The sequence below is a fragment of the Mya arenaria genome, chromosome 12 (genome assembly GCF_026914265.1).
Source record: "Mya arenaria isolate MELC-2E11 chromosome 12, ASM2691426v1".
Taxonomy (NCBI): Eukaryota; Metazoa; Mollusca; class Bivalvia; order Myida; family Myidae; genus Mya; species Mya arenaria.
The window spans coordinates 18,686,040-18,974,397 of NC_069133.1; the positions used below are offsets into that span (position 1 = coordinate 18,686,040).

Here is a 288,358-nt window from a genome sequence, read left to right on the forward strand (position 1 = left end):
ACTTATATCATTAAGAAAACAATGGAACAACAGTGACTAGCCCAGTAGCCTGCTTATGGCACAAGAGTCAAGGTAAAACAGACGAGAAATGTAACGATTCAAGTTTAAAACGTTTACATACTAGATTAAAGTTTCACGATGCGATCGAGTTCGCAATATGTGTCCATTCACTTTTGCTTTTAACAAAAACGTAAAAGCTAGATTAATTTAAGGTTGCAGCAAAATAAATCTTTGAAAACACCAGTTTAAAATAGAATTCAAAGATCGCAAAGTTGCAGTAGGCTTGTTTGAGAAAAAACTAATCTTTAAGTTGCGTTGAGATTTCAGCCGAGCGTAGGACATCTTTGCGAATTTTGTTCTAAGATAGAGGAGTTCTGTTTTAAGTTTTACGTTTTACGTATCAATCAATGCCATTCGGTTGTAAAACAGCAGCACATATCTTTACGACAGTTTCGAAGCAAGTAGTTTCTTTTTTGAAACATACAACTGTCATCGTTCTTGATGTCGGCATTGAGGCCCATACCGTAATTCATAATTATTTCTGTACAAGTAACCAGAATAGTAGTCAGAATGTCGATAATGAATTTTGGCTTTCTTCTAACTGACGAGAAATGCAATTGGATATGAGCTCAAATCATATACCGTCATGGTCACGTTTTAGACATAGAATTCTGGTGGTGGCAATGACTTTTCTCTATGCATAAAGAAAGACCTTTATAATTTCAAAAGTTAATCCTTTGTCAAAAATCACTAAGTCCTAGGACTTTTTAGATTACCATTAACATTAAATAAATATTGATTGCTGTATCAATACACAGTTAAAGCATATAAGTTGAACTCATATATCTACATTTATATCTGGATTCACCTCGCGACATTTTACAATGGTGTGTATACATTTTAATGGCATTCATGCCTATTCCGTTCCTTTCGTGTTTTCCCTAGTGTACGTATAGCAGCCAATCGTTACACAGTGGCCAATTCCGAAAAAAACATGCTCTGGTTTGATCACCAACGTCACGGAAAAGTCGTTTATATTCGGAGTCAATCATTCAGGTTCGTTGTTGCTTCGCAAAGCCAATTAAAAATATTAAATAATTAAATAAAAACATTTGCGTTAAGACTTTTGAACATCGGTCAATTATATTATTCTTAAGCGTTAGATAAAGGTACAAAGGTGAGAGCAGTATTTTGTGATATTTCAATGGCCATCAACGGAGTCTGGTACATTAACTCAAATCTTAAACTATTTCTGGTCCTCTATTTCGTTGGTTAGCTGATTACCTAGCTGTCTGACTGCTCAAAGATTAACAGAATAAACTCGTTTGCAGCTTCAAACTCGTGTTTCCTAAGGGTGTTTACTTTGGCCATTTCTATATATCGCGGACATCACTAACTTATTTGCAGTTGTTGACGACCCTGTAACTGCTTCGATATCTCTAAATGCTGACATTCTCAATATGCTGATAAAACGCTAGTTTCTTTCAACCAACAAAAGACATATCACTTATTATATCACGCAAACTATTCAACCAATCCACCCTCCTGTCGGCATGAATAACACACACATACAAGAGGTTATCACACAAAAACACGTTGATCTCACTTTCTCAAGCGATGGCGCAACCATATACTCAATGATGCGGGAAAAGGCTTTGAAAGGAGTTCACGCTTTGACGTCATTCTTGACAGGAAATCACTGGCAATAAAGTCATTCATGAGGCCAACTTTGAAATACGGCGATGCTGTTTGTGAAAATCTTACCCTCCGAGATGTTCCTTATATGAGTCTAGCTCGAGACACTCAAAATTATCACTAGAAAAACAAAACTTGCTTGACAACTTCATTGATACCTTTTACCATACCATGAAAATGTTAAAGTTTCAGATATAATCAAAGCGCTTAAAGCGTTGAATGGCTTTCGGCCTGCAACGTTTTGTGAGTATAGTCATGTAATTGTAAAACATATTTATTAACATAAACATCTAAAGATAGTATATGCTCGCTCATAATTTACTTCGCAAAAACTTTTAGGTTTAATGTTGATTCTCAATGAGATCCTGAAGTATAAGTCACTTGAAATGTGGAATACGTCATATAGTTACTTATAACGTATGGAGTAATACTCAAAATCATATAAAACCTTATCTGGAGCTTTTGTTTTATAAACAATGCACTGCCACGGAAAAAGCTTAAAGGATTTTTTAATAAAATCTACTCTAAACTTCAAACTTGACTTAAGGCGTATTTAATTTACTAACAGGGTATGCAGCCTTAACCAAATGCATCCCAACAAAATGCACTGGACATATTAATTAGTTTTATGTTTACGACTTCTTTCTACAACGCCAAATACCTCTGGGTCGAATCACCCACATACTATTTCTTCCCTGTATGCTTGATGTACATGTATCTTAATAATGCCCTCAACATATGTCACTCGTGGACAAAATGAACAGATTTATATCAGTTGTGTTTTTAAATATGCGTATGCATTATGCAACATGTTCAAGATATTGGACAGAAATTAGTGAGACAAACTTAGAAATATTCACATACTTTCTGTTTTATTCGGCATTACATGACTATGACAAAAATTGTAGCAGGTCGATAGCTTGGATTGGATTCAGTACGCGTTCATTTTACAACTATTTGCGGATCTGCTTTTCTGTATTGCGTTCTGTAACTCGCCGATATCAATATATATATATATATATATATATATATATATATATATATATATATATATATATATATATATATATATATATATATATATATATATATTTATATATCAATTGCGTTATATTACGAAAAACGCAGCGTTTCCAAACTATATTAACCGCATAACATAGACTGAAGACTCATTACAGCGCTGTTAATAGCAAGCTAAGACAGTCCGTAACAATTAGAGCAGATTGCTTACTAGGTATTTTCGATGTAAATGTTAATGTAAATTAGGTCGGTGACCAACGCAGTTCTAACCGCGCTGGGGTTGATACGCCCGTGCGCGCATTAATTCTCTAAAAGTTAAAAATGTTATGTCGATCTGCCGATGCAATTTCCGAGATACAGTTATAAAAAGTCTGCAGACCAAGCCGCCTACGGCCTAAAAATGAATTAATTGATGAATTTCCTTGTGTGCTCGGTGTTAGGCAGGGTGAATCATTATCACCTCTTTTATTTTGTATGTATCTAAATGATATAGAAGAACCACTGGCACCGGATTTTCAAACTCAAACATTTTTTTAAAAAATCAAAAAAAATCTTATAATTCCTCACTAAAAATTATAATACCGAATATGTAAAAAAATATTAAAAAATATATTTTTTTTAAATAAGCACTTTGTACTGTATAATATACTAACATGGTATTGAACGTTTCTCTACCCGGGTCACGTAATCATCTTATTACTCAGTTCTACAGATTGACAGTCATCGCAATCTAAGGACATGATATCCATCTTCAAAATACTCAACCTTAACCCGCGAAGAAATTCGCCGGTCATACGTTTTTGTTTTTTTTTACTTTATTCCCAATTTTCTGTTTTCCTGGATTTTCTACTACCCTTGACTTCCGGTTTGTTGTTGTTTTTCGCTCAGTTTGTAACATGTGATTTGATTGGTCGAATGGAAAGGCGGCGTATTTAAAATCTCAAATCGTTAACAAATTGAAACTCTAACATTTTGGCCCTTCTTCTCCGTTATCAAGCAAATCATGAATGAAAGTCCACAAGAAATATGAATTTGCAATGATTCAATGCAATGGTCATACAGATTAAGGCATATTTATAACAGAAAACAACGGTAACTCTGCACTCAACATAACAATACATTTCTTATTTACGAGTTCACTGTATTGCTAAATTCTTACTGTTCGAAACGAAGTTAAATCGATAAATATAATGAATAAACTTTGTTGTTCTTTGTATTTGAGTTACTAACCACTAACAGCTATAGGGGAACGCACCTGGCGCACTGTATAATTACATACTCGATGACAATGTCCATGTGTCTATTACATCATGTACTCAAACAAACACATACTCGATGACAATTTCCATGTGTCTGTTACATCATGTACTCAAACAAACATAGTGATTCTGTAGCTTTGGCTAAACTGTTTTATTTCTCGTCAGGATCATGTGGATTCAGCCGTGTGTTTCGCTTATATGGAGCTACGCGCCTGGTTTCTACCTACCAAACAGACTTGGCTGTTAAGTTATCAACTTTCATCACAATCAAGCAAATTATTCTATATATATGTTTTATTAGACAAATCTTGCAATATAAGTTTAAGCAATATTACAACACAACTACATTAACAACAAACATGAAATGGTTATAGTGACTTCTGACTTGGTCACAATTTATAGAGAGAGCAAAATAATTAATTTCCTTATTGATAAAAACTAGTTAAAAGGGTAACAAATCACTTAAAGTGCCAATATAGCTAATTTAAAAGTCAATACATCACTATTAGTTCCAATAGAGCTCTATAATGGAGTTTATCCATTTAAGAAGTTTAAAAAAATGCTTTATTTTGCTGAAAAGCATTGGTAACACTTGCTACTTTAAAGGGTGCCTCTTTTAAAGCATGGATCTTCAAATGATTTTGCTTTTGCTCTATAGTTATTTAAAGCTGCACTCTTACAGAGTGAATGTCTGGTAAACAGTGATATAAGACTGCTAACAAAAGATTTGAATGTAGGTTTTCATGTTTTTTGTCAGAAAATTGATGTTTCATGGTAATATTTGAATGTAGTTATTCATATTTATGTTAGAAAATTGATGTTTTATGGTAAAAAGCATTATTAACGCTTATTTTGTTTTTAGATTTTGGCGTTCTTTCTTACAATTGAGATTTGTTCTATTGTAAGTTACCTTTATATTGATAACTGAATTGAAGGCTTTAATGCCAACATGAGCGTATTCTGAGACAAAACCCCCCAAACATTTCATATCAGTGTCAAACTGTGAGAGTGCAGCTCTAAAGCCAAACTGGTAATACAAATTGAAAGCATTTATCCTGTAAAAACAATAGCATTATGTGCTCCCTACTAAAATGTTACAAAATTGTCTGAGAAACTAAACATTTACTATATCTATATTGAGCTGAGGTGAAATACATACATGTATATACCTACAAAGCATTATTCCTAAATAACATTTCATGCATTTCTAAAGATACTATTTCAGCAACTGTAAGAATCTTTTACTGAGAAAGTACACAAAGCTGGACAAAATCCCAACTCTTGCAAAGATAAAGACAGCAGATTGTCATTATATAAGTCATTGTTTCCAGGTTGTAGCGATATCATGTTAAAACTGTTAACAACGCAATGTAACATCTCCACTGAGTCCAGATCTAGGCGGTGGGATAGGAGATAGTGCCGGTGTGTCTCACTCTGTGGAACTGCAACCCACAAGCCTACACTTCAATACATATGACTGTCACGGATACCGGTGTTGCCATCCATCACTTCCCGTAAAGATATAAAAAAAACCTGATTTTAAAGGTTTATTTTAACCTATCTACAACTGTACATTCATTTTAAATCTATTAATTAATGCACAATGTGCACATGGACTTGTGGCATCTGCATTATAATTAATGTTTTGAAAATATTTATTGATATTCAACTTTTCAGCAAAAGCTGGGGTATGTGCCTATATAGTTGAGTGGTTTATCCATTTTCGTAATAATTTACTGGTTTCCACAAGAAGACTCGAATCAAATTTGGGATCAGTCTCTTTTGTTACTTATTTTCTTTTTTATTCTACAATTATGATATCAAACATTGAAATATATATACTAGTATATGTGATTGTGATACAGGTAAATGTAAGCATAATAATATTAATCAGTTTCAGTTTCAGGAAATAAAAAAATTACCACAAAACATGACCAAGTCCCTTAAAGAGCATTTTGGCAATTGCAAAGGAAATTGAGATGGCACTCATTTTTGTACGCATGCATAAAAAACAAAGCATTAAGTTAAACTACAAAATGAATTAATCAAAGGTGTTCGTCACATTGCCTGCATGGATACAGAAACACACTTCTTTTTTATTTTTTAAAATCATTTTTATTTTTTATTTTTTTGGTCAAAATAGTGAATATATGTCATTTAAAAATATAATCCACAATTTTCCATGAAAGAAAATTAGTATAATATATAAATAAATATGATGTTACTTAATAAATATACATGTGTAAATGAACCAAACGCATGTATACACATGCATGTTTCTACAATTATATAGATTATTATTTAACATGGCGTATTGGTAAACAGCTCTTTTTTATAAATTAAAACATTTTGCACTTCTTACCTGTGAAACGTTTTTGTGATCAGATCGCTGTCAAGGAAACAAGTCAATCCTGTGGAACATATTAAGCCACTTTCCGTTGTCTCATGCAATTTCATATTCGGCTTTGATGGTATGTGTAATTCCAGAACCAGCCTGACCCGAAATAAGCACGCTCAAGTCACGCAAAGCGGAATTTAATGTCAAAGACTTCGCTGGATTAACACTTTCGGTCCAAATATTACAGTTGTTGACACTTATACGCGAAATGTCTCGCGGAGTTCATGGACCAATGAAATGAGCCGTTATAAAACCTTACTCTGAAACCGGAAGTCAAGGGTGGTAGAAAATCTAGGAAAACAGAAAAATGGGAATAAAGTAAAAAAAACCGTATGATAGGCAAATTTCTTCGCGGGCTAAGGTGGAGTGTTCGGAAGATAGAAACCATATCCTTAAATTCCGATGACTGTTAATCTTCAGCAGTTCTTTTGAACTGAGTAATAAGATGATTACCTGACCCGGGTAGAGAAACGTTCAATACCATGTTAGTATATTATACAGTACAAAGTGCATATTTTAAAAAAAATAGTTTTTAATATTTTTTTACATATTCGGTATTATAATTTTTAGTGAGGAATTATAAGATTTTTTTGATTTTTTAAAAAAATGTTTGAGTTCGAAAATCCGGTGCCAGTGAGAAGAACACTTTATGTTTCATAATTTTGAAGGGGTTGATTTAGATATGTTAAAATGTTCCCGTTGCATTATGCTGATGATATTGTTATTTTATCAGAATCTGAAAGTGGGTTACAAAATGGATTAGTACTGCTAGAAGATTATTGTAACAGGTGGAAACTTGGTGTTAAAATAAATTAAACAAAGGTGGTGGCAATGTTAGAAGAAATATTTAGTTTATGTACCAAGGACAAGAACTAATGATTGTAAAAATGTTTACTTATCTTTGCATTGTATTTACACCTGGTGGTTCATTCAGTGCAATTTTAAAACCTTGACAGGACAAGCTATGAAGGTTGTATATAAGCTTAATTCAGATCTTATTAAGTTTCCTGGTATATCAATAAGCCACTATTTGTCATTATTTGATCAACTTACATACCCACTGTTAAATTATGGCTGTGAAGTCTGGGCATTAAACGATAGCGTAAAGATATAACGAGTTCATTTGAAATTTTGTAAAGAAATTCTCGGTGTATAGTAAGAAACACAGAATAATTGTGCTTATGGAGAACTTGGAAGAACACCATTAGTCACTAAATAAGTTGTAAGCGTTATAACGTTATGGTTAAAAAAATGCATTGTGATGATATCAAATATGAAAGAGAATATTGTAAAGAGACTAAGAGAGAATTGTAAATCCTGGGCAAAGAGCGTTAGATATATTTTACAATATTCTGTTGGTGATGTTCATAAATTCACACATGAATTAAAGCAGAGGTTGCAAGATGATTATGTACAAAACTGGCTTACAGAAATTACTAACTCATTTAGAGCAAAATCATATGTGCTGTTTGCAGATTTTAATTTACAATCTTACTTGTGTGGTGTAAATATTGTAGAATTTAGGAAAGCCCTTATGAGGTTAAGACTTTCATCTTATAGACTAGAAATCGAGATCGGTAGATGGCATAAATCTGAATCTATACCTGTTAATGAACGAAAATTTCAAATTTGTAGTATTCTCGAAGATGAGTTTCATTCTTGTAAGAATGTAAATTGTACAATGATTTAAGAAAACAATACGTCAGTAAATATTATTGGAGAAGACCAAATGTACTGAAATGTTTTGAACTTATTGCCGGTGATAGAAAGATACATGTAGAAAATTATCGATGTATGTATATAAAGCTTTGGAATTAAGAAATATGTTTGTTTATATTTAATACATAAGTTTATATCTATATAGCAACCACTGTCTTCTCACTGTGATAATATTATAATAGTATATACATATTATATAGTTTGAATTATAAAATAATATAGTGTTAGTTATTGTAAACAATTGTATCTATGAAATTGTATTTGACCACTGATCTATGAATTGTCATGATATGTGTATATATGCATAATTCTTGAATGCTCATGGGCATATGGCCTTTATGCATTTAAAATAAACTATGAAACTATAAAAGACAGTTCGTATTTCTTATTAATTTGGTTTTACATCTCAAAAAATATGTTACACAGGATTTATATTTTTGAATTGGTTTGAAAAAAACATTTACTGTGTTTTCATGCTAGTGCTTACAATGATATTTTTATTAATTAACTAAATGAAGACATACTTTTAAACATTGTTAAGCGGCGATCTATGCCTGATAGTTGTCTGATCAATTCGGTTTTTAGTACACTGTAAGTGGAGCTTTCTTCCCATATATTGTGTTTGGAGTCATGAAACACTAGAATCAGTGTTATCTTGCATGCAAACAGATTAATAAACTATATAATATATTGGCAATTTATTCTGTTAGGATAATAGATTTTTCTTATTTTTAAATACCAAGGGACAATACTCTGTTGACCTTGTCATTTAACATGGTTTCGGTCAACCTTTTAAGCATTATGCGGTTGCACCCTGAACTTTCGGTTGTTGTGGTAGAGTTTGATGTATTCCATACAGAGCGGTCACGTTTCGACAGCGTCTCGAACTTTCATCGAAAATTATGGTCCCCTATGCTATGTAAGTTTATATATTGTGTTTTTATGATAGAAGAAATGTTGATTTATATCGTTCAGCTGAAGCCTCTATGCTTGTCAATTACGTTTATGGAGTTTTATGGCATTATTACTTTTCGCGGGGTTTTGTGCCTTTTGTGTCTAAATTTAGAATCTTCGGGATTCCCGTGAGGTCATTAGCAACTATGTGTGCGTCATGGGTGTTTCTCCGCTTCATGTTAGCACGTTGATGTTTGGCCCAGATATTATAAAGTACAATTTGACCTGCTTAATACCGCATCTTTCTCTTTGGCGGCTGTAGGGGGAGTCTTCTATTTTTATTGATCAGTCTAGATATATTGTTATATATGCATTAGTGAATCAGTGTACTAGTTATTGATTAATACTATAGCCATCATATTTTGCATTATGGTTTAATAACTCTGTGACACCATGCCTTTTAGCAAACCGTGTAGATCTAGTCTATATTTCAGATCAGACTTTTTGATATATTTAAGAATGTTATTTTGGCAGTAAATGCTTTATTATGATAAAATAAAACGTTTCTTATAGTTATTACCCAGATCTGTGTTGGTGATCATGGACTAAGACTGATCGGGGTTTACTATAAGAAACTGGCAGTCGTTTTCTATGAGGTCATTGCTATAGTTGTCCAAGTATATTGATTGTTAGGTATTTTTAGTATACTTTCTAAATGAAGATTTGAACAACATAGGGCGCAGTGTTGATCCAGATTTTCTAGAAATCTATATGCGTGTGGATGTTTAATCTATATTTATGTAAATTTCAATAGCATTTCTTACTCGATTTATTCTAGTCAAACTGTGTAGTGTTTCGTGTTTCTAACTGGATCATGCAGTGTCATTAGTTTTAGTGATGGAAATGTACAACTAGTGTTTTGTAATTTTCAGTTTTCACCATTAAAAGATCAGAAGCAGAAAATGGTCATTGTTGGTTGACACTTGCTGCAAGGTCCTACGACTTCGTGTGGCAGCACAGTGAAAAATAGCCATTTGGACACCGGTCAGCTGTACCAGCGTTTACCATGTCAGAACAAGGAATGGATGAAAAAGGACACATACTCCTAAAGGGGAGGAACTCTTTCAAATGAATAGTGAGAAATTTAGAAAGAATGTGCAAAGAGCTGAGAATGAAGTGCGAGAACTAGTTTCACAAGAAAAGCACATAGATACTATTAACACGTCTAATGTCAGAACCTACATAGACAGTCTAAGGAGTGCAAGAAATAACTATGTGGTTGTGTTAGACGAATTTTCTCAGTTCTTGAGCCGAGCAAATACAACAGAAAGCACCCAAGAATGCGAGCTGATTAATACAAACGCTAGAGCCCAAGAGAGGGACGTGACTCAGTTAGTGGATCACATGGCTACATACATCGGTACATCGCGGGTCTCAAGTACACGAACCAGTGCAACAGAGAAAAGAGCACGTGCCGAGGCTGCACGTATTAGGTTAGAGTATGCTAGAAAGGAAGCGGCGATGCAGAAACAGGCAGCGGCGATGCAGAATCAGGCAGCCATTCTCGACGCAGATTTAGGTGTATTGCGTGAAGAAAAGGAAGCAATGGCTGCAGATATTGAAGCCAAATACATTGAAGAGGCAGAAAAGGGTATCCCGCCTCTAGATCTCCCGTTTCAAAACCCAGATGAAAAATCGAGAGAGTATGTTGACAATCTTGAATTTGGTGCCAGTGCTAAAATAAAAGTTGAACCAGGTGTGTACACAGTGCCTCCCGATCTGAATCCTGATCTAAAACCTGTCTCGGTTGGAAATAAGTCGGGAAATGATATTGACACTCTCACAATTTTTTTATTAAGAAAAGAACTGATGCCAAAGAGACTTCAAAAATTCAACGAAAAATCTCAAACATTTCATTTGTGGAAAACTTCCTTCAAAACAGTAATGGCAGAACTTCAAGCTTCACCCGAAGAAGAAGTAGACTTCCTTGTGAGCCATCTTGGAAATGAGAGTCGAGTGTGGGCTGAGAGTTTACATGCAGCTAATGCAGCAGATCCACGTCGAGGTTTAGAGTTGATTTGGGAAAGATTAGAGCATTGCTTCGGATCTCCGGAGAAAATTGAAGAATCGTTGAGAACAAGGATTGAGAATTTTCCGCAAGTCACTACCAGAGACCTAAGAAAACTCTATGATCTAAGTGATCTGTTGCTGGAGATTCAGTCGATAAAGTGTCAAGCCAGATATTCGACCCAATTTTCAATGTTTGATTCATCTGCTGGGGCTAATCTGATTGTAACCAAACTCCCGTATAACATGCAGCAGAAGTGGATTGTTCATGCGTCTAGGTACAAAAAAGACAAGAGTGTCATGTTTCCACATTTTGCGGTCCTTGTTAACTTTGTCAGTGATATGAGCAAGACCTACAATGATCCTGCCTTTCAGTTAACCTCTCTTGGCTCATATGATCAACCTAAGTACAGTCAAAGGCCATCAAAAGTAAACAGCCCTCGGATGTCTAACTTCAAGATGAATAGAGGTCAAGTCTTGGTGAATAGGAAAACTGCATTAAATGATAATAATAGTGACGTTTCCCAAAAGACTTTTGAAAGCACTGCCAATGTACGATGCCCAATCCATCACGCAGGACACAGTCTGCTCGATTGTAATGCCTTCAAGCAGAAAACCATGGAAGCTCGTCGTGCCTTTTTAAAGGAAAAGGGCATATGTTACAGATGTCTGATGAGCAATGAACACATGGCAATGAAATGCACCATGTCGATTAAGTGTGACAAGTGCGGTAAGGGGCACCAAACAATGATGCATAGAGAAATCACAGCTCAGATTGGGACAGAAAAGACAGGGGGTGTTAATGTTACCTCAAAGTGCACAAACCTATGCGGACTGGGCTATAAAGGACGATCATGTGGGAAAATAGTGCTGGTGAACGTGTTCAACCGTGATCAGCCGGAAAAGAGTGAAGTAGTATATGCAATCTTAGACGACCAAAGCAACAGGTCTTTGATAGCCCCAGAACTGTGCGATAAGCTGAATGTTGCGAATGAGGTCTCCGAGTATACCCTTTCCTCTTGCTCGGGTAGTGTTGTCATGGCGGGGAGGCGTGCAACGGGATTGTCTGTTTCATCTTTAGATGGTTTCACTAAACTTGAGCTACCTACCTTAGTTGAGTGTGATGAGATTCCCCAAGACAGGTCAGAGATTCCTACTCCAGAAGTGGCCTTGAACTTCACTCACCTTGAGAAGCTTGCTCAAAGTATCCCTCCATTAGAAGAAGATTGTGAGATACAATTGCTGATTGGGCGAGACTTACCTGCTGCCCATCACGTCTTAGATCAAGTGTTGGGGCCCCGAGAAGCACCTTTCGCGGTTCAACTATCTCTTGGCTGGGTAATCATTGGAGAGGTTTGCCTGGGTAAGATCCATCAGCCTGACTCTGTAAAAGTGTGCTTTACTACAATAAGCAATGAGAATCGTGGCACTACTTTCAGTCCGTGCGAATCTTTCTTAAAGGTCAAAGAAAGAGAAAGTGACCTACTGTTCCAGAAGTCACCTGACGACAATAAAGTTGGTTTATCGGCTGATGATAGAGAGTTCTTGAAGATGATGGACAAAGAGTTTACCAAAGATGATTCAGGTTTGTGGACAGCCCCACTTCCTTTTCGGACCCTGAGGCCAACTATTCCAGACAATAGAGACCAGGCCTTTAAGCGTGCCGTTCTGTTGAAAAGAAGCCTTGCAAAGAACCCTGAAAAGTGCAATCACATGGTGCAGTTCATGCAGAAAATATTTGATAGTGATGCAGCAAAGAAGGTTTCAGAGAACGAAGAAAATGGTCAAGAAAGATGGTACCTACCCCTCTTCGGAGTGTATCACCCTAAGAAAAGAGATAAAATAAGGGGTGTCTTCGACTCGTCTGTTTTCTACAAGGGCTGCTGCTTGAACGAACTGCTGCTTTCTGGGCCAAACCTGACAAATAGCCTCCTTGGAGTACTGTTGCGTTTCCGTCGAGACAAGTACGCCTTTACAGCTGACATAGAGCAAATGTTTTACAGGTTTCTTGTTAACGCAGAACACAGAACATTTCTTCGCTTCTTATGGTTTGAAAACAACAACCCAGAGCGACCACTCGTCATATACCAGATGAGAGTGCATGTTTTCGGAAATAGGCCATCCCCAGCTGTTGCTACCTATGGGCTACGCAAGGCAGTAAAGAACGCTGAACCGGACGTGCAACAGTTTGTACAAAGAGATTTCTACGTGGACGATGCGTTGGCCTCCAGGCCATCACATGAGGAAGCAGTCGGCCTATTGAGGAGTACAAAAGAAGCCCTGTCAGAAAACGGCAAGATCAGGTTACATAAGATTGCCTCAAACGACGTTGAAATTATGAACAAGTTTCCAAAAGAAGAACTGAGCACAACGTTTAAGGACCTAGACCTAGATGACACACTTCCAGTACAGCATAGCTTAGGCTTGACTTGGGATTTGAACCAGGATGTCTTTTCCTTTATAGCACCTGCTGTTGAGAAACCGTTTACCAGACGAGGCCTTCTTTCTACTATTAACAGTGTTTTTGATCCGGTAGGTTTCGTAGCACCCTTCACCATCAGTGGCAAGATGCTCCTTAGAAAGGCTTGTCCAGACGGTTCATCCTGGGACGACCCATTGCCGGAGACACATGTCAAAGAATGGGAATCGTGGAAGACCGTTTTAGAAAAATTGAATGGTTACAAGGTTCCCAGGATGTACATTTCTGAGTCGCTCAGCTTAGCCAGCGATTACAAAATCTGCATATTTTCTGATGCGTCTGAAAGTGCCATCGCGGCTGCTGGGTATGTTGTCATTGATAGACCCGACAGTTCAATGATTGGATTCATCATGGGAAAGGCGAAGCTTGCACCAAAAAACGGGCACAGCATTCCAAGACTAGAGTTATGTGCAGCAGTACTAGCTGTGGAAGTTGGCACCTTTATCGCCGAGCAGTTAGACATTTTACCTTCTGCATTCAGATTTTTTACAGACAGCAAAGTTGTGCTGGGCTACATCTACAACAGATCCCGTAGGTTTTACACTTACGTAAGCAACAGAGTAGCGCAGATTCATGACTTTTCCAGGCCTGAACAGTGGAACCACGTTGCAACTGATTTGAATCCAGCAGATGTGGCTACTCGATCTATTTCAGATGTTGACAGTGTACATGTGGCCCTACAAAAGTGGCTTGCTGGACCGACATACCTTATTGAAGAAGAGTTTTCCCTCACAGGTCCAAGCAGCTTTCCACTCGAGCTCCCAGACGAAGATGCAGACGTGCGTCCAGAGGTTGTCGTTAAAACCACAAAGTTAGAAAGCACATTGCCATCCATCCTTGACTCAGCAGAGCGGTTTTCTACATGGTACAGTTTCATACGGGCAATCTGTACTCTTATCCATATTGCTAGGACTTTCGCTGGTCTTACTATGTGTACTGGTTGGCATGTTTGCAGAGAAAATACAGCCCCTTACCTTCAGCAAGAAGCCAAACACCTGATTCTATTAATGCTGCAGAGGAAACACTTTCCTGGTGAGATCATCGCCCTACAAAGCAATGAGCCTATATCTAGGAAAAGCAGCATCATTTCGCTTTCTCCATACCTGGATGGTGACGGCATGCTGAGAGTTGGAGGTCGTATCAAAGGGTTATCAAAGGACCTGGGAATTGCATCTGCAATTCCATTATTAGTTCAAAAGGACCGAATTACCAAGCTGTTGGTGAGTCACTATCACCGACAAACTTTCCATCAAGGACGTCATTTCACAGAAGGAGCCATACGGTCGAATGGGCTTTGGGTGATTGGAGCTAAAAGGTTGGTTTCTTCCATTATCCATGACTGTGTGACGTGTCGGAAGTTACGCGGCTCCTTGTTACTGCAAAAGATGGCTGATCTCCCATGTGACAGACTTAGTCCAGGACCACCTTTCTCTGCAGTTGGGGTAGACGTGTTTGGCCCCTGGGACATTGTTACGAGAAGAACCCGTGGTGGCAGTGCAAACGGAAAGCGATGGGCTGTCATGTTCTCGTGTCTAACAACCCGGTCAACTCACATAGAGGTCATAGAAGATATGAGCGCATCATGTTTCATCAATGCTCTTCGCAGAATGGTAGCCATTCGAGGGCCAGTTAGAATATTGCGCTCTGATCGTGGGACAAATTTTGTTGGGGCAGCTGACGAAATAGGAGCACATGTCGTAAATGTAGAAGACCCAACATTCAGGGCGAAACTTGATCAGCAAGGCATAATGTGGTATTTCAATGCCCCCATGCGTCTCATATGGGAGGGGTATGGGAAAGGGCGATCGGTGTGGCAGGAAGAATATTGGATGGCATCCTCTTGAGCAACCCTGTGAAACAAATGACACATGAAGTTCTATGTACTCTCATGGCAGAAGTATCTGCCATAATGAACTCTCGCCCCATTGTTGCAGTTGACTCGGACTCGAGTGATCCTCTAATTCTTTCACCAAGCATTTTGTTAACTCAGAAGCAAGGGGAGGTACCTATGAAAACTAGTGACCTTGGCATTAAAGACTGTTATAGAGCTCAGTGGAAGCATGTTCAGGTACTAGCTAATGCCTTCTGGAAGAGGTGGCAAGACAGTTACCTAAATCAGCTACAGCATATACGCAAATGGAAGCAAGAGTGTCCCAATCTGGAAAAAGGCGATGTAGTCCTGATTCGGGAGAAGTCCTTGTGCAGAACTCAGTGGCCAGTGGCGGTGGTGGACGACGTTTTTCCGAGTGGCGATTCCCTAGTGAGGCAAGTTGCAGTCAGGTGTTTTAAGGACGGCAAACAAGTGACCAATACGCGTCCAATCAGCGAGCTCGTGCTGTTGCTAAGTGATTAGTTAAAGAAGTGTTTTCCGTGTTATCAGTGAAGAAAGTGAATTCCGTGTGTTATCCAGTTGTTTGATTCTTTCAAGTTTTTACTTGCATTTGATCTTTAGGCTTATAAGCTTATGAGTATTTTGCCAGTAAACTTTAAGGTATGTCAAACCTTTCGGGCTTTATAGAATACAACTAGCGTATTCCTAAGGCTTGCAAAGTTTGCAATAAGGCTATGAATATATGATTATGAACTTGAAAGGATTGAACCTGGTCAGTGCTTCATTTAATTGTGAGTGCATATTAACGGTGTTGGCGCGCTAAATTCCTGAGAAAAACAAACTTGATGAGCTACAAGTCGCATCCTATTCATTATGGAGATCAACCACTGAAGACAGAAGAACTCCAGCTTCAGTACAGATACATTAATATTTTGCACTTAATATAATTTGTGACACTTTGATTTAGGAGTCTAGCAGTATTGAATGGTTATACTGAGATTTAATCTTAAATCTTAACTTTAAAGGATGCATTTGCTATTATGCTGGATTGTACAAGACAGATTTTTAGAAAATATTGTGAGAATTGAAGCAATCTTGTTCATTGTGAGCAAAACCCTTCCCACAATGTTTTCATTAAATATTTAGCTGTGTAAATGTTGTTCTTATTAGAGTATTGTGACAAGTTGAAACCATTTTATTAAGTACAGTCGGTTGTTTCTTTAGTTAAATTTATTGTTATGGAGTTATATCATTATGATATAAGACGGGGAGTATTCTGTTAGGATAATAGATTTTTCTCATTTTTAAATACCAAGGGACAATACTCTGTTGACCTTGTCATTTAACATGGTTTCGGTCAACCTTTTAAGCATTATGCGGTTGCACCCTGTACTCTTTATTCGGAACTTTCGGTTGTTGTGGTAGAGTTTGATGTATTCCATACAGAGCGGTCACGTTTCGACAGCGTCTCGAACTTTCATCGAAAATTATGGTCCCCTATGTAAGTTTATATATTGTGTTTTTATGATAGAAGAAATGTTGATTTATATCGTTCAGCTGAAGCCTCTATGCTTGTCAATTACGTTTATGGAGTTTTATGGCATTATTACTTTTCGCGGGGTTTTGTGCCTTTTGTGTCTAAATTTAGAATCTTCGGGATTCCCGTGAGGTCATTAGCAACTATGTGTGCGTCATGGGTGTTTCTCCGCTTCATGTTAGCACGTTGATGTTTGGCCCAGATATTATAAAGTACAATTTGACCTGCTTAATACCGCATCTTTCTCTTTGGCGGCTGTAGGGGGAGTCTTCTATTTTTATTGATCAGTCTAGATATATTGTTATATATGCATTAGTGAATCAGTGTACTAGTTATTGATTAATACTATAGCCATCATATTTTGCATTATGGTTTAATTACTCTGTGACACCATGCCTTTTAGCAAACCGTGTAGATCTAGTCTATATTTCAGATCAGACTTTTTGATATATTTAAGAATGTTATTTTGGCAGTAAATGCTTTATTATGATAAAATAAAACGTTTCTTATAGTTATTACCCAGATCTGTGTTGGTGATCATGGACTAAGACTGATCGGGGTTTACTATAAGAAACTGGCAGTCGTTTTCTATGAGGTCATTGCTATAGTTGTCCAAGAATATTGATTGTTAGGTATTTTTAGTATACTTTCTAAATGAAGATTTGAACAACATAGGGCGCAGTGTTGATCCAGATTTTCTAGAAATCTATATGCGTGTGGATGTTTAATCTATATTTATGTAAATTTCAATAGCATTTCTTACTCGATTTATTCTAGTCAAACTGTGTAGTGTTTCGTGTTTCTAACTGGATTATGCAGTGTCATTAGTTTTAGTGATGGAAATGTACAACTAGTGTTTTGTAATTTTCAGTTTTCACCATTAAAAGATCAGAAGCAGAAAATGGTCATTGTTGGTTGACACTTGCTGCAAGGTCCTACGACTTCGTGTGGAAGCAGACAATTTATTTAGTGGTCTGTAAACTTGAAATTTACCCCGAAGCTTGCCGGTACAATGGTCACATGATCTAGAGGATATTCTAATTCAAATCTATACAATCACACGTACTTACTATTGGACTCTATACAGCCAAATGGTTTACCGTAAAGTAAACCTTGAATTTGTTGCCTATGGTCAGTTATCTGCTCCATTACGGAGAAAGAACAATGTGTGTTAATGATGCAATCGGAACATTTTCCATCGAAAACAAATTTGGATGTATGCCAGTACATCAGTAGAGGAAGTTTGTTGAATATAAATAATAGTATTAATTATTTGGAGTGTTTTGATTTGTATTTTGTATTACTTAATTTAAATTTATTTCGAGGGAAGTGTATTATTGCACAAATAAGATTCCCAAAAGTAAAGGTTAAGGTTAACTGCTAAAATGAAATTACTACGCGGTCTACTTGCAGCGTAGTTAAATGTATTTATTTCTGACTCTGTTAACTGTCCATATGTATGTATAGTAGCTTTAAACAATCATGTGGTCAATTAAAGTATTCATAATGTATAAAAATCATCTCTTTTTTGTATCTAAATGTGCTTTTTCATCAAATATTATGCATTCCTGTAGTGGTTTAGCTAAGGCGGAGTGGAATGGCGGTCCACCCTGCCCTGAAATTATTTGAACCCGCTCCTTTGCCCCTTTTTACACAACCTGTCATATTTTTCCCCTCCCTCTTGCACCCTTCTGGCCATTCGATCGTTGTTAATCACAAAGTTACGCCTTAAAGGCCAAGTTTTATCCTTCTACAAGTGACCCCCAAACCGTGTATTGTACACAACCTCTGTGTATTGATCTTAATCGTATTGCCTAATTGTCTATAAGATCTCTGATCTGTATATCCTGCTGTGCAGTTTTGGATGTTTTATTATAGAATTGACCTTAAATGGCCCTTAGCCAATACACAGGAAATTGGCCCCTTCTGTGAAATCAGTACAAATGGCAGGATATGCACAGGAGGGGATTGTCATGCCAAACATTCCTTAAATTAGGCCTTTAGGTATTTCATTGGGCAATGTCGCCGTTCCCTAATCTGTCAAAGATCAGCGCGTGAAAAGGCACACGACCGTCATCACGGCGGGTCGGATTAACGGTAATTCACGCTAATCAGTGTGCTAATTTTTGTTCATTATCACACATCAAAACATCGCAAATTGCCATTTATAATCGGTAATCTACTAATCCAATAATTGGGTCGTGTATCGTTCAATTATAGAAACATCGCAAATAGGTGGAGTTATTGAACGTCACATGATTAAAGTACGTTAAATTTCAATAAAAGTAAAGATATAAAATGTTGTCAAGCAGACGTTAACTTCAAAAACAACAAAAACAATTGATACTTGCATTGTACAAACAAGGCACACCTTTTTAAACATTGTTTCTTTTGAAGCAGACGGTCATTATCATTCGGCAAGTTGGAACTAAGAAAATCAAAAACATGACATATTGACAAATATTTGAGTTTTTTTTGTGGAATGTTCATTATATAAAATGTTTATATAAACCATAGTAACCATAAAACTTTATTTGCTGTATGAAGTGTTTACTCATAGTATTTTCCCATTTGTACCATGCCCAATAATTTTCGCGAGACCGCCGTTTTGTCAGAAAAAATGTTCGGAGTTTATTTCTCAATGTTCTATTAAGTATTAGTGAGTTTTTCATGAAGTATACAGATTTTAAATATTATTTGTTTTTAAAATGTCAGCATATTAAACACTATTTAACAAAAGACGAGTAAATAACAGCAAAGCTGAATGTGACATTCGTACCGTGTCCTGATCGTACCAAAATAAGATTCACCCAACCGCACTTTAATGTTTTTAACAGCTTATTTATAAGGTCATTTAGATTGTTTCAAATGTTTTAAATGTATTTTTTTTTTCATTTTAGATGCTTTTTGGACATAAACTATGTTACATTGCAAATAGGTGACCAGCACACTTTAAGTTAAGCCAAAATAATACGACACATTTCTTATGACCATTCCATCTAGAAAAAGCAATCAAAGTAAATGTGAATTTAAATTGAGGTTTTGTGACATGAGAGAATATTTGTGTCAGGTATTACAATATGTTTCACTTCTCCTTAAATATCCCAACTTCTCCCTAATTCTAGAGGTAGAGGTCAATTCTCCCAAAAAAATCAGCCGAATGAGAGCCCTGGTGATAACAACCCATGATGGTTTAAAACGTGTGACATGTCTAAAGTGAAACTGAACAAGGGAGAATAAGTGAGAGTATTATGTAGGGTTATAACTGCAATGTGTGCATGGACATGTCATAAAATGGACTTTGATATGGTACATGGCCGTTTTTCAACAGTAAAAAGCAACTATTGTGCGCGTTTTTCCTGAAAAGAAAGCACCCTGCCCCTTTTTGGGCGTACCCTATATCCTCTCACTATAAGGACTGTATTAACGTATGCGATGTTTGTCTTTGAAAATATAGTTTAAAAAAGTATGCATAGCAAATTGATTGAATATAAACAAATATGCATGTGTCATTAATTTAATAATACCCTTTGAAATGTGTTAATGTAAGGTTGTTTTGTTTTTTTATCAATCCGCTTATGCACACTGTACATAGAATGTGTTGTAAATTGATATAAATCAATTAATAAAGTATTTGTGGCCCAATAGTTCAAAAGTGTGCCGCCTAGAATACATTTGTTTATAATATTTTATGCATGTACTTGGAATATTTGTATGTGCCTACAGTGTATAAAATCAAGCAGTGTTTTAAGTAGCTCTTTACATTGAAGAATACTACTTATGTATGTTGTGACGTCTGTGGTAATTATACGTCTGCCTTATGCGTGTACCTCTAAGAAAATAATGTATGTAGAAGAAAAACACTTGAAAGTCCAGCATGCTAGGTAAAGAGCCAAAAATATGCTCCTGATCGGTATGATCAATGAACTATTTGTATTGAGACCAATGCATGTGTTCAATGGTTCTTTCCATGAACTGTTTTATAGAGTCCAATGGATGTTCTATATTGTTGGTACAGAGTCTAAACATGTTTTGTAAGGTCCAAGGTTATTCAATGAAGTATATCAATAGTCCAATGTATGTCAAAGTGTTTGTCAGGATGTATATCCTATGAGCCGTTTGTATAGAGTGCAAGTCACGATAATTTATTGTGAAGAGTCAAAACTTCCGGCAGCTTCTGCGGCTCCACGGGCAGGTGGACTCCTCTATCTTGACTTGGCTTGAGAAGAAGACGATGGGACAGTCCAGACTATCAATCACATGGTGATGAACGTGCATCGAGTGACCAGTGACGACCAAGACGCTGTCTGTAATGACTTTGTATCAGCGACAGAATGCTGTGCAGTCACAATTGGAGTGTTTTAACTGCTATTCCATGATGTGCTATTCATCTTGAACTTTATTTATTATGTGTTATTCGTATTGAGCTTTGTTACACTATACATATAACAATTTAATGCATAGTGATGGCGTTCTCTATGCCACAATTAAATGTACTTAAAACTAAATTGAAATCCCTTTAAAATCTCGTAATAAAGTGCTGCAAATCAGAGGCGATTTAAAAAAAAGATCGCCACGGGAGGGGTTACCTATCTCGCATCCATTCTTTCCGAGGCACTAATGTTCGAAATTTAAAAAAAAGGAATATATTGTAACGTGCGAGCCAACAGTTACCTTCGGAGAAAAGCATACTCGACCCTGAAGGGGTCCGCTGGTCTTTATATACAGTAAATCCACACAGAGCCCGGGCTTTGCTAATTTGCATATTACCAACCAAGTAAACATACGTACTATGAACGTACTTTCTTCTATAATGGAAGGTTATATTATGAACGCACATCCGCCGCCTACAGCGGACCGTTTCAATATGAAAACATATAAAAACGTTCAAGTGCTTCATGGTGAAATTATTTTAGTATCATTCTAGTGAGATTTAACCTCATATTAGATTAACCTTACATCTGTTACTAAATCTTACTAATTTTAAGCTTAAACATATTAAAGTCACCTTTTTTATGTTTTCCAAACCTAGCATTTTTGTTTGATTTTTAAAGCCATTTTTTAAAGAATAAGACCACTTGAAAAATTATGTCAACGAAGACTATATTTAATAATTAACATTCAAATCGTGCAGCCGCTGACACTTGGCTACTGTTTTCAGGCTTGTTTGTGAAAGCCATTTTAATATATACATGTACGACGTTAAAAATAAGCTATTATTTTATACAAACGTATCTTGTTTGTTACACTCCTTTAAAACAAATGCTAAATTGCAGAATATCACAATGAATATTTAATTTGAAATGTAAATATAAGTTTTGATCGTATTTGCGTTTATGCTGTATGAACGCAGTAGGGCCAGTGAGCAAATGACAAAGAAGCGCTAGCCGCCCGCACCACGAACAAAAATCTTTTCGTCTCCCGGGATGGCCGTTAAATGGGGTCCCGTGTTTCACTGGTGTACGTTAAAGAACCAGTGCAGCTAAAACCAGGGTTACACCTGTCCATGCAGAATGTAAATAAATAAATAAATAAAAATAATTAATAAATAAATAAACAATAAAAAAATAACAATCTTTTCGGAGCACTCGCCGAATTGGCCTTATCCGAGTGCCAAACTCCGCGCAGTGTTACTTCCCTTGCAGTACAGTAATCACTGCCTTCACAAATATCACGTGATGATAGAAACGGCACGTGATTGCAATTTACAAAATGGACGGAACACCTTTAAAAGAAATTACAGCAACATGTTTCATTTGTTTAGAAAATAAACGATTTTATTCCATAAAAGGAAAAAATGCAAAACGTTCGATACATGTCTGAATAGCTAACAACACATCCATGTTGATATTGTAATTTGTAAATCCTACTTTCAATTTGAAAAAAGACCGAACATTTCCGAATGTTTTTTTTTAATTGTTATTTTTTTATAAAACATATTATGCCTATCAACTGGCGTAAAGTAATTATTTAAGAAAGGATATAAGAATAAATATATATGATTAAAAAAAATGCCATTAAAAGTTTTCATCCAATTTTGGATGAAAATCTTGTGGTGGCAGTGTTACTGTACTGTTTACAAAGGGAAGTAACCCTGCGCGGAGTTTGTCCGAGTGCGAGTATCAATAAGCTTACACACCACCACCTATGAGACGTCAGTAGAGTGTAAAATGAAATGTATAAAGTCTAATTCAGCCAAGTTCAATTAATTTATGTCCTTTAGAGTCGGGTCCTATGACTATGCCTGTTCAATTTTGTAACTGAATACTGTATAGTTTAATTAATGCATGTCATATCGGCATTTTGTTTAGGTATGACGTCACCATTGCGTCATATGTACTTCCGTTTTGTGGAAAATTCTCAATAAAAAAATGGTTTTTTTTTATGACTGATAGACATGTTTTCACATGCTCAATACACTGTAAATAAAAAATATCATTATTCCTGAAACGTTTATACTTGAGTTTCTAGTATTGCTTGATTTATCATTTAGAATAGAGATTTAAGCATAAACTGCTGCCCTATAGTTGGAAGGTCATTTTGGAACAACTGTCATGGCGGACTCTGCATTTTTTAGAGTTTGTATTTCAAGTGGAGAGATTTTTCTTAGGAATAACTTGACCCCCTTTTTATTGGCTTAAAAGGTAATTTAAAGCTTGTACTTTAAGAATATATATGTTTATCATAGTCTGCATTCGCTCGAAATGCCTTTTAATGTTGTCTAAAAATAATCATTTCACATTGAATTATAGAGAAAATGACAATGGTGGTGTGTAACCTTTAGATGGAGTCATATATGTTTTGAGTTTAAAATGCATGATTCTCACTGTGCAAATTATTTATTGTATTCACATATTTCGTTTTAGTCTTCATTAATATAACTAGCATACTAAAAATTCGTGTAGAAAGTTATGCAAATATATTTTACGACATTATCTTCTGGCTGTATAGAAACCATTAGTCAGTGCGAGAGATTATATATAGAAATGAACGACGACATATAATATATCGCATAATATACGAAGAAGAGGCTGTCCCTATTTTTTTCAATAGTTTGCACGCATTTAAAACAGGTAAGAATTAATACGTTATTTCCAAACTCTACAAGAGTTTAAACAGGATCTACATTTTGTATTAGCATATCTATAAAACTATACCAGGTATCATTCAATTCCAGTGAGCCACGTCATATATCTTCAACTTTCGCTTTGCATGCATCTGTAAAGGTTTTTGTTTTAATATCGATTTTCATTTATCAAGAGTTTTTTGGGCTAAACTACCAAACCTTGCACTGATTACATATAACAATTATGTAAACCTATTTAATTTAGGCGATTTTTTTAAACCTTTGCTTGTATATTCTATGTTCAATTATCTACTTTCGTTTTCCATAACCGCATACTGGATTGAACGTTGTACAGTACAGTACATGTTGCGTTCTTAAAAATGTGATGTTTAAAGGTTAAAACATAAAAGGCTTAATTCACCTTTGTATGTAGATGAATATTTAACTTATAATTGTGTTGATTCAAAAAGGATTAAGTGATAGTACAGTGCATTGTTTTATTTACAGTAGCAATTGCGTACATGTGTACTGTATGTGCATACATGTACATGTAGTCACAGTATTAACTTATAATAAGTTATTGGTTGGAGAGCAGTAGTTGGCAGTTTTTGCATGTTTTCGAAGATTTTCTCAGTAGAGCGAAATGAAACGGAAATAATACTTACATTTTATTAAACTAGGGGTCAAGGTCTACTAACTTTACAATATTAAAATTTGTGTCCTTACGAAGCGCGTGCCTTGGGGCCACAAAGGGGGTAATCAATTAGTGCCAATTTACGGATTATGAGAAGTAGTACCCGGCAGTTTTATTTCAGTACCGCTCCTTGACTATAAAACCAATATTTATCGCCTTATTAAGTATAATTTCCCTATGGGCGCCTCTATTGAACAGGGAAGTAATACTGGTAACCAAGCGCTGGAGTAGTCTCGCTTTAACAACGCGTCTAAAACCACACCATGGATACATAAAATTTTGAATATATCTCAATATTGTTTGATAGCGATTGACGGGCAGTATGAAAATATCATTTCAACAGGCTTTTTTAAAAATACATTTTGCTGTGATTCATCGACAAATAATCGTTCGTAACCAACACTTGACTGTCGGTAAATGCTAGTGCTATAATTAGATATACAAATTTATTTAATTGCACATTCGCAGTAACATTCACGTGAGCACCCCCCACGAGAAAGTTGGCGAATTTTTTGACATTTCCAATACTTTTTGTAAATAAAATGTTTAAACGTACGCTTTTTGTTGGATTCGATGCAAATGGTGTTGCTTGGATACGGTTCTTTTTTACCATTCTCACCTTTTTTAAGAAGATTTTAAAAAAACATGAATAACAATCGATTGCCGGCTACTGCTTTCCGCCGGCTACTGCTCTCCAACCAGTATAGTGATTATTTATACATTTTAGTCTCTTCCATATGCTGAAATGATAATTGTTCATACAATTACAAAACACAATGTAAGCATATTGATCCTTTTGAATAAACATATATAAAAGCCACCACATATATACCCCCCCCCCCACCAAATCGATAATAAAAAGACAAAAATATTCCCAGTCTTTTTAAATGATGATGGTGAAATTGTAACTTAAGTACTAAATCACAAGAATTCTATGGATCGCCAACTCATACTCAATCGCAAGCATCCATAAAGAGCTTGCTGTTATCTGTAAATAATTTGCATCAACTTGCAGACTTTCTCAGGGATCCATTAAAGGAGTAGCATTTTTGTAACGGTTGTCCACGGATTAATTTTTCATAAACTGCTCCTAACAACACATAACTATCCGTACATTATGTTATTTTTATACAATATGTTACGTTTACGTTACGATTTGTTTACAGAGTAGTTCCTAAAAAATGTTTACGGAGTAGTTCCTAAAAACATATATTCTGGTTGTTTGTAAAATGTAAAAGCTTAAATGAATTATACCATTCCATTATATACCCTGAACTCCTAAAAAGCTCCTAAAATACCTGTAAATTGCTCGTAGAAAACCGTGACAACTCATAACAAATTCTTGAATTTTGGTGTATATACATGGTAATAACTGGTAATAATCATAAGTAATAAACCGTAAGTTAAGCCAAGTTGTAAAGATATCACGTTTTGGTGACCAATATCCCGGCGAATATTGATTTTTAAAATTTATTGCAGATTTGTGATTTCAACATAATCTTTTACAGCAATTTCTTATCTATCATATTTTAGAACATTTGCAATGATTTATTCATGCATTTTTATAAAAAAAAGAATTTTGTATCACCATACCATTTGTGCTAGTGTTACAATATTGCCGGTAAAAACTTGTTTTTTTTAATATTTTGATCCAAAGAAGTATTTTGTCTTGCACTAAATGGTTCATTTATCTATAAAACAGATTGTACAGACAAAAAATAAAGATTGTTTCGTTTTTCTCAAATAAATTTATTGAAACAAACCCAAATTGGACAACAAGACAGAAAATGTTTTCTGCAAACATAGGTTTTCTTTTTATATCAGATCAGATAAGCTATAAACATAAATGTTTTGTTGTGGTGATATAAATGTCTCTAGTATGGTGCAATTATCATTACCTTTGATATTAATCATATATATTATAAATTGCTAATTGTGAGTATGTGCTAGTGTTATCACAAGACAGAATGAGTAACATTAGCAGTATGTCACATTAGCAGTTGGACAGAATGTTTCACAACAAAATAAAATACAGACCTACCACAGACTGTTTGAGCTTGATACAGTATAAGACAAACTATATAAATGATTGATAAACACAGTCAATTGATAATCACAAAAAAATCATAATAATCATACAAGATTTGACGAAGTTGCAGTGTGACAGACGTACACATTTTATGAGCTTCTACAGCTGAAAATAGTTTCTTTGACTCTTCATTTAGTTTAAATGTTGTTATAATGTTTTACTCATTTGAGATTTTAATAACCTGTTGTTACAATATAATTCTATTGCTTCTCATATAGTTCCTACTAGTTTTGTTCATGTTGATTTATAAATACACTGTTGACCTAAGTTTATATGGTGTCAGACTGAATGACGAATCCTGGAAACACTGTTCCCGCAGCAGTTTGATTAAACAATCTCGTAAAAAAATATACCAATCTGGATAGAATAACTTCCAATACGAAAAACCAACAATAGAACTAAAGATCAGACTGTTGTGTGTCGTAAAGGCCTAGCTTAAGCCTTTTAAAAGTGACCCTCCCCCTTTTAAGGCCTAATTTAAGGAATATTTGGCATGATAATCCGCTGCTGTGCATCTCCTTCTAATCACACTGGTTTGACAGTAGGGGCCAATTTCCTGTGTTTACCGGTATGTTTATCGGCTCATGGCCATTAAGGGTCCATTTCTATCTTAAAATATCCCATACTGCGCAGCAGGATACTCAGATCAGAGATCTGATAAGACAATTAGGCAATTATGCACCAATCAACTGTAACCACGGCCCCCCAGGTCCGGGGGTATACTGGGGATAGCCGGGGAAAAGGGCCGTGTTTTTACTTTCCAGGTGGCCCCACATGGCCGTGTGAGTGCGGTGGTTTTGTCTTAGTGCCAAATTTAGCGGAGATATTGACTTATATAGAGTCTCTGGGGTGCGGGGGGCATTTGGCCGGGGTTTTACCATCAGTTCGTCCCCGCAGGGCGGGGATTTTACCCGGGGTTTGCTGGACCAAAAGTCAAAGTCCCTGCTATTCCCCGGACCTGGGGGGGCGTGGTTACAATTGACTGGTGCATTAGATTAAGATCCATTTACAGAGGTTGTGTACAAATACAGTGTCATAAGAGATTGATCAGAATTCTTTACCCCGAACTGTATATGCCTACACAGTGACATGAACACTGATCAAAAGATCTTATCATAAAAAAGGCAAACAAACATCCAGAACTTTAAAACCTGTAACAAGAACTACCCCACCTGCAGTAACCTTGCATATAATCCAACCCGACACAGCAAAAGACAATTCTTATAAAATAATGTTTAATGTAAGTAAATTGCAACAGTCAAACAATTCAGACGATTTACACATCATATTCTTGTCTTTAAGGGTATAGTTCTGAAAAAGAAATTAAATTATTACATACTTTCTGTTGAGATATGAGAGTGTTCTAAGTTATATATGTCTGCCTCTAACACAAGAAGTCGTGTGTTTGGTTTGATCCCCACCAGGGGTACTTTCTCATTGCCTCACAAAACTAACACAATATGTAATGTTTTCTACCAAGGGAGCAGATTTGAGAGATTAAATTCACAGAGCTGTCTTCACAATCTTACAAACTAAAACAAAACACTCGAACGTAAATGCCATAAATTCAAACATTTTAAATTTTTAGCAACAGATCATTTTAGATACTACTTTTACTAACACTTCTTATTGTTTCGCTACATTCAAAAAACAGTTTTGTTTGAAATACTACAAGAATACAACGTCAATTTATTATCTGTAAATCTATTCATCAGACTCCTTCCACATGGAACAACATTTAGATCGTCAACTTGCGCCACAATACCACTGGTCATAATGCACCAGTCAATTGTAACCACACACCCTAGGTCCAGGGGTGGGGTTCAGGGAAAATAGAAAAAGTCTTATCAGATCTCCAATCTGATAAGACCTACTGTGCAGTTTTCAATGTTTTATTATGAAAATGGACCTAAACTAGGCCTTTAACTAATTGCATATATATATAACACTGGCATTCAGTTAATTTAATCTGGGACAGTTTGTAATTGAATAAAAAACAGTCACTAGATTGAACAGTTATAGAAACACAGAAACAATGTTCTTAAACTTTTATATTCTCGGGGGGGGGGGGGGGTTCAAACAGGAATCCAAAAGTAACACCAGGGGAGATGTCCTATTGTCCAATAGCATACATTGTTCTGTCCAAAATGTAACACTAGCATTCAGGTGACTAAAATAAGGTAAAGATACAATATATAACACAAGTTTGTGTCAAAAATAAGATTTATCAAATAAGAAACACAATGAATCACAAAATGAGCATACAAATATTGACTTTCATCTCAAGCATTCTCTCTTGGTGATGTCAAACTCTGCTTCTGTCCTATGTAACATTAGGGGAAAAGTCCTTTTGTCACATTAGCAAACATATTTCTGTCCCAATTATAACATAAGATTTCAGTTTACTTAATCAAATTCAGATTAAGTATTAAACAGTTAAGCTTGTATCAAAAGCATACAATGGATCACAAAAAACAAAAACATAAATATGTGTTTTATATAAAAAAGAAGGTTTCTGTCCAATGTAACATTTGCAGTAATATGTCCATTTGTCAAGTTATCATCTATATTTCTGTCCATTTTATAACGTTTGCATTCTTAATTCTGTCCAATAAATAACGATATCAAACACAAAAGCGGTATGAATTCAATATAAACTAAGTACCTAATAAATGAATACTTACAAACGATAGTTTACAGACGACATTGTTATGTTCGAATAATTGACTCTGGGAAAGTCATCAAATTTCAACGATTTTCTTGCTTTATTAAGCGCTTGTCTTAATGCTAGCGTGACATAATGTTAACGTTACATCGAAGGACAGAATGAGCCAAACTTGGATTAAGTTTTTATCAACGGTATTCACCACTATTTTTATCATTTCAATGTCAACTGTGAACCAGTCCAATATAAAAGTAATCGCTACCCGAATGTTAACCCTCAGTCGGTGTAAATTATTCACGAATAGAAAAGGTGCTATCGTCATGCTAAAATGGGACAGAATCGATTTTGCGTAACATTAACACATTTTTAGACCTAAAAAACTTTATGATCAGGAATGACCAATTTCTTGTTACATGCAATACTGTTTTTATCTGACACGTAGTCTTTGTTTTCAGTGATTTAATAAAGGTGTGTTTAGGCTTAAAACAGTTAGCAGTGGATCATGTCTGCTAATGTTACACAACAATTGGAGGACAGATTATCGTAACGTTATCACCATGCGCAATTACCGAAAATTTAAGTATATTACGAACGAAATGCAATCATTTTAGATATATTATTGTTTTAATTAACATTTCTTGCAAACATTATTCAACAGACAAGAATAAAATACTTACCAGATGTTACTGAAAAGCATCCTCAAAAAAGTGGTATATTGGTACCGGGAAGATTTTCTGTCTTTTTTGTCCTAAATATCGGCATATTTTTACATTTTTTTACCTTATTTAACACAATATTTTCATTATTTTAATACAAATCACTTCTATTAGGTGTTCTTATTGAGTTGGGAAAGGCAATTGCTGTATATATGACGTTGACATGCAATAACAATAATTGAAAGCAAATGGGCCAAATAATTGCCTTTTTTGTGAAATCTGCCATATATACATGTAATATGTGAATTTGTGGGATCCATAAGAACTATTAAGAAAAAAAATCTGTGTATGTGAAGGGATCATGAATGGAAATAAATGAAAGTCTATATATTACTATGATAGAGTCTTTAATAATGTTTTATTAAACTCTGAGGTTCACACGATGCTTTATTAAATGGAAATAATATGGGAAATACCAACACTTACACGACTACTCACTCACTATATGCTAATAGGTACATGTGTAGATTACGTAGGCGGAGCATTGTGATTTGTACTGGGAAGTTGCAAAACTCCAACTGTTTTTGAAGTTTTTGACTTGAGAAATTTTATGCTGAACGTTTTCGATTGAAATTTCTCATTAACAAATTTAGGCTACTGGTTCTAAAATAAATGTGATTGATGCAAGCATTTGTGAATGAAAAATTATTAATGTGTAGTGAAAAATCCCCGATTTAATATGTCAAAACCAATTGTTTGGTTACCTTCCTTTGCTTCAAATTTTGCTTTCATGTAGTAAGTTTCTGAAATATTTAATGAAAAGAAAAGTGTCAGTATGATCATTTAGAAAAAAATATATATATTTCAGCAAGTTATATATCATAGTTAAATATGACAATTAATAGTATATAAAGCAATTTAATATTTTTGTATAAAGAAAGTCACATAATATATGCAAATTTTGTAGTGACATTGTGGAAAATAATCCCCGCTAAATTAAAAATACACTTATGGTTTTGTTGCATGTTTATAATTGCAATAAAAACATCTTTGGGGTAAAAAACATTAGAAAAGCTAAGTGAAGTTATTTGCACTAAGATTACAGTGCTCCAGCTAGGCCTAAGTAGTAAATAGCAGGAGGGAGCACCCTGCTGTATTTTCTGGCACCCTGGGAAAACAGGGCACTGGCTGAAGCTTTTAAATAATTCCCCACTGTACTTTTGTTTAAAATTAATTTGACATAAATGTATTGTAAAGTCAATTATCAGAAATGACTATGAATTTAATAAATATACCGGTACATAATTTTGACAATTAAGTAAAGATACCGGGTAAGGTATTCATAACAAACTATAAGTAATGAAAGTTAAGTTACATCACAGATGCAATATGAATTGGACATTGAACCTTGCTTGTATTAATCTTTATTACATATTTTATGCTATTGAAATGTCACTATCACTGTAATTTATTACATACACATAAATTTAAGGGATAAAACTTGATTAGAAAATATAAAACCGAAAGGTCTGACTAATTAGGCTTAAAATGATATGGAACTCTTAAAAATCAATACATAAAATATTTTTGAGTAGAAAACTGAAAAAGTAATACACCAGTCAATTGTTACCACGGCTCCCCCAGGTCAGGGGAATAGCGGGGACTTTGACTTTCGGTCCAGCCAAGCCCAGGCAAAATCCCCGTCGTGTGGGGACAACTGCTGGTAAAATCCCCCCGCACCCCAGGGACCCTAGGTAAGGCCCATTCCCCGCTATTTTTGGTGCCAAGACAAAACCACCGCATTCACCCGGCACTGCGGGGCCACCTGGAAGGTAAAAACACGGCCCATTTTCCCAGCTATCCCCCGGTATACCCCCGGACATGGGGGGGCCATGGTTACAATTGACTGGTGCATGAAACAAATAAGTAAAACTAACGAAACACATATATAAATTTATTTCCATAATTATGTGGAAAGGCCCATGTTTTGTTTTAACAGCATTGCAATTGCCTTAATGGTCTTGTGATTTATACTTTCAAATATAATAAACAATGTGAAGTTTCGTTAGGCTTGCCATAAAATATATAAGACCCTTCCTCAAAACAAAAGTGCTTAAGTGGGTAGGAATGAAATATGAGTTTGCACCTAAAGGGGTATACCCTGCTCGAGCCATTTTACTTTTCTATCATGAATGAAAAAAAATAATTATGTTTATTAGGCCTATCGACCAGTACACTATTATCTGATTTCGTTCTAAAGTATGTTTATGCAAACTGGAAGTTGTACAATAAACAAAAACACTAATAAGTGGCTGGCTATCTTATCTTGATTGTACGTCATGCAATAGATAATATATTTAGTTACACAATTATTGAAAATAACAGTACTTGAGTTTACTCCTTGTTTAAAAAATATAGGTCATGTGTGATAAACGTATAAGCAAACTTTAAACTCAGTAAGGAGGCTCTTGAATGAATTTTTTTGTTAACTCTTACTAGTATCCACATTGTCTTACAGGTTTCCATATAATTTATATCTAATGTGTCTGAGTCTATTTGAATAAAAATATGTAATCTACAGGGCTTTGGCACAGTATGTCAAACCTTCATTTTGTAAGTAAGTACCAACTTGGGGTTGAACAATGGTTCCGTCTGTAAATATTATGCGCATTTGTTTGCTCTGAACTCCAAAACCAACAGTTATGAAAGCTTAAGGTAATGTTGTTTGATTGATGAAATTGTGCACCTAGGGTTTTGTTTACTACTGCACATAATAAAACCAGAGTTATGGCCCTGAAATAAGCAAAATTGGCAGTTCTTAACTTGTGTCGATCAAAACTCCAAAACTATTTCACCGAGAGTCATGAAACTTAGGGGAATGTCTTTCAGGTGATGAAGTTGTGCCCCTGGGGTTTTGTTTGCTGCTACACACAGTATATCATGAGTTACAGCCTTTAAATGAAGAAATATTGGCGTGAAATATTGGTTTCCGATCAAAACTTAAGCTAGCATTGATGGATAGTAATAAAAGTTGGTCTGTAATAGCTTATGTAAAGAGCTCGCTCTCTATTGCGCCCAGTGGTCATATATTGGCCCAGGGAGGGCAATACTTATTAAGCATAAGGAGAGCTGATTTGTTTTACCTTCTTTACCCTGTATGTAGGTCGAGTGAGCTTGTAACTGCTATTGTGGGTGTTGGTGTCAAGGTCACTGTTACTAAAAATAGAAAAATGGCTTCTTCCCTATAACTTAAGTAAGAATTGATGGATAGTGATGAAAATTAGTGTGTAGGTGGCTTATGTGAAAAGCTAGGTTTGGGATTGCATTGAGGGGTGTGGGGTCAAGGTCAGGGTCACTGTTACTAAAAATAGAAAAATGGTTTCGTCCAATAACTAAAGCTATAGTATGGATGGATAGTCATAAAAGTTGGTGTTTAGGTAGCTCATGTGAAGAACTAGCTTGGGATTGCTTTTGAGGGGGAGGGGGTCAAAATCACTGTTACTAAAAATAGTAAAATGGTTTCTGCCCAATAAATCTGGTAAGAATTGATAAAAAGTGATGAAAGTTGGTGAGTACATGTAGGTATCTTACTTAAAGTGCTAGCTTGGATTTGCTTTTGAGTGGGTCAGGTCAAGGTCACTGTGACTGGAAATAGAAAAATGGCAGAAACATTGGTTTCTTCCAAATATCTTAAGCTAGAATTGTTAATAGTTAAAGCTGGTGTGTGGATAGCTTAAGTGAAGATCTAACTAGTGGGGTTAAATTCAAGGTCACTGTTACTAATAATAGAAAAATTGCTTCTGCGAATTAACTAATATATATGAAAATACTTTTTGTGGTCTCTGACCACAACACATATCAAGTAATGTCAGCTTGATTGTAAACTTTGAAAAAATGTTGGCTATTTTATGAATTTGCAGTTCCAATCAAATATTTTCATTCAAATTTAAGCTTGTTTTTAAAAGTCCAGAGATTCAATGCAGCATAAAAGCATTTCTTGTCAAATCAATCTTGTTTGGGATTTTATGTTCTATGTCTTTGGCGTTTACCCCAGGGCTTTTTCTGCCCATTTTGGGAAAAAGACCCTAGACATTTTGGGAAATTTTGCGTTGTGAAAATGCGGAAATTGGTAAATTTTACAGTGAAAAAAAGCTGTCTAGTCTCCTGTGAATTAGGAAATGATTTAATATTAGTTTATTTTCCATATAAAGGACCCACAATGGCTGAAATATCAATCCTTGGGGTGTAAATATCTATTGCAATAAATCATGACAGATAATATTTCATATCTCTGAATGTGATGAAAATCAATGATTTCTGAGTTCAATTACCAAAAAAACTGCACATCACATAATGTATTAGGATGTTGAAAATGAACCAGTACAGGTAAAAAGAATTTCTAAAAAAAAAAATAAAAAATAAAAAAATAATATTTTTTTGGATTGGGATTTTTTTCTGAAGATTGGGAAAAATATCTTATATTTTGCTTTGGGAACGGGCCCGGTAGTCGGACACGTGGGTACTATAGAAAAAGCCCTGTACCCTGAGTGCCATTAAATCGGGTTTATGTTTAAACTTTTTGCTACTGTCAGCTGGTTTCTGCAGCTTTTTGCATAAATATTGATGCCTAACATTCGACCCCATTGGTGTATCGATCGCTTTTCATTGGGACAGTGTGTGTGTGACAGAATATTTTGCGTTTTTTGTTTTTTGTATGCGATGGTAATGTGTACGTGGTATGTGTGTCTGTGCGTCTGTAAACAATTGCTTTTGGACATGATACAGTCTTCAGTTTTGCTTGTATCTTGATGAAACTTGTACAGTATTTAGATATACATTAAAGCACGGTTCCTTTCGAAAACCAGCCAGATCAGCCCATGCATGCCTAGATTATGGGTCTTGAAAGTATAAAAAAAATCTATGCATCTGTAAACAATTGCTTGTGAACACGATACAGTCTTTAGTTTTGATTGTATCTCGACAATGAAACTTGTACAGTAATTAGATATACATTAAAGCACTTCTTTTTGAAAACCAGCTGGATCTGCCCATGCATGCCTAGATTATGGGTCTTGAAAGTATAAAAAAATGCTATTTTTGGCTAAGTCGATTTTGAGCCAAGTCTACATAAGCAGAGTCTATTTTTAGCCAAGTTAACATATAAAGTCACAATTGCTTGTGAATGTTTGTTCAAATATTGCCCCTGGGGACATTACTGGCAACGCCCCTGGGTTCACAGGTTTGGTATACTTAAACTGGGAAATGTTAAAAACCTTTTTGTCTGAAATAGCTATGCAGATCCTTGCTATTTTGAACAAGGCTTAATTTAGTGGTCCCGGACTACCATGGTTGTTCAAATTATGCCCCTTTGGTCAAAACTGGCACTGCCCCAGGGGTCACAAGTTTCCTAGAGACTTATTTAAGAAATATTTTCAAAATCTTCTTGTTTCAAACCATAAGGCCCATACCTTTGATATTTGTTGTGGAGCATCATATGATGACCGTCTAGCAAAACATTTGAAATTATGCCTCTATGGCAAAAGCTGGCCCCACCCCTTTTGACGTTCTCTTTAATTTTAAAAGCTACAGCAATGCAATTTTAACTATGTGTTATATAGTGCACAGTTTTCCAAATGAGCATAAATGTTGTCCTCCGATGTCCGTGACTTTGACCTTTTGACCAACTTCTTTATTTTTAAAGCTACAGAAATGAAATTTTGACCGTGAGTTCAGTTTTGAAAGCAAATATTTTTTTACCCTCAGATTACCTTTACTTGGCACATATTAAAAAAGTTCATGAAACTAATCTGCTAACAACACATTCTGTCCTCAGATGTTGAACGTGCAGCGTTTTCAGCTATCCCAAACACAAAAAGTGAACTATATATTTGTTGCCTATTACTCAAACGTACATGTACATGCTCTGGATTGAAAATGACCATAAGAGCCATGCCAGTAGAGCATAGGCCCTCTTGTTTTTATTACGTTATTCTAAAATATTCAAGTTCAATGTGAAAATACCGGTAGTTTGAAAAGTTCTTGTTAAAATATATCACTAGGCTTATTTATAATAATATTTTTCATCATACTGTTCACATCATACAGCTAGAATTTCTGTCAGTGTGCATTTGAACGTAACTTTACAATCCTACATGGTAAGGAATAAGAATAAGCAATTACATTGCTTGTTTTCCAATCCATTTCAACTTACTATTGTTGTACTGTTATTTTGGTAAATACAGTCGAACCTCGCTATGTCGACGTCGGATAAGTCGACTTTCTGGTTATGTCGACTTTTTTCCGGTCCCGAATTTATTCCTTCTTATTCTATATAAAATAAATCTGTTTGTGTCGATTTTTTTATCTTGACTTTTTCGCTATGTCGACCTCATTTTTCAGTCCCAGTGGTCGATTTCACACATTTCCTATGTTCTTTATGTCGAACAGTAGATCAAGACGTAGGTGTGAAAATATTTATGACGGTTTGCGGCATGTCGCAAAATACCGTGCGTATCAATATAATAAACTGTCATAATTGGGGGATACAAAAATGTAACTGGTAAGTGCGAATAATTAAAGTTGTTTGTTTATGTAATTAATTAAAGAGACATTTATTGCTCAAGCTCTTTGGTATTGTATAAAACATGAACATTTTATTGATTAGATATCAATCCCGAATAGGAACAGAAAGAATAACTTCAAAATGTCAAATGTTAGTTCCACTGCTCTGGTCGACCAATTCAGAGAAGGACCAGGTATAAAATCTTACAACGTACAAATGTATGCAATTGTGGTTTTATATGTGTTTTGTGTGATCCATAAACATAAAAGAAATAAATTTGACACAAATAATTCTTCTTTTGTTTCACTTTATTTTTCAATAATAAGTTTGCTGTTTTCACGACGAAAATATTTCACAAGACCGTTCAATTGTGGATTTAACATCGTACAATCCAACTCAAACGTGTTGGGATTGCTGATATTTTTTGTAATTCGGATAAGTCTACTTTTCGTTATCTCGACTTTTTTCACTAGGTCCCGAAAATGTCGACATAACGAGGTTCCACTGTATGAACTGAATAAAATATGTTTAAACTAATCAAATATTCTATTGCTTGCATTGTTTGTCATATAAATTATGATACTCATTTTTTGTTTATTTTAGATTGCCGAGGTCTCCTTCAAGTTAGAAGAAGGAGGATCTTCTGCATTATTCACTTAAACAGAAAAGGTAAGAAAACTTATTGGATATACATTATTTTATTTTTTCTAAAAAACTAAAATAGGTTAACATTTCATAATATCAATATCATAATCACACCAAATACAAATTATATGAGTTATCAAATACACATTGAATATACAAATCTACTGTTAAGCATAGTGTGGAGAACAGCTCAGCTTTGTATGGCGACTATAAATTTATTGCAAGATTTTCATCCCTACCCCCCCCCCCTCTTTTTTCCACTGCTCTTCAAGTTTTAGTGTCTGTTTTTGCATATTGGTCAAGTCTTGTCTGAGAAGGGTGTTTATACATATGGTTTTGATGTAGAAAGAGCATGAACACTCATTCCACTGTGATGAAACAGTCATCTAAGAAAAATGTCATCCCCCACCCCCATTTAAAAAACATTTTGGATGAAAATCTTGCAATTAATTTATATTGGACTAAAACATTATTTGAGCATGTTGATATTGTCTTTTGCTGTGAAGTTAACAGTTATGGTGTGTCTTTATTCTGAAAAAATAGGAAGAGGGCAAATCAGTCTGAGGCCCAATGTTTTTGAAGTGTTCCAGTTCTACTATTACTTCTTCTTAAATTAAATTAAGTTTAAAATCTGATATGCATGCCAAGGTCAATTAGGGCACAATGTGCAGACACACTGTATTGTACTAGCTTTGTTATATTGATGGGAAAATGCATGTATCGTAGAAACATTTTTATTCAACATAAATCTATATAGAAGCCCATAACTGACATTAATTATGCTTATACAACCCAGGCTTGTAATGTACTAAATACCAGCAGACAGGCATATATATTTTTGGTACATGGTTATGTATAATTCATATATAATCAATTTATAATTCATATATATAATCATTTCACTTAAAATTATGAATGGGCTCAACTTAGTGGACACCTTGAAATATTTTAGAGCAGTAAAGCATACATGCCATATCTGGTGGGGGCAAAAAACCCTGGAATTTCAATCCTTCCCCTGATCTCCTACAGTAGAGTAAAAAAATAAAATTAACAGACAATAATGACAAGGTGAAACTGAATATTCACATACAACTCCACAAGGGAGAAAATGACTTCATGAATTACAATAGGTAAACAAATATTACTATTTGGGAAATGGAACAATTTAACAATATTTTTTCCATTCTGTTATTGTTTGAAAAACAGTTGATCATCATTGCTGACAGTAAGCTGAATTTTTTAAGCCAAATTAATTGTCTCGAAAACATATTTTTCCTATGACATATTTTGTTCTGCAAGTGCATAACAATATGACATGACTGAGTTTCATAAGAATAAGATTATTTTAACATTTCGACAATTTAGACCTGCTAAAAAAAACCCCCTGAATACTACTAAAATCCCCCTGAATTTTCAACCTTTCTGAACAAATCCCCTGAAATGGTCTCCAGAAATATGGCATGTATGGGTGAAGTTACAACATTGATTAATTTTGTAATTTAATGAAAAAATATCTTTAAATATTTTACATATTTTAATGCCATTATACAAAATGAACATTTTATAGATATATTAACTGTCCTAAATTCAGTTAGGTCAGTTTTTTTTTTTCGTTTTACGGGATTTTTTTTTAAATTAAGCGCCAGGAGGAGGGAATAAAAATAAGAAAAAGATGTTGAAAATTGAGCGTCATGAAAAAAGAATAAAAATAAGATGGATTTTCCGTATTTTTTTCTTTTTTCGATTTTTTTTTATACAATGCATGTTTTGAAGTTGTGCACACTTGTTTTGTACTCCATACTGCCTGTTGTATAATAGTGTTGCGCCACAGCTGTTAGTAGGCATCGTCAGGTTTCAGAAAGAATGCGGCTCGAACTTTTCAAGTTATTTTATTTGGTGAAATAAACTTCTTCAAATAATTATTTGTAGTGTGTCAAATAAACCTAAGTGTCCATACTTTCAGAAAGTCCGAGATTTCTCAAGTTAAATACCATCTAAGTTATGTATTTCAAGAATAAATGCCAAAATATTCCAAGTTAGTAGAAAATAAAATGACAGCCGCAGCATGAATGTTATTCATTTTAAATCTTTGTAAAATTATCAAACATTTTGCCAAAAATCCAAAGTTATTAAAATAATTAAAGAAAACTAAAAATGCGGCTTGCCTCAGTGGAAACTTAAACAAGAATGCCATCTCCCAGCAATTTCCATGGATTTGGCCATAAACTGGCTGAGAATTGGCTGGGTCGTTTTCCGGCTGGTGTCTTAACAGAGCGGCCTGTATTTGGCCAAGAAACGGCCAGAAAACAGCCAACTTTCGACCTGACATTTGGCCTGTAGCTGAGAAATGGCCAACTCTGCTGTAGCAGAAACAGCGGCAGCCATATTGGATTTATATGAAAAACAATGTTAAGTGGAAAAAATCCAGAATTCCTTATAAATGCAGATTTAACATGAAAATATTAAAAACTCTCACGCAGGACATTAATATTTGCAAATAATTGGTAATCGATTAAATAAATCAAGCAACATTAGTTCTGTAATATAAAGGCAAAACAAGCTGTTATTTTCACATGATGATTATTAAATCAATTCTGTATGTGCGCATGCTTTTATATGTGCTTCTACACTTTCGCAGTGTTTATAATAGTCACTGAAACTCGCACTGGCAAAACCAAAGACATCTGTATGTATGTATGTATGTATTTCTTTAGACCTTGCGATCAAGGATAACCCGTGAAAGTGCAAGCACTTATTTCCAACGGGGTCCTTTGTTTTTTTTGCTGAAGGGACAGCACGCTGAGAAGACAGTGGTGGGATACAAGGAAGTCCGGGTGCGAGACCCTAGCTCTTTTTCGAAGAGACCCCTTGGTTCTTTTACGTGCTCGGTGTAAAGCACCGATACACGGGGTACAACTTTCCTGGGTTAAACCAGTACTGAGTACACCACTTTTCCAAGCACTACCCTTTAAATGCCAAGCGCCAGGCAAGGGAGCTACTTGTACCAACTTTAAACGTCTTTTGGTATGACGCGGCCAGGGATCGAACCCACGACCTCCCGCTCCGTAGGCGGATGCTTATCCACTAGACCACGGAGACGGCTCATCTGGCTCATTGTTGTGTCTAAAATGTTAATTATATCATTTTGGGTATATACAATAAGATAAACAACACATCTGAGGAAATTTAATGTCTGATATACAGGATGAAACAACAAATCTAAGGAATTTAACGTCTGATATACAAGAGAGAAACAAGGTATGTAACTCAAACCTACCCAATTTCATGGTCGAGTCCAGTTTTTTTTCTTAATCAACATACAAACAATCCATTTTAAAATAGGTGACATTAAAAGAGGAGTCAATGCCCATTAAAATGGTATGCGATATGTTGGTATAACTTTATTGTCTTTAGACAAACAAGCCAAATCCAATGTCACAATCTCGTCTTTTTGTGTCGCCTGAAAAGATGACATATAGGGGTCCTTTTTTCGGCGGCGGTGGCGGCGGCGGCGTCCGCGTCCCAATTTCGCTTGTCCGGGGTATATCTCCTAAACTATTAGTGGTATCAACTTGAAACTTCATATGTACATAGATCTCATGGAGGGCAAGTGCAGTGCACAAGAACTGTTACTCTTGCTTCCATATTTTTAGAGTTATTGCCCTTTGTTATTTTTCATGCTTAAAGTTTTGTCCGGGGCATATCTTGTAAAATATAAGAGTTATCAACTTGAAACTTCATAGCTAGATAGATCTCATTGAGGGCAAGTGCAGTGCACAATAACAGTAACTCTTGCTTTCTTAGTTTTAAAGTTATTGCCCTTTGTTAATTTTCATGCTTAAAAGTTTTGTCCGGGGCATATCTTGAAGAATATAAGAGGTATCAACTTGAAACTTCATAGCTAGATATATCTCATTGAGGGCAAGTGCAGTGCACAATAACAGTAACTCTTGCTTTCTTAGTTTTAAAGTTATTGCCCTTTGTTAATTTTCATGCTTAAAGTTTTGTCCGGGGCATATGTTGAAGAATATAAGAGGTATCAACTGGAAACTTCATAGCTAGATAGATCTCATTGAGGGCAAGTGCAGTGCACAAGAACCGTTTCTCTTGCTGCCATATTTTTAGAGTTATTGCCCTTTGTTAATTTTCTTGCTTAGGTTTTGTCCGTGGCATATCTCGTAAACTATAGGAGGTTTCAACCTGAAACTTATTCCGTAGGTATATCTGATTGAGGGTTCAAATGCCACCTACACTTGAAAGTTAAATGGCAACATCATTGTCTATAAATGAATAAAATGCCAATCTCTACACACAGAAATATATAAGTGATTTTATGCTTCGGTTACATGAAGAAAATACAATTCCGTTCCGATATCACATAATGACAAACGCCACATTTTATGAACAACCGTATCAGTCTTCAAACTAAATCCACTTTAAAATTTCGTAAAAGGCGGCCATTTTCCTTACAAGCGCTAAGATGATAATAATAAGCAAGTTTCAAGTTTTATTTTCATCATGGCATATAATATGCATGTGATATCACAAAACAATGAAACATATTTCAGTTAACATCATAAGCAATAAGCGCCGGCTGCGGAAAAAATAAAGTTAGGAATTTGAATCTTTTTCTTATTTGGGTTTTGCAATATTTAGGTACGGCATTCCCGTAAAATAAAAATAAAAAAACCTCTGGCCTTATATTAAAAAAAAATGACATTCATTATGTGGATCTGCCGCAGCCCCAATAAAGGTCATAAGATCACGCACATACTGGCGCAATATTGAATGACAAACTATTAAAAAATAAAAGGTCTGCTATCTGTCACACCAAAAAAAATAATTGTCATATCAGCGCACCATTTGTTCACTCCTGGCTTTGTGAATATTAGTGATCGACCAGTCAGCCTAATGTGTTCAATACTTTTATTTTAACTGAGAAGCTAAAATAGAATTTTCTTTTCAACAAGTAGGACATTTTCTTTTAGCTAATAAAAATTCTATAAATAGTCAAATTACTATTAATGCTGTGTATAGAATATCCCATTGGTGGTCATTGAATGTAAAATCAATTTAACTAGTTTTTAATACATCTCATATTGAATAACCACTCCATGATTTTTTCATATTAGAAGCATATATCACAGATATCTTTACAAAAATATAAGTTTTCCTTCAGATGTCTGGTGAAAACGCATCTTCTGTACCTCAAGTACCGCCAAGGGTAAGTTTTAAACAGTATGGTTTTATATATTATTGCCCACTTTCTGCAAGACAATGTTCAATTATGGTTCATTATGTCAGATAATGTAAAAATGTTGAGCGGTCTCAAATCTGAGTCTGGTCTAGGACTTGCTGTTTCCGGACTCATTTTGGTTGGTCCCACTTCACAAAGTGTGCACGTCATCAAGTCTGTCCTCTTTGTGTGTCCTGTTAACTTTGTCAATTTTTCTTTATAAATGATTTGGTGAGTCTGGTCAATAACTTTGTTATTAAGAGTGAGATTTCGAAATAATTTGCTTTTTAAAGTGACCATCATAAAATGAAGGACACTGCACGCAAAAGAAAACTGTCAGTTTTGCTTTGTGTTCATGGTTCGATTTTAAAATAGATTTTACATAAGTGTCCACCCTACATGACGACGTGTCATGCCATACCCAGCAATTTGTCAGTTAGGTCAGTAACTTTCTAGTTTCATCAGCAACCACCTGTAAAATAAACACTGGAAGCTTATAAAGTAAGATTAAAGATTTATAATGATTTCTCAATGTTTAAAACTGCATTTGACTCAAGGGTTTGCACTCATGAGAGAAATATGTTAACCTCATCAAAGTAAATTAATATAAATTAATCTGTGGAGCTACACAGTTTAAATTAATGTAATTTTTGTCGTTTAAATTTACGAATTAGACAAAAATTTATTCCTTGTTTGTATGCCTCTGATAGGTGTCGCTAGTTTTGTACAGGAAAAGCATGAGGATTTCGTGCATTTGTAGCGTGTTATCTCCATTCAGCCTTTGGGTACAGCCGTATACAGACGTGATTTTTTATTTTGCTTATCGATAATGGAGCAAAACGGTGGTGAAACTCCAACACGTGGTACAAACGATAGTTCACACGAAATTTTGATAGAGTTGCGAGGACTTAAAAGGGACCTTCCGTCATTGAAAGACGATGTACGTGAAAATTCTGTCTCAGCAAGTGATTTAAAAAAGTTGAAAACCGAAAAAGACATTAATTGGAGGTTTGAAGGAAACCGTTTACAGTACGAATTTAACTCGGCAATTGACGATAACTTGAAGCAGTTGGATTGGTCTGTTAAAAATAATAAACTCGAATATGCTTCGGAACTGCTTTCTGAGGTACGTGAGAAGCTTTGTGTCCGGAACAAACACATTCGCATCGCCGACGAAAGTGAGGGCGGTTGGACGACCGTGCGTGAATACGAGTCGCACCCTCTCGCAAGTGACACTGAAGATGAATCCCGTCTCACTAAAGCTGAATCACGAGCCATCAAAAAGAGGAAGAACAAGTCCATCAAGAAGAAGAAATCCAAACCTGCTGTTGCTTATGGTTATTCTGATAGCACTGGGTCTAGTAGAGTGCTTGGTTCACAGGTCACCGGAACCGGGCATCCGTTTCTTCAACAGTCTACACAGCAGTACGGGGGGAAGCCTTATTCCTTTCGAGGCTCCTACGAACCCTGTTTCGCTTGCGGAGAAGCCAACCACATCAGACGAAATTGTCCATACACCAATAGGAGCAGCCAACCTGAACTACCCGCTAGAAAGTGAGATGTCCCATATAACAGGAAATCCTGACAGTGAGATTCAAGATGAGTATTCTAATTCAAGAACTTTTACTTATGATCGGGACCGTTTCACGGATGACTTTTTTGTTTACGAGCAAGGTCAAAAAGAAATCATAGTTAGAAATAGGTTAAAAGAGCATTTTCAATTCTGGGAGAGTATAGGAGCAAGCCAGTTTATTCTAGACACTATATTGTTTGGGTATAAAATTCCCTTTTATTCTTTACCTATAAAATCAATAATGAGAAATAATGCGTCGGCATTGAAAGAGAGTGCGTTTGTTGCACAAGCAATTAATGATTTATTGGATAGGAATTTGATTGAAAAATGCTTGCATGTACCTACTGTTGTAAACCCTCTTTCTGTATCTGTTCAAAATAACGGTAAAAAACGTTTAATTCTGGATTTAAGAATGGTGAACAGACATGTATGGAAACAATCTATCTAATATGAAGATCTCAGGCTTGCTTTGATGTATTTAGAAAAGGGTAGCTGGATGATTAAATTTGATATACATTCTGCATATCACTTTTTAGATATTTATTCTGAGCATACAGAATATTTAGGATTTTCATTCACCAATGAAAATGGTGATACCTCATACTACAAATTTTTAGTTTTACCATTTGGATTAGGTGTGGCACCCTATTTATATACAAAATTTACTCGTCCCCTAATAGCAAAATGGCGGGGCGAGGGAAAAAAGGTGATTATGTTCTTAGGATGATGGTTTTGGAACTTCAGGTAGTTTGGGTAGTACTAGACAGTTAGCTTTTGATATAAAACAAGATCTGCTGGACTCCGGCCTTGTGCCCAAATTTGATAAGTCGATCTGGGAACCAGTGCAGATACTTGAATGGTTAGGTGCAATTTTCAACATGATTGAATATACAATCTGTATTCCGCAGCGCAGAATAGATAAAGCCTTGGTCACACTAAATGAGATTAATCATCGGTCACGTGTACCTGTTTGGACTGTTGCTAGTTTTATAGGCCAGATAATTTCCATGAGCATAGTTATTGGTCCGGTGTCTCAAATTATGACCAGGTATCTAAGCATGGATGTTTTGCAAGCTCCAACCTGGAATTCATACATCAAATTATCGCTGGATAGCATTTTACAGTTAGAATTTTGGGAGAACATCATTAAGGTTTTGAATATTAAAAGTCTTGATCATTCGGGTGTATGTTCGAAAATTGTATATAGTGATGCGTCAGGAACAGGTTATGCCGGTTTTGAAGTTGGCACAGTAAATGGGGTATCCCATGGTACATGGTCTGTAGAGGAGAGTGTTCGATCCTCGACATGGAGAGAATTGTGTGCTGTTTACAGGGTGCTTAGATCAAGGGCACATAATCTCAGTAATCAGAGAATTAAATGGTTCACTGATAATACTAGCGTCTGCAGTATAGTTCAGAAGGGGTCCATGAAAGAAGATTTGCAAGATTTGGCAATGAAGATTTTTAACATCACTTTAAGGCATTCTATTCACTTAGAATTAGAATGGATTCCCCGTAATGAGAATGAAAGGGCTGATTATTTGTCAAGGGTTATCGAGAAAGATGATTGGGGTATCAGTTATACCATTTTATCTATGATTCAGGCTAGGTGGGGAATGTTAGAAGTAGATTTTTTCGCCTCGGAACACAATGCTAAGTTGCCAGTCTTTTATTCTAGATTTTGGTGTTATAAATCATCAGGTGTTGATGCATTTACTTATGACTGGGGCTCGGTTTTTGGCTTATTTGTTCCACCTGTCATAATTGTTGCCAGGGTGCTTACAAAAATGCGCAGTTGCAAAGCAAGTGGTGTTCTGATTGTCCCTGAGTGGAAATCGGCAAGTTACTGGCCTTTGATATGTGATAAGTCCGGGATTTTCAGGTCAATTGTCCAGGATTGGATGTTCTTGCCCACTGACAAGACATATTATACTCCTTGTAGAAACGGAGTAGGTATTTTCGGGAATGAAAACCCAAAGTTCAATATGTTGGCCCTGAGAATGAAATTCACTTGATCAGTTACCAGTTTTAACGTGAATTGTAAGGCTGCTCTTGCTTTTATAGATGCAATACAGTTACTTATTCAAGTTTAGTGAACTTTTGCGAAAGACGTATGTCGAAAGTTTTGCAATGAGCTGGTATCGGCACATTGGTTTACTATGAGCGGGTATCTGCACATAGTGTGAATCTAGTGTATTTTGTTGGATTATTATATGCTGACATGTACATGTATATACTTTTTATAAGTTGTATGAATCAATTCGTTTTATAAATCAGGGCGTTTGCTAAATTATTACAATGAGCTGGTATCGGCACATTGGTTATTATGAGTGGGTATCTATGCATTGTATTGAGATAATGAATTATTCATAATGTAATGAATGTAATAAAGCGAAAAAGTTGTTTAATTTAATATTATTACCTTTTGTACATATAATGTATAACTCTTAATTTCGTCTATGAAATACTAATTTGTTTCTTTTCTTTTTTACATTTATTTTTTCAGTGTTATGCTGAAGATATTGACGGGTTACCTGACGTCTTGGTGGACAAGATCTCCTTGCTGCCGGATTTACTCAAAGAGTCTCGAGCAAGAAATACGTATTCCAATTACACTAGAGGTTTTAAACGCTGGACAAAATGGGCTTTGAGTAACGGACTTAACAGTAAGAAGACCTTGCCTGCGAAGACGTTTCATGTGGCTTTATATTTAGCTTCTTTAGTTCAGTCAGCAAATACACCTAGTCCGATTGTTCAAGCATACTATAGTATAAAATGGTTTCATGATCTGTTTGATTTCCATTCTCCAACGGATTCTAGTTTAGTAAAAAACATTCTAGAAGCAGTAAAGCGGAAGCTTGCTAAACCAGTTATTAAAAAAGAGCCGGTTACTATTGATTTGTTAACTAAGATTTATGAAACATTATTTGTGGAGGGCAATGTTAAAAATCAGAGGACAATTTGTGCATTTCTTTTAGCATATGCTGGCTTTTTACGTAGCGCTGAATTGTTACAGTTACGTAGACACGATGTTGTGTTTAATCCTGTTTACATGAGTTTGTTCATAGAGTCTAGTAAAACCGATAAATATCACGATGGTGCGTGGATCCTTATTGCTAGAACAGGAACTATTTTGTGCCCAGTTATGAATCTAGAAAGATATTTTTCATGGGCGGACATTCATTGTGATTCCGATACGTTTATTTTTTGTCACTTAACAGCAACTAAATCGGGTTACAAAGTTAGAAATGATAGTAAACTTTTGGCATACAGTAACCTTAGAAGTTTATTTTTAGATGCATTAAGACCTCATGTTAAGGGTATAAGTCAATATTGTTTACATTCTCTAAGGAGTGCAGGTGCTACATCTGCTGCTAATCGTGGTATACCTGATAGATTGTTTAAGCGCCATGGCAGATGGCGGTCTGAGAATGCCAAAGATGGCTACATTAAAGACTCGATAGAAGAAAGACTAAGAGTGTCTAAGTCATTAGGACTACGAGGGGTGATCCAGAATTACGTGGACTTCTTACATATTTTCTATATTTTTCATCCAAATCATTTTAAAATTCATGCATAGACGGTATGAAATTTAGATCTGTAAAATTTATGAGTATTGAAAAATTACAGGTTCTTAGATAACAGGAACGGACGGTCGGCACACCGTCTAAAATGAACATTCACAAACGTTTTATGTATCTCTTACAACATGCTTTTCTTCCATGTTTTTCTATGAAATTCGCCAAATTACGTCATATTAAACGCTGACTTCATACGAATATACCTTTTAAATTTCTGACGTCATTTCCGTTTAAAAGTCGTGATATTCTGACTTGATTACAAGCACAGTCTGGGATACAACATAGCGTCATTGGACTTTGAATAAGCGCGAGACTATGAAGATTTGCGTTAAATTGGGGAAAACACGGACACAGATTATGATAATGATGGCCCAGGTGGAAATGAAGCAACATGTGCCGTTCATTAGTATTTAACTGGCATTAACGTTTAAGAGAACAATGATATTTCATAGAAGACGATAAGGAAAAGGGACAGAAAAAGACAAGAGGCACAACGTTTTTCGACGTTGGTAAACGTCATCAGAGGGGATCGCCGTTTGACAGCACGTCGTAGCAAGCATAGTCGGGGCAGGGTACGGAAGTCCAAAAGGTTTTAAGAGAAGATTAAGGCGTGCGAAAAGTTTGCAAGATGTGTCCCTCATTTGCTATGAAAGGACGAGAGAGAAAAACGTATGCGTTATTCAAAGACTGCAAAGATTTGCACAGGAAGGTGAACAATTAATGAACGGGGTTACTTTGAAACGGCGTTATTTTTTTAAATAATTAATTAAAAAAAATTTATATTAATATTATTTATTTTTCTATTTATTTATGTTTATCATAATATATGAAGTTGACTATGCGTCAGTGTTGGTTGGTAAACTAAAAAAATATGACGCTTTATGAGCGCAGCGTCATTGACGTCACTGGACTGTGCCGGTCGGGTTCAACCATATGTCGTAATATGATTGTAATTTAGCGAAAATTCAATATTTTGCTCTGAAAATTGCAGGAATTATATAAGATATGTTATATGTATTGAATGTGAAATGATATTTGAATTATTGAAAAAGTCCACGTAATTCTGGATCAACCCTCGTATAAGGGCAAAGATTTTTAGTATTACATATAGTTTGATTCATTCATACTACATTTGCCCGTTCTTTTATGTTCAGCCGGTCTGTTGGCACCCACTAGGCTAATACCAAAAAATATATGCTTTTTTGTTTTGTTTTTGGTTTGAGGACATTGGACGGTGGCGGTAAATGTTGCAATGGTTTACATTTATAGTGTTGTGACATTTACCGCAGCTGGTTTGTCCTTGGGCTATCAGAGGTGTGGCCCATAAGGGAATTAGGTTTGATATTTGAAGTACATTTGTAGATCTTAGCAAAATGATAGAATTCAATTTTACAAGCAAACTTGAAAAGCTGAAGAAATGAAACAGTAATAGGAAAAGAAGGAAGTTAACCCTTTAGCGCATGTATACGAGATAGGCCGACATAGCTCATTACCAGATGTATACGCATTTGGCCGACCGTATCCATTACTGGATGTAAACGCATGGCCCGCATATTTCAATAGGGTCATTTCAATATTTCAATTTTGCATCTTTCTTTTTGTAAACAATATCCCGGATGTTTATAAAATTAAAGTTTAACCTTTTGTGTATTGATTTTCCCTTGAAAATATCGTCTGCTAAATTGAGAAGGTGTTTATACTCCAATCGCAGGTGTGATATCCCATTGTGACGTAATTAGACCACGAGCTAAGTACGGTATGGAATTTCCCCCAAATTCATTGATGCGTAAATCATTAAATATATTACGTCAGTTCAGTTTACCATTAAAATCAATTGAGATTATATTTACTTTAAGGTAATATTTTGTTTACAAACAAAAGAAACAATTAGTAAATGAGAAAATGATGGGTAAATTTTCTGTGAAGCTTATATAATGTCCATCATAGTTTTGGCTGTAAAATAGGTCATGTGCAAGCGTTTTGTTTGATCTAGATCTTTTTATTCATACCGGAAAATCATTTATCGGCTTTCTTTTTTTGTAAACAATTTTATGAGGGGGTAATAAAGTTAAACAGACACCTTGGACTGGATCTCTCAGCTGGATGACACCGGATATTCCTGACATATGTCTGTGTATTAATACACAAGAACATAAATTGTCGGCTTTTTAATCCAGATGAGTCTTTTTTATGATAGGGGTAATAAAAATTAGATCGATCCCAGCATTTTATTACCCTTTGATTTAATGCAATTATGACATTTCAAAGAAATGTTACAAATCCATCTTGAAAATACATTCACAGCTGAAATAAAATAATTTAATATTTCATCATTGACACCATTTATTAGATAATTTAATTATCTATAAAAAATTAATTCACATAAAGATTTGGACACAATTATTTGGAGTAACATTGATTTTAAGGTCATACTGCTGTATTCATTTTCTCATTTTCAAATATCCAGAAAAGTACCTATGCAGATAAGGACTGCTTATCAGTATTAAGATGGCTATTGACTGGGAGGTGTAATCTGGCCACTTGTCTATGTGCTAAAGGGTTAACTCTAATTAGAAAGATCACTGTTGTAAAGTCATTGTTACTTCCCATTTTTACTCATCTTTTTATGTCATTGCCAAACCCTAGTACACAAGTGTTCATTAACATCATAAATATTTTTTTATGATTTTGTTTGGGATGGACCCCATAAGATAAAAAACAACATCTCTGTTTTAATAAAAGAGTACAGTTACAAGGCCAGAGTTTTTTATCTTTAGATTTACGGGAGATTTTTCAAAAAGTTGGGTAAGGAGGAGGAAATAAAAATAAAAATAAAATGCATAAAATGTCCCAAAGGAGATATAAATAAAAATAAAACGGATTTTTCTCCGATTTTTTTTATTTTTTGAATCTTCTTATATCATGAAGACAAAACACCTTACTTGTGTCTGCTATTTCATAGGCTGAAAAAAGGGTGATAGATCACCATAAAGTTTCAAAAGCGTAATTAAAAGATCCTTTTAATGACTGAAAATATTGACCTCAACACTGTGAGTTCAAGCGCTCATTGAAATTAATTGCGCGGGCGCATCGGCGCCCGGCGCATATATTGATTGTTTTAGAAGTGTCCCTGGTGCAATGGGCTTGCGCATGCGGCGTTTTCATTGTTTTGATCGCACATGCGCCGTTTCTTACCGTCAGCTCTCGGATAATTCCGAAGCAGTTCGCCATTAGACTGGTTCCTGTTCGATTTTGCAATAGATGATTGGTAATCTTCTAATATGTGAAGCTTTGAAAATATAAGGCAAATTAAAACCAGAGATTTTTTTAAATAACTCTTTTAGAGAAAAAAATATCATAGATGCACAGTTGTTGAGAAAACTTCTTTTTTTTATTTAAATATTTTTACATAAAAGAATAAACCACGAATGCGCAGAATGTATCTTAAATAATCTTAGAAAATCGGTGAACTAGTCTATTATCTGATTACCCGTTTATGACACGTACGGGTCAGATGCAAGCGTCCAGTATACTAGGGGTATCGAGGTCAACACGCTGGCGGTTGGAGAAAGGTATTTTCATTTTCTTTTTACGAAGTGAACTGAAAAACTATTGTTATTTCATATTTATCATTTTAAAAGTAGGTTTCGTGTCTTTCGATTTAAACAGTAGCACGGTTTTTTTTTTGCGGTATTCCTACTTTCACTTTGGACAACATTTGAAGGTTTTTCCAAATTGCGTCATTAAAACCAGGAATGATAGCCGTCCAATGAAAACGCTTCTTGCATTTCAGATATAGGCGTGTGTGCGGTCAAGGTCGAAATTGCGAGAGGGTGATTCGAAGTGAAATACCGCAACAAAAACGTTCAATTTGGACATCAACGCGTGTAACTGAATGAGTCACAATGGTAGGGATGATATTTCAAGCCCTTCTTTGTAATGCATGCCCAAAGTTTGCATGTCAGTCTGTAAGTAACAAGTTTAAGGTGATTTGTTCGTAGTCAATAAATTTTTGCATCGTTTTCATTATGCACCAGTTATTATTTTAGACTAATGCATCAGTCAATTAAAACCACGCCCCCTCCCCCGGTCAGGGGAATAGCGAGGACACTGACCATAGGTCCAGCCAATCTTGGCTAAAATCACGTCCTGCGGGGATGAACAGATGGTTTAATCTCGCCAAATGCCCCCGCACCCCAGGGGCCCTAGGTAAGGCCAATTCCCTGCTATATTTAAAGCCAGACATAGCCATCCCATTCACCCAGCAATGCAGGGCCACCTGAAAGTTAAAAACATGGTCCATTTCCCCGGCTATCCCCGGTATAACCAAGGACCTTGGGGGTCGTGGTTACAATTGACTGGTGCATTAGTTTAAAATAATAAACATGTTTTGCGGGATTCTGTCTCAATAAAATGTATATTTATCATCCTACATTCCAGTTTCTACTACAAGAGTTGTAAATATTGAACAGAAAGGGCTTCATTTTCAAGATGAAAACTGCAAAAAATGGCCACCAACAATAATGGGCCAGGACTGAGGAGTTCCAAGAAATGAGTATTCTTCAGCCCACAACTATCAGTGCTGCCCCACTGCCCAAAACCAGGTTTGTTCTCTTTCTTAGTTTCCTGTTAACTTTATGGTTTCAGAACAATAGCCAGCATTCATATTAAAAATGATATCCCAAACCTTCTGCATTTTGTGTTGTTATGTAACACAACTAAAGCTAGGCAAATATTTTGCTATTTTAACTGCAACTATAAACAGCATTGCTTTTGGTATTAACATTCAACCTTTAATAAAACAAAAACATATGGATGTTTCAATGCATTTCAATAAATAATTGAATGTATTTACAATTATTCACAATTTCATATAATGTTTAAAAAAAATTAACTCTACAAGCTTACATTATTTCACAATATAATCTTTGTTTAGGCATCATTTTGATATTTATTTTGCACAAAATACATGACCTATGAACAAGCCTTCCTAAAAATTAATAACAATTTTTCACTTTTTCTAACAAAATTGCTTAACTCAATAGCTGAATAAAGGAATGAAATCATTACTTGTATATAAATACTTAATCTTAATTATTATTCTGCAATTCATGCATCAATGTTTGATTTGTATAACCTGATTCAGAATTGACATCAAATTGCAAATTACCTGTCAATTCACATTTCGAATAAAGCTTATGAAATCAACCTTGAAACCTAACAAATTCACCTCAGTTTAATGTTTAGAGTTATTTCATTTCTCATGTTTCATGTTATTAGGTCTTCAGTGCTACATTCACTTATCATGATATCATAACAAATTCCTTCATATCTTTTTAGAGTGTGGCAACAAGTAAATGGACCTTGACAAATGTCCTTCTATGTTAGAGCCAGTCCCTTACACAAGTGGCCTACTATTGCACAGCTGAGGTTGTTATCAAATGCAGCAGTAGGTATGAAATGCGGAAACTGTTCCAACTTGATCTTCAACAGTTGAGTTACTCCTCATCACAATACCTGAACTGAAAACAATCGGTGACGATCCTGCACTTCACTTCTACCTCACAGTGCTCTTCCCTATAAACGCTAGAGGAAAGTTTGAAAATGAAAACCTTGTCATTGCAAGTGTGAAAGGACCAATTGATTCTTAACGAAACAACCTGCCTCAATGCTTTAGCTGACACTGCATCAAGTCAACACAAGGCAATTTGTTTTTCTTGCAACCTGACCTGTATGTTGAATCTGATCAAAATTGTACACAACCACTGGTCAAGAATATAGAAATACAAGTTGTATGATCAGTAACCTAAAATATTCTTGAATATTTGAACATAATAAAAGAGTATTTGTTAAAGTTATACATATTGTGTGTAGTGTAGGTAAGATCAATGTCAAGGTTATTTTGGCTAAAAACAAGGAAAATGAGTCTTGATTCATAACATCGATGAAATAGCAAGCTTTAAGTATTTTCGATAAAAGTGATACATATATTTTGTAGGTGATGTCATAACCTTGTTTCACTGTTTTTGAAGAGAAAACACATGTTATAAATATATTATCACATTTGTGTTTTTTTAGCTCGACTATTTTAAGAATAAGGTGGGCTATACTATTCGCTCTGGTGTCGGTGTCCGGTTCAAGTTTTAGGGCAAGTTGGGATTTTCACTTATAAGTCCAATACCCTTCATTCAATTGACTTAATACCTCACACAGTTGTTCAGGGCCATCATATAATGGGAATAGATAACTCCTTTATACAAGTTATGGCCCCTGATTGACTATCAAACTTAGGTTAAAGTTTTAGGGCAGGTTGGGATATTTATTAATAACTTCTCTACCATTTGTTCATTTAACTTAATACTTGACACATTTGTTCAGGACCATCACACAATGAGGTTACATAACTCTGTATTATCCTCAATACAAGTTATAGCCCCTGATTGACTTAGGTTAAAGGTTTAGGGCAGGTTAAAGTTTTAGAACAAGTTGGGATTTTCACTAATAAGTACCAATACCCTTCATTCAATTGACTTAATACTTTACACAGTTGTTCAGTGCCATCACATAATTAGGTAAGATAACTCCATATCATATTTTATTCACATAATGGCCCCTGATTGAACTATGGAACTTAGGATTAAAATTTTAGGGCAGGTTGATATATTTATTGATAACTTCTATACCCTTCATTCATATTATCCTGAATACAAGTTATGGCCCCTGATTGACTTAGGTTAAAGTTTTAGGGCAAGTTGGGATTTTAATAAAAAAAACTTCCATACCTTCATTCAATGCACTTAATACTTCGCAGAATTATTGACGACCATCTTACACTAAGGAACATAACTTCATGTTAACCCTAAATACAAATTATTGCCCTTGAATGTTTTTTTTTCCTTTTTAACTCTTCTTTTAATTTCTTTTGAAAGGCACATTTTTATATTCCTAACCACATTTTCATAAAGGGAAAACAAGATATTTGAATGACCTGTGTCATTGTTCGGGCGGGCTGGTGTTAGAGCAGCGTCAAAGTCACCTTATGTATCGAATAATTTTAGCTAGGTTTGACATAAAGAGACCAAACTTGGTATATGCAAAGAGTTTATGGAGACCTTTTATGGGAATGCATTTGAGGCTCCTATGATCAAGGTCAAGGTTACTATTAATAGAAAAAGGGTTGGTTTTGAATAACTTAAGTAAGGGTCTTCTAATTGGTACCAAATTTGGTATATAGGAAGAGTTTATAGAGACCTTTCCTGAGATTGTGTTTTTTGTCCCCGAGAGTTATGGTCTAGGTCAAGGTCAAAATAGAAATATGGTAAGTAGTGAATTACTCAAGTAAGGGTTGACATAGTGTGACCAAACTTGGTATATAGGACAAGTATATGCAGAGCTTTAATGGATGCTTTTTGGTCCCCTAGGGTCGTTGTCACTGTTACTAAAAATAGATTACTGTTTCAGTTAAGGCTGACATACTGTGACCAAACTTGATATACCGTATGTAGGAAGAGTTTATAGCACGGACACGAGTATGTGTACTCTGACATTTAAATATCTCGTGTGACTTTGATCTTTGAGTTATGAACCCTGGTCAATGTCACTGCTCATCGTCTCAATGAGGACAACATTTGTACCAAGCAATATGGTAATCCATCAATGCATAAGTAAGTTATAGCACGGACACGAAATGTTACAGCCAGACAGACAGACAGACTGATGAAGTGTTTCTGTAATCCCCTCCCCACTCCGTCGCGGGGGATTTGAAATTTGATATTTATAAAATAGTGTACTTCCATTTTTGCCATTGTTGTGTTTTACCATTCTGTCAATATGTTAAGTGACAGTTGTGCCAATATCTTACAGTAACAATATATGACTTTACAGAATCGTAACATTATTTAATAACCCTTATCATAATGATTACTTATCTTCCTATTGTTTTCTTAAATGTTCTGCAATTTCAATAATTATTAACAAAACATGTTCCTAAAATCAGAGACATTTGACAGTATTATAAGACTTCTCATTCAAGGTTTTGTCTATCCTGAACACTGATGTTTGTATAATGCTCTGTAGATATCACTATGCTTTTGCTAAGTTTAATTCCCATTAATGTTTAAATTAATTTTATATATGTACATATATTTAACAATGTTCTGTTTTTCAACATCTCACTTAAACAGTAACAAAGTGTTAATTTACAAGAAATACTTGTATTTATATCACTATGTCATTTTGCCATGTCACCCTTCTTTACTACCTGTTAAGCTTAAAGCTGCACTCGCACAGATTTACCATTTGTACAACTTTTTTTATTGTTTGTCTTGGAAAGCGCAAATTTTGTGTTAATATCCGCAAACAAATGATTTAAGATTACTGACAAAAGATCAAATCACAGATTTTCATATTTCCATTTGAGAATTAATGTCTTTTGGCTTAAGCTGTTATTAACAGTTTAAGAAAATTGCATAAAACATCAATTTTTGAACTTAAGTATAAAAATCTGCAATCTTATTTTGTCAGCAGTCTCATATAACTGGTGTCAATGGATTTTCGCAAAATATGGCTAGTTCTTAGTAAAAAAATGAAAAAGTTGTCAAAACGTTCAATCTGTGAGAGTGCAGCTTTAACTCTGATGAATATATCATTCAATGTCTCTTTTATAGGCACTGACTCTCCATTTACAAACATTAGAATTCATAATGCTTAAAAAAGTACACCTGTTTCAACTTCTCAACTTACCCTGCTTTTTTTTGCATGACTTAACCATTCTATTGTGTGTTGTTGTTTTTCATTTTCGTGATTTATGACTTTTCAAACTTTAAAAAATAATGGCCTTTTGGCTATCAATCATATCAGCAATGCTTATACTGATAATATAAAACTCCAGGCATATCATTTATAGTTTTGGGTTTGACAACTTTCAACTTTTAAGTTAGTAAATCATTTAACAAATATCCCTATTTTCAACCCAATTCATTCCAACATAACAACTGAAACTGAGTCTTTTTAAGCCCCCCCTCCCCCATGTAAAAGATATTTATCACCCTATAAATAGTTTCATTCAAATACTGTGCATTTGCATACTAGGTACATATTACTAGGTTTTCATGCATTTTCATTTATATTCTTTTCTTTCATACCTGTTCTATTTCATTGCTTATGAAATAGTGGCAGCATGTATTTTAGTATTGTATTAATATGTCTGTGCGCATTCTTATTCCAAGTACTGGTCATAATGTATATGACGCACTTACACCGAATTATAACAAATATTCTTTCTATTGTTTATTACATTTCAGTACAACTCTACCATTCCCAGCATACATTCTAACTCTGTATATTTTGTCATCATGCTTATTACTCTTTGTTGTTTACAAAATGTATATACCGGTAAAATGTCATATTGCTCATGTTCTTTCTTGTTTGTACATATGTTCACATTTCAATAATACTCAATGCAGTATTTATTCATATATTTCAATGTCATACTTTAAAGAATTGAGAAGTTTTACAGGCAAAATAACATTAACACATTTCCACCAAACTTTGTACAAATGCTTCACTTTTCATGTATTAAAACATATTCCTCACTTCATTTCATTGTAACCTATAATTTTCAAGCACTTTCTTCATAAATCTTTTGTGTCATTATATTTCCATACACATTCAGTGATCAACTTCCTAGTCATACCACTATCAACCTGCATCACATTCTGCTCATCATTCTTATATCTTATGCCTTAAAAGTGCATAATGCATGATGATTACATAATGTTTATTACGTATAAGTGTCAGTATATGCTAAACTTGTTTCCTTTGTTTAAAACATCCTGCATGCCTATATATCATCTACGCCACAGAACAAGGAAAATGACATTACTAATGATGATCAGACTTCTTTCTTTCAGCTCATGTATAACCAACTTATTTTAGTTATTAAATGTATTTTTCTAATTGTGTTAAAATCTGTTACATAAGCAAACAGTTTTATGTGTTTTTCAGTTAGAAACAATGGTTTTGTAACACTTAATTATACGGTCAACTTGTTTCGCGAATTATTAGCCAAAAGTAAACATTGTTTTAAGCAGATGTGCCTTAATTAGTTTTTTGGATAAACCTTTGGTGCTACTCCTGTTTAAAGTCAACAATTCACCAAAGTACTTCAAATCCTCAACGTTTCGAACTTTGCCCAGAATTGACCAAATCATGTTGGCATATTTAACATTTCAGCTATCATATCAGCCACTCCTAAAGAAAACCACCACTGTGGCCATGTTGTCTTTTATAGATGTGTGTATATTGATGCAGTTCATGAATAAAGTTATTTGATACAATTATGGTTTCGGTCATAGATATACCATCAGTTGTACAATTGTTATTGTGTTATGTTTTATTTTCATTTCAAAACAACAGCCCAATTCTGTCATCTTTTAAGTAACTTCATTTCACTGACATCTACAATCAATGTTAGTCCTTGCTTTATTCACTTCGTTCTGACCCTACATATAGACTTGCATAACCAATAGTTGGCCCGCGCTAACATCCAATTGCTGCATCTTGCAGCAACTTTTGTACTTGTTGTATATATTTGTTCGAATGCATCTATGCATATGAGGTGCAAATATTATCAACCCATGGATTTTAACCCATGAAACATGTCAGTGTAATAAAGAAGTTTAAATGGCCAATTCTAACCTTTTGCCCACAATATAAGCATATCCTTTCCATTGTGAAGTAATCAAACATTGAACACAGTTTCAGACACGGTGGGGTCAAATGTGTTTTTCTGTCTTTAACGAAATAGCACCGTGACAATTTACCATGATGTGGTTTTTATATAGAAAATATAACCAAAAAAAGTAGAAGCCCTGATGGAAATTCCTCTTCACTTCAAAGTTTGACAGGGCTTACGGATACACAGGCAGTCAAAATCTACATTTATGTACTTCACCAAAGAAAATTCGGGAGCATTAAGATAAATTTTACAAGTGTTATATGTTTAAAAAAATAAACAGGTCTAAGAACTGATTTTAGAATCAGTCCTGAAAAATATCCTTCTAATTCCAGCTATGCCCGTTGGCAATAAGCAACGGATAAGTTTGACTTCTTGCACTGACTGCCAGATATCTTATGTTCAGATTTTTTTTCTGTTTTATCGGAAACACACACTATGTTATTATTACATCATTTTCAGTATTCTATAACGATTTAAATTCTAAATCATTATTAAACTAATTAACAACTACGAATATCACGATACCTTGTGTTTTTCTCTTCAAATATGTGATCATGAAGCAGTGTGTTCAATGCTCCCCAGAGTCAAATTCAGAAATAAATATCCATTTTGACTATGATGAACACGATATCATTTTGCAGTTTGTGTTTGTCAGAAGCTATACATTTTTGCGCTGTAATCCAATTCATCCTTGTTAATATACAACGTGCGCCAACGACTTTTAATAGACAATACAACCCATGAATTTCTCTCTCCTTATTTTGACCGGAAGTTTCGCAATCATTCCACGAAACGCGAACAACATACTGAATCTACAAAAAATCACAATAAACACGCTCTAAGTTCACCACGGTTTGATTTAAATAATGAAACATAAACATCGGAACGTTTTTGTAGTAAAACATTTCTATATTATATAAGCTGCAGAAATTTTGAGAAATAAGGGGTATGACAAAAAGTACTTTCACTTTTGACAGGACGTTGTTATGGTAACGGGTACCTGTTCTGTTTCCCCGTGTATTTCCGACTGGTTTATGTGGTTTGTGCAGTAAAAAGACCGATAATGAATGACAATTGGTACACCAGTTGGTTCTGAGATATGGGTTATAGAACACTAATTTTATTTTTTTCTTAACATTGGAGCAACGTTCGTCGGAAAAAATAAAAATAAAACTACGAAAATGAATTTTATTTTTATTTGGGTTTTGCAATATTTAGGTACGGCGCTCCCGTAAATCTAAAGATATAAAAACTCTGGCCTAATGGAAGTCGCAGAATGTTGTAGCATATTGCAAAAACTCTCTTGGATTGGAATATTTGCAAATAGGGAAGGAAAATTTTACGTATTAGTGAACTCATTGTTTGATGTTTGTAAAGTTCTTAATAATGGAAAATTGTTTGCTAAAAGTATAATAAAGAATATAAAAAATATTTTTTGGATTGATGTATAAAGCATATTTAATAGTTACATTGACAAATTATCCACCGATACTATTGAAGATATACTAGATACAGTCCTTTGTTTTACAACCATCATTTGAAGATTGGTAAGAAAGGTATCTAAATTGTCAAAAGTCTTTTTAACAGAGGAATATGTTTCATTAGCTCTTCTTATTTTTTAAAAAATCATCACAAGTATCAGCATATAAGTTTCATTATGTCTCCCTTCATGGGGGGAGGAGAAATTTCAATGTTGTGCTTGCAATCTGTCTGGATTGACAGATTGATTGATGTTGTCACAAAACAAAGTCTCCAAAATTGCTGGAGATATGTACGAAAATTCACAGACCTGATAAGTACACCTCGCATTTTTGCAACGTGTTTCTTTAAAAAACGTTTCGCAAAAAATAAATGCGTTGCCTTTGCCGGAGAAATTGCGTCTACCCATTAAATTTTGGGGATATATTCAGGGGTCGCTAACGCTGTGTTGCTCATATTGCCTTTTTATCTACTGCTACAGTGTATGACTTCCGAAAACATGCACGCATGGGCTTACCACGACATGCAGGTATTTTAACAGTTACTAAAAGAAAATTGTAATGCAAGATGGGGAACGTAATTTTGTTTCATGCAAACATTTAGTGAGAAAAATGTTTCATGGTAAACAATATGGCCGATTTTCAATGAAAAGTACCGATTCAGGTTCCAACTTTTGCCTGGTAGGTGAACTTTTTAGATTTTTAAATATGAATGGGTCCAGTATGCTGCAAAAACATGTTCTTCGATTGACATCTTAGTTTGGTATCATAACTTTTGAGATAAAAATGTCATTGAACAGATTGTGGCTTACGAGGCAATGTTTACAAATAATCATGTTGATTTCATCACAATTTTCTCAGGGAATATGGCATATCTGTGCATGTTGTAACTGTGCTTGCATATATATATTCTTATTTTTCAAACTACATTATGGTTATAACTTGACAGAACATGTTTCCTTACAAAAATTTTGTTCCTTAACCCCCAATTTTGTTTATTGCAAACACATTTTGGTGGCAAACACAAACAAACTTATGCACATGATTGTTAAGTTTTGAAAAGATAATTTTTTAAGTTATGAGAATCGCTAATGGTCATGAGTCTTTCAGTTTGGTATGTGATGACTATAGTTTGAAGTCAAGGACTTTTTCACTTCAGGAACTGACTTGAAATTCAACATGGCCTGATTTAGAAGGCAAAGGAGCCTCACGTTATATAGAAAATCACACAAATTAAGTCCTCCCCTGATGTAATTAGTACTGTGCTAACAAAAAGACTTTTACCCGATTGGAAGGGTAAATGATATGTCTTAAGTTAATTGATACTAAAATAACCTGCGAAAGGGGATTCACACCTTTAGGAAGAATTTGCACCAAAGCATTGGTTATTGTATGTTTTCATAAGTGTCAAAACAAGTCATACAAAATATAATTTGCTTTTATTTCATTAAGCAAAGTGTTTGTTAAATGTGATTTTTAGCTCGACTATTTGAAGAATAAGGAGGGCTTTACTACTCGCCCCAGCGTCAGTGTCTGTGTCAGCGTCGGCGTCGGCTTAAGTTTTAGGGCAAGTGGGGATTATCACTTATAAGTCCAATACCCTTCATTCAATTGACTTAATACTTTACACAGTTGTTCATGGCCATCACATAATGAGGTAAGATAACTCCATATTATCTTTTATACAAATTATAGCCCCTGATTGCCTATGGAACTTAGGTTAAAGTTTTAGGGCAGGTTGGGATATTTATCAATAACTTCTATACCCTTCATTCAATTGACTTGATACTTCACACAGTTGTTCAGGACCATCACACAATGAGGTTACATAACTTCATATTATCCTTAATACAAGTTATGGCCCCTGATTGACTTAGGAACTTGTGTTAATGTGTTAGGGCAAGTTTGGATTTTAATAAAAAAAATATATATTCCCTTCATTCAATTGACTTTATCCTTTACTAATTAGCACAATTATAATGATGACCATCTTACAATACTATTATATAACTCCTTTCAAACTCTAAATACCAATTATGGCCCTTGATTAACTTTTTTTCTAAATTTTCTTTTGATTTCTTTTTACAAGCACATTTTTATAATCATAACCAGATTTTCACAAAGGGAAAAAGTTATAAGAATGACTAGTGTCATTGTTTGGGCGAGCTGGTGGGAGGGAAAAATGACTTGTGTCATTGTTTGGGTGGGCTGATGGGAGGGATGAATGACTTGTGTTATTGTTTGGGTGGGCTGGTGGGAGGGAAAAATGACTTGTGTCATTGTTTGGGCGAGCTGGTGGGAGGGCTGAATGACTTGTGACATTGTTTGGCCGGGCTGGTGGGAGGGATGAATGACTTGTGTCATTGTTTGGGCGGGCTGGTGGGAGGGAAAAATGACTTGTATCATTGTTTGGGCGAGCTGGTGAGAGGGAAAAATGACTAGTGTCATTGTTTGGGCGGGCTGGTGGGAGGGATGAATGACTTGTGTCATTGTTTGGGCAGGCTGGTGGGTAGGATGAATGACTTGTGTCATTGTTTGGGCGGGCTGGTGGGAGGGAAAAATGACTAGTGTCATTGTTTGGGCGGACTGGTGGGAGGGATGAATGACTAGTGTCATTGTTTGATCAGGCTGGTGGGAGGGAAAAATGACTTGTGTCATTGTTTCGGCGGGCTTGTGGTAGGGATGAATGACTTGTGTCATTGTTTGGGCGGGCTGGGAGGGAAGAATGACTTGTGTCATTGTTTGGGTGGGCTGGTGGTAGGGCAGCGTCAAAGGCATCTTATGTATCAAATTAATTTAGCTAGGATTGACATCAAGTGACCAAACTTGGTATATAGGAAGAGGTTATAGTGACCTTTCATGAGATTGGGTGTAAGGCCCATAGGATCAAGGTCAAGGTTAAAGTTATTATTAATAGAAAAATGGTTGGTATTTAACAACTTAAGTAAGGGTTGGCATATTGCGAGCAATCTTGGTATATATAAAGAGTTTATAGAGACCTTCTATGAGATTATGTTTTGGGCTCCCGAGAAGAATGGTCACTATTTACTTTTTAATTTGATTTTATTGTTTTGACAGACACATACATCAATACTGTACTTCTACGTCAAAGTGGAGTAGTCGAGCGCGCTGTCTTACGACAGGTCTTGTTTATGTACGTTACTGTTTAAAAAAAAATCAGAAAATGCTACTAGGGTCAAACGCTAGTTTAAAGTTCACATCCTATGGTTGAAGGCCTTCTTGCCTTTTTTTCGTGTGGAAAGTTCCCCTAAACGTCACTGGCTATTTTTAACCACCAATTATAAATATCACTTAATTATTCACTACATTGTTTTCAATATATTATTTATCTACATTCCCACAGGAAACAAGGGCATTCTAAATTTGGGTTAGTGGGAAAAAATGACAATAGCATCTGACCACTTTCACAGTTGCAAAGCATGATTTTTAGGGATTTTTAACTTCGTTTTTGCATATGATCGAACCAAGTGATTTGTAGATAACGGGTTGAGGCTTTACAACATTAATAAAACTGACTAGAAATATATTTATTGGACGGGAACAGAGAAATAGTCTTCAGAAAAGTAAAAACTAAGATACCTTAATCACTTTTATGACCGTTAATTAACATTTAGCAATGCCGCGTACAGTGTTGACACGCAGTTGGGTGATGCAAATGAAAGCGGTGTGCGATTAGCAAAACTGCAAAAAACATGTGGTTGGTATTGTGTACTTGTGGATTAATGTAGGCGGACTCTACTCTAGTATTTGTTCACAGAGATATGGCCCTTTGATTTTTTATGATATCCATAATGATTGCATGGATTTATTTCTATCGTGGCACAGCAACTGAACATTATAAGTAAAAGTGCATTATGTAAAAGGTTGTCCAATCGCATGCAAGATGACTGGCAGGCTGCCATATGGGATGTTGTGGGGCGAAATACTCTTACAGTTTACAGGATGTGAGTTTAAACTCCAGCACAGCAGACCCAGATAAACTCAATTAACAACAAACAGGTGGTGCTCTGCATGAATTGTTTTAAAAATAAGCTTCAACATGGCCAAATGGCTTTGCCGTAATTATTTGTTCACATTAATTTGACAATCAAATCAATAGGTGTTATTTCTGTGAATTTTCTGTACAGTTGGCATATTTTGGATGGGTTGGAGGGAAATTTGGAGACCAGACTTTGTTTAATGATGTTTAACTTGTCATTAAAACATAAAATCCTGGACGGCAACTTTGAATGATTAATGACTTTCCTGAATATAATACTCAATGAATATATAAGTAATGCACACACATTCCCAAATAACAATGTAACATTTTATCATGAAAAAAATCTGAGCATTTATAATTTAATGATTACTTAATGAAACTATACTATACTATTATGATTTTAATTTCTGAAAGTACAGTTGAAACCTGTTGGCTGGATATACCAGGGACCGCCCAAAATACTTTGAGCCTCGAGAAAATCAAGCCAAGGGGGATTGCTTACTTATTGTGAATTTATTTCTTTGATACCTAAAACAAAGTATCTGATTACACATTTGTTATTTGCTACGGTATCTCAGCAAAAGAGGAGCATTTATTGGTCATAGTATGCATCTTACAATTCTCAAAATGACAAATTCTTTACAATTTTTTTTTTTTTTTTAAATTTACGCTATTAAAATATAAACACATCTATGCAAAAAGAATAAGCACGCAATCTTTATATTGTAAGTAACACACACACATAGCTTAGGTTGTACCGGGTCCTTCTCTAGATTACTCAGCATTTGACATTTGTGAGAATTATTCAATTTAGAAAAGCTTTAAGCGCAATATTTTGATGTGTTTCAAAACGTATCGAGATTAATACATGTAAAAACGTGATTTTGACATTTGACTCGCATCAATTAAAGACAGAAATTAAAATGATGGCATGGTTGGTCAAACTGTTAAATGATTTAAATCTGATAATAATTATTATTCCAATCAAGCAACCTTGTGCTAAATGAAGCTTAATAAAGGAAACAAATCAAGGTGTGAATTTCTTACCTGAGCCCTTCAAAAATACATCGAGCAAAGCAAACAAAACAAAGTGTGAAATTCTTACTTGGGACCACAAAAATGACATTGAGTGTGGAGAAATATTGACCCTCAAGATATCGAGCCAACCGGTCAAATTTTATATGAACAAAGAGTTAACAAAAATCGGTCCTTTGAATATGTGGTTCGAGCCAACGAGGATATCGAGCCATGAGTTTCGACTGTAAATGATAAATTAAATATAAAAGATACCCGAACAACCAAAACTTGACTGCTACTGTCAGTGACTGTACAAGTTTTCACTTTTCACATCGGGTCCTGACAGAAATCAAACACACTGTCTTAAGCGCAGTCAGCCTCAGCAATATTCTCCTACCTCAAGCCAGGGAATGCTGTGGACTTGTGTCACTAAAGTAAGAAGCCATTCACTACAATACAAAGCCAGTCCTTGGCAAAACAATGCAGGACTGTCAAAACACAAAACTGTCAGACATTGCGGCTTTGGTTGGTACCTTTTGTTGTGGCTGCAACTTATGGTCACCTCGTATAAACAGGGATGAAATCTGTATTGATCCTGAATGCTTTCACGAAAAAAACTTTTGTCTCCATGACAACTGAAAACAATGGCAATGTTAATACCAGTTGCGTTGCCTATCCACTATGACAGTTGAGAATTAAGATTGCCTGCTCAATTTATAGCAGACTCACAGTCTCGAAATTTAGACAGAGTCTGAGTCTTTGAAACACTGTTAAAATGAGTCTGGAAATAGTCAAAGTCAAGACTGAGATGTGAGAACCTGTCCTCAATTGATACATCATTCAATTCTTAAGCAGTTAAAGCTAGTATTTTGATTATCAAAGTCAGTGATATTTGAATGTGAACTATGTATGCTATGTAATTATTCATCAGATAAAGAACTGTTTATAAAATTTCGTAAATATCTGCAAACCAATGATAAAAGATTGCTGACAAAAGATCAGATCAGAGATTTGCATATTACCATTCGAAAATCAATGTTTTATGGCTTAAACCGTTACTAACAGTTTAAGAAAAAATGACACATTAATTTTTGAACTTAAATACAAAAATCTGTGATCTAATTGTCAGCAGTCTTATATCACTGGTTTCCATGGATTTTCACAAAGATTGGCTCATTCCAAGACAAAAAATAAAAAAACCTTCAATATGTGAGAGTGCAGCTTTATATTGACTATTTCTCAAAGTATATATCTTACTACATGTAGCTTGGCTGTTTTGTTGTTGTTGCAGAATGGCCGTAATATGGCTGCTGCTTTAATGGCAGAAGGAACTGGCACACATTTTGAAGAAGGTAATATTTATTTAATTTTATTTAGATATTAATTCCTTTTCTCAAAATGACTTGATTACATGACCTGTGTTGGAGTAATGAAAGAGGAATTCCAAGATGGAGAATGAGAATAAATAGGTGGTCTTAATCATCAAGTGGCAGGCAACCACTACGCTAAAGAAAGCGTAACGACATTGCTTGAATCATTTAAGCTTGGTTGCTTTTCAAATATCGGGCTTCATTGGTTTCCAATTTATATAAAAATGGTCAGAATTTTTTTTTATCTGTATAAAATTCAAATATTGATAGTGTCGGGTCAAGAACTAGCTCGCATTCATGTTACGAACATGAGAAGTCATTAAGATGTTTTGTACCAATACAGACAAGGCTGGGTGTTTTCAAATATATAAAAGAAATTTAAGAATGTATGTCTTTTCTAGCTAGTTATTGGACTCCGCTGAACAATCTAGGGCTATCCTGTATTAATTGTAATCTTTGTGATATTTGCTACATTCCAGTTACTATATCAGCTCATCATTGGCATGTCGACAAGGCCCTTGGTATCCAACAGTTCATCCATGATACTATTGGTGCAAAGTTTGTGATTGATGAGATACAAAACTTAGCTGTATTCAAATGCCAATCTGATGTTAAGCCAAATCTAGACAGCGCAATCGATCAGTTTAAAAAATCAATCAGATGGAAAACAGTTAAGTTCACTGAACATACCAGCGTCTTGTTGTGGTTTGGCTCTGAGCCAAATGCCAAATTAAAACATTATTTTAACTTCATAAAACGATTCAAAGGACCTTTCTATGCTGATATATGTCTTCAGGAGTCAAAGCCGACATGTGTAGTTTACAGTCGAGATGGAAATATTCTGTCAAAAGCTGTAGATGCTATAAGCAGCAGTCTTGTGTATTCTCGTTGTTCTGAGGCAATCATTCACCCACGGAGAACAATCGTCGTTGAGGCCCAACAAGAAGGCCTTTTGCAATTATTGAACACAGAGAAGAATTTTGTTAGTTTTGTCTGCACAAACGATGTGCTCAATTCTATACAGAACAATTTATGTACTGAAAAAATCGAGATCCCGAGCACAGTTGCAAACTATTTTAATTGTTACGCAGAAGAATGTATTCATGGTCTTGCACGAAAGACCAACGTTGAAATAGAGTTTCCAATACTTCAGAAGACTTTGAAGATAAGGGGTGTATTGAATGAAATAAATCAATTCAAATCTCAATTGGACACTTTGTTCGTTGAAAAACATACAACAGTGCAGCTTACCAAGGAAGAAAAAGTGCTTATTGCAGAGTATTTACGTCAAGTAGCTGGAGAGCATAGATGCATTGCTGATTTATCCAACTGCGACATTCAGGAAGATGAATCGACTTGCTGTTACCTTGTTTCATGGTCTCATGTACGTAACACTGGCAGGCTTTCTGTTGTAGAAGGAAATGTGCAGAATATGGATGTTGATTTTGTGATAATACCAGCTGATCGTAATAAACAACCATTGTCACAAACAGCAGGTAAATTTATAGCATTGGGTAAATGGTACCAAAACACTGATTTCTTTTGAAATTTAGTGATATTATAAATACAATTAAAGAGGATATTGAAATTGTATAACCATGCACGATGTTGAATTTATATTTATATATATTATATTTATATTCAATACTAGTGTTCATCATAGTATTGCATATTTTAAATATTTATGCTTCACGTAATGTGTACAATAATGATTCATCTGATTTACTATATAATTACCTATATGTAAACATGTGATCTGTTTCAAAAATTATAGTAATATGTTTCACACTCAAATGGACCAAATTTATTTAATTTTATATAGGCATTATTATTATATATCCATTCATAAAAAAAGTACGAGAAATGTTGATAAAAACGTACATGTTTAAAGCATTTGTAACTCGTGAACTGTAAGGGTATCTATATATAGTTAAAGTGACACTCAATTAAAATCAGTGCATACACATTTATAACAAACATAAATTTTGAGTGATAAACCTTAAACTAGTTCATTAGGTTTCCCGCACCTATTTCTTTAGAAAGGCAAAAAAAAAATGTTTTATCTTTCTAAAAAAACAAGTTTTTTTTACGAGCCTGCATTTTTAGCTCACCAGAGCACGAAGTGCTCAAGGTGAACTTTTGTCTTTGTCCCTCCGACAGCAATTGCTTAAAAAACATCTCCTCTGAAACTACCAGTCCAAATTCAATGAAACTTTACCCGAACTTCCTTGGGTGACCCTCTACAAAAATGGATCACGATTGATCAGTACCAAAAACAATAGCAACAACAACAAAATGGCTAACTTCCTGTTTTGCTTTAGAAAAAAACATCTTCTCTGAAACTTCCAGTCCAAATTCAATGAAACTTTACTGGAAGCTTCCTTTGATGACCCTCTACAAAAATACAAGAAGGGGTCACGATTTATCACCAACAACAACAACAGCAACAACAACAAAATGGCCAACTTTCTGTTTTGCTTAAAAAACCCACCTCCTCTTAAAAAAACACTCCAAATTTGGTTAAACTTTACAGAAAGCTTCCTTAATTTTAAGCTACCTTAAGTCACTTAATACTTTACACAGTTATTCAGGGCCATCACAAAATGAGGTAAGATAACTCCATATAATCCTTTATTAAAATTATGGCCCCTGATTGACTATGGAACTTAGGTTAAAGTTTTGGGCAGTTTGGATATTTTTAATAACTTCTATACCCTTCATTCAGTTGACTTAATACTTCTTACAGTTGTTCCAGACCATCACACAATGAGGTTATATAACTCTATATTATCCTTAATACAAGTTTATGGTCCCTGATTGACTCAGGAACAAAGGTTAAAGTTTTAGGGCAGGTTAAAGTTTTAGGGCAAGTTGGGATTTTAATTAAAAAAACTTTACTCTTCATTCAATCAACTTAATACTTTGCAGAATTATTGACTACCATCTTACAACAAGGTTACATAACTCCATTTTAACCCTTAATACAAATTATGGCCCTTGATTGATTTTTGTTTCTCATTTTTTTTTTTTTTGACAGGCATATTTTTATATTTTTAACCAGATTTTCACAAAGAGAAAACTATTTATTATAATGACTTGCATCATTGTTTGGGCAGGCAGGAGACCAGCGTCAAGGTCACCTTATGTATCGAATAATTTTAACTAGATTTGACATATACATGTGTGACCAGACTTGGTATATAGGAAGTGTTTATAGATACCTTTCATGGGATTGCGTTTGAGGCCCCTAGGATTAAGGTCAAGGTCAAAGTTACTATTTATAGAAAAATGGTTAGTATTGAATAACTTAAGTAAGGGTCGACATATTGCGACCAAAATTAGTATGTATAAAGATTTTTTCAGAGACCTGGTATATAAGACAAGTTTATGGAGAACTTTCATTGGGTTACCTTTTGGCCCCTAGGGTCAAGGTCACTGTTACTAAAAATAGATTACTGGTTGGTACTTAATAACTTTAGTTATGGTTGACATACTGTGACCAAACATGATATGTAGGAAGAGTTTATGGAGGACTTCCATGTGATTGTGTTTGGGGTTCCAAGGATTGAGATCTCTGTGACAAAAAATATGAGAAAGCAGTTGAAACAGAATCTCTTCTGGCAATCATTAAAAACCCGGTTTTGTCAAATTGGGGTTCTTGTTTACTTTTAAATTTGATTTTTTTTATTGCTTTTGACAGGCAAATATTACATCATTGTTTTCACTTCTAAGACAAAGCGGCATAGTCAAGCTTGCTGTCTTATGACAGCTCTTGTTTTTTTATAGAATAAACCTTGGATTTGGAAATGGATAAATAAAAATATATTTTACTACCGGTAACTCCATTTCGTATAGTTGCATTGGCGTCTTACATATTTATTGTGAAAAACTGCTTTTGGGATTTAAATTTGAGGTAAATGCCCTTTTATATATTTTGATGAGGTACAGAAATATTTTATCTTTCGGAAGAGGTCCAATTATGCTTTACGTTTTCAGCCAAAGTTTTACCTGCTTTGTCAAAGGTATCTTTGATCAATGTTCAGTCTTCATCCAGAGGTTTCCCTTTGTCCACCAAATTACGGTCAGTTGCTATGCCATTTGTCGGAAGAAAGATCGCAGTTTTTGTACCGGACAACGATTTGGATAAACGCTTTTTCCTGGCCGAACTTGTTACGATGTTTCAAACATTACCAGCAACTCAGATTTACATAGTAACACCTGCACTTGAAGAGATTATACAAATTATTGACGATAATTTCCGAAGCGTCAAATCTACATTGACTGAAAACAGTGGGTTTTTCCGTGAAAAACATGTGGAAAACATCTTGACAAAGACAGGTATGTTTCAAATTATTTTTATCATACTGGGCCATAGGTTGTTTGCACTTAGTTTTTAAACTTTATTTTTTCTTGACTGCAAGGTGGACAAAACAGCATTGTGCAACCAGGCAATTTTAAAATTGTAAAATGTTGTATAAGAATTGGGGAAACACTTTTATTGTGTTTTGGTCTATCCTTCGAAATTAGTAATTAGTAATAAGTGACCTGAAATAATGAAATCATGTATTTAGAAGTTTTTAATGATTTTAAATTTGATTTTCGACATGATAACTATAACTAACAAATGAAACTTTGTTAAAGGCCATACAAAACATTTGCCAGTGCCAACATTTTTTGTTTGTTAATTACTTAACATCAGCTGTCCTAGACATCAAAACATCCTATCAGAAACAATACTCTCTTTTGTGACAAGTTATGTAAATATTGTCATGTAAACATTGCTTAAATATTGTCAAATTCATGTAATCTTAGAAAATATGATATTATTTTTATGTTTTTTATCCCCCGCCTATGAAATAGGGAGGGGGATATTGAAATGGCATTGTCTGTCCGTCCGTCCTTCTGTCCGTCCGTCACCTGCGTTTTCTCAGTAACTAGCCGGTAGAATTTCATGAAACTTAAAATTAATATGAACCACTATACTGGAATGATGCCCGTCCAAAAAAAAATTTGATTGGTCAATTGTTCTTGGAGTTATTGCCCTTGATTTTTTGAAAAATGCACATTTACAGCCATTTCTCAGTCACTAGCTGGCAGAATTTCATGAAACTTAAAATAAATATGAATTACTATACTGGGATGATGCCTGTTTATTTTTTTTTGGATTGGTCAATTGTACTTGGAGTTATTGCTTTGATTTTTTGAAAAACTCATTTACAGCCATTTCTAAGTAACTAGGTAGAAATTCTTGAAACTTGAAATAAATATGAACCAACATACTGCGATGATGCCTGTAAATTTATATTTTGGATTGTGTAATTTCTATATGAGTTATTTGCCCTTGATTTATTAAAAGATCCATGTTTGCAGCCTTTTCTATGCAACTAGCTGGTAAAATTTCATGACACTTGGAATAAATCAGAACCAACATACTGTGATGAAGCCTGTCTATTTTTTCTTTTGGATTGGTCAATTTTCCTTAAGAGTTATTGCCCTTGATTTATTAAAAAATAATTGTTTGCAGCCGTTTCTCAGTAACTAGCTGCTAGAATTTAATGAAACTTGAATGTCATATGAACCAACATCCTGCAATGAACTTCTTCGGTGAATTTCTACGGCTACATTTTTATCTCAACTATTGAGTACTATTTTGCAATGATTGATGTTTCCGAGTAAGCAGTTTTGGAAAAGACAGTTTTATTTAATCATCCCTCTGATTTATTTCGTTAAATTTTTTTATCATAAAGTAGTCCCTGTCGATATTTTATAATTTGGCTCGGAAAGGGATAAACCAATGTGCTTATCTTATTCTTTCTGAGATTTTTTTTAACCTTCAAGCACAAACAAGCCATCGTTGGCGGGGGATATCTTTTCACTGAAAATGCTTGTTAAATTACATACTAACTGTTCAAGATATTAAGCTTAAACTTTCTTCACTTGCTCACATCACTAAAACACTTATCACTATATGATGATTATAACATGCCTTTAAGTTGCAACCCCCTTTTAAATGTGCTATCATTCAGGGCCCTTATCACTGATGACTTTAGTGACTGTAACATCCAGTTGGTTGTGATATATTTAATAGAAGATAACAAAAGACTTAGTATGTTATGCAGGTTTGTTTCTAATATGCCTATTATACCAAAGTCAGTATTTAAAATGGTGCATACACATGTGGCTCTCAGTTTGACTATCTTAAAAAATATCTTATCTAAAACCAATATATCATAAAAAAATTAATCATAATAAGTTTGTTCCATGAGATAGATACTGTAGATCGATATTTGTTAGATTCAGGACTGACCCTGGGCTCAGTATTGTTAACAGTGCCATAGCCTCACTGAGGCACACTGAGGCACCTGGCTCTGTTGAAATTTGCAGAGCATACATAAATAGATTACAGTAAAAAACTGTATTGATAAATAAATTCAACTTCTGGATTTGAGAAATGACTACAATGATATATTTAAATTTGCAAATTGCCATATATAGCACCATACACTGAGGCATTCAGAACTGGCGGGACTCCATACAATTTATCAAACCCTATGGCAGCAGTTTTTTACACACTTTAGAAGGCTTGCTCTATGTACAAAATGGGACTTTGTATTGTTCAAATGATTCCAAAACACATATTGATGTGGTAACGGCTAGTTTGATGTTTTTGTATTTTGTAATACCGAATCAATAAATGCATTGTGCAGATTCTGATAAAATAACAAAAAAAACAGACATTTTATGATGGCCATAATTGAAGTTATTATAAAACTTTTATCACGAGGAATTCCTCTCGGAGGGAGATGGTTAAAAGACCAAAACCCCAAGGACAGCAATTTTTAAGATTCTTTATTGCCTGGATAAGCACATATACTGGATAAGCACATATAATGGAAAACTTTACAAGCATCTGAAAGAAGTCCAAAGAATGCGAAGTATTACTGACCAAAGCATTCCAATACACAATTCACCGACATTTCAAACAACTCTTTTTAGCTCACCAGAGCATGAAAGTGCTTAAGGTGAGCTATTGTGATTGGTCTTTGTCTGGCGTCCGTCCGTCAACCCGTCCATCTATCAACAATAGCTTAAAAACATATTCTCTGAAACTACTTGGCCAAATTCAATGAAACTTTACCGGAGGCTTCCTTGGGTGACCCTCTACAAAAATACAACGAGGGGTCACGATTGATCAACAACAACATAATGGTCGACTTCTTGTTTTTCTTTGAAAAGCATCTCCTCTGAAACTACCAGTCAAAATTCAATGAAACTTTACAGGAAGCTTGCTTGGGTGATCCTCTACAAAAATACAACAAGGGGTCACAATTGATCAACAACAACAACAACAATAAAATGGCCGACTTCCTGTTTTGCTTTAAAAAACATCTCCTCTGAAATTGTAACCAGTCAAAATTCAATGAAACTTTACAGGAAGCTTCCTTTGGTGACCCTCTCCCAAAATACAACAAGAGGTCACGATTGATCAACAACAACACAACAGCAACAACAACAACATGGCTGACTTCCTGTTTTGCTTTAAAAAAAACATCTCCTCTGGAACTACTTCTCCAAATTCAATGAATATTTACAGGAAGCTTCCTTGGGTGATCCTCTTCAAAAATATAACAAGGGGTCACGATTGATCAACAACAACAACAACAAAATGGTCATCTCCCTGTTTTGCTTTATATAAACATCTCCTCTAAAACTACCAGTCCAAATTTAATGAAACTTTACAGGAAGCTTCCTTGGGTAAACTTCTACAAAAATACAACAAGGGGGCGTGATTGATCAACAACAACAACAATCTGGCTGACTTCCTGTTTTGCTTTAAAAAACATCTCCTCTGAAACTACCAGGCCTAATTAACTGAAACTTGACAGGAAGCTTCATTGCATGACCCTATACAAAAATACATCAAGGCATTGAGATTGATCAAGAACAACAACAACAACAAAATGGCCAACTTACTGTTTTGCTTTAAAAAATCTCTGAAACTACCAGGCCAAATTCAAAGAAACTTTACAGGTAGCTTCATTTCATTATTATTTTATTTGTCAACCCAAAAGGTATGTTCTTTGGCTGGTCCTCTTCCAGATTCCTTCAATAAAAGTGGTTCCATTCAGTAAGCAAAAACTTTTTCCCGCTGGCCAGATTTCAACATAATTTTACAGAAATGGTCTGAAGGTGACAAGTGTATCAAATTTCCTTCACCCAATGTTGATTTGTATAAAAACATGTCCCCCAGGGGGTTAGGCTACTTTTCAATATATCTCTATATGAAAAACTTCGAGATCTTCTTCAGAAAGCAAAATTTTGCCCGATTTCAAAATATTTTACAAAAATGTTCCTAAGCTAAACCTTTTATCAAAATATATATACATATGTTTTTAGCTCACCTGAGCACAAAGTGCTCAAGGTGAGCTATTGTGATCGCCCTATGTCCGTCGTCCATCGTCAACAATTTGACTGTTAACACTCTAGAGGTCACAATTTGAGCACTTTCTTAATGAAACTTGGTCAGAATGTTACCCGTAATAAAATTTTGGATGAGATCGATATTGGGTCATCTGGGGTTAAAAACTAGGTCACCAGGTCAAATTAAAAGAAAAGCTTGTTAACACTATAGAGGTCACATTTATGACTGTATCTTCAGGAAACTTGGTTAGAATGTTAATATTAATACTCTCTAGGTCAAGTTCAATTCTGGGTCATGTGCGGTCAAAAAATAGGTAACCAGGTCAAATTAAAGGAAAACCTTGTTAACACTATAGAGGTCACATTTATAAAGGTTTCTTCATGAAAGTTGGTCAGAATGTTTAAAACTGGGTCATGTGCGGTCAAAAACTAGGTCATAAGGTCAAATCATAGGAAAAGCTTGTAAGCACTCTAGAGGTCACATTTATGACTGTATCAACGGGAATCTTGGTCAGAATGTTTATATTGATTAGCTCTAGGCCATGTTTGAATCTGGGTCATGTGTGGTCAAAAACTAGGACACCAGGTCAAATTAAAGGAAAAGCTTGTTAGCACTCTAGAGGCCACATTTATGACCACATGGAACTTGATCAGAATGTTATTGTTGATGATCTTTATTGGATCAGGTGAGCGATTCATGGCCTTCAGGGCCCTCTTGTTTATAATTATTATTTTGTTTAACAATCATTAAATATATCAACTTCACACTTCATGAACTTATTCACAGTAACAATGTGCTGTAATAGTTATGGCCCCTTGTAACTTGTTAAACATATACATATTTTTCATGCAGTATCGATGTTGTCCGATCAATAGTTAAGATCGCTTTGTCCAATCAAATGAGCATTATAGGATGATTTTGGCCCTCATGTTTTAATATTAGTTACTTTCTGAATAAAAAAAGAGTATTTTTTAACTCCTATACATTGTTAGTTTCATTCCTTTGAGAAATGAACAAATTGTGTTGTACCCCTTGTCTATACAATGTATATTTGAGAGAAAGAGAGAGAGAAACCCATATATAAATGGGGTTGTCTTTAATGTTTGGATAGTTGGCTATTCTCTTTAGTTTTCATGGTATTATTATGACACATCTTTTCATATTGTTAATTTTAAAACAGTACATTTAACAATTCACAGTGTCTTTGTGAATTCTGTTGGTATTCACCCTTTTGGAAAACAGTTAATTATGCATTGATTGGCAGTGTTAAATATCTTTATTTCAGGACTACATGAAGTGGACATTCAAGTTACCAAACGGTCATTACTTGAATCAGAGGTATTTATTTATAAAATAATTGCATGCGACTAGTGAAAACTGTTCTGGGGGATTTTATTTTCTTTGTTTTTTTACACGCTGAATATATAGAGGATATTTGTTTATTTCAGTGTAAGATCGTATTTTATTTCACGAGGGTCATAGAAAAACATATTTTCACGAGTGGCGAAGCCACGAGTGAAAATTTAGTTTTTGTATGATCACGAGTGAAATTAAATACGATCTTACACTGAAATAAACAAATTTTCTGTTTCTTTTATGCTTATTTTCGGAGTTTTATTTGTTTTTTATTTATTTCTGAATTACCCCCTCTTTTGGAAAGGGTGGGCTTTACGCCGCTACCCGTGGGGCGCCCCTCATGCATAATTATAGCTGTCAACTTTTTTACCTTCGGTTTGCTGAGAAATAGTTCTCTGCTATTCATTCTTATAGCTTAATATTCGCTCGTTTTTTATTGCAAAGCTTTATGAACAGTAAAATATGAAGTATTATTAGTGCACAAATGTTCCAAAAAATAATGAAAACACTTTTTATTTTAACCAAATTACTACGCCGCTATTTATAGAATGAAAATTTGGAAGGTCAAATGTGTTCGCAAAACAAAAGTGGATACTCATTGGATTTTAACCATTCTTCTTAGTTTAAGACTGCATATACGCGTGTTTTTATAGTAAGTTAATATACAGTCATCTTACTGTCAGAGACCAGTCTGTTTCGCTTTAAAATGTTTGTTTTCCAGAAGAGTAAATGCCATTGCACGCTAGTTTGTTGACACATTTTGAGATGTGGGTGGGGTAAAAAATATCGGATCTATCTGTAAATTGTTGTGTGAATTCTCCAGGAAGCTCATTTTACGTACTTCAACGGTTAACAGTTCAAAATACATTTGATCGATGCTATAAAATTTTATTTATGTTCGAACAGTTGTTTTTGTCTGTAATTTGTTTGGAATGAAAGCAAATGTTCGTACATTCAGCTTCAAAGATCAGTAAAATGTTTGATAAACGGGATAACCGGTAATAAACGGTAAGTTGTTAATTTCCAATTATATATTTATTTAAATTTATAAAATATTTCTTTATTTTTTTTTAACCTTTTTTGACATAATTTACTGAAGTCCAGTGTTCTGTTTTGACCAAGGCAAGTACATGTAACAACAAAGGATTTTAAAAGTAGTTCTGAAAATTGATATTTTCACTCCTTATTTTGCAGTGAAAATATCAAATTGATATTTTCACTGTTGTTATTTCACTGTTAAAACCCCATATTTCATCGTAAAGCATGAAAGAAAAAGTGTTTATTAGATGTGGTAATGGAGTTAAATGACTATATTTTTTCAAGCGTATGTTTGTGTTTGCATGATATAAGTATTGTATTGTATTTGCATTTAGGAGGTTTAATTTTAGATAGTATATGTTAAACATTTATGGTGGACATATCTGCTGGTGCATTATTAATAATAATTAGTTAGGCCACATCAAATCAATATTTTTTTCAGAACTTTGCAAAAAGTAATTGGAGCAATGAGCGAAAAAAAAATTGAAGTCATTGTTCATCATTCCAATTTCTAACCATAAAATTATTAATAATAAATCACTGATATCTCTTAAATCACTTAAACACAATTATATAGCGTAACGTGAGTATGAGTAATTCCTACTGTTTATATTGCATAATTAATGATTATGTTGTGGATGGGATGATAAACAATGACTTTGAGTATGGGTGTAACACATTTACTCTCCATAATAACATTAAATTTAAAAAAAAAAAGCCACAGTGTGTTTGCTGGAAGCAGCCATTTGATTTAATTTATTGAAATTAATGCTATTACCTGTTGATATACAGTATAAAATTTCATGCATCGGTATAAAATACTTCTTGTTACAAAACACTGCATTGAACAATAATTAAAATTGATTATATTTTAGCTTTCAAAAAAAACTTAAAACCAAGTCCGGTTTTCACTAAAAATAAAGGTGCAATTGAACAAAACAAAAAAAAACTCAAAATTTTCAAATTAATAGTTGTGGTAAATCCGCTGAACAAAACAACTATTAAGTGTGGCCTTATAACATTTTTTTTAAAGAGCTAGTTCTTGATTAGTTCCAAAGTTGTAGTCGACTGTAGTTTTCTCTGAAGTTCTGGAACAACAGTTTTTTAGCCTTATAAATGGTCTGTAACTGGTAAATGTTTGTGGACACCAGACCACTTTGTTAATATTATAACCATACATTATTATGTTGTTTTATTCTCTTGACTGTTATGTTTAATGATATATCTAAATAAGAGCTTAATGGTTTCAGGCAGACGCATTAGTTATTACTGTTGGTAGTGATCTGGACCTAGCAAGAGGGAATCTTTGTACACAAATTTTGAATGCCGCAGGACAGATCATTCAGGAGGATCTGAGAACAAAACAAAAAGAGCGTCATTCAAATGTATATGTCACACATGCAGGAGAATTGGGATTTCGTTCACCTGGTCACAAAGTGAAATGCATTATTCACTGTCTGTTGCAGCAATTCAACAAAGATGACTTCATGTCGGTATGTCTTTTTAGCTTGACTATTTGATGAATAATGAGGCTTTACTTCTCGCCCTGGTTTTGGGGTAATTAAATTTTCATTCATAATAATACTCAAATACCCTTCTTTCAATTCACAATATGCTTCACACAGTTGTTCAGTACTATCACACAATGAGGTTAGATAATACCATATTATCATAAATACAAAATATGGCCCCTGATTGAATTAGGAACTCGAGTTATAGGGCAGGTGAATTTTTAAGGGCAAGTTGGGATTAATATTAAAAACTTCTTGACCCTTCATCAAATTGACATAATACATCACACAAATATGGACAACAATTTTACAATAAGGTTACATAACTTCATATTAACCATATAGTGCATTTGCTTCTCGCCAAGAAGACCCAGGTTTTATTCCCGGTCTGGGCGCATGCGAGTTTGGTAAGTGTGTCACCTGAAGCCGGACAAGTGGGTTTTCTCCCAGTACTTCCTTTTTCCCCCACAACTCAAGACCACACTTGATTGCAACATCGTGCCAACAAGATTGACTTAGTTTAAGTTATCATAACTTTCTTCAAAATCTTTGTAAAATATATAGTGTTTAAACTTACCATTCATACAAATTGCAATTTTGTTGACCGGCGTGACAAAACTTGGTATATGGGACGAGTTTAAACAGGCCCCTAGGGTCTTGGTCAGTGTTATTAAAATTAGATAAACGTTTGGTACTGAATATCTTTAGTCAAGGTTGACATATTGTGACCAAACTTGGTATGTAGGAAGAGTTTATGGAGGACTTGCATTTTGGCTTCTAGGGACAAGGTCACGATTACCAAAAATAGAAAAAACTGTCGAAACTGAATTTCACAGCGAAGGCTAAAGTGCTTCAGTCAATCATTGGAAACCTGGTTTCGTCCCATTGCACCAATTTGTGTTTACTTTTAAATTTGACTTTTTTGTTTTAGGTCATCCGAACGTCTGTCCATCTGGCCATCTGTCAAACTTGGTTAAAATGTCCCCCTTCATAAAATCTCAACCGATTGTTAATATGGGTCACATGGGGTCAAAAACTAAGTCACTTTTGGAACATACTATGTTTATTTTTTGGTCCAAGATTCATGAAACTTTATCAGAATGTTTTTATCCTCTGCCAAATTGAAGGTTTTAGGAGGGAGATATTGTTTTGGCGTTGTCAGTCCATCCTTCCCTCCATCCAGCCATCCATCAAACTTGGTCATAATATATCGACCTCTTGTACATGTTGATCACATTGGGTCAAAAACAAGGTCACTAGGTAAAATATTAGAAAAACATATTGAAACACACTAGAGGCATAAGATTTGGTCCACAATTCATTAAACTTAATCATAATATTTCCCTTGATGAACCCTTCTTCTCATTTAAACTAAGTCATGTGATAAAAATAAGGTCACTTGGTAAATCTTTGAAAACAATTCTGGAACCATATCATGGTATTGATTGCTCAGATTGCTTGGACAAAATGTTTCCCTTGATAACATCTCACCGTATTTTAAAAGTTGGTCACAATGGGCACTATGTCACTTGGACAAATTCTCGGAATTCAGAGGCAATTTATGTGGTCCAATATTAATTAAATTTAATCAGATTGTTTTTCTTGATGAAATCAATGACTAGTTTGAAAATGGGTCACATGAGGTCAGAAACATTAGGGCAAATCTGTCAAAAATCAAGTCTGGAACGTTATATTGGTATCAATTGGTTAGACTAATTGCTCAAACTGTTGCCATAATGTTCCCCCTGAATTAATCTGGGTATACTCTAAAAAAAGGGTCACATAGGGTCAAAAACCGGGTTGGTAAGGTTAAATCTTTTATATATTATTAAAACGTGTGAAAACAACAGAGGCAATATGTCAACGCTATATATTTAACCAGGTTTTTCAACGTCGTTGTTCGGGCGGGGAGCCGGGCGGCGTCAAACTCACCTATGAAACTGAATAACTTTAGTAAGGGTTGACATATCTTGACCAAACTTGGTCTATAGGAAGAGTTTATGGAGACCTTTCATGGGATTGCGTTTGGGGTCCCTAGGGTCAAGGTCAAGGTCAATGTTACTAAAAATAAAAAAACGGCTGAAACTGAATAACTTTAGTTAGGGATGACATATCTTGACTAAACTTGGTCAATAGGAAGAGTTTATGGGTACCTTTCATGGGATTTGTATTAGGGGTCCCTAGGGTCAAGATCAAGGTCACTGTTACTAAAAAACGAAAAACGGTTGAAACTGAATAACTTTAGTTCGGGATGACATATCTTGACTAAACTTGGTCTATAGGAAGAGTTTATAGAGACTTCTCATGGGATTGCGTTTTAGGTCCCTAGGGTCAAGGTCACTGATACTTAAAATAGAAAAACGGTTGAAACTGAATAACTTTAGTTAGGGTTGACATATCTTGACAAAACTTGGTCAATAGGAAGAGTTTATATATACCTTTCATGTGATTGCGTTAGGGGTCCCTAGGGTAAAGGTCAAGGTGACTGTTACTAAAAATAGAAAAATGGTTGAAACTGAATAACTTTAGTTAGGGTTGACATATCTCGACCAAACCTGGTCTTTAGGAAGAGTTTATGGATACCTTTCATGGGATTGCATTTGGGGTCCCTAGGGTCAAGGTCACTGTTACTAAAAATAGAAAAATGGTTCAAACTGAATATCTTTAGTTAGGGTTGACATTTCTTGACCAAACTTGGTCTATTGGAAGAGTTTATGGATACTTTCATGGGATTCGTTTTGGAGTCCCTGGATTCAATGTCAAGGTCACTGTTACTAAAAATAGAAAAATGGTTGAAACTGAATAACTTTAGTTAGGGTTGACATATCCTGACAGAACTTGGTCGATAGGAAGAGTTTATGGATACCTTTCAATGGATTGCATTTGGGGTCCCTAGGTTCAAGGTCACTGTTACTAAAAATAGAAAAAAACAGACACAGGCTGAAGTTCTTCTGGCAATCATTAAAAACCCGGTTTCGTTGCACTGCCGCGTTTCTTGTTGCAATATTTCTGGTCTAATGCTCAGGCTACTTATTATAATATAACAAATAATTGGAAATGTATTGGTTTGTTTTGTTTAAAAAAATTCCAGGTGCTGATATCATTTGTGGAAACATGTCTTCTAGAAGCAGATATGAAAATGTGTACATCCGTCGCATTCCCAGCTCTTGGAACAGGAAACCTTGGATATCCTGTTAGAGATGTAGCTGTTGCCATGTTTGAAGCAGTTAGAACATATCGAAAAAAAGTCATCAACCCTAGTGTTAAGAAAGTTATATTTTGTGTTGGAAAACCAGAAAACGAGGTAAACAGTTTTTACAATGATCAAAATATATTATTTTCTTCAACATTTCATCACTTAGATTTCACTATATTGGGTTAAACTGAGATGGTTACCGGTACACTGAGATCAAAGGCTCTGTTCTATATCTCTCAAAATGAAGATTAAATGGAACTTGTATTTCATATCATTTGTTGTATTTAAAAAAAATGAAGTTAATAGTGCATTGCATATGTTGAAAATGTTGTCATTGAATTATTGTTAGTACACTATTATATGTACTTAGTTATGTTTCATTCTATGTTAAATAAATCAAAAAAGTGTGTACGATGGTAGAAAAACTTCATCATAAAAGTGACATATTTATATTTATAATATAAATTTTATAATTATAACATATTTCATTCAATTTTTCTGCATGGAATTTGGGTAACAGGATATGTTTTTGAAAGAAAAAGGCAGATATGAAGACTGCACAATATCTACTGTGTATGAAAGTATTGAAAGCCGACTGAAAGGTATTTACAATTAAAATTATATGTATAAAAGATTGTATATCCCATACATTTTGAGGAATAGTATTGAGACTTAAAATGTTGCACTCTTTTGTTATATTGGGGGTGGGGGTTGATATGAGTTGCATATGACACGCTCTGTCATATAATAACATTTACCTCAGAAATTATTGAAGCTAACACATGACTTCATAGGACTGTTGGCAGTATGGACAATTAAGAACCTTCTATTTGTTTTACATTTCATTCGTCCAACAAGATTAATGGCTCTTTAATTAATAAGTCTGAAACATCTTGTGTTGCATGTTACTCCAAATGCAGTGCATCAACACTCATGAATCTTTACTGGACTGTTGGTCAGTATGGGACATTTAACATCTGTCTTTGTCTCTGTCCATCTGCTTAGTACAAATCGGTCTGAAAAATCTTGGGTCGCGTGTTGCGCACCACTAATATTGCAAAAACCATCTCATGTTATTCCAAAGTTGTGTTGGTCAGCATGGGCTGTTGTGCACCTGCCAGTCTAACACTAGTTATGGTCCTTGAAATAGTTAATAATTGTCTTAAAATATTGTTTAGCATTTGACCATTACACTGAGTAGGCAATGTCTTGGGGAATTTATCACTTCCATGATAGTTTTAGTTGAATTTACTTTGCCAATGACAAACAAAACTAGAGTAAAAGAGACCTATTATTGTAGTTTTTTTTTATTATTGTTGATACAGCTGATGTGTGAATGCATACCTATACTTTTACTGAGCATTAATTTGATCTGGTTACTCTGTTCAGCGTTTTTGTTTGGTACCCTTAAGTGCAAATGGTCTATTTAGGAAACTTTTCATTCAAGTTCATTTGATTTACCCCATTTGTATAAGTTACGTTATGTATTGCTATCCAGATCAGCATGTGCTGTATTACAGGTATTCCGAGCATCCAGAAGACGGTGAACTCCATACAGATGGCTGTAGTAAATAAGCAGGATTTTGGAGTTCCACCAGCTAATGCAAAGGTTGTTGCTGTCCACTTCAATAGTGAGGAAAAAGGTAATGGAATAGCTTACTTTTAATGGCTGTAAGCAGTAAATTATTGAAAGGCTAACTACTTACAAAATTATTCCAAGTCATGTTAAATCATTAGTTAAAGGGGCTGTCTCACGTATGATAAAATAGCAAAAAAAAGGAAATTGTCGAAAACTGACATAAACTTGGCATGGATGTGTACAATGCATTGAAACTTACTAACTGAAGAACCACATAGTTTACAATTTATTCAAGTTTAGCAGTTATTTCATATTTTTCCATTAAAAAAGATTACTGAGTATGTCTACCAGGTAGAATTCATTCCTTATGCGTGATTGGCAAGTCGGTGTTATCACGTGATATTACCGAGGTAGGTGTATGATTATGTCACCCATTTAGAAAAAGCCTTAGTAGCTCAGTGAGTAAGACGCTGACTTTACTTTCGGCGACGAGGGTTAGAACCCGGTCTCTGACACATTTTTTTTTTACATTTTGGTACCTTTTTTTACAATTATGATATCAAAGCATACCACATTCTATTAGATAATTGTCCTAAGATTCGTTACAGAAAAAAACAACTTTTTTTGGTGCCTATCTGTGACACAGTCCCTATAACTGGTTACAGACGTTGACTTGAACACTTTTAATCTCAATTTTTTTTTACAACAACAGGATATCATTAATATTGGCATTTAAGAAGTTTCCTAGATGTACCAATTACATTAAATTTTATCCCATTGAAGCAGGAATTATCTCTATGTATTAAATTAATAACTCATAGTGCCTTATAGCATATTACATTAAGAGTAATGTACGTCATAAAGTATTTCCTTTGTGCCAGGTGTTCGTGGAAAACCCGTCCAACCTTCTTCAGAAAACAGATGGACGGACCAAATTGATTTTTTTGCTGGCCCACATACTTTTGATGAGACTTGGAAATACAACTTGTTGAAAGAGAAATAACCAAGCTGAATCCCATTTACGTCAAAAATGTTGTGATAGTTGTTAAAGGACGTGAAGTAATGGGCAACCTTGGAGATCAGATGCTTACCAAAGGAATTGAAAAATTCATCAAAACAGGTATGAAATGTTCATCTGCAACGTTAGAAAAGGGACACAATGTAAATGCTCTTGTGATATTAAAACATAATGATATCATTCAATGTATTGCCGAAAGGCGGAGGAGAATATGAGTAGTTGTACGTGTGAGTGTGTGTGTGTGTCCGTGTGTGGGTTCAGGCAATCTTGTCTGCAGCATAACTTGAAATGTCTTTTGAGATATTGGCTCAAACTTCATGTACAGATAGATCTCACAGGAGAGAAGTGCCGTGCACAGGAGCTATAAATTTGGCTGCAGTATTTTAGCTCACCTGTCACATAGTGACAAGGTGAGCTTTTGTGATCACAATTTGTCCGGCGTCCGTCCGGCGTCCGTCCATCCGTCCGTCCGTCCGTCCGTCCGTAAACTTTTACTTTAAACGACATCTCCTCATAAACCGCTTAGCCAATTTCATCCAAACTTCACAGGAATGTTCCTTGGGTGGTCCCCTTGGAAAATTGTTCAAAGAATTGAATTCCATGCAGAACTCTGGTTGCCATGGCAACGGAAAGGAAAAACTTTAAAAATATTCTTCTCCAAAACCACAAGGCCTAGAGCCTTAATATTTGGTTTATAGCATCATCTAGTGGTCCTCTACCAAAATTGTTTAAACTATCCCCCTGGGGTCAAAAATGGCCCCGCCCCGGGGGGTCACTTGTTTTACATAGACTTATATAGGGAAAACTTTAATAATCTTCTTCTCAAAAACCACAAGGCCTAGAACCTTGAAAATTGGTATGTGTCATCATGTAGTGGTCCTCTACAAATTTGTTTAAATTATTCTCCTGGGGTCAAAAATGGCCCCGCCCCAGGGGTCACTAGTTTTATTACATAGTGTTATATAGTAAATCTTTAAAAATCTTCTTCTCCGAAACTGTAAGGCCCAGGGCTTAGATATTTGGTATACAGCATCATCTAGTGGACCTCTACCAGATTTGTTCAAATTATTGCCACAGGGTCAAAATTGACCCTGCCTAGGGGGTCCTTGTTTTTACGTAGTGTTATATAGTAAATCTTCTTCTAAATTCTTCTCCAGAACCCTAAGGCCAGGAGCTTAGATATTTGGTATACAACATCATCTTGTGGACCTCTATCAAAGTTGTTCAAATTATTGCCACAGGGTCAAAATTGGCCCCGCCCTGAAAGTTATTTGTTTTTATATAGTCTTATATAATAAAACTTTAAAAATCCTCTTCTCCAAAATATAAGACCTAGAGCTATCATATTTGGTATATAGTATTACCTAGTGGACCTACACCAAAGGTATTCAAATTATTGTCCCGGGATCAAATTGGCCTTGCTCAGGGGTCATTTGTTTTTACATTGTCTTGTCACTTAAACATCTTTTCCTCTGAAAGTAAAGGTCAGAATGACTCCATACTTGATATGTAGCATCCTTTCATGGTCCTCTCTCAACTTTGTTCAAATGGTTTTGTTTGGCCCCTTTTAGGGGTCACCAGAGCAAAAAATAGAAAAACCTTTAAACAACTTGATCTTATTAACTGCTTGATGGATCTTCAAGTCTGAAGCATCATAGCATGGGCCCCTGTCAGGTCTTTTCAAATAATTTTGTTTGGCCCCTTTTAAGGGCCACCAGAGCTAAAATTAGTAAAAAAAACCTTAACATTTTCTTCGCATGAACCCCTTGATAGATCTTCAGCAAATTTGGTTTGAAGTGTCCTTGCATGGACCTCTCTTAAATTTGTTCACATAATTTTGTTTGGCCTGGTTGCCATGGCAACCTTAAGGAAAATATCAACAATTGGTTATAATCATCTTCTTCTCCTAAACCGCTTTGACAATTTTGATGAAACTTCATAGGAATGATCCTTGATTGGTGCTTTTTCAAAATTGTTCAAAGAAATTAATTCCATGTAGAACTCTGGTTGACATGGCAACCTAAAGGAAAAGTGTCAACAATTGGTTACAATCATCTTCTCCTAAACCGCTTGGACAATTTTGATGAAACTTCATAGGATTGATCCTTGGTTGGTGCTGTTTCAAAATTGTTCAAATAAATTAATTCCATGCAGAACTCTGGTTGCCATGGCGACCTGAAGGAAAATATAGGCTGTCGTGTCTGCGCTGTGACTTTCTCTTATATGGACGGATTTTAAAATGACTTGCCATATGTTTTCGACCTACCAAGACAATGTGTCGTGTGCAAGACCCATGTCCCTACCTCTAATGTGAAAGATACACTAAGTGTTTATTCACAATTGAATGCTGAATATGAGGACATAAAGAGTGTTGGCTGTCATTTAGTATGATTGGGTTTTTTTCTATGCTCAGAGGCAATTTAATATAACTTGCAATATGTATTTGACACATAAAGGCAAGATCAACTTTTTATGTACTTGTTCATAGATCAATGTCACATTGGGGAGCATTTGTCACATACTTTGACAGCTCTTGTTCAATATTCTTTGAGAAACAAGCTATATTAATAACAAAGGTTAAACTCTTTTACTCAGGTGAGCGATTTAGGGCCATCATGGCCCTCTTGTTTGTTTTTGCCATTTGTTAATTTTTCATACTTATTTTTGTCCTCAGAGCATCTCGTGAAAAGTCTAAATTTTCAGTATTAACGTATGTCGTAAGGCAAAATTGATACTGTTCTAAATTTGGCTGGTTATGCACCCAGGCTGGTGAATTTTTGTAAAGATTATCATCAATATAAACCAGGTTGTGTGCGACCTGATTTTCTTAACATTATTCAAAGGTGTGTTTGCAACTTGCAATAAATTGTATTATTTTGTTATGCGTTCTCATGTTTGCACATTTCATACATAAACAAAATGCCAATTAAATGTATTATATCTAACTGTTCCTCATAAATTTTTTCTCATTAATTCCGACAAACTATTTAATTAAACACTCCAGTGCACATTGCCCTTTTTTAGCTCACCTGTCACGTAGTGACAAGGTGAGCTTTTGTGATCACTCTTCGTCCGTCGTCCGTCCGTCCGTCCGTCCGTCCGTCCGTCCGTTCACAATTGCTTGTGAACACAATAGAGGTCACAATTTTGATCTAATCTTTATGAAACTTGGTCAGACTGATCATCTCTATAAAATCTAGGTCAAGTTCGATATTGGGTCATCTGGGGTCAAAAACTAGGTCACTAGGTCAATTAGTAGAAAAACCTTGTGAACACAATAGAGGTCACAATTTTAGCCTAATCTCAATGCAACTTAATCAGAATGGTCATCTCTATAAAATCTAGGTCAAGTTCGATATTGGGTCATCCGCGGTCAATAATTAGGTCACTAGGTCAATTAGTAGAAAAACCTTGTGAACACAATAGAGGTCACAATTTTAGCCTAATCTCAATGCAACTTCGTCAGAATGATCATCTCTATAAAATGTAGGTCAAGTTCGATATTGGGTCATCCGCGGTCAACAACTAGGTCACTAGGTCAAATAGTACAAAAACCTTGTGAACACAATAGAGGTCACAATTATAGCCTAATCTCAATGCAACTTGGTCAGAATAATCATCTCTATAAAATCTAGGTCAAGTTCGATATTGGGTCATCCGCAGTCAATAACTAGGTCACTAGGTCAATTATTAGAAAAACCTTGTGAACACAACAGAGGTCACAATTTTGACCTAATCTTTATGAAACTTGGTCAGACTGATCATCTCTATGAAATCTAGGTCAAGTTCGATATTGGGTCATCTGGGGTCAAAAACTAGGTCAGTAGGTCAATTAGTAGAAATACCTTGTGAACACATTAGAGGTCACAATTTTAGCCTAATCTCAATGCAACTTGGTCAGAATGATCATCTCTATAAAATCTAGGTCAAGTTCGATATTGGGTCATCCGCGGTCAATAACTAGGTCACTAGGTCAATTAGTAGAAAAACCTTGTGAACACAATAGAGGTCACAATTTTAGCCTAATCTCAATGCAAATTGGCCAGAATGATCATCGCTGTAAAATGTAGGTCAAGTTTGATATTGGGTCATTCACGGTCAATAACTAGGTCACTAGGTCAATTAGTACAAAAACCTTGTGAACACAATAGAGGTCACAATTTTAGCCTAATCTCAATGCAACTTGGTCAGAATGATCATCTCTATAAAATCTAGGTCAAGTTCGATATTGGGTCATCCGCGGTCAATAACTAGGTCACTAGGTCAATTAGTACAAAAACCTTGTGAACACAATAGAGGTCACAATTTTAGGCTAATCTTAATGCAACTTGGTCAGAATGATCATCTCTATAAAATCTGGGTCAAGTTCGATATTGGGTCATACGCAGTCAATAACTAGGTCACTAGGTCAATTATTAGAAAAACCTTGTGAACAAAATAGAGGTCACAATTTTAGCCTTATCTTAATGAAACTTGGTCAGAATGATCATCTTAACATAAGCTAGGTCAAGTTCCATATTGGGTCAACCCAGGTCAAAAACTAGGTCACTAGGTCAATTATTTTTATTTACCGGTGATATTTGAACATAAATGTCTATGTTTGAGAACTTTCAGCTGTTTCATATATCTGATAAATATGATTATCATTTTGCAAGTGCAATTACCGACTCTTAAATAATGTCTATTTGGATTTTCTTGTATCATTCTATTTATGGCAGATATTAATTGTTCTTATTAAGACTTACAATCACATTATATAAATATTTTTGGATTTATTATTGATTTACATAACCATACGTAATTCTACTAAATTTTATTTCCAATTTATAATAATATCTTTTTAGATTTTTTTTTATGAAATTGCCTTTTTAGCTCACCTGTCACTTTGTGATCGCCTTTTGTCCGTGGTGCGGCGTGCCGCGTCCGTCAACAATTTACTTAAAAGACATCTCCTCCTTAACCGCTAGACCAATATTAATAAAACTTCATAGGTTCCTTGGGTTGTCTTCTATCAAAGTTGTTCAAAGAATTCAATTCCATACAGAACTCTGGTTGCCATGGCAACCAAAAGGAAAAACTTTAAAAATCTTCTTCTCCCAAACCACAAGGCTTAGGCCGTTGATATATGGTAGGTAGGATCACCAAATGGTCCTCTACCAAGATTGTTCAAATTATGGCCCTGGGGTCAAAATTGGCCACGTCCCGGGGGTCATGGGTTTTCTCTATATGTTTATAGTGAAAACTTAAAAAATCTTCTCCTCTGAACTTACTTGGCCTAGAGCTTAGATATTTGGCATGATTCATCGTCTGGTGGACCTCTACAAAGTTTGTTCAAATTATGGCCCTGGGGTCAAAATTGGCCCCGCCCCGGGGGGTCATGGGTTTTCTCTATATGTTTATAGTGAAAACTTAAAAAATCTTCTCCTCTGAACTTACTTGGCCTAGAGCTTAGATATTTGGCATGGTTCATCGTCTAGTGGACCTCTACAAAGTTTGTTCAAATTATGGCCCTGGGGTCAAAATTGGCCCCGACCCGGGGGGTCATGGGTTTTCTCTATATGTTTATAGTGAAAACCTTAAAAAATCTTCTCCTCTGAACTTACTTGGCCTAGAGCTTAGATATTTGGCATGGTTCATCGTCTAGTGGACCTCTACAAAGTTTGTTCAAATTATGGCCCTGGGATCAAAGTTGGCCCCGTCCCGGGGGGTCATGGGTTTTCTCTATATGTTTATAGTGAAAACTTCAAAAATCTTCTCCTCTGAACTTACTTGGCCTAGAGCTTAGATATTTGGCATGATTCATCGTCTAGTGGACCTCTACAAAGTTTGTTCAAATTATGGCCCTGGGGTCAAAATTGGCCCCGCCCCGGGGGGTCATGGGTATTCTCTATATGTTTATAGTTAAAACTTCAAAAATCTTCTCCTCTGAACTTACTTGGACTAGAGCTTAGATATTTGGCATGATTCATTGTCTAGTGGACCTTTACAAAGATTGTTCAAATTATGGCCTTGGGGTCAAAATTGGCCCCGCCCCGGGGGTCATGGGTATACTTGATATGTTTATAGTTAAAACTTCAAAAATCTTCTTCTCTTAACTTACTTGGACTAGAGCTTAGATATTTGGCATGATTCATCGTCTAGTGGACCTCTACAAAGTTTGTTCAAATTTTGGCCTTTGGGTCAAAATTGGCGCTGCCCCGAGGGGTCATGGGTTTTCTCTATATGTTTATAGTGAAAACCTTAAAAAATCTTCTCCTCTGAACTTACTTGGACTAGAGCTTAGATATTTGGCATGATTCATCGTCTAGTGGACCTCTACAAAGTTTGTTCAAATTATGGCCCTTGGGTCAAAATTGGCCCCGCCCGGGGGGTCATGGATTTTCTCTATATGTTTATAGTGAAAACTTAAAAAATCTTCTCCTCTGAACTTACTTGGCCTAGAGCTTAGATATTTGGCATGATTCATCGTCTAGTGGTCCTCTACAAAGTTTGTTCAAATTATGGCCCTGGGGTCAAAATTGGCCCCGACCCAGGGGGTCATGTGTATTCTCTATATGTTTATAGTTAAAACTTCAAAAATCTTCTCCTCTGAACTTACTTGGACTAGAGCTTAGATATTTGGCATGATTCATCGTCTAGTGGACCTTTACAAAGATTGTTCAAATTATGGCCTTGGATTCAAAATTGGCCCCGCCCCGGGGGTAATGGGTTTTCTCTATATGTTTATAGTGAAAACTTCAAAAATCTTCTCCTTTGAACTTACTTGGACTAGAGCTTAGATATTTGACATGGTTCATCGTCTAGTTGACCTCTTTAAAGTTTGTTCAAATTATGGCCTTGGGGTCAAAATTGACCCCGCCCTGGGGGGTCATGGGTATTCTCTATATGTTTATAGTTAAAACTTAAACAATCTTCTCCTCTGAACTTACTTGGCCTAGAGCTTAGATATTTGGCATGATTCATCGTCTAGTGGACCTCTACAAAGTTTGTTCAAATTATGGCCCTGGGGTCAAAATTGGCCCAGCCCCGGGGGGTCATAGGTTTTCTCTATATGTTTATAGTGAAAACTTAAAAAATCTTCTCCTCTTAACTTACTTGGCCTAGAGCTTAGATATTTGGCATGATTCATCGTCTAGTGGACCTCTACAAAGTTTGTTCAAATTATGGCCCTGGGGTCAAAATTGGCCTGGCACCGGGGGGTCATGGGTTTTCTCTATATGTTTATAGTGAAAACTTAAAAAATCTTCTCCTCTGAACTTTTTTGGCCTAGAGCTTAGATATTTGGCATGATTCATCGTCTAGTGGACCTCTACAAAGTTTGTTCAAATTATGGCCTTGGGGTCAAAATTGGCCCGGCCCCGGGGTCATGGGTATTCTCTATATGTTTATAGTGAAAACTTAAAAAATCTTCTCCTCTGAACTTACTTGGCCTAGAGCTTAGATATTTGGCATGATTCATCGTCTAGTGGACCTCTACAAAGTTTGTTCAAATTATGGCCCTGGGGTCAAAATTGGCCCGGCCCCGGGGGGTCATGGGTTTTCTCTATATGTTTATAGTGAAAACTTCAAAAATCTTCTCCTCTGAACTTACGTGACCTAGAGCTTAGATATTTGGCATGATTCATCGTCTAGTGGACCTCTACAAAGTTTGTTCAAATTATGGCCCTGGGGTCAAAATTGGCCCCGCCCCGGGGCGTCATGGGGTTTCTCTATATGTTTATAGTGAAAACTTAAACAATCTTTTCCTCTTAACTTACTTGGCCTAGAGCTTAGATATTTGGCATGATTCATCGTCTAGTGGACCTCTACAAAGTTTGTTCAAATTATGGCCCTGGGGTCAAAATTGGCCCCGCCCCCTTGGGGGGTCATGGGTTTTCTCTATATGTTTATAGTGAAAACCTTAAAAAATCTTCTCCTCTGAACTTACTTGGCCTAGAGCTTAGATATTTGGCATGATTCATCGTCTAGTGGACCTCTACAAAGTTTGTTCAAATTATGGCCCTGGGGTCAAAATTGGCCCGGCACCGGGGGGTCATGGGTTTTCTCTATATGTTTATAGTGAAAACTTAAAAAATCTTCTCCTCTGAACTTACTTGGCCTAGAGCTCAGATATTTGGCATGATTCATCGTCTAGTGGACCTCTACAAAGATTGTTCAAATTATGGCCTTTGGGTCAAAATTGGCCCCGCCCCGGGGGGTCATGGGTTTTCTCTATATGTTTATAGTAAATAAAATCAAAAATCTCTTCTGAACTTACGTTGCTTAGAGCTTAGATATTTGGCATGATTCATCGTCTAGTGGACCTCTACAAAGATTGTTCAAAATTGGCCCCGCCCCGGGGGGTCATGGGTTTTCTCTATATGTTTATAGTTAAAACTTCAAAAATCATCTCCTCTGAACTTACGTGGCTTAGAGCTTAGATATTTGGCATGATTCATCGTCTAGTGGACCTCTACAAAGTTTGTTCAATTTATGGCCCTGGGGTCAACATTGGCCACACCCCGGGGCTGATGGTTTTTCTCTATATGGGTTATAGTGAAAACTTAAAAAATCTTCTCCGAACTCACAAAGACAAATAACGTCTTAATTTAAACTGGATAACATATTTAGTACACATACCAATTTTCAATATGGGCCACATACAACAATTAATTACAAATATACATATATAGATACACACGTAAAATCAAGTAGTGACAAGAGCTTAGATATTTGGCATGATATACCATCTAGTTGACTTGTACCAATATTGTTCAATCTTTGGCTCTGGGGTCAAAAAATGGCCCCACCCGGGCGGTCATGGGTTTCCTTATATATGTATATGATGAAAACTTAAGTAATCTTCTTCTCCGAAACCAAAAGGCGAAGGCCTTAGATATTTGGTATGAAGCATCGTTTATCGGACCACTATTAAGATTGTTCAAACTTTAGCCCTGGGGTCAAAATTGGCCACGCCCCGTGTTCATAGGCTTAGGTTTTCAATATTTGTATATAATGGAAGAATGTGCAATATATGACAGGTGAGCGATTCAGGGCCATTTGGCCCTCTTGTTTATTTATACGATATATCATTTCAAAAATTTGCAGTGACTGGGACGCCAAACATCAGGGAAGAGTTGTTAAAACATAACGGGGTTTTCCTCAAAACTAACAAAAGCACATACAATAAACTTTTAATAAATAAAAAACCCATAATAAAAAAACCATTATTGTTACATAATTTTAAAAATAACATCAAACAATGAATTCATGATGACATCAATAGCAATGACATAATAAAAGGCGCACACCTTTGTGAGGCGCCAACAAATATCAATGTTTCAGGCTCTATGAAAAAAATATTTCCTTTTCGTTATTAAATTTAATAGTTTGTTTGGGCTGTAAACTATGATTAAATTTCTATTCATAGTGTTTGGATCAAATTGGAAAACAACAGCGTTGGAAATTGGATTCTTTGAAATGAGATGTGTTGGACCTTCTAAAGACAAAGTGAACGAAGCGTTTATGGCTATGGAAAGAACATTGGTCAAAAACTAGGTAATTGGGTATGTTCTTCGGAACAAACATGGGCAATATTTCCTTTTCGATCTTAATAAAACCAAAGCAGATACCTGTGTGCCTCGATTTGGGTTCAAAACACACTTTTTAAACGCCCATCTTACGATGGCCGTATTATGGGAACACCCATGGCGGGCGGGCGGCGGGCGGGCGGGCGGCTCCACAATGTTGTCCGCTCTCTAACTTGAACATTTCTCATCCAATTTCCACCAAACTTCATGAAAGTATTTGTTGGTGAAATATCTAGGTCAAGTTCAATAACCAGCCAACTCGCTTTAGGCACTCCAGAGTTATGGCCCCCTGAATTTGTCAAAATTGGCCATTTTAGCTTTGTCCGCTCTCTAACTTGATCATTTCTCATCCAATTTCCACCAAACGTCATGAAAATGTTTGTTGGTGAAATATCTCGGTCAACTTCAATAACCAGCCAAATCGCTTTAGGCACTCCAGAGTTATGGCCCCCCCCCCCTGAATTTGTCAAAATTGGCCATTTTAGCTTTGTCCGCTCTCTAACTTGAACATTTCTCATCCAATTTCCACCAAACTTCATGAAAGTGTTTGTTGGTGAAATATCTAGGTCAAGTTCGATCACCAGCCTAATCGCTTTAAGCACTCCAGAGTTATGGTCCCATGAATTTATCAAAATTGGCCATTTTAGCTTTGTCTACTCTCAAACTTGAACAGTTTTTATCCGAATTTCACCAAACTTGCTACTATAAATGTTTGTTGGTATATATTCTTGGCAAAGTTGTATAACCAGCCAGGCTCTTCAGGATTATAGCCCTTGAGTTGGTCAAAAATTGCCATTTTTGCTTTGTCCACTGTCTAATTTGAACAGTTATCATCTGATCTTCACCAAACTTGCTGAAAATATTTGTTGGTAAAATAAATCGGTCAAGTATGATAATCAGCCAAATGCCCCGAAGCACTTCAGGATTACTGCCCTTGCCATTTAAGCTTTGTCTACTCTCTAACTTGAACAATTCTCATCTGACCTTCACCAAACTTGCTGAAAATGTTTGTAGCTATAAAATCTTTACCAAGAATGTTTGCCGGTATAAATGCTTTGCCAAGTACACACTGATTGTCTCTTGGGTACGATTAAGGATGAATCATCTCTTGGAGACGATTTTTACATGAATGTTGTTTTTCAAATCCCGAACACGTTGATCGTCTTTGGGCATGATTTGGGATTAATCGTCTATATCTATAGACACGATTTTCAGGAGCCTTTTCTGACTTTGACAGATTAAGTTACTGAATTTCGCATCACGGAATTTCGGAATTTGGATGCCATAGTTCCCTGAAATACAGAAGTACTTGGTTAATACAATTTTGCATGAAACCCTCAGTAAATATCAAGGGCTTGGTCCCCAAAGGTTCTAAGTGCCTATGAAAATTATAGACATTTTAGCACCTTTTGACTCGAAACCCTCGAATTAAAATAAAAAATTTCTACTGTTAATGCCATATTGTGCCAAATCATTTGCTTCTTGAAAAGTTTGCTTCTCAAGGGGCCAATGTGACAGTAAGTTGTCTTAGAATCCAAGAAATTATTGATGGGCGTATTTTGTGAGTGTCACTCTTGTTGGGCAATATTTCTTTTCCAATCTTCATGAAACTAAATCAGAATGTTTGCCTTGATATTTTCTTTTATAGATTGTAACCTGGTAACGTTATTAGATTGAAATTGGGTAAAATGGGAAAAAAAAACAAGCTTACCAGGTCAAATCTAAATGTTTCACTATGCAATATTATCTTATTTTAAACAAATGCGAACAAAATCTTATCAGATATCTAACATCCATAAGAGTCCATCAAAACTGAAGCCGTATTGCATAGCGATTAGAATGATACACCAACACTTGATTTCAATTCCATCAATCAAGCAAGGGATAACAATTAAGCGAATATGCTTGTTAAGTTTGTTATAAGTATACTTTAAAATACAACATCAGTAAAATCACTCGTGCGTCTTTTCATAATTAGATTAATCCCAAATTGAGATAGTCTCATTTAAAAAATATATTCCAAGTGGGTGTGGAGGGCCGACAATTGAATGTTTTTTGAGATCCACTCATTTTCAAGTGTTAATCAAACATCCTTTTCAACATATTTTGGTGTGATGAGGAATTCAGCAAATCAGATATATGTTGAGATTCCGTTTGCATTTTTCCGGATAATACCGACAATATTCTTATTTTTTCGTGTCAAATATGCCGTAAAAATAGTGGCTAAAATCACTTCCTGTTACAATTGTACCAATCAACTCTTAGTGAAGATACACTGTTGATAGATTACAACATGTGTATGCTTCCCGGAAGAAAGGAGCATTTATTCGCTACTTTTTCCGCCTGTCCTTTCGTCTGTCCATCCTTCTGGCTGCCTGTCACACTATTGTCTGAAGTATCCTTAACTACCAATTGGATTGAATTTCACTTGATATATAGATGGATGACAAAGAGTGGAAGTGCAGTGCACTAGAACCATAATCAATGCATATTTATTAAGTTATTTATCCTTAACTATTTGTTCATAATCGGTGCTTGTCCGAGCCATAACTTCAAAACAACTGATGGGATTGAAATAAAACTTGGTACATAAATAGATTGCAATATGAATATTGCAGTGCACAAGCACCATTATCCTATCATATATAGTTAGGTAGCACACCCTTAACGTCACTTGAAACTCTTGAGGACTACAACTCTTTTGAGGGTTTCAATGTAGCGGTTCAAATCCATCCAGAATCATGTTTTACTTTTTTGTTTTCAGGAGTTAACTTTTTTTCGACAGAAGATTTTATGTCTTTTATTAAACATTAATTAAAAACATTTCTTCACATACGTAATTATTAGCTTCTTTAAAACATTACTTACATGTCCACCTAAAAAGGGTTGTCGAAATTTCAAACTCTATTTTTTCAAAAAGGGGTGGTAAAACATTTTGATTTTTTTGGCATTAAGTTTCCAAAAGGTTTAAGTGAACTATTGATAAAGAACAGGCTATGTCTATTTTTTTAAAACTGTTGATTTTGCCTTAAACTTTGATAATACTATTTCGACGCGTTCTTGTCTCTCGGATGATGCCATTTTTTTAAAAGTTTCCGTAATCTTGATCTGATTGTTTAGTTATCTCCCCTGAAAAACCCCTTACCTGATCATTTTTGAAAACAAGAATTTCAATTAACAAACCGTCATTATTTGATTTGATTTTTTTCAAACCTGCCCATATCTTTCCATGTTATTATTTATTTTATTCAGACTTGTGTATAATAATCCTACCTTTTAACTGCACATGGTATTACTATTTCTGCCTTATTTTAGAAAATTGGTGTAAAGGGACCATCAATAGCTACCAGCGATATTTTTGTTGCAAATGAAACAATTCCAAATTATGTTTAAATTATACCTTTAAATTGTCTTTAATTTAAAACTCCGAAAGCATTAGCACTTTAAACACTTTATGCAACAAGTTTTATGCCTTATTTATCTATCATTCCGCACGACAGACAGAAATCTGCCTATATGATGCCATAAATAACAGTGCAAACTCATGACAGTCACTTGATTTAATCAGTTGCCAATCTCCTCCTGGTGTGAAGTGAGTTGTATCTATGTTGATAACAGTTTTTAGCTCGACTGTTCAAAGAATAAGCAGGGCTATACTACTCGCCCCGTCGTCGGCGTCAGCGTCCGGTTAAAGTTTTAGGGCAAGTTGGGATTTTCACTTATAAGTCCAATACCCTTTATTCAGTTAACTTAATACTTCACACAGTTGTTCAGGGCTATTAAATTATGAGGTTAGATAACTCCTTATTATCCTTTTTACAAATTATTGCCCCTGATTGACTATGGAATTTAGGTTAAAGTTTTAGGGCAGGTTGGGATATTTATTAATAACTTCTATACCCTTAATTCAATTGACTTAATACTTCACACAATTGTTCAGGACCATCACACAATGAGGTAACATAACTCAATATTATCCTTTATACAAGTAATGGCCCCTGATTGACTTAGGTTAAAGTTTTAGGGCAGGTTAAAGTTTTAGGGCAAGTTGGGATTTTGATAAAAAAAACTTCTATACCCTTCATTCAATGCACTTAATACTTTGCAGACTTATTGACGACCATCTTACAACAAGGAACATAACTCCATTTTTACCCTTAATACAAATAATGGCCCTTGAATGATTTTTTTTAAATATCTTTTGAAAGGCACATTTTTATATTCTTAACCACATTTTCATAAAGGGAAAACAAGTTATTTGAATGACTTGCGTCATTGTTCGGGCAAGCTGGTGAGAGGGCAGCGTCAAAGTCACCTTATGTATCGTATAATTTAGCTAGGTTTGACATAAATAGACCAAACTTGGTATATACGAAGAGTTTATGGAGACCTTTTATGAGAATGAGTTTGAGGCCCCTAAGTTCAAGGTCAAGGTTACTATTAATAGAAAAAGGGTTGGTATTAAATAACTTAAGTAAGGGTCTACATATTGTGACCAAACTTGGTATAGAGGAAGAGTTTATAGAGACCTTTCCTGAGATTGTGTTTCGGGGCCTTAGAGTTATTGTCTAGGTCAAGGTCACTGTTGCTAAAAATAGAAATATGCTTAGTACTGAATTACTCCAGTAAGGGTTGACATAGTGTGACCAAACTTGGTATATAGGACAAGTTTATGCAGACTTTTCATGGATTGCCTTTCGGGCCCCTAGGGTCAAAGTCACTGTTGACTAAAATAGATTACTGTTTCAGTTATGGTTGACATACTGGGACCAAGCTTGATATGTAGGAAGAGTTTATGGAGGACTTCCATGGGATTGTGTTTGGGGCGCATGGAATCAAGGTCACTGTTACTAAAATTAGAAGAAAGCAGTTGAAACTGAATCTCTTCTGCCAGTCATTAAAAACCTGGTCACGATTCTTGTTCACTTTTTAATTTGATCGTTTTATTGCTTTTGACAGGCACATATTACATCATTATTGTATTCACTTCTAAGTTAAAGCGGCGTAGTCGAGCGTGCTGTCTTACGACAGCTCTTGTTAAGCAATACGTTTGGTTAGGAATAGCTTGTTGTGATAAAACTTCACATATATGAGAGGAGTATTTAAAGACATTTCCTGGTATCGTTTTTGAGCTAATAAGGGTCGCAGTCGTAATAACAAAAATAGAGAAATGGAATTTTCTTGATAATAGAACATAAAACATGCAGTTTAGATAGTTATGTTGGAATGTAAAAAAGAATATTAAAATATTAATAAATACTATTGAAGTATATAAAGCTAATGTAATGATGTACCTTGTTGTGCATAATGTAATGTAATTAGGACAAGGTTTTATTTTCGCGTTCAAAGTTAAAACTAATTGTTTAGAAATAAGGAGGTATATATTTAATATATAAATTGGTAGCTGTATAGTGATATGATTCACTTTGCAGTTGAAAAATTCATATTAAATTCCATTTTCTCAGGATCGCTAAAACTGTCAACTGAATCATGATTAAAGCTGTAATTGAGATCAGCTAGTTTTGCATATAACTTTCAAAAGTAATCGTTTGTCTTTCATGCTTTTCGATGAAATAAGGAGTTATATCAGTGAAATAAAAACAGTGAACAAATCAACAAATCAATTTGATATTTTTACTGCAAAATAAGGAGTGAAAATATCAACTTTCAGAACAACTTTTAAAATCCATTGCAGTTATTTCCCCTTGATCAAAACAGAACACTTCACTTTGAACCAGAAATTGTTGGCAAATAAAATATTTAAAATTTAAAGAAATGTTACATCAGTTTGAATAAAGATATATTTGGAAATTAACAACTTATTGTATTAAAAAATGGTTATCCCGTTTTTCAAACATTTTCTGATCTTGAAGCTGAATGTTCAAACATTCGAACTTGAAAAGAATGTTATATCATCGTTCAGATGTATTTTGAACTGTTTGTTGCTGTAATACATAATATGAACTTCCCTGGAAATTCACACAACCATTTACAGATTTACTGATAAATTGTTGACCCCACCCACGCCTTAAAATTTGTGCACAAACTAGGGTGGTTCTCATCATGGCCTGGAAAACGACCAGTCTTCAAGTAAAATAGACTGGTCTCTGACATTTAGATGACTGAATAACCATGTATCATGAAACACACTCTAAAACTGAGAAAATGTTTTATATCAAATTATCATCCGCAATTGTTTTGTTAACACATTTGACATTTCAAATTTCCATTCAATAAATGGCAGCGTAGTAATTTTGCTATGTAATTATGCCCCGCTTAAAGCTGCACTCTCACAGATAGACCGTTTTTAGAACTTTTTTTGTCTTGGAAAGAGCAAATTTTTGTGCATATAACTGCAAACCAATGGTAAAAGACTGCTTATTAAAGATCAGATCGCTGATCAGATCGCTGATTTTCATATTTCCGTTAAAAAATTAAGGTTTTATGGCTTAACCTGTTCCTAGCAGTTTTAGAAAAATGCATAAAACATATATTTTTGAACTTAAATTTAAAAATCTGTGACCTTATTTTTTCAGAAGCCTTATATGACTGGTTTCCATACATTTTCGCAAAAATTGGCTTGTTCCTAGGACAAAAAATAAAAAAAGTTGTCAAAACGTTCCATCTGTGTGAGTGCAGCTTTAAAATAAAAGTGTTTTTGTTATTCTTTGGATGATAGATACTCATGAAACTCCGAAAATTAGTATTAAAGAAACGGATTATTCGTATTTAAGTGTAAGTTTGTATTTTATTTCACTCGTCATCATAGAAAAAATAAATTTTTACTCGTGGCTCCACCAATCGTGGAAATATGTTTTTCTATGACACTCGTAAAATAAAATACGATCTTACACTGAAATAAAGAAATATCATCTATACATACATGATTCTTAATGTTAAAATATTGCCATATATTTGTTTCAGTGTTCGGAAGACATCAGTCGTATCCAGTGTTCAGATGCTGTTCAGCGATGATGAAAGGAATGCGGGCACATTTCAAGAAAAAAAACGATTTAAAGACGATCGATTTAGTCATGGAAAATGACTTTGAGGTTGAAATGATGTATGAACTTTTGAAACATGAGGAGATGTAAGGAGGTTTGTTGTTACATACAAACAAAAAAAATATAAGCATATTATTATGTAATCAGTACACACTATTATTGGTAAAGGCATTCAGCATTGAAAGTATGTGTGTGTTAAAGATGATGTTACGTTTACATGAAGTTGTTTGAAATTATACTAATAATATCTGTCATGCATTTCCAGTCCGGTTAAAAAAACAATCCTCGGGCACGTTGCATACTCTTTTAACTCAGCAAGCCTTGTTACCTGGCAACCAAGGTGCCACCGGTTCGGATCTTTTTTATCCGTATCGGTCACACATGATTGATTTTTTTTCTAGCATACCTTCAATTACGTTTTTTGTGAAAAGAAGGACTTAGAAAAACTCTTTTGTACATTGCACTAAAATGCGCATACGATGATGTTTACTGATGTTATAATGCGCAGTAAATTTGATTCACTGCGTATGTCAATACGTTCTTTCAATATAACGTCTTTTGAGGATTATTTTGTTTTGTTTTGAAGCTATATTTTTGTAAAGTTAATGTTTATGGAAATCATTTATCGAAATATCATAATTATGCATATATTTCGTGTTTAATAAAATAGATTAAAATTATTGCGTCACAGCGCGTGACTCATCTAGGTTCGGAGGGCTAGATAACATGTAATAATATCTGTCACGTGTTTATGGTCCGAAAAGAAAAATCCGACCCGATGGCACCTACGTTGCCAGGTAACGAGGCTCTCCAAGTTAGCGGCTACGCAGTGTGCCCGGATTTTTATAGCACACCTTAAATTGCATTTTATGCGAAACAAATACACATTTTTATACATTTCACCAAAATTCGCGTGCGCTGATGTTTACTGACGTCATGATGCGCAGTATTTTTAGCTCTACTGGCCAAAGGCAAGAAGAGCTTATGCGATGGTAATGTGTACGTAGTATGTTTGTCCGTGCGTTCTGGCGTCTGTGCGTCTGTAAACAATTGGTTGTGAACACGATACAGTCTTCAGTTTTGATTGTATCTCGATGAAACTTGTACAGTATCTAGATATCCATTAGAGCTCGGTTCCTTTCGAAAACCAGCCAGATCCGCCCATGCATGCCTAGATTATGGCCCTTGATAATTTAAAAAAATGCTATTGTGTAAACAATTGGTTGTGAACACGATACAGTCTTCAGTTTTGATTGTATCTCAATGAAACTTGTACAGTATCTAGATATCCATTAAAGCTCGGTTCCGTTAGAAAACCAGCCAGATCCGCCCATGCATGCCTAGATTATGGCCCTTGATAGTATATAAAAATGCTATTGTGTAAACACTAGCTTGTGAACACGATACAGTCTTCAGTTTTGATTGTATCTCGATGAAACTAGTACTGTACTTATATATCCATTAGAACTCGGTTCCTTTTGAACCCCAGCCAGATTTGCCCATGCATGCCTGGATTATGGGTCTTGAAAGTATAAAAAATGCTATTTTTAGCCAAGACTACATGAGCGAAGTCTATTTTTAGTCAAGTGTACATGTAAATTCGCAATTGCTTGTGAAGGTTTGTCAAATTATGCCCCTGGGATCATTACTGCCCCCCCCCCCGATATTGTCCCACAAGTGGTTGTTCAAATTATGCCCCTTGGGTCAAAACTGGCACTGCCCCAGGGGTCACAAGTTTCCTATAGACTTATTTAAGAAATATTTTCAAAATCTTATTGTTTCAAACCACAAGGCCCATACCTTTGATATTTGTTGTGGAGCATCATATGATGCAATTGAAAACATTTGAAATAATGCCCCTTGGGCAAAAGCTGGCCCCACCCCTTTTGACTTACTTATTAATTTTTAAAGCTACAGTAAAAAAAAATTGACCATGTGAACGGTTTTGCAAACAAGCATTAATGTTGTTCTCGGATGTCCTTGACTTTGACCTTTGACCGACTTTTTATTTTTAAGGCTACAGAAATGAAATTTTGACGATAAGTACAGTTTTAAAAGCAAATATTTCTTACCCTCAGAATACCTTTACTTGGCACATATTAAAATAGTTCATGCAACTAATCTGCTTACAACACTTCCTGTCCTCAGATGTTGACCGTGCAGCGTTTTCAGCTAACCCAAACACTAAAAGTGAACTATATATTTGTTGCCTATTACTCAAACGTACATGCTCTGGATTGAAAATGACCACAAGAGCCATGCCAGTAGAGCATAGGCCCTTTTGGGCCTCTTGTTTATTTTACCGATATGTCAAGAAATTCCTTCAGTATATCCCGTCTTTTAAGGGTTAATTTGTTTCGTTTTGAGGGTATATTTGTGTAAAGTGAATGTTCTGGAACTCGTCTATTGAAAACTCATAATTATGGTTATATAAAGTGTATAATAAAAGCAATAAAAAGTATAACGTCATAGCGAGTGACTTATCTGTCATGGGGGTGTCAGATGGAATTTTCCAGCACGTCTGAATTCACCGGAAATGTCTTTCCGGTGTGCTAGAAAGAGCTTTTCTGCACGACTGAATTCACCGGAATTGCCTTTCCGATATGCTAGAAATATAAAGCGATGCTTAGAGAAATGATGGATAGTCTATGCAAATCAAACATAATTATTTTAAATAAACTGTTTATTTTTTAAATTGGATTATTCATTATACAAATTATTACCATCTAGCGTGGTTATAGCTCTTATTGATTTGTACTTATTCTCAGCTATGTTCCTTGAATTTATGTATGCCTTCTTCCACATATAGTTTGGAGGATACACTTTGTATTTCTTTTTTTGTTTGTTTTGCGTTCTGTATAAAGTAAAGTAATTTAATTGGAATTTCATATGTGTGTACAAAATAAGAGCAATTTTACGCATACATATATGAATGAAGATCGGAGGAGTTCTGACCTCTTCTTAATTTAAAATTGCATACCTTAATCAGTTGTCATTATCTTGTTTTATGCAACTGCCATTTACCTGTGTAGTGTATATGTGAATTTCAGTATTAACTGTAACATGGCAGTTTCCCTAATACCTTTGGGATCCGGTATATGTTTGTCATTAATTATTGTTTTTCCAAGAATAATATTTTATTTGTTATATAATAGTATTTTATTTGTTATATAAAAGTGATTATGATTTTAGGGAGAATACACATATTATTTAAAATAATGATGCACATGGATATTTGAATGTTTTTACATGTTATTTGTACGAGTGGCATTAAATATGTAACGATAGTCAGTAAAATCGCTAAAAATAATTCAGATAGAGGCTTAAAATGTTTGTTTGTTAAATATTAAATGCATACACTAATGAATTAAAATTTAAAGTTATATAACAGATTCCTATATCTGAAGTCGATACCCACTAAACGGTTAAATGTTTATACCAGATAGTGATGGAAAGATTCTCTATAATCCATGCTATAATCCATATACAGTAGTGTTGATAATTTCGTGCGAAGCATGGCTTAGACAAAGATATAACTTTGTTTGTCGTTGCCGGTTTATATATTTCGTTTCTGTCCTATACCTTTAAACTTTATTTTCATATTGGTCGTGCTCAGTAGTTGACTCATAGTTATTTAGGGATCAAATTTCCAAATGCCAAAATCATAGCACCTTAAGTTAAAAGTGAGCGCTTCCAACGGGCAACACAACCAAATTCAAGTCCTGAATATTTAAGCCATTTGGTCAAATGTAAAAGCATACATCTAAAGCTTCTAGGCTGATAACATCGTGTGATTTAAATACGTGTAATCAGTGATTTCAAAAAGGATATTCGTTCTACAAACGAATAAAGTACACATATATTTCAACAACTGAAAAAAGTAAATCTTAGTCTTTGTTTACAAGCATGTTAAATTAAGCGGCAGTTTTTATTTATACGCCAACATAAATGTCAAAAAGAGTCTATGTTGATATATAAGAAGAATAAAAACCTCTGATAAAACAAGCCAAAATTTTTTTTAAGTCAACTTACGTGTACAAAATGCAAGTGATTCGGTGATTGTCCATAAACCCTAAGTATGTATAATATACGCCGAGGGTCGGTTTTTAATCCGGACCAAAACTATTTTTGATATTTCTCTTGCAGTTTTTCTTCCGTAAAAATCTTGTAAATGTAATGTAAAAACCGTATATTTATACATTTCACCATAAAAAAGCGTGCGACATTTATTACTGACGTCATGAATCATAGTAATTTTAGATCACTATTGGCGTCAAATAGTTACTCTAAAATCGCATTTTGACGAATATTTATTTCCAAATTGAATTGAAAGTCTTGCATACTTACACATTTCAGTGTGCTTTATTTGAATTTACTTTTCATAAACCATACAATAAAATAAATAAGAGTATTTGCGCGTGACTCATCTTATATGGCGTGGGGTGTAAGACGGGGTTTCCAGCATTGGTCACATGACCGGAAACACGCGCTCGGTGGGCAAGAATTGTTTTGTTGTTTTTTTGTCTTTATCATTTCTTGCTTATTTTTTGTTAAACCAAAACCATCCCCAAAATATAGTCTTGTTTGAATGTACAACAATTGTTTTACTACAAAGAGATCGTTTCAATGCATTACATAGAGAATGCCCCTCGTACTTAAAATGTTCTTCAATTGTACATTGCTAATGCTACATTGTTTTGCTCCTGTGATTAATAAATGTGGGAATATATTACTATACATGTTTTAGTATACCTACCGCTTCACCACGTGAAGTGGGGGCTATACACAAATAACGCACGTCAAATAATCCCGGTCCATATCTTTATATATGGTCGAATTTTAGATTTATTTGTCCTCCATATCATTAGGATGTGTCGCGAACAAGAGCCGTATGCCTTCCTTCGAGGTCAAGGTCACGGCATACATCTGAACGTAGCATGTTTTGCTATATAAGCCTAACCGGTAAAAGATCGTGTTCGGTCAATTTATTTCTCATTCGTGGTCGGTTTTAAACATTATTTGGCAGAAATGACCTCAATTGTATGAGAATATGTTGCGGGTAAGACACATGCCCCTACCTTCGTGGTTAAGGTCACAGCAATATTCTTAACTTAGTACGTTTTGCCAAGTCTTACTTATGTTAGTTTGTGAACATTCCGGCGTATAATCACATTCGGTAATAGCTCTAGTTAATATATGATTGTGCAATATTCAGTTAAATCTTTACATTGGCATGCTATACACTAAGTTAACAAGGGTGCAAAATGGCTTAAATCACTCAGCTGAGTATCGATGCTCACAAACAAGAAAGTTGGTCATACGGTTATTGTCAAGAACTTACGAGGTAAATACTGAAGTTTGTTTCAAATGTGTTTGAAAAACTTTATGCATGGTTTAAAATCCATTGCAAAAAGTAACTGGTATTATGTTAACATGGTTGCTAAGGAAATGAATGGTTACTTAGCAAAGTCAAGTATTATGAAGTCCCTGTGGTGACGACTATGACTGGACAATTTTACGCCAGAATAACCATTAGAAAACCTCTTGACAAAATGTAAAGGCTATCGCGGTATAAGAGAATAATTTACTATGTCTTTTTGAAACAGATGACCCACCATTTGAACATACAAATACAGGAAGTCATTGCTCTAGCCATCGCTTGCCAAGATTTTTATGTATCCCCCCTTCACTGGGAGACATATAGCCCTGTCTGTCTGTAACACTTCATTTCCGCTCAATAACGATAGAACGTTTAGACCGAGGAATTTAATACTTGTTATGCAGGTTTAAAAAATTGCGGTGAATTAAAAAAAAAATCCGCGCGAAATTGAAGATCCTTAAGGTCCATGAGCTCAATACTTGGTATGCGAGTTGGTCATGACTAGTAGATGACCACTATTGATTTTGAATTCAGTAGGTCAAAGGTCTAAATCGCGGTGACCTTCAGTTGAAAACGGTATGCTTGCATTGGCCTTTAGCTAAAAAAAGACTCGCTTCCTTACTTAATGGTATGTAAGTTGGTCATGATGAGTAGATGTCCCCTTTTGGTGTCTCCAGTCCAAAACTACAATTGTCGTGTCCATAATTGATTTCTCAGCTACGACCACACATTGGGGGAGACCGGCGCTTTTTTAAAAAAAGTAATCATTTGTTATCTAAAAAAAATTTAAGGTTAGGGTAAACTGATGACCCCGGTCACCAATTAAAATGGAAGATGTCATCTAGGCAATAATAGATATTAAATATAATATATATTAAGTATCTTAGCTATATATTTTTAATTGTTAATATTTTGGTAACATTTGAGCAAAATCGACTCAATGGTTACTTGAAGGATGCCATTTTATAAGTTGTCATTAGGCCTCACCAAATTGATAACTTGTTCATCGGATTTTGTAATGTCATATTAAAATCGCACCGTCCGTCCGTCTGTCCGGCTCAATAACTCGTGTCCGGGCTGTATCTTTCCCTTGTATGGACAGATTTTAAAATAACTTGCCACATGTGTTCCACATACCAAGACAACGTGTCGCGTGCAAGACCCGTATCCCTACCTCTAAGGTCAATGTCACACTTAGTGTTTATTCACAATGGAGTGCTGCATATAAGGACATAGAGTTAAGGTTGTCGTGTCCGGGCTGTAACTCTACCTTGTATGGACATATTTTAAAATAACTTGCCACATGTGTTCCACATACCAAGACGACGTGTCGCGTGCAAGACCCTTGTCCCTACCTCTAAGGTCAAGGTCACACTTAGTGTTTATTCACAATGGAGTGCTGCATATAAGGACATAGAGTATAGGTTGTCGTGTCCGGGCTGTAACTTTCCCTTGTATGGACAGATTTTAAAATAACTTGCCACATGTGTTCCACATACCAAGACGACGTGTCGCGTGCAAGACCCATGTCCCTACCTCTAAGGTCAAGGTCACTCTTAGGTGTTTATTCACAACGGAGTGCTGCATATAAGGACATAGAGTATAGGTTGCCGTGTCCGGGCTGTAACTCTCCCTTGTATGGACATATTTTAAAATAACTTGCCACATGTGTTCCACATACCAAGACGACGTGTCGCATGCAAGACCCTTGTCCCTACCTCTAAGGTCAAGTTCACACTTAGGTGTTTATTCACAATGGAATGCTGCATATATAAGGACATAGAGTATAGGTTGTCGTGTCCGGGCTGTAACTTTTTCTTGTATGGACATATTTTAAAATGACTTGCCACATGTGTCCGACATACCAAGACGACATGTCACGTGCAAGACCCATGTCCCTACCTCTAAGTTCAAGGTCACACTTAATGTTTATTCACAATGGAGTGCTGCATATAAGGACATAACAGGGTAGGTTGTCCATTATGGGTGGTATTTTTTATGTTTAGAGGCAATTTAAAATAACTTGCTATATGTATTTGACACGTAAAGGCAAGATCAACTTTTCATGTACTGACCTTGTTCATAGGTCAATGTCGCATTCGGGGGCATTTGTCACATACTGTGACAGCTCTTGTTTCAAAAAATAATTGGGCGAGCAAGCGAGCGAAATAATAATTAAATATTGTTTTTGCATTTAGCAAAAAGGGGAGCGAGCGAAGTGCGAACAAATATATATATAGTCATTGAACTCAGTTTTGCTTTTGCTTTTTCATTAACTAAAGAATGATATTGTAGACAGTACAAGGATAACATCCAGTGAAAGAATTATAACACTACAAGATAACTCTATACAAATATTACTTTTGAGATCAGACAAATGCTATTTGAGATCAAGCAAATGCATTTCTTTAAACTATTTAATAAATGAGAGAACTCAAAACCACAGTTTTCCATTTTTTAAAACATTTTTGAAAAGTTTTTTTTTTCAAAATAGCCTACGCATGGCTAAATTAAAGCCTGGGCACAAGCGCCAATGGTCACAGCCACCTGCCTGTCCAATGACATACCCAAATATATTAACCTTGGTAGCCATCTAAGTTCAGGTAGAGAATTTACAAAAACTTACACCGTACTGTAAACCATTTTGGCACCAAATATTTCACAGAAAGTTCCAGCCAGCGCCAGATTTATTTCAGGCTTTCTCAGAATTTAACGCGTAACTTTTTTAATCTTGCATATTTTCCTTTAGAGATATCTTGTTCAAATACAGACAAGTATTAGAAAACATACACTTATATACAAAAGACACTGATTGTGTCAACTTTCATATATAGCAAAAAAATATTTCATGAAAATGCAAAAATATACAATTTTTCTTTCCGAGACAAAAACCAATCAGCATAAATATTTAACATTTCAATGACTTCCATATATAGTTTAAATATACGCATGAACATCTAAAAAATATAAAAAAAACATTAATTCACAACACAAAGTGTGATTAATACTTTTTTCCAATCACACAGTCTTAACATTTACATAATATACACAATTCGGGTTGTTTGATGTTTTGTGTGAATGGTAAAACTCATGGGATGGCATGAAGCACATAAGAATGTCAGTCAGGTTAATTTTTATCGTCATCCTTCTGTCCACGAACGTGGCTCATCGGCGACCAATGCCTCCACCACGAGCACGCCCTCGTTGCCTCACGGGGACAGGAATTTCATGATCCGCTGCGGCGGAGGAATCTGAAATTTTAATAAGCAATATTATATTTAAATGTTCATTGTAGTTTGATGAAGAATGCATTACTGATACAGTTTGATGATAACACAAGAAAAACAAGAGGGCCATGATGGCCCTAAATCGCTGAGTAAAAGAGTTTAACCTTCGTAATCAATATAGCTTGATATTTGCTCTCAAAGAATATTGAAAAACATACTGGTCAAACATGTTGCCTGGATAATCACTGACAGGACTTGTCACAGTTGCCTGCACACTGACAGGACCTGTCACAGTTTCTTGCACACTGACAGGACTTGATGATTGACTGAACACTGACAAAATTCGATTTTCATACCTGCCAACTGACAGGACTTTGTTCAGTTGCCTGCACACTGACAGGGCTTGATAATTGACTGCACACTGACAGCACTTGATACAGATAACTGCACACTGACAGGACTTTTTTCAGTTGCCTGCACACTGACAGGACTTTTTTTGATTGCATGCACACTGACAGGACTTCGTTCAATTGCCTGCACAATGACATAACTATGTTAAATTGCTTGCACACTGAAATAACTTTTAGTATAGATACACAAACAACTGACAGGACTTCGTTCAATTGCCTGCACAATGACAAAACTATGTTAAATTGCTTGCACACTATAATAACTTTTAGTATAGATACACAAACAACAAACAGTGCACCATCCAATAAAATCGATAATCTGCCTTTGGCTCTATACATAAAGAGCAGTACACTATCATACTCTATAATTCCCCCTTCCATCTAGGACAACATCATTATCCTTCAAATGATAATCATTTTTTTCTGTATAAGGCTTATTCACTTTCCACACAGAAGATAAGATTTGTAGCTTAGAATAATTTACATGAAGTTTACAATAATATACATGAAGTTATTAAATTATTATTAAATTTATCATTAATTAAAAATGAAATTTCTTCTAAAGAATAAAGTGTATAATAATTATTTTAATCAATGATCCTATAAAAGAACAATAATTACCTTAGAAGTGACTATGTTGAAGACTTAATAAAATTTAAAATCTATTACCTTGATACTAAAAATAAAAAGTAGTGGAATTGTTTTAAAAAAATTGAAAAAGCACCAACCAAGGATCATTCCTATGAAGTTTCATCAAAATTGTCCAAGTGGTTTAGCACCGGGGATGAGCAAAAAAAGTCACGTGACCACAAATGCAAACGCCAGTAGTATTTTGGCTCGATTGTTCGTCAATCAAGGTAAGTTTCTTATCGATATTTTTGTTATACGCGAGAGTTCGTTCAAATGACATAGCGCAAAAAAGAATGGATTGGTTTTTCTTTCGATCGGTGTATTGGTCACCATTCATGTCTGCATAGTTTCCGAGAATACAAATTGTGTCCACGAATGCAAACGCACGTAGGTAGTGTTTCAATGTCACATATTTTGATAAATTGCCACATTTTATTCAAGTGTTTGTTTTTCAATTGTTCAATAATTGTTTTTTTGTTTTATGAATACTTTTTGCGATGCAATATGTACAAAAATGCATTTTCTGAAGTATTTCAAATTTGGCAAACGTACATAGTCTACCTAAAATGGCAAACGCACGTAGGCAGGTTATAATAAGGAGCAAACGAATGTTTCGTTAGCCTTTAAAAACTGAAAAAGTGTTCAAGATATTGAAGATATTTATCCGCTTTATTATTAAATATCCATCATAATGAAAGTTATATAAATTTATGATAAAAATGTACGTAACAAACATTGACACGATATTATGCGGGAGTGTTGCGGGAAATATGAGTTCTCGAACAACTCTCATCCGGCCATACCGGTGGTATACAGACTTATCTAACTTAACAATGCTTGTTAAATGTTTATCTCGAACATTTAGAACAGGCTCAAGACCACAGTTATCTGCCCCCCGTTGACCAAGATCCGGATGTTAATACAGAATAAAGAGTGCTTGTGTTCAAGTATCAATATTTTATTAAAATTGAATGAAAAAGAAGCAAAGGATGTTCTTTTTGCAGAGAACTTGACTGCATTTGACACTCTATTGCAGAATTGGAAAAATCATAGCTTGTGGAAGTCTGAAAATTAGTTGTTTGACTCCTTGGCAGAAGGGTTATGTATTTGAACTCAATTTTGACAGTCGGGTCAATGGTCAACATGGTGTTTTCTTGTGATTATATTTTATATATAATTGGGATGTGTATAAAGTCAAAAAGTTAGGTTAGTGTCTATATGAAACATATAGTAAACATAACTGTGGTCTCACGCCAACAGCTGTTGTAATGTCACATTTCAGGAACCACACGTTTGATACAAAGAGTCGGAGTACGGGACTGTTTTGATAAACAGAAATGCATTACAGAAGGGAACCTTTGGTGTGTGCTGGGGGCGGGACAGGCGCAACGATTCTAAGATGCTTGTAACATATCGCATGGGGATAAACGTTTCATTTGAACATAATTTAAACATTTTTAATAAACCTTTTATTTAACCATTCTTCATGTTGGGATGATAATACTGTCATGGTAATTGTTAATGACAGATATTGTGATAATGATAACCATAAAATGATATTGCGATGATACAATGACAATGTATGCTTTACCTGGAACAATGTTTATATCACTGAAAATACTCTTTGAACTGTATGTGTAAGTGCTGTTATACAGAAATAAAGACATTATAATGGAAATGTTCTTCATTTATTCTATAACTGTATATCTTAGGTTAGTTTTATTCATTGAATAAAATGATTGACAATAAAAGCGATCACAGATAATCAGATAAAATCAAAGATAAGTAATCAAATAACATAACGATTAATTAACAAATAATACTTTATTTATGATCTGCCTGAGATTCTACTTTCTTCCACATCAGATAAGTTGACCTAAACATTTGGCAAGGGCCAAGATAAAACAAGTACCCGTATGGAATTCATTTTTTTCAATCGTCATCACACAATTACCTCCCTTGTAGACGACTGTCGTCTGTAGCATAATTGAAACATTGTCTCGTGGCAATTTTAAAAATCAAAATTGATTATTTCTCGCTTCAAATGGAGCAATAAAAACATTTTCGCGCTCCATTCAAGAAATAACGCTGTCATCTTTTTAGAACTATAAATATTTAATGATAACATAAACATATCCTGAATCACTGCACGAATATCCATAACAACCACGAAATCTATACGCGCATTATATTCACTGCGCACAAAAGATTTCCAGGTTTTTCCAGGATCATAGCCGCTCGTGTAAGATAGGTTCATCCAACCCCTCTCGCAGGTGTTTTGCGGAAACACGGTAAACCCCGCTTCCGCAATACACTCTTATGTTCGGGTTGGGATGAACCTTGCACTCTCTGCCATGAAAGACACTTATTATCTAAAATTTGATGTTTTATTTGGTGTGTTTAATAACTTTTGCTTGCACAATCTACTTCTATAACGATAACATTTCCCACATTCAGCGCACTGGTATGATTTCTCGCCAGTAAGGCCGTCCATATGTGCCTTCAGGTCTATTTCTCCTCCATTTAAATCCCACACATGTCGCACGTAAAACGTGTCGTGCCATCTTCTCCTCGCCAGTGCCTGTTCAGGTACGTATGTGTGGTGAACTCCTGCATGCAAATTGCTTATTGGATCCATGTGTGGTGCACCTGTATAAATACATGTATGCCTTTAAAAGTATACAATTAAAATACTTGTAATTGCAATATTTTGGTAACCTTTAATAAAAACGCCTGAGCTTGTGACTGGTAGATAATTGCTTAATTATAGAATAATATAGAATAAAACAAGATAATATAAGCATTTTTAAATACTAGAATACACTTACATATGGCGCGTCAAGCTCTCCGTGGTGTATAACTGTTTCTAACGGCATGTAAATGCTTTTTCACCGTCATGGCAGCGCTCATGCAATTTCAGCCCCCATGCCGTTTTCAACGAATTCCCACAAACGTGGCAAACAAATGACATCACTGAAACAGACACTGTCATTCATTAATTAAGCGCCACTTGATTTACTTCGCAAAATATATTACACAAATTGTAGTTTGTTAAAAGAATATCATCTGTAAAAGCATGTTCATAAAAAATACGTCTCGTGCAAACAAACGCTTATTAAAAAGATGGCTTATCTAGCTAAGTAAAACGACATAAAGCGGTTCACTTTCCCTTATGCATAAGACCGTAAGCATTATGATCATAATAATAATAATTAAATATAAATTCAAAAATCTTACAGCAATAGTTATGGATATAAAAAGAATAAAAAGTTTTAAAAGCTCTCGACATATACGATAACTCAATATTATTATTATTATATAAGATGCGTTTGTCATTTTAGGTAGACTACGTACGTTTGCCTTATGAAAATGCCAACGTGCGTTTGCCAAATTTAAATACTTCAGAAAATGCATTTGTTTGTACAAATTGCATCGCACAAAATATTCATAAAACAAATAAAAGCCATTATAAAACCACTGAAAGTCAAAACAATTGAAAAATGTGGCAATTTATCATAAATATGTGACATTTTAACACTACCTACGTGCGTTTGCATTCATGGACACAATTTGTATCAAAGTGTTCTCGGAAACTATGCAGACATGAATGGTAACCAATACACCGATCGAAAATCAAAACAATGCATTCTTTTTTTGCGCTGTCATTTGAACGAACTCTCGCGTATAACAAAAATATCGATAAGAAACTTACCTTGATTGACGAACAATCGAGCCAAATTACTACTGGCGTTTGCATTTGTAGTCACGTGACTCTTTTTGCTCATCCCCGGTGTTTAGGAGAAGAAGATGATTATAACCAATTGCTGACATTTTCCTTTAGGTTGCCATGGCAACCAGAGTTCTGCATGGAATTAATTTCTTTGAACAATTTTGAAAAAGCACCAACCAAGGATTATTCCTATGAAGTTTCATCAAAATTGTTTTAGCGGTTTAGGAGAAGATGATTATAACCAATTGTTGACATTTTTCTTTAGGTTGCCATGGCAACCAGAGTTCTGCATGGAATTAATTTATTTGAACAATTTTGAAAAAGCACCAACCAAGGATCATTCCTATGAAGTTTCATCAACATTGTCCAAGTGGTTTAGGAGAAGATGATTATAACCAATTGTTGACGACGGACGACAGACGCCGGACATAGACCGATCACAAAAGCTCACCAAAAGCACTTTTTGTTTAGGTGAGCTAAAAATGGAAGATGAAGGAATACGAGGCTATGGTGCTCGTTTCTGAGTCAAACTTTATTTCTCTATTGAATTAAACACCATACTTTGATCTGTAGCAAAATAAAAACATGCATAAATCGTTAAATGTATATTTTTGAAGGAAAAAAATACTAAAAAAATACATCATTTTTGCTATGTTATCAGCAAAACAACAAAGAAGTAAAAAACCCACACCTGAAGTTTCTCCCTGGACAGGTGTAATAGGTATAGATGACCGATTGGAAACTGTCTTTTCACTGTAACTTTCATCTGATTTCCCGTCAGACATGTCCGAATCAAATTCAAACTTTGGATAATCACTTCTTGCCAAATATATATACGTATACTTTTAGCCGGAGCCAAATAATAACGCACACATTTGTAAAAAAATAATCAAACTTTAAATGGTAGAATTGTCATTTGTTCACGTATTTTTCAAGAATCAGGAAATGAAATATTGTTTCCATATAGCTGGTGTTTAGTCTCGATCATCTAGACGCTTCCATCCGGATCTATTTCGTTCATTGCGATCGTGTTGACGTCATTGACTCTTATCAGAGTGGCTGAATGATTGAGACTAACCGGTGTTTTGAAAATTGTTACGATCGAAAAACACGGTTATGTATAAGGGAAAAGACTTCATTTATTAAACAAATTAGCGCTCGTAAAAAAATAACTCATTTTTTAGATGGTGCGGGCGCAAGTGATAAAAAAAATATATATTGTTTTGTTTTTCTATAGAAAAAGGTGTGGGAAATCCGATGAACAAGTTATTAATTTGCTGTGGCCTTAAGGGTTTGAAATACGATAAAATATTGGGTTATCTCCCGGAATAGCCCTCTGAGAACAGTTTGAAAACTGTTTTGATTGTTTGTAAAAAAATCTTTTAAGCACAATTTCCCAGTATAACCCTTTGCGCAAATGAAAACTGTTTTTAAGGTTTGTAAAACAGGGTTCTTTTAAGCACAAAATCTTGATATAAAATTGGGGTATGTCAGATGGTCGGTGGTACAGGCAGGCGGGCGTCAAACACGTACATACTATATATTCGCTCAATTACTGAGTTTAAACTAATAACTAGTAAGACTTGATGGATAGTGATACAGCTTCGAATGAATGCAGCTAATGTGGAGATATAGCATGTGAATGGATATGGTGTTGGTCGTGTCAATGTCAGTGTTGCTAGAAATTATAAAAAACGTTCTGCTTAAAACCTGAAGTTCCAAGACGGTTGTAAAACATGTTTCTCACCTAATGCTTGTCTCATTCTGTTCCAAAATATTTGGTGTCGGTATGTATGGAGCAGTTTGTTGGTGTAATGCCGACGAGATGAACATTCGACACAGGTAATGTTTATCATAACAGGCTTGTAGCAGAAAGGGAGCGGATATGATGGAGTTACCGATAGTCTAATCAAATGTGATTTTCAGCATTTCGTCAGGATCTGGTTAATATTTTATCCGATTTTTGTTCAATTCCTTTTAGTAATATAAAGAAACCGAGCGGACACAACAGTGTTCACAAACATCATGGCTGTAACCTTTAACATTAAACTTAAGCCTTGACATCACGCTTTGAGTCTCGAAGTTAACATTTTATTTAGTTCCATAAAACCCTTTAAAGGGTTTAGAAGATATGAAGATATGGAATGGACATGAATAACATGGCTAGACCCCTTGACTTTCAGCTGTGACCTTGACCTTGAGTAGGCGCTCCTGGGTTGTGAACTCTAGATGTCGTTTCAATTCAGTTGACATTTTGCCCAAAATCCATTTTGAAAGGAATTGGAGCGGACATGAAAGCCTTGAACACATGATCTCAAACGTTGACCTTGTCATTGAGATGGCACGATCGTTATATGGGTCTGCGTGTCCTAATGATGTTATGAACAATTGACCCAAGTTTCAAGGGGTTTAGGATATACGGAGCGAACACGACGTATATGAAAACATTTGATCCGAGTTTCCGGAAAATATTTTAAAAGGTTTACGGAGCGAAAATGTAGGCGTGACAGACGTACATTGCGTCAAACAGTATGTACATTAATCTCCCTGTATAGCATGGGGATATATAATGATAAATGACTGTACTTCAAAGCTTATATTTCGGGAATATTATAATGAAGTGGTACTTTATGCATTATCTTAAATTCGTTTTTATATGCTCAAGAAACGCAGGATCGATGCGTAGCTGTACCTGCGCTGGTAATCTTGTTAAAAATATTGCCAGAAACATTATTCATCTATACTATCAATCTTTATTTAGTTGTCAAAAGTTATTTGCTATTTTGATTTAGTTATAACTAGAGTCATCACAGGACACAATAGGGGCGCTGAATAATCCCACCTTTGACATACATGTAGTGGTCAATTTGAAGGTAGTAAAATGTAAATATGACCTAGGTAATAAATTGGTGCTCCCAAAAAATCTAAAATATATTAAGTTATAGTTCAGGCACTCTGTACAACTTTTCACTGTTTGTCATCTGTTCAAACAGCGCAATGCCACACAAATATATTAAAGCTGCACCCTCACAGATTAACCGTTTTACAACTTTTTAGCTCACCTTAGCCGTAGGCTGAGGGTGAGCTTTTAGGATCGATGATTGTCCGTCGTCCATCGTCTGTCGTCCGTCCACACTTAGTTTGTTAACACTCTAGGGGCTCACATTTTTGCCTCAATTGTCACTGGATGTTTGTCCCAGTAATAACTCGGACGGGTTCGAATATGGGTCATCTGGGGTCAAAAACTAGGTCACAGAGCCCAAATATGGAAAAACCTTGTTAATACTCTAGTTAACATTTTCAGCCCAAATATGCTGGAAATTTGTCGGTTAGTTTTTTTTGATAATTTCTAGCTCAAGTTCGAATATAGGTCATCTGGGGTCAAAAACTAGGTCGCAGAGCCCAAATATGGAAAAAACCTTGTTGACTCTCTCGAAGTAACATTTTCAGCCAAAATATCCTGGAAATTTGTCGGTAAGGTTGTTTCAATGATTTCTAGCTCAAGTTCGAATATGGGTCATCTGGGGTCAAAAACTAGGTCACAGAGCCCAAATATACCATGCTAACCCTCTAGAGGTATCATTTTCAGCCAAAATATCCTGAAAATTTGTCAGTAAGGTTGTTTCGATGATTTCTAGCTCAAGTTTGAATATGGGTCATCTGGGGTCAAAAACTTGGTCACAGAGACCAAATATGGAAAAACCTTGTTAACTCTCTCGAAGTAACATTTTCAGCCAAAATATCCTGGAAACTTGTCAGAAAGGTTGTTTTGATGATTTCTAGCTCAAGTTTGAATATGGGTCATCTGGGGTCAAAAACTAGGTCACAGAGCTTATGTATGGAATACCTTGTTAACACTCTCGAGGTAACAATTTCATACATCAGAGAAGCCAAATCCCTGTTATTGCCCTTTAATTATCAACAAGTCTATAGCACAAGTTTTCAGTTTTACTGAGGTGAGCGATATAGGGCCATCTTGGCCCTCTTGTTTAATTTTTGTATTGGAAAGAGCAATGTTTTGCGTAAATATCTGCAAACCAATGATAAAAGATTGCTGACAAAAGATCAGAGTGCAGATTTGCATATTACCGGTTGAAAATTAATGTTTTATGGTTTAAACCATTACTGTTTAAGAAAAATGCATAAAACATGATTTTTTGAACTTAAATATAAAAATCTGCAATCTAATTTTTGGTCAGCAGTCTTATTCACTGGTTTCCATGGATTATCCCCAAAAGTGGCTAGTTCCAAAACAAAAAATAAAAAAAGTTGTCAAAACATTCAATCTGTGAGAGTGCAGCTTTAAACCCAATCAAACTTTATTTAGCTTAATTAATAAAAGTGAAGCTTCTATTGCATAAATAAATTTGTTTTGACCTTTAGGTGATTAACATGTATTGTTGTTTTAGACTCCATATGAAAAATAATACTGACCCAGCTTCATAACGAACAGATTAAAAGACCGACTTTGTGACTTTGTTTTTGACCACAATTACTTATATTCTTACTTCTTTTAAACTGCAAAAATGCAATCATTTTCCCCAGTTTTGCAGGTTACAGGTCACTCGAAAAGCATTGGTCAAACTCCCAATTGTTGTGTATTGTCAGGGCTGTTTCTTGGTCATGCATTTTAGGGACTCAAAAATAACGTGACACAAATGTCTACTATGAGAAGAAAATGTGTTAAATACTTCATCCGTGTCTGTGTCAAATGTCACATTCGATGGCCATTGGTCAAACTCCCTTGTATTTTGGCTTGTCTCGGTTGTAACTGGCCATAAAATGGGGTATTTAAGATTTGATCATATTTTTTCTTGCTTTTATGCTGTATGAACGCAGTAGGGCACGCGATTAAATTCCATGAAACGTGCTAGCGATTCTTGGTCATTTGCTCGCTTGCCCTACTGCATTTATACAGCATATACGCAATAAACATGCCATCAATATTTATAATTACATTCACAAAAAATATCCATTGCGATTAAAATTTAGCAGTATCCTCTGCAATTGAGTAATTGTTCTAAAAGATATGTAATCGACAACATAAGTTTGTATAAAAGAAAAGCTGATTTTTGTAACGTTGTATATCATTGGTAAAATGACGTCACGCCAATCGAATCGGAGCGCAATATTAAAATAAACAGTCATAACTTCTTTCATGTTATACAATATGAACGTCAAGTTCTATCTATACAAAAGACTAGGCAAATGTAAATATTAAAAAAAATTACCATGAAAAAGGGCATGTAGCATGCGCTTCCCATGAAACGGTTTGTCAAAGATCAACTTCACGCACAGGGATCATTTGTCAGACTGATTTTGATTGTCTTGTTTGACATGAATGTAATGCATAGCCATCATCAGTCTAACAAGGCTGTAGGATCTTACAATGGTATTAGTTTTTTGCCTATGACAAATAGCTGGCCCAGGTTATTATTATCCCGCGTGAATTCAAGGTGAAAGAGCGATCTTTCTTAGAACTGTTGAATATTGCATTGGTTACTTGCCTTATGGCCGATTGTTCAGACCTTTATCAAAGTAAACGTTGTTCACTTTTAAACGTCAATTATAATGTGCCAATATATTTTTATACCAACAGTGTCTCGCATCGTGATGAAGATACAACAGATAAAAGTATACAAAATAATCTGTCAGAGAATTAACGCTTTGAAAGTTAATAACGATGACGTTGACAACGTTTTTACTCTTCACATCATTCTGATCAATCGGACCTAGCTATGTTGGTGTTTCACTGAAAAAATATCTAGTTCTATGATTTGACCTAGTGACTTAATTTACGACTCGAGACGATTTTAATTTGATTGAAATTTAATCAATACAATCATTTTGATAACATTTGTCAATGTTCAAATGAAAACAATCAGTATCTTAAAAGCCATTATTGCCACTAATTCATGCCTACCAATCACTTCAATCTTGAACTCAGAATATTATTAACTTAACCTTTTCATACAAAGGCAGCAAGGCCAACGGGAAATAAACAGGCTTATCAAGTTTATACAGTGTTTTGACTACTTGACTGAGTGGTTTTATTGTATAATTCACAATATAATAATTTTTAAAGCGTTCACTTTTTAGAATATATATTGTTTTTACAGGGTTTTCTTTATAAAAAGGGAGGCAATTTGTAACAATGGATCACAAATTTATGATTCTTGAATACATAAAGGACACATAGTGAAATAAGCTTATGATGTATGTGTCTTCCAATCAAGTAATTGTTAACGTTGTACTTGTAAGAATTGAAAAATGAATGCATTCCGATGAATATATTACAGGCTATAGATCTGACAATATTAATATAAAAGTAATGGAACTTTTTGTTGCTCTGATAACATTTATTCAGTTTTTAATTCATTTATTGGATGGTTATTCATGTTTTAAGATGACACATGAATACTGTGGATGGGCGGAGAGACATGCGTATTGACGGACTGACGGGTTGGTTACACTAGGCCACCTTCAGTTTTTGTGCGGCTCTACCTGCAATTTGATACATGGATAACATCACGTTGTACCATAAGATATGTACATTTGATATCTTGATTAGAAATTTAATAGTAACACCATACTTCGCTATAATGGGCGTAACGGCAGAACTTACAGCCTGTTCCTCCAAGATGGCGGATTTAGTTAGACTGAAGACCAGTTCCCTTTGCTTATACACTAAGGATAAGTTTGCACTTTCACAAAGAAGTTTTTGAGACATGTTTAATTTCAGTTATCTTTGTTTCAGTTATATTCTTTGGATTTAAAACAACACACATATTGAAATATGTGACATTTATATAGTTGTGATAATTGTAACATGAATGTAATAAAATGCTGAAAATTAAAATGGTTAGATTGTCTTTTAATAGCAATGAAAATAAATTCAGGATGTAAGTGGTCTAGTGGTGTCTGCCTCTCACACAAGACATTGTGAGTTCAATCCCAACCAGAGTTTCTTTTTCAATTAGCTGTAAAGTTGTCTGAACAATCAAGCTAAAATAAATTATGCAAACGAATGACAATTGAGAGGCCTTTAAAGGATCTACAGAGATGAACACTCCAATACTGAAAATTGACGGATAACAAATCACTACTTGCCTTACTTATTCCTTGCAGTTGTTTAACTGTAGAAATTAGTTGATTGACACAACTATCTTCTCCAAAAACATCCAGGACAACACAGTTCTTCCCTGTAAAAACACAATTTTATATTATCAAGAAGAAAGAAAAAGAAATTAATCCACATTTCACTGTTATTCCTACTGTATGATAAAGCTGCCTGTTGAGACAGGCTATTGACACATATTATACATGAACACTTGAATCATACATATAAGCAAAATATAAAAAAAAATAGACGGAACAAATCTACATAGCCCGATTTGGTTCTAGATCAACTTTTGTCGGAAAAAAACTCTGTGAGCTAGTGTTGTAAATTATGTATATCCGACGTGTATATGTTTTCTTGTAACTTTACATGAAAAGGGTTTTCATATGTTGTTTTGCCATTTTCGAGCCTAATACTTTATTTAAATAATGTATATATGCATACTAAGTATGTTTATTTCAATAATAAAATATGTTTAAAAGAACCTTGAAATTTTTTTTTTAGGAATAATACAATTTCTATATAAATTATGTATTATTATAATTACCAGCTAAATCAACTGGCTCAAGATTTTGTATGTAGCCAAATAGGTGACTTTTGTTGTGCATGCCTTCTGTTAGTATTATAAGAGAACAATCCGACTTGGACATGTCCATGGAGTTCATGATTTCCGTCAAAATGGTATCAGCAACCTGGAACTTTTCTATCACCAATAAAGCATCTGCAATAAACCGTATTCATGTATCAGCTGCACATACAAAGAGTCCCCTTTTTCTTTTGTATTTCAAGACCACTAAATTTATTTTATTGAGAATATAACACTGCATAGAGCAGTGCTAGTGCATGTGAGCAGAGGTGTACTTTTGCATATTTCCCAACTGAATTTAAATCATCAATCAATATTTAAATAGTAACTTCTTAAGGGCCTTCCACTTTTCGGAAAAGACTGTCAACATTATAATATATATATATGTTTTCGGGTCAAAATGCCCTAGACTACCGAATCAACGATGTACTGTTGGTTCTTGATGATATCTTTTCAGATCAGAAAGATATTCAATAAAATAATGAAAAATAGTGGATTAAATTCATTTCCAGGATACAAAAATGCAAATATCATTTTTAAAATAGCTGCAATCACCACAAAAACTGTTGATTGGGTTGTACTGACAATTTTGACACAAAACCATATTCGTTTTGTATTAAAGCATTCCCGGAAGAATGCTATTGCTTTTTTATAGAAAATCTGATAAAATCCTGTTTCGTAAAATTTGCTCAACTCATTTATACAGCTAATACATGTTGCAACAGATATATTAATAATGCTTGCTAAATATAAAACCTCTACATAATTTTTTTTTAGACATTTTTAGTTTTTGTCCTTTAAACGACTTGTACTATGTAAAGCCTGTAAATATCACAAGATTCTTTGAATGAAATATATGACCTTAACAGATCCCTTGTTTAATATCCTTAATTTACCGTTTTTACAGAAACCAAAACAATCTACCCAGTAATCAAGGAATATAATTGCTAGAATTTTTGGATGTTCTACTTTTTGTATAGATAAATACTACTTTTTTATGGTAAGGTTTTAATTGGCCAAGGAGAAGAGAAACTACTGAGACATCAGACAAAAGAAAATCACAATTTATTCGCACTTACTGTATACGTCAGCTATTTAAACATGGACTTACGCATACTGTTGAAGAAGAAAGTTGCTGACTGAATGGCTTTGTCTGAAATGTATTTTAACACCTGGGTAACTGCCCTTTGAATGTCTTTAGTATCGGCTGTGCAAGGAACATGAAGAACTGTTTCACACCGAATACCGCTTGATTTCGTTTCTAGAATGTCCCAGTTCCTTGGATCTTTCTTACTTAACTTATCTTCTACAAAAAAACAAATAGGCATATTCAGTTTATACTCGCTTGTAAAAAAAGATTTGTTCTTAAAATTTCAATCAATAATACTAAACAAGTAAGGAATGTCCTTTAAAACTGGTGCCTAAAATTTTGGCTTCAAAACTTTAATAAATAATAAAGATTTAATGTGCAATACAAAAAAGGTCTACAACTAAGGTTGGCTAGAAATAACAAAAGCTAACTTTGCAGTAAATATCATTTCAGTAAAATAGATACAAGACACTTAAAAAGTGAATATATCCCAAAAGGTTACAATTTAGGTAAGTCATAGATGACTAGAGCTAGCACTGGATGTAATTAATACCCCCATTACACAACTTTCTTGTTATAAGAAGAATCACTGGGAGTGATGTATGCTCTTTGAATGCCCTATGACACTGAGAAGGCATCAATAAGTTAATGCTCGTACTATATAGAAATAAGGACTATAACATGGGGAAACAAGGCACGAAGTTTTCTTTTTAGGTTTTACAAAGTATACCACAGTTTTTAATTGAGTTGACAAACGCAATACATGTATAATGTTTTATGTAGTGTTGAAGTCAATACCTCATAAACATTATACAGTTTGCAGAAAAGGGAACTGCCATATTCCCCACCAAATTAAAAACAGTATCAACTTCATTGTATGGCAACGGATAACAATTAAACAATGGACAATAACTAAAAAAAACTTCATCCAGAGTTATGGTTCCTGTGCACTTCTCCTCAGTGATTTCTAACTATATATGAAAGTTAAAGAACATATTTTTAAGACAATTTATGCTCTTGTCCCCCCTGAGCGCCATGTTGTCAAGAATATTTGGAATATTGAAATAAATATGCATGGACCAAATGACAGCTGATTTGTCATTAACATTGGATGCCTTTGCGGCATGACCCCTTAAACAAGAGATGTTTGTCAAACATTATGCCTCCCCTGAGCGCCGTGTTGTCAGGATTATATGGACAATTTAATTAAATATGCATGGACCGAAATGACAGCTGATTTGTAACTGACATGGGATGCCGTTGAGGCAGTTATTAACAGTCAAAGTGTGTTATGACCATGACCTTTGACTCTATGACCATCCATAGAAGTCATCAGCTGGTCACCAAAAACCTAAATGTGAAGTTTAAGGGCCATGGGTGCAGGCATTGACAATTTATCACACAGAAATCATAAGGGGTCACCTACAGGTCAAACGTAACTCCAAGTCAAGTTTGAGGGCCATGGGTGCAGGCATTGTCGAGTTATCACTCGAAACATTTTCGCATTCAAGGTCATTGTGAACTTGACCTTTGACCCGGTGACTCCTAAAATCAATAAGGGTCATCTACTGGTCATGCCCAACTTCCATGTCAAGTTTGATGATCATAGGTTAAGACATTGTTGAGATATTACTTGGAGAAGATTTGTTAATTTTTTTTGCGTTAAAGGTTACTGTGACCTTGACCTTGGCCCGATGACCCCAAAAGTCAACAGGGGTCATCTACTGGTCAGGCCCAACCTTCATGTCAAGTTTGATGATCATACGTCCAAGGATTGTTGAGTTATCACTTGGACAAGCTTTGGTCTACAGACGGACGGACGAACCGACCGACTTACGGACCAACATGTGCAAACCAATATACCCCTTTTCTTTGAAAGGGGGGGGGGCATAACAATAGGGGTCATCTACTGGCCAGGCCCAACCTCCATGAAATGTTTGATGAACATATGTCCAGGGATTGTTGAGTTATCACTTAGACAAGCTTTGACAACCTTTTCATGTTAAAGGTCACTGTGACCTTGAACTTTGACCTGATGAACCCTAAAATCAATACGGGTCATCTACTGGTCATGTCAAGTTTGTTGACCATAGGTCCAGGTATTGTCAAGTTTTTCGTTAAAGGTCATTGTGAACTTGACCTTTGACCCTTTTATCCCTAAAATCAAGAACAAGGGTTCATCTTCTGGTCAGGCCCAACCTCCAAGTCAAGTTTAAAGGCCATGGGTGCAGGCATTGTCGAGTTATCACTCAGACACCTTTTTAGCATTCAAGGTCACTGTGACCTTGACCTTTAATCTGATGACCCCTTAAATCAATAGGGATAATCTAGTGGTCATGCCCAGCTTCAATGTCAAGTTTGATGACCATATGTCTAGGCATTAATGAATTATCACTCAAGACAACTTTGGCTATCTTTTTATATTAAAGGTCACTGTGACATTGACCTTTGACCCGATAACCCCAAAAATCAATAGGGGTCTTCTATTGGTCAGGTCCTACCTTCATGTCAAGTTTGATGACAATAGGTCCAGGAATTGTCAAGTTATCACTTGGACAAGCTTTGGTCTACCGGTGGACCGAGCAACCGACCACCGAAGGGCAATAACTCTAAATATAACACACACAAAATAATGTTTCTTTTGTACAGAACTACTTCTCAACACAGTCAGTATGTGTATGAAGATTGAAGCAGGGCTGTCTTTTGACGAATTTTGGGACCAAATGATTGCCCCATTCTCTAAGCAAAAGAATATATTTTCCCCCAAATTAAGATAAAACTTGAAGTTACTTCTCCTCCATATTCTCAAAAAAAAATATGTTTATTTATTATTTATACCACCATGTGTACTGTACATCGATGCATGTTAGTTACATCAATTTGCATTTAATTTATTTTTTGGGGGTTTTCTTTTTTGTCAACTTCCAAATTCTTTTCTTAGCAAATATTATATGCTAAATATCCGCTTTCGCTAAGACCTGAGGCCCCATTCCCAAAATATAAAATCAATACCTCAAAAACTTATATATTGAAGTAACGGAGAAAAGACTTGTTCTGATTTACAGACAGACGGGATAGGTTGATTACTATTTAACCCACACCACTATGTGGTGGGGGTATAGTCAATAATAAAAAATATGTTTACACTATAATGGGCCGATTGTTCTAAACTTTTTTAAAGTTAACATCATCATTGTTAAAGGGACTAGACATCAGATAATCATTGGTTCCAACACATTGAATCTTACTAATTGATGTATCACATCGCTTACTACACAGGCATCTTTCGCATTTTTCCAATTCAAAATTTACTGGGGTTGTCTACCACATAAAATCCAGTAGGTTTAAAACTAGCTTCGGTATAATTAACTGTACTCATCAAGTGACTTTTAAATGCTAAATATACACACTTTATGGATTCCCGGAAGAACACACAGAGACTGGTAGATCAATATCGGCGATGAAATTGATCATTGGAAACTTTTGAAAGAGGTTCACTCTGCGAGTTACTAAAGCTCTTATTAACAGTTTAGTGTATGAATCACATGTCTTGCAAGGGGCTTGGAAAAACCATTCCATGCTTTTTAAACTGGGGAACCATTATGTACTATTTCTAAATGGGGAAACTTACAAAAAAAATGTAGCTGAGACAGTGACATTACAGTTGCTTTTATTCTTTTAATGATGTAAAATATCGGCCTCATACTTGATGGCATTGACTATTCAAGGCTTGTTTTGAGGAAATACTGTATATGTTTTTGTTGATTTTGGGACCATCTGGTGTTTAGTCCCTTTAATTATAAAATCTTAACTTTACTGAAAGTTTCAAGGATACACTTGTGTTCTGCAGTATTTCTAACAAGATTTGAGATAACTGTTCCAGCTGTACTTGTTTTATGCAAAAATATGAATATTTCATAAAATATTTCACTTTTTAAAGTTAAAAACAATGATATTAACAATGTTGTTAATATTAACAAAGTTCTGAACAATCAGCCCTATAAGTTATCATTTAATGTAATCTCATAATTATTAAGATTAACCATGCAATCTTGCAGTTTTAACTCACAGTACAGGTTGTAAAAGGTGCTATGACCTTTACAAAAAGTAACATTACTGACATGTCCCAAACAACTTTTTGGATTTTAACCTTTTAGTTATGGTAAAAGTTAAAATCAATAAAACCATACTTTCTTGCACGAAAACATTGAAAGTTCAAGAAATATAAATATTCACTATCAGTATTTGTTCTAAAAAATAATAATAATCAATGTTCTAACCACATATTATTTTACCCCATATTCAAACACATTAATTATGTCAATGTAAAATAAAGCAGAATCATACTAAAGGTCTTCCATAAACTCTTGTCCTTGGAATCCAGTCTTGAAACTAGAGGATGGAGGTCTGCACTTTCTGAAATATTGAAAATAAATGGGTTACAAACTATGTGGTATACTTATTGAAATCCTGGTATCAATTGTCAACAGGGTGCACTGCTGGTCCTGTTAAAACTGCCTACCAAGTATGAGGTTCCAACATCAAAGTGTTAATCAGTAATTGACCTTTATCTTTGAACCACTGTTTCAACTGATAGAAATGGCAAACCTACCTACCAAGTTTGAGGTTCTTGGTCCCCATTATATTTCAGTTATTGATCTTTAGTTATTCAAACATGCCATATTTTTAAAAGCCTCCCCAAGGGAATTAAAATTAGAGTTCAGAATTAGGTGTAATTCAGGATCAGTTGGTGTATGAACCATGTTGGAATACGGTGTTGAACAAATTAGCAAGTGCATTGTCATTTCTTTGGAAGTTAAAATCGGATGAAACTACAGTGGCGGTCGGTGGGGTAACGTATTTAGCAATGGGAACTTTCACGGAAGGAAAGCCAGAGGACGCAAGAAAACTTGTTAAACTGAGCTCTTTCTTCTGGACGTTGCTGGGTGCACTACAATATCTTAATGTTTCATTTCCTCGATTTCATGTTTTGTCAGATGTTTTTTTTTTACCAAATGTCAATTCCAAATTCCGAAATATGTCGTCATTATTGTCATTCAATATTTCTTTAACTGTTCCATCCATCATGAAATCAAAATCTACATTAAAATCAATCAAATTATCGTTGCTCATTTTATTTTAACTGCTTTACAGCAGATTTTAGTTTTGCAGGTTGCCAATAATTTTACTACGATGTCATTGTAAAAAAAAAATCTGTAGTTAATATGCCCGGCCAAGTAAAATTATTGCACCCAATGACAGGACAGAAGTATGGAACAGATGCATGCGATTTCGATGGGAAATGCCATTGCACTTTATACAGAAATAAATAATGTGAAATTGACAAACGATAACCATCTTTAAGGAATGAAGTGTTAATGTAAATATAAAAAGTTAAAGGTTTATCATTCATAATGTATATTTCTTATACATGTGTATGTATTGATTTTGAATAAAAGTGTCACTTTATATAGAACATGCTCTCTGATTGGAACACAAATATAGTTCAACCAATGAAAATCCACCTTTCATCTGACTAGTCTACTTGACACTTATTAAGCAATTTCTGTCAGTTTCTATTAAACTTATACATGGGTCTACTAATTGATTTCACACCATGAGTTGATAATCCAATTAAGCTTCATATAGCAGAGAGGGCATTTAATACTTGTAAACATGCTGAAAATAACAACTCTCAAGTTCTAATTTGCGTAGTTTCTTTTTTCAAATCCCGCTGGAGGACCGGGGTATGGATAAAAATTCTTGAGGATTTTTTCCTTCGCTGGGGAAATGGCTTCCATGTTATTAATCAGAAACGGTTTTTCAGCCCAAAGTCTACAACCATGACCTTTGGGTCAACAACCTTGATCTTTGACCTACTGACCTCAAACCAACAGGCTTCATCTTCTAGTCCTCACCAACCTATCTTCCAAATTTGCAGTCCCTTGGTCGGAGAGTTTCCAAGTTATTTACCAAAAGCTGTGGGCACATATGGACAGAATGTCCACTTACTAGACATATTGTATGTCCTTAAGAGCACAAATTGTACATAAATTGCCCCACAATCATGTTTTTGTGACATTAATGCCACTTAGTTGCGTAACAATTAGTGCAATAGAATGTCAATGAGCACTTTACGTAAGAAGTGATTTTTTGTCTTTAATTAAGCAAGTCAAGGACTATACTTTGTGACTTATATAGGGCAAGATCGCTGGTTATTGAACTTGGTCGAGATACTTTGCCCGTACACAATTTGTGCAAGTTTGGTGATGATCAGTCAAAAGCCCTCAATATAAGCAATTCAATGGCCATAATACAACTTTTGAATGACTGGGCTTGTACAATATATCTAAGCTGGTTATTTTGGATAATTATATTTTGATTTGATGAAATATCTTTTTAGACCCGGGCCATGCTATTTATTGAACCAGAACTATTTAAACAGACTTGACTGGGGTCAGTGTAATTCAGTTTTTAACCAACTTTCAAAAGAATTGACCAAGCAGTTCTAACAGTGTAGTCGATGAACAAATTGTTAATGATATTGAATGACTTATGATGCACAAGGGACATCAGGCATTAGATGGTCAAAATAATTGACTTTGAGCATGCTGTGCTCAAATGAGCTACAAGAAAGTAACCTGTTAATCTGCACAGTGTCACCCACATGCACAATTTAATCATTTTTGCACTGCATTTGACTTGAAAATCAGTGTCAAGAAATTACCGGGTAAGCCTCTTCATAACTTGAAAATGTAGCAAATATTTGTAAATAAGTACAGTAAAACTACAATCATTTGAACAGTTGGTCGTTCGAGAACTGGCGATTGGTAATGGTTATTCACATAAAATATACAGATGATGGATAAAAACCTAAATAAGTCGAGGATTCAAGCACCATTGCCAGTCCCAAATTACCAAATCATGTGCAAGGCCATAATTTCACACCTTTTTCCAAAATGCTGTTCCAAAATAAAGAAACAATTGCCAGGTGTTAACTTTTTCGCAAGTTGTAAAAATTGCAATGACAGATAAAATTTAATTTGATAAGGACTGATAAAAAAATAATCACCGTTTACGCATGACGTCTTTTACTTGACAAGGGCATATGCCAATTAAACTTTGAGAAGTGAATGACAACTTCAACTTTGAACAAAAGACTGTAAGACATTTTATAACAGACAAAAATGGTAACTTGGGTCGTTCAAAACATGGGATCACTCGAGTTTTTATCTCGCATGTTTTAACTTTATTTGCAAATCCTCAAGGCAGTGCAGTCAGAATTATTCAAGATTTGTCATAGAGTAGGTACATTGTCACACCACTCAACAAATGAAAGATTACTGTTGAATATTAATAATTCTGTTTAGTTGACACTGAATATATTTATAATACCTCTTTTTATTTCATCCTTTTCCCAAAGATAAACCAACACCTGACTATCAACATTGTCAAGAGTACCATATTCACCGTGAACTCTTGCCCTCCCAAAGAAAAGAGTTCTTGAAATGTCTTTGGGTTTCTTTTTTTCTGAAATAAAAGAGTTTGTACAACATAAATTGATTATAATAATTTGTCATATTGATTAATTTCATTAACCAGCGTGGCTCATGTCATTGAAAATGATGCATCATTGGACAATATGAACAGACAAGAAAAGGGAACCAAATATTCACAAAAACATCACTTAGTATGTTCTTATAATTATGTCAGCATAACTGTTTCACTGGTATTTCAGTAAGCACCAAAAGTATTTTTAAATGGTACAGACCACTACACAACTCCAAGCTGGCATTAAACAAATAACAAGATCTGTTACAGTTAGTGACAAATGCCCCCCAAAGTGTCATCTAGTTTAATGGGTTCTGCAATTGCTAACATGCCTACATTCAAAAAGAGCCATCATAAACTATAAGCACATGTCAGTCCCTCTGATGGTTAGAATTGATTTGCATATTATGTACTGTGATTAACATGATATGTCCCTACCTCTTTCTGCATCACTCATCCACACATGACTTCCATGCATGACAAAACTACAGCCCAAACACAACCAACTATATATGTTATATGCATATATGCAGCATTCAATGATGATTTAACTTAGTTTGACTTTGGGTTTTCAAGCAGGGTTTTTTGGCTTGCATGCAACACATAACCGTCATGTATCAAACACATGTCCAAAGAAAATTAAAATCCCTCTGTCCATAAAAAAGTAACATCTCGGACACAACCAACTATACTGACAGTGTATACAGGTATGCATATATGCAGCATTACAAAACCAGTGTGTGACCTTGACATTTAGGTAGGGACTGGGCCTTGCAAGCGACAGATTGTACTGAACACATGTGCCAATAAATTTTTAGTCCCTCTGTGCGTGACAAAGTTACAGCCACTATAGGACCAACCATACTCTTTGTGCATATAAGCAGCATTCCATAATGATTTAACTTCAAAAGTGACCTTGAACATGAGACAGGGCTGTGTGTTGCATTCCAGAATGGTAAACCAGTAAGTGTGACCTTGACCTCTGAGGTTGGGACATGGGTCTTGCAAGCAGCATGTTGTCTTTATGTACCGAACACATATAGCCAAATCATTTAAAATCCCTCCTGCATGACAAAAGACTAAAATAGTGTCAAATCCATTGTGCACTATTGACCTCAAAATTCAACCTTGAACTTTGAGAGGAAGGCATGAAATTCAACACACATTCTGTAATATTTTGTTCAATTCCAATTGAAAGTAATTAAGTTATGGCTGAAACACAAATTATTGCAATTAAATTCATATTGTGCTACATTGACCTTTAAGATGAGAGCATAAGTCTTATGAGTGACAATAATTACGATGGTACTGTACAATATCTTGGAAGTTTGATTTACAAGTTCCCATAAATAGTTAAAAAATAGCAAAAGGTAATAAAGCTACCTTGAATGCTCTGCTGAACTTTCTTGAATTCCTGCAAAAGAAATTATAATTTTTATCACTTGTAAGAAAGAAATACAAGTTGGACACTATCCTATTGGGTCTTCAGAACTTCATTCTCTATGGTATTTTTATGAACAATGTCAATCTTTCAGAGTTCAGTAAATGTAATCATATCCGCTGTGTTGTCCATTAAGCAGGTTTTTCCCATTTCAGATACACCAAAATTAACATCCAATCAGATCAGCCAGTGTATACACCTTAAAGAGGGGAATAACTCTGGTGTTTCTATGGGCATTTTTTATTTATCTTTAGTTCAAACTGGGCTGGATTATGTTACAGCTGCACTCTCACAGATTGAACGTTTTGACAACTTTTTATGTTTTGTCTTGGAACAAGCCAATTCTTGCAAAAATTCATTGATACCAGTTATATAAGACTGCTGACAAAAAAAATAGATCACAGATTTTTTATATATAAGTTCAAAAATTGATGTTTTATGTTAACATTTATTTTGGAACAGAAATATGAAAATCTGCCATATGATCTTTTGTGAGCAATATTTTATCATTGGTTTGCAGATATTTACGCAAAAATTTGCTCTTTCTATGACAAAAAATAAAAAAGTTGTAAAAATGGTATATCTGTGAGAGTGCAGCTTTAATGCAATTTAAAATATCAAGATGATTGGATAATAAATACTAAATTGTCAACACATGGTTAAGATACTGCTATTTTTACCTGTATTGCAAGCAGAATGTGAAACTTTGTCAGAAGTGAAAGTTGACCATATTATAAAAGAAAATATGAAACTAGAGCTGTCACAGGAGTGACGAATACCCCCAAATGCCGCCTGGACACAGGAATGGCAAACCATTCCTTTGAAAAGAGGCTATAACTCCAAGGTTACTGCACACTGCATCTTCTTTTATCATGCATGTATTGTTTGTCCGGAAACCGTTTTTCTATTTTCGTAACAGTGCACAAAAACATTTACTCCACTGGCCCCATTTTCAATCACAAGCATTGTCTTCACAGAGGCTGCCTATACAGCAAGTTTCATCACAATATCTCATGCCCAATTAAAGTTATGAAGCAGAAACCATTTTTCTATTTTAGTAACAGTGACCTTGACCTTGGCCCCACCAGCCCCAATATCGAACTTGACCTGTATCTTCTGATGTTACACCTGTGTACCAAAAAATTTTCAAATCTGTCAAGCCTTTCATGAGTTATCGTCCGGAAACCGTTTTTCTATTTTGAGTAACAGTGACCTTGACCTTGGCCCCACCAGGCCCAATATCGAACTTGACCTGTATCTTCTGATGTTACACCTGTGTACCAAAAATTTTCAAATCTGTCAAGCCTTTCATGAGTTATCGTCCGGAAACCGTTTTTCTATTTTTAGTAACAGTGACCTTGACCCCACCAGCCCCAATATCGAACTTGATCTGTATCTTCTGATGTTACACCTGTGTACCAAAAATTGTTCAAATCCGTTTAGCCTTTCATGAGTTATCGTCCAGAAACCGTTTTTCTTTTTTAGTAACAGTGACCTTGACCCCACCAGCCCCAATATTGAATTTGACCTGTATCTTCTGATGTTACACCTGTGTACCAAAATTTTTCAAATCTGTCAAGCCTTTCATGAGTTATCGTCCGGAAACCGTTTTTCTATTTTAAGTAACAGTGACCTTGACCCCACCAGCCCCAATATCGAACTTGATCTGTATCTTCTGATGTTACACCTGTGTACCAAAAATTGTTCAAATCCGTTTAGCCTTTCATGAGTTATCGTCCAGAAACCGTTTTTCTTTTTTAGTAACAGTGACCTTGACCCCACCAGCCCCAATATCGAATTTGACCTGTATCTTCTGATGTTACACCTGTGTACCAAAAAATGTTCAAATCTGTCAAGCCTTTCATGAGTTATCGTCCGGAAACCGTTTTTCTATTTTTAGTAACAGTGACATTGACCTTGGCCCCACCAGCCCCAATATCGAACTTGACCTGTATCTTCTGATGTTACACCTGTGTACCAAATTTTTTTCAAATCTGTCAAGCCTTTCATGAGTTATCGTCCGGAAACCGTTTTTCTATTTTTAGTAACAGTGACCTTGACCTTGGCCCCACCAGCCCCAATATCGAACTTGACCTGTATCTTCTGATGTTACACCTGTGTACCAAAAATTTTCAAATCTGTCAAGCCTTTCATGAGTTATCGTCCGGAAACCGTTTTTCTATTTTTAGTAATGGTGACCTTGACCTTGGCCCCACCAGCCCCAATATTGAACTTGACCTGTATCTTCTGATGTTACACCTGTGTACCAAAAAAAAATTCAAATCTGTCAAGCCTTTCATGAGTTATCGTCCGGAAACCGTTTTTTCTATTTTTAGTAACAGTGACCTTGACCTTGGCCCACCAGCCCCAATATCGAACTTGACCTGTATCTTCTGATGTTACACCTGTGTACCCAAAAATTTCAAATCTGTCTACCCTTTCATGAGTTATCGTCCAGAAACCATGAAAACCGACAGACCGACCGACCGACAGACAGACAGACAGACAGACAGACCGACCGACCGACCGACCGACCGACCGACCGACAAGCTCACTCCTATATGCCCCCTCAATTTTCGTTTGTGGGGGTATAATAAATTGAAATTTCAGCACAACAGTATTTAAGCATTTTTAGTTATTTTTCTATTGAATCCAAAGATGACATGAAACCAAAACCATATTATTTCTTTTAAATGTTCAAAGGAGATCATCAGAAACATTTCATCAACATGAATGAATGAGTGTATCCTAAACTAGAATTTGAATACCATTTGACTAGCAGTCTTCACCAAAGTCATGTCTCTATAAAAGCTAGCTCAACAGCAAAGGCTGTTAGAAGAGCCATGCATGCCATATACTCCTCCCTCTGTTACCATTATGGGATAAGAAACCCTCTTCTCCTGAATGTACTGACCCTTAGTTTCTTGAAGGCAAATATTCTGATTTAGCTTCATGAAGATTGGAGCTGACGTGTTGCCTCTGTTAGTTTCCAATATTTCTCTAAGATTTGACCTTGAATGACCAAGTTTTGACACCATGTCCTAATTTCAAAGTCTATCAAGATTACATCAAGGGGAACACTGACCACAGTTTGAACAAAGTCTGACCAATCAATAACAATATTTGGTTCCAGACATAATTTATCAAAGATATGACCTAGTTACCTAGTTTCTAATACCAAGTTTCACACTAGTCAATTATTCCATCAAAGGAAACATTCTGATTAAGTTGCATAAAAATTTGGAACAGATATAAGGTCTCATTTACGTTCCCACAATTGTTTCTAAGATTTGACCTTGTGACAAGCGTGTTTGACCCCATGTGACCAACTTTTACACTTTATCAAGAGGATCAGTCTGACCAAGTTTGAACATAATCTAACTAATCCCTACAAAAACACGATTCCAGACAAATAATGGACAAATGGAGAACAGATGGTCGCCAAAATAATATCCCCACCCCTAAAACTTTGGTTTGGCGGGGTAAAAAGGTAAAATCAATTAAAATTAAATGAAAAAATATTTCAACATATTGTGTCAAAAATAACAAATGTTTGGGTGACAATTTGTAAGATTTAACACATTAATTGTCATTTGAGAATATCATTAAGCAGGGGCTTGTACAAAAGCCAAAAGTAGTTGGTCACACCCTATAAAAAGTTCAGTATTGAGTATGAAAGAGACGGTTTTTAAAAACCTTCCAAGACACCTGAGGAAGAACTTGACAGTGACCCACCGCAATAAGCCCAACCTTGAGCACTTTATGCTCAGGTTTGCTAAAATGTAAGTAAATTATCTGAATATCTTTTTTCATTGGCATGCATTTTTTTCATTTGAAATGACCAATAAAATATAAATGATAGGTAGGCATTTAATTGTATTTTCTTGGTCTCAAGAAAGGTCAAACAAGAATCTGCTTGATATTTTAAAGTTTTAACATAATGGGATGTGTCTGCCAAAATCCTGTTAACAACAACAACAACAACAACTTATTTAACTTATTTATAGAACCTTTTTTGAAAACATGAAAAAAGTAGAACACGTTTTTTCTCTGAAGGAATTATTTTTGCTGATGACACCACATAAACATAACTTTAATTGTTTTATTGAAATGATTAATCCAATTATCAAAGAAATCATACCACGCTTTGATCCTCCTGGAAGATAACAATTTGCATTTTCTTCAAATACAAAGGACGTCTTTCTCTTTGGAATTTCTCTGCAACTGAGAGCATAGACTGGGCTACTTCCTTGAGTTCATATTGTAGGGTTTTTCCAATTCCCAAAGCAGGAAATGCGATTGATACACATCTTTTATTCTCCGCTTCACAAAGACTGTTGAACACTAGTGTATTCAAGACCTAAGGAAAACATGATACAAGTTGTTTTACTAAATATAAAAAAACACATAAGCCATGACTAAGCACTAATCTGTTTATGAGGCCCAATTACACAACAAGCTGGCCATATGGCTTAACTGTCATCAATCGCCAAGAACGTCATCAGTAGCTAAGAAACAAGATTGTTGCCAAGGAGGATTGTTGTTAAAGTAAAGGTGGAAGTTTGCTAAAATAAAACGTTATGAAAATTAGTTGATTTGAAGAAGTTAGTAAAAGATCATTTGAAACATTTACATAGTAAACTTGTCTGCTCTGGGTACTTCAGTTTTGGAGAAAAACATTCTTAAACATTTTCATTATAGAAGTCAATGTCAAACAAGTGACCCTCAGGGCAGAGCCAACAGTAATCAAAACAGAATTCTTTGAACAAGTTTGGTAGAGAAACAAACTAACATCACTTGAAGGAATTTTGTAGAGGGTCACTAAATAAATATTTCAGTGAATATATTTTGAAATCGGTTTGCGGTTTCTGAAGAAAAATATTTCAAAGTTTTCAATATAGCAATATAGTGAAGACAAAAGCTTTCCTGACAAATGCCACTGAAAAGCTTCTTTGGCCAATAGTACTTGAGCCAATATAGACAGATAACCATAAGTACACAGCTACAGATAATTTTATACCATACTTAAAGTGTATTGTAAGCCCTTAAAGCTGCACTCCCATACATTGACAGTTTTTACATTTGTTTAATTTTTGTCTCAGGATTGAATGATTTTGGTATCAATGCATGCAACTTAGTCATGTAAGATTACTCACAATTGAACAGATCTCCATTGTTTAGAAAACTGCCGAAAAACTCATTTTTCTTAAAGTGTTAGTTAGGCTTTGAGCTATAATTTATCACTTGTCAACCATTAATATTAAAAACTGTGATCTGATCTTTATCAGCAGTCATTATATCACTGGTATCAATTACGCAAAGAATGAAATAAGGCTCATTCCAAGATGACAAACAATTTTTTTTGTCAAAACGGTAAATCTGTAAAAGTGCATTTTAAGTTATTTTGTAAAAGTGCAGTAAACAACTTGGTTTCATTTAATTAAGTATTTCATTTAACTAAGTGTAATGGTGATTATTAAACTCTACGTGCAAACATACATGTGTTTTTACATACACAGATGGATTGCTCTTAAACGCGGAATTTAATTAATTAAAACACCAGACAACGCTAACTTCCTGTAAACGGTAAAATCTTATAACAAGTGGTACATGTACCAATACATACAGGTGTTTGATTTTATATTGTAATTGGCACAATCTAAAGCTATTAATGCCTATTGCAACCCATATCTGTAGCTCTATACTTAAGTTTCAAAAAAAAATCATGACAACCCTCCCTTTCATCTCATGTAGTTTGGAAATATATGTATATTGTAATATAAATCCTAGTATGTATTCATTGTCAGATATAACTTATGTGCCAATTATGGTCAGAGTGTAACAGCAGTATTTTTTTTACAAGAAAAGTTGAAGGCTAAAGACTCACCTTAAGCTTTAATACTGACCTCCAAATCAATACTGGCCATCCATTGATAGTGGTTTTACTGCCTACTTAGTATGAGGTTCATAGGTCCAAGCGTTTTTCAGTTAATGACTTTAACCTATGACCCACTAACCCCAAAATCAAAAAGGGCCTTCCATTGATTGTGATTTTACTGACTACTTAGTATTAGGTTCATAGGTCTAAGCAGTTTTCAGTTATTGACTTTAACCTATGACCCACTAACCTCAAAATCATTAGGGGCCATCCATTAAATAGTGTTTTTACTGCCTAGTTAGTATGAGGTCCAAGAGTTTATCAGTTATTGACCTTAACCTTTGACCCACTAACCTCAAAATTTATAGCGGTCATTTGCTTGTCATGACCAACCAAGTGTGTGATACATTATGCAACAGCGTTCTTCAGTTATTGACCAAAAATGTTTTTTCAGTTAAAGGTTATTACAACCTTGACCTTTGATCATCTGACCTCAAAGTCAAAGTCTGAGTTCCTTGTTCCCAGCTTTCTCCTGTTATTAATCGGGAAAAGATTTTCCTGATTTAATCTTTTTCTGTTGTACTGTTGCATTGGGGGTCTAGTTGAGAGTTTCATGCCTTTGAACATTTTGCTTTTAAACAACATTGTGGTAAATAAATTGACTGAAAGGTTCTAACTCTTGTTGCCATTGTATTGTTGATTTAATAAGGTGAATGTTGGAGAGCATTAGTTTTCCTTTGTTGACGTCTACATATTAACTCCCAATATTTGGAACGGTAACAAGTCGCGGAGCTTTACTGTTCAATAACTAAATATCATGAATAACTAGCATGCATAATGAACATGGGGCATTGTTATTTATACAGGCATACTTTATTGAACAGAAATAAGGAGGCAGAGCCCTTCATTGATAAAGCATGCTAATTATTAAACTTGTCTCTGACAGTATTGAAGAAGGAATTATACAGCAAATTTATAAAGTTTGAAGATGATATTGTAAATGGTTTTAAAGATATACATAAAACACATAAAACTGTGGACATACAGACAGGATAATTAAAATAGCTCACCTGGAAAATAGTTGTAAGGCCCTTATGACAGACATGAGGCGGCTTAAAGCATTTGATAATTCCCAGGTTATTTTAAAGGCTAAAGTACAATAAACATACCTCCATGTAATTGGGGTCTGATTTAGGAGGCAATGCAATATGAAAAATCCATTTGCAGGACTTTCCTTTGGTTGCATATACTTCTTCTGTCTTTAATGCCCGTGGATGTTCATTAGAGATGGTCGATTGCAAATCCTCACCTTCTCTCATTAGAATCAATGAAGAAATCTTTCCTTCCTTCATTTTCAGATTAACATTAGCACTGTTGACAAGAACCTCAGCCTAAAATTAATCAAAGTAGGCCGTGAATATTTAAATCATACCAATTTCCAATTATATAACTTTCTGCTTCCCAGTTACTACATAAAGTGCATAACATCTAAATGTTTGATGGTTCATAATAAATTATTATCAGAAACTATAAAATAAAAGTTAAGCCTGAAACTTAAGCACTTAGTCATTCCAACAGTGATATATCCTCACAGAATAGTGCCTTGATACAGGATGTTAGTTATTGTTTCAGACAAGTAAGTCATAATTGATAATAATTAATGAGCAAGCTACAGAAAAAGTTTCTTTGCAGATTATGCATCCAGTCAACATGCTGAGAACTTCTCCCATGTACAAATATATGTACCAAAAAAAAGCTATCATATATCATTAATGTTAAAGATCACTACATTATGATAATGTACCAAGTATCAGATGAATCCCTCCTCAACTGTGGATGTACATGTAGCTTACTCCACAATCTCCCATTTCATCATACAAAACTATTCATGGATTTATATGGTTTATTTGCAAAAGTTTTGGTGCACAAGAAATATTTATCCTCACTAGAATATGTGCTGTTATATAAAGGCTAGATGGACACTATTGCTCTAAATAATTCATCTGAGAAAGTTTTATAAGGCCTTCTTTTTTTAATTCTATGTTTTACAAACACCGCCGCTCAAAAAAACTTATTTTTGAAATAAAAATAAAATTGTGATTTCGTTTTCGTTTTGTTTTTGCCGATTAAACTTTATGGCGGCAAATCATTAAAAGCAGACGACCTCGCAATAGCTGTAAAAATGTTGGTGTAAACATCTCAGAAAATGCGGATTTGCAGACTGGTGCTCAAAACCCGGTATCCGGTACCTGTTATCCACTGGCATCCTGTATCACTTTCCGATACCGGATTATGTTGATACCAGGGTTATTATCAGATTATAAATACAAGTATCCGTGATCCATTATTAATTGCTTATTGACAACCAATGCATACTTTAAATAAAACGGTATCAACATAATCCGGTATAATAAACTGTGATAACGGCTTTTCTCGATATCGATACTTGGTACCGGGTTTTAGCTCACCCGGATAATCCTTTGCGGTAGGGTGACATCTGGTTCATTTCCGGGTTATAACGAGGTATAATAACAGCAATAAATACGGACTAAATATCATTCCAGGTTTGTTATAATTCATTTATTTTTATTAGATTTGTCATTGTAATGAGTTTATATTACATTATTGTGATATAATTTGAATGTCATGAGCTATAAATTGCTTGACTGTTTACCTGGACAGTTAGTTCTGGTGAGTTGGGTTGATGGTTCAGAAAAGACTGTGGTTACTATTCTTATTGGAGTATCATTAACAACAAATAATTCTCATCTATTCTAAAACATTTGTTTTGAAAATTAACACAAATAATACATTAGTCTGTTTTACTATCTGACAGTCATAATCTATAATAAGGAATCTGTATGTACATTACCAGGTACAGTATAACTATGTTATAGTCTTATGAATTAACATATATAAATCATCATCAATGATATTTATACTGCTCTGTGTGTTTTATTACTATGAAATAAAAATTTTACTTAGTAAGAGTAATTATGTCATGCTGTCACATGTGTAATCTTCTGAATGATTTGTTACTAGTTAGTTTTGTTTAAATATTATGATGGCCACCGGTCTAGTCACATACACCCAGGCCTGGAACTAAATCGGGGTCCAGATTGTCTTAAAACCCATCCATAAATTTACAGATATGATTCAAATATGCTGATGTTATCTACTGAGATCATTACTTTCAATGAAGAACATCACTACAATTGGTTGGGCTGCTAGATTGGTAAGCAACGTGATGTAAGCTAGTGCCTGTTAAAACACTATTGTTGGTTGGGCATCTATTGCTATATTGGATGGACCATACATGTTGGTTGAACAATCATAAATGGTTGGACCGGAAGATTTGGTTAGACCACCAGTGTTGTTTGGACCGCTTGTTGGACAGAATGTGTGATGGACAACTAGTATTATTTGAATCACTGTTGGATAGACAGCTATTGTTTTATTAGCTATAATCAGTTGATTTACAAGTTCCTGGTTCGCTAGTTCCTGGCAGATAAATATTTGCTGTATAGAAGGAAAAAAACAGATAAAAAGCTCTTTTGCTAACTGTACAATGACATGGTTGGTGAATTGGTATCGGACAATTTGCAGCCAAGACAACACAATGGAGTGATGGCCGATTCCTTAAAGTTTACTTTAAATGGCAAATAAATTTAACGAAAGTAATTGATTTTTTTATGTCACTTGTCTATTATAACATGCATTTAAAAAGTATAAAGAGTGATTTATGAAAATATGAAGTGAACTTGTCAGATAAAACAAAAACAAATGTGCACACACTTACATATTGACTTGACATTAAAATAGAAAATCATAAAGGATACATCATAGCCAGAAATGTAATTTAATTTTATTTTTATTTTCTCCTCCTCTGACACTTTACCGTCTCTGGCCGTCAAACATATAATTAAAAAAAAGGCCTAACTTGTTATTTGTTGGATATTTTTTTATGTTTTGCTATTATCATAATTTCGCTTATTTTTTGCTGTATACATGTATGTAAGTCTATTTAAAACTGTTTGCCCACTACCAGCTATGAGTCTTTGTTTTGTTCCCATAATTTGGTTACCTTGTGGCCACAACTAAATAACATCATACTGTTAATGTTAATGACTTGTACTGACAAGTGCTTTCAGTGCTTTGATTTTATTTCATGAGTTTTGTTAAGACTTCTCCCCTTTATTGTTGCATAAACAGTACTCAAAGGGAAAAGGTAATAAGTGAAGGCCACAATATATACTAAGTTGCTTTGTTTTTTTAACAAAGCTATGAAATTATTTGAAATTATTTGAAACTGAGCCAGTTCTAGGATTTTTTTTCGTGATGTCAGGCACAATGTACAAAAGACAAAAATTACTCACAAAAGTTCACATCTGGTGAACTAATTTTTTTTAGAAAAGTTGCTTTATAATAGGCCACATCAAATTGATATTTCGTTCCGCGGATTTACCGCTCCTATTTTTTTGAAAATGTAAAAAAAATATTATTTTTTTGTGCACCCGCACCTCCATTTTGATCGCCAAGCAGATTTTTTTCAGGTAATAATTTATTAAAAGGCTAAAAATAATCAAGTATAATTTTTCTACGCTAGTTTTCGTGTTTTTGTAAAGGGAAGTTACCGATGCGTAGTATTTTTATACTGTATATCGATCGGTTCAATTAGTCATTCTAAAATGCCGTCCAGGCTTTTTTTTAAATGATGGTTAGCCTGGACTACCATCATTAAAATAAAAAGCCTGGACGGCATTTTAGAATGACTAGGGTTCAATAAATTTAATCAAAATGTCCATTAGAGGTTCAGTTCAAGATGGCATTAAAATGGGTTTAAGGGCAATTATTTTGAACAATCTTTCTTATTTATATTGAATATAAGGAAAAATATATATTTCGCTCTTCGCTCACTTCGGTTTTTTATGAAAACTGACAAAAATTTTTTATTTTTTTTCGCTTGCTCGCTCCAATTATTTTTGGCAAAAATCCGAGGAACTAAACATTAATTTGGTGTGGCCTTAAGATAGATGTTTGTTCATATACAGAAAATGAAGATCTTAAATACTGATTCAAATAAATTAAATAAATATTACCGCAACATGAGCAAACGAGCCACTATTGATGACAATCTCCATCTTTTCTGAAACATAATATCTTTTTTTAGGAGTAAGAACACTGCCACGCGGTGCAATAAACACTAGAAGCAATGGAAAATACAACAACTAACCCTACCAAATGAAGCTTCGTGGTATCAATCACAAAATCCAAATTATTATTATCATACCTGTAATTGATTGACTTGTACACTTCAATTTCTCTGCAGCTTTATTGAACATTCCAATACAGTCTTCAAAGGTACCTTCAATGCTGCAGCAAAATGTCATATTAATAGAAGGATCCATAGCACTTCTTTTTTTCACATAATTGTCAAATGTATTGAATATAATTTTCATGTGTTTGTGTGATTGCCAAGATGTAGGTATAACAGCGACAGCTATGTTGTAAGTTTCTTCTTTTTCCGCAGCATCTAGAATACTTTTAAATGCTTGTGAAAGTTTATACTTTTCCTTCCCTGATTCCCACTTGGGTATGTTTAATACCGCACTTCCTTCTCCAATCTGACAAAATGTTTCTAAAGAACAGAGGAATTATGATAATTATCATAAATATCTTAAATTTATATACATAACAATAAGTAAAAATAGATTGCTGAAGTCAATGGTGAAAAGACAGTGATGATGATCTAAAAACAGTGTATAAAAGTTATGAGTATTACGTAGATGTCGTCATGTTTATATATTTAATAAGAAATAAAAAAACGTCATTCACTGTGGTGTAATGGTTAGAAATCTTCTGGGACTGCACCAGCAATCCAGCAACCATGCAGGCTTGATTTTCTTCAAATTTCTCAAGTTACTTATTTCAGGATTAAGCTAATCTCACATTTTGTACCCTATTATTTGTGTAATATTTTCTTTTTTTAGGTTTTAGACTTTTCACAATAAATAAGTTTTTGTTTATCAAAATCCAATTTAAGTATGTATTTGCACTATGTGAAATAAGCTACTTAAGCCTGTTAAGCTTAAGATGTTTTGAGAAATTTGGGCCAAGGTTCGATCCCCAGTTGTGCGACATTGAAGTTTGACCTTCTTCCCTCGAAATCAATAGAGGCCAATTATTGGCCATACCCAATCATTCTACCAAACAAAATGAGAAAAATGTAATATTCACAAAGTGGTAAGATAACACATACGATTTGGTGGCGAAGTGCTTTCTTGCTCTTTCGTCGTTACTTTCAGTTCAGCAGGGCAATCATCTAAGCTCAATTTCGTGACAGTAAGTTGTGAACGATTTGGAAACAACCAGCACTTGTGATCGACCATAAGAGGACTTTTTGGCGAAGGCGGATATTTGTTTCCAACATGCTCAACTTCATACGCTACATAGTTCTCATGGCATGCATTTTCAATCTTGCCTATGACTTTAGTACTATCAGGTCCTTCCATATGGCAAACAATGTGTTGTTTTGTTAATTTGTCAATGTAAGATGTGCAACAATCTACATCGTTCTTTTCTCCAATGATCTGAATCTTGCATTTCCCCTTAAAAGAACAGTTGTGCTTGAGCACTGTATGAAATTTCTTTTCAATTTTGCCCCGGTTTGCTTCAATCTTAAAATAACTGCATTTCACAGGGTTGTGGTCAAAGCACCTGGTAACTTCAACTGCTCTGTATTTTCCCAGGAGGCATTTAATTTCAGGTTCCAAGCCTTTCTGGTCTTTTTTGAAGAAGGAAAATTGCAAACTACTGCAGGCATCAGATTGCTCTGTAACAAATGGTTCGCCTACAATATATTCAAATTTACTCTTAAGTTCACTAAGGATAAATTGGAGTAAGGTTTGCACTCTTTCATCACTTAGCTTTTCGGGCAAATCAAAAGATTTCTGCACGATACTATTTCTCAATCGTTTTTCTATATGGCTCACAGCAGGAGCGCCAGCTAACGAACAAAATAAAACATTTTTTTCTTTTTCAATAATATCCCAATATATTGTATGCTTTCCTTGGTTTACATGTAATGTTTCTATTAGCTTGTGTATGGCATCAACACTACAGCCACTCATAATATGTTCAAATGAAACTCGCCCAACACTGTTCACACATTCAAATTCTATCCATTTCACAGCTTCATTTCTGTGTCTTCCATCTAATGTCATCGAACATCTGTATTCACCAACTGGAGACCATTTGTATTGGATATTTGGGAAGTCCTTTTGGAATGTATCTTCAAGTTCTTTTTCAAACATCTGCTTTACGCATAAAGGCATTTCTAATGATTTGTTGTTTGACTTAGCAGCCTTTATAGATTCACTTACATATCTTGCAGCCTTTACCTCATCACTTCTGTGGCAAACAATCAATACTTTGCTTTGATTTGAGTCAACAATCCAGTGAACTTTTGTGTCAACTTGGCTCAGTTTTAATTGCTCTTTAACAGTGTCTTCACATAATCCATTAACTGGAAGTTCTGTATATACAAGGTTTGCTTTTGACAAAATATTTTCAAGTAGTTTAGAAGCATTTGTTTTGTCTTTCGAACATGGGAAGATAATCTCAGTCTCAGACCTCTCAATCTTTAAAATGTAAGATGGTTGAAATGTTTTACAAATTTGTTCCAAGAAATCTGGGTACTTTAACAAGTAGTTTAATTTCATGAGCTTTTCCATATTAAGGCATACAGTTTCCTCATCACCATTCACATGAACAATGACAAAATGTTCCATGGAAGTTTTCTCATCAACTCCTTGCGTTCCGCCTGTAATATAAAAGTTCATCAAAAGAAATAGAATAGCATGATAATCCAAAATTGCTAACAATAATACAGCAGATTTCATATTGAGATGTGTAAGAGTACTACAAGCAAATGCCAGTGCAAAACTCTTATTTTATATCAGTCGATACAAGCTATACCTCGGTCACTAGAAAATTACTAAAGTCAGGAGTATAGGTCTGCTTTGAATGTGCATTTTATTACTAGTAACACGTGTACAAAGTTTCATTGGAATTATTGTCTGTAGTGGTTTTCATTTTCAAAAAATCAAAAGGCATAATTAAAATATTATAGCCAGAGATCTTATGGGATATGCCAAAGTTTAAAGTCAAAGTAACAAAGACTATGATCTCCATTGCACATACCCAAGATGGTCAAGCTCAAGCCTAAAGCAAATCAAAATACAAGGAAATTTAAACATATTTATCCTAAATGGTAACCTTGTTATGTTATTTAAGATGCCCCAATGCATAACCAACTTAAAATTGGGACATATCAAAATATAACAAATGTTGACCATGACCTTTTAGGGTGACTAGCGGTTGACATGGGTGCCAAGTAATTCCCCCCCCACCATGCATGACCAAAACAAGCAATTTTGACCAACGACCCCTAAGTGTGACCTTGATATGTGAACTAAATACATTGATCTTGCTCGCGACACTCCAACATCTCATGGTGATCATTTGTGAAATCATTTTAAAATCCCCGTATGCATGGCCTTGATCAAGTTCGCGCACACATTACCGCCCACCTGCAAGACACCAATGACATATCCAATCTAATAAGTTTTCCTTCTATTAATTAATAATAGGTTTAACAGTGCAAAACTACACTTACCTGAGTTAAGTGGAATTTTGATGTTGACAATCTTCCTCTCTTTCTCTTTTTTACCACTGGGTTCATTTGTTGTCTCCTTAACAGTTTTGTTATCTGAACCACTTAATGAAGAAATGTTAAAAATTTTTCTTTCTTTTATGACTAATGTTCCTCCTTCATCTCGAGGGGTGAAAGCGAAAAGGTTCTATCTGCTTCTTTATTTAATGTCACTTAGAACCTTTTCGCATTCACCCCTCGATCTGACAAACGAAAAATGTTCCCGTCAACACTCAAAAGATCACCTTCAAAATGCGCAGACTCCACATTTTCCAATACACACTCTTTATCTTTGTCCCGTTTGTCTTGAATGAAAAACAAACGACCTTGTCTGATTATCATGTACTTGCTACTTGATAAAGGCTTGTTTTTGCTCATTTTGCAATTATGCAATTCATTTTCATGATTTTCTGTCGATACGAAATCAGCTGCTTTTTCTTGTTTCCTTGCACCAACAATATCGTCTTGCCCCTGACAATTACTTGAATTTGGATGTAAGTTTGTTTTTTCTAAAAAAAAATGTATACTACTTAATAGTTGTTAAGGTCCGCCTGAAACACATCATCATCGTATTTTGATAAACTCAGGGGCATAAATTTTAACTAAACAAGGGCTATAACTCCTGAGTTATCAATGCAATCTAGCTGTTGATCAAACAAAGTCGAGAACCTGCTCAAAAACATTGAAACAAAGTTTGGTAAAGACTAGATATGCTCAAGTCAGAGAGCAGACTATGTGCATTTGGTCAAATTTGAAGAAAATTAAGAGTCAGAACTTTTGGTCAATAGTGTGATCTGGCTGTTGATCAACAGTCAGATTACATATAATGCAAATCAAGAATGTAGTTATTTGTATTCATCTGTCGAAGTGTAAATGCAAAATTAAAATTACCCTAAACTAGAATTGTGTCCATAGCACTTACCCAATATTTTTAATTGAAGGGCTATTACTATCTCCTAACTATGTGCAGCCGCAAACAAAAGCCCATTAGCAAAACTTATTCACCTCAACAACTTTACCCTAAGGTCTCAACACTCTAGAAGTTCGTAAATACCAATTATTGGTAATTTAAGGACCATAACTTTCCCATTACTATGTGCAGCTGTAAACAGAACCCCAGGTGCACAACTTCATCATCTCAACAACATTCCCCTCAAGACTCTGGGTCAAATAATTTTGGAGTTTTGAATAACACAAGCTTTCATAATACTTACAGATAGATGCACTGACACATGGCCAAAGGTAAACCTATGTGCCCCTGCCCCTATTAAGCAGGGGCATTAAAATACTAATATGAACGGATATAATTACCTTAAATCTTAATTTGTCAGGTGATGTATTATGTATATGAAAAACATTTGTGGCGAATTATTGAAAAATCAAGTGGTTCAAAACATATAGAGCAGACCCAAAATATAGTCATATTATAGTCATATGACCTTGACGTCTTATTATGGCTTGACTTTGAAACAAGCTAGTTTTACCATGCGCTAATACATTTTCTTATTATGATAAACATTTGTGGCAAGTTATTTTACAATGCTTCCAAGGGGTTACAAAAATACAGAGCAGAAACGAATGGTAGTCATATGACCATAATGACCTCTAAGTGTGACCTAGCTCTTTAACCCAGCTGGTTGTAACATGTGTTTAGCACATGATCTTAATATGTTGATCATTTTGTGGATATTTCCAAATCCCTTAATCAGTTTACACGGCATAAAGAGGACAGTAAATAAAGTTAAATTAAGACTCATTTAAACTTTGACCTCCAAGTGTGACCTTGAACTTGAACCGAGCTGGCTTAACATACACTCTGCACATCATCACAATATGATGAACAGTTTTGGGAGTTATTTTAAAGTCCTTCAAGCAATTCACACAAAAAAAAACATTCAGGGGGTAAAAGAAGTATTGAGCAGTCAAGATTCGTTATAACCAGAGAGATGAACAGACAACTCAAGCAAAAACAATATGTCTCCCTATTTATGGGGGGAAGACATAATAAACTTAAAGATTAAGTTCTGGAGGCAAAGTTCTGGATATCAGTAAGGTGTATTAAGGTCAGAGTTAAAATTTCATTACTGGGTACATGTCTAAAAATACACAGGTTGACCTACAGAGACATTTATTATGAGAGATCCATATCAGAACTGCCATCAAATAAAATAACTGTAAGACAGCATTACATTGAAATCTTAGACCTTGGTTATAATAGATGGGAATGTACTGCAGGAGTGTATCTAACTCATAAACTCATAAACCTTAACAAACTCAATTTAGACTTATACCAGTGAGCTGTGAGCTGTGAGAATGAGTTGTCAGAGGAGGACTTTTATTTCTAACTGCATCCGGCTCATCTGGTCCCTGATTTCCTGGAAGGCTAGTTAAACGTCGATTTTGCCCATCTGCATTGTTTTCCTCAGTTTCTGAAGAAATGATAAACAATGATTACATATTGCAGATGAAAAAATATAAACTCTGTAAAAAATTAATGTTAAGACATGTTTTAATATCAATATTTTAAAACAATTATTCATCAGTCACAAGTTTTACAAGTATCTGTTTTTGTAAAATTGTTGATTCTTACCCAACCTCCTCATTTATCATTATCGATGTCAAAAACATCTTTGTTACGGGTAGGTGTATATTGCATCAAAGGTCACAAATGTACCTTATTTCCAATTAAGAACAGCAAAGCAAAAACTTATACTGGTAACATGTTTGTGAGGTTATTGGGGATTGCATTATATTTTATATATATGTGATCATTTATATAATAAACTTAACCTTCTATTCTGATATATTGTGTGATGTATGTTTGATTTATATGATGGATTTTTTTCAGTGGTAATGCATTGCAACCATCTGAATGGAACTTACTTCATGGAGCCCTAATTGTTAAGTTTAAAAAACAAGAGGGCCATGATGGCCCTAAATCGCTCACCTGAGTAAAAGAGTTTAACCTTTGTAATCAATATAGCTTGATATTTGTTCTCAAAGAATATTGGCTGGTCACTTTTCATTAAGTTAAATGGATGTTGCACTAATTAGTACGCTATTCAATATCTCCGTACGGTTCCATCAATATGCAAATATGAAAATAAAAGAGACCAAACAAAATTATTTTAATACATTTGAGAGAAGTCTATGCAAGGGTGCTTCAGACCAAATTTGGTAAATATCCATCAAGAGGTTCACAAGAATAATCGTTTTTTACTCTATTTTTAGCTAAAGGGGCCAAACAAAATTATGTGAACAAATTTAAGAGAGGTCCATGCAAGGACACTTCAAACCAAATTTGCTGAAGATCTATCAAGGGGTTCATGCGAAGAAAATGTTAAGATTTTTTTACTAATTTTAGCTCTGGTGGCCCTTAAAAGGGGCCAAACAAAATTATTTGAAAAGACCTGACAGAGGCCCATGCTAGGATGCTTCAGACTTGAAGATCCATCAAGCAGTTAATAAGATCAAGTTGTTTAAAGGTTTTTCTATTTTTTGCTCTGGTGACCCCTAAAAGGGGCCAAACAAAACCATTTGAACAAAGTTGAGAGAGGACCATGTAAGGATGCTACATATCCAGTATGGAGTCATTCTGACCTTTACTTTCAGAGGAAAAGATGTTTAAGTGACAAGACAATGTAAAAACAAATGACCCCTGAGCAAGGCCAATTTGACCCCAGGACAATAATTTGAATACCTTTGGTGTAGGTCCATTAGGTAACACTATATACCAAATATGAAAGCTCTAGGTCTTATATTTTGGAGAAGAGGATTTTTAAAGTTTTATTTTATAAGACTATATAAAAACAAATAACTTTCAGGGCGGGGCCAATTTTGACCCTGTGGCAATAATTTGAACAAATCTGGTAGAGGTCCACTAGATGATGCTGTATACCAAATATCTAAGCCCTGGGCCTTACAGTTTCGGAGAAGAAGATTTTTAAAGATTTACTATATAACACTATGTAATAAAACTAGTGACCCCTGGGGCGGGGCCATTTTTGACCCCAGGAGATTTTGTAGAGGACCACTACATGATGACACATACCGATTTTCAAGGTTCTAGGCCTTGTGGTTTTTGAGAAGAAGATTTTTAAAGTTTTCCCTATATAAGTCTATGTAAAACAAGTGACCCCCGGGGCGGGGCCATTTTTGACCCCAGGGGGATAGTTTTAACAATTTTGGTAGAGGACCACTAGATGATGCTATATACCAAATATTAAGGCTCTAGGCCTTGTGGTTTTGGAGAAGAAGATTTTTAAAGTTTTTCCTTTCCGTTGCCATGGCAACCAGAGTTCTGCATGGAATTCAATTTTTTGAACAATCTTAAAAGGGGACCACCCAAGAAACATTCCTGTGAAGTTTGGATGAAATTGGCTAAGCGGTTTATGAGAAGATGTCGTTTAAAGTAAAAGTTTACGGACGATGGACAGACGGACGGACGGACGCCGGACAAATTGTGATCACAAAAGCTCACCCTGTCACTATGTGACAGGTGAGCTAAAAACTCAAATGAACAGCTTTGTTAAATATGGGCTTTTAAATGGTGCATGATCTACTTCCATATATCAACTTAAAAGAAGACAACTTCATGTTATTCAGTGCTGCTAAGAACATGCAATTCTCTTATACTATGTACAATGATAAAGTATCATCAGACAAAACACAGCTTTGCCATTTCACTCAATACATAATGCCATTTCACTCAATACATATTAAAAACTGACTGAAGGTCAAGCAATCTAGTATTAAAAGCATTAATTTTCAGCAGCATTTTTTATGAAAATGGCTAATTACCATTGGAAGGCTATTTTGTGTCTTTTCATTTCTTGAACTGAGTGCCCAAAATGAATAGAACATATTGTCATTTACAATAAATCATTTCAAATTCGGTAGTAGAGTAACTCGTTTAGAATCTCCTGTCACGTGGTTTAATACAAGAATCTTTTTAATATGGGCAATTAGAAATTATAGTCAAAAGCAGCCTTAAGTAATTCAGGCAAAAACCATTTTCCTTATTCTATTAACAGTGACTTCGACCTTGACCCAACCCCGTAAAAGCAATCCTAAGCTAGCTGAGTCTTCACATAAGCTACCTACACACCAACTTTCATCACTATCCATCTATTCTAACTTAAGTTATTGGGCAGAAACCATTTTTCTATTTTTATAAACAGTGACCTTGTTCTTGACCCCAATCCCCCCTTTAAATCAATCCCAAGCTAGCTCTTCACATATGCTTGACGCCTGCCAGCCCACCTACTAAAGGGGGTTTATGAGAATAAAATGATTACAGTAAATCCTGTTTGCAATGAAAGTAGAATCAAATAGCTATTCTGTTGTTGTTGTGTTATTTGCTTGAATGGCTAAAGGGAAAAGTTCAAGAAACAATAAGCTCAAATTGGAAATGTTCCTTACAAAAGTAGTTCAAGCCTCAGAAAAAAATCATCGAAACTTATAAAGGAATAGATAAAAAGTTAACAAGTTATAAAAATATTAAATTTTCAGATTTTATTCACAGAAATATTAACTTAAAAATTTTACAAAAGAATGTTTACTTGTAAAACATCAATGCATGATATGAGGCAGACACCATTAAAAAAATGTCAAAAATTGCCAATTTCTAACTATTTTGTGTTGTGGTTGATTTATTTGATTTAAGAAATGCGAACTATTTTTCTATTATGTATTATATGAATCATGAACAATGGGCTTTCAAACAGTTTGCAAACTTTGCTACGGTCAATCTTCAAATGATAATCACCAGTGACATTATCTTTAACTTTTCCTCTGCTGGCCATCATCACACCCATATTAAAAAGTTAGACCAATCTACATATTAGATATATTAGTATGCATTTTGAAGACAGTAATTATTTAAGCATCGCTCTTAATTTTATGAATGTTTTTATCCAAATATAGCCGATAATAAGTTAAAGGTACTGATCTTTGTGTAATAATGCCATAAATAATACTGCTAACCGCTCTAAAAAACTTGTAAAAATATTACCTTGTACCAAGCACCTAAATTAAACTTCAAACCTGGACTACATTTTAAATAAAACATAGATTTATCATGTGTGCTAGTAAACTTGCTTTTACTGGAATGTAAGGAAATATATATAATATATACATATCCACCAAAAATAACTTCATACTTATATTACAAAAATACTAGGGATGGCAATGAGTAATGAAATTGGTACTTGAGTTACACTCAGACAATTATCTTCCGATCGAGTACTCGGGTACACGATTACTCTGGAAACTAGAATTGGTTTTTGGGAGAGACAAGTTCATGATGTATCATTCATGTACCATCATTTGTCCTTTTTATTTCATTTTATATATAAATATGAGAAACCACAATATAGTGCATGTGAGGAAAAGTTGCATATGTCAGCTATACTCAATGATGAACAAGAAATCAAAACTATATTGAACGAAATTAAATAGCATTCATTGAACTTCAAAATACAAAGAACACATATCCAAATATTAACAGAAGGCATATACAAATACCTAGCACTACGTAATATTGAACAATTTTATTCAATCGTACAACATGAATGTTCCTTATTAGCTCATCAATGTTCATTGTTTGGTAGAAACTCTCTTATTAGTCACCAACAGTACGCCTATCAAAACTTTGCTAATTGACATTAGTGCAAATTGAAAATTAGGGCCGTTTGTTTGTATACTCTCACAACAACTGCCATTTTATTTGTTAGGGTCAAATGTGTACATAGCAGGGGGTTGATGGATCGTACATTGACTAATGTTGGCAACGCGCCAGTACTATTACATCGTCTGTATATGGTGAATATTAAACTACTTTTTTGAATACTTGAGTAGTAATATAGTACTCGGGTACTCGGACAATCAAGCAAGTACTCTAGTTCTCGGGTACTTGTTGCTATCCCTAAAAGGTACAATGAACTCGTTTAAGCTCTGATAAGTGTCTTCATCAATGCCTTCAAAATATGTTTGTTTGGGGGATTATGTGTGTTTTTACCAGACTCTGATTCTGTTTCTTTCATAGCTTCAGCAATCCGTTTTTCAGTTCCATGATTTTCATTACCATCTTGAGCAGCTAAGAATAATATTACAAAAGGTAATTATAACATATATTTAGATAACTGACTTTGAAAGTCAATACTTCATTATCCTACTGTTTTGATATTAGAAAGGCTATTTTATAAACAAAAGAAAATATATATACAGGCAAAACTCTTTGGCTCAATTATCGCATAGCTCAATATCCTCGTTGGCTTGAAGCAGATTAAAAAAAATTGACCAAGAGTTTTGTCCTACTAGATATAGGATTTAGTTGCTGGTCATGAGCAACCTCCCTTCTAAGTTTAAGGACTGTAGTACCAAGCAAACTCTAGTTATCAACCTGACAATATTTTTGCATTCAAGGTCACATTGAGCCCTGAATTTTGACCTTTTGACCTCTTGACCATGCAATCAATACGGGTCATTTGCTTGTCATGAATAAGCCTATCAAGTTAAACTCGAATAATCAGGCGGAAAAGCTTTTTGTGTCCAAGTTCACAGTGACCATGACAACTGACCAGCTGATCTCTTATAGTTCCTGCCAAGTTTGAGGACTGAAGGGCGAAGCATACTCTAGTTATCAATCAGACAAGCTTTTTGTTTTCAAGTACACAGCGACCATGATCTTTTACCTACTGACCTTAAAATAAATAGGGGTCATCTGCTGGTCATGAACAACCTCCCTTCTAAATATGAGGACCATAGGTCATGGTTTTGTGGTCACGGTCATCACAAACTTCGACCTACTGACATCAAAATCAATAGGACTCATCTTCTGGTCATGACAAAGCTCGCTACCAACTGACACATTCATTAAAAAGCCCTGATACAAACATAAAACCTTAAATACTGATACTTACTTATTTAATTTTATTCTTGCGTGTTGAATTGTGTTTCAAATGATTGCCAAATATCATTAAGTAACTCACTATCAAGAAAACGTCAAGGCAATAATTGATGCATTGCCTCTATGCTTAACTTTATTATTTATCCTTTTTACTAATTCAATGCTGAAACCATAACTCATCAATACCTTTAACAACATATAGAGCTGGTCAAATAATATACCTTCTACCCTCAAACTTTGGTGAGTCCTAAAAATAAATAGTGGTAAACAAACAACTTGTATGGATGGTTCTCATTAACGTTCTACAACAACTATTAGCATCTTTCCATACCAGTTTTCCACAGAATCTATGATCTTGCAGCTGAAGGATCTTCAACTGTTTTACCTTTGTTTGCAATTTTCTTTTCCTTTCCTTTGTTTCTTGGAGGAGGTGATGGTGAAACATTATCTTGCTTAAATGCTCCTTTGAATATAATAATAAACATAAGCCTGTAAATACTGCAGGTTTTTTTTGTAAAGTGTGAACCTAGATAAGAGCTCGGTTAGCAAAAATCAAATTGTTGTAGCCTAAAAAACTTAATTATCTTCAATATCTGATGCTTTTTGAAAGACGGCAAATGATCCCGTAGAATGATTCACATAATGTATTAATATCTTTTTACCAAACCAGCAGTCTAAAAGATGATCAATGCAAATAAAAAGAATGAAAACGCAAGCGTTAAGTTTCTATAAATATGGGATTACAATAATTAAACCAGTAAAAGAGTAACATTTAACACAATTGTAGAATTGTAGCGTGTTTTGTGAGGAGCAATCATTAAAGCAACCAAAATGATTGCTGTTGGAAGGTGGAAGCAAGTAGACGAGAAAGAAAGTTTATCTTCACTCTTTGAAAAAAATGTTCAAGACAGTACCTGGCATGAGATTTAAGCATTTTATTGTTTTGAAAAATACCACATTCTCAAAAGATATAATATTTACTAGTTCTGACAATGTCCTTATATGATGGGGACATTGAAAGCAATTGTGTATTGTTCATACAAAAGCATAATTATGTAACACAATATAGTAACACATTCGTGCAGGGTTTTCACAACTATTTGACTGCCTCAGAGACTATTGATTCTTCGGCCAATCTGTGGAACACTGCCACACGCACATACTCAGAAGCGCCATTTTGACAATTATGTCTCCCTCAACGCACATGTGCTTGACAATGGCCTACGTTAAAATCATTTTATTTGTCAAATGACAAAACTTATACTGGTAAATACAATGCAATCTGCAAGTTTCTTGGAAATTTCATACCTTGACCTGTTCCAGTAAATGGTGGCTTCCCTGGTTGTTCTGTTGAGCCATCATGTGAATCTCCTGTGGACCCAGGATTATCACTTGGAGAAGTTTGCCCTCCGTCACCTGGATCCTGTTTTAGCCCCCTTGAAGCATAATCAGGTTTGTTGCGAGAATTGTCCTGTTGTTTGATCGCCCTTTCATTAGACTGATTGTCACCACTGCCTTGCGTTTCTTCTACTTCTGTGTCTATAAGTAAAAATGAGCAGACAAAATATTAATGGACTTTAAAAAGACTTAAATACCAACAAGTTTGAATAACAAGAGGTCATTGTAAAACATGTGTGCACCCCTAAAGGCAGCCAATGAGTCCTTTCATTTTTTAATGTCTGTGGGGTTATTTTAGGTTGTGGCCAACATCCCTTCCAAGTCACAAATGCTGAGATAATTTCTACTCATATTGCAGTGATGACTTTGACTCAACTGCGGGTTTACAAACTAAAACAAAATACAGGAAAAGCATATCTTATGTCCATGGTACCACTTAGACTAGCTATTGAATTTATTCAGAGTGTCAATTTTGGAGAATAAGGTAATGTGGTATATACAATTTTCTTTCATGCTTTTCGATGAAATATGGACTTTTATAAGTGAAATAACAACAGTGAAAATATCAATTTGATATTTTTCAATGGTTATGAACTCATGTCCCGCTTAAAATAAAGGTGCTTACGTTATTTTTTGGAACAAAGATGCACAAATAAAACTACATTTATAACTGTTTATAAAATCTTTGCACTAAAAACGAGCGAATGATTAACTATAAAAAAGAATATCAGAGAACTTTTTCTCAACAAACCGGAAGTAGAAAATTGATAGGTACGACATCTGCTAAAAAACGGGGTAATTCAGAAAATAAATTAAATTAACAATTAAACTCCGAAAATAAGCATAAAGAAACAGAAAGATCTAATTTTATTTCACTATTGATCATAGAAAAATTACATTTTCTATGACACTCGTGCAATAAAATACAATCATGCACTGAAATAAACAAATATCCTCAATGTATTTCTAGTCAAAAGGGTAATATGTTACCTTTGAATAAATCAGTTCTTGCCCCTGCCTTCATATATGCCAATGCGTTTTCTTTTCGAGTTATGTTTGGCTGCTTTTGAAAACGACTACTGGGTTCTTCAGACTCTGGCAAACTATTCGGAGTCGTACTTGCTTTAGAATAATCATCTGATTTTGACCCTGTAAAATAGAACACTAACGGCAATATTTTAAAAGTATAATTACTGAATACATTTATCATGATTTTTTTTTTCTTTTTGGCAATGTACCCTGCAATTGCTGGTAGAAAATAAACACAAAATATAACAGATTCTTAAAAGAATATTGGAAGGGTAATAAATTATACATAGTAATAGCAATAGCAATAATATAACATTCTAAAGGTATATTGGAATGGTTGTCAAATAACCATAAATAATACAAGCTACCAGAAATTAAACATTCTAGAATATTGGAATTTAAATAAAAGAGATATAACAGATAATAAAACAATCGTGAATGTATATAGGAATGGTAATAGAATAGCAATATCGGAAATAAAACATTATTGAATGCATTTCTGAATGCATTTCTGAATGTTATAGAAAGTGAATACTTATTTTAATTCGTTTACAGTAAGGTAACTTTTGAAAATAATGCAAGTATCAATTGCTGACTTTTAAACATTTAAGTAAACCCAAGTTAAAGGCATTTGTGGTGGGCCTCAGTTTAGGAACAATTCAGGAACGCCTGAATGTTGTTATATTTAAGCAATATCTCAATAAAAATCAATCAAAGTCAATGCAATGCATTAAGTAGGTGCTGTGATATTGACTTATGCACGCTTGCATGCAAATCTTAACCAACTGATTGAAGGACTATGATTTGCGAAAATATATCTAAAATAGAGAAATTAGTGTTATAAATGAAGTCGGTAATTGGAAATACCTGACTTGACTTATGTGTGCTTACAATCAAACAATAACCGGGATTTCATTGTCAAATAATAAAGGACCATGATGTGCATCACTTTAGGGTAGATGAGGCCCATTTTTAAAGAACAACCACAATACATGGTGTATTTGCTGAGATATTGATTTAGATGTGCATACATTCAAAACTTTGACCAGAAGATTTCAGTCGAAAAATAAAGACCAATAGTTTGCAATCAATACATTATACAGATGCCTAACTTGATAGGATGGTCTTTTTATCTTATTCCACAATGGATGTCAAAGTTATAGACGTAATTCTTTACATAGATTTGCACAGCGAAATTGAAAGTTTTGAGGTACTAAGTGACATTCACCTTGAAGTTAGGCATCTTGACCTCGGAGCGACACGTTACCGTCGTATTTTGGTCATTTCCTCAAAATCACATCAGTTATGAGCCGAACATAAAAGCTGTTAGGAAGGAATGACGAACAATAAAATTGATTCCTATATAGCATCTACCTAAATTTCTGAACAGGGGTTATGATAAACTAAACCAATCATTACAAGCTACCTAATTGTTTAGCATGAACATAGCCAGTGTTGTATTTTATTTCTGAAAATGTAAATTGATATATTTTTTTCATCTATTCAAATTTGGTAATTCATCCTTATTTGCTTATCTGGTTAAGGTCAGACGGAGACAGTTTTAACCGATACATTTTCTATTATATACACTTATAACCAAAGTGACACTGATTTAAACATTCTGTTTCTTTAAGTAGAATCAAACCACTTATAGTCTTACCATAACTGAAATCACATGGGTTTGGTTTCCTCTCATCTTCAGATGATGATGAAGACCTTTCTGCTATTTCGAGCTTAGGTTTCTTCCCATTATGCACAATCAGTTGGTGAAACACTCCATCAACACTGACTAATTCTTTGCTTTCAAAGAAAACTTCATTAGCCTTGATAGTCTTTAACGTTGTCAGTTTGTTTGTTTTCAAATCCCGAATGCACCAGACTCTTCCTTGTTTTGAAATCTCGTATTCACCATTGCTTTTCAACTTGTCACTGCCAGTTGATGTATCAAATACAGATCTATAGTTAGAAGCATCTCCTCGTAAGCTGACATGCTTCGATATTCCAGATTGTCTAATGCTTGCGGCTGATTGCTGATTGTTATTTCCGTGCAATGCCTTTGTTTGTCCCTTTCCTGTATATTTAAGTTTTGGTTGAATACTTTTATTATTGTATGAATTGCGCATTGTAAATTTGGATTGTGTAGGTGTTTCATGGAGCGTGGATCTCTCCATAGTTTTGTATCCACCACTATCTGTAATTTAGTTATTTCTTCGTAAAATCAAATTATACAAAAAATATTTATGAATATCAAAGTCATGAGTGATCACTATGATGTCACTTTGATTGCATGACATGTGTATTTCATAACTTCAAGCGAAATCACGTGGTATCAAAATACAATAACAACAGTGCCCGATATCGCTCACCGGATTAAAATGACAAAAAAATATTGGTTATTTATGATGTGCTGCGTGAAAGGGAAGTAAGTGGGTGTCGAGAAATGTGATGGTTAATCAGATTATTCTCAGGGACAATTGATGTGATGGCAATGGAAGCCTACAGTTGCTATGGAAGTCAATTTATGCTAAAAAGTCATTGATTGCTATGGGTGAAGGTACTTGCTAGGGAAATGTTGTTGCTAAGGAGTGCCAAAAGTAGTATCAAGAAAGCTTTATGACTCTTCAGGTGATGTTCCTTTTATTAGTCACTTTGCAAGAAGACATGTTTAAAAAGATTACTATTCGGTATGCATTTTGATTTCATATATTGCTAAACCACTTCATTGGAGCTATAGATATGCACATGTTCTTTGGAAACATAAAACAGATGTCTCATAATGCATGGCTCGTTCTCTTCCACCAGATTTGACGTTGGGAGATATGGAACAGATTGTGGGTGTTGCGTTGATAAGATGAATATTGGACATAAAAGTTAAGAAACTAAGTGAAGGCTTGAAACAGTAACATAGAGGATATGACAGTGTAACAGGTGGAATGTCATTTAAATCCTTCAAGGGGTTTTGGAACCACACAATCTATGGCTTAAGCCGTTGACCTTAAACTGTGGCATTGACCGTAAGCCAGCATGCATTGAATTTGAGTTATGCACTTCATCTGTACATGGGGAATACTTGACCTGAGTTTGTTGAAAATTTTAGATGGGGAGTAAGACGTAAAGAGTGAACAAGAAAGTCAACACAAACTATATGGCTTGAACAGTTGACCTTCAACTTTAATATTGACATTGAGCCGGCTTTCTTGGAATGATAGACCGACGGGCGAACACCTGAAAAATATATCACGTGACCTCTAAATCAGCAAGTTTGCAGGAGGGGGACATCTATTTCCAGCGACAAGAATTTAACAGAAATACTTTTCAGAAAACACATACCAGTATGTACTGTTCTTTTGGTGTTTGTTGTTTGAGGGTCACCGACAGATATTTCTTCCTGCAGTTGACTACTCCGCGGAAAAAGTTTTGGTGGTTTTCCAATTAGGTCGTGTGGTGTTTCTGGATGATATAAAGACATATTTAGTAGTTGAAATTTCTTTAGTATCCGCAGTTTATAACAGGGAGACATCTAAAACAACATAGATGTTGTTCCGCTTTTATCAGTACAAAAGGGCCAATATGGTCCTATATCGCTCACCTGCATTTCTATAGATATCTCCAAGACAGTAATTGGGGCTAAAGAGACTTTGGTTGCTTAGACAAAAGAAGGTTCTAAGGAAGTAAGTGGATGGTTAGGAAGTACATGGTTACTCAGGAATATAATGGTAAAAAGCCCACCCCCTGGCAGGAGAAGAGTTTCCTTCGGGTTACCATAGAGAAATCTAAAGAAGAACCACCAAGGATTATCAGGTGAGGTTGAGTTGAAGATTGCCCAGTGGTTTAGGATGATATGTCTTTAAAGGAAACAAAAACATTGACGACAGACTGCCAATTGACACAGATCCATCTCCATAGCTCAGCTTTGGGACTTTGTGCTCTTATGAGATAAAATGTCTACACAACAAAGACAGTGGATAATAGAACAAAATATGTATGTGCGAGTTATTTCAAAACAGTTCCAGAGACACGGAGCAGACACAACATATAGTTATTTGACCTTTTACCTTTTAGTGTGATGTTGACATTAAATCAAGCTGGTTTTAACATTTGCCCTGCACACTGTCTCAAAATGATTAAAGTTTGTTATTTTCATTCAATGGGGTTCACGGGATATGGAGCAGACACGAAATATAGTCATATCATAGTCATATAAACTTTTGACCTTGACTTTGGTGAACATTTGTGTTCAAAACTCTTCAAGAGGTTCAACGGATATGGAGCGTACATGCTTTGTTAAGGACATATGGACGGATGGAGAGTCAGAAAACTTGTCTCCCCATTTATGGGGAGGTACATAACCAGATATTTCAGTGACTTTGAAACATGTCCACATGTCCACATGGCCCCATGTGTAATAAACTGCCAATTGTTTAATACAAATACATCATGTATTGTGAATGTTTCATGTAGAAATGAAGTCAAATGAGAGCAAGCAGAATGTTTCTATTAATCTTATTTTGTTTTGAATTTGTTACTAAGAGTTGTTCATTAGTTGGCAACAAAATATCCAAATTGCTTTAAATCATGGTTTCCTCATACACACATATATAGCATACCAATATAAAGGGTACTGATTTTTCTATAACCCTAGCCAAATTTTACATGCTTTCCACAAGCACTAGTAAGTGAATGCGACTTAAAGAAAATATACCACGCCATACTAGCTGACATTTTGTTTTTGAACTAAAGCGGGTGCAGACTATATTTGATATTGTCAAGATTTAGCTTTACTTTAGGATTTATTAATAAATTGAGAAGAGAACATGTCTTTTAAGCATTGTTGATGGACGAACAGAAAGACCAACGGTGAACAAAGACCGATCCTAATAGCTGATCAGGTTTGCTGCCAGTATTGTTCTGTTGTTTGCTCGCCCTTTCATCAAACTGATAATCACCACTGCCTTGGGGTTCTTCTGATTCTATTTATATAAGTATAAATGAGCAGGTATATATTTTGTTACTTTAATGGACCTAAAACAGACTACACTACCATCAAGTCTGAGTGCAAGTTTCTTGGAAAGTTTATACCTTGATCTTTTCCAGTAACTGGTTGTTCTATTGAGCCATCATGTGAATCTCCTGTGGACCCAGGATTGTCACTTGGAGAAGCTTGCCCTCCATCACATGGACTCTGTTTTTGCCTCGCTGAAGCATCATCTGGTTTGCTGTCAGAATTGTTCGGTTGTTTGCCCTCCCTTTTATCAGACTGATTGACACCACTGCCTTGTTTTTCGTCTGCTTCTGTTTCTATAAGTATAAATAAGCAGACATTTTAATGGACCTTAAACAGATTTAAATACCAACAAGTTTGAGTAACAAGATATGATTGTAATTCAAGTATGCAACCTATTTGCAGCCAATACGTAATTTCACTTTGAAATGTCTGTTGGGTAAAGGTTATGGTTATGGCCAACATCCCTTCCAAGTGACAAGTGAGGTAGTTCAAGGTTATGACCATCATCCCTACAAGTTAGAAGTAATTTATGTAAGTATTGACCAGGTCTTAATGTCATTATAGGAATTGGTGAGTTATAATTTCCAGTGAAACGGGTATGCATTCTACTGACAACAATGAAGTAGTTAAATGGATATTATAAAGTTTAGGCAAGCAAAACAGTTTAATTATCAATCATCTTTTTAAGATTTGGTGACCTCGACCTTTGATTTTTTTAATTAATAAAAACAACCATAACAGGGTTCAGTCATAATTGAGAAACAGACACACACACGCACATACAGGATGAGGAATCACGTGACTTCAACGGGGTTCTCTCATGTGTCACCACGGTTCAAAAAAACCGATGTAAACAAGCAAGAAATACTAAGAAAAGATAAGAACATATTCCTTGGCATATAAAAGACAATGCTATTTTCTGCTTCGACAAGTGTGAAATATTTTGGATTTGCTTGTATTTTGACGATGGAATCCTTGGCCAAATTTCGATACGACGGGATTTTGTAGAACGATGCAACGTTGTGTGCGCCGTGAGTCTTTGTTTTGTAAACATTTCTTAGTAATATTTAAGAACTCATACATGTGATAAAATGTTAATTTTACTCATTTCATTCATTTAACGAATTGTTTGTAAAATGTATTTTAGTTTTTATAAAAGAATATCGATATTTCAAGAAGGGCTGTTGTTAACGTGATTTCTATAGTTGCTGTTGTTAACGTGATATCTTCTCATACTATGCTTATTTAATTTAATAAGCAGTTTGAAGTACTCTCTCAACTGTGATATGATAATGCATTAAACATTGAACCATTATTCCAAATGATATTTCGTTCATGATATGAATGTATATCCATCCCTTTGATCGATTTTAAAATGTTATATTTATGTTCTAGGTAGGCCGTCATGGTGATACGTCCAAGTTATCCATTGTCCCTCTGTAAAAGACGGGGTCAACCCTCATATATTTAAAGAAATGTTGACAATGATGGATTAATTCAATTGATGCAGTGATGAGTACATTCAAATGAAAGAAGACAAGATATGCTCCAGCCAACTTCGTTCCTGTTACATCCCCTGGTAAAAGAAAGTCAACAGTCAAGAAGTGATTGAACTACGTTTTAATTTGCAATTAATTATTAAACTATTAAATAGAAGAAATAGTGAGTACATGTGTTGCTGGTTGGATCAATTTTATTTGTATATGACGTCATTATAAACTATCTATTTCTTTTTCATGATATAAGACAAACCCTTTGAGTGAAATGATTCAAAACGTCACGCTCATTATCTAAAAAATCAACCCTTTTAAGTTATGGACGTAGTGTATGCAATAACAATTTCTTTGCATATTACATAAGTATCTAGTACATAGATATAATCATATACCGTTGTTGTTTGGTATGACCTTCGTACAACTTTGAATATATAATACATCGAAAAAGGGTGTAGTTTTTAGGGCACTATATTTTATCAAAATGAAAGAGAGTTACAAAATAACCTGTTGTTGTTCGAAGATTACTGTTTAAGATAGAACGTTTTTCACATACATATAAGTGTTAATTCAATAAAACAAAGGTAATATTTTTGAAAAAAGGCTGAAACATTAGGCGAAATTTAATGTTTTTGTATTAAGGACTTGAGTTAGAAATTGTGAATAAATTGACTTATCTAGGAATAGTATTTAGCACTGGTGTGTCATTTAGCACAACGTTTGACACTTGGTCAGGACAAGCTATGAAGACTTTTTAGAAGCTTAACTCAGACTTAGTTAAATTTCCTGGTATAGCAGCATGCCATTATTAATCTTTGTTTGATAAATACACATATTGTTTTGAACTATGGGTGTGAAGTTTTGGGTCTACAAGATAGCATTAAGTTAGAAAGAGTTTATTCCAAGTTCTGTAAAAAAATACTGGATGTTAGAACACAAGCTGAGAACAATTTTGTGTACATTGAACTTGGTCGAATACCATTTCTAATAATGGGAATTGTAAATGTGATTATTTATTTGTTAAAAGAGTTCACAATGTAATAAGATTAAATATGTTAAAGCTGCACTCTCACAGATAAACCGTTTTTAAAACTTATTTTTGTCTTGAAAAGAGTTACTTAAGAAGATATTACATACATAAATACTATTTAAATAGATCAAATATAACTAAATTTGGTGAACTCTTACAAATAACAATAAGACTAATCAAAGTTAACAAATTAGCAATGTTTATCCACAAATCTTTTTAATTGAGAGTCCCTGTTGTATTTATAATGATGTTAAAGATGCACTCTTACTCCCAATTTTAATACAGTTATTTTAAAATACCAAAAACAATGAATAAATGTCAAAAACAATGGTTCCTATGAGGGATACTGAGTTTGATTTGAACGAAAGGTGCAGAAAACACGGTATTTCTACAATTTGATAGTAGATCAGAGTAAATCTTTTAGCATTCACCAATCATTTAATATGTTTGCGTTGTCAGCAGGTAATGGTCATACTCTTGTTATCAGTAATGATTATTATCCAAAAGTGCATTGTTTGATATGTAGTTTAAGGTTTATCACTTAAAATTTATGTTCGTTATATATGTGCTTGTATTGATATTGAATAAGAGTGTCACTATAAACAACTCATTTAAATGATATGTGTAACCACTGTCTTCCACTATGGTTATATTATATTTTATGTGTACTGCCTATGTTAAATTTGTGTTCCGAAAGTACCTTGTTAGTAAAGATAAGTACACGTGTATTAATATGTATTGTGATCTACGATCAATTGATAGAAGTGCATTTAATTATATATATTATGAATAACATTGATGCATGTTCATGGGCCTTTATGCATTTAAATAGATTATGAAACTTTATTATCACATCTCGAGGTTTGTGATTCCACTGAAAGTGTCTGGTTGGTGATATTTCCTTCCATGGCGTTAAAGCTATCGATTTCTCACCCCCCCCCCCCACCCCTGATAAGAGATTCAAATATTTGGCCACGCTGGACATCCTTGTCGTGCTCATGACTACAGATAAAAAAATACCCGTAATGAACTACCATTATATTGTCATCACATACTTGCCTTCCTTGTTAATGACCGTCGTCTGAAGCACAATGGAAACAGTGTCGTATTGTATTATATAAAAAGTGAAAAAGACGCCAGGCTCGGGTTGGGATGAACGTTTTTACACGCAAGGCCATGAAACATCCAAATTATCATCTTACGAGGGAAGGTCAGTTTCATGGTTGTCAATTTCTTTGTCAGTGCTTCTTATTATTTCCTGAATTCTTATGGATAAAGATGTTTTGACCATTTTCGAAGCAACTGGAGCGTGGGCAGTTTTATGATTAACCTTTAGGAATGGCGATTTCATTATTGAATTGTTATTGTTATTTGTCGTTTCATGGCTGTTGAATTTACATGGAACTTTGGAACGTACATGAGTCGGGTTTGGCTGAAGTGTATTTTGCCTTCCGTTTTAGTGTACCTATTACTTCATCCATTCATTTTATCCATCATTGAAAAGATTTGGAGAAACTTCAGAGGGATACTGAGCATTTGGAAGTCTCCTTTTGATGGCATTCAGGCAACATCAATTGAACATTTTAAAATCGATCAAATTGGTGTAAATTCATACCATGAATTCGCGTCACAAATGAGAGAGTAAAACAAACCGTAAAATAGAATAAATTGCGCATGTTATGATAAGTTTGTTACGCATACCGATTCAACATAGTCAGCTTTATTTAGATGAGAAGAAGTTCATGTTAACGACAACACATAAAACATTCACGTTTACAACAGCACTTCTTGAAAATTTGATATTTATTGAAAAAACTAAAATAACACTTAAAGAACAATTCTTTTTATGTAAGTAATGAGCAAAACTCCCTTTTAACGCATGAAAACATAGAATCACGTCGTACACAGCGTTGCATCGTTCTACAAAATTCCGTCGAATGGAAATTTTGGTCAAGGATTGCATCGTAAAAATACAAGCAAATCTAAAAGATTGTATAAGCGTAGAAGCAAAAAATATCATTGTATTTTATAGGCTAAGAAATATTTCCTTATCATTTCTCTTAAAAAAGTTATTTAGGAATTACTGTCACCTTCTTGCTTGTTTACATCGGTTTTGAACCGTAGTGACTCATGTGAGAACCCCGTTGAAGTCACGTGATTCCTCACCCTGACATACAAGAATTGTCTGACACTCCACCTCATCATTGGGTCGCCTGGGTGTTGTGAGCCATCTATTCATGGTGATCCTTCATGGCATGTGTATTTTTAATCCCAAAATGGCTGGTCAAGATGGTTAGATATATGATATATGACCAAACTCTTCTCCAAGTTTAAGAACCATAGGTCTAAGCCATCTTGTTATATCGATCAAACACCTATTTGTGTTCAACGTCACTGTGACACTGAATTTTGACCTGCTGACCTGTTTTATGAATATCTCACATGTAGAGAACAGTCCGTGTGATAATATGTGTATTTCTTGTAAAAAGGCAAGTTTGCTTTGTGTCTTTCATTTTAGTTCATCTTGGACGTCAAAAGGCTTGGCGGCATTTGGTATCTTGTTTTTATTATTCATGGATGCTTTCCCTTTTCCATTTCTGGGGGATGTGGTTCATATGACAATTGTCTGTTTTCCATATTTGGGTCAGTTTCATGAAATGTTTTCGACGCTTTAAAAACATTAAACGTTTAGCTAACATGATCACGACGGCGCCAAATACTATCACATTTCCTTGAATTTAAACCATTTTGAAAACAATATAATGCACTCAATGACTACTGACTCATCATATCATTTGAGAATGTTTACATTCACAGTTAAGAAAATATGAAATGATATTGAGCATGTCTTGTGTTTTGTTCATAGTTCACAAAACTGAAGGAACATCATTGACTTATGACATTGAGCCAAAACGCTTTCAAGGTACTTCTGTCGGTCACTGGTAAGCTAAATATCATTCAAATATCGAGTTATTTCCATACAAATCGAACATGTTTGCCATAACTGTGACCTTTTAGTCTTCGACCTTATATAATACGTTAAAAAATAATACACTCTACAAGCTATCTTTTTAATGCAAGCAACTAATATTATTGTATGATATGATTTGGGTACTACCAACCCATTTTAATGTTTTTGTGGCTGGTTTTCAGGGTATTGCCTTGGATTAGCATTATCAAGCCAATTGGGTAAATGATGCAAACCTCATAAAAGAACCAATATGGTTGTATAGTCTCATTTGATTAAATTCTAGAATTATTGTTTTCAACTGTTAAAGACATGTCATATTAAATGATTTTCTTTGACAGATGACTAAAAATGCTTCTCCTTTATAGTATTGTATCAATATGTTTAGCTTGACGTATTTAAAGAAACTATATTTTAAGCTATGTTGTTCAATTCTATTTCGTAGGTTTGATTTAATGTATAATTGGTATTTTATATTACACATAAAGCATGATTAATATCAGCAGACGCCTGATTTTGATTACAATTCATACCGAATTTTGCTTTCAAGTGCAAAACGGGTGAGGATTTTTTAAAAAGATTATATTTATTTCAGCATTTGTTAACAAATGATTAAAGTTGAGATATCTATGTTTTAAAATGCACCATTACGCAAATATTTTGCATATCTGGACCTCTGATATGTACCTGCATTTGTCCTAGTGACAGTGTTCGCAGCGACCTTCCCGACATTACATTTTACCTATTGATACATATATGTAACATAATAATGTAATGTAATATTGTCGTGTCTATGATTTTGATAAGAGTTTGAATACAAATTGAAAACACAATATTGGCTCTTGACGTTTAGACCAGAACGAGGTTACTTCGCCAGTCAATGTTAATCTAAATATCATTGAAATATCTAGTTACTGCCATCCTTTTTTATCGAACATGTTTACCACGATCTTGACCTTTTAGTTGTTGAGTGTAAACAAACTAAATTTAGCCATATAGTATCGTGATAATCATAAAGATTAAGTCCAACTTGAGAATGATAATTTTGCACTATACCTAAACAAAAGTATTGAGCATTTTGCTAAATCTGTTAAAAGGGTCTTAAGAAGTTGAGGCAACTACATTACTTAAATGTAATATGAACTGTTGGACTTATTAACTATTTATCACTGTTGTTTCGATAAAAAACAGCCATAAATGCAATGTTTTTGTTATTATGTACATGAATTTGCATTTATAGATACGATTTAAAATCACTCATAATGATTGTTTCCATTCTTGACATTAATACTGGTAACATTTGCATTGTTCTTTATCTTAGTTTTCAAGATGTTATTTTAATGAAAGAGCTTACATTACAACGATGATAATTGTTATAACATAAGCTTATCAAATAAATATCATTTAATAATTTCAGCCGCAAATAAAATCGAAACCTAACGTGGAATATGGTGCACTTGATCTTTTTCATACATAATTGTTTAGCTTTTACACTATCAATATATTTAAATAAAAAATATAATTTTAACATATGGCCTACTTTTGAAAGATATCATAATAAATGTGACGTTTAGGCAGTGTTATCAATCCATAATGTATATAATCAAACGAGGCATAAAGACTGATCCTTATAATAAGTATTATAATGAAAATGTATATTTAAAAAATGAGCTTTATGTGTCGTCTATTCTTTGTCTAGTTCCAGACAAGCAACCGCCCTGACATTAACTTAAGAGTCTGTTATTCTTATATACGAGGATTGTCACCTGTTCTGATGTTCTTATTATCCTCAATGGTCCCGGGAGCTTTGTTTGTAAGTCGATTTCCGGATAAGCTAGTGCTTGGATATAAAATTCCAGATTGCATCTGCTGACTATTTCCCTGTGAAGAGTAATCTGCCCTCGCAACCTGCTTCTTTTGGCTGCCTGGTGTTGACTCTGACATCACTGAAATATTTGATGACACGCTTAAACAGAGCATGATTTTGTAAGGCGATGCCGTTTACACTTATCTATGTTTGTTTTTCATAGTATAATGTTTGGTAATATAAAAAAGTACCTAATTGTTCAATAGCATGACAAATGAAATGAAATGAAAATCGCATTCATTTTGTTATCTGCAGTGTTAGAAAAATGATTTTATGCCAAGGAAGAATAGTATTATCCGAACTGATGAATGACAATGGTTTCGTTAAAATGAAACTGCAATGAAACTACAAACTATGTAGTTAAACTAGTGAAATGCATCAATGATTTATTAAACATGTAAAATTTCAGATGATGATATGAGATGATATTAGGAAAAGGTGACCAATGATTGTTTATTTTTGCTTATGCTCATTGGTCACCTTTTCCATCATTTATATATATTTTTTGGTTATATTATACAATTATTAACCGTTGTTTTAAACAAACATTTAATTTCGTAATTAATTCGTTCTTAATATTGATGATATTATTATTTCTTATATATTCCTGATTATACCTGAATAATCATTGTTTACCAAACATTATCTCTAAACATTCTACTTTCGCTTTCGATCGATTAACATTGATAAGATTATTTCCATGAGCGAATGGAACGCATTTTATTTGAACAAAATTATGTAGTCATTTTGTCGAGGTTTGCACAGTAAAATACGAATTTCATGTCAAAACTATTGCAAACTCGAATATGGTCATGTCTTTAGTCTTAATTATCTTACAGTGATTCAATCGCCTAAATAGTTGTCCTCTTATCCTGCACGTTTGTTCTCTAGTCGACTGCCCAGATCACACCGAGATACGGTTTACTTGGAGCAGTCAACAGATCTCCTCTACTGAATCAATATACTCTCCCCCACTACATATACAATACTAAATAGTGTTGGGTAATTGTATTTAGCAATAAATGTAATATTGTCGTTTAGAAAAAAGAAATTAAGCAATGTTCAGTTCAAAAACTACGTGCTCTGTTTGTAAATAAGAAACCTATTAATAAACATCGTTAGAAATGTTGGTAAAAAAATATATTTGGATCAAAACTAGCAAAATTATCGTCATTTAATAGTCTTCTTATTGATCTAATCTAATTAAGATACAGGATCTTAATACTTTTAACGTTACTTATTTTGACAATCTTGAATATAAGACTGATTGTAAACACTTTTATCGCAGTCATGTATCACTTAACGCCCAATATATTACAACTGAAAACGAAACTAGATTATAAGCTATAGCATTTTAAACTTTAAAATCTACAAACATATCACAGCAAATACTGTGATGCTTGATTGGGTCTAAGTGGATTACCTGTAATATTTTAAAGAATGACGAACAACATCCCATACAATTCACAAACCCAGGAATTCAGTCGATTTACTTCGTTGTTCCAATTGTTGAACGTTGTATTGATCTAAGTCCATCTGTCATAGGGGTCGCACTAAACTGCGGTATTTTAAGCGGACGATATAGAAAACGTTGAATAATGCAGACGACATAAACAAAGTAGAGGTGTGAAAATTGCGGCAAATATAGACAAAGAAGGAAATCTAATACTTTTCCTTGATTCGCGTTAGATGAATGTTGCAAACATTTACGGTTTTTTATAAGAATGTTATGCAATATGTTGTACAAGCTCATATTTGATTAAAACATATTTTTTTCGGCTTTTTGTGGCGAAAATAAGACAATATTGGCAATAATAAGCAAAGTATTTATTTAATTTCTTTTCTAATCATACTCGATAGGAAGTATCGATCTTCATCCAGGCCACACCACGTGGAGGCGCTCTTGCCATGTCCCGTGTGTTGTTGAATGAATGAATTGGTTAGTGAGTCCGTAAATGAATGAATGAATGAATCAAGAAAAAAAATAAGAAAATAATATTCTTATAACTTTAATTTTGGTCATTTAATCCGAAGACATCATTTTAAAGTTCGGACGACAAAGAAATAGAACAAAACTCAACTACACAATTGTTTCAATAGTGAAGAAGATATAGAATTAGAACAAATCGCATTACATCTGTTTGAATAGTGCGGACGAGATAGAAATTTAACAAATCTCAATATATTATGTATTGGAATACTGGGAACGATATAAAAGAAGAATAAATCCAAAAAAACTTTAATTTTGGTCATCTATTCCTAATACGTCTGTTTCAATAGTGTGGACGATATAGAATTATACATTACATCTGTTTCAATAACTAGTGCCGACTATATAGAATTAGAACAATATCTATGCGAAAAACTACATTACACATTAATTTGATCATTTATTCCTAATACGTCTGTTTAAATAGTGCGGACGATATAGAATTAGCTCCAATCTCATTAGATATGTTTGAATAGTGCGGGCGACATAGAAATAGAACAAATCTCAATATATTATCTTTAGGAATGCTGCGGACGGCATAGAAGTATACCAAAATTTAACAGTCCATCTGTTTCCATAGTGCGAACGACATAGAAATAGAACAAATTTCAACTCATTTTTATTGGAATATTGCGGACGATACAGAAGTATAATAATTATTTAAAAAAATTAAATGCATTTGTCAAATTATTAACTTACAGAAAAAACTTTTCTGAAAGCGAATTTTCAGTTTATTAGCTGAAATTATGTTTGGCTACACGTGAAAATATACCATTTTAATGCATCTAATTTCTATAAAACCTTTAATGGAATAAATTCCTTCTTTGTCTATTTTTGCCGCAGTTTTCAAAACCCTTCTTTGTTTATGTCGTCTGCACTATTCAACGTTTTTATATCGTCCGCTTAAAAGACCGCATTTTAGTAATATCACTTACATAGTTACCTTAATATCTGGTCTGCGTTGCTTCCCTTTCCATTTACTATCTCCGAAATAATGACAAACAACCAAATTCAATTACTAATTTGTAATTTGTATTTAGCACTCGGGCAACCGACTGATACATGTACATGAAACAAAATATTTATCATATACCTTTCATATAAACACTGCATGTATTTTATAATACCTAAACATGAAAACAGATCGTATAATTTACTTTCTATGCCTTCGTTTTATCATATTCAATCATTTCAAAATGCAACAACAAAATCTTAAAATTTACGTTCGTATTCATCGGCTGCCCAAAGCTGAATGAGCCTAAACTGAGATTTGCACAAAAACCTCGTGCATCTATTTAACTTGCGACACCTGACGGAGATATTTATCAAAACAAAGGGAAATCAATTTTCACTTCATTGTATTCAAACTTAGAAAATTTCATTTCCCTTTCCATTTACTATCTCCGAAATAATAACCAAAATCAATTTGTAATTTGTATTTAGCACTCGGGCAACCGACTGAATTCAAAGAACGGGGAACACATTAATATATATGTATCAATTACTGCATCAAATCATAGCATACTATTCTAATTTAAGACAATAAATTCAAACATTTTACAAAATGTAATGTCTTCGTACCTGTGTTTACACTCCGTTACATCACAGACTTAATGACAAATACACTGGCAAACGTTCTTCCAAATTGTCTTTCACCTAACCGTCCTTTGCGCTTTCACTAGTCCATCTACCATGGCGCTTAAACATTCGGTCTTTGACTCCATTATTTGCCGCCGCTGAAGCCCCACCGGCCCTTAACGAATGTACAAAATACTTGTATATATCACTCACATGCGGCATAAAAGCTGATCTAAATTCATCTCTCAAACTTGTGTATGATATATTGTTAACTGTTCTTTTCTTATAACCATGTTTGGTCTTTTTCAGATTACAAAACAGGTAATTACTCGGTTCTAACTGTGTCCAAGTAATGTATTTTTCAAGATTTACCACAGGACATAGCTTTGTACCAGTTCTCGCTATCAATATCCAAGACCCGTCTCTATATTCATCTGTTTTACTACTTTCAATAAATAGTGCCAAAAAAGATGTATAAAAAAACACAATCTGAAACAATGATATTCAAAATTTCCGCACTGCGCATAAAACCTGAATACCATTAAGGAGAGGCGCATATTATACGTCGACTTTTTATGTTTTCATATTCGAACATACATATCTGAAATAATATCAACAGTCATAGGCTCTTTTGTAACTGTTTGTTTAGCTAGTATTATTTTTGCAGCTTCCAGGATATTGATAACTAGAGGAGAACTGGTTGGTGAACGCACACCGTATATATCATGAAACCACTTTATAGAAAATAAACATTAATCAGTAAACTTGCAGTATTTGCACAATTAAAGCTATCAAGTAAAGTGCAACCGGAAAGTTACTGGCCGGCAAAATGTCCATACTCCCCAAACCATTTCCCAACGCCCACTTTCTCCAGCGATTGAACCCATATTCGTACTTCCGACTAGTACTAGGTGCACGTGACTTCAACAGAATGTCCAGGAGTAGGTCCATCTTGCCCGCCCGAACTTCCGGAAGCTTTTTTATCTCATCTCTGTGACACTGTATAAAGACATGTATAAAAAACATAAACTATACATATGTTAACTGAATTGTAACACTTTTACAAAAAATGTTTTTGAGATTTACACAAAATCACTTGACAGGCGATACCGCCGTCAATCAGCCGCCTAATACCAGTGCGACTAGCAATACTGCATTTTTAGCTAATTCTCCCACAAAATCAAAGTATGTAAAATTGACATGTAGCGGTAACATTCTAAATTTCAACTTCTCGTTTCCAAATATGCATTTGCCATTTTGACATCTTGTGTAATGCTTTTTATCGATGGGCAAATCAAACCAATCAACAATTGAAGAAATAGCTTAATAAGTAGTGGCCTCAAACCCGCCGAGGTCCATAAAGGTACGACCAAAACACCCCTTGCCTTATCAACTGACATTTTTCTCAAAACTCTGTGAAATATTGATACTGGTGGCACAAATAATCCAAAATGTGCACCCCAAAATGTCGTACAAGCATCAATACCATATGACGAAGGATTCCAAAAACGTGAACAATTTTTTTAACTTTGCCATTGTGCTCGGAAGCAAACCAGTCGACTTCAAAAAGGCCGAATTTGTTTTGAAGACTGTGAAAAATTGCAAATGATATACCAGTCATCGCAATCTACAATTTTTCAAAAATAATCCGCCTTTTCATTTTCTGATTTCATAGAGCCTTTACAGACAATGGAAGCAACACATTGGTTGTCCGTAAACCACTTGACGCGCTGATTTGCTAAAAAATGCGCCAATTATTGAACAACCCTATACATTGCAGTAAGTTCACGCCATGTAGATGACTGCACAGACTCCTCCTCACACCACGTTCAATGGGAAACCTCGTTTTCTGCAGATACTACATAACCAGCATAACCAGTACCGATTGGATCAGAATATACTACTTTACAGCATTTGTGCGATTCGTAAATATCTCTGCTATTATACAATCCAAATTTTGCTGCCAAAATTGTATTTGACAAATACTTTCATCAGACAAATTTATATACGAATCCCAACCTTTTGCCTGTACCATATCAATACTCAAACACCGTGTCATAATCTAAGTCACATGACCAATAACAATTGACATTGAAATTATCTGACCTACTAAGCTGGCTAGTTTTCTCACGCCTTCACGCCTAGGTACTTTAAGCGCTGTCAAAACATCGATTATAGCATGTTTGACCTTCATCAATCTAGACTCAGATATAAAGATACTGAGTTTTTAAATTAAGCAATGTCCCTACACTTTGAACCGGGAGCCATACAGACGTTTCTGCATTAGGAATAAACCCAGAGGCCAGCAAATCCTTTTTCATTTCAATATTTATGCAAAAAGCAGAAACACGCTCAGTAGCAAAAAGTTTAAACATAAACCCGGTTTAGTGGCAATGGGCAAACGACAAAGACATAGAACACAAAATCACAAACAATAAACATAGAACAGCACAAAACTCTACAAACAGCACAGTGCATAAATACTTAATATATATATAAATAATTGGTATGTTTATCAAGAATTATTAGGTACCGCCTTGGAACGGTCAGTAAAATGAAAATTTACTGGGGGATTAAACAAGTTTATGTGCACAAACCTCACTCTTATCCCAACAATCCTTAATAAAAATAAAACGCAAAAGGTAAATCTTATCAAAGTATGCATTAACTTGAGGAAACTTATCAATAAAACAAATAATAATAAACAAACAGGTAAACCCCAAGTACTTCTATGATTAGAGATCCCAACTCTATCTGCAGGCGGTGGGAAACAATTCAGAGCACCTAATGCAATTACATTTCAAAGATACGATGCAGTCATCGTTAGAAACTAAAAACACACAATCTGCCTTATAGAATAAAAGGTTTAAAACTGTGTGATCATAGAGTTTCATAATAAAAAGCATCATTGTACTAAAACTGGGAACAAATAAAGAAAAACATTATTAAAAATAAAAGCGACAAGTATATGCTATTCTCTTTTTCCAAATGATTAGAAAACGTAGAATGTTTGAAGAAAAAGAGGTCACAGCCAAAACCCTCAGAGTCACCCAACACGTGTTCGCCAAAAAAGGTTTTAAAGAAAACATGAATTAGCAAATTCTTCATAAAAATCAAAGCACTGAAAGTTTGTTATGAAAGGATGCTATATTCAACCCAATATTTTGTTTCAGGTATTCATCTTCAAAAACAAGAAGGCAACTGCTCTTCAAAATATTGCATTTATATCCACGGTTTAAATAAATTCCAAGTAATTCATTAAGTCTATTTGCCCAACTACCTGCTGGAAACATGTTAATTTTTCGAAGTTTCTTTAAAAAATCACCATAAAAATCGGGATGAGCAATACTATCAGCAATGAGCGATTTAAGGTTACTATTATTCTTTGATACGAGGTAACAATGATTATTAACAAATTTTGAGAAAGTTTTCCTTAATTTAAAATATCCAACCCAATTTGTTAAGTACCCTCGTACGAACCACTGCATCCAAAACCATAATCTAAAAACATAGATACTAACTTTCCCCCAGCTCTCCATTTTGAAATAAGCGGTCTGGTTAATCTAGTGTTAACATAACACGCTTAAGAAAGGCCAAACGGCAATACCAAAAATTTACAGAATGATACAGAACTTCTTTCATCTTGCCATGAAACTCCTTAAAACTCCGTATGTGGCAAGAAAATTTCAACAAATTGATAAGCACTTGTTTGATAAAAAAAAATCATGAAAAACCCTTTTTGTAAAAAAGCAAGTGGAACTATAATGTCGTCAAATTTAACGGTCTGTTTCCATTAGTGCTTATTTTCAACCCTGAAATAAAGAATCAATCCTTTCTTCCCAGTACTTTAAGAGAATCGGTCAATGGGTTCACAACAAGAGGAGCTGTATTACATTTCTGTATCAACGCTCGATCTAACAAATCTTGAAAAGCTCCAGATACAAATTCAGATTCCTGCAATGAAGACTAAATATTTTTAACAAAAACAGTTTGGAGGTATACTGAAAAATGGGATTTTGTATCCAAACTCTATCAAGTCCGTCATAAAACTGCAAGCATGGATGTATTTCCAAAATTGTAAATTTTGTTGAAGTCTTCCTTTAACAAGAAAATTCTTTTGGCCTTTTTCATATTCATAAAAATTTTGAGTCAAACGTTCATAGTCAAAATTATACTCATCTTTCATGTCCAAATCATTTCTTTGCAATAGACTGGTCACTCCATTTTTGGACTTAATGACATGGGAAATTCTCTCCGGAAATGACGGAAGTCTCCTAAGCCGTGATCTCATTGGATTTTTTCGAACCGAGATTACATCCGTAACTTCTCGGTCATTTCCGCACCGCATGAGGTGTGTCTCATGCAACAAATCAAGCGGCTGGATTTAACCTGTTTAATTATTCATTAGTACGATTTTTAACAGCTGATTTCTTAACAAAGAGTAATAAAATTAAAAATAAAGTATGTTTGTATAAATTTCTGTAAAAGCTGTTAACGCAAACATTAAGCAACAGTTTATTAGGATTTTTTCTTGGAATATTTCCAACAAAATAATAGCAAAATAATGGTAATATTTCTCTCAGCCCAAACTCTTGTAAAAAAAACTTACATCCATGTACCTTCTTAAATTTACTCGATAACGTCCAAACCACCACATTCGCCGTGCCGTTCACTGAACGTTAAGCGTTCGTCCCGTTACCAAACACGCTGGCAACGCAAACCAGTCCGCCATTGATGACGTCAGTGGGACGCCAGAAGCGCATCGCCTCATTCGTATACGCGTACGTCAGACGTCCATATGTGCAAACTGGATCCAGCACCGCGGTGCTGTACATTATGAAGCCACTTCCGTGAAACCGATAGCCGAGGTTTTGTCCGTCTAAGGCTTCCATCTGACAGATAATATCGCATGGTTATAGTTGTTTTAACATATATTTTATGCTCATTATAAATAAAGGATTAACCAGATCTTAGAATGTCCATACATTATAATTACAGACGCACCCATGCTCGGATAAGAGCGTCAACGCTGACGGAAGTGAGCGGAATCTCCAGCTTTTTGTCGACCACTTTCATTCCCAGGTCTATGGTGGCATTGACGGCCGGCCGGATGGACGAGACGGCCCACGCGTACATCTCTAGCATTCCGGACAAGGCAGTAAACTTAATTTCATAGCCGTCCAAACCGCTCGCCAGGAAGCCTGTACCAAAACATACTAGTACCGGTAGAATACTGCAGATATTTTAATTATATTGTGGGCATGCATTTAAGAGTAGATTGGAAACTAGTATACTTAATCATTATAGCTTACAGGACCTTCAACATCTCTGGTAAATAAGTTCATCAAACTATATGTTACAAATTTAATAATTCTCCATGCCAACATAAATGCCCCATAAAGATGTTTCAATTATACTTGCCAGTCCAGGGCAAATTATTTGATTTCAATGTTTCCATTGGTTGGATTTGTTTAACAATTTTTGAAATGTTCAACAAATTACACACCTGTGTTAGAGACCCAGACCCTGATGTTGCTATCGTTGTACGCGTGTATGCAGTACGCGTTGTTAGGGTTACTGCCCGGAAATGACACGAAACGCACACGTTCAGAAAAAAAGTATGTACGAATTGTGATCGCTACTTGCACGGGTACGTGTTACCATCGCTTCTTGTACATGTTCAAGTTGCTAACTCTACTTGTACGTGTACGTGTTGAACTCGCCACTTGTACGTGTACGTGTTGCAATCGCTACTTGAACGTGTACGTGTTGATATTTATACTTGTACGTGTACGTGTTGTCATCGCTAATTGCAAGGGTATGTGTTGTCATTGCTTCTTGTACGAGTACGTCTTGTCATCGCTTCTTGTTGATGTACGTATTGCCACCAATACTTGTTGATGTACGTGTTGCCATCAATACTTGTTGATGTACGTGTTGCCACCAATACTTGTTCACTTGTTCATGTACGTGTTGCCACCAAAACTTGTTGATGTACGTGTTGCCACCAATACTTGTTGATGTACGTGTTGCCACCAATACTTGTTGATGTAGGTGTTTCCACCAATACTTGTTGATGTACGTGTTGCCACCAATACTTGTTGATGTACATGTTGCCACCAATACTTGTTGATGTACGTGTTGCCACCAATACTTGTTCATGTACGTGTTGCCACCAATACTTTTTCATGTACGTGTTGCCTCCAATACTTGTTGATTTACGTATTGCCACCAATACTTGGTCATGTACGTGTTGCCACCAATACCTGTTCATGTACGTGTTGCCACCAATACTTGTTGATGTACGTATTGCCACCAATACTTGTTGATGTACGTGTTGCCACCAATACTTGTTCATGTACGTGTTGCCACCAATACTTGTTCATGTACGTGTTGCCACCAATACTTGTTCATGTACGTGTTGCCACCAATACATGTTCATGTACGTGTTGCCACCAATACTTGTTCATGTACGTGTTGCCACCAATACTTTTTCATGTACGTGTTCCCACAAATACTTGTTCATGTACGTGTTGCCACCAATACTTGTTCATGTACATGTTGCCACCAATACTTGTTCATGTACGTGTTGCCACCAATACTTGTTCATGTACGTGTTGCCACCAATACTTGTTGATGTACGTGTTTCCACCAATACTTGTTCATGTACGTGTTGCCACCAATACTTGTTCATGTACGTGTTGCCACCAATACTTGTTCATGTACGTGTTGCCACCAATACTTGTTCATGTACGTGTTGCCACCAATATTTGTTCATGTACGTGTTGCAACCAATATTTGTTGATGTACGTGTTGCCACCAATATTTGTTCATGTACGTGTTGCCACCAATACTTGTTCATGTACGTGTTGCCACCAATACTTGTTCATGTACGTTTTGCCACCAATACTTGTTCACTTGTTCATGTACGTGTTGCCACCAATACTTGTTGATGTACGTGTTGCCACCAATACTTGTTCATGTACATGATGCCACCAATACTTGTTCACTTGTTCATGTACGTGTTGCCACCAATACTTGTTCATGTACGTGTTGCCACCAATATTTGTTCATGTACGTGTTGCAACCAATATTTGTTGATGTACGTGTTGCCACCAATATTTGTTCATGTACGTGTTGCCACCAATACTTGTTCATGTACGTGTTGCCACCAATACTTGTTCATGTACGTGTTGCCACCAATACTTGTTCACTTGTTCATGTACGTGTTGCCACCAATACTTGTTCATGTACGTGTTGCCACCAATACTTGTTCATGTACGTGTTGCCACCAATATTTGTTCATGTACGTGTTGCCACCAATACTTGTTCATGTACGTGTTGCCACCATTACTTGTTCATGTACGTGATGCCACCAATACTTGTTCACTTGTTCATGTACGTGTTGCCACCAATACTTGTTCATGTACGTGTTGCCACCAATACTTGTTGATGTACATGTTGCCACCAATACTTGTTGATGTACGTGTTGCCACCAATACTTGTTGATGTACGTGTTGCCACCAATACTTGTTGATGTACGTGTTGCCACCAATACTTGTTCATGTACGTGTTGCCACCAATACTTGTTGATGTACGTGTTGCCACCAATACTTGTTGATGTACGTGTTGCCACCAATACTTGTTCATGTACGTGTTGCCACCAATACTTGTTCATGTACGTGTTGCCACCAATATTTGTTCATGTACGTGTTGCCACCAATACTTGTTGATGTACGTGTTGCCACCAATATTTGTTCATGTACGTGTTGCCACCAATACTTGTTCATGTACGTGTTGCCACCAATACTTGTTCATGTACGTGTTGCCACCAATACTTGTTCATGTACGTGTTGCCACCAATACTTGTTGATGTACGTGTTGCCACCAATACTTGTGCATGTACATGTTGCCACCAATACTTGTTGATGTACGTGTTGCCACCAATACTTGTTGATGTACGTGTTGCCACCAATACTTGTTGATGTACGTGTTGCCACCAATACTTGTTGATGTACGTGTTGCCACCAATACTTGTTCATGTACGTGTTGCCACCAATACTTGTTGATGTACGTGTTGCCACAAATACTTGTTGATGTACGTGTTGCCACAAATACTTGTTGATGTACGTGTTGCCACAATACTTGTTGATGTACGTGTTGCCACCAATACTTGTTCATGTACGTGTTGCCACCAATACTTGTTCATGTACGTGTTGCCACCAATACTTGTTCATGTACGTGTTGCCACCAATACTTGTTCATGTACGTGTTGCCACCAATACTTGTTCATGTACGTGTTGCCACCAATACTTGTTCATGTACGTTTTGCCACCAATACTTGTTCACTTGTTCATGTACGTGTTGCCACCAATACTTGTTCATGTACGTGTTGCCACCAATACTTGTTGATGTACATGTTGCCACCAATACTTGTTCATGTACGTGTTGCCACCAATACTTGTTGATGTAAGTGTTGCCACCAATACTTGTTGATGTACGTGTTGCCACCAATACTTGTTCATGTACGTGTTGCCACCAATACTTGTTCATGTACGTGTTGCCACCAATACTTGTTCATGTACGTGTTGCCACCAATACTTGTTCATGTACGTGTTGCCACCAATATTTGTTCATGTACGTGTTGCCACCAATACTTGTTCATGTACATGTTGCCACAAATATTTGTTCATGTACGTGTTGCCACCAATACTTGTTCATGTACGTGTTGCCACCAATACTTGTTCATGTACGTGTTGCCACCAATATTTGTTCATGTACGTGTTGCCACCAATATTTGTTGATGTACGTGTTGCCACCAATATTTGTTCATGTACGTGTTGCCACCAATACTTGTTCATGTACGTGTTGCCACCAATACTTGTTCATGTACGTGATGCCACCAATACTTGTTCACTTGTTCATGTACGTGTTGCCACCAATACTTGTTCATGTACGTGTTGCCACCAATACTTGTTGATGTACATGTTGCCACCAATACTTGTTGATGTACGTGTTGCCACCAATACTTGTTGATGTACGTGTTGCCACCAATACTTGTTGATGTACGTGTTGCCACCAATACTTGTTCATGTACGTGTTGCCACCAATACTTGTTCATGTACGTGTTGCCACCAATACTTGTTCATGTACGTGTTGCCACCAATACTTGTTCATGTACGTGTTGCCACCAATACTTGTTGATGTACGTGTTGCCACCAATATTTGTTCATGTACGTGTTGCCACCAATACTTGTTGATGTACGTGTTGCCACCAATATTTGTTCATGTACGTGTTGCCACCAATACTTGTTCATGTACGTGTTGCCACCAATAATTGTTCATGTACGTGTTGCAACCAATACTTGTTCATGTACGTGTTGCCACCAATACTTGTTCATGTACGTGTTGCCACCAATACTTGTTCATGTACGTGTTGCCACCAATACTTGTTGATGTACGTGTTGCCACCAATACTTGTTGATGTACGTGTTGCCACCAATACTTGTTGATGTACGTGTTGCCACCAATACTTGTTGATGTACGTGTTGCCACCAATACTTGTTCATGTACGTGTTGCCACCAATACTTGTTGATGTACGTGTTGCCACAAATACTTGTTGATGTACGTGTTGCCACAAATACTTGTTGATGTACGTGTTGCCACAATACTTGTTGATGTACGTGTTGCCACCAATACTTGTTCATGTACGTGTTGCCACCAATACTTGTTCATGTACGTGTTGCCACCAATACTTGTTCATGTACGTGTTGCCACCAATACTTGTTCATGTACGTGTTGCCACCAATACTTGTTCATGTACGTGTTGCCACCAATACTTGTTCATGTACGTGTTGCCACCAATACTTGTTCACTTGTTCATGTACGTGTTGCCACCAATACTTGTTCATGTACGTGTTGCCACCAATACTTGTTGATGTACGTGTTGCCACCAATACTTGTTCATGTACGTGTTGCCACCAATACTTGTTGATGTACGTGTTGCCACCAATACTTGTTGATGTACGTGTTGCCACCAATACTTGTTCATGTACGTGTTGCCACCAATACTTGTTCATGTACGTGTTGCCACCAATACTTGTTCATGTACATGTTGCCACCAATACTTGTTCATGTACGTGTTGCCACCAATATTTGTTCATGTACGTGTTGCCACCAATACTTGTTCATGTACATGTTGCCACAAATATTTGTTCATGTACGTGTTGCCACCAATACTTGTTCATGTACGTGTTGCCACCAATACTTGTTCATGTACGTGTTGCCACCAATACTTGTTCATGTACGTGTTGCCACCAATACTTGTCGATGTACGTGTTGCCACCAATACTTGTTGATGTACGTGTTGCCACCAATACTTGTTGATGTACATGTTGCCACCAATACTTGTTGATGTACGTGTTGCCACCAATACTTGTTGATGTACGTGTTGCCACCAATACTTGTTGATGTACGTGTTGCCACCAATACTTGTTCATGTACGTGTTGCCACCAATACTTGTTCATGTACGTGTTGCCACCAATACTTGTTCATGTACGTGTTGCCACCAATACTTGTTGATGTACGTGTTGCCACCAATACTTGTTGATGTACGTGTTGCCACCAATATTTGTTCATGTACGTGTTGCCACCAATACTTGTTGATGTACGTGTTGCCACCAATATTTGTTCATGTACGTGTTGCCACCAATACTTGTTCATGTACGTGTTGCCACCAATACTTGTTCATGTACGTGTTGCAACCAATACTTGTTCATGTACGTGTTGCCACCAATACTTGTTCATGTACGTGTTGCCACCAATACTTGTGCATGTACATGTTGCCACCAATACTTGTTGATGTACGTGTTGCCACCAATACTTGTTGATGTACGTGTTGCCACCAATACTTGTTGATGTACGTGTTGCCACCAATACTTGTTGATGTACGTGTTGCCACCAATACTTGTTCATGTACGTGTTGCCACCAATACTTGTTGATGTACGTGTTGCCACAAATACTTGTTCATGTACGTGTTGCCACAAATACTTGTTGATGTACGTGTTGCCACAATACTTGTTGATGTACGTGTTGCCACCAATACTTGTTCATGTACGTGTTGCTACCAATACTTGTTCATGTACGTGTTGCCACCAATACTTGTTCATGTACGTGTTGCCACCAATACTTGTTCATGTACGTGTTGCCACCAATACTTGTTCATGTACGTGTTGCCACCAATACTTGTTCATGTACGTGTTGCCACCAATACTTGTTCACTTGTTCATGTACGTGTTGCCACCAATACTTGTTCATGTACGTGTTGCCACCAATACTTGTTGATGTACGTGTTGCCACCAATACTTGTTCATGTACGTGTTGCCACCAATACTTGTTGATGTACGTGTTGCCACCAATACTTGTTCATGTACGTGTTGCCACCAATACTTGTTCATGTACGTGTTGCCACCAATACTTGTTCATGTACGTGTTGCCACCAATACTTGTTCATGTACATGTTGCCACCAATACTTGTTCATGTACGTGTTGCCACCAATATTTGTTCATGTACGTGTTGCCACCAATACTTGTTCATGTACATGTTGCCACAAATATTTGTTCATGTACGTGTTGCCACCAATACTTGTTCATGTACGTGTTGCCACCAATACTTGTTCATGTACGTGTTGCCACCAATACTTGTTCATGTACGTGTTGCCACCAATACTTGTCGATGTACGTGTTGCCACCAATACTTGTTGATGTACGTGTTGCCACCAATATTTGTTGATGTACGTGTTGCCACCAATACTTGTTCATGTACGTGTTGCCACCAATACTTGTTCATGTATGTGTTGCCACCAATACTTGTTCACTTGTTCATGTACGTGTTGCCACCAATACTTGTTGATGTACGTGTTGCCACCAATTCTTGTTCATGTACGTGTTACCACCAATACTTGTTCATGTACGTGTTGCCACCAATACTTGTTGATGTACGTGTTGCCACCAATACTTGTTCATGTACGTGTTGCCACCAATTCTTTTTCATGTACGTGTTGCCACCAATACTTGTTCATGTACGTGTTGCCACCAATACTTGTTCATGAACGTGTTGCCACCAATACTTGTTCATGTAGGTGTTGTCACCAATACTTGTTCATGTACGTATTGCCACCAATACTTGTTCATGTACGTGTTGCCACAATACTTGTTGATGTACGTGTTGCCACCAATACTTGTTGATGTACGTGTTGCCTCCAATACTTGTTCATGTACGTGTTGCCACCAATACTTGTTCATGTACATGTTGCCTCCAATACTTGTTGATGTACATGTTGCCACCAATACCTGTTCATGTACGTGTTGCCACCAATACTTGTTCATGTACGTGTTGCCACCAATACTTGTTCATGTACGTGTTGCCACCAATACTTGTTGATGTACGTGTTGCCACCAATACTTGTTGATGTACGTGTTGCCACCAATACTTGTTGATGTACGTGTTGCCACCAATACTTGTCGATGTACGTGTTGCCACCAATACTTGTTGATGTACGTGTTGCCACCAATACTTGTTGATGTACGTGTTGCCATCGCTTCTTGTTCATGTACCTGTTGCCATCGCTACTTGTACGAGTACCTGTTGTCATCGTTACTTGCAATGGTACGTGTTGCCATCGCTTCTTATTCATGTACGTGTTCTCAACACTACAAACAAGTGTGCGTGTTGTGATCTCTACTTGCACGTGTACGTGTTTTGATCGCTGCTTGCACGGGTACGGGTTGCCATCGCTACTTGTACGCGTTGCCATCGCTATTTCTACGTGTGCGTGTTGCAATCGCTTATTATCCGTATCCGTGTTGTCATCGCTACTGGTACGTGTACGTGTTGCAATCGTTACTTGTACACGTACATGTTGCCATCGCTACTTGTACGCGTACGTGTTGCCATCGCTACTTGTACGTGTTCATGTTGCCAACGCTACTTGCAAGTGTACTCGTTGCCATCGCTACTTGCACGTGTTTGTTTTACCATCGCTTATTGGACATGTACCTGTTGCCATTGCTAATTGTACGTGAACTTGTTGCCATCGCTACTTCTACGTGTTGCCATTTCTTCTTGTACGTGTGCGTGTTGCCATCGCTTATTGTCCGTGTCCGTATTGCCCTCCCTACTTGTGCGTGTACGTGTTGTCATCTTGCGATCGCTACGTAAACGTGTTGCCATCGCTATTGCACGTGTAGGTGTTGCTATCGCTAATTGTTCATGTTGGTATTGCCAGCGCTCCTTGGACGTATACGTGTTGTCATCGCTAATTGTCCCTGTCTGTATTGCCATCGCGACTTGCATGTTTACGTGTTGCCGTCGCTACTTGCACGTGTCCATATTGTAATTGCTTCTTGTACGTGTACGTTTTGCCAGTGCTATTTGAACGAGTGGATATTGCTTGTGAACGTGTTGCCATTGCTACTTGCACATGTCCGTATTGCCATCGACACTTGTACCTGTGCATGTTGCCATCGCTATTGCACGTGCGTGTTACAGTCGCCATTGGACGTGTGCGTGTTGCCATCGCTATTGCACGTGTATGTATTGCAATTACTACTATTACATGTGCGTGTTGCCATCGCAATTCCACGTCTACGTGTTGCCATCGCTTATGCACGTATACGTGTTGTCATCGCTACTTGTACGTATACGTGTTGTCATCGCTACTTATAAATATATGTGTTGTTGTCGCTATTTGCACGTGTGTGTGTTGCCATTGCTACTTGTTATGGAACGTGCTGTCATCGCTACTTGTACGTATACGTGTTGCCATCGCTTCTTGCACATGTACGCGTTGCTATCGCTACTTGTACCTGTACGTGTTGTCATCGCTACTTGCACGTGTACTTCTTGCCATCACTACTTGCAAATGTTCGTTTTGCAATCGCTACTAGCACGTGTACGTGTTGTCATCGCTACTTGTACGTGTTGCCATTGCTATTTGCAAGTTTACGTTATGCCATCGCTATTTGCTCGTGTACGTGTTGCAATCGCTATATGCGCGTGTACGTGTTGCCCTCGTGTCTTGTAACTGTGTGTGTTGTCATCGCTACTTGCTCTTGAACGTGTTGCCATCGCTTCTTGCAGTTGCACCTGTTGCTATCGCTACTTGTTCGTGTACTTGTTGCCATCGGTTCTTGTAGGTGTGCGTGTTGCCATCGCTACTTGTTATGGTACGTGCTGTCATCGGTACATGTCTTAGCTATACACGCATTTCGACCCACCTCTTATTAAAAGTAGGGTACTACTCTGTGAATACTTGTAAACGCGATTGAATCACTTACAATTTTCGCCATTACCAGTAGTAGATTCGACTTAGGGCTAAGTCTGGTAATCGGTAAATTGACCTAAATTACGAAGAAGGCTTTGTATGGGAAACGTCCAAAGTCAACAACATTTAGGACACTTCTTTGGTTACTCGCTTTAAGCAATAGCAAAGCTGGTTTTTAATACGGCTACAAGATTTCAATACCGACTGTTTCTTATACTCACCGAAGTAATAAAGGCGAGGGACCTAATATATGTACTTGTGGACATATCCACCTTAAACGATGTATACCCCAGCTCGAGATGGGTTTGTGAGTTGTTTGCGACGGATTTCACGGCATGCATTTTAGGATACAATGTCACGACTCAGGTATCGTCCTAGTCCCTAAACTCACGACCAACCTCGATTCGCGGCCATCTTTTTTTACCTGGTATCAAGATTTTTGAGCGTATCTGCAAGGCTATAACGTCATTTTATACTGACGTGTTGTCATCGTAACTTGCACGTGTATGTGTTGTCATCGCTTCTTGTTCATGTACGTGTTGTCATCGCTTATTGTACGTGTACGTGCTGCCATCGCTACTTGCAAGTGTTCTCGCTGCCATTGCTTCTTGTGTTGTACGCGTTCTCATCACTACAAACAAGCGTGCGTGTTGTGATCTCTACTTGCACGTGTACGTGTTTTGATCGCTACTTGCACGTGTACGGGTTGCCATCGCTACTGGTACGCGTTGCCATCGCTATTTCTACGTGTGCGTGTTGTAATCGCTAATTATCCGTCTCCGTTTTGTCATCGCTACTGGTACCTGTACGTGTTGCAATCGTTACTTGTACGCGTACGTGTTGCCATCGCTACTTGTACGTGTTCGTGTTGCCAACGCTACTTGCAAGTGTACTCGTTGCCATCGCTACTTGCACGTGTTTGTTTAACCATCGCATTTTGGACATGTACGTGTTGCCATAGCTATTTGTACGTGTACTTGTTGCCATCGTTACTTCTACGTGTTGCCATTTCTCCTTGCACGTGTGCGTGTTGCCATCGCTTATTGTCCGTGTCCGTATTGCCCTCCCTACTTGTGCGTGTACGTGTTGTCATCTTGCGATCGCTACTTTTACGTAAACGTGTTGCCATCGCTACTTGCACGTGTATGTGTTGCCATCGCTAATTGTTCGTGTTGGTATTGCCAGCGCTCCTTGGACGTCATCATTTCGTAGAGTGTTCCAAGAATAAGGTCTAAGTGATAGTAAGATACCGGAGGAGTGTCTCTATATACACATTTCGGCCGTTGGTGGCTTTTGCCTCCACGGACACATTGAATATGCCCGCCGTACGACTTGTTAGAATTTTGAGCTGTGAACATCTACGATCTGATTTTTTGTCACAATCTTAAATTATTGGCTTGCAAAAATTTATGCAAACATTTACCCTTTCCATGACAAAAAATTAACAAATTGTAAAAGTGGTATATCTGTGAGAGTGCAGCTTTTTAAATTGAATGGATACAATGTCACGACTCAGGTATCGTCCTAGTCCCTAAACTCACGACCAACCTTCATTCGCGGCCATCTTTGTTTTTACCTGGTATCAAGATTTCTGAGCGTATCTGAAAGACTATAACGTCATTTTGAACTGCAAACTAATTACTAGAGTAGATGCTTTCAAACTCGCGAAAAAATGTCTTAAAACAGATTAATTCACTACAAACAAGTGTTAACACTGTAAACAACGTAGTTTTACTAATCCAAAATTAATTGCAATAGAAACCAACCATATTTTCCACAAAACATCCTTATGATTTGTTTGTTGTGTGAGTAGTTTATACCGGCGTGAGCACATTGAAGGGTCCCGATGTGACAGTTCAACCAGCGCACACCTATCCTTGGCAGACTCTCAGGCGGTTACCCAGCATTAGGTGCCTTCACCTCTGCAAGGAATTGACAACTTCTGTACATGCCAGGGGCAGTGGTACAGTGCGAATGGTCGTAGAAAGGATTCCAAAGTCAATCACAACAGAAGTGACGTGGTCCGCCCGGGAATCGAACCCGGGTTGACCGATTCACAGTCAAACGCTCTACCAACATTCTAAATGACTTAAGAATATAAGTGCCTTCCTCCTTGAAAATGGCCACTAATATTCTTAAGTCATTTAGAATGTTCTTAATTCATTTAGAATATTCAGAGACAGTTTTGTCTTGGGGATAAATTAAACTATTCCCCTACTACGAGTTATTTGACAAGATATAATGTTTATGTTAACAAAATACTGTAATTTTTATTACAAGTTGAAATATTGAAATTAACATTTTTGAAGATATGTGTGACTGTTTTTTTCAACAAAACAATTGATTAAGATAGTGTTGGCCTGATTAAAACGGGCTGATCTAGATAACGTCAGAGCTCGCGAATCTAAGTAATTGAATAAAGACGGCGGCCTAGCTTCAGTGTCTGTACTTTGTTTACATTATTTACGTGAATTTTTACCTGTTGGTGATCAACCGATTGTGGCCATTTTCCCGTTGGAAAAGTTGACTTTGTATGCAAAAAAATATTTCTAAATCAAATATCAGGAATAAAAAAGATATCTTATAAAAATTACCAAACCCGTTTCAATAATACAAAAATCAAAAAAAATCCGGATTTTCAAACTTAATCCGGGTGCTCTTTTAATATGATGTTTATAACAGTGTGTGTATACCACGTGATCAATTACGTCATAAATGCTAGGTCGGAAGGCAATATTTTGCTTCAAATGAAGACTTTAAACAAAGATAACTTTACTATTTCTTCACTATATTAAATGAAACATAGCGCAGTCTAGACAATGTCAACAGCAACACAAAAATGACGAGCACATTCTCTTAAATACTCTACCTCAACCCTCAAACTTCATTTATTCAGTTCATTTATCGCAGGATTCGGTTTTTCAATCGAACTATTTATGTTGCCATAGCAACCGACTATTTTGTCGAATACTAAATCCTGAGCATATCTTTCTAAGTATCTTTTATTCACACTCTATGAACGTAATGTAGCTTTTTAATACATATACTTTTCCAGTTATGACAAATTTCAGTATATGTTGAATGTTCCTTAATTCCGTAGTCATAGCAATCATAAATTTCGGTCCAATATAGCGTACATAAAATCCTAATAACTCTCTTACCACATGCAACGTTTCATAAATTAGCTTGCAAACTCTTTGAGCTATTTTGATTTGTTTTCCGGACAGACGGACGGACGGAGGGTGAACAGTAATAGTCTTCATATGTGAAACTTGTATGAGTCTTATAAATGATCCGACTAAGAATAATGTAAGTAGACGTTGTGGCCTGCACTACGGCATGGGTACAAGATGACGAATCAATATTATGACACGGGCACCGCGAACGGAATACAACGCTCGTCCCCGTTTATTGAATCAATGGAGGGGGTAACTCGGTAATGATATTGATAACTTAAGTCAGAGTAATGAGCCTTACTACACATTGTTCGTCTGGTCACTGATAAAAGCCACTTGTATCTTCTTTTTAATTGTGTAATGAACACTTTCGGAGAATCAAGATTATCAATAAAAACAACGGCAATAAACGAATTGTGCGGGACGTAGCATCAGTCATCAGGAGCGACGGTTCTACACCATAATTGCCGACAAAATCACAGACCAATAGAACAGTCAGGAGCATGTCGTCATTGTCTACGGTCCGAAAGGCTACACACAGCTGGAAAAATTCTGATCAAGAGAATGCGGAGGTCGCAAGGTTCTGTGATGATCTTGAGCATGTTGTGACCCTCTATAGAATGCCAGCAAAACGAGACACCTCGCCCCATTCGGTAAACCTCGGTCATTTCCCATCGAAAACAACTTCGGATGTATGCGGATAGATTAGTGTTTTAATGTGAACTGCATGAATGTGCATTGTATGATCAGTCTGCATACCCATCATACACTAGTATTGTCCCATACATCCACCGCCTCTCCTGAATGTGCATTGTGTGATCAGCCTGTATACCCATCATACACAAGCCTCTTCCCATACATCGACCGCCTATCATGAATGTGCATTGTGTGAACAGCCTGAGTACCCATCATACATCAGCTTCGTCCGATACATCGACCGCCTATCATGAATGTGCATTGTATGATCAGCCTGCATACCCATTATACACTAGTATTGTCCCATACATCCACCGCCTCTTCTGAATGTCCATTGTGTGATCAGCATGTATATCCATCATACACCAGCCTCTTCCCATACATCTACCGTCTCTCCTGTGTGCGTTGTTTGATAAGCTTCCATATCTATCATACAATAGTTTCGCCTCATACATCCGGCGAATCCCCTAAAAGTGCGTTATGTTATCAACCTGCATACACATCTTACAACAGCCCCGTCCCATACATCAACCGCCTCTTCTGTGTTCGTTGTGTGATCAGCCGCATATACATCTTACACCAGCCTCGTCCCATACGTCCAACGCCTCTTGGGTGTGCGTTGTGTGATCAGCCGCATACACATCTAACAAGAGCATCGTCCCATACGTCCACCGCCTTTTGGGTGTGCGTTGTGTGATCAGCCGCATACACATCTAACAAGAGCCTCGTCCCATACGTTCACCGCCTCTTGGGTGTGCGTTGTGGGATCAGCCTGCATAAACATCTAACACAAGCCTCTTCCTATACATCTACCGTCTCTTCTGTGTGCGTTGTTTGATCGACCTGCATATCTATCATACACCAATCTTGTCCCATACAACCGGCGCCTCTTCTGTATATGATTTGTGATCAGCCTGCATATCTATCATACACAAACTTTGTCCCATACATCCACGGCCTCTCCTGTGGGCGTTGTGTGATCAAGCTGCATACCCTACATACACCAGCTTCGTCCCATACATCCACCGCCTCTCCTGAATGTGCGGTGTGTGATTAGCATGAAACCCATCATACACCAGCTTACTTTACCCGCCATTCCTGTTGATGCGGTGTGTGATCAGCCAGCATACCCATCACACACCAGCTTAGTCCCATACATACGCCGCCTCTCCTGTGTGTGCGGTGTGTGATAAGCCTGCATATCCACCATACACCAGCCTTGTCCAAAACATCCGCCGCATTTACTGTATGTGCGTTGTGTGATCAACCTGAATACGTATCATACACCAGCTTCGTCCCATACATCCACTGCATCTCCTGTATGTCCGTTGTGTGATCAGGCTGGATACCTATCATGCACCAGCTTCATCGCATACATCCACCGCCTCGCCTGTATATGCGTTGTGTAATCAGCCTGCATACCTATCATACACCAACCTCGTTCCTTGCATCACCCGACTCTCCTGTATGTGCGGTGTGTTATCAGCCTAGATACCCATCTTACACCAGCTTCGTCCCATACATCCGCTGCACCTCCTGTATGTCCGTTGAGTTATCAGCCTAAATACCCATCTGACACCAGCTTCGTCCAATCAACACTGCATCTCCTGTTTGTCCGTTGTGTGATCAGCCGACATACCCTTTATACACCAGCTTATTCCCATACATCCGCTGCATCTTCTGTATGTACTGTGTGTTATCAGTCTGAATACCCATCATACACTAGCTTCGTACCATACATCCACCGCGTCACCTGTATGTTCGTTGTATTATCAGCCTAAAATCCCAGCATACACCAGCCTCGCCCTAAACATCCGCCACAACTCAGGTATTTGCTGTGTGCGATCAGCCTGCATAGCCAGCATACACCAGATTCGTCCCATACATCCACCGCCTATATTGAATGTGCGTTGTGTGATCAGCCTGCATACATATCTTACAGCAGCTTCGTCAAATACATCCACCGCCTATCCTGCAAGTGCGTTGTGTGATAATGCTGCATAACCAGCATACACATGCTTCGTCCTAAACATCCACCGCCTATCCTACAATTGCGTTGTGTGATCAGCCTGAATACACATCATACACCAGCTTTGTCGAATACATCCACCGCCTATCCTGAAAATGCGTTGTGTGATCAGCCTGCATACACATCATACACCAGCTTTGTCCAAAACATCCACCGCCTATCCTGAAAGTGCGTTGTGTGATCAGCCTGCGTAGCCATCATACACCAGGTTCGTCCCATACTTCAACAGTCTCTTCTGAATGTCAGTTGTGTGATCGGCCTGCATACACATTTTACACCAAGTTCGTCCAATACATCCACCACCTATCCTAACAGTACGCTGTAAGATCATCCTGCATAGCCTGCATCAGCTTCGTCCCATACATCCACCGCCTATCCTGAAAATGCGTTGCGTAATCAGCCTGCATACCGATCATACTCTAGCTTTGTCCCATACATCTACCGCCTATCCTGAAAGTGCGTTGTGTGATCAGCCTGCATACACATTATACACCAGCTTCGTTCCATACAGCCACAGCCTCTCCTGAATGTGCGGTTTGTGATCAGCCTGAATACCCATCACACACCAGCGTCGTCCCATATATCTGCAGCATCTCCTGTATGTCCGTTGTGTGATCAGCCTGCATAGCCATCATCCACCAGCCTCGTCCAATACATCAACTGCGTCTCCTGTATGTCCGTTGTGTGATCAGGCTGCATACCTATCATGCACCAGCTTCATCGCATACATCCACCGCCTCTCCTGTATGTGCGTTGTGTAATCAGCCTGCATACCAAAAATCATACACCAACCTCGTTCCTTACACAACCCGCCCTTCCTGTATGTGCGGTGTGTTATCAGCTTATTAGCCTGAAATCCCAAAATACACCAGCCCATACATCCGCCGCAACTCCTGTATTTGCTGTGTGCGATCAGCCTGCATAGCCATAATACACCAGCCTCGTTCTATACATCCGCCGCATCTCCTGTGCTGAGTGCGATCAGCCTGCATGGCCATCATACACCAGCCTCGTCCCATTTATCCGCCGCAACTCTTGTATTTGCTGTGTGTGATCAGCCTGATTACCCATCATATACCATTTACAGCCTCTCATGTATGTGTGCTGTATTATCAGCCTGAATACCCATCCGCCGCTTCTCCTGTATTTACAGTGTGTGATCAGCCTACATAGCCATCATACACCAGCTCCGTTCCATACACCCGCTGCATCTCCTGTATGTCCGTTGTGTGATCAGCCTGCATAGCCTCATCCACCTGCCTTGTCCGATACATCCGCCGCATCATCTGTATGACCGTTGTGTGATCAGCCTGCATAGCCACCATACACCAGTTCGTTCCATTAACCCGCTGCGACTCGTGTATGTGTGATGTGTGATCAGCCTGCATACACATCATACATCAGCTTAGTACCATTACCGAGACAGGTCCCATCGAATGTTTGCGATGTAAATCCTGGCGAGAGATAAAATGTCGTCAATGTTGATTATGTGTACCAGGAGCATCTTTATCTTCGAGTTGTCGATCTATAGTTTAAGTGAAAAATGAAATAATATAACAAAACAACTTGAAAATACATGTTGCTGATACCGTATTGATAATAGTGTTGATGTTATACTTAGTTAGTCAACTGGTCATACTTTAGTGAATTTAATAATTGTATATGTTGGTTATTCAAACAACGCAACCCGATTGGCTAGGTCTATTTTAGATCCAAAAAGACAAATTTTAAGATGGAATTTCACCCATACCTATAATTGGGTCATTTGCAACGTTGAAAACTGACCCTTACTGTCTAATTTAAGATAACCATGCCATACAATACTATAGCGATAGTAAGTAATCAACATGTACCACAATATGAAAATACCACTAGTTTTTGTTTTTTATGACAATATATCCCGGAACAACGTGTTTAAATGTTTGTGTGTACAATTTAAAGCAATCATTCATCTTTAAAAAAAAAATATGTTTCAGTCGTCTGTTGTTTTCATTTTGAATCCAAAATGGCGGCTGTCATATGTTGTATTTGACCTAGATACAACATGCTTTCGACCATGACCTTTAACTATTCTTCGCAACAAAAGTTTGTGCACAATATTTATTTTTATTTTAATTTGTATAACTTGTTTAAACTGTTTAATGAATTTATTTTATAACAAAAAGTAATTAAATATTTACATATTTGCCATACAGTCACATTTTAGTTACTTATCACCACAAGAGAGACAAAGGAATGCATCATCCCTTGTACTGGCTTTCACATGGGTACAAAATGATAAATTCACCCATCATGAACCCTGTTATCACTGGTCCAACTCTGAACGAGCATCATATGACCTGCCTAGGCTGCAATATATATAATTGTATGGTAACTGAGCGCCCAAATGCAATTCAATATAGTTACCTGTAGATAAATTTCATTAATTTTAGAATAAGCAACATACAATATTTTAATGCGCGTTTAATGTTGTGCACTATACATAGAAAACAATAGGGCATAGGTTTTAGGCTTTGGTAGATATGTAAGATCTGGCAAACAAAAACAACACGATTTTAAAGAAGTATTTTACATGTGAAATCATTTTAAACGAAGGGTCTAATTTGGCATTAATTAAAAATGACAAATTGGTGTTGTTTCAAGTATAACTTAAGTTTTTTTAACACTACCATTCCAATTCTTTTTCAAATGAAGTTTTCTGACAGTTCTACTGTTATGGTTAACAATTGGAGCTTATTTTTAACGGAAGTGACGCAAAATAGAAGTGTTTTACCCATTTTCAGGAGGCGATCGAAAATAGGTTGTGGTCGAAAATAGGTTGTTCCGGGATATTTGCTCTGATCTTAGCAAGTTTGTTAATTGCAGGTACATGTTTCGAACAGACCCTCAAAAATATCATTAGCATTGTAAAATCTCATGTCATTTTATTTACAGTTCAACTTGATTACAAAATGAATTCTAAATCGGTATTATTCATTTACACACAAACTTACAGATGCAATCTCACAATGTATTACAATTTGCTAGAAGCTTTCATTTAGTAAAAAATAAAGAAATAAATATTGGTTCCAATAATTTTCTAACTGATAGCAAAACAATTCAACATAACTGGTATAATTGCAGCTAAGATTTGGCTTATGCCAAATGATAATAGTAAGATTGTGAGACTGGAAGTTTATAGAATCACTCTCAAGTCTGTTTCCAAGAAATGTGTAATTGGTGACTTGTGCAAACCCATCATAGCCGGACCGATTGTATAACACTGCATTAGTTAAAGAGCTTTGTAAAACCTGCATCCAATTATGCCAACATCGCAGATGATTGTCATGGGCACACACTGCAATATTGATGAATATATATATTATTTAACTAAATATGTCATTCATAAAGAAGATGTATGTTTTAGCACGTAAATATAAGTTAAATGTCTGTGGTTTAAACATCTTATAATGAATAATGAAGTTTTTAAGTATATTAAAAACCATATATCTGGGGTATATTATTAGAAGTAATAAATAATGAACTTTATAAATATACTGAGTTAAGAATTTAGAAGTCTAAAATATAATCAATATATGTACAGTCAGATTCAGACCTTTTTGTTTTAAAAGAAATTAAATGAAGTTTTTGTTTTCGTAATATTTGCCACTGAATACTAGAGAAATAAACATTTACTATCTCAGCATGTCCAATGTCCAATGGTAGGCAGACTTACCCCACCCACTGAAATTAAATGACATTTCCATTTATTTTGTTCCTCATTAGAGCACTTTTGTACCTTTTTTTACAATTAAAAACAAACATTTCAAGTATATAAATAACACTTACAAACAAATAAGTAGTATCGTTAGCCAATCATTCTGTATTTTGTCTAACATATATCGCTTTGTTGTTTGAAATCTGCTTCGTCGGCAATCTTGGACAATTTTCTGACATCACATGTTATTTCCGAGGTCAATTCTGTTGGGTAATGGCAGAATGCTGAATCCTGTAAAAATCTAATGACGTATTCAAACTAGTTAATGGAATCTTAGCATGTGGTGTTATCACAATAACGAAAATATTCTCGTCATAGATGATTTTCGTTAAAAAAAATCATACTATATCACCAAAACCGATTGGAGTCTATATTATGGCTTGGAGTATTCAGTTAATTGTTTAGTTTATTTCATTCAATATGGTATGGAGGATCGTCAAAATGGCGATATTTTGTCTGGCGCTGCATGACGAATTTACATTTTATTTGATATTTCATTATAATTCAGCGAATGTACCATATTTTTCCTGTGACATAATTGCATGATACCTTTGAAAAAATAAAAAATAGGGATATTTTTAACGCTACCAAATTGGCGCTTTTTTCTATTAAACACAATTTTTTAAATAGTTTTGCAGACATTGATACATGTAGAAGCTAACAAAAATACTATTTAATTAGAAAACATAACCGTTGTATTCAATAATTAATCAGACGGGTGTTATCGACAACCGCAAAAAAACGCAAGAGTTGCATGTTTCTAGTAGTGATAACGCAAGATTAAGACTCCGAGTCTGATCATTAATTCAATGCTTTGCAATATTTATTACAAAACGCAACAGGCAATATACACCAGTGAGTAGCCATTGACGATGTTATCCAAATTCTACCATAATGAGGAATGTATTGGTAATGTATTAGTAATTCACACTAAATGTAACAACAAGATTATGTAAAAAAAGAGAGGAAAACCTATAAGTCGATTTTGAACGTCAAGTAGAAAAATTGCAATACACTACTAGTATGTAACAGGTAGACTTCTGTTCGTATGTTTTTTTCTCTTCTCATTTAGTTATGTGTACTCTGTACAATGAAAACTACAGACATAGCCACAAGATACGTTGTTTACATATCCTTCAAGCTCCTTTAAAATTACTTCATGTTCTCAATAACCGTTATTTCGAGACCCAGACCTGTTTAGTATGTGACGAAGTTACAATGAATATGACATACGCTAGTTTCTCAAATCCTCGACGTAGGCACAGAAATTCAGTAACTCGTACATGTAAGCGAATTGCACCTTACGGGAACAGGTTCATGTACAAGTTGTGTTTCGCAAACCCTCAATTAAAATATGTAAACAAACTCAGAATTGTATATGTATTATGATTCACAGCTGATCAAATCGAGTTCAAGCAGGGACAACTACATAATTTCTGTTTATGTCCCCCGTCTACTAGTTTGCTTCAAGCGATTCTTTAGGGAAATTTCAATGAAATTAAATACATGACCTTTTGATAAATGAGAGTATGAAAACCTTAGTGTGATCGAAAAAGTATATCAGTCTTTTTTGCGCAGACTAACTAAAACCATACAAATGCTTAATGGCGAAACCAGCAGATATCTTATTGAAATTCAAATTGAATAAAAAATGATTAATTTCAGGAGAACAATTATCAGAGGTAATGATGACAAACTTAGTTTTGAGTGCTACAACTCCAGCAAAAACAATTAATACAAACTTGGCAAACATCAATTATCAACTCATCTAAAGGATTTTATTACAAACTATTTTGAGACCATTTTTAATTAAATTTTAATAAACCAAAACATTGAATCATAAGTTTCCACTTGAAACAGGAAGATCCACAAATATTGACTTGAGACACAGGAAATGTAATTACTGTAAAGAGATATCGGTGATGATTTTAATTTAATCCTGTCGGACCCAGAGTTTACAAAAACAAAACAGAAATTCATCTCTATGTTCAACTATAAAACCCCGAATGTTATTAAGATTAAGAGTCTATGCAAACAAACAATTTTTATCTCTTTCGAAAACTTGCTATTTTAGTCAAATAGTCGTTAATATAATTAAATCTCAACTCATGGTAACCAAAATTAACAGTTTAAACATAAAGAAACCCTAATAGTCATATTTTGCATTACGTTCTTTTAGAAACATTAAAAACTCTATTAAACACATGTAACCACGAAACCTACAAACAACTAAACACATTCCCAAACAATTACTAAATACTGATCGTAACTGATTTTTTCCCATTCGATAAAATTCATATTAAAATAGAAATCATGGATGATTACATTTAGAATACATTTAGAATTCCGATTTCTTTTTCCATACACATGTATTGTTAGAAATTTCTTATTTGTACTTTCTAAACATTGCCATATCAGGTAAATTCGTTTGCAATGTACTATAAATATACTGTTTTGTGTAAATGCGTTGTTCATGTTTCATCATAAAGTGGACCTGTGATATTTAACGAAGTGTACTTGTCTTGATTTGATAATAATATAAGATAGATAACAAAATTAAAAGTCAGTCGAGTTAAGAATGTCCACGCTTGTTCCCATAGTAGATCCGCTTTGTGTGTCATTGGAATCTAACATGTAGTCATGTCTCTTTTCTGGAAAAACATCGGCAATGGCGGCTTCGCTGTTCTCAGTTTCTAATTCATCAATATTCCAATGTTTGGAACGCCAGTGAAGTTTACTCCTTTGTTTCATCTCTGGGATCTCTGCCGCCGTAACAAAACAGTCACTTGTTTCTTCATTTTGATCTTTGATATTTGTATTGTTAACCCCTTTTAGTTTTACAATTCCATTATGATCTACTAGAACTGTGCTTTCCGGTGTCATTTTAGTACCACCTATCACTACAATGGGAACGTCTGATAGTTTCCTCACACGTTTAAGCGTTACTTCAGTTTTCTGGTCGTCAGTTACATTTGCAGAACACATCGGTTCTTTTGGTCGTTTTTGAACCGCTTCTTCTCGCTTTTTATCACAGTTTGCTTTAAGCTTTGCCCAGTCAATTGTTGGAGTGACTGGTTTAGTTGGTTGGTACTCAATATTTACACCACGCCTGACCTCTGACTTCCTTTCATATTCTTTTTCCGCTCCGAACACTTCTGACATATCGTCATCATATCGAAGAAAACCAATGATCCGATCACGCATGTGAGAAATATTATTGCGACATAGCCCATGTACTTTGCTGACGGGCGTTTATCCTTGGCGCTGACCTTTTTAAGGATTTTCTGTCTCTCTTTGGCTTGCTCTGTTATTTCTTCCAGCTCCTGGACAGGATCAGTTTCATTGCTTATTGAGAAGTTTGAGAACATTGGCGTCCACGTTAAGACATGCGTCGACGTGGCAACTATCGTCGTGTTTGACGTCTGCCAGACCGTCTGTGTCTCTGTCACATTGTAGGTAACATAAACATCCCTCGTAACGAATACGTCACGTGATACCATGACGTCACGTGTAAATGTAAGATAATTAGTTTGTGTTAGGTTATGTGTAGATGTGACGTCACATGTGATCGTAAGATGAAGTGACAAAGTTTGGTATTGAGTTAATAGTACCACTTTGGTCTCGTAACACGTAGGGCGATTCTCGAACGACGATTCTGAAATGACAGAAAAGACAAAGCTCGATTGAAACTAAAGCGATTATATCAGAATAATTAAAGGTTTGTTTAAAGGAAACATTATCCTAGTCAAACGAAAGAAGTCTTGTTAAAACCTACACCAGATTACTTATGGATTTTCAACGTGACTTTAAAACTTAACATTTGTTAATAACAGGTTTACTAATGAGGCAAGGGGTTCTGTATTTTGCGATTATCAGTAAAATACATTTAAGAAGTAATGTAAACACCTTAACCAGATTACACATGGATTTGCAAGTGACTTTAAACATTTTATTTGTAAATAACAGGGTGACTTATGAGAGAAGGGTTCTGTACTTTGCCATTATCAGTAGAATACGTTTCGAAGGTTCTACGATTACTATTACTAAGTTTTGTAAAGAATAACTATTATTTGAGTTAGTATGATTAAATCATCACTATCCCTAATATTTACGCATATTTTCTTTCAAGGTGGCACTCAAAGTGTTCGTAGGTACATCAACTACATCCAGCAGCAAATGTCAGATTATTTTTGAAAACCACACCGAAAGGTGACGAATTTAACCGACAAGACATATAATATATGTACATACCTATATATGGCGTGGAAGTGTGAATGTAGCTGGAGCTCTTAACGCAGCTGCTCACAAGAGTCGTGCTAGGGATCAGATTAACCCCCCCGACCACCTCGGCTAAAAAGGACATTGAATAAGTGCTTTTAGCCTAAATGAATACGTCTGAATGATTATTTGATACTAAAATTACGTTCCACACATTTAACATAAGTCATATTGTTTTGACTGACGCAAGGTTTCGCCTTATCTGAATGTAGGACATATTCTTAGGTTTGGAGTGGTTCAAAAACGCAGGAGCTGCTAATTTTAACTCGAACTTATTAAGGCCAGACAATTATGAAGAGACGTACCCGAGTTTCACGTGCGATGGTAGTACACCCAACCGGACGTGAATGTGTAGTACTGGTGCAGGGTCCACCTATTTCCACTGTTGAACAGTGACATTAGGCCGAAAGTCAAACGACTGGCATGAGTAGCCCTTTAGTAAAGTTATATCAAGTTTTAATACATTTCAGTGTGAAATGTCATATATAAGGTTCTTAAATATTAATTTGCTTACTGATCTACAAACGATCCTACGATGCACATTCTGGTTTGAAATGCATCTGTTTACTGAAGAATGCTGTGCGTCAAAGAAACATTTGCTGTTTCGTTATATCCAAATTCTACCAAATGATGATGAAGATGATGATGATGATGATGATGATGATGATGATGATGATGATGATGATGATGATGATGATGATGATGATGATGATAATGATGATGATGATAATGATGATGATGACAACGACGGCGATGGTGATGGTGATGATTATGATGATGATGATGATGATGATGATGATCGAATTATCGTTTTATTCATGAACCTCACCACTTCCTGTGTGCAGACCTGCATGCATTGGGTGGCGGTTTTCTGGTATAGATACACGTAATTGTGGGCCGTTATAGTCATGTTGGGATACGGCTCAAACCGGCACGAACCAGCTTGCAAAATAAAATTATTGCATATTTTGCAGGAACATCACAAAACCTCATAATATACTTTGTACAGAAAAATGGTGATATAAAAATCATGAGATTTATGCCATTTTAGTCACCAGGTGTTCTGAAAGGTTTCTAACTCAAGAACCCGCTATCCGGACGCTAACAAAAGTAAACTTCTTGCACTGTTGATTAAATATGTTATACCCTCGTCCATTGTCCTTTTTAAGAATATTTTGAATTTATATTTCTTTAAAGGTTAGATGATAACATATATGTTCAATTAACTTTTTTGCATAGCAATAATTACCAACGGCTGACTTCATGCATGTTTAGATGCGGTATGTACGCTCGGCCACTGACCTTGTTTAAACTGGCAGAGATGTGGAAGCTCCTTGTCACATGATATGACGTGCCAATAGTACGATCTGTCAACGGACGCCGCCACGCATTGATTTCCGGTTTCGTCATCACTGGTCATTTGATCTGGGATCCAGTTGAACCACGTGACCTTTTCTTCCTGGGAATCCCAATCCCAGGTAGTTTTCCTCAATACGAGTCCTATCCAGACCAGGCCATTTGTTCTAGGGTGTAGAAAAGTTCACCTCTTCAATAGTGTTCTGTTTTAGTGATAATTAACTTATCGTAGTAATATATATAACTTTAACATTTTAAACTCTCATAAAAAGAACGTTGATTGCAATATCCGAACAATTTAACGCACTTACCCAGAGAGCACGGAAGACAAGTTTAGGTCGGGGATAGTTGACGGGTCGTAGACAGTTGCTAGGCGGCCACCATCATGTACACAAGTGTCACGTGCCAGTCAGTCTGCGTCAGGTTCAACACGTAGTGTCGCGGGCTCTTGTACAACTCCTCGCCTAGATATGTAGATGTAAGTGTTAAAGAAAATGTGATTTTAATACACCGTCTTATAACTTTAAGATATACGCGTGCATTGGTTAATAAGGGGTTGCAATTTAATAACGTTGAAGGTTCGTAAGGTAAAGGTCTGATTTACAGGCCTAACATTTGTAAACAACATGTATACTGTAAGCAACTTGTTCTTAAATAGCTCTCATTTTTTCAGCACAAGCACCAGTGCAAATACTCGGTGAAATTACATTATTCTAAGATATAAATATTGGTTAAATGTTTGGCGAAAATATAATTGCATCGAAACTCATGCACTGTTCTACAAACGCTTAATTAACATGTAGAACTTTGTAAAATAAAGTAAGATTCTTTAATTGAGTGAAAGTGCAAACAAAGTGTTTTATAACTTTCCAAAACTCAGAAGATTATGTTCTGGTTTCACTCAACCATGGTGGCGGAATATTTAAATTCAAGTCTGATAAGGCTAATCTTCATGGATACCATTTCCAATCACATTTAACATTGAATTTTCCGGATGGTCTTTCTAGTACCCTTTATGTTTCTAAATTGAATAGGCCAACTTCGCCTAACGTCGATATAGCTTGCCAAGAAGTCTTTGATTTAGTTAAGGTTCTAGAGATCGGCACGGCAACAGAAGCAATTCGTCTGAATACTTACGTTCTTAAATACAATTTTACGGAAATACCTCATCCCCATCTTGACCATTGTATTTTTTCTCTCCGCTCAGGTAAAGTGCTCCACCATTGAAAACTTTTCTGTCTGGTTTTATTCTCCACTGTCTATTGGTTTCCTTGTATAACTAATTTTGTCTTGCTCTCGACGAAGGCAAAAGTGTTATGGCATTTTTTGTGACATTTCTCTAGCTATTGACCGGGTTTGGCACAAAGGTATTTTTTCCATATTAACAGAAGAAAACATTATAATTGTTCTCTCTGGTACCAAATCTGACATTGTATCAGTAACAGCAGGCGTTCTTCAAGGCTACATTCTTGGTTCGCTTCTTTGTCTATTATAAATACGACCTTATGCAGGAAATTAGGTCTCAAATTTGCCTGTTTGCATTTGATACAGCCATGTAAATTATTGTCGATGACCCTATGCTGCGGCAAGTCTACTTAAAGACGAAGATTCATTTCTGTTGGCTAGTTTCGCAATCCGCCGAAACAGGGACACATCTATCCTTTCGAAAGATAAACAAGCCAGCACATCCGCCATTTTCTATGACACATTTAAGGATCACTAGGAATATTTTAAACAACTATTTTTCAGAGCCTTAGTCGAGTACGAAAAATAACTTGAGAAAAAACAACACGAGGCCGTCAGAATTATCTCTGGTGCAACATTTATTGCGTATTTTAACAATATATGCATTCAACTTGCTCAAGAACCACGAAAGGACAGAAGACACAAACACGAGCTTGCCCAATTTTAAAACAAAAGTTTAATCCAATGATTCAATTTAACTTAACGTCCATGATAATGTCCCGGGTTGGATAAACAACCACAAAATTAATCATCTTCGAGACATATCTTCAATTGCCCATGCAGATATCAGCTATTGCCGAACTTTTCTTTCTCCTTCTTCTACTTTCACTGCGTGGAATGCTCTTCCAGACGAAAACGAATCAGGCCCATCCTTTCAAGCTTTCGAATGCAATTTGAACCAAACCAACAAACCTTTTCCTCAGTTTCATTACGATCGGGATCGGAAGTCGAGTTTGCAACACACTAAGGGTAAGCTTGCACTACAGTATTCGTACCGAGTTCCTGTTCTAAATAATACTGTATATAGTTCTTGTTGCCAATGCCGGAAAATTGAAGACACACACACCACTTTACCGGGATTAAAGAACAAGCGTACTTCACAAGTTTCAAACTTTCATGCCTATCACACTTCAACTCGTTCTGTTCTGCTTAAAAGAGGCAAATGACCAAACGAACTCGACCATCTTCAATAATGTCGTAACCTTTATCAAATAATCGACGTAGTTTGACTCTGCAACAACAGTATTTTAACCGACCTTACTTCCACTCTTTCCCCAATCACTCGTACTCTTCTTTTTTTCATTTCATACCTCCTTTACACTTATATTCTCTGTTATTTACTAAATGTCATATCCCGGTTAAAATTTGCAATACGATTTATAATCATTTGCACCAAAATTAAACGTTACTATACAGCGTGCATATTTTCATTGATGAAGTCAATAGGTATTACACTGTGACAATTTATATAAACATTGAAAATCATTATTGACATCGGCTACCGACTCTTTCAATATACTTTGGCATATTTCACAGCTAATAAGTAACTATAAATTGTATATTATTAAAATGCTTAAGGACGTTATTTGATAAAGGAGTCGTAAATAATATTGAAAGCAAATTACTCACCGTGCAACGTATCGATCAGTATTAAAATTATGGCTGAAATCATTTTTTCTCGGTAAACCATATAAGTTAACAATATAATCCGTTTCTGGTAAAATTGGAAACTGCCCTTCACTTGTTTATTTATGCCGACTTCATTGAAATTGAGTGTAATTATTCGCCATGAACATGTATAATCAATCGAGATAATGTCTGAGATGAAAATAAAATGGCATTTAACATTATCAACAAGAAGTAAAGTCCAACATAAATGCATAGCAACTACATCAAAACAATTGAATGTTTATTCTATACCGCTGCATTAAAGTGAAATGAACCTTATTCTAATTTGGTCGATAAGAAAAACAAAAAGGATGTATACGAAAATACGGATACAGTCCTATGGCAGTTTGTGAGATGTAATAATGTAATGCCAGTGACTAGACATGATACCCGGTACCTTTGGGATCACTTCAGAGGGTGTAATCAATGGCAGGTAATTGTAGGATCTCTAATCACATCATCAATATGCATGGCAGAGGAAATGTCAGGAAAGCAGATTGTATAAAAACGCGCGACTTTAATCACACGGAGGAAATTAATGGCAATTTAGACATCGCTATTTTGGTATTTCAAATAAAATGGAAAACTTGGATGATTTCTGATAGTGTGTTTTTTCATGAAGATCACTTTAGATTTTTATGACCCACGCTTTTCTGGACAACAATCCTTTAGACGATGAAACTTGTAATGTAATTCCCGAGGAAAGGTTACCTCCGCACATCAAAGCGAATAGTATAATACTTGCGAAAATCGGACATTTTGCTGCCTAGAGACCTAACGTCGAGAAAAACACTAGGTATTTTCTGTCTGGTGCCTGTAGAAAATAAATATACGCTCTCAGAATGATAATTTTAATGAACTTTGGGGGTCAACGTCTTCAGTTCGTGCATTTATTTAGTGTTTGCAATTTTTGTTGAAAAAAGGAACTCTTATTATTGTTTGAAATTGATCATTTAGAATCATGCATTACGCATATTTTAAGCTACGTTAATTACCTATAAAGTAAATGTACCTTAAAAGCATGTTTTTCTATTTGACACATTTCTGGTTTTTCAGTTTCTAGTGTGGATAACTATACCTAGGTGTGATTCGTACATTTAAGTATTCTTCAATTAATTGACTGTTTCTAACTACGTCGATAATTATTCGGCCACAATTGTAACGACATGGAACTATCCAGGTGTGTTGAAAGAATATTTTATGTTAGCTCGCAACAAGACAAACATATTTTAATCCAATAGTCCAGAACAGAATTACACTTAGCAACATGGGAAATGCCGTTCTATTTACTTTTTGCAACAAAAAGGCTGTCATCATAGTCTTCGCTTACGTCTTTCTAATCCCCCACCATGGAGTGGGGAGGGGATTATAGGAATGCACTTCGTCCGTCTGTCAGTCTGTCTGTCTGTCTGTCTGTCTGTCTGTCTGTCCGTCATGCTGTAACATTTCTTGTCCGGGCTATAACCTACTTATGCATTGATGGATTACCATATAACTTGGTACAAAATTGTCCTCATTAAGACGATGTGCAGTGACTTTTACCCGGGTCCATACCTCAAAGATCAAGGTCACACGAGACAGTTAAAGGTCAGAGTGCATATACTTGTGTCCGCGCTATTACTTACTTATGCATTGATGGATAATCATTTTACTTGGTACAAATGTTGTCCTCATTGAGACAATGTGCAGTGACCTTGACCAGGATCCATACCTCAAAGGTCAAGGTCACACGAGACAGTTAAAGGCCAGAGTGCACATGCTCGTGTCCGCGCTATAACTTACTTATGCATAGATGGATTACCATATTACTTGGTACAAATGTTGTCCTCATTGAGACGATGTGCATTGACCTTGACCCGGGTCAATATCTCAAAGATCAAGGTCACATAAGATATTTAAAGGTCAGAGTACACATTCTAGTGTCCGCGCTATAACTTTCTTATGCATGGATGGATTACCATATTACTTTATCGAAAATGTTTAAGGCTTGCTATTTCATCGATGTTATAAATCCAGGACTCATTTCCGTCTTTTTTTAGCCAAAATTACCTCGACATTGATCAGACCTACAATACACACAATAAGAATGACTTTAACAAATATCCTTTTATAATATGTTTATATATCCAAGAATATTTAGGCTACCGATCAAACAACTTGTTTTTTTTTTCTATATCCCCACTCTTGACCAGTGGTTGTGTACAATTTTGGTCAGATTTAACGTACCAGTCAGGTTGCAAAAAAAAACAAAATATACTAAAAAACAACGGCGGGGGATATAGCCGTCCTTTGGACTGCCTTGTTTACTTTTGTTCCCATAATGGCTTGTCGTTGTTCATGTTAAGCTAATTTGCAACTAGACACATTGATGCGACATTTTGGCTTAGTAGAACTCCACTGCCATATCCATAATGATGGGGTAAAGTAATCGAAGAGTAAAGAAGGTATTGTCGTTTCGATGCTTACTAGGGGAATTTTATAATGGCCTTTAAAAATGGAGCGTCGCACTTGACCTAAAAAAGAGTATAGGCTAATGCTTCACCCAACCTTTTACACTGCCTTTCAGACCTTAGAGAGTATTGGTTAATGCTGCACCAACCCTTTTACTCTGCCTTTCAGACTTTAGAGTTTATAAGCTAATGCTACATCCACCCTTTTACTCTGCCTTTCAGACTTTAGAGATTACAGACTAATGCTACACTCACCCATTTACTCTGCCTCTCAGACTTTAGAGATTATAGGCTAATGTTACACTCACCCTTTTACTCTGCCTTTCAGACTTTAGAGATTATTGGATAATGATACACCCACCCTTTTACTCTGCCTTTCAGACTTTAGAGATTATAGGCTAATGTTATACCCACCCTTTTACTCTGCCTTTCAGACTTTAGAGATTATTGGATAATGCTACACCCACCCTTTTACTCTGCCTTTCAGACTTTAGAGATTATAGGCTAATGATACACCCACCCTTTTACTCTGCCTTTCAGACTTTAGAGTTTATAGGTTAATGCTATACCCACCCTTTTACTCTGCCTTTCAGACTTTAGAGATTATAGGCTAATGCTATACCCACCCTTTTACTCTGCCTTTCAGACTTTAGAGATTATAGGCTAATGCTACACTCACCCTTTAACTCTGCCTCTCAGACTTTAGAGATTATAGGCTAATGTTATACCCACCCTTTTACTCTGCCTTTCAGACTTTAGAGATTACAGGCTAATGTTACACTCACCCTTTTACTCTGCCTCTCAGACTTTAGAGATTATAGGCTAATGTTATACCCACCCTTTTACTCTGCCTTTCAAACTTTAGAGATTACAGGCTAATGTTACACTCACCCTTTTACTCTGCCTTTCAGACTTAGAGATTATTGGATAATGCTACACTCACCCTTTTACACTGCCTTTCAGACTTTAGAGATTATTGGATAATGCTACACCCACCCTTTTACACTGCCTTGCAGACTTTAGAGATTATTGGATAATGCTACACCCACCCTTTTACAATGCCTTTCAGACTTAAGAGTTTATAGGCTAATGCTATATCCACCCTTTTACTCTGCCTTTCAGACTTTAGAGATTACAGGCTAATGCTATACCCACCCTTTTACTCTGCCTTTCAGACTTTAGAGATTACAGGCTAATGCTATACCCACCCTTTTACTCTGCCTTTCAGACTTAAGAGATTATAGGCTAATGCTATACCCACCCTTTTACTCTGCCTTTCAGACTTTAGAGATTACAGGCTAATGCTACACTAACCCCTTTACTCTGCCTCTCAGACTTTAGAGATTATAGGCTTATGTTATACCCACCCTTTTACTCTGCCTTTCAGACTTTAGAGAATACAGGCTAATGTTACACTCACCCTTTTACTCTGCCTTTCAGACTTTAGAGATTATTGGATAATGCCACACCCACCCTTTTACTCTGCCTTTCAGACTTTAGAGTTTATAGGCTAATGCTATACCCACCCTTTTACTCTGCCTTTCAGACTTAAGAGATTACAGGCTAATGCTATACCCACCCTTTTACTCTGCCTTTCAGACTTTAGAGATTATAGGCTAATGCTACACTCACCCTTTAACTCTGCCTCTCAGACTTTAGAGATTATAGGCTAATGTTATACCCACCCTTTTACTCTGCCTTTCAGACTTTAGAGATTACAGGCTAATGTTACACTCACCCTTTTACTCTGCCTTTCAGACTTTAGAGATTACAGGCTAATGTTACACTCACCCTTTTACTCTGCCTTTCAGACTTTAGAGATTATTGGATAATGCTACACCCACCCTTTTACTCTGCCTTTCAGACTTTAGAGATTATAGGCTAATGCTATACCCACCCTTTTACTCTGCCTTTCAGACTTTAGAGATTATTGGATAATGCTACACTCACCCTTTAACTCTGCCTCTCAGACTTTAGAGATTATAGGCTAATGTTATACCCACCCATTTACTCTGCCTTTCAGACTTTAGAGATTACAGGCTAATGCTACACTCACCCTTTTACTCTGCCTCTCAGACTTTAGAGATTATAGGCTCATGCCACACCTACCTCTTTTCTCTGCCTTCTCAGACTTTTCTCTTTCTCTGCGACATATCATGTTGTAAGGTTTCAACTACCACCCTTCGCTAGAATACGGGAAACCGTTCATTGTTTGGGCCGGAACTCCATTCCAGAATGCAATTTAGTACATTTAGTAAATAAAACAATCCAATACTGCTTATTTTCGTTGCTTTGATTTAAATCATGGCTTCTACATGAGATTAAATACGTTATGACTCACACATTGCGAGACGAAAATAGATGTTTATCCAAGAAGTCGTATAGGGTTCCGGATTGTTTGTTTTTGTTTTTGTTGTTGATGAAAGTCAGAGCATTTTCCGGCATATTAAGATAACAAGTAACATATTTCCTGTTCTATACTTTAATCCAGCGAAAGCAAGAATTATTAATAATAATAATAATAATAATAATAATAATAATAATAATAATAATAATAATAATAATAATAATAATAATAATAATAATAATAATAATAATAATAAGTATTTATGGGAATAATTTCATTTATTAAGACGGGATAAAAAAAAATCTACAATTTCTCCGGCCATACAATAACTTTACCAAGTGACTCCCCCAGCACGTTCTTTTTGTCTTGTCTTTGACGGAACATCAAGTAGAATGAATACTTATTTAGTTTAAAGTTAAGTTTGTAAAAATGCCAGGACGCGGGAAGGTCTAAAGAGGAGAAAAACTAGACAGGCGGAAGCGAAGCCTAACGAGGACCTAAGGACCCCGCTGGACGATGTTATGAAAGGAAAAAATGTTGTTGACCTCAAAGAGATTCTTCATATATCAAATGTGTTAAACGTAAATCAAAGTTTACGCAAATGTTTTTTGTAGTAGCGGGGAAGTCCCCCCGAACTTGTAATAGCGCCTTTCAGCGCTCCTCCCCTGCCTGTGCTTGTAACGCATTAGCTAGCCATCGACGATGTAGCAGCCCACGCTTCCGACCTGATTAGAAATCAGATCATATTTGAGGGAAAAAAATGTGAAATAGGCTTTGCTTCTGAAAGGTTCTCTTGAGCTTACCGATTTATTTTCGGGAGTAAATTTACAGTTGACGGCGTAAGGCCAGTTGCTCTCTAGGCCAAGGGAATGTATGGACGAAATCGGTACGATCGAGAAATAGACCGACGCGTTTATTGTATACATATCCATCTACATCAAGGTCAGTCCATGTCAAGCGTCCGAACTATTACGATATTTGTTGACGATAAGGGAATGTACGGGACGCCAGGGCAGGTTGACTTGCGCAGCTACGACGAACAGTTTCAGCTTCGAACCCTCATAATAGGCAAATATTAATATGAACTTTGCCAAGAGGAATGGCAATACTTTTTTTTCAATATGGCTCACTGCACCTGGTCTAACTTAAGGTTTCGGCGCACTTGCTCTTCCTGCGACAGGGTCACTCAGCTTCGGCATGCTAACCGCGTTTCAGCGCGTGTCCGGTCGTTATTATGTCACAACCGTTGAACGTCTCTTATCAGCGCTTTCGTGCCCCCCCCCCCCGCCTCCAATTCAACAACAACATTAGGGGAGCAACCGCGCGTTATTTCTAACCCAAATATTTTGGACAGGTTTTCAACAATCGATTTGAGCGCATTACACACACACATATCTACCTATGACGAACATGGGGCAAATGGCTTAAGTTTAAACATGAGTATGCAATTCCAGGGCCCACGTCAGGGTTGCAACTAAAACCAAACCGGCCAGGGAACAGACCGTAATAAAGATATTTTGGGCGGCAGAGAAGCGAGTCCGTTTATTGTTCCAGCATTTCAAAATCTTGTACTTTAACCCAAAGGTTTGATACCAAGGAAAGACTCGAACGATTTTTAAATTATACAACATCTATAATATCCTGCCTGCTCCTCAGTAAATGATCACATTGATCCAGAAAACACATCCGTGCAATATGCAAATTTCGAACAGGCTGTCAAGATTTTTAAAGTCGACATAAAGAAACGCCTTTCAATTGCTACCGATCCGACTGGATGACTTAGAACTCCTCGGCTATAAATTCAATGACAGGTTATTCATTGACAAAACCTTTCAATTTGGAGTTTCAATCAGCTGTGCGACATTTCGAACTTGAGACAAGGGAAATGGCAGTACGCTTACCCAAGGAATATATCTAGAAATGGTGGATTACATCCAAAACCAAAAGATCATGGTCAAACAGTCAACTACCCTGGATGAAATGCAATCACTGATCGGTTCCCTCAATCTTTTTGTCGTGCGATACCGTTAGGGAGCCCCTTCTGCAAGAGACTGATGAACTCAACATGCGGTCTTACTAAGCCCTTCCATCTTATTCGTTTAAAAGAATCCGTTACGCTAGACTTAGAATTGTGGCTCAATTGGTTTAGAAAATTCAACGGCGTTTCAGTTTGCATGACCAATAACGACGGCACAGAGTTATATACAGGACTAGGCTTTGGCATATACTTCCGGGGGCACTGGGCATGCACCCGCTAGCCCGAATCATGGGAAAAGAAATACATTCTCAAAGATACCACCGTCCTTGAGAATTTCCCTATCATGGTTGCATAATATTCGATTGTTGGGAGGGGCTCAGAAATAAGAAAGTAAGATATAATTGCGATAATATAAGTATCGCCCTCTCTAAACTCAGTTTCATCAAAGTCAGATAAAGTGATGGATTCCGAAGTTCTGAGGACAGTGACATTGAAATTCCTCATTTCAAATATTTTTAATGCGTCTCACGTACTTGATACAAAAAATATAAATACGTGATTCCCTTTCACGTCTGCAAGCACCGGAAGATGGCACGGAATTCCATCTCATTTAGTCTTATCTTTTGAAAATATGCGAAAAGGAGATGAAGAATTTTTGCGATGTTCAACAGACAACACTCGATGGACATTTACCACAACGTTTAACGCATTCCAAGCATTTAGATAAAATATAACTTGAATGAGAGACGCGTGCCGATACCTGCACTATATCAAGTATGGTTGATAGCATATTGCTTTGAAAATAACTGCTCACCAAATGCAATTTAAACTAACATGGCGTGCATACTTTACATACAAAACAATAACGGCTTTCAGGACTTACAGTCTATGTTTATGAGATCTAAAGGACATTCGCGGTGTGCAAGACAAATACAACATTGACTGAAATTATCGCAGCCTTGGCAAATGTTTCGAAGCAAATGATATTAAGGCAATATTTTCAATGGCTTGTTGCGGCCTCTTCTGCATCGTCAACTTGTAACGACCACACTTAACGGTTCGTCGAATCAAATTAAGCAAAAGGGAAACCATGTAGACCAACAAGCAGTCATGTATATGACCTTACGAATACATAAACTCACTCAACATGGTCAACCGATCACGTTGAAACTCACCCGGGAAAAAACATTCCAATGCCCAGTATAAGCTATGCTAGATAACTTGTCAATTAAGCCACCGGGGATGTCAGCCTTTGGTCACAGCAACGGACTTCCAGTCACTCAAAAGGACACTGTCTAACGAGAGGCGACCACGGTATCCAAACCTTAAAGGGTCACAGCTTCCATATCGGCCGTGCGACTGCCACAGCGATACGCGGCATACCAGAGACTGAGTTGTTGGTCTTCCAAAACATTCAAGTAATATTCATTAATTATATCCGCTAGTAGACTATAAGGAGTGCTATATGAGCCTCACGCATTAAATTCGTACAATAGCATCATATGCATTTACGAAAAATATATATAAACCCGCACCGACATACAAATACTCTAGTAATCCTAAAACAGATAGTAACTTCCCGCTAAAAATGGTATGTCTATTTCTCAAATATAGAAATATGGATTTTGGCCACTTGCTACCAAAGCGCGCGGTACACTACGCACAGGAGAGGGTGTCGCCGAACATTTCCTGGTAAGGCGTCGGGGGTATCGGATGGGAGAGGTTTTGCAGGTCCTTGTTATCCAACCTCCTTTTGTGCGAGCCACCCAAAGTAAAAGTTTTGCACCGCGTCGGCAAAGTCTTGTTTCTGAAACCATGTTTCTGAAAATATATAACCGAATTACTCGCGAAATACTATATATGAGATCCGCGTTTTCCAGCACCGTAAAGTCTGGGTAGATATACTGAATAGATTCCAATGACGACACTCACGCCAATTAACGTCATCACAAATTAAAAAAACGCGTTAACGCCACGGGCACAATCGGGTTAGATCGACAGGCACACACGACGCCATATCCATAACTAAAGATTTAGATATTCGAAGTTTCTTTGCGGCCAATGGCGTCTACCTGTCGGAGGGGGACAATGCTATGTATACCGACGTACTAAGATATGTTCTAATTGAGCACATAGAATAAAGTGTATTTGCATACATATAATCTCGCGGCTGGTTCAGAAGTTTGGTGGTTAAATTTATAAAATTATTTTGGCGTATAATTCTGGCGGCAGGCGAATAACAAGTCTTTAAACTGAATTTGGCCACATTTCTAACCAATTATAATTAAACAAGGGGCCGAATTCAGAACAATCACTTTCACTCACACTCAATGAGTTAATCCTCTGTAATCACATAACGGTCGAGATATTTTCGAGTGAAAGGTATATCCGTATTCAAAGGTGTGAGAGAGACTCAAGTGTTTAACGTGAGTGGGACCATTGTGAGTGTTCGGTCACTAGAACCGCCCTTAAGGAATGGTTGTGAATACGAATTGAATGAGTGTGAGTGATAAAAGTACATGACAAGTAAAAAAGATGAAATATATCATATATATGGAACAAATAAGTGTCAACCTCGTTCCCAGACACTAGAGACCGGGACAATCCATTAAAGTACATGTACTTCAATAACGTGGTCACCTATAAAAAATCAAACTTTCAAAAGGATGCGCCAATCATATATTTGTTTTGTTTCGTAATGATCTTGAACGCCCAGCAAAGTTGATAGTTGCAATTCATCGATGGCTGGAAAGACATGCAACTTAATGTACGCGAAGTTAGCGGCCTAGCTGCATATAGTTAGCGGCCTAGCGGGGTTAAGTTGGCGGACTAACGGGGCAAGTCTTTTTGAAGTGAGACATGGAATAAGCTTCTGAGATTTATTCTCGATTTTGTCGTAATAATTATCTCTTATATATTTGCTCATTTGATTGTGCTCAAAACTTGTATATCTGAAAATCTAGAACGTTTTATTGAAATTATTATTATTTCTTTGAATCAAAGGGAACACAAATCAGTTAGGGTTACGAGTCATGTATCAAATATGTGCATATTCACTAAGTGAAACTAATAATGTACCAAAACTCCATGTGATAGTTTAAAGATTTCTAAGTATGACCAAAATAAGAGTGATGATTGCAATGACATTCTTAATGATAACACTTATTTATTGAAAAACAAAGAAACCTGTGAAACCCCCAAAGGTTGGCATTTTAAACTTACACTGTCCGTCTGTGCGTTCTTGCGGTTTTCCATATTCTTTCAATACAGTTGAATTTGTCTTTTTCATGAACCAAACATGGCCACAATGGGGGCACCCTTACAGCTTGGAACTACAAGAATACACGTTGCTTTGCCAGCAACGATTTTATTTACACATACCTATGCCTATTTCGGCGGATAAATTAACCAGTTTACAGCCTAGTATTGCTCTAAGCCGTCTACATGTAATTATCCAAGAACCAACAACCGTGAGTTGATCCTTGTGCATTCATAATTTAAATGCGAAGAAAACATGTACAAATTCGTTCTAACTGTAAACAAGGCCAAGATGGCCCTATATCGCTCACCTGAGTAAAACTTTGTGCTATAGATTTGTTTATTATTAAAAGGAATTAACAGGGATTTGGTTTCTCTGATGTATTATGTCTATTCACATTCTCACCAAAGTTTGTGATGATTGGACAAATGCTTAAAAAGAGATTGATAGGACAAGATAAATATTAGGTAACTTCTATAATCAAAGCGCAATAACTATCGGGTAACTACAGCAATTTTGCTAATTATCCAACACGATCATACACATTCTGACCAAATTTGGTCATGATTGGACAAAGGGTTAAAACGTAATTTATCGGACTACATACTAGATGGTGCCTGTCTGCCCTTCCATATATATTATATGTCCAGTTCTTTTAACAGGCGTGTAAAAACATGCCAAATATGTATTTGATTAAAAAGATACAAAGGGCAATAACTAATATTGAGGTTGGATTTATATAACACGTCACAAAAAATCGCAATTTACTGTGAATAAATTCACGAATTTTGAAGTTGGTACCTCCAATGATTTAAAACAATAAAATAACAATAAAAAAACAGATGACCCATATTCAAACTTGACTTAAAATGATCAAAACAACCTTTCTGTCAAATTTTAAGGATATTTGGGCTGAAAATGTTACCTCTAAAGTGTTAACAAGGTTTTTCTATATTTGGGCTCTGTGACCTAGTTTTTGACACAAGATGACCCATATTCAAATTTGATCTAGAAATCAACGAAACAACATTTTTGACAAATTTCCAGGATATTTGTGCCGAAAATGTTACCTCTAGAGTGTAAACAAGGTTTTTCATATTTCAGCTCTGTGTCCTAGTTTTTGACCCCAGATGACACATATTCGAAGTTGAGCTAGAAGTCAACGAAACAACATTTCTGACAAATTTTCAGGATATTTGGACTGAAAAGTAGCCTCTAGAGTGTTAAGATTTTTCTATTTTTGGGTCATGTGACCTAGTTTTTCATCCCAGATGACCCATATTCGAACTCGTCCGAGTAATTACTTGGGACAAACATCCTGATAGAGTTTCCTGACAATCGAGTCATAAATGTGACTACTTGAGTGTTAACAAACTAAGTGTGGACGGACGACGGACGACAGACGACGGACTACGGACGACGGACATTCATCGATCCTTCTAGCTCACCCTCAGCCTACGGCTAAGGTGAGCTTAAAACCCACACTTGCCAATAGTCGGAATCATCGCTTCTCTTGAGATAATCGTAAATACCTTTGCTTGGAAAAACAAAAATATTCGACATGTTCACTTACAGCCATATTGTACATACTCTGTATTTTCACATCCACTTTTGGGGATAGACTACCAGTGATTGTGCCCGCTTCCGAGTACACCATACTGGCTGCGCTCTGCACTCTTACAAATATATAACGAACGTGTAGCAAGTAATCTAACAAACACCACCTCTTTCATCCTCCGAGGGCGACATATCTCTGCGCTTTTACAAGCATCACCTAGCTCTTTCATCAACTTCCAAGTGTGACATATCTCTGCGCTTTAACAAGCACCACCTAGCTCTTTCATCAACTTCCGAGTGTGACATATCTCTGCGCTTTATCAAGCACAATCTCTTTCATCAACTTCCGAGTGTGACATATCTCTGTCCTTTAAAAAGCATCACCTAGCTCTTTCATCAACTTCCGAAGGTGACATATATCTGCGCTTTAACAAGCACCACCTAGCTCTTTCATCAACTTCCGAGTTTGACATATCTGTGCACTTTAACAAGCACCACCCAGCTCTTTCATCAACTTCCGAGTTTGACATATCTCTGCGCATTAACAAGCTTTAACAAGCACCAGATCTGCACTCTTGCTTCGAAAATGTCGTAAACATATGTCCGGCTGTTTTAACACCGAAAGCATTGATACGTAGAACTCCTTTATCTGAGAACGAAATCCGGAAATATGTCCGATGCTCGGCAAAAAATGTCAACATGATACATATCTTAAGGATTATTCTTTTCTCAAACAAGCCTACTGCAACATTGGAATCTTCGAATTCTATTTTGAACTGGTATTTTCAAATATTTATTTTGCTGCAACCTAATAATAATCTAGGTTTTAACTTTTTTGTAAAAAAAAGAGCAAAAGTCAATGGACACACATTGGGAACTCGATCACATCGTGAAACTTTAATCTTATGTAAACGTTTAAAGCTTTTAGCGTTACGTCTGCTACCTTGACTCTTGTTCCATAAGCAGGGGCGGTATTCACAAGCATTTTTTATAGACCCAAACTTAGACTTAGTCTCAGGCTCAGACTCAGGCTATGCTGAGACCATTTTGAATTTCGTATTTACTAACCATTTTAGACTCAGACTCAGCTGAGAATACTTTATGTCTATGATGCAAGCGGTATTGTTCGGCTACTGGGCTAGTCACTGTTGTTCCCATTGTTTTATAAATGATATTAATTTAGAAACGAAACAAAAGACGACACAAGAACACAAACAGTATTTTATAGAGTGTAAACTGCATGTGTAATTATGTGCATACATTTAGATTCCATATATAACTGCTAATCATTGCGCTTTAGAAATAAACTGAAACATATTATACAATTGATCGTACTTTTTCTGGCTGTTCAACCATTAAAGATATTTTATCAATGACAAATTAATAACTCGAAATGTTAAAGCAATTATTTAAAAGTTAGACAAAGGACATTCATTAAAACATTGTCAAAATGGCATACACATATTGGGTCGATTGTTCAGAACTGTTAAAGTTAACAACGTAAATAACGACATCGTTGTTAACTTTTAAATGTGAAACATATGCTGGTGTGTCTAATTATATATATATACATATATATATATATATATATATATATATATATATATATATATATATATATATATATATATATATATATATATATATATATATATATATATATATATATATATATGTATATGTATATATATATATATATATATGAATATTAGCAAGTACAGCTGAAACAGTTGTCTTAAATCTTGCAAGAAATACTGCAACGTGTATCCATTAAATTTATAGAGCAGTAAAGAGTTGAAAGTTAGCAGCGATTCAATTTACAACTTCTTTACTTTAAAAAATGTTCCGAACAATCGGTCCAATTCATATATATTCGGTATTTGTCAGGGGAACCTGGACTAATTTCGACAACGATAGTTCGCGAAAAACGCTTATCTTCAAATGATTTTGGTATGTTAGTTTGCGTGAAGTTTGCGTTGATGGCGTCTCATATACTAAAACAAATTATCAAAGACAGAAGTTAAAAATCTAAATATAAGATAAATCAACCAAACTATATGCATTCATTTCATAAATAATTAAGAGAGTGAAAAACATAATAGTTTCAAAATGAGTAAAATATTTCGGGATGGGGACTGAACTCCGTACACATATTCTTCACTGATCTAATAACTATTCTTCTTCACTGATCTAATAACTATTCTTCTTCACTGATCTAATAACTATTCTTCTTCACTGATCTAATAACTATTCTTCTTCAACGATCTAATAACTATTCTTCTTCACTGATCTAATAACTATTCTTCTTCAACGATCTAATAACTATTCTTCTTCAACGATCTAACAACTATTCTTCTTCAACGATCTAATAACTATTCTTCTTCACTGATCTAATAACTATTGTAGTCCCACAGATTTCAAACGAATCCTAATATAAAGTTTTCAAAGACTTCTTTCTTCATTTTGTGAAATAACTCTTCTCTTATCTTTAAGTATTGTAGATTATGCGAGAAATTTACTCCTTCACCATTAGCTACTATAGCAATCATCTATAGCATGCGACATCAGCGCAGCAAAGATGCTCCACTCAGGCTTCTGGCATTCACTTGATTGGCCAACACTGTTCAAAAGATTACCAGACCCAGGAGTTACACTACAAAAGCCTGGGTTTGCGCTGATGCCTCTCATTATTGGGTTTATAACAGTACGCTAAACGAGTCGTTTTTACTGCCAAAAACTGGTATGCTTAGTTTCTTTTTCTGATGGAATTTGTCTGAAATTTTAGGAAAAACCGTTAAATTTAAATGAATGCTGTCGAAAATGTATCCTTCGTTGTAAGATTCTTCCCTTAAGAGACGATTGTTTCGATTCGCTTATTTGATATCACAATTATTCAAATGACAAAAAATATGCATACGATAAAATATGCAACTTTTTGCGATCGTTTCATAATTTACATTCCGGGAAGTGTGGAAGTCCATATAGTTATCAAAACAATTTGTTTGTACAAGTAAAATGGAGGATTGACATGATTATTGTCGGTTGAAACAGGTTGAAAAGGTTGTTTTGATGTTGTTTTATGGAGAATTAAAAATGAAGCTTGCTCAGTTTCTTAGAGCATTTCATAGAAGCGGAAATGCGCGTTCCGATTATCATCAATACAATGACATGAATTCCATGATACACACCGTCTCTCAATATTCAAATAGCTTATAAATGAATATAATGGAATTAGTTATTACTATTTTGTTAGGTTTGTGATCGTACTATAAATAAATGGTAAATCAATTTACTGATATTTTGTAATGTTTTTCTTGAATATGATGACATCAAAGTTATAAAGTTTTGTTCCAAAAGTCAATGACAAAGAAAAGTTTAAAGTAGTCCTTCCCTACATTATAATAATTGGGTCACACTTGAAGGAAATGTTATTCATTTTCTATGACATTCATGTTACAAAAACAGAACATTATATATGTTCTGCGGTTATTATGATGACTTCCCTTTTCAATCAATAAAATGTGAGAGGAAACCCAATATTGTGTAAGTCCTATTCTAAATTGAGTCGTTCGTGTAGCATCTAGATAATAGTCTTGCTTAAGTACTAGCTGCATCAATTATTACTTATCTGTTTGACTCATAAATTCATGTATTCCAAGATTATTTATATATCAATAATCCCTTCCTTAATGAATTTGATGGGTAGTATGTGTACATTGTAAGAATACATGATATCAAACATTAATTTCATCTTATATGTTTTTTACATGAGAAGACCAATTTATTTCGTTATAGGTATTACTGTTATAGTAGTAAAAATACTATTAACTTTGTTTTAAATCAAAATAGAAAAACATGCTACTTTTCAACGGAGCTCCATTTGAATGACTTTGATTTTACACCATGCACCATTTTTCCATTTTTTAATAAAGCATTTGAAAAAAACAACAATAGTTATAACACAAAAGTTGAAAACTGGGATAGCTTAAGAGACCCCAAAATATAAATATTTTCATCATAACAGAATTATGTCTCAACTAATTCTATGGATAGTTATGCAAATAATTTTAAGAATGTCCTGTCTGAATGGACATAATAGACATAATCTCATCGGAGTGGAAAATGACACATAGTACTTTTGGTTTGCTTTGAGATAACAAATCCATCTATTTACAGCACGTTTTAAATTGCCTGATAATTCAAGGGGCTGACGATTTACGTATGTTGTGGACCAGGAGAGAAGAAAGTAATAAGACGGGCAAAGTGAAGTTAGGAACTCTTCGGTCTCAAGTATTGATTACCAACTTAAACTGTTGCATAATAAGTGATAAGTGACCAGTTATAGATAATTCAGCTATACTTATTCAGTAAGGATTAATGTGCAAGTGGTATGCTTTCAATATGTGAACAGAGAAGAGTGCATTGATAAACTATGAACTCAAAGGACGTATTTAAATGGAAAAAAACAACAAGCTCATTGGACTGTTTAATGACGAACTGTCGTCCGCTTGAGTGGTATGGCGTAGTTATATCGGCGGCAATGCAGGTAGTTATCGTGCAGGTATATACCAAAGAGGAATGCGTTTTTTCGCTTTGCAGGGTTCCATTTGGAAATAATAACACTAAATGTCTTACTAATTTTAAATTAGTCAATATATATCGCTTACCTTCCTTTGTTTAACGAGGTAAATTGTGTTTTTGTTTATTTTCACAATGTACATGACTATGTCGACTATTCGAAAATTTAGTAGAGCTATACGACTGACCATAGCGTCGGCGTCACAACTTTGTTGGTTTTTCATGTAAGCACCTTTAAGTCAATATTTAAGCAAGTTCATCATGTATTGCTACTTAATTTATGAAGTTAGATTACACAAGTTTGTATATAATGCAAACTATGAACCTTATTATTCGACTGAAAAAGACGTGTTCAGGCTTTCATGTAAGCAAACAAAGAATAATATCTCAACAAGTACTCTCTGCATTGCACTGAGTCTTTGCACGAAACGTACATTAGTGTCCTTAATTTTCGACTTTCTGATTAAGACTTTGCATGAAACCACATGCAAGTCAATATCTGAACAAATGCATAAAGTTTCGCATTGAAACTTTTACAAGGACTCCTAACTATGCAACCTTCCTAATTATTCTCTTAAGATAACTCTCTCTTGTATTTAATATAAATTTTGCCCCACTACTTTTCGACTAAACCATTCTGGTTAATGTTTAGCATGTAAGCACAATAAGTCAGCAACTACATTATGTACGGCATTGAAACTTTAACAAGGAAGTGTGTTAGCTCTATCTTGTATAAAACATATTTTTCGACTTAGAAATTCTGATTTAGGTAATGCATGTTCTCTGAATGTACTGTGTTCCATGAATGTTTCACCGAACATTATTAAATCTTTAAAATTGGAAACGGCGTAAAAGTCGACTGAGCTGTCTCTGTTACAGCTCTTGTGTTGTTTATATCACAGGATGTGAATTGAATGGAAAACCACTTGGAGGACTTTGCACGTACGTCTATATATTTAGTGCCTTGAATTAGTTACGTTTAAGTTGAAACATTGAGACGTTCAAAATGATTTCAGTTATCCATATGGCCACGATCCGATGCACATGTTTGGTTAAGAGTCGATGAGCGTAGCAACAATCAATTTCGAAAATGACGGGTAACTCCTACCCCAAGGACAAGGCGACGGAATGATCTATATTTTGAAATTAATACATTCAATTGTGCTTAACATTACCAGTTGATGTGTACAAATCTAATTCAATTGTAACATTATTTGTCACTGTGAATTTAATTTTATGATATCATGCAAATACTGAACAATTAGTCCATCGTTTGTCCATTTTTGTTGCAAAGGTGTGTTTAAAAGAACATTGTACATTTGATAACTTTGCTGCAGTCGTATCTATGGGTTTTCTCACTAGCAAAGCACATCTTTTATAGCGAGTGTGAACTTTGTTTGTGTTTGAAGTGCTTTAATTAAAGAGCCTAACCCAATAATGATAAGGAAAAAGTCACGATAACGAGAAATTATTATTCCCATCCTCCTTTAAATTTAATCAAACTTTTAAAGCACATAACAATTATGCATAGAGCACTCCGGAGTTTGTGAATATTGCAAAAACATTAACTACAAACCAGATCGTTTTTGATATAGAGTTTTAATAAATGTTTGCAATCTAAATTTCAATTACCATTGATATAAATTGTATTGTGTTCTAATTTAAAAAAAAAACAAAAAAAAACAATATATTATTATCATATATAAATTTATTAAGCATATACTATTGGTAATTAATAGAGAGGTTAATAAACGCTAATTATACAAACTTGTACAAGCACGTGTAATCTACGTAAGTGCTACGTCATCCGGGTGCTATACTCTTTATAGGCGTGTGCAAATAAAAGGATAAGGGACATTATTAAAATCATTCGGAAAACGTTCTTGAACTCTGGGGCAATCATTTAGCCAATCCTTTAAACGTGAAAAAAGTTGTATTTAATGCAAACGACTTCCAAGGTCACCTGCTACCTTTGGCGGAAGTTATATCCGTCGATACCCGGTCACATTTACTCTTTTGAGTCTGAACAATTGGCACGTGTCTTATATACATTTTATCATTACTAAAGCGTGTAATTAAATTAATAATTAGACACAAACAAGGTCACACAAAAATGGCTGGTCTGATATTATCATTGATTTCTTATTTTTGAAAATGTTGTTCAAAGCTCTATGGTAGCATATAACTGCCGTTAGATTACCTGTTACCGTTCACCAATTGTTTCGTGTTAACCACTTTATTTTCGCGATAATAATCTAGCTATCTAGTTAATATATCGAAACTTTTCCGGTAAGATAATTATCATTAAACTAAAAACTTGCTTGAAAGTGCCCAGAACTGCTACCTGTTACCTGTTTTAGCTGTACAACATTCACAGGTTAACTAGTGGTTTGCGAAATCCACTTAATAAGTAACATAATAACTTTTTCATTAGATAAGATTCGTGTTACCACTCCGATAATACGAGTTTTATTTTTGGTATTATTTATTTATTAGTTGTCAATTATTTTTGTTTCCTTAAACAAAATCAAAGCAGACTCTCAGACCTAAACCAGAAATCCTAACCAGAAGCAGACTAATTGACTGACTGAGTGGCAGTTTGTCAATCTATAGATAAGCGTTTAAAACTTCCAAATAGACCCCAAATTACAATTGACCTTTTAGAAAGCGTTTCGTGATTCCCATTAAAAACTAATGACATCATGTGTTACTTTCAACCTCACATCACAGTATTGAAAAGATATTACTGGCGATCTTCACGAAAGGGGAGATGTCAACCAATGGTTTAAATGACGTAAATTTGAGCTAGGCTAAGCCCTTTTGACTTTTTAACAATGTAATTGTACTCTTTTCTCCATTAAGGGTTGACATGGGTCGAGGTTTTTGATATTCGATAGTTCCAAGTACAACATGAGTTTAGCAAAAGGCAGGACCTAATTGATAATTCAATTCTTCATCTATTCTCAGAATATCCGATTGACATCTGCCGGTTACAGTAATGAAGCTCTTATGAAAATAATTGCGATTGCATGTTGACCTGTTGGTAGCTAGATATAGATGAAACAATATTGGTGAGAGGCCATAGTGTTACTCATGGAACCCCAGTAAATTTGTATTTTTTTATAGAACAGTACATATAAGGCATAACGTCAAACATGTACCATACGTAATACTTGTCAATCACCAAGTAAAATATATTAAAGGCCAGAATAAATACATTTTGTTCGATTTTATGCATTTATTTTCTACCATAGAAGAAGAAGAAGAAGAAGAAAAAGTAAGCTTTTTCTGTGAATAAAACAAACAATACATATTTCACAAAGGCCAAGAAGTTCGTTATCCAATTCATGGAATATGTAACGGTTTATGTATACAGTTAATTCGAATAGGTAAGTTATAAAACAAATATAAATATCAAATATTAGCATTTTTTCCAAAACACAATAAATATATCAGGTAAACATACATATATTTGCTGTTTATCTTTTATGAACGGTATAACCTACGCACACTACCTTGATGTTTGATAATTTGATACTTAATTTAAACAAGTAAACGTTACAATAATAATTAAATGACGGCATAGCATAAACTTTAGGTAGATACTACCAAAATTGAAAAGAAAGAAAATATGAATATTTATTGTTTTTGACATGATCAGATAAGTGTGCGTTAGTTATTCTGCAATGTCATTACAAACACAATATTGAACTATATTTCATATTTAATTTATATTTGTAATATGTCTGAATTTAGCTGAATTAGAAAAAAATCAATATCTAAATAACAAAATTTTGATAGAATTTCTATTTCTGTAGTTCTGAAATGTAAGCTTTGGGGTAATCAGCCGCCTCTTCTAAATGCATTAATTATTGTCTTATCTGTTTTAGCTATATTCGAAATAACCTCATCTTCATAGTCATTTAGAGACATAGAAAATATAAAACGGCTTAAGCATTCACTTTGACGAGAAAAAATTACACATATTAACACTTTCAAGAATGTTTGCACTTTTTTACGCCCTGGAAGTAACAAAATTGATCAGTATAATATCGTGTTTAAATTAAGTATATTTCTTAGGTAGGGCCTATCAAGTAAGGTCCTATCCTAATTTAATGACGCATCTTCTAAGATGCATTCATAAGAAGAAATATGTTAATTTACGCCATCGTAAATCATTAGGCCATTAAGATCGATTTAAAATGAAACCAATCATCCTTGAATACATTTGAAACATCTCACGGTCAAAAACTAACGGAATTCGGCATTAAATGCTAGATAAATGAAGGGATTGATGATACTATTGAGAAACACGAAGTATTGGACAACAAATATCCCAAACGTAAACTCTGATCTGTTCGAGTGATAGACTGTTCTCAGTACAAAAAATGGGAAATAACATGTAAGAAAGAAACCTGTAACTGTCATAACCATCGACACTACGCGTTTCTTTTTAGCGCTTATGGTGGTTATGTTTGCGTGGTCTGTTTTCTTTTCTGATTGCGGCTTCTTTTCTGTCACTAGTTTCCATTGGCAAATTCGATCATTTGCTAGATGTACATCTACAGCTGTTCGAGATTGAAATTCGGCGATGGTATTTTCGGTGTCTGTATTCACTGTTGTTATATTCTCAGTGTTACTCATTTCATTAATTACTGTTTCTGGATAAACATCAACAGCTGTTCGAGATTGAACTGCGGCGATGATATTTTCGGTGTCTGTATTCATTGTTGTTATATTCTCAGTGTTACTCATTTCATTAATTACTTTTTCTTGATGTACATCTATAGCTGTTCGAGATTGAACTTCGTCGATGATTTTTTCGGTGTCTGTATTCACTGCTGTTATATTCTCAGTGTTACTCATTTCATTAATTACTTTTTCTTGATGTACATCTATAGCTGTTCGAGATTGAACTTCGTCGATGATTTTTTCGGTGTCTGTATTCACTGCTGTTATATCCTCAGTGTTACTCATTTCATTAATTACTTTTTCTTGATGTACATCTATAGCTGTTCGAGATTGAACTTCGTCGATGATATTTTCGGTGTCTGTATTCACGGTTGATATCCTCAGTGTTACTCATTTCATTAATTACAGTTTCCGGATAAACATCAACAGCTGTTCGAGATTGAACTGCGGCGATGATATTTTCGGTGTCGGTATTCATTGTTGTTATATTCTCTGAGTCAGTGTTACTCATATCATTAATTACTGTTTCTTGATGTACAACTACAGCCGTTCGAGATTGAACTTCGTCGATGATGTTTTTGGTATCTGTATTCACTGTTGTGATATTCTCAGTGTTACTCATTTCATTAATTACAGTTTCATGTTTAGTGTAAATACCTTTTGGCTTATGTGTGTCAATCTCTTGTTTCATAAGCGTCTTCTTTAGATTTCTTTGTTTCTTTATTTTAAATAGAACCCTAGAATAACATACAGCAATGATAATGAATTCTACTATTATGATAAAAAACTCACCAGATCTGAAAACTGTGTCCACAGTTGCTAACGTTTCATTTACTCTACAAGTGTATCTCAACACAAAGGTTGAATTTCCTCTCTCATCCTTTATCTCGTAGTTATCCAACATGATAAGTTGGCGCATTGACCAAAGGCCACAAACAAATCCACCGCATATGCTGATAATCTTTGCAGATTTAATATTAATTTGCCATCGGTATGGGGCCAATATCATTCTGTATCTGTCTATAGCAATAATTGTCAATACAAATACTGAGAAGGAAACCACCCATACGGTAAAGAAAACTGTCAGCTTGCACGACACAGAAAACATGATCAGAAACATCATGACACAAACACAAAAATCTGCCGCAACGTGTATACCAATTAAACAAAATGTTGATGTCCGCCTTGAAAATAAAGAACATGAAAGCCGATGCGTTTCCAATAAGTCCAAAGGATCCTAAGATACACATAATGATGCCCATCACATGTAATGGCAACATTTTCATTGCTTAAAAATTGCCAATTTATTTTATAAATCACCTTTTATTTCACTTCATCCTTTTACAGTTTTAATTTTTCAATCACGATTTCTTTAAAAGTAACTGCAATCACTCGCTATTGTTCCAAAATGAAGAATCACTTACTAATTTATTCAAGCATACTTGGTGCACTTACTTCCTAAGGCCAAAAAAATAATACCTGTGTTTCCGGTTACATAGCGGAAAAAAATAGGGTCGGTCGGTCGGTCTGATTTTTTTTTGATTTTCTTTACAGTTTCCATATCATGCAATTTTCTGTTATATCAGATATATTATGTTATATCTAAGCGTTTCCTTATTTACTGTTTAATGTCTAAAAACATTTCCTTACCTTCGACTACCGTATTTTCCCGCCATTTTTGCCCATGAAATCGGGTGTTTTTTGTATACAATACTCGTTTATAAGTCGTGATCGGTTTTAAGGAAAAATCCAGCACATTTTTTTCAAATCTGTGATAATATTCGAGCCAAACAGTCAATTATCAACTAAATGTGTTTATTTGCTGAGGAAAATCGCCGATTTTCTTGTCAACAGTGAGCTCCTTAATCTAGGCCTTCAAGTGGAGGTAGGTTAATAATAGAACAAGTAAACGCGGATATTGATTTATTGTACGTATCTTATTTTCGTACAATCAAAGTTTCATTAATATTTATAATGAATTCAAACATTTCGGTCATTGTTTTAAGATTCCAAGACGACGATTAATGATTATTATATTTTCGATCGTATGGTATTTTCTTACCAGCCTAGGCGAAATCCTGGCATTCAAATGCGAGCATACGGTATCCGACTGACCGAATTAAATAAAACCATAGCCATGCGCCTTTGATCTTGTCACCGCTCGTGCTCTGACGTCACAAATTGTACATTCTGATCTGCAGCCGACACATTCCAATAATTGTGCTGTTAAAAAGTTTTTGTTTAGATTTCAACTGATGGGACTTAAATTATGCGAAATAAATAACCATTGATAACTGCGGATAAATTAATGTAACGATTAATGAAATGTGTTTGGAACCTGGCAGTTAGCCTGCATGAATTCGCAAAGCCTAATCGTTAAACAGTAAGTTTTATTTTGGACATGGATATAGATAAATAACACGGCGAACTATAATTCAAAATATTTTCATTATAAAGACAGCAAAATATGTCTCCTGTGATCAACCACGTGTTTGGACCGAAAACATGCGTTTGCCAATTTGAAGATATCGGACAGGCTTCGCCGCCCTCTGCCATTTTGTTTTCCCGTCTCGGTAATACATAATCAGGAATGAAAGTTTATTCCCCGATGACATTGAAAGACAAACAACGAAAATAATGATGATATATTTAAGTATATATAAATTTTTGCGATATATTTTTTTATTATTATTTTTACTTTTATGTCTTTAAAAAGATTAGGGTCGGCGAGGAAAAAATAGGGTCGGTCAGGTTACCGGAAACACAGGTTGTTGTTTTTTTGGCCTAAACAATATCCTGTATGTAGTAGTATACTGATTCAGAGTTACATCATATACATATATCCGTGTTAGTTAAAAGATGCCTAAAGTTACTAGGCTCAAGTATTTGAAATATTTCACAGGTCCAGTTATTTAAAATGGAAGAGTAAGAAGTCCATTTAGTTTGCAAAATCGTTAATGTCATTATAACCATGTTAGGCGCTGTATTTAGAATTATAATATATATCAACATACGGTACTAGATTGAAAATCAGGACTATCCTCTGATGATTTCCTTCTATGGCATCAAACGTACAGGATACACGCAATACGCGTACTCAATAGCAAATATGATCAACAAAGTATCCATACAATGTCAAGAGAAGGAAAAGTAAACACATTTGAAATCTGAGAGGTATTCAGTGGATCGACTTGGGGTTAGGGAGGGGAAGTGGGTATGTGTGTGTGTGTGGGTTGGGTGTGGTGGGTGCGTAAACATATTGTCAAATACTATCCTTCATAATTCTCCCTACAATTTACAACAAGGCGATTACCATTGCATTATTAAATCAGTGTACTTACCCGTTTTTCATTGCTTATCTATTTGAAGTTCAATGTTTACATATGCGTCAATGTATTTCCTCGCAGTTAATAGCAGTCATTTTATCAATCACATAGCCTGAAACTAGATGTAAAGGGCACGTGCTAATGTCAAAGCATGTATATATTAACTGGATGCCACTTCCTGTTAATCTATTGATAGATGTCAGCCATTGAAGAAACCGGGTCATGCTCGATTTCATCAGACTTGTTTGACAAAACGTACGATGTTGAAAATAGTACTTGAAATTGATTTCCGAGAATAAAGGAATACCACTAGCTAATCCAGGAGGGGGTGGAGTGTCACAAAATGCGGCTTGAACCCTTCCCCTTATATTGTTCAAGTGTGCTTTTCAGTCAATATGGTAGAGTAAATGAATAAATTATCATAGAGTACACAATGTTGTTTAAAATTATTCTTAAGGAGGTCCCTAAAGAAAGAAAAACATAGGCGCACGTCCTAGTTGAATCCCCTTGTTGCTCCCTCTCTTACATCTAGTCCCGAATACTCCCATGTATACTATCTTCATAAAATTAGGTTAAAAGTAATCTGCATAGTATGCATTTAGAAATGGCATGGCTATGGTGTCAAATTTTAATTTCACTATTTCATGCTCAACCAAAACCTTTTAACGATATTAAAAAGATGTTTGCAATCGTTCACAATGAAACGTTTGCATGCAGAATAGTTCAAGCCCGGAAATCCGTATGTGGTTTTTTCCAATATTTACGTCACGTGACACCGGTACAAACAAAGTCAATCGATAGCGCCAAATTTAAACGCTGTTTTTAGCAAAGCAATCGTAATTTAAGAGTAAATAAACACAACATGGTTACAAAACGCTGCAGTTGGGGAACTTGCAAAAGTGATAGTCGGTATAAAGACAAGCCACACATGAAAGACGTTTATTTTAAGCCATTTCCTAAACCAACAAAGAGCCACGACCGTTGTAAACAGTGGATCAAAAATTGTGGCAGGCCACATCAGGATCTATCGGTTGAGAAAATTGGAAAACATCATTTCGTATGCTCGAAGGTTTGTTTGTAATGTCCTGATGTAAGACTAAATATTAGTTAAATGAAGAATTCGTATCGGAAGTGCAGTTTGCAGGCCTATATTATTGACAGTGGTTGCTTGATATTACTTTTTATGAGTATTATCTCTATAAGACCAGCACACTGTCGTTAATTTTATTTGTCAATGTATTTTGGTAAAATACTTTGTAGCTGATACAACAATGAGTTTATTTATTTTCAGCACTTCCTTGAGGGAGCCATAGATCCAATACCTGCCACCTACCCCACCCACACCTCAACACCCATTGCCACTTCAAGTCGCAAACGACCTTCAGAGAGGAGAACACCTCAACAGCAGTCGAAAAAGTCTAAATTAACATATTCAAACCGTGATAATTTTAGCACTGATAACAGCAGACATGAAAATATCTTTCTATGCAATTTAAACCTACCTGTGTTTCAGGATATCATTCAGTGTGAAAATAGCCCAGATGTTAAAATAGAGAGTATTAGTAGCACAAAAGACTTTGGAACACAGACATCTGATAACACATCGGTTGACTTTATTCACTATATTCTAAAAACCAATGCTACATGTTTTCAATATACTGGTTTCCCAACAGTAGCACTTCTTCACTGGCTTTTTGACTGGATATTGCCTGCAGCTCAAAATACTAAGCTTTGGGATGGTAAATACAAGAACACTCCACCGTTCCAACCAAACCCGAGGGAGAAAAAGAACATCACAATCATTATTTATAGAAATGTTACTCTGTTTAGTTAAAATTCGAATGGGATTTGGAAACAAACACTTGTCATACCTGTGTGGTGTATCTAATAGTCATGTCAGTAGAATTTTTATCTCTTGGACCAATTTGTTACACCAGTGTTTAAAGGCTTTAATTATATGGCCTTCAAAAGAAATAGTCAAAGTAAACTTACCCCAATCATTTGCTAGATATCCAAGAACACGTGCAATTATTGATTTTACTGAGTATTTTGTACAAAAGCCATTGAGACCAGCTGCTCAAAAGGCAACATTGTCAAATTATAAGCATTCAAATACATTCAAACAATTAATTGGTATATCTCCATCTGGGGCTATTACATTTATATCTAAAATTTACCCTGGTTCTATAAGTGATGCCAAAATTGTACAAGTTTCAGGATTTATAGACAATATTGAAAAAGGCGATGATATAATGGCTGATCGTGGTTTTAATATAAGGCACTTGTTACTTCCAAAGAAAGCTACACTAAATATACCGGCATTTACACATGGAAAATGCCTCAGCAGTAAAGCAATTAAACGTTCAAGATCTATTGCCTCTGTTAGAATTCATGTTGAAAGAGCTTTCCGAAGAATGAAGACCTTTAAAATTTTGTCAGGCATAATTCCATTGAAGTTTCGATTTCTGTTGAGGCAAATTACAACAATTGTTGCAGTTGTTAGCAACTTACAGCCATGTCTCGCCTAAAGCATATGCCACATTCTCTTTTTTGCCAAATAGGTTTATGAGTATACATTCTTTTTATGTATAAAAATTAAGCATTTCTATGTACATGTGTTCTTATGTCAGGGAATAATGTATACTTTTGTATAAAACCAAAACCCAAAGTGGAAGTATGAAATCAATATGTATGTACAATACTTATATTTGGTAATAAATGTGTGATTACATTCTTGAACCTGAATTTTGAATTTCCACTCGAGCATTAAAACCTACATCTTGTAGGTAACGTTGGGTACAAGTACACAAAAACAACTGGATTAATTACTCCCTCATTTAATAACTTGCTTTTTTATCATATCAGAAGATAGATGGACTATACAACAGATGCAAACATCGAACAATGTTTAATGGTATTTATACATCAATTATGGTACAAAAGCTCATGCAGAGAGACTTGTATGTTTCAATATGAATATGTTATTCAATAACACATTAATACAAATATGAATTTTGTTCATTTAAAGATTGCTCCAATTGTATTTGAAATATAAAACAAAACAATATTTAACAATAACTTTGCCAGTGTGTAACATTTGTCATAAAAAGCAGGTCAGCATATTGCAATATTGTGATTGTTTTCCTTGGACCATACTATTGAATATTGTAGATATATTGCCTTTCATGGTTTTCATGTTTGAATATCAGGAAAGCAATATACTTGGTGTACAAATTATACCAAAATAATGGTATCACAAGGCATCAATATCAAATGGATGGAAAAATACAGGAATGCCATTTGTGCACCTATATACCTTAAAGATATAAATTGATCTCACAAGAGCAACAATTCTTTTTACATATGTTCTAAATAACAGTTGTAATAAAACTGTTATGCTGTCTACATGAGATGAACACAGACAAGGCATTAGTCCTTCAATTTGTACAGCATATGTTTTTCAAAAGTGGAAAGTATGCATCAGTGTAAAACCTTAAACAATTTATTTTTAGAATTATTCCAAAATGACTCGTAAAATGTCAACTGTTATGGAACAAATGCCTTTGTGTGTGTACCCAACCAACACACATTTTGTGAGGCCAGTTACTCCCATTTGTCCTTGTACTTGGTCAAAATATGTATGTGAACGCCTCAATGTTAAATTATTGTTTTCATCTTCAACACAGACATTTGAAAGTTTCAAGGCATTTTTAGGGTGAAAACACTTATATTTATTTATACATACACTTTATTTCAATCAAAAATTTCCCACATATTTTGCAATCAACTATTCCATCTGGTGAACAAGCTAAAATTGGGTCTTCATTAGAAACAACTAGCCCAGGAACTTTTACAGAACAATGTTTATGTTTAAACCTATGTGTCTTTATAAAAATGTCACGGGCTTTATTTTCAAATCGCTGCCCAAATAATATGGAGTCTGGAATAGAGTTTTCTGCAAACACTGAATTTTTTTGTAACGCAATTGCTGTTCGATTTAAATCAGTTGAATGTGTAATTTTATGAAAATTGGATGCAGTTAATAGTCCTTTTCTCATCCGATGCCAGTTATTATTTTTGGATTGACCTCTTGTTAATTGTTCAATTTGCTCACATTCATTCTCTGAATAAGTAAGATAATAATACATAAATATATTAGAACAGTTACAAGATAAATTTTCACATATATGTTCCTTCATAAATTGTTCAGCTCTTTCCATTGGTGTTTTGACGCTCAGAGGTGATGAAGTACAATTCTTTTTATATGAGCAGTCATACATGGCACGTAATCCGCAGGCTGTTGGTTGAAGAGTTTTCACCTTTTCAAGGAAATCGTTAGGATCTGGCACTGGATACTCATCAGACAATGGCGAATACAGTGGTATTGCTGTCTGTGTGCTGCAAACAGGAAACAAAAACCTTAACTGTAGGCAAGTAAGAAAAGGCCAGAGTATGAAATGTTAAGGTTATTGTCTTAAGATGGGGCTTGTTGGCAGTTTATTTTCATCTTTAAAAATACATCTATTTATACATATATAAATATATATATATAACTTATTGATTGGGTTTCAGACAGGGGTGAGGGATGTTAATCTAATATTTTATAGCCTTTAATATTTCATTAAAACATGTTACAGAAAATCACAGTACATCAGTTTCCAGTTAATAGGGGTTTTTTGCATTTTTTGGTACATGTAGTATCATGCAGATAATTTTGGGTTAATATAAGTATTGGAAAAAATAATTTATGTGCACACATGTTTATCAAGAAACATACAATGCAGGAGAAATTATTTTTTCCAATTCTTATATAAACTCAAAATAGGTACTTAGCCTGTGCTCATCACTAATACAGACACAGCCTGGTTATTTTTAAAAAAAACATTTAGTTCACCTATTACCTCTGACTCAATTTCATATGGTGGGTGCTAAATATAGAACTTATCTTAAAGTAAATTAACTAAAGACAAATGAAATATACCTGGGCTCCACCATAATTGAAGTCTCAAGTTGTGAGGCAGGAATAGGTTTGCCTAGTTGATCGGCCTGAGAAGCACGCCGAACCCACATACATGGCCCTGAAGTACAGCTGGTCTTCTTGAAGTCTTGTACAAAGTCAAGGACTTCGAAGAGGGTTGCCACAACATGTCGACAGCATCCATTAATGCTATCAAAAAGCAATGGTATTAAGATGAGCAGCCACAAAACATCCATGCCTAAACAAACTTGTAGATAAATATGTGGCATCAAATTATATCTTATAATTTGGAATGGGTTTATATAAGAGTATCAATAAGTAAGCTATGATAAAATATGATCTAAAATAACAAATTAAATATTAGATTATATCTATGGATGTTTTTTGTATAACTCAAGTTCATGGTACTGAACTGTTATACAAATCAGAGAATACAAGTTATCCAGGGCCGGTTATCTAAGTTGGTAGATAATTTTTTGTGCACAGGATGTCCTGGGTTCAATCTCCAGACGGGCTTCAAACTTTTCTGAGTATGTGAGAAATTGTGTCCAACAAGGGACCGTGACCAGTACCCTGCATGTCAGTGAGACTGCACTGCAGTTTAACAAATATAGCCAGTGGATATATGGTCCAGCAAGTTAGAGGGAATCTATGTCTCAGTTCTATTAATTGAATATATCAGTTATCCAGGGCTGATTAGCTCAGTTGGTAGAGCATACAACTTCCAAGAACAGGTCCCTGGTTCGATTCCCAGGACAGGCCACATACTTTTCTGCATAGATCTGTGACAAGTATTAAACATGAAGTGTAGTTAAGGAAGAGTAAATAAGACCATTACCCTCCTTTGCAACTGCAATAAGCAGATTGAATGGATCCCTCGTCACTGTTCTTCATCATGATCCAACAGCTGTAGTAGCCTCTCTTGGATACTGGATCTTTATCATTCGTCCGCGGTTTCACATTGGCTTTCACAGCAACAAAGGCTGCAACAAAGAATAAAACATACATTTTATGCATCATAATTCAATATGCTGCTGAATTGTTTTTACTTGCAATGATAGCATAACAATTAATTAAGCGTCTGATAAAACAATTGAAAAATAACCTTTCCTGTTAAACTTCATGATATAAATTTATATGCACACATGAAATTTGTGTGCTATTTAAAACATTATTTGTTTCAAAATGGTGGTAAATGTACATGCATAATGACAAGATTTTTATCATCATCATCATCATCATCATCATCATCATCATCATCATCATCATCATCATCATCATCATCATCATCATCATCATCGTCATCATAATCAAATTATAGTATTTAAAACAACTACATACTGACAGAGTCTTACCAGTATTGGGATATGGCACCGTCTCAATACCTCGTGTATAGCCATCTCGGAACATAGAATATCCCTCAAGCTGGTGATATGCCCTAAGGGAGGCGTGATCATACTTATTGAAAGTTATTAAGTAATTGTAGATGTCAAAAATTGACAGAACTGGCACGATAGACAGATCGCTAGTCCCAGACAGCCGTTGTGGAGACACAAGGCACATGTCACTCAGCATCAGCTTCTGACAGACGACTTCAGGCCGATCTTCTAATAATCCGTCGGGATCAACCTCAATCCTCAGCTCTTCTGCCAAACGACAGAGCTCTACTAACGCAGGTTTCCTAGAATCACTAAATGTGACACCCTTTCTCTCAAATAACGCTGTAAGTCGGCAACAGAACGGCTACGAAACAGAACAGTACTCATTTTGATAAATGCAGATGGGGGTTGTATTTGTACCGGCATCACGTGACCAAATTATTGGAAAAAACCCAAGTGAGTCATTTCCGGGTCACGACTATTGAGAAGACATTCCAATCATTATGTCAAATTCACAATTATTATTATTATTATTTTTATAATTATTATAATTATTATTATTATTTTTATTATTTTTATTATTATTATTTTTATTATTATTTATTGGTGAGTAAGGTACTTTAAATCTGTTAGTTTGAAGCAACATGGACATGTCTTAAATATTGGACTAAAACATTGACTAGTCGTGTCTAATTAATTTGTTCATATTATGATCAAGTTATCAGAAATGGCCCTTGCCGTGAGCCTGTTTCTCATATAAGCGACTGTGCTGCCTCTTGGCCCCTCTGTGTAACTATATACCAAAAGACTTAAATTTATCCCTGCGTGATTTGTCAGAAAGGTACGGTATTCGACATTAATTACAAGATATAAAAACGGGTTGATACCATTATCTAAGAACGGTAAATTGTGGACGACTTGAATCTTTACAGCCAGTTAAAACTCCCTTAGTAGCAAAGAAGTCTTATTCATGTAAACTAGGTTTTATTGTGGTTATGTTTGGTGTCGTTTTTTTTTTTTTTCCAAGTGGTCTTATTGATCAAGTGTTGATAATTATTGAGACAAATGTGCGGCTGAGAGTAAAAACCTGGTTAAGAACCCCGGCGAACTGCTTTCCGCAAGGCGGTAACCCAAGCAAATATTAATACAGGTTTGTTGATGTCTTTCTTTGCTTTCAACTGACGTCATGTGTTTCTCGTTCGGTGCTGTTAGACCTTAGCCTTGTACTTCTTAACAGCCTCATGGTTAAATATATAGCCACCTGTAGTTTCCATTTTATCAGAATATGTTTTCAATTTTTTGTTTTCGCTATTTCCGTCATACAATACTTAGCTCCTACCGCATGTAAGTAAAACTCAATTGCATTCATATAAATGTTTACAACAGTTTATACTAATCAGCATGATAAATACCCAAAAACCAACGTGGACACCTTCTGAAAGTAAAACACATTGAGCCTGAGCTTGCGGCTAGAATCTTGAATTAGTTTGACTACGTCAATTAAAAGTATATATCATTAAAGAAAAGGTTGCCTGCATGCCAAATGAGGAATATGTGTATCAAAAATTGTGTGTTTTTCGAATCCCAGACCATAACCGTATTTATCATTTAATGATGAACGAGAGTATGGCCATAGCCTGTTGCGAATTAACAACTCATGAAAATGTGTAAGATAGTGATATCCTTCTGCTCTTTGCAATCTATGTGTTAATATTGTCGTTAAAATGATGCTTTCAAGAAATAGGGCTACGCAATAAGTCCTAGCGTAAGAAGTGTGTTTTTATGAAGTTTTCAGGTGTAACTCAAAGATGGTTTTCATGTTATGTCGCGTTGGACATCTTTCAAACAATACTATACAGTATAAAGGAGTGAATATTGCACAACATACATGCACACTCAGTATATCACTACTCAAACTCACTACGATAGCAAGCATGAGTAGAAGGAAAAAAACACTTAGAAAATCTTGTAACATTCGTTTGTAAATCAAATAAATAATATTTCCTAATTTATTGTGCATGTCAGGTATTGTGTCTTGCAGGTGTACTTAAACTTGTGTGTTGTTTTAAAAAGCCTTCTCCGTTTTCATAAAAAAAAAAGAGATTCAATGATAAAATGTTGATCAAGACAGACATAGGAATGTTATTGTACATTGTGTTGGCTTGCAATTATTCGTCTCGAGTATACTTCGTATAATTAAACATGTCCGAGGGCTATTAAAAATACTAAGATATAAAGTTTTTGACCTCGTCTCATAATATTTGTTGATTCTATTGGTCAAGATATACTTGAAATATACTGTTTGAAATATAGAATATTTGACGTTTTGGAATTTCGATGACTGTTTTAACAATAAAAGGCTAACAAGGAACACACGGTGTACAATGGGATGCACGAAAATATTTGTGTGTGTATTGATTAAATTAAACATTTATTCACGAGAAACAAACCTTTTGACAAAATGAACAATTTAGAAAAAGAACTTAAGAGAGTTGTATGCATTAAATATCTGTTTAACCATGTGTCACATATGCATAAGCTTTTATTTAAATTAACATTGTTTCCCAGTTGCATCAAGAAAAACTTTTTCTTTAAGGAGTATCATATTATAACACGTATTTTGTGGATATATTTCTTGATGAAATTTACAATAATATCTGCCATTGCCAAGTATATTTCTACTCAGTTGAAAAAACACACCAATACCTGATTGAATGTTAAACCAGACAGACTCGACCCGTCACGAGTCGTCATAGTATACACAATTTCATTAAGCGAGTTCAGAAAAACTGTTAGATAGCCAACTTTGGCGAGCGTACTTACATATTTCCTTGTCGAGTTGTGAATCAATCTTAGGGCCATTTACTGTATATCAGCCCTTTAAAGAGAAATATAAAACGCAACAGTGGAATAATTTAAATTAACAAATAAGATTTTCCTTTAACTAGATTGATAAAAAATGCACTATTGCATCGCTGACGCATGAATGAATTTAATTAATATTTTACATAATATAGCTTTTCTGTTTGAGTATTAAGTACTGTTCATTGAAGATTCATGTTGTCGCCTCTTTTTAAGAAAATTTCAAACGGACGAGAAGCTCAATGTGACGCAACAAAAGTCCACTTGATATAAATACCGTCGTTTGCTGTTTGCTGTTTAACTTTAACTTAGCCACAACCTAATATTACAAAGTATTCAAAGAAAATCTTAAGAAAAATTAACAATCTTACTCCAGCTCTCATTTTATACATGGCGCTTATTTTCAAAATACTCTACATTTACTTAACTAAACTGTTATTGAGACCGATATTATATCCAGTCGACATTTCTGATCTCTCGCTGACACTAACAATGACTGAATGTGCTTTTGAATTTAATAAGAACAGTTCTTTTACATCTAAAATTCTGTTTAATCATAAAATTAATTTCAGGAGTGTCATTTGGTTTGTCAAATGCAAAACAAAGATCATTACAATGATAAAACGATCGGAATATTGACGGAATCAACGACATTAATTGAATCTGTGAACTATATAATAAGCTTGTCGTCTTAAAAAAATCAATTCATTCAGAGTTGTTGTTTTTTATATAGTTAATATTACCTTGTGTTTGTCCCTTCATGCGTTTGATAAAGTTGAATGTTCCTAAGCAATGTCGCACATCCAGCGTGTCAATATAAAATACTGTTTCACCAGTCGGTTAAATATTTCATACACATGATTTTATCTTTTTATTCGCAGTTAAAAGTCTTAGCCCCAAAATCACTACCGTAAGCCTCATTATACATCACCAGCAGCATCTATGTCAAAGGCGTTTCGTTCTCGTATAAGCTTAAACATTATTTCTTTTTTCAGGGTGTGGAATCATGTGACTTCAGTGAGTTTCTCACCGGGTCACCACGTGTCACAAGCGATGTCAACGAACAAGCAAGTGATTTTTTTAATACTTTACAAAAAAGATATGATAATATTTCCTAGCTTATAAAATACAATATTATTTTCTGCTTCTACACACATGAACTATTTCAGATTTACTTGTATTTAAATGAAGCCATCCCTGGCCAAAATTCGAATTTGACGGAATAGTGTTGAACGATGCAACACTTAAATTTTGGCCAAGGATTCAATCATTAAAATACAAGCAAAATTAAAAATGTGATTGTGGCAATCTCTGTTCAAAAATATTTATGTTCGTTGTTTGGGGTATACTACGTCATAAACTTATGTAGTGAAAAGGTTTAGTCCAAATTAAGTTGAAATTTCATCTTATTATACAACGATAGTGAGGGAATTTATATTAACTTATACTAAGTCACTTTGGCACAATGTTGCTCGATAGTGTTGTATTGTAATTTTAGGGAAAACAGAGAACCCGGACAATACCATTTTATCCGTCATGATGTCTGCAAACCTATCTCATATTCGCCCAAACCAGTTTTCAAATCCGGGTCGCCTTGGTGAGATGCGAGTTCGCTAACCACTCCGCAATCCGGACAACCAAAAATCCCTATCGAACGTATTTGTTAACTGAACAAATTATCCAAGGCGCTAACTCCAACATTATATAATAACGATCCTTTAACATCAACATTTCATGGTTATGTAGTGTGTCTTTCTTCGAGTGCTTGTTGGGCTTCTAACCAAGTTCAAAGTTAACTATTTGGCTGTTCGACTCATCTTTGTAGATATCATTGCATTAGTGTGATGTATTTGACTAACAAACGAGTAAATTGCAGTTTCCAAATCAATATTTACGTAAATATACAAGTATTGACTAAAATTTTAAACCCTATAAACCACAGTATAAAGTAAGTAAGACCATATAATTGGATTTTTTCTAGGCTTTCCAGTTCTTTAAATGTCAATTTAAACGGCATATTTTCATACTCGGATTAAGATTTACCGAAAAACGTTATATAGAAAGCATAAGCTAACAACAAGAGCTGTCGTAGGACAGTGCGCTCGATTGTACGCCGTTTTGTATTAGAAAGGAATGTAATAATGATGTAGTATGTGCCTGTCAAAAGCAATAAAAAAGACAAATTAAAAAGTAAACATGAAACGCCGCAACGCGACATAAACATGTTCTCAATAATTGACAGAAGAACTTCAGCCTTTGCTGTGAGATACAGTTTTAAATATTTTTTTTAATATTTTTATTAACAGTGACCTTGACCTTGACTCCAGGGACAACGAATGCAACCCCGTTTTAGTCCGCCATAAAAAGTTCCTGCATACCAAGTGATAATATGTCAACCCTTACTAAAGTAATTCAATACCAAACGGTTAACTATTTTCAGTAAAAGTGACCCTAGTGGCCACTTATGCATTTCCATGAAAGTTTTACATAAACTCTTCCTATATATATGATTTTACTTTGGTTAAAAATAAAGGAAAAAAGTCAATCAAGAGCCATACTTTGTATGAATGGTGACTTTGGAGTTATGTAGCCTAATTGTGTGATGGCCATAAACAACTGTGTGAAGTATTAAGTCAATTGAATGAAAGGTATAGAAGTAATCAGAGAAAATCCTTGCTTGCCCTTAAACTTTAACCAGTGAGACACACTAAATAAATTTATTGTAAATTTGAAATATTCACTTTTGGTGCTCAGGAAGTGTAATTTTATACATAGCCAAAAGTTAAAATAACTGAGTTGTAGAGGCATACAAGGTTACTTAAAAATAGTAAATTGATGAAATTCAAATCTATGACGTCTAAGGATAATTTTCGTATTGAATCAAGGGTGATAAAGCACGCAGTCCGTCCCAGTTATGCTGGTCGTACCCAAATGCTGCGCTTCCTACGACTGGGCCCATAAATCTTGGCTCAGAACAGAATATGTTATAGCATTATGGTCAAAGCCCAACACATAAATTAAATGCACTATGCTAGAACATTGAGGGTTTAAATTCCAACCTTTGTAGTTTTGTTATATTTAGTTTTCTCTTCGGATATGACGTGGTATGCCTCCAAGAAACTTGGGATACAGACGATCGGTATATTTGTAGGTATAACGTTTAAGAATATGAGGTGTTCTCTTGTTATGCTAAAGAATCTACTGAAGAGGGCGATCGGTTGGAGGGTTGTTTCAATGATTAAGAGTCAGTTAAATAATTTAGTAAAGCGGGTATGTGATGAGTTTGAGGTTAGATTGATGGTATTATTTGATGAATCGCTGTTTAATTGTGTACGAGATGTTTGGTAATATCAGTGAACTCGCCCCCTGAAAACTCTGCTTTTTATGTTAATAGTAACTATTCATGTTTGGAAAGACTTGAGGTTTTGTTTGCAAACAAGAATTTAACATGTTATGAACTGCTTCTTTGTGGTGAATAAAATGCAAGGACTGGGAATTTGCCCGAGTATATAACATTTGTCGAGGTACCAGAGCTACATGAAGTCAAGGATAGTCTGGATAAGGCAGTTGTTTGATTATGTTGTCAACCGCTGCGGACGACTTTTACTCAACTTTTGTAAGTCATATTCTTGTTTCATTTTAAATGGACCACGTCTTAAGTGTACTATTGATATAACTTTACATTTATAAATCAGAACGGATGTAGCGTAATTGATTACTGTATTGCTACAAAAATGTACTTGATTTTGCAGGGAAATTCAATGTTTTTGATTTAGCAGGGAAATTCAATGTTTTTGATAGGGTGGAAAGTCCACATTTCCAATATGTGTATTATTTGACATTTTTACTCAGCAGAAAGTACATTTGAAGGCAAACCCATTCGACGGTACTCATGATTTCAAAGACTCAGTTACTGCTGAAATAATCGCCCTTAGCTATTTTAGATTGTTTAAGATCGATATCCTGAAAGAATCGCAAGCGGACAAACGTCTGAGGGCAGTTATCATCATCAATGATACCAGCATGACTGCCGCAGAACGACCTGTTAAGGTGCTTGCAGTTCAGCTTTTCCCGCTTTATACGCAGTAAGGTAGCATTATTGGGGGTTGAGGTATCCTCCTGATCGATGTCCGCAGGCCGTCACATTTTATTTATTCAACGGCTCTTGGTTACCATTTACTGGTATTAAGTGGCTAGAAGGGTTCAAATTCGCCTCGTTACTTCATACAAGGTCCGATGCTCACTTAAGCGTGAAGAAACTTTGTATGTGGTTGTTTTTACCGAAATCTTCAGACTAAAAAATTTACTAAACGAAAGGTAAAAACCCAGCAGTGAAACCACCTGACCATGGACTATAGTAAAACGTTTAAATTAATCTTAAACGGACAAGTGTTCAATTTGCGACACATTTCACAGCCTGAGTTTTATTCGCTTATATCATAAGAACTTCGTCATCAAAATTTACTTTCTTAAAAAAGCAAATCAACACTTATACATTGGTTTTGGAACTAATGAATACAGACAGAGATCTCAGAACATATTCATAAAAGTTCTCGGTTATCTATTCCTTCAAATATCTGTACTATATGATCAAATCTGTTTTTACAGACACACAACTGTGCTTAATTATTCATTGTTTGAATTTAAAATTAAACTACCACTATTGTACTCATGATCATCAAAACATTGCGGTAATCAAGGTACATGTATTTATTACATGTATGACTAATCATCAACGTTTTATGTAAAGGAGGGAGAGTATGCATCTAAGTTAGAGTGGGACTTTCCTTTAAGAGAACATAATAACTTACACACCAGACATAACAGTTTGATCCGTGCAGATATACGGTACAAAAAGACAACATCACGATATATACTGTATTCGTACCTAAAACATAATACAATAGCTAAGGATTAACTTCTTTATAAAACCATACCAAAATATAAACCAAAAATTAAAAAGAAATCCTGAAGATTGTCCGATGGTGGAACGTTAAATGTAACAATGCTACATATTGAGAGAAAAAAGTAGGAAAATTATAAAAAAAAGACACAACTTTTAATAAGCATGAAAACTGGCTTATAACCAGGATAAACACTAAGGAAACAATACAAAGTGCAAAAACAAGGATGGCTATTTCTACACGAAAATAACTTACACAACAATCTCTAAGGAGCTATTTTACGAAACGTAAAAGGAACTGGCCCGATTAACCACCATTGAAAATTGGAGATAAGTCTATACAAAATGTCAAAGATGAGGCTGACATATTAGTAAAACATTATGAAAAGATCAGTAGTGACTATTAACAAACACAACACTGCAATAAAAAACAAACAGGAACAAGAAAAGTCAAAGTGATGTAATTAGCACAGGCATTCCCAGGGAAGATATTGAGTGTAATGCAGATACGGTTTAACTAAACTAAAGCACAAGCTAATAGTAAAAGTGGCGTCCCTAGTGATTACATTAGACATTCTGGAAAAATTACTTCTGCAAAACAAACACTTCGAGTCCACTTTAACATATCCTGCAAATCAACACAAGACTCATGGTAAACTTCTGAAACCAAATAAACCTAATTATGATCCCTCATCATTCCGACCAAGATCACGTACATCAACTTTCACTAAATTAATGCATACATTTATTAAACTTAGGTTATGTCACTTTCTTGAAATCAACAAGCTGGAATTCACCCAGCTTGCAGGGCTAATCATTTATTTTTGGACGGTCTTGTACCTTTTATTTTATAAGGCAAACAACTTTTTACTACTGAGCATGTTTCTGTAGCTTTTTGCATAGATACTGTGTGGGATGTTCATAGTTTCAAACAATGACTGCATCGTATCTTTGAAAAGATTTTGCATAAGGTGCTCTTAATTGTATCCCTCCGTCTGCAGATAGAGTTGGGGTCTCAAATCATAGAAGTACTTGGGGTTTACCTATACGTTAATTATTATTTGTTTTATTGATAAGTATCCTCAAGTTAATGCATACTTTGATAAGATTTACCTTTTGCGTTTAATCTTTATCAAGAGTGAGGTTTGTGCCCATAAACTGGTTTAAACCCCCAATAAATTTACATTTTACTGACCGTTCCAAGGCGGTACCTAACAATTCTTGATAAACATACCTATTTTTTATATATTATATATATAATATGTATGGACTGTGCTGTTTGTGGAGTTTTGTGCTGTTCTTCTATGTTTCTTGTTTGTGATTTTGTGTTCTTTGTCTTTGGCTGTGCCCAGTGCCACTAAACCGGCAAAACAACTTTTTGCTACTGAGCTTGTTTCTGTAGCTTTTTGCATAAATATTTAGACAGGAACATGATTGTAAAAGGGCACAATTTGACAAATACTTGGTGGCAGTATTAATCGACATCAGCCCAGCATTTTACAACTGTGGGGTCCAAGAGTTTTGATATACCTTCGTTAATATGAATTAGAGGTAAAACTTGCATAAATGTATTTATAAAGTCCAGGAAAATAGAGTACTACTAAAATCAACACTAAGAAAGTTAAGGAACAGCCAATTGGCTGCACAACAAATGCCTAGTGCCAGTATTATTCAACATCATCTTAGCATTTTACAACTGTAGGGTCCAAGAGTTTTGGTAAACCTACGTTAATATGAATAAGAGGTAAAACTTGGATAAATGTATTAATAAGGTCCAGGAAAATAAAGTATTACTAAAGGGAAAACACTTAGAAAAAATAGAAACAGCCAATGGCTGCACACGGGGCAGTGTCTTACCACCAATCATATTTTTATGAATATACTAATATATATATATATATATATATATATATATATATATATATATATATATATATATATATATATATATATATATATATATATATATATATATATATATATATATATAAATGTCGAGACTAAAACAAAAAAAGCTACCCAGAAATCGAAATCCAATACCTTGCCTATAATATTTGGCTGAATGGCTGCGCACATGGCAGTGTCTTACCACCATCACTTTACTTGTTAGTGTCTCAATCGAACACAGCAACTCAGACATTCAAAACCTTGCCTATAATATTTCAGGCAATTTTTAAATGATAGAGCTTTTTTGAAAGTTTCTTATATTAACTGCAGCAGCAGTTGGTAACAGCCATCATATAAATAATATAGAAATATGAAGTAAAACTTCGGTTTCAAAATAAAAAGTCCAAAACAAAATTTATGTAGTTATAGTAGATACACAAACATGAAACCACCGGAAAGTTATCCTAACTTTAGAGAGCTAAAACAATGCTATCAATCATAAACGTGCATCGGAAAAGACACATTCTTAGAATTTACATTCGATAAAATTAATATCATTAATGGTACTTCCACATAAACATACTCATTGCCGGCGCGAAAAGGTCCTTAACATTCTAAGAAAAATCTAAGAAAAGGAAAGGGGTAATGACAAAAATGTCTTTATATAATCTTTTAATCACTTATCAAATTAAAACTAGCATATGGACGTATTGTTTTATTTAAATGACACATTCACGTAACTACAAATTATGCAAAATAAGGACTTAAGGATAGTAGCAGGTGCTATCGAAGTACACGTACAAGCAGAATGTGTCGAACTTCCACTGAACAACCAAAGAAAAATAAACATGTTAAAAAGTTGGTTGGATCCTTACGTCAAGGTGATGCTCTACCAATGAATAACAAATGTAACACTGACCCTATCTTTGAACAGAAAGCCAACGGACTAAAACACTTTAAAGTGCCATGCAACCAGTATGTACTATCACTAGTGGAAGCATGTTTTCTCAATTGTTTTTTAGCGAAACGCCATTTGTTAAACCTAATCGATAAACAAGAACTCAATATAGACTAATGTTCTTAAAAACTTATAGACAACACATAGGATCCTAACATTAATCGTCCAGTTAAACATTAGTACATGAACACATAAATAGCAAATATTACAATTCATGGCAGGAAGCAAAGAACCAGCTCTCCATTTAGCTGGGACAGGGGTAGCTGGCTTTTCTTAAATAAAAACCCTTTTCGAATGTAGGTTAAAATTTGCCTATAAGCTATCTATTCATTCATGTGAACTTGCTGCAAAACACTTCAAAGTCTACTACAGCAAGCAGAAGCTAAAATGTACTCAACACGGTAACATTATCATCAAAATCCTGAAGTGCCGTAATGTCAATGAAAAAACAATCTTTTTAAGATCATGCCTAACCTTTACTTAACCTTTACGTAAAATCTTCGCTGCTTCTCCATATGAGTGTCAATAACTTAAGTTTGGATTTCTAGTTACAAGGGCATTATAGGAAATTAAATTGCGGATATTTTTAAGTCAATTAAGAATCAAGGCAATGTTCACAAAATACATCATATTAAGCGTCTCCGAAACAATCAAAATAAAAAAAACTTGATAAAAAAACCTCCCTGAACACTCTCTTGTAAGAGATTTTGAAATAATCAGACTCGATCATAATGGGGAAATTAACACCACGATCACAATTTACAATAAAAATACACTTAGATAAAAAGTTTATATTAGATTTTGATAATGATCCACCATGCTATCTGCTGCGAACCTTAACAACACTGACACGTGTAACCCATGCGGTGACAGAGAAAAAACCCACAACATTTTCGTAAAATGACAATAAAGGAACAAAACGAACAACTAAAAATAGAACTGCTGAAAATAAATATGCCAGTCATAGACAGGTATCATCCGCTGTTTTCCTTACCTGATATTGCAGAGAAGGTAATTGGGGCAGTATTTGCATACCGGTCGGAAATAACATACCTAAACAACAACTTATACCACTGAAAATAAGATGTCCTGCAATAAATGTTTTTTAGAGAAGGTTCATATCACTAATCAAACAACAAACAACAAATCCAAAGCAAATAAAACACGCTCATCAACCCAAGGAAGATTAAACAATAATAACCTATCAGTGAACTCTATGTTAGTGAGAGACATCACAACATCTCCAGGCGTTTTACGTAGAGATACTTTCATTACTAACAAAACAATCAATAGGGTATGATTTCTTCATAGTGATTATAATCATACCCTATTGATTGTTAGTAATGAATATAAACACATTATATTATATTTAACAAAAATATCCAGATAACATAAACATCAAATATAGACACACACAATTATACACATGTAAAAGGAACAAAGAAATTATTCGGTGACCGTAACCATAAGCGACATAAACAAGAGCGATTCACGCAGCGACCAAAATACGAAGTGAACAGCCAAGTGTATAAAGCATACATTTTACATATGTAACCTTTTTGAAATTATCGAATCATACGAATGAACTTCAATTATGGATTTAAAATATCAGCCAAGTGTTAAAGTTATTGTTAGATTATATTTGTCATATTCACACTAGGATGTATCATTTGTCCTGACGCAAGTAATTTATATATCTGTCAATTAAATCGTACATCCTATTCCGTTATTGCTTGAATTAATTGTATATATCCTGCATCTTTGTAACTTGTAACTAGATATGTTTTGCATAAGCGTTCCGATATGAAAGAATAAAAGGAAAACACAATGTTATATGGTTTTTATTATATGTTCAGAAATAATTTTGATGGGTTAGTTTGCATTGATTTGAAAACTTCAATCTGCAAAAAATACCGTAACACTTTTTAATCAGGAATAAACACATGTCAATATCAATCCACATAGCAACACACTTTATTTAGTATCAGGATGTCTCATAACCGCATGTTTAAAGGAAAGTGCCAAATTAATGCTCATACCGATTTCACGTTTGATATTAATTGTATGGTATATACAGGAGATGAAAACAATTCAAACATCTATCTCGCATCCAAGGTCGAACGAAAATCTCTAGCGAAATACGTTATGAATTGACGCGATTAAAACCATTCCCAAGTCTATCTCGCTCTCGGATGGCTGCAACCATGCATGCGAACATGCAACAATCGCACATTTGGTCACTAAGTGCAATGAAGTAATTCCATCACAATCAAACGAATATTTCTTTCGAAAGTATATAACGTCTATTAACACAATTCCCCAGTCTATCAAGCACTAAGAGGTTGTTACCATGCATGCGAATATGCAACAATCGCGTTTTTGATACACCTTTATTCGCTTAGTGCAAATGAGAGAATTCAATCTCAGGTCAATATAGAATTTATTTTGGAAGTATATAATACCTAGACGAGCTTCAAACCCTTTCGAAGTCCATCTCGCATTAGGATGGCTTTAACCATGCTTCTGAACATACAACATTCGCAGTATTCGGTCAACTTCGTTCGATAAGTGCTAAATAGATAATTTCATCCCAGGTCAAACGGGTATTATCGAAAGTGTGTCCTTTTAGGACCAATTCACGCATGCAGTTGCAATCTGATTAGCTAACCATTTTAATTAGATCAAATTTCAAGACATTTGTTTCGAAATCTCTTTTCATGTTCCAAGATGTAAATGAATGGTTCCGCTTCCATCAACTTATATTGAAATTTCAAATTGTTACTTAAACTTCGTGTGAGTAGTTCATTTGTATACTTATTTCTTTTCTAGAAAAAAGTGTATGTATGGCTTACATCTTATCTTTGAAAAATTTTGCCATTAGGTGCTCTGAATTGTATTCCTTCGTCTGCAAATAGAGTTAGGATCTCTAATCATAGAAGTACTTGGGGTTAATAAGTTTATTATTGTTTGTTTCATTGTTAAGTTTCCTCAAGTTAATGCATATTTTGATAATATTTACCTTTTGCGTTTTTTTTTATTTAGGACTGTTGGGATAAGAGTGAGGTTTGTGCACTTAAACTGGTTTAAACCCCTAGTAAATTTACATTTTACTGACCGTTCCAAGGCGATATCTAACAATCCTTGATAAACATACCTAGTTTTTATATATAGTATGTATGCACTGTGCTGTTTGTGGAGTTTTGTGCTGTTATTCCATGTTTCTTGTTTGTGGTTTTATGTTCTGTGTCTTTGGCGTTTACCCAGTGCCATTAAACCGGGTTTATGTTAAATGTTGGCTACTGAGCTTGTTTCTGTAAATATTTACATTTTGTCTGCAATCTTGATGGAAACAACACCATACATTAGGTTTTTTAACACAGTAGTTGTCATTTGTGGCATCACCTGTGTATGTATTCGAAATAAAACAAATGCACAAACCTGTAATATTTCAAGAAGATAATTTTCTTAAGTTATTTGAAATCCAATATTCTATATTTCATTGATTGCGGTATTTTCTTTCTCCCCTCGTTGTCCAAAAAGTGTTCGGGTCACTTAACGTGTTTGCTTATAAAGGCTGTTCCATTTTGGGGTGTAAATTGAAGCCGTCGATTCTTCATTCGAACGTTTCTAGGTTGTTTCAAGTTTATTGTTTGTGGTTGGCGCACGAGTATTCAATGTATCATTTGAACATAAATTTGAAAAAGAAATTCGAACGGCGGTAGATAGAACAGCTAGACAGTTTCCTTTTAACACGGGATATTATGCTAACAATTCAAGTGCAGGAGCAATATACAAACAAAAATACAATAAAAATACAGTAGTCGAAAACGTATAAATTGTTAATCGTGCAGTCTCTATCAGTGGCAAATGTAATTTGAATTTACCTCTGGTGTAGTCTTTATATTTTAGCTTACATCAGTAATAAGAATTAAATAATTACTATCTGGAACATAAATACTGGTTAAACCGAAATATTACTATTTAATCGATGACACGAACATAAAAGCCTTTAGTACATCCAACTTCCAGACATAATTGTTTTATATTTGACAGGTTCTTTGAGGAATCTAGCCAGTCACGCCTGATATGACAATTTGACAGATTAAGCACTCTATCATACTAAATAATCTGAGAGAAGAAGGCGAACTGAAATAATAGTAATCTATATTATTAGATAGATTATTATTATAGTAGATCAGTATAAGCGCATCAAAGACCTGGACATTTATTATTCATATAAGCCATATGGATCAACAGCATATTAAACGTTATTATCCCAAATTATTATCATAAACGACCTGCAGTTACATTACTTAATGTTTGCCCTCGTAAATGTACTTTAATTTAATAAAAACTAGAATCGTGATGCGTTGAATTGTAACAAAATAGGCTTTTGTGCGAACGAAACACATTAAAGGGCCTCAGATAAACTGTGGAGTGAGGTAGGTATAGGTACATGTCGGAAGAGAAGAATGAATTGGACCAAGTGTGGACCAAGTGTGTGACCAGCGTTGCGAATGGCAAGCTTGTCCATTCTACTTTAGTAGACATCGAAAAAGGATTGGATAACTATTGATAGTTCCTTGCTATCAGATAAACTAGTCAAGTGTCATCCGCTAGAAGAATTCAGTGTATGAGATGAACAACTTGGCCACAACACTTTATTGGACGTCAGTTACCTGATGGAGCTAAGGCTGCACTAACCTAGTATTCTATTTATCCTGTTACTTTGTTTGATCAAACATTATAAATAACCTTAAAACTATAAAACCATTAAGTATCTTTAAAAGTAAGGGGGCACTGTTTTTCCCTGTTGACGTCATCACACTCGGTATCCATGTTTAAATCGGCCCCAAAATAATTCTCAAAACTGTTCAACTTTTTTTCAATACGTTTATATTAAAAGTCATTGCATTTTAATACGTCAATATCAATTCAAAATATAAAAAAGTTTTTAAAAGTTCATGAACATTGATCAGTCTCCAAACATTATTTGATGATGTAACAATTATAATTATATGCAGAATGATGGGACTTTATGGGCGAATGATTGTTGATGTCGGTTGCTGGCGGTCTATTAATAACATACTGAAACTGTATTTGTGCTTTTTCTCTAACATTGCAGAATATAGAAAAGAAGTTAGTTTTCGCGGTCATATGACATCCTGACTGTAGATAAACATTACGTTGTCTACTATCTTAATAAACTAAAATTTACACGGCATCTTGTTATTGGGCCGATTTGTATGCAAGTGATAGGATGAATGCCTCAACACATCGAGCGCAACTGATTTCAGGCAAAGAAAATAGACAACCACTTTCAATAAAACATTAGTGTTAATTTGATCTCGGAAAGGAATCGTTATAAAAACCTTTACTTTAAAATTAATTTCATAATATGTCATATGGCGATAAGTGTTTGTCTTGAACAAAAACATATATTCCTAGCCCTAACATCTCAAAATCAGTCAAAGTTGGTGTTTTCCGTCGTAAGAGGCTTAAAAAGATAAAGATATGCGTTAAAGATATCACGTTTTATTTATAAGGTTTGGGTGTACGATCGTACAAACATTTGTTTTTATGTTTTTGATTGTATATTTAAAAAGCTGCTATTTTTTCAACTGCTATCATTTTGCTGACACAGATGCAGCAGCATCTTTTCAGTAATACATATGCTGTATCACACAAAACTTCAATTCTTCTTTGCCGAGTATATAATATAAAGGGGTTATTAGTACTGCGTTTTGATCCGGGGGTTGTATTCGATTAAAGTGGACTCACTTTCGGATTAAAACGCAGTATTAATAACGTTTATTATAATTTTATATGAATTATCGCTTTGAATCAAGTACAATTTAGTATACCTCGGATCTCAGAAAACATGACTTGCGTTGGCAAGATTTGTTAATGTTTGACAGCCATCATATTTGTAAGGTTAAATGTACGCTAACAACACTCAAGGGGCGACAGCCCCTTTTTGGAAAGAACAGTATTTAATAGGTAAATAGGTCAATCGGCCATCCATTTTTCTAATTCGCAGCCCAAATAGTAGATATGTAGTAGCTGAACATCCGTATCACGACACTGAACAACCACTCGTTCATGTCCCCTTTTTGTCTCCTTTACGTGAATCACATTCCGCGTTCGGTTTCTTCTTGTTGAATGGACAAGTGGAGGACAATGAAGCTACTTGATTTCGCGAAGACATCACCTGTGCAACCTCCCGAAAGTGTTGACCAAGGTCGAAATGTTTCAGCACGCTGTAATAGCTCATTGGAAAGGAATCCTGCAAGATCAGATTTTGTTTAATCAAGGGTAATAAATTGCTCCCAATACCTCAGGAAGGGGTACCTCTGGACCGGTAATATAAATTTTCGTAACGGGAGTCGATTTCCAAACCACTTGTTTTGAGTTGCATTCTTGATTGAGTTGTTGCCAAAACACCGGTCAAAAGTAACAACAACGCGCGCTGTCTTGTCATTGAACTAAAATGTCATTGAAAGACATGAATACCGACTGCATAAATACTTGCGCATAGTCACCAAATGATTGACACTTTGCGTGGTTTACTCAATGCTTGGACTAACGCATGCCCATCCTGTACCACGAATAATTGTTCTCGAATGTTTGTGTTTTCTTGAGTGTTTGTATTTTTCTCCAGCATTTTTGTTATTTTCTAGAGTGATTGTATGTTCTCGAATGTTTGTATTTTCTTGAATGCATGTGTTTTTTCTCGAGTGTTTGTGTTCTCGTTTATTTGTCTGTTCTCTATTGTTTGTTATTGTCGAGTTTATGTGTGTTCTCGAGTCTTGGTATTTCCTCGAATGTTTGTAGTTTCTCGAGCATTTGATTGATCTCTGTTGTTTATCTGGTAACGTTTGTGTGTTTGTATTTTTTTCTTGAATGTGTGTGTGTTTTTGAGAGTGATATTGAGGATTTATGTGTTCTCGAATGTTTGTGTGTTATATGTTTTTGTATGGTATCGAGTGTTTTTTATGTTATCGGGTGTGTGGTTGGAACGAATGGTTTTGAATTTTCACATTGTGTAGGTTCTTGAGCTTTTGTGTACCATCGAGGGTTTGTATCTTCTCGAAAATCAAGGTTTCTAGAGTGTTTGAAAATGTTTTGTTTGTGTTTTCGAATATGTGTATTTTCTAGGTTGTGTGAGTTTGTTTTTTATGTTTGTTTTTGAGTATTTGTGGGTAGAACGTTTTTCAAGCAAAATCAATCTTGACATTAAACTAAATCCTTAAGGAGTTGTTGTCAACTACTGATCCTATAATAAATAGTAAATTCTTACGCATAGTTTGTATACAGCGATATAGTTTTGGCAGTGGTTGGCATCAGATTTCTAATAATCTAATTAAGATTATATTCTTATATAAGCTCTGTCATTAGGACCTATATTTCAACCGTAAGTGGTCATCTTTTGGACCGCTCTCCGTCAGTCAATTATATTTGTCCTAGGGAAAGCTTCGAAATGGTGTTAAGGTAAATTTAGCCATATTTCATTTGGATTCAGAATTCCAATTTTAACGAACTAAATCTTCTTTCAACAAGACAAAATGACAGCGCCATTGTTTGTCACAGCCATTTCAAAAACACGGCAGGGAATAAACCCAATGTTTGATTGCATAATGCATTGGGAGTGCATTATGTGATTCTTGAGGTTAAATTGATATCATCAGGACTTGTTGTTTCGTCCATATTTCGAGGTCTTCCATTTCTATTACTTACTGTAATAAAAGCTTAATTATTAGATTGTCTCCCGCATCTGTGTATAAGTTTTGAGTGCACCGTGCATTCGAAGTCGAATCTCAAGATGCAAATGGAATTCGAGCCTAATGGACGGCAGGCTTAGAGACGGCAGTATACCACATGACCAGAAACGTAGAAAACAATGCCATGTGACTCGATGATCAATGCACGTCGCATTTAAATCCTTTCTGTTAATGTCAATATAATTGTACTTTCCAGATAAAAATCAAAACTCAAGCAGTAAGTAAATAAATGTATTTGTGATAATACCATACTAAGTATGTAACTAAGTGTGTGGTGGACGGCAAAAGGGTTATTAATGGTTGGAAATACTACACTTAGCATGGAACTAAGTATATGGTTGGTCGGCAATAGTGAGATTAATGTGTTAGTAAAAATACCACACTTAATGTGAAACTTAGTATGTGGTAAGAAAATAATACAGAGAGTGTGTACGTCATTCATTTTGCTAAAAACTATTGTTTGCTCTACCAACGTAACAATATGGCGACTAAATAATATATAGCAATATGTAGATACGTTTTTGTTAAGCACCTCCACCACGGCCACTTAAAACCAACTCCACCACTTACCGGTTGCGCAAAGATTAGCTTGACACTTCCATGGTGCAGCTAGCTGAGCCTTGTTTTTACTTCTACACACGTAAGTATGTTTTATTTTTAGTCTTTAACGGACATATTTCGAAAATCGGAGAATGTGGTACTATATATGCGCTTAAACTGCAGGTTGGCTAAGATTTTATTTCAATATTGTGCTAACTGTGGTGCCAGAAGCTTTTAACCTGAATCTGACTTGTGCATAGTTTGAGATATTCTATGATTTCAATTACACTTCGTTGCTTTCACACACCATTAGAACAGTTTTGCACTCGCTGATATTACTGTTATGTTTAGAACTTACGACGGAACACAACAAAACTAATAAGCACTTTTTTTAAAAAGCAAACATGTTCATATATATAAAAGTGGTGACGCTGTAAATATACTGTTGGCGCTGTTGAGTAGTAGTGGTGCTGTCTTGAGCTCATTCAGGTCGAAAGTCGCCGAAAATGACGGTAATGAGTATACAGCCGGCGCCTATCCTGTATGTGCATGCGTTGTGTGATCAGCCTGCATACCCATCATACACTAGCTTCGTCGCATACCGCCACCACTTCTTCTGAATAATTATTGTGTTATCAGCCTGCATTACCATCATACACCAGCCTCGTCCCATACTTTCGCCCCTTCTCCTGAATGTGTGTTGTGTGATCAGCCTGCATACCAATCATACACCAGCTTCGTCGCAAACCTCCACCACCTCTACTGAATGATTATTATGTGATCAGCCTGCATACCAATCATGCACCAGCTTCGTCCCATACATTCGTCGCCTCTACTGAATGATTATTATGTGATCAGCCAGCATACCAATCATGCACCAGCTTCGTCCCATACATATGTCGCCTCTCCTGAATATGCGGTGTGTGATCAGCCTGCATACCCATCATACACCAGCTTCTTCCCATACATCCGCCGCCTCTCCTGTATGTGCGGTGTGTGATAAGCCTGAATTACCACCATACACCAGCTTCATCCCATACATCCGCCGCCTCTCCTGTATGTGCGGTGTGATCAGCCTGCATACCCATCATACACCAGCTTCATTTAATACATCCGCCGCCTCTCCTGTATGTGCGGTGTGTGATAAGCCTACATAACCATCAAACAACAGCTTCATCCCATACATCCGCCGCCTCTCCTGTATGTGCGGTATGTAATCAGCCTGCATACCCATCATTTACCAGCTTCATCCCATACACCGGCCGCCACTCCTGAATGTGCGGTATGTGATCAGCCTGCATACCCATCATACACCAGCTTCATCCAATACATCCGCCGACACTCCTATATGTGCGGTATGTAATCAGCCTGCATACTCATCAAACACCAGCTTCATCCAATACATCCACCGCCTCTCCTGAATGTTCAGTGTGTGATCAGCCGGCATACCCATCATACACCAGCTTCATCCAATACATCCGCCGCCTCACCTGAATGTGCGTTGTGTGTTTAGCCTGCACATCAAACATATACCAGGTTTGTCCGATACATCCGTCGCCTCTCCTGAATGTGTGTTGTGTGATAAGCCTACATACTCATCCTACACCAGCTTCGTCCCATACATCCACCGCCTCTCCTGAATGTGTGGTGTGTGATTAGCCTGCATACCCATCATACACCAGCTTCGTCCCTTACATCCACCGCCTCTCCTGTATGTGCGGGGTGTGATAAGCCTGAATACCCATCATATACCAGCTTCGTCCCATACATCCGTCGCCTCTCCTGAATGTGTGTTGTGTGATAAGCCTACATACCCATCCTACACCAGCTTCGTCCTATACATCCACCCCCCCCCTTTGAATGTGCGGTGTGTTATCAGCCTGCACACCCATCATACACCAGCTTCGTCTTATACATCCACCCCCTCCTTTGAATGTGCGATATGTTATCAGCCTGCATACCTATCATACATCAGATACGTCCCATACATCTTCAGCTTATGTATGTGCATTGTGTGATCAGCCTGAATACCCATCATACACCAGGTTCGCCCCATACATCCTTTGCTTCTTCTGTTTGTGCTATGTGTTATTAGCCTGTATACCCATCATACACCAGCTTCGCCCCATACATACACTGTCCCTCCTGAAAGTGCGGTGTGTAATCAGTCTTCATACCCATCATACACCACCTTCGTCCAATACATCTACCGCGTCTCCTGTATATGCGGTATGTGATCAGCCTGAATACCCATCATACACCAGCTTCGTCCCATACATCCGCCCCCTCTCCTGAATGTGCGGTGATTTGTGATCGATATGTTTGCCACTTAACACTGGAGAAAAAAATGTTTACTATCTCAGCATCTGTCAAATGGCAGGCAGACCTTACCTACCCACTGTAATTTCTATTTATTTTGTTTCTCAGTAGAGGCCTTTTTGTACCATTTTTATAAATAAAAAAACACTTCAAGAATAAAAATAACACTTACACACACATAAGTGGTAATACTTCATCTGTTTATGGTCTAACATATCGCCTTGTTGTTTGAGCTCCTCTTTGGTCGGCCATGATGACCTATTTTCTGACAACCCGCATTATTTCCGAGATCAATTTTGTCGGATAATGTTTTCAGATTGTTGAATCCCTTGAAATCTTATGACGTATGCAAGCTAGTTGATGTAAAGTTAGCATGTGGTGTGATCACAATAACGAGAATGTTATAGATGATTTTTGTTGGAAAAAAAAAAACTGTTGCCACATCACTGAAAGAAATAGGAGACCAAATAATTGCTTGAAATCTTCTGTGGATTTTTTTTTTCATTCAGGAAAATTGTTGTATGATAACTTGTTTTATCCATATACTTGTTAATACAATATCATTTTACCTCAAGACAAGTGCTGCTTATAAACACCTCAGATAGCTCATAAACGAAAACAATATAATCGTTTTACCAATAATCTACAAGATCCCACAGGTAAACGAATATCCCTGGCTTGTTTATAAATACGTATGGACTTTTAAACATTGTTAATTAAATGAATCCATTTGCGATACTAAATTAGTGTAAACGAGTATTATAATCCATGGCTTCCAAATCAAAGACACGAACCTGTCAGAGTACCTAATATAATGGTGTGAAGGATCGTATAAATGGCGATATCATTTGATCTGACGCTGCATGACGAGGTAACATTTTATTTGATATTTCATTTATTGTGTAGATCGGAATTGAATTAAAGCGTATGTACAATATTTTTCGTGCGACATTATTGCAAGATACATTGAAAAACATGACAACCATACCAAATCCGCGGTTTTTCTGCAAATTTTATTGTTTTGTAGTCATTGATACATGTAGACGCTTAACAAACTACTCTTTAATTTGAAAACAGAAAAGACGCAAGGTTTCATTCAACTATAGATCAGACGGTTGTTGTCGACAACCGCAATAAACGCGAGTATTGCATGTTTCAACCTTGACGATAACGCAAGATTAAGAATCCATTCCTGATCATTAATTCAATGCTTTGCAATATTTATTACGAAACGCGACAGGCTTCATACACTAGCGAGTAGCCATTTACGATGTTATCCAAGATATACCATAATGAGGAATGTATTGGTAATTTATTGGTAATTCACACGAAATGTAACAATACGATTATGTTAAAAAGAGGAAAACCTATAAGTCGATTTGAACGTTAAAGATGCACTCTTACTCCCAGATAAGATTTAACACAATTAATAATTTCTTTAATATTCTTAAAAGGATGAATAAATGTCGAAAACAATGGTTCATATGAAGGATACTGAGTTTAATTGGAAAGAACTGATCATAAAATACAGTACTTCTACCATATGAGACTTATAATAGTTGAACACAGAAAATCCTGTTAGCATTCACCAATCATTTAATATTTTTGCGCTTTCTGATATTAAATACACGGTTACAATCTTGTTATCAGTAATATTAAATATTTTCCATAAATGCATTATTTAGAAAGTAGTTTAAAGTTTAAAAGTCTAAATTGATGTTTGTTACACATGTGTATGTATTGATTTTGAATAAGAGTGTCACTTTAAGTAGAGAAATTTAAATTGCAATACACAACTTGTACGTAACAGGTAGACCTTTTGAAATATGAGGGTATGAAAACCTGAGTGTGATCAAAAAAGTGCATCAGTCTTTTTGCACAGAAGAGGTAAAACCAGACATATTACACCGTCATTAATGCTTTAAGGCGAAACCGGTAGATATCTTCTTTAAATTCAAATTAATTAAAACATGATTAATTTCAGGAGAACAATAATCACATGTTATGATGACAAACTAAGTTTTGAATGCAACATTAAACACCCTTAAATGGTATAAATATGTCAAATCAATTTTGGATGAAACTGGTCATAAATATGTATGGTGCAACGCAAGTGCACAAACTCAAAAGTAATCGACTAGTCAAACAAACATTAATTGATCAATATAAACAAACTTGGCAAACATCAATTCTCAACTCATCTAAAGGATTTAAATACAATCTAGTTTGAGACCAATTTTAATTACAGCCTAACCTTATAAACCTTAACCTCTCTTTAAGGACCCCAATGACATAAACCAGAACATTAAATCATAAGTTTTCAGTTGAAAGATAAAGATATACAAATATTGACTTGAGCCAGAGAAAATGTAATTACTGGAAAGAGATATCGGTGATGAATTGTATTTTATCTTGTCGGGCCAAGAGTTTATAAAAAAAAATCCTATGTTCAACTATAACCACCCGAATGTTATTAAGTATAAAGAGTCGAAGCAAACAAACAATTTTAACTCCTACGAAAACTGGCTGTTTTTGTCAAACACCTCGTAAATATAATTAAATCTCAACTCATGGTAACCAAAAATATACGGTTTAAACATATATAACCCCTAACAGTCATGTCTTTTCGAAACATTAAAAACTCTATTAAACACATGTTACCTCGAAACATCGAAACAACTAAATACATTCCCAAATAATTAACAATACTTATAGTAAACTGTTTTTTTTTTCAACTCGATAAACTTCATATACAAATTAAAATAGAAATAGATGATTACATTTAAAACATTTCCATTAATTTGTTTTTCCCTACACCTGTATTGTTAGGAATTTCTTATGTTTACTTTATTAACAGGACATATCACGTAAACTTGATTGTAGTGTACTTTATGTATACTGTTTTGTGTAGATGCATTGCTCATGTTACCGCATGAAGAGGACCTGTGATATTCATTAAAGTGTACTTGTCTTGACTTGATAATAATGTGAAATAAATAACAGCATTAAAAGTCAGTCGAGTTGGGAACGTACCCGGTTGTTCCCAATGTAGATTCGCTTTTTGAGTCATTGGAATCTAACATGTAGTCATTTCTCTTTTCTGAAACAACATCGGCAATGTTCTGAGTTTCTAATCCATCCATATTCCAATGTTTGGAACGCCAGTGAAGTTTACTCCTTTGTTTCATCTCTGGGATCTCTGCCGCCGTAACAAAACAGTCACTTGTTTCTTCATTTTGATCTTTGATATTTGTATTGTTAACCCTTTTTAGTTTTACAATTCCATTATGATCTACTAGAACTGTGCTTTCCGGTGTCATTTTAGTACCACCTATCATTACAATGGGAACGTCTGATAGTTTTCTCACACGTTTAAGCGTTACTTCAGTTTTCTGGTCGTCAGTTACATTTGCAGAACACATCGGTTCTTTTGATCGTTTTTGAACCGCTTCTTCTTGCTTTTTGTCACAGTTTGCTTTAAGCTTTGCCCAGTCAATTGTCGGAGTGACTGGTTTAGTTGGTTGGTCCTCAATATTTACACCACGCCTTGACCTCTGACTTCTTTTCCTTTTCTTTTTCCGCTCCGAACACTTCTGACATATCGTCAACATATCGAAGAAAACCAATGATCCGATGACGCATGTGAGAAATATTATTGCGACATAGCCCATGTACTTTGCTGAAGGGCGTTTATCCTTGGCGCTGACCTTTTTAAGGATTTTCTGTCTCTCTTTGGCTTGCTCTGTTATTTCTTCCAGCTCCTGGACAGGATCAGTTTCATTGCTTATTGAGAAGTTTGCAAACACTGGCGTCCACGTTATAACATGCGTCGACGTGGCAACTATCGTCGTGTTTGACGTCTGCCAGACCGTCTGTGTCTCTGTCACATTGTAGGTAACATAAACATCCCTCGTAGCGAATACGTCACGTGTTACCATGACGTCACGTGTAAATATAAGATAATTAGTCTGTATCAGGTCATGTGTAGATGTCACGTCACGTGTGATCGCAATATCAAGTGTCAAAGTTTGGTATTGAGTTAATAGTACCTCTTTGGTCTCGTAACACGTAGGGCGATTCTCGAACGACGATTCTGAAATGACAGAAAATGACAAAGAACGATTGAAACTACAGCGATTATATCAGAATAATTAAAGGTTTGTTTAAAGGAAACATTATCCTAGTCAAACGAAAGAAGTCTTGTTAAAAGCTACACCAGATGGATTTTTAACGTGACTTTAAAACTTAACAATTGTTATTAACAGGTTTAATAATGAGGGAAGGGTTTTTGTATTTTGCGATTATCAGTAAAATACATTTTAGAAGTCATGTAAAAACCTTAATCAGATTACACATGGATTTGCAACGTGACTTTATACGTTTCATTTGTAAATAACAGAGTGACTTATGAGGGAAGGGTTTCTGTATTTTGCCATTATCAGTAGAATACGTTTTGAAGGTTCTACGAATACGATATGTTTTTTTAAAGAATCACTATTTTTTGAGTTAGTATGATTATATCATCAATATCCCTAATGTATAAGCATATTTTCTTTCAATGTGGCGCTCAAGGTGTCGTAAGTACATCAACTACATCCAGGAGCAAATGTCAGATTATTGACGAAAACCACACCGAAAGGTGACGGGTTTTACAGACAAGACATATCATGTATGTGCATACCTATATATGGCGTGGAAGTGTGAATGTAGCTGGAGCTCTTGACGTAGCTGCTCACCAGAGTCGTGCTAGGGATCAGATTAAGCTCCCCGACCACATTGGCTATAAAGGACATTGAATAAGTGTTTTTAGCCTAAATGAATACGTCTGAAAGATTATTTGATACTAAAATTACGTTCCTCACATTCAACATATTAAGTCATATTGTTTTGACTGACGAAAGGTTCCTCCTTATCGGAAGGTAGTACAGGGCATATTCTAAGGTTTGGAATGGCTCAAACACGCAGGAGCAGCTAATTTTAACTCGAACTTATTAAGGCCAGACAATTATAAAGAGACGTACCCGAGTTGCACGTGCGATGGTAGTACACCCAACCGGACGTGTATGTGTAGTACTGGTGCAGGGTCCACCTATTTCCACTGTTGAACTGGCAACGGCCGTCATTAGGCCGGAAGTCAAACGACTGGCATGTGTAGCCCTTTAGTAAAGTTATGTCAATTTTTAATACATTTCAGTGTGAAATGTCATGTATAAGGTTCTTAAATATTTATTGTTTTACTTATCTACAAACGATCCTACGATACACATTCTGGTTTGAAATGCATCTGTTTACTGAAGAATGGTGTGCGTCAAAGAAATATTTGCTGTTTTGTTATATCAAAACTATCAAAACTACCAACTGATGATGATGATGATGATGATGATGATGATGATGATGATGATGATAATGATGATGATGATTATGACGACGACGACGACGGCGATGGTGATGGTGATGATGATGATGATGATGATCGAATGACCGTTTTATTCATGAACCTCACCACTTCCTGTGTGCAGACCTGCATGCACTGGGTGGCGGTTTTCTGGTATAGATACACGTAATTGTGGGCCGTTATAGTCATGTTGGGATACGGCTCAAACCGGCACGAACCAGCTTGCAAAAGATAATTATTGTATATTTTGCAGAAACATCACAAAACCTCATAATATACTTTGTACAGAAATATGGTGATATAAAAATCATGAGATTTATGCCATTTAAGTCACCTGGTGTTCTGGAAGGTTTTTAACTCAAGAACCTGCTATCCGGACGCTAACGAAAGATAAACTTCTTGCACTGTTGATTAAATATGTTATACCCTCGTCCATTGTCCATTTTAAGAATATTTAGAATTTATATTTCTTTAAAGGTTAGATGATAACATATATATTCAATTAACATTTTTGGCATTGCAATAATTACCAATGGCTGACTTCATGCATGTTAAGTTGCGGTTTGTACGCTCGGCCACTAACCTTGTTTAAACTGGCAGAGATGTGGAAGCTCCTTGTCACATGATATCACGTGCCAATAGTACGGTCTGTCAACGGAAGCAGCCACGCATTGACTTCCGGTGTCGTCATCACTGGTCATTTGATCTGGGATCCAGTTGAACCACGTGACCTTATCTTCTTGAAAATCCCAATCCCAGGTAGCTGTCCTCAAGACGAGTCCTATCCAGACCAGGCCATTTGTTCTAGGGTGTAGAAAAGATCACCACTTCAATAGTGTTCTGTTTTAGTGATAATTAACTAATCGTAGTATTATATATATAACTTTAACATATTAAACTCTAATAAAAAGAACGTTGATTGCAATATCCGAACAATTTAACGCACTGACCCAGAGAGCACGGAAGACAAGTTTAGGTCGGGGATAGTTGACAGGTCGTAGACAGTTGCTAGGCGGCCGCCATTACGTACACAAGTGTCACGTGCCACGTTCCAGTCAGTCTGCGTCAAGTTCAACACGTAGTGTCGCGGGCTCGTGTACAACTCCTCGCCTAGATATGTAGATGTAAGTGTTAAAGAAAATGTGATTGTAATACACCGTCTTATACCTTTAAGATATACGCGTGCATTGGTTAATATAAAGGGTTGCAATTTAATAAAGTTGAAGGTTCGTAAGGTATAGGTATGATTCAGGGGCTTAGCTTCCTATAGGCCGTGTAGGCCGCGGCCTACACATTTTTCAGAAAAAAACGAAAAAATGAATATGCCAAATCTGCAATAAAAACTGAAGGCATAGGAGGGTGAGGGGCTAAAATATGAAATTCCCGACAAATGCGCTTTAATATATAGGAAAACTGGTATTTCAAATATATCGTTTTCCTTTGCTCTAAAATACATTTTCACGCAACATTATTGTTTCGTTTATAATTTATCAGAAGTTGCATACCAGTAGTCTGTGCGTTTACGCTTTGACGCCGTACTGGTACATTAAACATTTCCAATCGGCTTGGTTTGCGGGCGCTTTATTATTTGAAATTGTAAACTGTCTTGCGCCAATATTTGCGAACATAGTCCTACGTATCCTGATTTCGATAGTCTCACTTTGACTTCAATAGATAAAGATACCAAACAACAACGGTTAGAAGGAACTTGGCAATCACGTCTCCAGTACCAGTTTCCACCCGAGTGTCAGAACTATGATGGTCACAGTTCAGGACATTGGATTGTAGTATATTTTTCAGAAAATCGTCTAGCAGCGTTTCAGGACAAGCTTTCTAGAGAAGTCGCAACGAAAGAGGAAATGAACCGGCGCACTAAGCTTCGCTCGTTATGTGAGACACGATGGTTCAGTCGTGCGGAGGCACTCGAAACGTTCCAAAATGCGTTCCCCGTTGTGGTCCACGCACTTGAAACTATTAATAAAGACGGAGACGAGAAGGCCGGCCAGTATTTGCCCGCTGTACTGCGCTTTGAATTCATTGTCTCACTTGTAGTGGCGCAACACATTGGGTACTACCGTGAACCTGACAAATCTTCTTCAGAAGAAAGGCAATGATCTACTACACGCTGTTGAAGAAACAAACGTCATTGTCAAATTGTGCAATGACTGGAGGGCTGATCCTGATGTGTAGAATGGACTGTACATGAAAACAACGGATATAAGCTCAGGCTTCGACATTCAACCATCAATGCCAAGAAGAGTTGGTCGACAGCAAAACAGATCCCGATGTGCAAACACCATCTGACTACTTCAGAATAACCTTGTACAATGTCTTCAAAGACAGAAACAGTGCACAACATTTATTGCCTTCAAAACTGGAATTTCTGCAGGACGACATGCTGCCATCAATTTATGCTGCTAAGGCCCCTGATCGCCACGAAACATTTGACATTAGAAGGAGCATCGCAGCCGCAAGTTTATTTAGACTACAAGAGACCACGAAGCACACCAACAAGGACCTGTATCCTAGCATATTTACAATATTAGAGGTTCTTCATACTATGCCACCTACATCAGCCTCTTGTGAAAGGTCGTTTAGTGGAATGAAACGAATAAAAAACTTCCTGCGAACGACATTGAAAAGCGACAGGTTGTCATCATTGGCCCTAATCCACAGCCACAAGAGCATGATCATAGATGTTGACCGCGTCATCAATGTGTTTGCGTCGCGAAAATGCAGTCAACTGTGCTGTAGAAAGCGACCTTATATATATACATATGGCATTGTTTGTGCAAATACACATATGATTAACTTAGATTTTGGCAACAAAATGCATAAATATTCAGCGAAATTTAATCAATAAAATGTTCAATGTTTTACTTCTATGGCCTGTCTTCTTTGGCTAAAATACGTTAAAAATTGATTTAAGGTAAAACATAATGATATTGTTGCTTTCTTTAATGTTTTCACAACAATGACTCGGTCAAACTTATTTTTAAGCATTTTTCACAGCTAATAAGTGAATAAATGTATACTATTAAAGAACGTTACTTAATACTGGAAAGTAAAGATAAATAAATTAATATTAAATGAAAATTACTCACCGTGCAACGTGCCAATCAGAATTAAAATCACGGCTGAGATCATATTGTTTTTTCGGTATACCTTATAAGTTAACACTAATATGTATTATAGTCCGTCATCCCCTTCTGGTAAAATTGAGAATCTGCCTTTCACTGGTGAACTTAAATGCATGCTGACTTCTTTCGGAATTGAGTGTATTTACTGGCTAGAACATGTATACTCAATCGAAATTATGTCTAAGATGAATAAAATGGCATTTAACATTATCAACAAGCAATAAAGTCCAACATAAATGCATAGCAAGTACATCAAAGCCATTGAATGTTTATTCTAAGTCAACCATGTTATACCGCTGCATCAAAGTGATTGAACTTTAGTTTTACTGGGTGGACAAGAAATACAAGAGTACTAAAAATACGGATACAGTCCAATGGGATTGTGTGAGATGTAATCATGTTATGCCAGTGTCAAGACATGATACCAGGTACCTTTGGGATCACTTCAGAGTGTGTAATCAATGGCAGGTAATTGTAGATCTCTAATCACATCATCAATATGCATGGTAGAGGAAATGTCAGGAAAGCAGATTGTATAAAAACGCGCGACTTTAATCACACGGAGGAAATTAATGGCAATTTAGACATCGCTAGTTTGGTTGTGCAAATGGTATGGACAACCTTGGATAATTTCTGATAGTGTGTTTTTTCATGGAGAACACTTTTAACCCTTTATTACACACGCTTTTCTGGACTACAGTCCTTTAGACGATGTAACTTGTAATGTTATTCCCGATGAAAGGTAACCTTCGTACATCAAAGCGAATGGTATAATGGTGGCCAAACTCGGACATTTTGCTGTCGGGCGTTAGAGACCTTGCGTGAAAAAAAACACTAGGTATTTCTGGCTGGTGCCTCCGTAGAATAAAAATCAGCTCTTAAAATGATGCTTTAAATGAAATATGTCGTCAACGTCTTCTGTTCGTGCATTGATTTAGTATTTGCATTTTTGTAAACACAAAGTCCTCTAATTATTGTTTGAAATTGACCATTTGGCATGCAACATGTTCTAACTACGTTAATTACTTTTAAAGTAAATGTACCTTAAAAGAATGTTTTATTTTCAGACATGCTTAACTATGACGGCATGTGTGTCGGTAATGTCGGTTTATCTGTTTGACACATTTCTTGTTTTTCAGTTTCTACTGTGGATAATTATACCTAGGTGTGATTTGTATATTTAATTATTCTTCGATTAATAGACTGTTCCTAAATCGATTATTATTATGTAACGACAAGGACCTATCCAGGGAGTTGAAATAAAATTTTATGTTGTATTTTACAGCTCGGACGCATCGAATAGTCCAGAACGGAATTTGGTCCTAAATAATTTTAAACTAATTGTATTACACTTAGAAGAATGGAAAGATCGTTCTTTTTACTCTTAGTAACAAGAAAGTTTGTTATCATAGTCTTTTCTTACGTCATATTTACTTTAATACCCATTTTCGCTTGTCGCGGTCCATGTAATTTGCAACTAGACACATTGGTGAGCTATTTTCGTTTAATAATAAAACACTGCCATGTTCATAATGATGGGGCAGAGTGGTCGACGAGTTAAGAAGAGATTGTTGGTTCGATCCCAACCAGGGGTACTTTCTAATGGCCTTTTAAAATGGACATCAGTACTGGAAACAAACTTGAGCGTGGTTCCATAACATCGCACTTGAGCTAATTGAGGTTATAGGCTAATGCTAAACCCACCACACTTAGTAAATAAAACAATTTATTACTGCTTAACTTTCGTTTCTTTGATTTAAATCATGGCTCCCACTTAAGAATAAATCAGTCATGACTCGCGCATTGCGAGACGAAAATAGATGTATTTGCAAGGCGTGGTAAGGGGTTCCGGATTGGTTTTTATTATTAAGGATGAAAGTCAGAGCATTTACCGGTATATTAAGATAACATGTAACATATTTCCTGTTCTAGACTTTAATCCAGCGAAAACAAGAATTATCGTTATAATAATAATAATAATAATAATAATAAGAAGAAGAAGAAGAAGAAGAAGAAGAAGAAGAAGAAGAAGAAGAAGAAGAAGAAGAAGAAGAAGAAGAATATTAATAATAATAATAATAATAATTATTATGATAACTAATGGAACAAATTTCAATTATCAAGACAGGATAAAAAAAATCTGTAATTATGTACGATTTCTCCTGTCATACGATAAATTTACCACGCAAATAGCCCAGCACGTTCTATTGTCTTGCCTTTGACGATGTATCCAGAAGAATGAATACTTATTTAGTTTAAAGTTAAGTTTATAACAATGCCAGGACGTTGGAAGGTGTAAAGAGGAGGAAAACAAGACAAGCGAAAGCGGGGTCTGACGATGACCTAAGGAAAGAAAAAAAGTTTGTTGACTTTGAAGAGATTCTTCAAAGATCAAATGTATTAAACGTAAATCAAGATTTACGCATAGGGCTTGGTGTAGTAGCGAGTGCAGGTACCTTTCGGGAGCAACCTAACGGTTGACGGCGGAAGGTCAGTTTTTCTCTTGTCAAATGTAATGTATGGAGGAAATCAGTACGATCGAAAAATTGACCGACGCAATTATTGTATACATATCGATCTACATCCAGGCCAATCCATCTTAAGCGTCCGAACTATTGCATTAATTGTTGACGATTAAGGAAAGTGCAGGTCGCCAAGGCGGGTTGAATTTCTCAGCTACGACGAATAGTTTAAGCTACGACAGGCCTTGGAACCATCATCATGGGCACATATTAATATGGACTTTGCCAAGAAGAATGGCATTACTTTGCCATCTTTATAATATAGGTAACTGCACGTGGCCTAACTAAAGGTTTCAGCACACTTGTTTCTCTTGCGACAGGGTCACTCAGCGTCGGCATGCATTTATTTTCTAACCGCGTATCACTGCGTGTCCAGTCTTCATGATATCACAACAGTTCAATTTCCATCGCCAGCTCTGGCGTAGGCGCCAACTCCCTAATTCAAAGACAACATTAGAGGAGCAACCGCGCGTCACTTCTAACTAAATTATTTTGGACAGGTTTTCACCAATCGATTCGAGCGCATTACACACACACACATCTTGCTAGGTCGAACTTAAGGCAAATTTCTTAGGAAACGGGTTTAGTCTGCATTACCAGGGCAAAAGTCTTGATATGATAGCACTAATACCAAACCGGCAAAAGAACACCCCGAAATTGCTATTGATAAAGTGAACATAGCAGAGTAGCGGGTCGGTTTCTTGTTAAAACATTTCAAAACTTGTACTTTCACCCATAGGCTTGGTACCAAAGAAAGATCCGAACGATGTCGCAGTGGGCAACGCTATGTACATCGACGTACTCAGATGTATTGTTATTGACCACATAGAATACTGGAAATGTGTCATAAAGTATATTTACATACACATAATCACGCGGCTGATTCAGAAGATTGGTGGTTAAATTATAAAAAAAAATATTGTGGCGTATAATTCTGGCGGCAGGCAAATAACATGTCTTTAAACTGAAATTACCAACTTTTCTAACAAATAATAATTTTACATGGTCTGCTATTTCAATCTCTTAGATTAAGACAGAAGGTGGCTGTGTGAACAAGATGTTGAGTCACCACCCCCTGCCCCAACACCACCTTTAAATAACAACACAAAGCCGGAGAGGGAAAATTCAGAATTAGCGCCCTATCAACTGGGATTTGGTCCTGATGGGCAGCATTATCTGTATTTATACAAGTTTGCCATGTGTTGTACTTTCTCTTACATTCTCGTAGCTCAGTCTTTATAACTCGTCATGATATCGTGCACATATCGGCAGAACTCGTAGAAATATCTATGGTTGTCGAAAGAGTGTCGTACACAGATCGTACCGATGCTGCTTAAACTCGAGGTACACATAAGAATCGTGTACTACTCTTGTATTCAAATGGAAGAGAACTCGAGGAGGTGTTGAACTGATGTACCTAGCATCGGAATCCGCGGTAATCTCGTGGCATTTTTCGAGTTATAATTCACCAGCACTCGTGGTAACTCGCGGGACTTTTCCTTTTCTCTTCGAAGGCATGTCTAACAGTGGTTTTTCTCTTGTAAAACAGTGATGTTTACTGGTTGAAATCTTCACGAGAAATAATGCAGTGCATTTTATTTATATGGTCACATTGAACTCGTCGGAAATCGCAACAGTCTCGAGGACGTGTAAAAGGGGTACGTATCAACTAACAACAACTCGAACGAACCTCAAGCAGTGATCGTAATAATGTCCTTCTGAGTCGCTGCTGAACTCGTAGAGTGTCGAACGACCTTTTGACGCAGCGAGAAGCGGCGACAAGTGAAGACATGTAAACCACAAGTGTTCGACACCCCTACCCCATGTCTTCGTTATGTGTAAGATACGAAAAGTCGTACGACAATTTTAAACCGTTTTAAGTTCTCACCACAGCTTGCCGAGTACATTCTTTATGAGGAGACATGTCTTTGACATGCAGCGAAAACGCTTAGATTCCAACACGCCACCCGACGAGTTTAGGCGAGTTGAAACTCGCAGCTACCCGCAGCCGAAACTCGCTACTGTGTGACACGGGTTTAATTTATTAAAGAAGCTTCGGCGTAATTGTCTTACCGTGGTGCTGGGATTACATTCCAGTTAGTTCTTATTTATTGGCCTTAGTTATTTAACGCCGTGCTGTAAAAATGTTATACGAGCCTTTGTGTAAGTACGCATGCATGCAGGTGCCGGTGCCTTGGTTCAACAAGCAGACATGTGTGAAGCTTGTGTGTGTCATGTGTATAAATGAACGCTTTCATGAAGGTGCCAGTGCTTTGGTTCACTTGCCAGTCATGTGTCACGCTGGTTTCTTTGTCAGTCCCTTAAGTTGCATGTGGAAGAAAATCGCGAGGCGGTTGTGCTCATTCAAAGCATGTGTCAAGTCAGGGACGTCTGTATATTACTGTACACGAATGCACGACGAAATATTTTTTGTTATCGATACACATAACTTGTTCAGCTGGCGCCGAGAGTTTACGTCACTATCCATATGAGAATATACGTTACTCTGATATTAGCTTTCTTGTGTATAAACAGCATCCGGATTAAGTTTGCAAATCCGGAATTTTTGCAAACTTATTTTTTTTATTTTTCACCCAATGTTTTTTATTTTTGTATTTTTAAAATGTGTTAGGTAATACTAATAAGAGATATTTTTTGTTTCCTGAAATTTAATTTAGAAATATGTTTTTTTGGCATTTAAAGTCAACTTTTCCAATGGGAGTCCCATTGGAAAATGGCCTTCCCATTGGAAAAATGGTTTTTCCAATTGGAAAATCAGCCCAACATTTTTTGTTGGAAAATTCTCCCACATTTTCAAAAAAGGAATTAGTGATTAATAACAATCATTATCATTAATGGTTATAATGTTATCTAGAAAAAGTGCGTTTATAGTACTTTTTATCATTTTTTGTAAAAAAAAATCCCGTCGACCATTTTTTCCAATTGGATATTTCCCACAATTCAATATGGGAAAAGTCAGGAAATTGGAAAACTCCAATTGGAACATTGTCCCATTGGAATCTTCCAATTGGTAACATTGGCAATGGGCTTAATCCAATTGGAGGTTCTGGCAATAAATTTTAATGGGAAAATATTTCAACTTTCCTAAATCTCTTAAAAGAACACCTATTTATTTATTTAGGAATATATTTGAAGTTTTGTTTAATTGTTTACTAGTGCAAATAATTGTACGTTGACAGATTTTTTTTAGATTTTTGATATGGCAAATCCTTCACGTACAAATTGTTTAGTATCAAAAGTGGGTAGTTGTTCCGACATGTCTGTCTATACATGAAGGGCACCTGCAAGGCTTCAGGGCACAGTTTTAAATCGCTCGGAACATTTCGGCCATGGCTGAGTTGTTAGGATTGTATAACGAGGTCTTTCTCGAAGCTTTGTCGGAGGAGGCCGAGTTCTTACGATTGTAACGAGTTGTCCCCCTTCGGATAATTGTTGTCAGTGTCAGTCAACTTTCGTTTTGTTGGAAAGGTAAACAACTTGTTTTAATGCATGAAATGCTTGTTTAGTGCAAAATAACATTTCACTTACATGGTAAAATATGAAAATAACTCTTTATGATCAATTTCAACCATAAAATACTTCACTTAAAAGAATTTCAATATTTTTAAAACACCCCCGTTTTTTGCACATTCCCGTTTAGACGTTAGGGATTGGAAGAATCCCGTATAACACGTCTATTATTTTAGACTAAATTGTTTACCTGTGTCCTGACATTGTATCCATCCAATTCCAAGCTAATACTTCTGTGCTGATATCTTAGCGATAAGATTTAAGCATCTTTTAATGAATTTGAATGCAATAAATCATATCAAAAATTACCTGAAGTATTCTTACTCAACCAGTGACACAAATTCCATTTTTTTAAATATCTTTACACTAGTTTCATCTCCTCAGACGCCATTTTTAATCGATTAAGTTGAGGTTACAAACGACTAAGAACTTATTCATTTTTTCAAAGCTATACTCACTTTTACGCTTGAAAATGTTATTTCGGTTGTCAGTACCTTTACACAGAAAATGTACCATTTTCTTGATTTTTAATGAAGATGTAATTAATTGATGGAAATCCATATGAAATGTTTTACCTAAGATAATAGTTTATTTCATACACACTGTTCTGCAGGGGAGCAGGACCTTTCAACCCCAAGAGGCTTATTTAACCCTTCTAAAAAAGAACACTTTTCAGTTTTCAACCCTTAGACTTTTAAACCCCTATTTCAAAGACTTTTCAACCCCTACCTGTTTGGACTCTTTAACTCCTATAACAAAGACTTTTCAACCCCTAGTTGAATTATTTTAATAACCATATTAAAGACTTTTTAACTCCTAAACCAAAGACTTTCCAACCCCTATTATTTGGTTTTGAGCTGGTCCAAGCTAAACAACATTAAAAATGCCATTAAAAATGCTGCAAGGCATTTTAGAATGTTAACATGCATCATGTGCCAATGCCTTCCTCAAACAGTAATACTAGTATATGTTTTAGAAAAAAATATCGAACTGTACAAAAATGTAAGGCTGGTGAATTTTGCATTACAAAATAAACGCTATTGGTAATTAATGCCATGTTGTCACTTTACTACATACCCGGTAGTAGTATATAAGCCAGTCATCCTACAAGATAGCAGTGAAGCAAAAATACACATATGATGATTACTTGTAAATCATCTTGTATATGTGGAAAAAATGAACTTGTTATCTAGCTGATTGTAAAAACACTTTGTCATTCTTAAAGGGACTCGTACCTCATTGGCACCAAATAATCATTTTCCAGGTAATGTGTCTGAAATAATTAGTTAACTCTTTGATACTGAAATAACAGAACAAATACAATGAAAGTATGAAAATAAAGTCTTGTTTTAATCAGGGGTGAACCTACGCTTTTTACGTCATGGACAAATAAATAGCATAACCACTCAGCAAAAGGGACTCATACATAAGTTATGGATATTTTTATCATGCATACCTTGGAAGCAACACCTTTTATTTCGTATTTAAAACAAATTTGCTAAAGAACCACATTTTACAAACTACGAGCTATAACTTATACAATAAACTCATACCTGGTTGAGCATTTTTGATGTAGAAATGAGGCACCCAAAATGCCAACAAGTACATATATGCATGCATAAATATTGAAGCAATGGTTAACATCGTCGCTTAAGTATATCCCTCACGCATCAAAATTAATTTTGCAATTGCACTAGTGGCCAGAAGGAGGGGGGGGGGGTGACCCCCCCCCAACCACAACGTACCGATGTCGTCCAAGTTAGCTTTTCGTTTCGAGGCAGGGGATACAGGGTAATCCAGAAGAACTGGAAAAGGTTGTGAAATTGCGTAAATTTGTTTATTTTTTGTTTAGTGACACTGTTATTCAAAATCAATACATACACATATATAACAAACATCAATTGTGACTGATAAACCTTTAACTACATACTAAATAATGCATTTATTGAAAATATTTATTACTGATAACAAGATTGTAACCGTGTTTTTAATAGCAGAAAGCGCAAAAAATATTAAATGATTGGTAAATGCTAAAAGATTTATTGTGGTCTACTATAGTCTCATAAGGTAGAAATACCGTGTGTAATGCTCATTTCTTTCAAATTTAACTCGATATCCTTCATAAGAACCATTGTTTTCGACATTTATTCATTCTTTTAGGAATATTGAAACAACATTATTAATTGTGGTAAACCTTATCTGGCAGTACTTAAGAGTGCATCTTTGACTTTATTACTCGAGTGAATGCACCTTCAAACCGGTTTACCACAAACATGTCACAGTAATCAATACCATCTGTGTTAAGATGTCGGGAATGTGTTAGACGAATGATTTTGTTTTATGGAGCTTTGAAGAGCGATGAATGGCACTAAAGTTGTGCCAAATGGATATCTCAAACACCCATTGGTAAGTCATTTATTTTTTCCATTTAATTTTTTGTCTTGATTTTTGAATATATAAACAGTCAATAAGTAGGACATCTCGTAAAGAACGTTCACTTGAAACAGTCCTCTTCTTATCCACACTTCGACAGGGAGTGGGGCTACTCTGCCTAAATAGCCGTCAACGAGTATTTTAAGAAATATCAAAATATAAAAAATGGTGTCCCAGTGGTTGCACCAGTCAATTGTAACCATGCCCCCCCCCCATAGTCCACCTAAATGACCGTCAATGGGTCGTTTGACGATTTTAAGACTATGGCAGTTACAGGGATACACATGAAATGTCAAAATAATAAAAAAAGTATCCCTAATCGCTCATTATTGTAGCTACCCCCCCCCCCCCCGCCCCCCAGTCTAATTATAGACGTGTAATACATTCTTCCAATCCTTACTGGTTGACGGTACATTTCCTAACAGGGCACAAATCCTGAACACCGGCTAAAACATGTGTTTGTTTACCGTGATCGATTATTCGATGATCTAGATCAATACAGAGGCTTGCCTTGGTCACACTTGCGAAGTTTCATCTTGTTTTGTTAAGCATTTTTCTAAAAAATGCCATTTATTTAATATAGCATACTTTTTAATTATAATTGTATGACCATGTATTTTCGCTTTTCAAGTGTTCGGTATTTGTGCCCTCCATAGCGTATTTTGAAGGGTGATTTACTATCCATAAAATTGAACAATTTTCGACATAATATTGACGAGATCGTGAATCTGTACTTTGACAGCTGTTTTCACATGAACCAAAGATGTTTCATACGAAAGTTTAACTTACTACAACATAAACTCTCCAAGATAATTGTAATAAACATCAGAAAGTGTTCGGATTTGTGACCTTAGCCAGTAACGTCTAAACGGGTTTGTGCAAAAACCGGGGGTGTTTTGAAAAATATTGAAATTGTATTAAGTGAAGTATTTTATGGTTTAAATTGATCATAAAGGTTTATATTCATACTTTACCATGTAAGTGAAAAGTTATTTTGCATTAAAACACATTATTTACCTTTCCAATAAAACAAAAGTTGACTGACACAGACAACAATTATGCCAAGCGGAACAACTCGACCCTATCATAATAACTCGGCCACCACTGACAAGCTTCTAGATAGACCTCGTAAATACAATCGTAACAACTCAGCCATGGCTGAAATGTTCCAGTTGTTTAAAAATTGTGCCCTGAAGCCTTGCAGGTGCCCTTCATGTATATATCGCTATGTTTTGACAGCAAGAAATGAAAAATAAACATCAAACTCATAATTATTCTCAGGATATGACATTTTTATGTATGGAACTGATATAAAATTACATAATCTGGTAATATTTCTTGTTTTATGATATTTTTGAGATGTTAAATGCTTTAACCCAGAATCCTGATCGGAATAACTACCCACTTTTGATACTAAACAATTTGTATGTGAAGGATTTGCCATATCAAAAAAGATACAAAAATCCGTAAACGTACAATTCTTTGGTCTACTAAGATTTAGCTTGTGAATGTCATTTTACAGCGAAATCAACAAGTTAAAAAAATACTCATGACCTGTTCCTTATCAATATGAAATATCTTTAAACTTTTAGGAACATTATGCAAAAAAAACAACAGTATAGTTTACCTACGGTATAAGAAAATAACTATTTTCTAATAAAACTACTGTTGAAAAATGTAAGCTAATGAAATGGAAAATAAAAAGATGCTTCCAAACATGCCATATTTTCTTGAGACCATTCAGGGGGATTAATGTTTAAAAGTCTGAAAATTCAGGGGGATTTTGGTAGTATTCAGGCGTTTTTTGTAGCAGGTCTAATTCGACAAAATTTCAAAGTATTTTAAGACGCAAGTACAAAAAAACAAGACTCCCGAGGGGATTATGTCCAGAATTTAAGGGGATTTGGGTCACATACCAGAGAATTTTCATCATCGCCATGTAGCATTACGGGCATGACACACGTGCCAATTTACCTTTTCTACCCCTTTTTCCAGCTCTTCATCTATATTTTAATGAGACACAGCCATATTGCATAATAAAAGCACTCACTTGCAAAATAGAATACTTCACAGAAAAATATGTTTCAGAGACAATTTAATGGGCTTACCTTCCTCTAAAATTGGATACAAAATCTGCTCATTATGATCATAAATGATGACTTTCAGACTAATAGAGAGAATGGAATGATTTATCAATATTTTTCATTTCAATTCCCAAATAGTCAGATTTGTTTGCTTCTGATAAAAAGCAAATGCATAATTTATTGTTTAAGTTCATAAACATATCATCTTTTGGCATTCATCAAAAAATAAAAACATCACCACCATAATATTAAAATAAATAAAGTCATTTCATCCGAATTGTCTACTTTCAGTTTCTCTTCTGGAAGTTCTGTTATTTTCCGATATTTGAGATGAAGGTCATGTCATGTATGTAAACATATTAGTGGGTCATAACAAAGAACAGCATTGTCTATTAGTTATTTTAATCCTTTTCTTTACCAAATAATGTACTGTCACCTTTAAATCATAAATCATTTTGATGACAATGACACATGTTTAAACACTTTAATTTGTTACATCCTCTCTGATTGGATAAAACCTATAGTTTTAACCAATGAAAATCGTCCTTTTATCTGACCAGTCTAATTGACATTTCTTATGCAAATTCTGACAGTTTCAATCAAAACAACTGCATGAAATGTGCCATGCTGACTTATTAAGTGTCACCCAGTTGGTGTTGTTAAAACACACCATCAGTTGATAATCCAATTAAGACAAGAAGGGCATTATAACTGTAAACAGGCATATATAATTAAACCCTGTGATAATTTTGCGTAATTTTAAACACACTTTTTTTAATTCCGGGGGGATTTTCATCCCCCTCCGGGAGACCGGGGGATGGGTCGAAATTCCGGGGGATTTTTCCCCCTCCGGGGGATATGGCATTTATGTCAGCTTCTGGGTTGCTTTGAAGTTGAACTGCTCACATGAACCCACAAAAGATGTGTAGGTATGTGCTTAACAATAAAGGATAAAACATTAAAATGAAGCATTTCAAGTGGAGGTTTTCATTAGGGTAGTGCTACCTTAAACACACACTTTACAATTATTTTTTTCTCTTTTTTAATCTATTTTCTTTAACCAATGGACTATACAAACAGTAGGGTCAGTCCCAGTATACAGGACAATTATTCAATAAAATGTTTATCCTTTTGATATCATAATTGGTAAAAAAATATCAAAATGTAAAGAAAAAATAACAGAGACCGGGTTCAAACTGTGGTCGCCAAAATTGCAGTCCAGTGTTGTATCCACTGCTATGAAAGTTTACATTTGTTTTTTTGATTTAATATATACCTAAGCTTGGTAACATTAAGTGATAACATCGACTAGCCAATCACACATAAAAATTAATTATACTAGGTATACCCACCTAGTAATCTTTTTTAATGGAAAAAAAATGTGAAAAATCAATTAATTGTAAACTATGTGGTTATTCAGTTAGTTAGTTTCAATGCATTGTACACATTGATACCAAATTCATGTCAGTTTTCGACAATTTTCTCTTCTTTCGCTATTTCATCATACGGTGTATAGCCCCTGAATAAAGTTTCACTCTGTTTCATTGAGTATATTTCTTAAAAATCCTTATTTTGTTCTAATCTGCTAAAAGGTCAAAATGTCACAGTCATGTGAGCATCTTTGAGGCCTCTCAGTTATTAATACCAATGCACCCGGTCCGGGGGTATACTGGGAATAGTCGGGAAATGGGCCGTGTTTTTACTTTCTATGTGGCCACGCAGGGCTGGGTGACTGCAGTGGTTTTGTCTTTGAGCCAAATTTAGCCGAGATTGGGCCTTATATAGAGTCTCTGGTGTGCAGGGGCATTTGGCCGGGGTTTTACCATCAGTTCGTTCCCGCAGGGGAGGGGATTAGACCCAGGGTTGGCTGGACCGAAAGTCAAAGTCCCCGCTATTCCCTGGACCTGGGGGCGCCAGGGTTACAATTGACTGGTGCACAACATATAAGATATTTATAAAATAAATAAAAGTACAGTTAATCAATATATTTTAATTTTAATGTGGTAAATTAACAAAGAATTAGATAGATGCTTTATGCAAAATCTCACAAAGATGTAAAAAAATACTAAAGAGTTCAGGTTTGCTAGTTTGTAAAAATATTTCATGGAATCATGGTAAATTGTTATATTATATGCCCAATGACAGCCCATATATTTTTTAACTACTTGAACCTTTCTTGTTATAATTCTTATTATTTTTTTTTTTTAGTTGATGTGTGATGCTGATAATACAGAGACAGCTAGAGTGACAGAGTTTGATGAATAAACTTAAATTAAAAAACAGTGAGTACAATAATCTATTTTAACATGTCTTGTGTGTAAAGTGTGATTCCGAAGCAGTAAATATATATATATATATATATATATATATGTATCTTTAAGTTTTGAATCACAAATTTAGATCAAAGATCTATTATCACACAAAACTTAAAGGATATATATATGAAAAGTCATGTGAATTGTGCAAGTCATATAATATAAAATTTATATTGATCAAGTCAAGCCATGCCATGTAAAAAAAACTGACATCATATCAATGATTGTATGAATCATTCTCAGAGCTATTGAAAATATTTAATTGGTTGTAAGCGGACCATGCACGGTAATTTTGAGTACGGTAACCCCACCAGCCAATACAATATGGCTAAAAAGGCTTTGATAATATTTTTTATCTAATGTTTATCTTTCCTAAAATATTTATATTTATAAATCTATTTACCAGTATAAATCTGTATTTATTAATTTATTAATGCATTTATTTGCTCACTAATATATACAATACACTTATCGTTGTATATTGTCTAGCTAATACATGTATACAAATATGCATAATTATGGGGGGGGGGGTCATAATTACCTATGGTGTACTGTCTTGTTCTTACGAAGATATGATTTTGACTAAAATCCTTACTGAAAAAGCAGTGCAGACTGGCCTGTTTAAATAATTAATTAAATCTTAATGGGTTTAAATGTATTTTATTTTATTTTTAAAGATATTTTAGAGTTTAAAAGGAAGAGAGCTCGAAATTCGCCTTTTATTTGTACCAGCATGGGAAAACCCTGTTATGTTAATACATATAGCCCGGAAGTAACAAATAAAAGGTGAATTTCGAGCTATTGAAATTCATGTAACAGTCCAATGACTCTATTGTTTCCGAAGTAATGTGTGTATATTACAACGGTTTAATTTTGTTTGTACCGGAGGATTAAGTCGGAAAAACCAGAATAGCTATAATTCCGGGCTACAACTATTCCGGGCTATATGTATTAATATATATATATATATATATATATATATATATATATATATATATATATATATATATATATATATATATATATATATATATATAAAAATGCACGAAATCAATGTGGGATTTTCATTAAGTTTTGGTTAAACCATCTTTGTAACAAATTACAGTTACTTCCAAATTACATCTTATTCTACATAATACAAACTGGAGGACAGTTCTTTTTATTTGGTAATGTTAAGAGACTTGAAGACAAAAAAAAATGTTTAAATTCAGAAAACCTTACACAAAGTAGAAACCTTCTATTAATGTCATTATCTTGAAAAAATGAACATGCCTTTTAGCAATTGTATCAATCTGTGAAAATCTACATTTTGCCTTCGACATGTTATACAATTTAAGGATATTAACATGGAAATTAAGTTAAATTCTAAATTGACAGTCATGTATTTCTTCCAAAATTTTCATAGTATAAGGAACATGAATTTTTTATGAATTTAAGTGCATAACTGCAGATAATGATCATTATCTTAAATCAATTACAAGCCAATTCATAGTCATGCATATAACCCCCTTTTCAGAATATGATAGTGATTGTCTCAAATGACCAGTCTTTCTCTGTGGGGGGTGGGGGCTGTCAGTCAAAAGGAAACCTTTAAAAGGCATATTCATTCAGCCAATCAGATGTCAGGTTCAGTGAAAGGGGCGATGCCAGGTCAAGTAAAAGGGGTGGAGCTAAAATAAATACTGACATTCAATGAAGATAGATCCCCCTTTGGCCTCACAAATATGTTTCAGTCACACTAGGGGGTGTGACAGGGTCAAGCCATAATAGAGCCATAGGCAAGCAGACTTTTATTAACCCAACAACAACAACAGGTGTAATTCTTACCAACTGAGGAAAAAACTTGTGAGGTTTTATTATTGCTCATTTTTTTATACAAATTAAATATCTAACAATGACAAATATAAAATATGATAATTCAAGCATAATATTGACACCAAACATGACACATCTTGCAAATGGTATTGAATAAAATTCCTACACTTTTTATAATGATAATACATGGGACCAATATCAAAACCATTATCCTGTTAAATAGGACAATGGATTTGATATTGGTAATTCGCAGACAATACAATGTAATTAAGTAAAAAAATACACAGTATGCACATCTGGCTTCAAACAAAAATTGTTGCTTAGGCCAAAAAAAAGTATTCATAGTTTCCATTTAAATATCAAAAAAGGTAGGCATACGGTAACTGTTGTTTTTTTTAGGACCATGTTTCTTTGGCAAACTGACCTATATCAGGGAATTATTAAGGTCTTTACTAAAAAGCACATATTGATCAAAACACCAAAAACAAAAAAGGATCAGAAGGATAAAAATAGGGTCAGTTGGGCGGAAACAAAGATTTTTGAATCCTTATTTTGTCAATGATGTCATGTCAGTGATCAAAATGATAAAACAATTTAAGCCCTGCATTCTGGAATGTGGGGCTGAATTCTTGATTGTGTTATAGTAGGGCCAAATATAAAATGATTTGGTTAGGGTTACATCCTTTTTAAAAACAGAAAGAGTAAAAAGTATAAAGGATTACATTTTTAAAATACATAATATATATGCGTTTTCACTTTAAAATACATGCATTGTTACAGTCTTGTTTTCAGTAAGTAACTTTTCCTTAAATGCATTCTTTGGAAAGTAATTTAAGGTTTATTATTCAAAATATATGTTAGTCAACTTGTGTATGTATTGATTTCCAACTTTTTTATTTTTTGTTTAAACTTTATGTATTAGAATTTCTTTGCGTAAATACCTGCTTATGTGATAAAAGACTGCTGACTAAAGATTAGATTTCAGATTTTGATATTTCCATTCCAAATTTAATGTTTTACAGCTTAAACTGCTACTAACTGTTTAAGAAAAATGCATAAAACATCAATTTTGGATGGAAGTATGAAAAGCTGCAATCTGATATTTTGTCAGCAGTCTTTTATCACTGGTTTGCAGATATTTACGCAAAAATTTGCTTGTTCGAAGACAAAATTTTTAAAAAAAGTTGTCAAAACATTCAATCTGTCAGGTTGCAGCTTTAATATAAGACTAACGTAAATATTAAAAACACATGAGGCCCCTTTAATATTAACATGTCAATATCAAAAAGAAGATGAAAACTGAAAACTATGAGAAAGTGTTTTTATAATTAAAAATAAATTGCTTAAAGCAAATATCTGAAATTAATAATTGTCATGCAAAGCAGCCTGTAATGAATATGAATATTAGATTTTGGCCTTGAACACCTTTTTAAGAAGAGTGTTTTGAAGTAAGGATTATCATAATGCTGAACTTAATATTGTACTGTAGCTTTGTAGCAAATCCTTATGATTAAAGTCACTGTGTCTTCCTTATGCTGTGATAAAGATCTCTATAGTAACATTTCTAAACCTAATAAATTAAGTGAAAAAGGGTGTTTATTGGGGGTAATAAAACACATCTTGATAATGGCCAATTAGTTTTAATCTTTCAAGTGTTGGTAGGATGGGAGGGGGGTCTTAACTTTTTGAACTGCCAATATTTTCCTGGTTATTTTGTCCACCATGTCAAAATGAGCTGGGTTGTTTTGTCAACTCTGTCTAAATGGGTTGGACGTGTTTTATCCCCTTAGTAAAAAATGACATGGGATGTTTTGTCCTACATTTTTATAAAGGAGTTCAGAATAAATAACACATTAGTTTTCGTGCTTATATAAAATAAATGCAAATGACTTTCATTATAAGTTTAAAAAATACTCTTAACGCTGCATTCTCACAGATTTACCATTTTTACAACTTTTTTATTTTTGTCTTGGAAAGAGCAAATTTTTGCGTAAATATCTGCAACCCATTGATGTAAGATTGTTGATAAAAAACAGATCTTAGATTTTCATATTTTCGAAAATGTTTTAGAGCTTAAACCCTTACTAACGGTTTAAGAAAAATGCATAAAACATCAATTTATGAACTTAAATATAAAAATCTGCGATCTAATTTTTTGTCAGCAGTCTTATTAACTGGTTTCCATGGATTGTAGCAAAAATTGGCTTGTTCCAAGACAAAAATTAAAAAGTTGTCGAAATGTTTAATCTGTGATAGTGCAGCTTTAATTATGGTAGCTTTTCAGTCATTTGCCTATATATGTCTATTTGATTCAGTAAATACTTCATATAAAGCTAGGCTTATTAGGATATGCTTATTTTTCATTGGGTTCTATTTTTAGCACATAACAGCTTCATTACAAGAATATATTAATTATTATTAAAGCTGCATGCACTCTCACAAATTTACCGTTTTTACAACTTTTTTATTTTTTTTGTCTTGGAAAGAGCAAATTTTTGGGTTTAATAGTATCTGCAAACCAATGATAAGACTGCTGACATAGATCATATCGCAGATTTGCATATTTTCGTTTGAAAGCCAATGTTTTGTGGGTTAAACTATTACTAACAGTTAAAGAAAAATGCATGATCTAATTTTTTGTCAGCAGTTTTATATCACTGGTTTTCATGGATTCTTGAAAAAAAAATACTTCCTCTGTTGGCCAATTGAGAACAAAATCAAGAGGTTTTGGGTTTTGCTGTTTATACGTTCTGGAATTTTTCAAAAGCATTTATTTATAGGACTTATGAATTTTATGTACAGCATTCTGTATATTGTCAAGTGTCCTTTTTTTAAATTATATACAACATACATATAAATTTAATGTTTCAGGAAATAACCACCATCTCTCTCAGAGGTCATCTTTCTCATTATTGTGGGGAAACCTCAAAGGGCATCAGGAAAACCTTCATCAACCTCTTTGTGCGCAGTGGCTTGTGCAACAGTGTTTCAGAAGTATAAATACCTTTTTAATTTGTGTATATCAATTGAATAATGACTTGTTTTTTATATTAAATATATATATATGATTTATTATATATATATAGATGGTTAATCTTATGACTTCCTGATAGTATTTAAGTTGTGAAATATTAAATAATCTAATCATAAAAAATGCTTGGAAATGACAATAAAAAAAAGCTATTTGTCAAATAGGAAGTTTCACATGTCCTGTTTATATTACAAATCATTTTAAATCAGACAGAACATTCAATATACTTGTTGTATCTCACTGTTTATTTGTCTTCACATTTTGTATTGTCACATCAAGCCTGTTTGAACATCCTAGAGAAGATAAGTGTATAGAAGCGGATATGATATAATAAATATGCATATAAATGTGCTTGGGATTATTTTCAGATTATCATTAAAATGGGGATAATGGATGACTGGCCACACATATGGGGCTATGGACAAGCTTCAGAGCAGGCTGCCAGGTGGTGGTAGAAGTTTAAACTCCGGGTCCCGGCGTGAGCACATTGAAGGGTCCCTGAGTGACAGTTCAACCACCGCACACCTATCCTGGGCAGAACCAGTACTACGTGCCTTCACCTCTGCAAGGAACTGACAACTTCTGTACATGCCAGGTGCAGTGGTGCAGTGGTACAGTGCGAATGGTCGTAGAAAGGATTTCATAACCAATCACAACAGAGGTGACCTGGTCCGCCCGGGAATCGAACCCGGGTTGTCCAATTCAGGTCCAACGCTCTACCGATTGAGCTGACCGGGCGGACATATTAGCTACATTAGATGACAAGCCATCTGTGCTGGACATTCTTCACAATAAAATGTGATGTCACAGGAGCTGTTTATCTCAACAGCTCACACTGTCCGTATTTGACTAAAGGAATGAATGAAGTCACTGCAGAAGTTAGATTGAGGAATGTCCATGTCACTACCCATCATTTGGAAGGAGTTGGATAAAAAAAGTGTGGCCTATGTATTGAAACAGGTCCGATTTCCAGTTACGGACAGTCTTGATTTGTCTGATTACATTTTTGACCAACATGATGGTCTAAAAGAACACTTACTGGTAACTGGTAAAATCATGGCCCAGTTGTTCCAAGAGGCAGGCGAGTGGGAAGTTACTAGACTCCATTTCTTTATGGGTTGATCTGAGGTTCCAGTTCAGTTAAAGTACTGATGGAACACCAAGTGTTTGCCATAATACAGCAACATTTGATTTGTAACTATGTATTTGTTTGAATTGTTGAAACAGTACTGTTTACTAAATAATGTGTATGTATATGAAGAATAATATTATAAATAATTTGTAAGAACCTTTTGATATTAAGTAAAATGTCGATAAGTCTAAATATGTATCTGCGAATCATTTTTGTATATCTGTAAAGATTACATTGCCTATATTCCTCAATTTATATTTTTCTTTTAGCCAGTCAATAACTTTTCTTAAGTTCTATCTTCAAAATTGTCGGGACAGGGATTATAGCCCTTAATTAACCCAAATATGTAACATTCAATGCAAAATTTCTAATTGGCTGCATTTAGGCAGTTCAGATGCAGGAACAAACATCACTTGGGTCCTTAATAATAGCTTTCCATCTGACATTGAAGATCCAATAAAAGGAATTTGTCATGTGACTGTTTATTAACTCTCAATTTATTGAAAGTGAAATTACTTACATGATTTGTAAGAACTAAATTATAATGATATCAAATGATTGTTTAAATTAAATAAAATAGATGATTACATACATGAACTATTTTTATTTCTTGTTTGTCAATATGAAGAGTAATGCAATGGCTTTTGAATTTCATAAAAAAGGATGGAAAAATGTATGTTTATTGTTTAAGCAATTAATAAGTAATAAAAGTATTTTTTTTCTTTTTTTCAAATTGTGCTATCTTATTTACAGATCGTTATTTGTTTAATTTTTGTACAAATGAAGTATATAAGGTATGTCTAATGTTACAAATAGCAAAAATTCAAATGCAAATCATGGTGACTTGACTAAATGTGAATGCTAATTGAATCAAACTAGTTAATAAATAATAATGTTCATTTGAAACAATTGAGAGTATAAGTTTGGTTTGTGTATGCCATATATTCCCGGGGGGGAGTGGGGGGGGGGGGAATGGAAAAATGAAAAGTATATTACTATGCGCAGTGCTATAATAATTAATAAGTAAATGTTTTTAGCTCACCTGTCACATAGTGACAAGGTGAGCTTTTGTGATCACAATTTGTCCGGCGTCCGTCTGTCGTCCGTCCGTCCGTCCGTAAACTTTTACTTTAAACGACATCTTCTCATAAACCGCTTAGCCAATTTCTTCCAAACTTTACAGGAATGTTCCTTGGGTGGTCCCCTTTGAAAATTGTTCAAAGAATTGAATTCCATGCAGAACTCTGGTTGCCATGGCAACGGAAAGGAAAAACTTTAAAAATCTTATTTTTCAAAACCACAAGGCCTAGAGCCTTAATATTTGGTATATAGCATCATCTAGTGGTCCTCTACCAAAATTGTTAAAACTATCCCCCTGGGGTCAAAAATGGCCCCGCCCCGGGGGTCACTTGTTTTACATAGACTTATATGGGGAAAACTTTAAAAATCTTCTTCTCAAAAATCACAAGGCCTAGAACCTTGAAAATTGGTATGTGTCATCATGTAGTGGTCCTCTACAAAATTTGTTCAAATTATTCTCCTGGGGTCAAAAATGGCCCCGCCCAAGGGGTCACTAGTTTCATTACATAGTGTTATATAGTAAATCTTTAAAAATCTTCTCCGAAACTGTAAGGCCCAGGGCTTAGATATTTGGTATACAGCATCATCTAGTGGACCTCTACCAGATTTGTTCAAATTATTGCCACAGGGTCAAAATTGACCCAGCCTAGGGGGTCCTTGTTTTTACGTAGTGTTATATAGTAAATCTTTAAAAATATTCTTCTCCAGAACCGTAAGGCCAGGAGATTAGATATTTGGTATACGACATCATCTTGTGGACCTCTATCAAAGTTGTTCAAATTATTGCCACAGGGTCAAAATTGGCCCCGCCCTGAAAGTTATTTGTTTTTATATAGTCTTATATAATAAAACTTTAAAAATCCTCTTCTCCAAAATATAAGACCTAGAGCTTTCATATTTGGTATATAGTGTTACCTAGTGGACCTACACCAAAGGTATTCAAATTATTGTCCCGGGGTCAAATTGGCCTTGCTCAGGGGTCATTTGTTTTTACATTGTCTTGTCACTGAACATCTTTTCCTCTGAAAGTAAAGGTCAGAATGACTCCATACTTGATATGTAGCATCCTTACATGGTCCTTTCTCAACTTTGTTCAAATGGTTTTGTTTGGCCCCTTTTAGGGGTCACCAGAGCAAAAAATAGAAAAACCTTTAAACAACTTGATCTTATTTAACTGCTTGATGGATCTTCAAGTCTGAAGCATCCTAGCATGGGCCTCTGTCAGGTCTTTTCAAATAATTTTGTTTGGCCCCTTTTAAGGGCCACCAGAGCTAAAATTAGTAAAAAAACTTAACATTTTCTTCGCATGAACCCCTTGATAGATCTTCAGCAAATTTGGTTTGAAGTGTCCTTGCATGGACCTCTCTTAAATTTGTTCACATAATTTTGTTTGGCCCGGTTGCCATGGCAACCTAAAAGAAAATGTCAACAATTGGTTATAATCATCATCTTCTCCTAAACCGCTTTGACAATTTTGATGAAACTTCATAGGAATGATCCTTGGGTGGTGCTTTTTCAAAATTTTTCAAAGAAATTAATTCCATTTAGAACTCTGGTTGACATGGCAACCTAAAGGAAAAGTGTCAACAATTGGTTACAATCATCTTCTCCTAAACCGCTTGGACAATTTTGATGAAACTTCATAGGAATGATCCTTGGTTGGTGCTTTTTCAAAAATGTTAAAAAAATTTAATTCCTTGCAGAACTCTGGTTGCAGGAAATTATAGGCTGTCGTGTCCGCGCTGTGACTTTCTCTTATATGGACAGATTTTAAAATGAAAATGCCATATGTTTTCAACATACCAAGACAACGTGTCGTGTGCAAGACCCGTGTCCCTACCTCTAAGGTGAAAGATACACTAAGTGTTTATTCACAATGGAATGCTGAATATGAGGACATAAAGAGTGTTGGCTGTCATTTAGTATGATTGTTGTTTTTTTGCTTAGAGGCAATTTAATATAACTTGCAATATGTATTTGACACATAAAGGCAAGATAAACTTTTTATACGCCCGAAGGGTCGTATTATGTTATGGCCTCCATCGTCTGTCCGTCTGTCCGTCCGTTAGCAATTCCGTGTCCGGGCCATAACTTGGTAACTAATAAAGCGATTTTAATAACTTTATACAAATCATCACTACATTAAAAGGATGTGTCTCGCGCAATTTCCGTGTCTCGCGCAATTTCCAGGTCCATACCTTAAAGACTAGAATCACCATGGGGGTGTGTTAGCAATTCCGTGTCCGGGCCACAACTTTGTCACTTATAAAGTCATTTTCAAATAACTTTATACAAAGCATCATTACATTAAAAGGATGTGTCGCGCGCAATTTCCAGGTCCATACCTCAAAGACTAGAATTGCCAGGGGGGGGGGGGGGCGTTACAACTTTGTCACTAATAACGTCATTTTCAAATAACTTTATACAAAGCATCATTACATTAAAAGGATGTGTCGCGCGCAATTTCCAGGTCCATACCTCAAAGACTAGAATCACCATGGGGGGCATTAGCAATTCTGTTTCCGGGCCATAACTTGGTTACTAATAAAGCGATTTTCAAATAACT

At 35.4% G+C, this 288,358-nt stretch overlaps 3 protein-coding genes and 1 long non-coding RNA gene across 13 annotated transcripts; 3 read left to right on the forward strand and 1 right to left on the reverse strand.

The window, feature by feature from the left end:
- Positions 1–10,113: 10,113 nt before the first annotated feature.
- LOC128210513 (uncharacterized) lies at positions 10,114–15,375 on the forward strand. The gene has a single exon (XM_052914863.1). It carries the CDS (start codon positions 10,114–10,116, stop codon positions 15,373–15,375), a length of 5,262 nt encoding a protein of 1,753 aa, XP_052770823.1.
- An 8,515-nt stretch (positions 15,376–23,890) lies between these two features.
- On the forward strand, positions 23,891–105,685 carry LOC128212271 (uncharacterized). Of its 3 annotated transcripts, XM_052917640.1 has the most exons (14): positions 23,891–23,972; positions 37,235–37,300; positions 42,456–42,500; positions 66,194–66,254; positions 66,752–67,768; positions 70,269–70,610; positions 75,980–76,032; positions 78,339–78,581; positions 81,691–81,903; positions 82,316–82,397; positions 83,316–83,438; positions 84,256–84,494; positions 93,802–93,929; positions 100,886–105,685. In XM_052917640.1, the coding sequence occupies exons 3-12, from the start codon at positions 42,456–42,458 to the stop codon at positions 84,375–84,377; spliced, it is 2,301 nt and encodes a 766-aa protein (XP_052773600.1). In that variant the 5' UTR covers positions 23,891–23,972; positions 37,235–37,300; the 3' UTR covers positions 84,378–84,494; positions 93,802–93,929; positions 100,886–105,685. The 3 variants fall into 3 exon arrangements, with proteins under 3 accessions (XP_052773600.1, XP_052773601.1, XP_052773602.1); XM_052917641.1 differs by lacking the exon at positions 93,802–93,929; XM_052917642.1 differs by lacking the exons at positions 82,316–82,397; positions 93,802–93,929; positions 100,886–105,685 and having other exon boundaries at positions 84,256–84,385.
- A 14,474-nt stretch (positions 105,686–120,159) lies between these two features.
- On the reverse strand, positions 120,160–170,955 carry LOC128210205 (uncharacterized). Of its 8 annotated transcripts, none has more exons than XM_052914394.1 (13): positions 146,686–146,900; positions 144,268–145,830; positions 143,299–143,646; positions 143,108–143,154; positions 139,178–139,399; positions 136,272–136,490; positions 132,073–132,103; positions 130,534–130,668; positions 127,486–127,554; positions 123,160–123,201; positions 122,010–122,183; positions 121,453–121,544; positions 120,160–120,846 (listed from the first exon to the last, which is right to left on the reverse strand). In XM_052914394.1, the coding sequence occupies exons 2-13, from the start codon at positions 145,796–145,798 to the stop codon at positions 120,826–120,828; spliced, it is 2,931 nt and encodes a 976-aa protein (XP_052770354.1). In that variant the 5' UTR covers positions 145,799–145,830; positions 146,686–146,900; the 3' UTR covers positions 120,160–120,825. The 8 variants fall into 8 exon arrangements, 7 of the variants coding, with proteins under 7 accessions (XP_052770354.1, XP_052770353.1, XP_052770360.1 ...); XM_052914393.1 differs by having other exon boundaries at positions 123,160–123,354; XM_052914400.1 differs by lacking the exons at positions 144,268–145,830; positions 146,686–146,900 and having other exon boundaries at positions 123,160–123,354; positions 143,108–143,168; positions 143,299–143,353.
- Positions 170,956–274,202: 103,247 nt separating this feature from the next.
- Positions 274,203–285,639, forward strand: LOC128212219 (uncharacterized). The gene is made up of 4 exons (XR_008257406.1): positions 274,203–274,308; positions 278,628–278,701; positions 283,421–283,543; positions 283,949–285,639. It is a non-coding gene; the product is annotated as an uncharacterized LOC128212219 (long non-coding RNA).
- Positions 285,640–288,358: the final 2,719 nt, after the last annotated feature.

What these genes read in the sequence shown, in the direction of transcription:
- LOC128210513 (XM_052914863.1), top strand. Translation starts at nt 10,114, where the DNA reads ATGAATAGTGAGAAATTTAGAAAGAATGTGCAAAGAGCTGAGAATGAA.
- LOC128210205 (XM_052914393.1), bottom strand. Translation starts at nt 145,798, where the DNA reads ATGGAACATTTTGTCATTGTTCATGTGAATGGTGATGAGGAAACTGTA. An exon ending in AAAGGATGAAATAAAAAGAG is followed by an intron (nt 127,555 to 130,533) that starts GTATTATAAATA and finishes TCAATATTTCAG; the next exon opens with AAAGTGCAGACCTCCATCCT. An exon ending in GAGTTTATGGAAGACCTTTA is followed by an intron (nt 123,355 to 127,485) that starts GTATGATTCTGC and finishes GTTTTTTTGTAG; the next exon opens with AAGATAAGTTAAGTAAGAAA.
- LOC128212271 (XM_052917640.1), top strand. Translation starts at nt 42,456, where the DNA reads ATGTCTGGTGAAAACGCATCTTCTGTACCTCAAGTACCGCCAAGG. An exon ending in ACAAAGATGACTTCATGTCG is followed by an intron (nt 78,582 to 81,690) that starts GTATGTCTTTTT and finishes AAAAAATTCCAG; the next exon opens with GTGCTGATATCATTTGTGGA. An exon ending in TTGGAAAACCAGAAAACGAG is followed by an intron (nt 81,904 to 82,315) that starts GTAAACAGTTTT and finishes TTTGGGTAACAG; the next exon opens with GATATGTTTTTGAAAGAAAA.